This window comes from Scyliorhinus torazame, chromosome 4 (genome assembly GCF_047496885.1).
Source record: "Scyliorhinus torazame isolate Kashiwa2021f chromosome 4, sScyTor2.1, whole genome shotgun sequence".
Lineage (NCBI taxonomy): Eukaryota > Metazoa > Chordata > Chondrichthyes > Carcharhiniformes > Scyliorhinidae > Scyliorhinus > Scyliorhinus torazame.
In genome coordinates, this window is record NC_092710.1 from 286046966 (window position 1) to 286335323 (window position 288358).

General features: G+C 49.5%; 1 long non-coding RNA gene across 1 annotated transcript; it reads left to right on the forward strand.

The window, feature by feature from the left end:
* Window positions 1-65510: 65510 nt before the first annotated feature.
* Window positions 65511-211453, forward strand: LOC140411740 (uncharacterized). Its single transcript, XR_011940981.1, has 2 exons — window positions 65511-65702; window positions 209927-211453. It is a non-coding gene; the product is annotated as an uncharacterized lncRNA (long non-coding RNA).
* Window positions 211454-288358: the final 76905 nt, after the last annotated feature.

The window sequence follows — 288358 nt, forward strand, 5'->3', positions numbered from 1 at the left end:
CATTGTACCACCATGCTGCCCTATGGGAGCGGGCCGGTTGCATCACAAACTGTTTGGCGCCTGGCCTGGTTCTCGTATTCGGCCTCCCCTGTTATTCACCGGCCTCGGTGCGCTCGAGCGAGAGCACAACGAGGCTGGAGAATTGCATCCTGAGTCATTTTTTGGGTAAATCCTGCCCATAGTTGCATGCCCACCTCAAGATAGCATAAGATCTCACTGAGGGATGGAATTCTTCCCATTTCTGACATACAAAATTTGCATTTCCATGTATTAGCATCAGTGCCAGTGGGTGGGTCGCGGGCGGGTGTCGAGACCCGCACTTTGTAAAACCCTGGGGCGTCATTCTCCGACTCCCCGCCGGGTTGGAGAATCGCCGGGGGCTGGCGTGAATCCCGCCCCCGCCGGTTGCCGAAGTCTCCACCACCGGATATTCGGCGGGGGCAGGTATCGCGCCGCGCGGTTGGCGGGCCGCCCCGCTCGATTCTCCGGCCTGGATGGGCCGAAGTCCCGCCGCTAAATGCCTGTCCTGCCAGCGTAAATTAAACCACCTACCTTACCGGCGGGACAAGGCGGCGCGGGCGGGCTCCGTGGTCCTGGGGGGGGCGCGGGCCGATTTGGCCTCGGGGTTGCCCCCACGGTGTCCTGGCCCGCGATCGGGGCCCACCGATCCGCGGGCGGGCCTGTGCCGTGGGGGCACTCTTTCCCTTCCGCCTCCGCCACGATCTCCACCATGGCGCCAGCTGGTGGGGCACCAAAGGCCTTTTCCGCCAGCTGGCGGGGCGGAAATTCGTCCGGCGTCGACCTAGCCCCTCAATGTTGGGTCTCGGCCCCCAAAGATGCGGAGGATTCCGTACCTTTGGGGCGGCGCGATGCCCGTCTGATTGGCGCTGTTTTCGGCGCCAGTCGGTGGACATCGCGCCGTTTCCGGAGAATTTCGCTCCAGGTCCTCTCCCTAGTGTGATCTCTTCAATGGTTAACACCTTTGTAACTGTCTCCCTGTCCATTTTCTGGAAATTGATCAACTTATGAGTCTAGAACAGTTTATCTGCAACGTTTAAATGATCAATGACAAAATGTTAATGTCATTTTCATAGGAATATTGGGCGGGATTCTCCCATCGGGAGACTAAGTGTCGGCGTAAAAACGGGAGTGTTTTACTCAGGCGTCGGCGCCCGTTCCGGGACCCCATTCTGCGGTCCACAGGGGTTTAGCATGGCGATGGAGCGACCCACGCTGCTCCAGCTGCCGATCCCGGACTGAACCCGGCGCCGCGGGGTCCGCGCATGCACAGTTGGGCTGGCGCCAACTCGCGCATGTGCAGTGGCCTTCTTCCCGGGCCAGGCCACTAACCCGGGGTCGGACGCCCCCTCCCCCCAGCAGGCCGCCCCCGGAGCCTTGATCGCTGAGGTCCTGCCGGCTCAGATGATGTTAGAATGGCGCCGGAGGGTCTCAGCATTTTGGGGACGGCCCCTCGGCCATTTGGGCCGAAGAATCGGCACGCCGGCCCGTGCCGGCCCGGGCCAAAGAGTCAGCGCATATCCTGACCGGCGTCGCGCCGACCACGCTGGCCCCTGTGGCGCCAATTCTCCGCTCTGCAGAGAATCGCGTCCCGGAACTGGGGCGGCGTGGCGCGATTCGCGCAGCCCGCCGGCGATTCTCCGACCCGGCGGAGAGGCGGAGAATTCCACCCATTGTACTTATAAGTACACTCACTGAAAATGCATCCAAAATAATTTTGATAGAGGAATAAGATTTACCTGTCCAGAATTTAACAGAGAAATTGGAGATGCTCTTTGTAAATTACACTGCTTTGTGTATTGACCTTACCGTCTCAAAATTACCCCACAATGTGCAGGAAAACTTATTGGTATATAAAAGGAGTGGCAAATCTGATTCAGAAGTGCACCAGTATTTAGGTTCTGTCATACACGTTAGCCACCAGCAAGGCGTTTGCCCTCCAACTCAAACCTTCAAAGTAAATTTGAAATATGGGAATACGAACATGGCGACAATTGCTTCATTTTGCTGATTGAAAACAAAATGTTTTCCTTGCTTCGCATTGGAAGCGGTGCTGGATTTGCACACAATGATCCATTTTAATATTAAACATTTAAACGGGATGAACCACGTTTAGCACAGTAGCCAGGAGACTATGTGGCTACTGTGTCTGCCAAACTTTAATTAGGGAATTGTTAGGGGTGAAAATATTCACACGAAGGTCTGAGTATAAGTAAAAAAAAGCAGTTTATTATGTCAGAATTCTGGGAGACAAGGGGCGAAATTCTCCGTTATCGGCGCAAAGTCCGCCGATCGGCACAAAAAACGGCGCAAATCTGACTTGCGTCACGTCGGAAAAATCGTTGCAAAGTCTCTGGCCCGAAATGGGCTAGCAGCGACGTGACGGGATCCGCGCTTGCGCACGTGGTTCACGCCGTGCAGCGTCATACACGCCGCACGGCGTGACGGCTCATAAGGACGCGCTGGTCCCCCCCACCCGACCGGAACACCCGACCGGAACACCCGACTGGATGGCTGGCCGCCGCTCAGCCCAGAGGTTCCAGTCACGGGATGTGGAGGCGCTCCTGGACGCAGTGGAGCAGAGGAGGGAGGCCGTGTATCCCGGGCACGACCGCAGAGTTGACCCACACCACAGCCGGCATCTGTGGAGGGAGGTGGCAGAGGCTGTCACCACTGCGGTCCTGACACCACGGACAGGCACCCAGTGCCACAGGAAGGTGAACGACCTCGACAGAGCAGGCAGGGTGAGCCTGCCGCCCCCCCCCGCCCGATATCCATATCCCCCCCTGCCCCATATCCCCCCTCCCCCATATCCCCCATATCCCCCTCCCCCATATCCCATTCCCACATATCCCCCATATCCCCCCTCCTCCATATCCCCCCTCCCCATAACCCCCTCCCCCATATCCCCTCCCCCATATTCCCCCCTCCCCCATATTCCCCCCTCCCCCATATCCCCCTCCCCCATATCCCCCCTCCCCCATAAACCCCCTCCCCCAAATCCCCCCTGCCCCATATCCCCCCTCCCCATATCCCCCCTCCCCCATGTCCCCCATATCCCCCTCCCCCATATCCCCCTCCCCATATCCCCCCTCCCCCATATCCCCCCTCCTCCATATCCCCCCTCCCCCATATCCCCCATTTCCCCCCTCCCCATATCCCCCCTCCCCCATATCCTCCCTCCCCCATATCCCCCCTCCCCTATATCCCCCCTCCACCATATCCCCCCTCCCACATATCCCCCCTCCCCATATCCCCCCTCCCCCATATCCCCCCTCCCCCATATCCCCCATATCCCCAAGTGAATCCAGCCCTAACCTTAACCTCTGCAATACACGCGCAACCGATGGCGTGCATTCATATACCTGCCTAAATGTGTTGCCTTTTACCCCTGGCACCACCCCCACCTGCCCCCCCCCCGCCTCCGCCACAGGAGAAACGCGCACACAACACCAGGGAGCATGTGAGGACTGGAGGAGGGCCCGCTGATGAGAGGCCACTGACCGAACACGAGGAAAGGGCCCTGGAACTGGCTGGCGGACCTGAGGACCGGGAGGTTGCTGATGCAGAGGTCGGGGGCGTACTAGCAAGTGAGCCACCGACAGCCCGTCCCCATATCCCCCCTCCCCTATATCCCCCTCCCCCATAATCACCTGATCACTGCCTGCGTGTCTAACCATGCATGCTTCATTGTGTAGCGCAGGAGCAAACGTCGAGGCACCCATCCCCGCAGATGCAGACCGCCCGCAGGATGCCCATCAGAGGCCACGGGAGACAGAGAGACCCGGACCCTGCGGCATGCGACGCCCGCAGGATGCCCCTCGGAGGCCACGGGAGACGGAGAGACCCGACCCTCCGGCATGCGACGCCCGCAGGATGCCCCTCGCACACCACGGGAGACGGGGAGACCCAGACCCTCCGGCATGCGACGCCCGCAGAATGCCCCTCGCACACCACGGGAGACGGAGAGACCCGGACCCTCCGGCATGCGACGCCCGCAGGATGCCCCTCGCACACCATGGGAGACGGAGAGACCCGGACCCTCCGGCATGCGACGCCCGCAGGATGCCCCTCGCACACCACGGGAGACGGAGAGACCTGGAGCAACAGGGAGACGACGCCCCCGTCGCGTGTGGGTGCGACGACGCAGGCGTGTGCCACCCAGCGACGAGAGGGTCAGCCACAGGCCCCCGTCACAGCCGAGCCAGGGCACCACTACCCAGGACACCACTACCCAGGTCACCACTACCCAGGATACAACTACCCAGGACACCACTACCCGGGACAGCACTACCCAGGAAGACGAAATACCGGACAGTGACTCAGAGTGGATGGGTGGAGACGAACCCCCACCCCAAAGTGCCATGGACGCAGAGTGGGACGAAGAGCATGACACAACGCCACTGCTGTCACCAACACCCTCCACCATCGCAGAAACACTCACCACGGTTGGACACTTTAGTGATGAGGCGTCTGGTACACTCACTGGTGCGCACAACACAGCCGTCCCGGTACAGCAGGTGGAGGTAGGAGCAGCAGAGGGGCCGGGCGGTCGGAGGGCAGCCCAGCCCAAGCAAACATCTGCCGCCCAGACGGATCCCGGGTTCCTGGAGTTACCACACCCACACATAGATCCAATGCAACCACCGACCCGGAGTCGAGCGAAGAGGGTGACGGGTGGCTTGCGGCGGCTGCGGTCGCAGGTGGAGGATTACACCCGCGTCCAGGAGCTGGGAGTGGTGCCGGTCATGCGTGCCACCCAGGCTGACACCGCACAGGTGTCGTCCGCGGTGGAGGCAATGGATGCGACGGTGTCAGACATGGGGAACGGTTTGCGAGGCCTGGGGCTTTCCGTGCAGGCGGCGTCTGTGGCCCAGGACATGGCTGCCCTCTCACAGGAGGCCATGGGCCAGTGCCAGCGCCAGATGGCAGAGGCGCTCAACGCCATGGCCCAGTCTCAGCAGGCCATAGCCCAGTGTCAGCAGGCCATAGCCCAGTCTCAGCAGGCCATAGCCCAGTCTCTGCAGGCCATGGCCCAGTCTCTGCAGGCCATGGCCCAGTCTCAGCAGGCCATCGCTTAGGGCATCGGCGCCAGTGGCCATGTGCGAGCCGGCGTCGCACAGTCACAGACAGGGTTTGCCAACCCCCTGGGTTCCATGGCTGCAAACCTGCAGACCCCTGTCGATACCAGCACGGGCCTCCAGGACTGGCAGCGCCAGATGTCGGGGGGGCGTCGGATGGCCAGTCCGTTCGCATCCCCCACCCATGTAGAGGCCTGGGGGCCATCGGGCACCCCGAGGGAGGAGGAGGTGGTGTGGTCCGTCCCGGCTCCCCCTGTAGGGGAGGTCCCGGAACACTGCGACACCTCGGACTCCCCCCCTTCCGTCCCAGGTGCATCGGGTGGGCAACGGGCAGGACAGGCTGGCAGCTCGCCACCCCAGTCGCCCAGGCCGCAGCCTGGCCCATCTAGGCCAGGACGCCCCAGGAAACGGCCGCCAAAGGGATCCTGTGCCAGAGGGCAGGAATCACAGGAGTCCACCTCCAGTTCTGCTGTACCGTCTGGGGAACCACATAGACGTGGTCAAAGGGCCCGTAAGGCCAAACAATTAGACACTGAGTAAGTTGGCACGGGTGCAGGGCACAGATGAGTTTTAGGGGCTAGGGCATGTGCATGAACTCCTTTGGTTATTAAAGTCAATGTTACACCTACAGAAGCTGCCTTTGTGCTCTGTCCAAAGCGTGCGGGGGTGTCATTTACGTTGAGCGCAAGTGTGTGTGTGAGGGGTGGTCTTACCTCAGCCCCAGGTGAGTCTGCCCCCTTCCCCCTGGGCCGCCATCAACATCCCCCCGGGCAGAGGACGGGACCGTGCGCTGCAGTGTCACAGCCGCATGCAGGGATGGTCCGGGTGGATGGTGGTACTGTGGCCATGGGTCAGACATAGTCCAATGATGTGGAGCCAGGAGCTCATCGCAGGGCGGGTTGTCATCATCCTCCATGGCCTGCAATAGACACGCGTCCACCCGCAACTGTGTGAGCCCGGCCATTGTGCCGCAGGTGGATCGGCAATGGGGGGGGTGGTGTGCATGCGGGTGGGGTGGGTGGGGTTGGGGAGGGAGGTGAGGGTGCTGCGTGGGTGGATGGGTGGGGGGTGTGGGTGGTCGGCTGTTGCCATGGTGTGCGGTCTGTGGCCATACTACCCGATTCCCACGCCCATCTAGTCAGTGAAGCGGGCGGCTATCAGTCTGTCCCGTGCCCGCTGGGCCAGCCGGTAACGGTGGACAGCCACCCGCCTGTGTCTAGCCCGTCTGCCCTGACCATTGCCCCCATCCCCCTCATCTGGGGAGGACTGCGCCTCTTCCTGCTGCTCCTCCACTCCGCCCTCCTCTGCCTGCGGCACATCGACCCTCTGTTGGGCTATGTTGTGCAGGACGCAGCACACCACAGTGATGCGGCCGACCCTATCTGACCGATACTGGAGGCGCCCCCAGAGAGGTCCAGGCACCTGAAACGCATCTTCAGCGGCAGCCTCTGCGGCAGCCTGCGCCGCCTCTCTGGTACGCTCCTCCTCCTCCTCCTCATCCAGGGCAACATAGACATTAGCAGCTGCCATCACGGCAGCCAACATTGCTGGCTGATCCGAAAACATGACAGCCTGGTGGGGGGGGGGGGGGGGGGGGTGGGAACGACGACATGTCATCATTGCCCATATCCCCTCCATCCCCCCAGCCAGGTGGCATGGACCGCATGGGTCCAACTGTTGGAGGCTGGCACCTGGCCAGGTGGACCAACTCACTTGCCCTCGCATCCCCCTCCCCGGCACGGACCCCCACATCCCCCTCCCTGGCACGGACCCCCCCATCCTCCTCCCCGGCACGGACCCCCCCCATCCCCCTCCCCGGCACAGACCTCCCATCCTCCTCCCCGTCACGGACCCCCCCATCCCCCTCCCCGGCACGGACCTCCCATCCTCCTCCCCGGCACGGACCTCCCATCCTCCTCCCCGGCACGGACCCCCCCACCCCCCTCCCCGGCACGGACTTCCCATCCTCCTCCCCGGCACGGACCTCCCATCCACCTCCCCGGCACGGACCCCCCCACCCCCCTCCCCGGCACGGACTTCCCATCCTCCTCCCCGGCACGGACCTCCCATCCTCCTCCTCGGCACGGACCTCCCATCCTCCTCCCCGGCACGGAACCCCCTTCCCATCCTCCTCCCCGGCACGGACCTCCCATCCTCCTCCATGGCACGGACCCCCCATCCTCCTCCCCGGCACGGACCTCCCATCCTCCTCCACGGCACGGACCCCCCATCCTCCTCCCCGGTACGGACCCCCCCATCCCCCTCCCCGGCACGGACCCCCCCATCCTCCTCCCCGGCACGGACCCCCCATCCTCCTCCCCGGCACGGACCCCCCTCCCGGCACTCCCCCGGAGCCCAGCCCACTCTATCCACCCCCCCCCCCCCCCCCCCCCCCCCCGCCGCACACACACACACAAAACCCTACACACACCTCTCCCCCACACATTCAGACTGCGGCCACGCCATCGCCTGCCCAGCGGCCAACCCCCCAGGCCGTCACTCACCTCCACGCTGGTCGGCGTAAACCTGGAGCACAGGTTCACGCCGATGAAAAGGAGGTTTGATTTACGTCGACGTGACCGGTCATCACGTCGACGGGACTTCGGCCCATCCGGAAGGGAGAATATCGGCAAGCCCAAAATCGGCTGCCTTGCGCACACCCGTGCCATTCACCGACGTCTGCGGCGCCATTAACGCCCCGCCGACTTTTCTCCCTTCGGAGACTTCGGCAACTGGCGGGGGCGGGATTCACGGCGGCCAACGGCCATTCTCCGACCCGCTGGGGGGTCGGAGAATGACGGCCCAGACCTGGGGGCTTCGCAGCCACTGACAGCACCTTATCCCACTTGAGCTAAAGCTCACATGGGTTCATCTACAGATTCAAGGGGCTGAATTAGTTTGTATTCTCATTTCCATACAATCAATCAACTCTATTCGTGTCACACTTATTACATGCAGTCAATCAATTTTCCAAGCATCCCCAATTATCACATATATGGTTAAAGTGGATGTTGGCTTCCCCGCCCCTAGCGTCATACAGACGTCATTCAAAACTAACATAATAATGTGTCCAGTCTACAGCTGTAGACCTTGAGCTTATCAAGGATACATTGCATGTCTTGTTCTATGAAGCTGTTATCAGCGGCTGTTGCGACTCTGTCTATACATACCCAGCTTGGATCTCATGAGACAGTTTACAGGGAATGTGGCTTGTTCAACCATTTTGTGTCTTTAATGTCACAAAATAGCTAACAACCATTTTGTGTCTTTTCTGATATTAACAGCATTGTGTATACACTATCTACTTCTACAAATTGCCTCTTCTGAACAGGCATCTAAAGCAATGAGTACCTTTTGTTTCATCAGAACTGTTCAAAAGTAACTTAGGAGCACAAATATAGTTACAGGGCCACCTATAATTTACATCATAGTCCAGTATCACAAAATGTTCACCAACACTTCCCCCTTTTGGTCATGGAAGATGTTTACAGAACTCCAACTGACCACAATGAAATGATATGAGGGCTGCAGGGTGCGTTTAATACGGCCTTTGGGGCATGTAACCTCCCAGATGTTCCGTACGTACACTGTGCATGTGATTCAATGATCACCCCTCAAACAAACCCATATATGTCACATTAAATATCTTGATATCAATCATTCCTGCCTCCCTGATTAACTCTGCTGTCTGTCATTAAATGATGTTATTCGTAGCAGTTTTCAAGTAAGCTCATCTAACAGTCCCATACCCGCTGCCACTAACTGTCACTCTGAAGTAGATCCTCTGTGTGTTTATTTTTCAAAGCCTGGATTTTTTTTTTTCCATTAACTGGTGGTAAACCTTAACTGATTGACTGATCTTGAGTCTTCATTCCCTCAGAGTTTCTGCAAGATGTGGGACCATCTCTGGCTATTTATACTCCTAACTCAAATGATCCTTGCTCGGTCTATAGTGGTGGGCCTAAGGGGTACAAACGTTATAGTGACAGGAGGTTACGGTATTTTCCTTTTCTTCCATAAACTTAAAATGCATATCGGAAGGTGTAATCTCTAAGACACAACCATGAGTTCCGATTAAGCCACATTCGTCCAACTCTCCCTGTCCCACTGGGTGGGGAAAACGTAAGGGAGATCCCATATATCATCCCTGCGTATAGCAGAGGTCTTGATGAGATAGTACCTGAGGGAGGTGTTAGCCTGTACGATTCCAATGTCCTCCAGTTGGTTGTGGGTATGGCCCTGAGTCCAGTGGCATGCGGCTCAGCAATATCCCGCCAGACTATGCCAAATGTTAGGGGTGAAAATATTCACACGAAGGCCTGAGTATAAGTTAAAAAAAGCAGTTTATTATGTTGGAATTCTGTGAGACAAGAATCTGGGGGCTCCGCAGCCCCTGACAGCACCTTATCCCACTTGAGCTAAAGCTCACACAAGTTAATATACAGATTCAAGGGGCGGAATTATTTTGTATTCTCATTTACATCCAATCAATCAACTATATTCGCGTCACACTTATTACATGCAGTCAATCATTTTTCCAAGCATCCCCAATTATCACATATATGGTTAAATTGGGTATTGTCTTACCCGCCCCTAACTTCATACAGAAGTCATTCAAAACTAACATAATAATGTGTCCAGTCTACAGCTGGAGACCTTGAGCTTATCAAGGATACATTGCATGTCTTGTTCTGTGAAGCTGTTATCAGCGGCTGTTGGGATACTCCCTATGCATACCCACGCTTGGGTCTCATGAGACAGTTTACAGGGAATGTGGCTTGTTCAGCCATTTTGTGTCTTTAATATCACAAAATAGCTAACAACCATTTTGTGTCTTTTCTGATATTAACAGTATTGTGTATACACGATCTATTTCTACAAATTGCCTCTTCTAAACAGGCATCTAAGCCAATGAGTACCTTTTGTTTCATCAGAACTATTCAAAAGTAATATAGGAGCACAAATATAGGGCGTCATTCTCCGACCCCCCGCCGGGTCGGAGAATGGCCGTTGGCCGCCGTGAATCCCGCCCCCGCCCCCGCCGAAGTCTCCGCTCCCGGAGATTGGGCGGGGGCGGGAATCCAGCCGCGCCGGTTGGCGGGACCCCCCGCTGGATTCTCCGGCCCGGATGGGCCGAAGTCCTGCCCAGGAATTGCCTGTCCCGCCGACGTAAATCAAACCTGGTATTTACCGGCGGGACCAGGCGGCGTGGGCGGGCTCCGGGGTCCTGGGGGGGGGGCGCGGGGTGATCTGACCATGGGGGGTGCCCCCACGGTGGCCTGGCCCGCGATCGGGGCCCACCGATCCGCGGGCGGGCCTGTGCCGCGGGGGCACTCTTTCCCTTCCGCCTCCGCCACGGCCACCACCATGGCGGAGGCGGAAGAGACTCTCCCCACTGCGCATGCGCGGGAAACTGCCAGCGGCCGCTGACGCTCCCGCGCATGCGCCGCATTTCCGCGCCAGCTGGCGGGGAAACAAACGCCATTTCCGCCAGCTGGCGGGGCGGATATCCCTCCGGCGTCGGCCTAGCCCCTCAATGTTGGGGCTAGGCCGCCAAAGATGCGGAGCCTCCCGCACCTTTGGGCCGGCGCGATGCCCGTCTGATTGGCGCCGGCTTTGGCACCAGTCGGCGGGCATCCCGCCGTTGGGGGAGAATTTCGCCATAGTTACTGGGCCACCTATAATTTATATCATAATCCAGTATCACAAAATGCCCTCCAACAGGAAAGCTTACATGAAGGATAACACACCTCCCCTTTAAGATACCAGCAATACCGATGATAATTAAATAATAGCTTGAGTTTCTACTTGACTTGGTGCAAATGTTGAGGAAATTTGCAGCACTTGTTACTCTCTGAGTGATGCTTCAGCTACATTCAGCTACAACTCAGTCAGCTGCTTCAGCTGCTTCTCTACTTGTGACAATAAAGATTATTTATTTATTATCTAATTTGTTCAGAAACTCTGTTTGGGTCAATTCGAGCTCTTCAAGCCAAGGGGAATGTAAGCTTGGTTTGATGCACAGCACAGAGGAGTTTGGCAATATATCACAATATGTCAAAAAGAAAATGATTGCCAGTTGCATTTTACAACATTACCTCAGGCACAGACAAGGGCAATGCCAGGCATAAAGTGATGGTGTTTGTCGAATGAATTAATTTTAAATTGTTTGCACGATGTTTGCGAAAATGAAATCCCAGGCAAAATTCCTTCAGCATTGAATAGTGATTTCAGCCAATAGAGAGTTTTGAGAAAATAATTGTCTCCCAACTTAACATTGCGTGATAAATTGTTTGCCAGTTTTTGTTGGCTTCTCTTTTTTCTATCGCAACCAATTCTAAATCTATTGTAACATTGCAAAATTGGTCACCCAGTGACAAAGTTGCTCTATGGTGCCGTTTTTTTACAAGCATGCCTGGAAGCAAGCTGGTGCAGATCAAGGAAGTTTGCAATTTTTGTCTGATTGAATGTGGGGAGGGGCAGAGACATTATAACAAAAGTTAAACTGTTCCAGAAAGAGTTTCCATAAAACATCGCAAATAGAGTTAGGAAAAACTGGTGTGGCATTTTTTTAAAAACAAGGATAACTCATCTGTCTTAATTTCTTGTAAATTTTGTTGAGGAGTAATGATGCAAGGAATTGTTACTTTTGAAAAACAAATCAGGAAATTCTGGTCCAATATTATGTTATCAACACCATTCCTTAGTTTCCCAAAGTGTGAAGAGAACTAAAAGTAACTTGATCAATAATTTAAACAAGCTGTGCTAATGAGTGAAGAATGGAGAGCTCCGAACACAATTATTTTTACATTAATTTTGTACACTGTACGGAATGGCTGTCCAGGTATTATGTTGTGATCCTGGTTTATCATTATTAGCTTTTATTGAGCAATGCTGAACTCTGCGTGCATTGAAAAAAATCTGAGGGTGCAGGTTGGGTTGGGTTACAGGGTTACAGGGATGCAGTGGGGCATGGGCCTGGGTGGGGTGCTCCGGTACAGACTTGATGGGCCATTTGGCCTCCTTCTGCAATGTAGGGATTCTATGGGTTCTATGGATTACATTTCAAGATGGACCATTACATCAAGATCACAATTGAAGGCATTAACCATTGGAATTGCAGCTATCATCTATCATCCGCTTGACAAAGGAAGGGGATGAAAGACAGGTGTGGACACAAAGAAGGGCAATTCCTCCGGGTGCTCCGGTTTCCTCCCCCAAGTCCCGAAAGACGTGCTGTTAGGTAATTTGGATATCCTGAATTCTCCCTTCATGTACCCAAACAGGCGCCTTTGTGACAATGAAGATTATTAAATTCAACAAAGTATATTGTTATATTTCTTTGTTGCCGCTAAGAGAAAAGATATGGAGGTGCCCACACTCTGGGGGCAAGATTCTCTGACCCCCCGCCGGGTCGGAGAATCTCCGGGGGCTGGCGTGAATCCCGCCCCCGCTGGTTGCCGAAGTCTCCGGCACCGGATATTTGGCGGGGGCGGGAATCGCGGCGCGCCGGTTAGTGGGCCCCCCCCCGCTCGATTCTCCGGCCCGGATGGACCGAAGTCCCACCGCTAAAATGCCTGTCCCGCCGGCATAAATTAAACCACCTACCTTACCGGCGGGAAAAGGCGGCGCAGGCGGGCTCCGGGGTCCTGGGGGGGGCGCGGGGCGATCTGGCCCCGGGGGGTGCCCCCACGGTGGCCTGGCCCGCGATCGGGGCCCACCGATCCGCGGGCGGGCCTGTGCCGTGGGGGCACTCTTTCCCTTCCGCCTCCGCCACGGTCTCCACCATGGCGGAGGCAGAAGAGACTCCCTCCAATGCGCATGCGCGGGAATACTGTCAGCGGCCGCTGACGCTCCCGCGCATGCGCCGCCCGGAGATGTCATTTCCGCGCCAGCTGGCGGGGCATCAAAGGCCTTTCCCGCCAGCTGGCGGGGCGGAAATTCATCCGGCGCCGAACTAGCCCCTCAAGGTTGGGGCTCGGCCCCCAAAGATGCGGAGGATTCCGCACCTTTGGGGCGGCGCGATGCCTGACTGATTTGCACCGTTTTGGGCGCCAGCCGGCGGACATCGCGCCGATACCGGAGAATTTCGCCCATGATTCTTGTAAAACCCGATTAGAGGTTTATTAGAGACGTTGCTCATGCAATCATGATGGTGATCTGCTCAAAGCCGAGGCAAACACTCTGCTGACGATACTATACATCACATGATGCATAAATAGCAGGAATTATTTCCAGATAGCAACACCCCTCCCACTTTACTTCATTCGTGCAACAACAACAATTAACATTTATACAACAGGGGCCCTGATATATTATTTCAATTCAACTATTTCACAGTCTCTGTGGTGGATGTCTGTTCCTTTTTGGTAGAATTAAGCATTCTTGAACTGAACTACTTACGACCTCGGAAGTGTCCTCATTCCTTTCTGTAGGTGATACTTCTTGTGTAGTTATTTCAGTATCTGTTACTGTAGGCGTTGAGTAGTCTTCAGAAGCAGAATCTGAACTCATCACTGTCCTTGGTCTCCGTTCCGAAGTATAATTTTCTAGACCTCCTGAAGGTAGAGCTCCTGAGAAGTTCCTGTGAACTTACATTGTGCAGCAAGTAACTTATCCACATGACGTCGTCAACTCTTTCATCATCCGTCTGTATGGTGTATGATCATCGACCTTTCTTTGCTAGGATCATAGCTGGTACCCATTTCTCATTCTGGGGGCAACTCCCTCTCCTTGATTTTCTGAGATTTTCTTGCTCCAAGCAATTTGTGTTTGTTGTTGACTTCTGACAATCTCTGAAGTATCAGGTGGAGTTAACAAATCAAACTGTGTGCATAGTTTCCTCTTAAACAACAGCATTGCCAGTGAACTTTGCGTGAAAGCATGTCCAGTGTTCCAGTAAGATATTTGAAATTTGTTTACTCTTTTTGAAAATGTCATCTGGTCCTTCGATGCTTTGATAGAATGTTTTAATGATTGCACAAACGTTCAGCCAATCCATTTGTTGCTGGATGATATGGAGCTGACTTGATATGGTGGATACCGTTCCTTTCAAGTACTCCTCAAACTCCTTCAAAGTAAACTGTGTACCATTATCACTGACAATCAGCTCCGGTGTTCCAAATCCTGTGAATACTTCGCCATGTTTCTCAATGATCTGCTCAGTTGTCGTTGACCTCATTGTCACGACTTCTGGCCATTTCGAGTTTGCATCCTCAATCACCAAGAACACGTGTCCCTCCAATGGACCTGAATAATCAATGTGCATTCTCTGCCATGGCTGAGTTGGCCATTCCCATGGATGTAATGGTTGTTATCGTGGAGTGTTCCTTAAATTTGCACAAGATTGGCATTGCCTAACCTTCTCTTCAATTTGAGCAACAAATTCTGGCCACCAAATATAACTGCCTGCCAGTTCCTTCATCCTCACCACATCAGGATGTCCCTCATGCAGATAGTCAATGTTTCTGCTACGTACGCAGGGAGGAATAATCACACGGATTCCCTGCAATAGAAATCCATTCTGCACTGTCAACTCAAATCTTCGTGCTTGAAGCGTGGATTTTTCCTACGAATGTCTGACAGCGTTCCTTTTTGAACCAAGTCCACCACTTTCCCCATCACTGGATCAGTTCTTGCATATCTTTGAACCTGAGATGACATCACAGGTACATTATCAATGAGCGCGAAATACAAAATATTGACAAAAGTTTCTTTTGGGTCCTACTTAACATGTAATGGCATTCGAAATAAAGCATCAGCATTTGCATGCTGCTCGGACTTATGTTACTGAATACTATAAGGATGTGCCGACATATCAATGACCATCTTTGCAGTCTATTAACTGCCAAAGAAGGTACAGCTTTATACGGCGCAAAGATTGTAGCCAAGGGGCGATGATCCATCAAAAGGGGAACTGACCCCATAGAGGTAATGGTGGAACATTCTTACATCGAAAATGATGTTCAAATCTTGTTTTTCCAGCTGAGCATAATTCATTTTTGCGTTAGTAAGAGTGCGTGAAGCAAATGTTATCAGTCATTCCTCTACTGAAGGCATAATATGCGAGATGACTGTATCAACCCCATAGGGTGAGGCATCACAAGTTAATTGTAATTTCAATTTGGGATTATAACGAACCAACAGCTCTGGCTTCAGTAAAGCTTCTAAGACTTCATTGTGTGCATTTTCACATTCTTCTGACAACTGCCATGCCTGTTTGACACATCGCAACGTCTGCAAAGGCTTCAATCGTGCTGGATTTGGATTGGATTTTGTTTATGTGATGTGTACCAAGGTACAGTGAAAAGCATTTTTCTGTGAGCAGCTCAACAGATCATTAAGTACATGAAAAGAAAAGGCAAGAAATGAAAATACATAATAGGGCAACACAAGGTACACAGTGTAACTATATAACACCAGCATCGAGTGAAGCATACAGGATGTAGTGTGAATGAGGTCAGTCCATAAGAGGATCATTTAGGAGTCTGGTAACAGCAGGGATGAAGCTGTTTTTGAGTCTGTTCGTGCGTGTTCTCAGACTTTTGTATCTCCTGCCCGATGGAGGAAGCTGGAAGAGTGAGTAAGCCGGGTGGGAGGGGTCTTTGATTATGCTGTCCGCTTTCCCCAGGCAGCGGGAGGTGTAGATGGAGTCAATGGATGAGTGGCAGGTTCGTGTGATGGACTGGGCTGTGTTCATGACTCTCTGAAGTTTCTTGCGGTCTTGGGCCGAGCAGTTGCCATACCAGGCTGTGATGCAGCCAGATAGGATGCTTTCTATGGTGCATCTGTAAAAGTTGGTAAGAATTAATGCCAAGTTTCCTGAGGAAGTATAGGTGCTGTTGTGCTTTCTTGGTGGGAGCGTCGACGTGGGTGGACCAGGACAGAATTCTGGAGATGTGTACCCTAGGAATTTGAAACTACTAACCATCTCCACCTCAGCCCCGTTGATGCTACAGTACTTTGCTTCCTGAAGTAAATGACCAGCTCTTTAGTTTTGCTGGCATTGAGGGATAGATTGTTGTCGCTGCTTCACTCCACTAGGTTCTCAATCTCCATCCTGTATTCTGAATCGTCATTATTCGAGATCTGTCCCACTATGGTCGTATCGTCAGCAAACTTGTAGATGGAGCTGGAACAAAATTTTGCCATGCAGTCGAGTGTGTACAGGGAGTACAGTAGGGGGCTAAGTAAGCAACCATGCACGGCCCCGGTATTGAGGACTACTGTGGAGGTGTTGTTGTCTATTCTTACTGATTGTGGTCTGTGGGTCAAATTCTGCAAAGATTTACCATAATAATTGATCAACCCTAAAAACGATCTTAATTGTGTCACATTTTGAAGATCGCATTCGGCGATCAGCCGGGGAATCCACTTCTACGCTGGAATCGGGGGTGCCGTCGTTTTTCCGATGGACGAGGAGTATGTCGCGCAGCAGGACGTCAGCTGAGGCCCTCCCCCGATGCTCCACCCCTGATAGGCCGAGTCTCAGACCACGTGGGACACATGTCCTCACAACTTTCGGGGACCTCGCGTGACGGCTGCGGACTGTGCCACAGTCGGGGGAGGGAGCCATTCCGCTGGCAGGGGGGGCTTTGGCAGGGGCTGGGGGGACTGCAGGGGAGTGGTCCTGGGGTGGCGAGGGAGGTTACAGCAGGGGAGTTTTTGGCATGCCGGGTCCGGGCATGGCTGGTGCCATGTTGCAGGGCGCGGCCGCTGCAGGCTGCCGTCGTGCGCATGCATAGCCATGGACCTGGCCGTTCTGCGGCCGTATCCGCAGGTAAAGCTGGGCGCTTTACGCTGCATGGCTGCTAGTCCTCCGCCGGGCGGAGGATGGGTGCAGAGCGGCGCCAACTTTCTGGTCGTAAGACAAGATGGATCTTGCAAACATAACCGCATAATCGGAGATTCCAGCCCATGGTGCTTCTAAGATTGCTGACATTTTCTACAGTTCTTTGTGTAAACCATCTTTGTCGATAATATTATTTATGAATGAGGTGAAAAAGTTACACTTTTCCTTCTTAACCCTCAGATGGTGGCTCTGTAACCACTTCAGGGTAGATTCCAAATTCTCCAAGCGTTCAGTTGACTTGAACCAGCGATCAGCATGCCATCGAAATAACATTGAGCTCCATTCAACCAACTTAGAATTTGATCCATGGATCTTTGAAAAAGAGCAGGTGCAGATGTTATTTCAAAAGGAAGCCTTCTGTAACAAAACAGATCTTTGTGCGTTTCGATGGCGGGTAGGGGCTCTGATTCAGCAGCCACGTTCATCGACAGATATGACTCTGAAAGATCGATTTTACTGAATTTCAGGAAGTCCAGAAAACAAGTCTTCACTCAATGAGTGGATAGTGATCTCCCCACAAAACTGGGTTAATGATAGTTTTAAAATCCTCAATAAATTCTCTCTGAGCCATCCAGTTTCAAAACAGGAATGATTGGTGTCACCCACTCACTTGTAACAACAGGTTCAATGACTCCTATCCTACTAACTTTCTAATTCTAGTTCTTCTTCAACTTTAGGCTTGTTGGCGTGTGGTACTGTTCTAGTTTTGAGACATTTGGATCTGCTGTCTCGCTTGATTTTTAGGTACAGCTCAACTCCAGTCACAGAGCCGAGTGAATCTTCAAACACCTTCTCATACTTTTTCAGAACTTGTTGCAAGTTGCTCCTTGAATCCGTGAATTGATTGATTGTTTCCCAGTTAAATCTAATCTTAGCCAATATGCTCTGCCAAATCGAGCAGGAAGGAATATTATGTGCTGTTTTGGTCTCCTTATATTTCATAGAATTTACAGTGCAGAAGGAGGCCATTCGGCCCATCGAGTCTGCACCGGCTCTTGGAACGAGCACCCTACCCAAGGTCCACACCGCCACCCTATCCCCATAACCCAGTAAACCCACCCAACACTAAGGGCAATTTTGGACACTAAGGGCAATTTATCATGGCCAATCCACCTAACCTGCACATCTTTGGACTGTGGGAGGAAACTGGAGCACCCGGAGGAAACCCACGCACACACGGGGAGGATGTGCAGACTCCGCACAGACAGTGACCCAAGCCGGAATCGAACCTGGGACCCTGGAGCTGTGAAGCAATTGTGCTATCCACAATGCTACCGTGCTGCCCCTTATATGTGCAAGGATGCTCTTGGTCTAGAGGAAGTGCAGCAAAGTTATACCAGACTGATTTCAAGATTGGCAGGACAGACATATGAAGAGAGATTGAGTCGGTTAGGGTTGTATTCACTGGAGTTCAGAAGAATGAGGGGAGATCTCATAGAATGTTATAAAATTCTAACAGGCTCATCACGGTGATGTGTTGGGTAAGCTGGGTCTGCGAGGACTGCGTTTACTGTAGCAGAGAGAGACAGGCTTCCAACACTTGAAGAAATGCAACTCTATTTTATTAAACTCTTTACTATTAAACATACATTAACTGTGGGTTGACACTATGCTGAGTTGACTGGAGACCTGAGGCTAACCTGACCAGACTATCTTACTACCACATGGTAGATGTTCTAGTTGTTGCTCACAGGCTCTAACTGTCTCAGAGGCTGCATCCCCAGAGCCTGGGAATACTAGTGCCCTCTGGTTTTATAGTGGCCGGGTCCTGTCTGGTGATTGGCTGCTGTGTTCTGTATGTTCATTGGTCATCCTTTGTGTAAATCAATGTCTGTCTGTGCACCATCATATACTTGTGTGTATATTATGACACACGGTGGATGGAAGAAGGATGTTCTCGATGGTGGGTGTGTCCAGAACCAGCGGCCACAGTCTGAGGATACGGGGTAGACCATTTAGGACAGAGATGAACATAAACTTCTTCACCCAGAGAGTGAGCCTGTGGAATTCGCTACCACAGAAAGTAGTTGAGGCTCAATCATTGTGGGCTGGATTCTCTGTCGGCTGATGCTGGAATCAGGGACCGCGATCAGGTGGACAATACGGCGATAGCCAGATATCGGGGTGGTGCCGGGTGGCCACTGGAATGGCAGGCTCTGGAACTTCATAGCGGCGTGAATGCGTTCCACGCTACACACTCGCGTGGGCATGATAATGGATGTCAGCATATCATTTCTGGGCCCGACTCGATAGCCTCCACCATCCCGTGATGGAAGTAACGCTGGTGAGGTTCATTTCTGATATTTAAAAACAGGGACCAGACACCATGGCTGATGAGGGAGAGAGCGAAGGTAAATAAAGTTTCTAAAGGCTCAACGGTGGCCTGCCAGTTGTGCCACAGGCTAGGGGAGCATCTGCCAGGGCCGGAGGGGGGCGGGGGGGGAAAGTGGCGGGTGACCAGGAGAAGGCCCATGGGATGGGTAGTTTCCCGCCAGGACCTGGGTGGCTGGGCACGGGGCCGCCATTGCCGCAGCCTGCAAGGCAGCCATCTGGCTGCGCGATCGACTGACTTCCCACCATGTCCTGTGAGTGTGCAGAGTACCACTGACCTTACATGGGTGCCCCCCCATCCCCAGACCCCCGAAAAGCCGCATCATCAACGGGTGGTGGGGCAGGAGGCCCCCCGGTGACCGACACAGGCCCAGTTACTCCAGGTTCATTGACTAGTTGACCTGGCTACCGGTGGCTGAACCATGCAGTCCCACCTCCACAACCTCCTGCTAACTCCTCCCCTCACAGTTCCCCCCAGCACCCCATACACTCCAGCCAACCACCCCCTCTTCCTCTTTGTAAGGCGCTACGGTGTTCCAGCACCTTCCCTGCGGGGGTTACCAGCATGGGTCTCTTCACCTCCTCCCGCATCGGAGTGTCTGATGACCGCCAGGCTGCTCCTTGGGAGGGGGATGCTTCCGGATCGAGCTCTGGGGGCTCCGCCATTGCCTGGCACTGCCAGTCCTGGAGGTCTGCTCTTGTCTCGACCAGGGTCTCCATGCTTGAGGCCATGGAACACAGGGACTGTGCCACATCCCTCTGGGACTGTACCACGTCCACCTGGCACTGGGCCATATCATCAGGAGCCGTTCCACGTCACCCAGTGACTGTGCCAGATCCTTCTGTGCTGATGCAGGTTAGCCAGCACCAGGCCAATGCTCTTGATGCCTGTTGCCATGGCCCATTGTGACCAAGCTCTGGAGCACCGCAGTAATGTCCATGAGAAATGTCCAGCCTGGTACATGGCTGCCTGTGTTATGGCCACCTGTCCTGTGCCTCAGCCACTGTCAGGACACTGTGCCCCAGGTCTTGAACATCCTGACCTATTACCTTTGCACCCAAGGCCTCGACTGTGGATGCCTCCCATTCTGCCTCTCCGGGAGGTGATCCTGCTAGACAAAAGACAAGATGCATGGTTAGGCATGTGGTGCAGAAACTGGGGTACGAGGTGCTGCTAGGGGGTCTGGGGAGGTGGGTGATGAGTGGTGTAGGACAAGTTGGGACTGTGGTGGTGCTAGGGGCATGGAGGTGGTGGCTCAGCTCAACTAGCCAGGGGATGCCATCGTGGTCTACCTGCTGCGGGGGTGTTAGGGATGGGGGAGTGGCATGCTGGACAGGGATGGTACCAGGGACACGGTGGTGGTGGTGACCCACCCTGGCCACCCTGAGAAGGTCGTGCAGCTCCTTCCGGCACTGCTGCCCGGTCCTGGCGGTGGGGCCATGGTGTTCACAGCCTCTGCGCCCAGACCTGGTTAACGTCGGTGGGCGACAGCCTCCATCCCACCCGTGAAACAGGATGTCCTGCCTCTCCTGCATGGCATCTATCAATGTCTCCAGCTCTGTATCTGCGAATTTCAGAGTCACTCTCCAGGGCAGCATCTTCTTGGCTGGAATGAGAGTGTGTGGAGAGTGGAGTGCTTAAATGCAGCTCCAGCTTGTCAGGCTCTCCAGTGCCAATCCCGACTGCAGCGAGTCCGACACAGGGGTATATTGGAATTGCACTAGTTCCGTTTGCCGCATGGGCATGTTCTGCATTGCTCCGGCAGTCGCACCCCCATCGCCATCATGGAGGTCCCGCGATTCAATCCACACATCAGGGCTTAGGGCGGGATGTACTGGTTGCGTTGCACCCGAAAAGCACAGCGGAGCAACGTGACCGGTAGAGGCCAGGAGATCCTACTCTTGCTGCGCCTCGTGAGATCTAACGTGATCTCGCAAGATGTTGTAATGTGAATCCTGTTGTGGGCAGGATCTCTTTCTGGCTATTTTCATATTAGAATGAGATAGCTAGTCTCACTGTAGTATGCGTTTCCGAGATCTACCCAACGCCCTTGCTTTGGAGACCTCGGGCAAGGGCCAGATGGAATGGTAGAATTCACTCCTAAGTATTGACGCCGGATCTGAAGTGGGAGTGTTTCCCGGTCCCATTGGGGGCACCAGTCCTGGAGCCATTCAGGACTATCCATATGATCACAACTGATTTATGAAACTATTTTGTTGATCACAAAAAAAATTATATGCTGAGTTTTAACTTACTACTATGCAATTTACTTTCCACATGGGTAGAACCAATTAATGTTTGACTGTCCCCTTTAGCAGGTAAAGACAAATTTATCATTTTCCAGAGTAATTTAATTTTGCATTAGTTGTTTCAATTGTAAATATTGAAATAGATTTCCACAGTGCCTGTGCATGTGCCGATTAATTTTACCGTCATTGATTTATAACTTTGCTACCACAAAGTACTACATGACCTGGAGCAACTTTTTTGTTCAGATGACTATGCAGACAAAAGAGTAAACAGCAGCAGAATATACTCTGGTTGATGGTAGGTCAGAGAGATGGGACTCTTTGCAACATAGTCAGTGATACAGAGATGTGCCGATACTCTTCATCAGTCAGGCAGCTTGAACTTACACAGAGATTTGCTTTTTTAAAATTAATTCATGAGATGTGGACGTCACTGGCTAAGCCAGCATTGATTGCCCATCCCTAATTACCCTTGATAAGATAGTGGTGAGTTGCCTTCTTCACGCGGTAAAGTAAAAATGGGAAAATATGTCATTTGAAACCTGGGGCGAGATTCTCCGACCCCCCACCGGGGCCGCACGCGGACCTGGCCTGCCAAACCTTTCCCCTAAACGACCAGGCTCGCCACCCCCGATCATCCCGCTCCAGTGCCCCCAGCCTCCGCCAAAGGCCTGGCCACGGAATGGTCCCCCCCCCCCCCCCCCCCCGACTGTGGCGGCGCTGGACTCAGTCCGCTGCCGCCACGCCGGGTTCACGAAAATAAGTAGCATGAGTGACCCACACCGTCGGGAACTCGGCACATCGGTGGCAGAGCATCGGGGGAGGGCCTCAGGTGACGTCTTGAGGCCGACCCGACGGTGTGCGGCGTACTCGCCGTTTTGGAGGGGGCAGAGCATCGCAAAAAAGCGGCATCGCCCCCGATTTTGGCGCAAACGGGGTTTCTCCGGCCGATCGCCAATCTCGATTTCGGCATCAGACACAGGAGAATCCCACCCACTGTTTTTGCAGCGATCAGACTAGCCTTTGGACCAGAGAAAGGGCTCTTTACCACTGAGGAGTTTTGGACTGTTAGCTCTCCCTGACAGCCTGGTTCTGCCATAACAGGTCGCTCACTTGATGAATAACCTAAGATAGCAAAGTATTGCATCCTGCAAACTACCCATAACGTAGTAGTTGTTTTTCTCACCCCCAAGTCAAACAAAAGTGCCAAAAGAACAACTATTCATTTATTGAGTCGTGGTATATGGTCTCACCATTCCCCCCCCCCCCCCCACCCCGCCCCCCCCCGCCCTCCACATCGATGCCCCCCCCGCCCTGCTGTCCCCGCCCCCCAAGATCATTAAATTTGTATAGTAATGGGCAGAAGTTCTCACTTTACTTGTAAAATCAAAATTGTAGTATTAGATAGTTTTACTTTAGGCTAATTGGCTCTTCTCCTTCCAGAACCGCTTACTCTTGCAAGTCTAAAAATATGCAAATATCCTGGCAGAGAAATCAATCTTCTGGGTCAAATGTATATCGTACTTCTGATTGAAGGTAACTATTCTGTTAACATTCATCCTTGCCACTTTCTTTTTTAAAATAAATTTAGAGTACCCAATTCATTTATTCCAATTAAGGGGCAATTTAGCATGTTCAATCCACCTACCCTGCACATCTTTGGGTTGTGGGGGTGAAACCCATGCAGACACGGGGAGAATGTGCAAAGTCCACACGGACAGTGACCCAGAGCCGGATTGGAACCTGGGATCTTGGCGCCTTGAGGCTGCAGTGCTGCCACTGCGCCAACATGCTGCCCTATCCTTGCCACTTTCAAACCATTGATCTAAGACTGGAGGAACCATCCCTAATTCTCAGTTGAATGATGATGACATGCACGAATATGAATTCTCTTGATGTGGAGATGCCAGCATTGGACTGGGGTAAGCACAGTAAGAAGTCTTACAATACCAGGTTAAAGTCCAACAGATTTGTTTCGATAACACTAGCTTTCGGAGCACTGCTCCTTCCTCAGGTGAATGAAGAGGTATGTTCCAGAAACATCTATATATACAGATTCAAAGATGCCAGACAATGCTTGGAATGCGAGCATTAGCTGGTGATTAAATCTTTACAGATCGCTGCCTTGGGTTCTTTTCGTACTACACTCAGTGGGTCCCAAACTATGCGGGCAAGGCTCGCCCACTCATACAGTCCACCCAGTTCCCCCTCACGGCTGAGGCACAACAGGCCTTCGCCCGTATCAGAGCTGATATCGCCAAGGCAGGGATGCACGCGGTAGACGAGACATCAGATGTCGCCCTTGCCACCACCCTCAATCAGGCAGGCAGACCCGTGGCGTTCTTTTCCCGCTCTCTTCATGCCTCAGAAATTTGGCACTCACCCGTCGAAAAAGAGGCCCAGGCTATCGTTGAAGCTATGCGGCATTGGAGGCATTACCTGGCCAGCGGGAGATTCACTCTCCTCGCTGACCAACGGTCGGTAGCCTTCATGTTCAACAACACGCAGCGGGGCAAGATCAAAAATGATAAAATTTTGCTGTGGAGAATCGAGCTCTCCACCTATAATTACAAAATTTTGTATCGCCCCAGCTAGCTCAACGAGCCCCCAGACGCCCTCTCCCGAGGTACATGTGCCAGCGCACAAGTAGAACAACTCCGGGCCCTACACGACAGCCTTTGTCACCCGGGGGTCACACGGTTGTACCATCTTGTCAAGGCTCGCAACCTGCCCTACTCCGTCGAGGAGGTGCGGACAGTCACCAGGGACTGCCAGGTATGTGCGGTGTGCAGGCCGCACTTCTACCGGCCGGACCGTGTGCACCTGGTGTGCACCTGGTGAAAGGCCTCCCGTCCCTTTGAACGCCTCAGTGTGGATTTCAAAGGGCCCCTCCCCTCCTCCGACCGTAACACGTATATTCTCAGTGTGGTCGATGAGTACTCCAGGTTCCCCTTCGCCATCCCCTGCCCCGACATGACGTCTGCCACCGTCATCAAGTCCCTCAACACAATCTTCGCTCTGTTCGGTTTCCCCGCCTACATCCACAGTGACAGGGGATCCTCATTCATGAGTGATGAGCTGCGTCAGTTCCTGCTCAGCAGGGGTATCGCCTCCAGCAGAATGACCAGCTACAACCCCCGGGGAAACGGCAGGTAGAAAGGGAGAATGGGACGGTTTGGAGGGCCGTCCAGCTGGCCCTACGGTCCAGGAACCTCCCAGACTCCCTGATGCACTGCACTCCATCCGGTCACTACGAATAACACACCCCATGAGCGTCTTTTTACCTTCCCCAGGAAGTCCACATCCGGGATGTCGCTCCCGACTTGGCTCGCAGCTCCAGGACTGGTCCTGCTTCGTAGGCATGTCCGACTCCACAAGGCGGACCCATTGGTGGGTAGGGTACTCTTGCTCCACGCCAACCCCCAGTATGCCTATGTTGCGTACCCCGATGGCCGCCAAGATACTGTCTCCTTCAGGGTCCTGGCACCGTCAGGTTCCAACCGAACACACTTCGCCGCCCCGACGCCATCCTCCCCTTCCCCGGCGCTTCCATCATTGTCTCCACCAGGCCCATCCCGCCTTCCCCTGCCCACACAAGAGGACGACGAAGACTTCGGCATGCTCCCGGAGTCATCTAACAGCAGGCCAGCACCGCCACTGTTACGCCACTCCCAGCGGAACGCCAAGGCTCCAGACAGATTGAACCTTTAACTGGAACTTCAAAATGGACAATTCTTTTCCCTCTCTCTCTTCATGTTGTTTCTATGACACTGTAAATAATGTTCAACACTGTATATAGTTCCACACCACCCCCGCCGGACTCATTTTTAACAGGGGATGAATGTGGTGGCCCACTGTACACCTGTATTAGGGGATGTAAGGTAGGACAGGTTCGCCGGTAGCCCCTGCCGGCTGGCTCCGCCCAGGAGGAGGAGTATAAATATGTGTGTCCTCTATTCGGCTGCCATTTCACCAGCTGCAGCAGGAGGCCACGCATCTGACTGCAATAAAGCCTCAGTTGTACCCAACCTTAGTCTTGTGTAATTGATCGTGCATCACCCTTATCCTGGGATCTGCTTGGCTCGCCACGCCTCGCGAAATCCAACGCTATCGTGCGGGACATTGCAGTACACCTTTTGGCAAATCTTCATATTAGAGCGAGGCAGTAAGCTTCACTCTAATGTGCAGATTCTCAAGGTACCTGAGGCCTTGGGACTCATCCCCTTCACCCCAGAGACCCTCAGGCAACCAGACTAAACAGCACTTGTGGGGCGATTCCAGACGATCGGAGGCCCGCAGTTGCAAGGCCTTTGGGCAAGGTGGTGCCCTGGCACTGCTGGTGCCACTTGGGTACCCTGGCAGTGCCAGCCTGGCAATACCAATTGGATGCCATTTTAGCACTGCCAAGGTGTACAGCTGGCACTGCCATCTGGCATGGGCACTGCCAAGTTGGCACTGCCCAGGTGCCAAGCTGGCATTTTTTGCACAAAAGTGATTGGGCCCGGGTGCCCGGGGTGGGTGTTGGGGGGGTGTCCAGGGACCCTCCCATAGTACGTTTTGGCTGGGGCTGGGAGGTCGGGGATTGTTTCAGGGGCCTCGGAGAATGGGACGCTATTTAAAAATGACATACCAATCTTTCGCTACAATGGGGAGTTCTGGCGAGCGGAACTCCCCGCTGTACAAAACGGGGCTATGTGCAGCCTCGGTCACGCGTTCCACATTTAGACCACTTACTCAACGTGAGTCGCGTTGAATAGCCATGTGTTTCTCGGCATCACGAGCGTGAGGACGCACACTGCTAACTGTGCTCACGAGCGGACTTTGTTCCCTTTTGGCAGATTCGCGCTCGGAGGCTTTATCACTCTTCCAGATCTTGTTCTTCTCAAGCTAAGTGGACTAGTAGTCTTAAATACTTTAAGCTGACTTTGTTGGTCCTGAGTTAAAGTTGTAGTACTTATTATTTCAACATCTGGTTCACATAATGCATTCCTTAATGTTATATTTTTATTTGTTGACAACCTGTCTTCCTTGATCGGACACCATGGGCTTTACTCTCTCCTTCCATAAAGATTGTTCACTCCTGTCATTCATAGATAGAACCCATTGTTTCTTTTCCAGCGGGGTCCACCATGTTCTTACAAGAGTAAGAAGGGTTACCTCCCTTATGTTTGTATTTTCCATGAGCTCCGCCTCCAGTTTGGCTGCTAACGCTCTAATTCTTCATACACTTATCACGGAATTCTACAGCACAGGAAGGGCCCTTTGGTCAATCGTGTCTGCGCCAGTCAAAAACAACCATCTACGTGTTCAAATCCCATTTTCCAGAACTTGGTCCATAGCCTTGTATGCCTTGGCATCGCAAGTACATATCTAAATACTTCTTAAATGTTATAAGGGTCTCCGACTCCGACTCCACCACCCTTTCAGGCAGCAAGTTCCAAACTCCTCCGGGTGCTCCGGTTTCCTCCCACAGTCCAAAGACGTGCAGGTTAGGTGGATTGGCCATGATAAATTGCCCTTAGTGACCAAAAAAGGTTAGGAGGGGTTATTGGGTTACGGGGATAGGGTGGAAGTGAGGGCTTAAGTGGGTCGGTGCAGACTCGATGGGCCGAATGGCCTCCTTCTGCACTGTATGTTCTATGTCTATGTCTATGTCTACCCTCTGGGTAAAAAAGGTTTTCCTCACTCCTCCTCTAAACCTCCTGCCATTTGCCTTAAATCTAAGCCCCTTGCTCATTGATCCTTGCACCAAGGGAAAAAGCTTGTTCCTGTGTACTTTATCGATGCACCTCATAATTTTATACATCTCAATCATACGCGCTCTGTTCCAAAGAAAACAATCCAAGTTTATCCAATCTCTCTTTATTGCTAAAACTCTCCAGTCCAGGAAACATCCTGGTAAATCTCCTCTGGAGCCTTTCAAGTGCCATCACATCCCTCCTATAATGCGGATTCCAGAACTGCACACAATACTCTAGCTGTGGCCTAACAAACATTTTATACATTCCAGCATAACCTCCCTGCTCTTAAAGTCGATGCCTCGGCGAATAAAGGAAAGTACGCCAAATGCCTTCTTATTTAAAAATAAATAAATTTAGAGTACTCAATTCAGTTTTTCCAATTAAGGGGCAATTTAGTGTAGCCAATCCACCTACCCTGCACATCTTTGGGTAGGGGCGAAAACCCATGCAAGCACGGGGAGAATGTGCAAACTCTACACGGACAGTGACCCAGAGCCGGGATCGAACCTGGGATCTCAGCGCTGTGAGGCATCAGGGCTAACCCACTGTGCCACCGAGCTGCCCGCCATATGCCTTCTTAACCACTGTATGACCATGCCCTGCTACCTTAAAGGACTGGTGTACATGCACACCAAGGTCCCACTGATCCTCCGTGGTTCCCAGGGTCCTGCCGTACATCGTGTATTCCCTGCCTCGTTTGTCCTGCCCAACTGCATCACCTCACACTTATCCAGAATTTAATTTGTCACTGATCAGCCCATGTGATTAGCCTATCTATATCCTCCTGTAATTTAAGGCTATCCTCATTATTTACCACCCCACCAATTTTCGTATCATCTGTGAACTTAATGATCAGCCCTCCCACATCTTATGTAAACCACAAACAGCAAGGGCCCAACACTGATCCCTGCGGGACGCCACTGACACCGGCTTCCAGTCAGAAAAGAACCCCTTGACCATCACCCTCTGCTTCCTTCCAATTTTGGATCCAATTTGCCAAATTACCTTGGATCCTATGGGCTCTTACCTTCGCCATCAGTCTCCCATGTGGGACGGTATCAAAAGCCTTGCTGAAGTCCAAATAGACAATGTTAAATGCACTACTTTATCTACACACCTGGTCACCTCTTCACAAAATTCAATCAAGTTGGTCAGATATGACCTTCTCTTAACAAAACCATGCTGACTGTTCTTGATTACTCTCTGTCTCCCCCATTGCAGATTAATTCTGTCAGAATTGCTTCTAATAGTTTCCCCACCACTGAGGTTAGGCTGACTGGCCTTTAGTTTCCTGGTTTATCTCTTCTTCCCTTCTTGAACAATGGTACCCCATTGACTATCCTCCAGTTCAGTGTTTTTCAAACTTTTTTCCAGGGACCCTGTGGTATTATCAGGTATTGCAGTACCCGAGAGGCTGTAGACCATTGGTTAAACCTAGGAGTTTACCATTGGCTGTTTGGTATGTAGCTCCGTCCTGACAGGTGGGGTATAAGAACCGGTGCCGTCCCAGCAGCCCTCATTCTGTACCGAAGCTGCTGGGGAACAGTTCTAGTCTATTAAAGCCTTCAGTTATGTTACTACCTCATCTTTAATAGTAATTGATCGTGCATCAGACCCATTTTTACCAACCGGCCAACCTTCGGGACCAACCCGGCCGACCTGCGCGACCCATGCTGGCCGACCTTCGCGACCCATGCCGGCCGACCTGTGCAACCCACCATTTTCTCTTACCTTGTTTGTTGCTGACAAAAATGGAGGAAATGGTTTTGGGTCCCTTCGGCCCACATCCACACTCCTCCAATGGAACCTATTGAATGAAGGTGACGCCTTCCGATGTTGGAAAGTATGGAGACTCCATCTGTCCAAAGATCTGCATTTTGTCCTGTAAAATTTTGTCAAATAAAACCCTCCTGAACCTGTAAAAAAAAATGAATAAAATAAATGAAAAAAATAAAATTTTAATGAATAAAATAAATGAATAAAATGAATAAACCCCCCCCCCGAACCTGCGAAACAAAAAGCTGCGATAGTTGTGCGCATGCGCACTATGATCTGGCACGCATGCGCACTGCGGCCGCATTTATTTTACATGTTCATGGCCATTTTGAAGGCCGTTTACAGCCGGCCGACGGACGGCTCCGCGACCCACTCGCGGGTTGTGCCCCCGAGTTTGACAATGCCTGCTCCAGTCCTCTGGCACCTCTCCTGTGGCCGGAGGGGATTAGAAAATTATTGACAGCGCCGCTGCCATTTCCATCCTTTGCCTCACTCAACAGCCTGGGATACATTTCATCTGGCCCTGGAGACCTGTATACCTTTACTTCCAGACCACTTAGAACCTCATCTCTGTCTCTGTTGATTTATATAATTTTATCACAGTCCTTCTCCCGAGTTTCCTGAATTGCGAACTGCAAGGGAGGGACTTAGACGCGTCACACGTGATCAGGGCAGTGAATCAGTTTAAGTTGAAACTGGGCCTGTGGTCCTCTCAGTTGAAGAAAAAATTACTGAGCACTTCCCAAATCTGAAGAAAATCCACAACGGGTCAAACAGAAAGGGTTCTGTCCAAACAAATTCTGTGTCCACCTGAACATTGGAGAAGTGACAGAACCATTTCAGAAGGGTGTTTGAACAAAGCAGTAGACTTGAGGTGGAAAATGTCACCATGCAAAATGACATAGAGCTGAAAACTAGGTCAAGGTACAAAGAGTTTTGGGGACTTGGAGACAGAGCGAAGTCCCTCTTCTGACATTCTGCACACTCAAGGTGAAGGGCTACTTTGGTCCCACATAACTCCCTGAGATTGTTTTTTCCCAGATGAAAATCATCAACTCCAGGTATCATGTTGATCTCACAGATGTCCATCTGGTGGACTGGATGAGACTGACCATCTCAAACTATGAACCAAACCTCACAACACTCACAGATAGTGTGCAAGCACAGGTGTCACGCTAAGGATAGGTGAGTGTTATGCACAGCTTACATTTTGTGGGGGGGTTTAGTAAAGTTTAATTTTTAAGAGTAGGTCGTGGTCTGCATTTAGATTCTAAAAGTAATCTTGTGCTTAAAAAGATTGGAGATCACTAACGTAATGCTTTCTGATTTAATATCAGTAAATTAGTAACACTCCAGATTATCTGTTGTTATTTATTGTTACTAGGTTACATGAGAATTAAAAGTGAAGCCCATAGACCCTCTAATGGGACCTTGCATTATTCCCTTTAGTGTTACTCAATTTCAGTTATTTCATTGTACAGCAATCATAAAAGGTTCTACAGTCGCTTTACAGGAATTACAGGTGTAATTAAGCCTCATTACTACAAGGCCAATCTAAGGAGTCATGAAATGTTCCCACTTATTATCTTATATTGTTATTGTCTTTAGTTACCGATTAGCATAACCGCTATAGAATGTGAAGGAATTATTCTGCTATGAATTTTTATATTTGACTGCAATGATTCATAAACAAAGAACTTGCTGTTAAACTGTCCTTTTGATACATCTGCACTCAAGCAGGCATGAGAAAATGAAATGTCTGCCCCCACCACTGGCAGCCATGCTTGTAGCTGCCAAGGCTCCACACTCTGGAATTCCCTCCCTAAATTATTCTGCCTTCTGGCCTCCCTTTCGTCTTTTAAGGCCTTCCTAAAATTCCACCCTTCCGAAAACAGCCTTGGGTTCAGTATCGATTTTCTTGGTCATGCCTCTGTGAAGTGCTTCAGTACATTACTCCATGTTAAATGCACAATATAAATGCAACATCTTATTGCTTTTGTTTATGATTGATGAGGAAAGCAGTTTTCTCACCATTCCTGGTACAAGGTTTGCAGTGTAATTATAAACACATATTTACTTCATGGTTTTCATATGCTCACTTTCCCATTGAAGTAAAACGTCTTTTGGCCTCCAATAATATACCTCGGAGTGACTACATTGTAATTATGCAGTGCAACAGGATTTAAAATCTTCAGAAAGTGCATCACTGTCAAAATGTTGTACTTAACATAATATTTTCCAACAGTTGCACCAGTTCATGCACAAAATGTAAATTGTTTGGAAACAATGTGGGCGGAAACAGCTGTCTCGGCCTATAACACAGCCAAGCTGAAAATAAAAAGGGATGATCGGCATTCACAGGTAAGGAGCCACTTCATTTAAATTTAACCCACAAATTATCGATGATGCCAATGACCAACATTTAATTAATGCCTTAAATTATACTTTAGCTCAGGTAAGCCCAGCAAATATTCGCAACCTTTCGGCCTAATGTAAATCAGGCTCAAGACCTCATATCGGTTTGTCCTTGGGCCCAGCCATTGACTGGTGCAGACAAATTTAGGCCTGTATGTTTTCATATCTTTCAAATTATGTCCTGTTCAGAAGTTAAAGTCATCAGGTCATCTCCTTTATTTTGTTGATAGCCTTCATGTGGTTTTAGAGTGGTCGAGGGTAGATTTTCATCTTCACCACCTGACAGGCATCTGACAGAATGAATCATCCTGGTTAAATGAAATGAAAATCAGGTGGAACCATAAGGGTCCAGATGAAGCATCCCACCAGATTACCACCCAAGGACTGTTATCATGCTGACAAACGATATTTCACTTTGACAGGAAAGCTGTTGCGTTTCCTACCATGCAGCTGATTAACTTTTGACAGGAATACCTCTGGTTTTACTTATACACCATTGTCACTCAGTCAGAGGAATCAGCCAGTACGAATGTCAGCAGGCAGCATTCTCTGTAAAAGGTCATTATTACTCTGTGGTTACCATTTTAAAATGCATCCGAATTAAAGCTATTTGCATTTCAAATATTTATGGTATTAAAAGAAAGCAATATATCTGTCTAAAGGTTTTGCTCACTTGACAAAATGACGCTCCTTAATAGGCTTGTCGGCTTTAGGATTTTATAAAGCAATCTCTGAGACAGGGATGATGTACCTTCACGTTGCTAGGCCCCAAACGGTATTTATCAAGATAAGTGCCATTACCTACATTAAATTGAAATGCTCCATGCATTGTTTACAAGAGTTACAAAATGTGTAATTCAAGCTCACATTCTAGGCAAAGTTATTTGTATAGTCAGAAAATGCTGAGCCTCTGACCGTCTACAGGAAACAATAAGAAAGATTTACATTTCTTTTGCACTTTTCACAACCATTGGATGTTTCAAGTTACAGCCAACAAAGTAACTTTTGAAGGGTTGTGACTGTTGTAACGTAGGAAAGGCGGAGCCAACATGTAGGCAGTTAGCTCCCACAAACAGTATTGTACAGGACACAGGTATTTCTCCCCCGCTATTCTTCAAAATATACTGTGGGATCTTTTACATCCACTTTTACATCCATATGCCTCCTGACCCCCCCCCCCCCCCCCCCCCCCCCAAAAAAAGCCTGACCACCATCTGCAATGTTCAAGTCAGGAATGTAATGGAATACTCTCCATTTGCCTGGATGAGTGCAGCTCCAACAACACTCAAGAAGCTTGACACCATCCGGAAAAGCTGCCCGCTTGATTGCTTTCCCTTCCACAAACGTTCAAACCCGCCGCCACCGAACAAACAGTGGCAGCCATGTGTACCATCCACAAGATGCGACACAATAACTAACCAAGGTTCCTTAGACAGCACCTTCCAAACCCACAACCACTACTATCTAGAAGGACGAGGGCAGCAGATACCTGGGAACCCCACCATCTGGAGGTTCCCCTCCAAGTCACTCACCACCCTGACTGGGAAATATATTGCCTTTCCTTCACTGTCGTTGGGGCACTCCCTCCCTAACATTAGGGTTAGGGTTAGGGAGTTCCAGGATTTACCTGCACTTCAGGGACTGCAGCGGTTCAAGAAGGCAACTCACCACCACCTTCTGAAGGGCAACTCGGGCTGGGCAATAAACGCTGACCCAACCAACATTTGTAAATTAATTTTAAAAAAGAGCAAACAGAGGGGGCTGCAGTTCAATGTCTCATCTGAAAGGCAGCACTTCCGACAATACTACCCTGTAGTGTCAGCTATGATTTTTGTACTCAAGTCCTGGGAAGGGACTTGAAGCCTGAAGCTTATCTCAGAGGCACTGAGCAGCAGATGACAATATACTAATGCTTAAGTCACAAACTGCCCTGAGAACCTCTTAAAACTCATTTTGTGGTATTTTGTCTTCTCTGAGATTTCAACTAAAAATAGCAGTATTCTGTTAAGGTTTGCACTTGTCACACCAGAACATTCTCCAAACAGAAACAAGACATTTTCAAATCCATAGTGGAGAGTATTCTACAACTATTGATGAAGGAGCCGTGACTGTGACGGTCTAAATATTTATAGTGAAAATGAAAATACCTGGGTGGCACGATGGCGCTGTGGTTAGCACTGCTGCCTCACAGCGGTGAGGACCCTGGTTCAATCCCAGCTCCGGGCCACCGTGTGGAGTTTGCACATTCTCCCCATGTCTGTGTGGGTCTCACCCCCAAAGATGGGCAGGGTAGGAGTATTAGCCATGCTAAGTTGCCCCTTGATTGGAATTTTTTTTTTAAATGAAAAAATCTGCTGATCAGCTGTCTTCAGAGCATGTGATATTCTGTGCTTTAGCTGCACATAAATGTTACAGTATTTTCTGGCTGTATGCTAAATTCCATACGTGAGCCTGTGTTCATTATAGACTTGAGACAGACCAGGTAGAGTGAGTTAGATAGGCAGACAACTGGATGAATATTTAATTATTCAATAGTACCAAAATTGTGCAACTTGACTCCTGGAGCACAGTATTGATCAATGAGAACACAGGTCAGAAAGGTTTTTTTTCATAAATTTAGTGTGCCCAATTCTTTTTTTTCCCAATTAAGGGGCAATTTTAGCATATAGGGCCAATCCAACAAACCTGCACATCTTTGGGGGTGAAACTCAGGCAGACATGGGGAGAGTGTATAAGCTCCAAACAGACAGTAACCCAGGACCAGGATTTGAACCCAGGTCTTCAGCGCTGCAGTCCCAGTGCTAACCACTGCACCACTTGCAGGCCACAGATCCGAACGTTGAGCACAGAACTCAGTACATACATGAAATACTGCATTGAATCTTGTGCTCTTAAAGTCAGTGGGCAAAAAATTGGGAATATCATGAAACAGGAGTAAAATGGGAAGCAAAGTACACAATATGGTGGGTACATGTGGATGTGGATATTTCATTGAACATCAGCATCCAGGGCCTGTGTTTGAAACAAGAGTTAGATCTTGCCTGGATTTCTCCATGAATGTATACGCTGGATGGTTAATTGGGACGCTATGCAGATACAATTGATCTGTACCACTGTTGCTTTGTTGTGGACACATGGTACATGGATTATACATCATATTCTATCTCTTGGTGGATAGTGATGTACAGCAGTTTAAGATACGGCCCTTAAAGGTGTATCAAAACAGCAAAACTAACCCATTTATATTAGAATATTCAAAAAAATCTCAGGATTTAACGAAAGGCCCAAGTCAAAAATATAATCATGCATAACATTTGATATTGTATAATTGAAACGGGGCGAGTTCTGCTTCCACCACCGTCATCAGGTACTTGGGACAGCAATACTCCAGATTACTTCTAGTGGTGTTTATTCATTCACATCACAGGCTAGGCCAACATTTATTGCCCATCCCTAATTGACCTTGAGTAGGTGATTGAATCGCTGCAGTCCATGTGGTGTAGATGCACCCACAGTTCCAAAATTTTGGACGCAGCGGCAGTGAAGGAACATCGATATAATAGCCCCATCCTTTGAGATGTTACAGTAGAAATATAATTAAACAATTATGGAATAATTGGATATGGTAAAATAGACCATTCATCCATCAAATTGCAGAATTATACATTGCTCTGTAGATTAGTTCATATAGAGTTTGTATTCACTCATGTGCGCTCTGCCCAGAGGCAGATCTTTGACTCATAATCTGCTGATGCTTCATCCTGAGCTGTTTCCTTGTCATTTGCCATTGCCCTCCACTTGCAGGGACAGAGAAAGGAGGCAGGTGCCAAGTCTACCTCAGACAGAATGGGACTTGAACACATGTTGTGAGCCATAAAGCCAACTGAGCTGACTGGCCATGTAGCTTGCATATTCATTATTTATTCATGCTTCTCATTTTAAATGTAAGAACATGAGAACACAAGAATCAGGAGCAGGAGTAGACATTTCAGCCCCTCGAGCTTACTTCGTCATTCAATGCAATCACGGCTTATCTCATGTCAGCCTCAACTCTACTTCCCTGCCCATTCTACATAACCCTTCAACCCATCACTAATTAAAAATCTGTCTATCTCCTCCTTGTGTTTACTCACTTTCCCGGAATCTACCGCATTCTGGGGTAGTGAATTCCACAAATTTGCGCCCCTTTGAGAGAAGTAATTTCCCCTCATGTTTTTTAAAAATATTTTCATTGCCATTTTCCAGTTTTACAGAGTAACAGCTCAATCTATTGTGAACCTGTATTTAGATATAAAGTAGTTTCTTATTTACAGAGATTTTTACATGTGGTCCCCCCCTCCTCTCCTTTCCCCCTGTTGGCAGTATAGTTATCCCTCATAGTGCTGACTTCTGCCTTGGGGCGTCACATACTGTGTTCTGTTCCTTTCTGTTGCGGTGTTTAGTTGTTTTGCTTGCGGTGTCAGGGGGGCTACATGGCCCCTCCCCTTCTCCCTTTTCCCCTAGTTTTGTTCTGTGTTTCCCTTGGGCTCTGTCCTCTCTCCTCCCCCCTCTGCTCCTTTCCATTGTGTGTGCCCTTACTTGTTTTCCTCCATCCCTCTTCCAATCCCACCCCCCCTTCCTAGGTGCTATTGGCCTCGAACTGATCTTGGAACAGTTTGATGAATGGCCCCATGCTTTGTGGAAGCCCTCGTCCGACCCTCGGGTGGTGTATTTAATCTTCTCCAGGTGGAGAAATTCCGACAGATCTGCCAGCCAGTCTGCAGCTGTGGGAGGTGCTGTTGATCGCCAGCCAAGCAGGAATCTCTGGCATGCGATTAAGCGCCGGTGCTAGCCCCTTAAGAGAATCGGTCCAGGTGCGGCGCCAATTTTGCTGTCGTGAAAGTCCATGAATTCTGCATTGGCATCAACACTTAGTCTCAGAAACAGAGAATCCCACCTCATATGTCTTTTTAAAAATTATTGTTCGCAACGGGGATCATTATAGGATTCATGGGCAGGATTCTCTGCCGCCGTGATTCTCCGTTTTCCCGGCGCCCAGGGGTTTACCGACGTCACGCAGACACGGGGAAAATGTGCAAACTCCACACAGCTAGTGACCCAGAGCTGGGATCGAACCCGTGTCCTCAGCGCTGTAGGCAGCAGTGCTAACCACTGCACCATCGTGCCGCCCAGCTTTTTAGATAATTTAAGAAGGTTGCAACAATTTTACCCTCTCAGGTGTGAATGAAAGCAGCGATACCAAAGTTCAAGCAAGTTGCTGTTGGTCAACACAGCGTACGGGACTGAGAAAAATTAAATGGGATTCAGAGCAGAACTTTAATGTGAGCATTAAAACATTATGCTTCAAATATATTTCTAACATTGTCTGAACAAATTCCTCTGGGGCTATAATGATGGGAATATTTTATTTAAGACTGATTTTCCGATTCATCATGTTGGACAGGAAGGATGGCTGATTCCTCAGGGAGTTTTAAGTCATGTACAATGTCAGATTGAATTTATCTTCAATGCCACTGATTAGACATTGACAACTGAGTCAGGATGTTCTTGATGGATGCAGAGCCATCAATTTCCTCAGAACTTTTCTGGAGCTCTGAGATATTGTGCGGAACATCGAACATTAAACATATAGTGCATAAGGAGGCCATTCGGCCCATCGGGTCTGCACTGACCCACTGAAGCCCTCACTTTCACCCTGTTCCCATAACCCAATAATTCCTCCTCACCTTTTTTGGACACTAAGGGCAATTTAGGATGTCCAAACCACCTGACCTGCACGTCTTTGGACTGTGGGAAAACCGGTGAGAATTCTGCTGATACCGGCGACGGGAAAACTCACCGAATATTGACGCCATTTTGATATTTTTTTCCCCATGTGATTCACGCCGTGCTCATAGTGGCTCGTCTCTGATTTGGTCACCCAGGGAAAACATAGGGCGGGATTCTTCGGCTGGGCCCTCCCGGTGACCAGAAATTCCCGCCCGAGGTCAATGGACCCTTACATGGTCCTTGTCCCGTCCGTGACGATCTTGCTGGTGCGGCCAAAGAATCCGGTCCTTAATCTCTGTAATCAGGGAGGCTCCTGATAAAAACCTCCCCAATACTCCCCTGCACTTGTCACAAGTAGAGCCGGGACTGCCAGGAAGACAGCACCAAGATTTTCAAAGGAGGCCCAAACCAAACTCCTAGATGGTGAAGGCAGAGACGTGACATCCTCTGCCTGTGATCCCGCAGGCGACCACCAACAAAGATCACCAAGGGCAGCATGGTGGCACAGTGGTTAGCACTGCTGCCTACAGCGCTGAGGACCTGGGTTTGAATTCCGGCTCTGGGTCACTGTCTGTGTGGAGTTTACACATTCTCCCCATGTCTGCGTGGGTTTCACCCCCACAACCCAAAGATGTGCAGGATATGTGGATTGGCCACGCTAAATTGCCCCTTAATTGGAAAAAAAGAATTGGATACTCGAAATTTTTTTTTTCAAAAGATCAAAGATCACCACTCCCGCCTGGAGGCCGTGGCCACAATAGTGAGTGTCAACTCGCTGCATAAGAGGATGGGGCTACAGTGCCGGAAGAAGGTGGATGACCTTCTTTGCACAGCCATGGTACATCTGCCTCCTGATGTATCCTGCTGCACCCCTTCACACACCCTTCACACCTCCACGGTGATCTCTCACCCAGCCACCTCATGGATTCCCAACACTTCTCATGGTGCTTTCACCTACACCCTGGCTACCCCAACTCCACACGTTTGCCCCAGCAGACAATCGGCTCCTCACATCCCCGCTTCAACTCATGTCCCATGCATGCCAAACTTCATCACCATCTGACCTGGCAGCACCTGTGCCCACACTTTCCCCATCTGTCTCATGCAGGACAAACCTGAGCACAACCAATTCAGGCAGTCTCAGGCTGCCAGGGTCATGCCTCAACTGAGATACCGAACGCCCTTTGAGGAGAGAGCTGGCAGGCTGAGGAGCAGGACTGCACCTGTGATGAGGGAAAAGTGGCGGCAGCAGGCAAAAGTTAGAGCCGTCAAGACATGTAGCTATGTGCAAGCGTCACGTGATTAACTTTCTCCCATCATTTATCCCCCGTGACGCACTAATGTCATTTTGTTTCCCATGAAGGTCAATCACTCGTCGAGCTCGGACCACCTCTGGACACTACAGACCTGAGCAACTCCGAGGGAGACATTTCAGTGACAAGCATCGAGGAGGCGTCACAACTGTTACCCCCATCCTCCACCAGCGCAGCTATTACCCACACCCTCCACCGGCGCAGCTATTACCCACACCCTCCACCAGCGCAGCTATTACCCACACCCTCCACCAGCGCAGCTATTACCCACACCCTCCACCAGCGCAGCTATTACCCACACCCTCCACCAGCGCAGCTATTACCCACACCCTCCACCAGCGCAACTATTACCCACACCCTCCACCGGTGCAGCTATTACCCACACCCTCCACCAGCGCAGCTATTACCCACACCCTCCACCGGTGCAGCTATTACCCACACCCTCCACCAGCGCAACTATTACCCACACCCTCCACCAGCGTAGCTATTACCCACACCCTCCACCGGCGCAGCTATTACCCAGATCCTCCACCGGTGCAGCTATTACCCACACCCTCCACCGGTGCAGCTATTACCCACACCCTCCACCGGCGCAGCTATTACCCAGACCCTCCACCGGTGCAGCTATTACCCACACCCTCCACCGGTGCAGCTATTACCCACACCCTCCACCAGTGCAGCTATTACCCACACCCTCCACCGGTGCAGCTATTACCCACACCCTCCACCAGCGCAGCTATTACCCACACCCTCGACCGGTGCAGCTATTACCCACACCCTCCACCAGCGCAGCTATTACCCCACACTCCACCGGTGCAGCTATTACCTACACCCTCCACCGGTGCAGCTATTACCCACACCCTCCACCAGTGCAGCTATTACCCACACCATCCACCAGGGTCTGGTTTAGGGGCTGTTTTAGCACACTGGGCTAAATCGCTGGCTTTTAAAGCAGCCCAAGGCAGGCCAGCAGCACGTTTTAATTCCCGTACCAGCATCCCTGAACAGGTGCCAGAGTGTGGCGACTAGGGGCTTTTCACAGTAACTTCATTTGAAGCCTACTTGTGACAATGAGCGATTTTCATTTCATTTCATTTCAGTGCAGATACTCTCAGCTCGGTGGGATTAACTGGGAGGTAGGCTTCTGGGTCACTGACTGGTGAGCACCTCACAGTAGAAGATTCACAACAGATGTAAGAAGGAATATCCGAGTGAATCGATACTCGGAGGGATGCTGGAGCCCCGGACGATGCTCAGGCCATGACTGATGATGTGCCCTGGAGCTGCAAAGACAGAGTCACGAGCATCAGGAAGTGATGACAACATTCCTTCTCAGACTGCAAGGCCGACAGAAGGACTCCCATTGTCTCCTGTGTTATGGGTCCGGGTTTACAGAACCCCAAAGTGTTTCATCGAGTGCAACCGACCCCACAACATTTAATCGATTGTGGTGTGGGAAGCACACGGCGTACTCTCCAGGTGTGATGCAGCAATTTTGGACAAATAGTTTTTAAAACAAAACAATGTTTATTCTATGAACTCAAGTTAACCTTTTAAAAACAAACATTGAGTGTCTTAACACCCATTACTTCAAAGATAACCCCAAAAGACTACAACACTAAATAATCCTTCAAACTGTTCCTTTAAACATCCAAAAGACTTCAAACCTTCAAAAACAGACATGAGGTTACATTCAATATATTTATAGTCTTTGGATTTGCAGATATCAACAGACCAGCTCTGTGTTTTCTTCCTGCAGCTCTCAGCAAAACACAGACACTCCCAGCTGCCTCCTCAAACTGAAACCAAAAGCAGAAGTGAGCTAAGCTCCCCCCACCCTCTGACATCACTTCAGTAATATGATCAGCTCCATTTCTTAAAGGTACATTGCTTAAACATCCATTTCTTAAAGGTACACTCACATGATACCTCCCCCAAGAAAAAAAAAACCATCAACTTCAAGATGGTTTCATTTTTCACCTTTGCACCATCAATTAAGAAATGCACACAGTAAAAACACTTTACCGGTTCAAAAAAAAACAACACACGCAAACAGTATAATAATATAGTCCATTTGTCTTTTTTCCCGTTCTTCTTCCTCCTACCGAAATCCTTCTCGATTGACAGTCTCTTTGAACAAGAAAGTCTCTGCACAATCCATCCATTCCTCTACGCCTCGGCATTTCTCTTTAAAGTTAGATACTTCAGTTCAATCTGATCACAGAGCCCCTTGCAATTCTTCAATACAGGAGTATTGGTTACCACAGCTTTCAGGCAGTCAAATTGCATATTGAAACTCTGCTGTCAGTTGAAACTTTTTCATACGTTTCTTCAGCAAGTCCGTCAGTGGAGCAATCACGCTATAAAACCCTTGCACAAATGTTCAATCAAATCCACTCATGCCACGAAATCGAATTATTTCCCGTCGTGTCGAGGGTATCGGAAACTCCCTAATAACTTTTGTTTTCACATCCCGTGGGACCATTCGACCCTGTCCGATTGTATGGCCAAGGAAAGTGACTTGGGCTTTTCCAAATTCACTTTTGGCTAGGTTTATCACCAAACCGCGACCTGAAGTCGATCGAATAACTCCATAAGATGTTTTAAATGTTCTTTCCATGTCTGGCTGAAAACTACCAGATCGTTGATATATACTGCACAATTGTGTAATCCTGAAACTACTGTATTAGTTAACCGTTGAAATGTGGCTGGGGCGTTTTTCATGCCAAATGGCACAACTTTGAATTGGTATATATCTGGAGTCACAAAAACTGAAATCTCCTTCGGCCTTTCGGATAAAGGTACCTGCCAGTAACCTTTAAGTAAATCCAATTTGGAAATAAAAGCGGATTGTCCCACTTTCTCAATGCAATCCTCCAAATGTGGGATAGGATAAGAGTCCGTTCTTGTAACTGCATTCACCTTTCTATAGTCCACACACAACCGTTGGGTACTGTCTGGTTTAGGTACCATCACTATGGGTGAGCTCCACTTAAATTATGCCATTTTTAAGCATACCCTCAATCTCTTTGTTAACCTGTGCCAATTTTAAAGGGTTAAGTCTATATGGATGTTGTTTGATTGGAACAGTCTTTCCCACATCTACATCATGTATAGCCATTTTAGTACTTCCCAATTTATCTCCACAAACTTGCCCACGTGATATCAACAACTCTTTCAGGTCAGTTTGTTTTTCCTCTGGAAGATAACTCAACAATTTATCCCAATTTTTAAGAACATCCACATTTTCCAAATTAACTTGAGGTATGTCAAATTCACAGTCATCTGGATTTGGTTCATCACTTTGAGTTAGAATCATTAAAACCTCCTTTTTCACTCCTTCCCTTTCAAAGTACCTTTTAAGCATATTCACATGAGACACTCGGTGAGCCTTCCTTCTATCTGGTGTTTTTACCACATAATTCAACTCACTTAATTTCCTTTCAATCTGATACGGTCCACAAAACCTAGCTTTTAAAGGCTCACCTACCACTGGTAACAACACTAAAACTTTATCCCCACTGGCAAAACTACGAACTTTGGATTTCTTGTCCACTACCCGTTTCATCACATTTTGTGCAACTCTTAAACGTTGTCTAGCCAATTCACCTGCTCTATTTAATCGTTCCCTAAAATTTGATACGTAATCCAATAGTGTAACTTCCGATTTCTCACCCACCAATTTTTCTTTAATCAATTTAAGTGGTCCTCTTACCTCATGACCAAAAATTAGTTCAAAAGGACTAAATTTGGTTGACTCATTAGGTGTGTCCCTAATTGCAAACAGTATGAATGGAATTCTTTTATCCCAATCCTCTGGATAATCTTGACAATAAGCCCTCAACATTGTCTTTTCTGTCTGATACCACGTTTCTAACGCTCCCTGCGATTCTGGATGGTACGCAGTTGATTTAAATTGTTTCATTCCTAAGCTATCCATAACTTCTTTGAGGTTACTGGGTTATGGGGATAGGGTGGAGGTGTTGACCTTGGGTAGGGTGCTCTTTCTAAGAGCCAGTGCAGACTCAATGGGCCGAATGGCCTCCTTCTGCACTGTAAATTCTATGATTCTATGATAACCGTGAGGTAAAATTTGATCCTTGATCCGATTGAATTTTTGTGGGTAGTCCATATCTAGTAAAGAATTTAAGTAACTGCTCCACAATCTTTGTGGCTGGAATGGCCTCTGGAAACCTAGTAGACACATCCATTATAGTCAAAAGATATTGATTCCCACGTTTTGTTTTAGGAAGCGGTCCTACACAATCAATTAGGACCCTTGTAAAAGGTTCCTCAAATGCTGGAATGGGTATTAAGGGCGCTGGTTTCATCGCTGCTTGAGGTTTCCCTATCATTTGACATGTGTGACATGATTGACAAAATTTAACTATATCTTTATGTAGTCCAGGCCAATAAAAATGTTTCTGTATTTTAGCTTGAGTTTTCCTTATCCCCAAAGGACCTCCCACTGGTACCTCATGTGCAACTCACAACACCTCCTTTTCTATACCCGACCAGCAATACTACTTGATGAACTTCTGCCCACTTTTCATCTACCTGCATATGTACAGGTCTCCATTTTCTCAACAAGACATCACTTTTACGGTAATAACACTCTGGTATACTCTCAGATTCCTCTTCCGTATATGCTTTCTGATATATCCGTTTTATTTCTATATCTTTCTGTTGTAACTCCGCCAATTTTCCTGAACTATAAATATCTGCCTCATCCTCCACCTGTTCTTGTTCTTTATCAACCATCTGATCAAAAATAGTTTCTGATAATTGCACTTCAACTTCATCTTCACTCTTTGATTTCTCCTCTTGTCTTAAGCTGTGACTTTGCAACCTTATTACTGCACAATCCGGAAAAATCCCAGGATATTCGTCCTTCAACACTTTAGTTGTCTAATTTTCCACTGGCTTATAAACCACAGTAGGCATCACTCCCACCTGCGATCCAGCTATATCATTACCCAAGATAAACTGTATTCCTGGACAAGATAGTTTCTCTACTACTCCTACTACCACTTCACCACTTTTCACTGGACTTTCCAACCTTATCTTATATAATGGAAACCTACTCCTCTCACCCTGAATTCCACATATTATCACCTTTTCTGGCAATATTCTTCCCAAACTACATAATTCTTCATCTCTTACCATTAACGATTGACTAGCTCCTGTATCTCTTAAAATTGTAACTTCTTTACCTGCTCCTCCTGATACACATGAGTATACATTACCCACACAAGTAAATTTTTTTAAGACATCTGGCACCTTCTTATCAATCACCTTTTGAACAGGCTGAACAATCGTTTGAACCTCCTTCGCTTCACTTGGGCTTTCCTTTACCACTCCAACAAACCCCACTGTCTTATCCTGTTTTACCACATCAGCCTTCCCAGTGCTTTTCTTCAACCACAAACACTGTGACTTTACATGGCCTAGTTTATTACAGTGAAAACATTTTAAACTTTTCATTTCTCTTTCACCCTCCTGGATCTCTTTTTTAATCTGAGATACACTCTCCTTATTATCTCTCATCAGATCACCTTTACTTTTACCACTTGAGTATTTCTCATGTCCCCAGTTTCTATCCCTCACAGGCTGAAACTAATGTCAGAAACCAAGCTTTGATTTATGAACTAATTCATAATTATCTGCCATTTCTGCTGCTAACCTCGCAGTTTTAACCCTCTGTTCTTCCACATGAGTTCTCACTACATCAGGAATTGAATTTTTAAACTCCTCCAAAACTATAATTTCTCTGAGAGCTTCATACGTTTGATCTATTTTCAAGCTCTTATCCACCTATCAAAATTACTCTGTTTGAGCCTTGCAAACTCCATGTATGTTTGACCAAATTCTTTCCTTAAATTTCTAAATCTTTGTCTATAAGCTTCAGGCACGAGTTCATATGCACCAAAGATGGATTTTTTCACCTCCTCATACGTCCCAGATACCTCCTCCAGTAGTGATGCAAAGACTTCACTCGCTCTACCTACCAGCTTTGTTTGAATCAGTAATACCCACATGTCCTGTGGCCATTTCATTTGTTTAGCTACCTTCTCAAATGAAATGAAAAAGGCTTCCACTTCCTTCTCGTCAAACCTTGGACATATTTAAATAGATTCCCACCAAGCCTTCGACTTTGATGCTCTTTCTCACTATCCTCATCACTATCATCCAAATGTACGTTTCCCTTTACATCTGCTAATTTTAACTGACTGTCATGTTTCATGCCCATTTTCTGAAGTTCAAACTCTCTCTCTTTATCTTTTCCCCTGATCTGTATCTCCCTTTCTCTTTCTTTTTTTCTGCTAGGGCTTTTCTTTCTTTTCTCACTTCTTCTCTCTCCTGTTCTTTTTCCTCCCTCTCTTTCTTTTTCCTCTCTACCTCTTTCGTATTCAAGCTGCTTTAATTCTTTCTCACGTTACATTTGTTTAATTTGCAACTGAATTTTTTGCCATTTCCAATGAATCAAACTGTATCTCAGGCAACTTTAAATGCTTAACCACCGCCATAATTACCTCATCTTTTCGCATTTTGTCAGGCAATGTTAACTGCAATGGTTTTGCCAAATCTAACAGTCTGCTTTTAGTCTCTGTCCGTAAGGTTCTGCGTGTGACCATCTCCACCTCCAAAAACATCTGAGCCTCTGAAAGAGCCATTGTCCACAACACACTCCCCACTTAAACTAAAATACCATACCTGAAATGCAACCACAATATGCTCACCCCTCACTGTCTTTAAGTTCACTAAGCCAATCCAATAGATAGACTTTTATCCCGGATGAGCCCCCAATTGTTATGGGTCCGGGTTTACAGAACCTCAAGGTGTTTCATGGAGTTCACCCGACCCAGAACTTTTAATAGATTGTGGTGTGGGAAGCACACGGCGTACTCTCCAGGTGTGATACAGCAATTATGGACAAATGGTTTTTAAAACAAAACAATGTTTATTCTATGAACTCAAGTTAACCTTTTAAAAACAAACATTGAATATCTTAACACCCATTACTTCAAAGATAACCCCAAAAGAGACTACAACACTAAATAATCCTTCAAACTGTTCCTTTAAACATCCAAAAGACTTCAAACCTTCAAAAACAGACATGAGGTTACATTCGATATATTTATAGTCTTTGGATTTGCAGACATCAACAGACCAGCTATGTGTTATCTTCCTGCAGCTCTCAGCAAAACACAGACACTCCCAGCTGCCTCCTCAAAACTGAAACCAAAAGCAGAAGTGAGCTCAGCCCCCCCCCCCAACTCTGACATCACTTCAGTAATATGATCAGCTCCATTTCTTAAAGGCACATTGCTTAAACATCCATTTCTTAAAGGTACTCTCACATGACACCTGTCTGAGGCGATGGTGCTGTCACCCCAACCCAACGAGGCTAACACTGTGAGGGTGGCGCCCGCAGTGTAGACCTTGGCATCAGAGGTGCACTCCATGGTTCACCATATGACCTCCATGGCTGAGGGCATGAGCTCCATGGTGCAGTACCTCAACTGCACAGTGCAGACACGAGTGGGAATCCATGAGTGCCAGTCTCAGAGGACTGCAGAGCTTCTGGATCTCTCTCCAGCTGCCATTCTATCCCATAGAGGAGCCCAGGGCGTGTCGGGCACCTGAGGGGAAGAGGATCAGCAGGAACGCAGCTCAGGTCCTTCCACTTAGCAGACCCTGAGTGTGTCCAGCCAATCTGACACCCTCCTCCCTGTGAGCGGCACACCTCCAGCCCCTCAAACCAAGGAGAATAGCACTGCAACACCCGTGCTGAGTGAACATTGGCCTGGACCTCAAAGGTCCGGGCCCCCCAGGGGATGCACTCCAAGGTAATCTCAGGAAGCATGGCATGGAAGGCAGCAGGGTCACCTCAACCTCAGCCGTGGATCCTGGGGATACACTTAGATGTAGCGGGAGGGTGAGGAGGAGTAAGAAACTGTAGGCACCTAGTGGGCACGGGTGAACCTACGCACTAGTAGCGATAAAGCAACATTATAATATCATTCCAGTATCATCACTTTGTTCACCCATACAGATCCTCCATGCTCCGCAGATCCCTTGCACACTGTGGAATGTGAGCTTTGCAGTGCTTTGCTTCTCCAATCCCCCACACTGACATTCAGTAAAGATGCGCCGCTGCTAGCGTGGAACTCCCAGAGCCCCCCTGCCCCCCGACCTCCTCCTAACCCCCCCCTCCGCCCCTCCCCCTCCCCTCCCCGACAAGATCAATGCTCAGGCTTTTCATGTCTGCCATTCTTCTCCAATGACAAGGGTGCTAATGGCTGACAAAGTGTTGAGAGGCTGCCCGCCGCGTATGTAGGTGGAGAAAAACGCCAGGACCCCTGACCTCGGAGGAGGCAGTAAGAGCTGAGATCTGTCCTCCAGCGCCTCTGAACCCCGTGATAAGCCCATGTAGGATGTGGTCAGCTCTCTGTCAGCAATCCCAGTCCGCCCGAGCTCTATGCTTTGAGCAAAAATGGCGACTCACCTCCTCGGGTCCCCACAGCAGCCAATCCGCCCGGTTCACATTTTAAAAAGGAGTATTAATCGGCGCCACGAGATCACTTGCTGGGGAGGCGGTTAGATCATGGGAGGCCATTGGATATGGGGTAGCTCCCGCTAATTGAATGGAAATGGGGCTTAAGTGGTGATTTTTGGTTTCTTGTCACGCTATGGTGCGATCCCAAAGTCTCCTATGGGTGCGGGCCAGTTGCACCACGAACAGTTCTTGTTTTTCGACCTCTCCCACTATTCACTGGCCTCGTCGCACTCTCGCTCAAGGGCAACGAGGTCACTGAATCGCGCCCTGAAAAAAGTTCCAAGGGGTGAAACAAAGTGGCGATAGCAAATTGACACTTGGGTTTCACATCCGACCTGTGCGACTATTCAAGAACAATTTCACCCCATGGGAATTTTTCCACCTCTATTATTTAAATATATCCACCCAATGTGTTATTCATATTCCCTGGATATCAATCAGACTGAATATGGCTATGTCTCTTTGGTCATCATTTTAGCTTTGTGATCTTCACCAGCCACCATCAATTCTCCACAGCTTACAATGGCTCTTTGTTCCCCACCATTTTAAATTTAAACTCCTTTTGATCTCATTTTACAATCTCTCCAGGGCTTTGCCCCATCCTATCTCTGCATCCCTATCCAGGCCATATGCCCCTAGCATCATTCAGCACTTTGATCTTGTCCTTGTGTAGCTTCCTTTCTCTTCATCTTATCATTGGAGAACTCCATTCATTCAGGTAAGGAAGGAGCTGCGCACCGAAAACTAGTGATTGGAAAAAAACCTGTTGGACTTTAACCTGGTGTTGTAAGCCTTCTTACTGCGCCCACCCCAGTCCAACGCCGGCATCTCCACAACGGTCTTGACTTGTGCAGTGTAGATGGCGGACAGGCTTTGGGGAGTCAGAAGGTGAGTTACTCGCTGCAGGATCCTCAGCCACTGATCTGCCCTTGTAGCTGGTTCAGTTCGGTTTCTGGTCAATGATAACCTCCAGGATGCTGACAGTGTGGGATTCAATGATGGCAATGCCATTGAATGTCAAGAAACAATGAATGATTCGATTCTCATTGGAGCACAATCTGTTGTATAGGGTATGATTTTCTTAGAAAGATTTCACTATTTACCTGGGGGTGGATTGGGTGTTTGGAGTTGCACAGCTTATTTGGAGTTTTCTGCTCATCTTTATATCGATCATTTGTATCTATGATGCAATGAGATCATCAGGGGTGTAGATGGAGTCAATGGATGGGAGGCAGGTTTGTGTGATGGACTGGGCTGTGTTCACGACTCTCTGAGGTTTATTGCAGTCCTGGGCCGAGCAGTTGCCATACCGGGCTGTGATGCAGCCAGATAGGATGCTTTCTATGGTGCATCTGTAAAAGTTGGTAAGAGTCAATGTGGACATGCCAAATTTCCTTAGTTTCCTGAGAAAGTATAGCTGTTGTGCTTTCTTGGTGGTAGCGTCGACGTGGGTGGACCAGGACAGATTTTTGGTGATGTGCACCCCTAGGAATTTGAAACTGCTAACCATCTCCACTTTGGCCCCATTGATGCTGACAGGGGTGTGTACAGTACTTTGCTTCCTGAAGTCAATGACCAGCTCTTTAGTTTTGCTGGCATTGAGGGAGAGATGAAAATGAAAATCGCTTATTGTCACAAGGAGGCTTCAAATGAAGTTACTGTGAAAAGTCCCTAGTCGCCACATTCCGGTGCCTCTTCGGGGAGTCTGGTACGGGAATTGAACCGTGCTGTTGGCCTGCCTTGGTTTGCTTTGAAAGCCAGCGATTTAGCCCTGTGCTAAACCAGCCCCTAAATTGTTGTCGCTGCACCACTCCACTAGGTTCTCTATTTCCCTCCTGTATTCTGACTCGTCGTTATTTGAGATCCGGACCACTATGGTCCTATCAACAGCAAATTGTCGGGAGCTAAGTACGCAGCCTTGCGGGGCCCCGGCATTGAGGACTATCGTGGAGGAGGTGTTGTTGTTTATTCTTACTGATTGTGGTCTGTGGGTCAGAAAGCCGAGGATCCAGTTGCAAGTTGGCGCTTATGGGAGCGGATGTTAAACCTGCTCCCACCCAAGACCGCGTTGTTATCACATATTGTACTGGTTGCTAAATTAATGGCCTCCCAGTGGGAAACGTAATGTCTGAAAGGTTGAGCATTCCCGGGGAGGGCGAGAAGAGGACAGGCTCTGTGAAAAGGGAGGGTGCAGTATGCAGTTCCAATGTATTCCCTCAGGGAGACAACCGCTGCGCAACTGTCTGAGGGAGCTGTGGACATGTAAAAAAAAATCATCGTAAAAACTGTGCCTCAAGGGACTCAGCTATTTAGTGCCTCATTGCTCGCGCTGCCACGCAATTTACAAGGCAACATTGTTTTGTGCTGGAGCGTGCAAGCAAAAGTCTAACATGGGGCAGGATGGAAAATGCCCCACTCAGCCAAGAAGAGGGCCATTGGGCGAAATTCTCCGGACATGGCGCGATGTCCGCCGACTGGCGCCCAAAACGGCGCAAGTCGGGCATCGCGCCGCCCCAAAGGTGCGGAGCCCCAACCTTAAGGGGCTAGGTTGGTGCCGGACGAATTTCCTCCCTGCCAGCTAGCGGAAAAGGCCTTTGGTGCCCCGCCAGCTGGCGCGGAAATGACATGTCTGGGCGGCGTATGCGCGGGAGCGTTAGCGGCCGCTGACGGCATTCCCGCGCATGCGCAATGGAGGGAGTTTCTTCTGCCTCCGCCATGGTGGAGACCGTGGCGGAGGCGGAAGGGAAAGAGTGCCCCCACGGCACAGGCCTGCCCGCGGATCGGTGGGCCCCGATCGCGGGCCAGGCCACCGTGGGGGCACTCCCCGGGGCCAGATCGCCCCACGCCCCCCCCAGGACCCCGGAGCCCGCCCACACCGCCTTGTCCCGCCGTTCAAAAGATGGTTTAATCCACGCCGGCGGGACAGGCAATTTATCGGCGGGACTTCGGCCCATCCGGGCCGGAGAATCGAGCGGGGGGGGCTGCCAACCGGCGCGGCCCGATTCCCGCCCCCGCCGAATATCCGGTGCTGGAGACTTCGGCAACCTTCGGGGGCGGGATTTACGGCAGCCCCCGGAGATTCTCCAACCCGGCGGGGGTCGGAGAATGACGCCCCTGGATCGGCACAGGCTGGGAGGGCCGAAGGGCCTGTTCCTGTGATGTAATTTTCTTTGTTCTAAATAAATAAATAACATTGGACGGAACTTTCCGGTTTTTCATGCCGGCAGGGTCTTCTGGTCCCGCCGAGCCGCATGCCCGCTGCCGGTTTCAAAGCAGGGAGGGGTGCATTCAATGAGAAACGCTGTCGACATTGGTAGCACCAGAAGATCCTGCCACCGGCCAATGCTAGGCTGCCCGTTACACAGCGGGTTGCGTGGTAAATCCCACCCATTATCTTCTGTATCTCTCACATATCATCCATTTCCTTCACTACATATATCAGAGAAAATCTTGTTATCCTTTGCCCTATGCATATATTAAATGGTCTTTTCTACTGCCATGCATCTATAATCCAAAAGAATGATTATTATTCAGCCTTCAGGCCATAGACAACCCACAAGGGGCTTCGCTTCAACCTTCCCAAGCGTTTCTTCAATGTTATTTCAGCTTTTGGGGAAATCCTTCATCAAATATTAATGAAAATTGCTGCTTCAGTGGTGCAGTCTTCTCACAAGAATGTAGTTATTAGGCAGTTAATTAATCATCTTCAGTGTAATTAATCCATTTAAACACGTTAAATAAGATTGTCTCACTTTCCATTTACTCTTTATCATACAACAGGGAGCATTTTACTCCGATATTCAGGATACAAACAACATTTCCACCTGATTTTGGCAGTCATGCAGCTGCAAAATACATAGAAACAGTGTTGGATGTTGAATTGGTTTATTGTCACGTGTACCGGGGTACAATGAAAAGTATTGTTCTGCATGCAGCTCAGACAGATCATTCCGTATATGAAAAGAAAATACATAATAGGGCAAACATAAAATACACAATGTAAATACATAGGCACAGGCATTGGGTGAAGCATACAGGAGTGTAGTACTACTCAGTAGAGAAGATGTATGAAGAGATCTGGGGCGAGATTCTCCGACCACCCGCCGGGTCGGAGAATCGCTGGGGGCTGGCGTGAATCCCGCCCCTGCCGGTTGCCGAATTCTCCACCACCGGATATTCGGCAGGGGCAGGAATTGCGGCGTGCCGGTTGGCGGGCCAACCCCCGCGATTCTCAGGCCCGGATGGGCTGAAGTCCCGCCGCTAAAATGCCTGTCCCGCCGGTGTAGATTAAACCACCTACCTTACCGGCGGGACAAGGCGGCGCGGGTGGGCTCCGGGGTCCTGGGGGGGGCGCGGGGCCTGGCCCGCGATCGGGGCCCACCGATGCGCGGGCGGGCCTGTGCCGTGGGGGCACTCTTTCCCTTCCGCCTTTGCCACGGTCTCCACCATGGCGGAGGCGGAAGAGACTCCCTCCACTGCGCATGCGCGGGAATGCCGTCAGCGGCCGCTGACGCTCCCGCGCATGCGCCACCCGGTGATATTTCCGCGCCAGCTGGCGGGGCACCAAAGGCCTTTTCCGCCAGCTGGCGGGGTCGAAATTCGTCCGGCGCTGGCCTAGCCCCTTAAGGTTGGGGCACGGCCCCCAAAGATGCGGAGCATTCCGCACCTTTGGGGCAGCGTGATGCCCGACTGATTTGCGCCGTTTTGGGCGCCAGTCGGCGGACATCGCGCTGTTTCCGGAGAATTTCGCCCCAGATCAGTCCATAAGAGGGTTGGTTACGAGTCTGGTAACAAGCTGTTTTTGAATCTGTTCGTGCGTGTTCTCAGACAATAAGTTTAAGATGAAATTAAAAAATGACACAAATTAATCATTAAAGTTTGTGAAGAAGTAAAAATGAAAAATGAATAATAGATTTAATGTCATGAAATTTGAGATGGATACAACACATCTTATACTAATCTCACTTAATCAAACCAAAACCAAGAAATAAAACGTCACCAAGTTAACATTTGGATAGGTCCTGATTGGCACAACAAAACTCAAAGCAAACAATTCCCTGCGCCTTATCAAGGCAACGCAGGCAGTACGCAAACATCTTGTTTGCCTCCTCATCTTCCTGAGTGCAGCCTGCAGCTCAGCACTAAACACACTGCCTGACGATCAGCCAGGGGCCCAGGTTTGGCCAAGGCTAGTAAGAGTTAGATGTGGACTGCACTTGTTAAAGTGAGCCTGCACCTTTGAAAGCAATTATACATTCTGAGTGCAAGGACTTGGATGTACTGTCGGTCTAAAGTTCAATGACCTCACATGGGTGATCACGATCAATGAATATACCTTCAAATGCCATCTCCTATCCACCGAACCACCAATCTCACACACTAACCAATGCACACCTTCACCACTCACCCACCAGCAATTATTAGCAATCAGGCCTCATGCCTGATATTCAAATGCTCCAACTCACCCTCACACATTTACCTCTATTTCATACCTCGTGCTTACATCTCAGCTTTCACTTACAGCAAGCTATCCAATTATAACAGGGACTCTGTCCAATAACATTGTAATACATTCGCTGACACTCTTCCCTCCCTGTTGCAGAACAAGGTGGCAGAACAAAGATGTAACTACAAAGAACCAATGCAAGACACAACCACTGCTGTAGGCCCTCACCTCTTGGAAGAGATGGTGCCCAAATGGTTGCCAGGGTAGTCATTGAGGCCATTGTAACAGGTCTTGCTTAAACTATCTAGGAAGATAGTATGGATCCAGCATTAGGCACCTTCTAAAATCCAAATTCAGTCTCATCAAACTATCTGGTGTGAAGTGCAAGTTGCAAATGTTGTGACCTCATGTGCCTCAGGAGGATTGGTGAGAAGAAGAGCACACGTTTTTGGTAAAGAATCACTGTCACTTGATCTGAAAATTGCAGCCATAAATCGGGGGCGGGATTCTCCGACCCCCGCAAGGTCGGAGAATGACCGGGGGGCGGCGCGAATCCCCCCCCCCCACCCCCCCCCCCCCCCCCCCCCCCGCCGCTCCGACGCCGGCTGCCGTATTCCTTGGCCCGCGAAGAAGTCCACCGACGGGAATCGCGCTGCAGGTCAACCCAGTGTAAATCAAAGTAGGTCTGAAACAGCGTCAACCAGTCGTGCTGGCTGACGCCGGCGAGCAAGGAGGTAGGGGTCGGTGTGGGGCGGCCGCCGGAGAGGAGAAGGAACGGTCGTGGCTGGTGGGGTGCGGGTGGGGGGGCGTTGCAGGTGCTGGTGGAGGATGCTTCCCAGGGCCTGGGGTGCATGCCGGTGATTGGGGTCGGTGCCGGGCTTGGTGGTGCCGTGGATGGGGGTGCCGAGGATGGGGGTCAGGGATGCCAGGGATGGGAGTGCCAGGGAGGGGCGTGCTGGGGCTGGGGTTGCCGAAGATGGGGGTCAGGGGTGCCAGGGATGAGGGTCAGGAGTGTCGGGGCTGGTGGTCGGGGGCTGGGGGGTGGGGCATTTGCCTGTCCACCAGGTGCCGGCTGGCAACAGACGCGACCATGCAGTCCATGGTACCTGGCTGCGGAGGTGAGTATGTGCAATGATGATACGTCATCTACCCCCACCCACTGCAGACCGTTATGTTTGGTCATCCCCCAGCGATGTTGGCCACCGTGGCGGGAGCCGCCCTTCTACATGTTGCCCAGGGGGAGCTGGAGCAGGAGCGTTCCAGGGAGGCGGCGGAGGCAGCCGCAAAGCAACATGCCACAGAGGGGCAGGTGGCAACCGCCCAGGCTGGAGAGCCGCCTGCCCGACAGGGCAAGGAGGAGGGGATGGAGGCGGTGGTGGTGCCACGGCGACGGAGGCGCCCAATGAGGCCCCGTGTCTACCGACGCCGCTTGTCGTACCAGGACCTCACGGACTGGGCATGCAGGAGAAGAATCAGGATGAGCCGGGAAAACGTAGCCCATATCTGCCACCTGATGGCACACCTGGTACCGCATGGGACTGGGGGTGGACACCCTCTCTCGGTGGCCGTCAAAGTGACGGTGGCCCTGAACTTCTATGCCACGGGGTCGTTCCAGTCGCCGAGTGGAGTCCTGTCCGGCATCTCCCAGGCATCAGTGCACAGGTGCATCCTTGCAGTGACTGACACCTTGTACGACATCGCGGACTGCTACATCCAGTTCCTGTGGACCGCACCCACCAGGATGCCCGGGCAGTGGGCTTTGTTGCTATGACCAGGATGCCCATGGTACAGGGGGCGATTAATGGGGTGCACATCTCCATGTGGCCACCAGCGGATAACAGGGCCGTTTTCATGAACAGGAAGGGGTACCACTCCATGAACATTCAGGTGGTCTGTACCACCGCATTAAGATTCTGCACGTCTGCGCCCGGTACCCGGGCAGTGTGCATGACTCATTCATATTGGCACAATCGTTCATCCCTGCCATGTTCGAGGGAACCCCCCCCCCGCCACCGGCTGAGGGGCTGGTTGCTGGGTGACAGGGGTTACCCGTTGCGGTCGTGGCTGATGACGCCTATACGGAGGCCACAGACTGATGCAGAGAACCGCTACAGTGATGCCCATGCAGCAACCAGGGGTGTGGTCGAGAGGTGCTTTGGGCTGCTAAAGATGCGCCTTAGATGCCTGGACCGCTCTGGTGGGCCCTCCAATACCAGTCGGATAGGGTCATCCGCAGCATTGTGGTCTGCTGTGTCCTGCACAATATAGCCCAGCAGAGGGGTGATGTGCTGGAGGCAGAGGAGGGGGAGGGTTAGGAGCAACACGATGAAGGGCAGGCCTTCCCAGATGAGGAGGAAGGGGGAAATGTACAAGACATACGGGCTGGACAGGGACGGGAGGCTGCCCACCGTCACCGCTTGCGCCAGCGGGCACGGGACAGGTTGATAACCGCACGGTTCACAGACTCGGGGGGGTGGGAATCACCGAGTATGGGCACAGTACGGCACCAGGCCACCACCCTCACACCGCCCACCACCAACCACCACCAGCCACCCTCACCCCGCCCACCACCCACCACCCTCACCCCACCCACCACCGCATCACCCGCATGCACACCACCCCTCCATTGCACATCCACCTGCGGCACAATGGTGAGGGCTCACACGGTTGCCAGTGGAAGCGGGTCTATTGCATGCCATGGAGGACGATGACAACCCGCTCTGCGATGAGCTCCGGGCTCTACATTGTTAGACAATGTCTGACTCATGGCCACAGTAACACCCTCCACCTGGACCGTCCCTGCATGCGGCCTTGACACTGCAACGCCCGGTCCTGTTGTCTGCCGGGGGGGGCCATACCCACCTGAGCTCGGCGTCCTATCACCCCTCACACACACTGACGCTCAACTCTCACCCCACCCGCGCACGCATCGGACAGAGCACAGAGGCACCTCCTTAATGACAAACAGTTCATACATGTGCCTGAGCCCTTATGACTAATCTGTGCCCTGCACCCATGCCAACTTACTCTAATCTTTTGGCCTTACGGGCCCTATGACTATGCCTAGGTGGTTCCCCAGATGGTACAGCAGAACTAGAGGTGGACTCCTGTGATTCCTGCCCTGTGACTAGGGAACCCTTTGGTGGCCGTTTCCTGGGGCGACCCGGCCTGGATGGGCCAGGCCGCTGCTTGGGCGACTGGGATGGCGAACTGCCAGCCAGTCCTGCCCGTTGCCCACCAGATGGACCTGGGACGGAAGTGGGGGGGGAGTCCGAGGTGTTGCGGTGTTCTGGGACCTCCCCTGCAGGGGGATCCGGAACGGGCCCCAGCACCTCCTCCTCTCTCAGGGTGCCCAATGGCCCCCGGGCCTCTCCATGGGTCGGAGATGCGAACGGATTCAGCACCCAACGCACCACCGGCACCTGGGGGCCCGCCCTGGTATCAACAAGGGTCTGCAACTTTGTAGCCATGGTGCTCAGGGAGTTGGCCATCCCTGTCTGTGTCTGGGCGATGCCGGCCAGCACCCGGGCAATGGCGCCGATGCCCTCAGCGATGGCCTGCTGAGACTGAGCCACGGCGTTGAATGCCGCTGTGATCTGCAGCTGGCTCTGGCTCATGGCTTCCTGTGAGAGGGCAGCCATGTCCCGTGCCACGGCCACGGACGCTGCCTGCATGGAAAGCCCCAGACTTTGCATTCTGCGAGCCATGTCTGACCCCATCGCATCCATTGCCTCCACCCTGGACGCCACCCGTGCGGTATCGGCCTGGGTGGCACACATAACCAGCACCACTCCCTGCTCCTGCACACTGGTGGACTCTTCCACACCTGCATCTGCAGCTGCTGCAAGCCAGCCGTCACCCCCTTTGATCATCCCTGGGTCCGTGACTGCATCGGGTCTATGGGTGGGTGTGGTAACTCCAGGAGCCCGGGGCCCGTCTGGTCGGCAGCTGGTTGGTGGGGCCGGCTGCCCTCCGACCGTCTAGCCCCTCGGCTGCTCCTACCTCCACCTGCTGTACCGGGACGGCTGTGTGGTGCGCACCAATGAGTGTACTAGAAGCCTCATCGCTAAAGTGCCCAACCGAGGTGAGAGCCTCTGCGATGGTGGAGGGTGGAGGAGAAAGCATAATGGCGTAATGTCGAGGTCCTCATTGGACTCGAAGTCCTGGGTCCCCTAGAGTGGTGTTTCCTGTCCGTCTGTCCCCTGTCTTTGGGTGTCCGGGTGGGTGTGTCCTGTGTGTGGGTGTCCTGGAAGGGTGTGTCCTGGGTGTGTGTGTGTGTCCTGTGTGTGGGTGTCCCGTGTGTGGGTTTCCTGTGTGGGGGTGTCCTGGGTGCGTGTGTCCTGTGTGTCAGTGTCCTGGGTCGACTGGGACGGGGGGCTGTTGGGGTGGCTGCCCTCCCCGTCACTGGATGTGGCCCTACGGCGCACTGGCACCTGATGTGGGCGGCGGACATCTGATGGTCCGGGTCTATCCCTGGCTCGTGGGCGCCCTGGCACTGGGTGGGGGCGTCGTATACCTGACGGCCCAGGTCGGCCCCTGTCCTGCAACCTCCCGACCCTTGGGTCCTCCTGCAAGGTCCAGGGCCCCTCTCTTCATGAACGGTGAGGTGGCGCAATTCACGGTGACCCCCTCTGGTCCTCTCACGCTCCCGGTTGTTATGGGCGCGCATCTCCTGGGGGGTGTGGGGGGGGGGGGGGGGGGGAGGGGGGGGGGAGCGGGGGGCAGAGGTGACAGAGGTAAAGGGCAACAGTGTTAGGCGGACATATACTTACAGACCAGCGGTTGTGTATATGTTGCCATTGGTTCACAGCCCATCCTGCCAATGAAATGAAAAAAAATGAAATGAAAATTGCTTATTGTCACAAGTAGAATTCAAATGAAGTTACTGTGAAAAGCCCCTAGTCACCACATTCCGGCGCCTGTTCGGGGAGGCTGGTACGGAAATTGAACCATGCTGCTGGTCTGCTTTCAAAGCCAGCGATTTAGTCCTGTGCTAAACCAGCCCCTTATGCCTGCCTGGGTGGGTGCAGCCATGGCGGTTTCAACTATGGCTGTGCCACTCATCCTGGGGGGAGGGGGAATGGGGGGAATGGGGAGGGGGAGTACTCACCCTGGCTGTCCTGACTAGGACACTGACCTTCTTGTGGCACCGGCTGCCTGACCTGGCTGTTACGGCCACAGCGCTGACGGCCTCTGCCACCTCCCTCCTCAGCTGCCGGCTGATGTGTGGTGCGACCCTGCGGCCGTGCCCGGGGTATCGGGCCTCCCTCCTCTGCTCCACTGTGTCCAGGAGCGTCTCATTGTCCCGCTCGTGCGTGGCTAGCAGCCATTTTGCCAACTCTCCGGCGGTGGCATCTTTTGTGGAGCGACGCCGCTCGGGGTCAATGACGGCGCGCGTTGTGACGGGTCACGCCGTCGCGATTGGCGTCACGCCAGTGCTAGCCCCTTCCGGGGCAGAGGATTCCGCAACATCCGGGCGGCCCGACGCTGGAGTGGTTCGTGCCGATTTTGATGCCGGCGTCGGGCCATTGTGCCGATTTCGGAGCCTCCCCCTTCGGATATTTGCACCAAGCTTACATCAGAGAGTAGTATAGAGGTGAATTCAGAACATGCTGAGTGAACGGACTCGAGGGGGCAGGAGAAAAGGATAGTGCATGTTCCAGCTCTCCAGAGGCTGTCGTTGCAGATGAGTGCCACTGCAGGGAATTCGATGACGTTCAGGGAAAGGTTGATAGACATGCACACAACAATGCTTTGACAGAGCTGCCAGAGGGCCTGTTGTCACTGTCAAGGAATGTGAAGACGTTCAGCTCTAACCTGACACAGAGTTTTGTACATAGTTTGGAGCTCATCCATGGAAGTCGTGGCAGGGTTGATGGCCCTAGTTGATGCAGGGTCTGATGGCCAATGTTTTAACTTCTGTTGTACATGACCAAACAGTCTAAGTGCCGCAGCCAAAGCTTATACTGAAGTCAGAAGAGCTATGCTTTTTGACAAGCAGATCCAGCTTGGACCGTGCAGGCTCAGACTGACTGCTCCTGCCATTTCCAAGAGGAGAATGCTGGCTCCCCCAGAATTCCAACAATCTATGCCCCGTCCATCACACAAACCTGCCTCCTATCCATTGACTCCATCTGCACCTCCCGCTGCCTGGGGAAAGCGGGCAGTATAATCAGAGACCCCTCCCACCCGGCTTACTCACTCTTCCAACTTCTTCCATCGGGCAGGAGATACAGAAGTCTGAGAACACGCATGAACAGATTCAAAAACAGCTTCTTCCCCACTGTTACCAGACTCCTAAACGACCCTGGGCGAAATTCTCCCCCAACGGCGCGATGTCCGCTGACTGGCGCCAAAAACGGCGCCAATCAGACGGGCATCGCGACGGCCCAAAGGTGCGGAATGCTTCGCATCTTTGGGGGCCAAGCCCCAACATTGAGGGGCTAGGCCGGCGCCGGAGGGATTTCCGCCTAGCCAGCTGGCGGAAATGGCGTTTGTTGCCCCGCCAGCTGGCGCGGAAATGTGGCGCATGCGCGGGAGCGTCAGCGGCCGCCAACAGTTTCCCGCGCATGCGCAGTGGGGAGAGTCTCTTCCGCCTCCGCCATGGTGGAGACCGTGGCGGAGGCGGAAGGGAAAGAGTGCCCCCACGGCACAGGCCCGCCGCGGATCGGTGGGCCCTGATCGCGGGCCAGGCCACTGTGGGGGCACCCCCCCGGGGTCAGATCGCCCCGCGCCCCCCCCAGGACCCCGGAGCCCGCCCACGCCGCCTGGTCCCGCCGGTAAATACCAGCTTTGATTTACGCCGGCGGGACAGGCAATTTCTGGGCGGGACTTCGGCCCATCCGGGCCGGAGAATTGAGCGGGGGGTCCCGCCAACCGGCGCAGCCCGATTCCCGCCCCCGCCCAATCTCCGGTATGGGAGACTTCGGCGGGGGCGGGATTCACGGCGGCCAACGGCCATTCTCTGACCCGGCGGGGGGGTCGGAGAATGACGCCCCCTGTTCTGGACTGACCTGATTAACACTATGCCCTGTATGCTTCATCCGATACCAGTGTTATGTAGTTACATTGTGTACCTTGTGTTGCCCTATTATGTATTTTCTTTTATTTCCTTTTCTTTTCATGTACTTAATGATCCATTGAGCGGCTCGCAGAAAAACACTTTTCACTGTACCTCGGTACACGTGACAATAAACAAATCCAATCCAATCCAATAGCGGAGTACTAGGATTGCTGAGGCATCACCTCAGCCTGTGGCAGGTGCTCCGTGGTGCATGAACCTGCTGTCCGCTCTCAGGATGACAACATTCATCCTTACACCACTGCCACTGATCTGCTAGTTCCTCAACTGTTACCTGGCAGTCAGACATTCCAGATGCCAAGGTGGTACAGTCCGAAACCAGCTCTAAAGGCTCAGAGCTGCTCAGACACATTCTGCAAAGTCATCATCATTCTCTCCCAGTGAATGTCAGTAGCCATCCACCAGTCATGCTGCAGACACTGGGTAATAGTAGACTAGGTAAAGCCTGCCTCTAAGCAGCACTAAAGGAAACCGCAAGGGTGATTAGTTGAGAATTGTGCATATTATTGGAGGTAGTTTTGGATAAACTTGTTGGTTTGTGATGTTCTTTATTCCACAATTTTGGCCAAAAGGACTCCATGATGGTCCATGATGTATCCCACTGTTGTTGCCACAATATATTCTGTTGTTGTTATGCGTGAAGGATACTGCTTGGGCACCACTTATAATCATAGATAGAATTTATCATAGAATTTACAGTGCCATTTGGCCCATCGGGTCTGCACCGGCTCTTGGAAAGAGCACCCTACCCAAGGTCAACACCTCCACCCCATCCCCATAACCCAGTAACCCCGCCCAACACTAAGGACAATTTTGGACACTAAGGGCAATTTATCATGGCCAATCCACCTAACCTGCACATCTTTGGACTGTGGGAGGAAACCGGAGCACCCGGAGGAAACCCACGCAAACATGGGGAAGATGTGCAGACTCCGCACAGACAGTGACCCAAGCCGGAATCGAACCTAGGACCCTGGAGCTGTGAAGCAATTGTGCTATCCACAATGCTACCGTGCTGCCCCTAATGTAAGAAGGCAAATGCAATGCTAGAGTTCATGTCAAGAGGGCTAGAATACAAGACCAGAGATGTACTTGAGGCTGTATAAGGCTCTGGTCAGACCCCATTTGGAGTATTGTGAGCAGTTATGGGCCCCGCATCTAAGGACTTGGAAAGGGTCCAGAGGAGGTTCACAAGAATGATCCCTGGAACAAAGAACTTGTCATGTGAGGACCGATTGAGGACTCTGGGTCTGCACTCGTTGGAGTTTAGAAGGATGAGGAGGGATCTTACTGAAACTTACAGGATACTGCGAGTCCTGGAAAGAATGGACGTGGAGAGGATGTTTCCACTTGTAGGAAAAACTAGAACCAGAGGACACAATCTCACATCAAAGGGACGATCCTTTAAAACAGAGATGAGGAGGAATTGCTTAAGCCAGAGGGTGGTGAATCTGTGGAACTTTTTGCCGCAGAAAGTTGTGGAGGCCAAATCACTGAGTGTCTTTAAGACAGAGATAGATAGGCTCTTGATTAATAAGGGGATCAGGGGTTATGGGGAGAAGGCAGGAGAATGGGGATGAGAAAAAAATCAGCCATGATTGAATGGCGGCGCAGACTCGATAGGCAGAGTAGCCTAATTCTGCTCCTGTCTTATGGTCTTATTGTCTGATTTACAAAGAAGTTGCTGTTAATAATGCAATAGTTATTAACAGTCCAAAGCTGTGCAGTTAGGTGGGTCGTAATCTTGTTACGACACCCTGGGTTACGGCACAGTCAATTCCAGCCCCTCTTGACCCAGAGTCAAAACACAATTGAATTAACAAATAATTCTGGAAAAATACCCAAAGTCTTTGGCCCTTGGCTGCCCAATAATTACAGTCACCAGATTTGTACATTTAAACTCATTACTTTTGTTTATAACAAGAACTGTATTGAAATATGCAGCAAGTACATCTGGTTGACCATTATCTAATTCCTAATCACCCACATTAACTTTCCCCCACCCTCTACACACATGCACACAAGACAATCTAACAGAGGGGAAGAGAGGGGTGAAAATAATAAGTCAAATGATAAAGAGTCTTTGTTTCTGATGTTTGTCTTCAAACACACCTTCCTTCAAAGCAGGCTTTCAGGTTGAGTTCTCCGTTCTCTAGGCTGTAGTGGTTTTCACTGTAGATTCATTCAGGTCTCTGCAGTTTCAGAAATACAGCAGCTATCCAACTTTTCTGGAGAAAACATAAAGGATAAAGAAAGAGCATGTACTTGACTCTCGGCGTCCAAGTCTCCAACTCTGCTTTTCTTCAGTCTCTGTAAATCATTTCACTCAGGCAGAATCCAATCACCACCTGTTACTGGGCAGAATAAAGCTTTTTGGCCAATTCATTGGTCACCAGCCAACCAATTGACCATGTCCCAACCATCTCTTGGGTGCCACAAAGCCCGAGTTCTATTGGTCCAAAACTAGTACCATACACGATGTTGCAACTTTTTGAATCCATCATTCTCTCTGCTGCTTGACTTAAAGATACAGGTCCATTCAGCATCCATGGAACAAAATGATAATGGCAAAAAATAAAGAAAGGGGAAATAAGGGAATCAACAGGAAGGCCCTTACAATATGATTGACAGGATATGATGAATGGGGTCTCGCAAAGGTCTCTGCTGGGCCCTCAACATTTTACAATTTATATCAATGACTTAGGTAAGCAAAGAGAGAGCGGCACATAGTGCAGTGTTAGCACTGGGACTACGGCGCTGAGGACCCGGTTTTGAATCCCAGCCCTGGGTCACTGTCCGTGTGGAGTTTGCACATTCTCCCCATGTTTGCGTGGGTTTCACTCCCACAACCACGGGCAGCACGGGAGCACAGGTGGATCGCACTGTGGCTTCACAGCGCCAGGATCCCAGGTTCGATTCCCCGCTGGGTCACTGTCTGTGCAGAGTTTGCACGTTCTCCCCGTGTCTGCGTAGGTTTCCTCCGGGTGCTCCGGTTTCTTCCCACAGTCCAAAGACATGCAGGTTAGGCGGATTGGCCATGCTAAATTGCCCGTAGTATCCAAAAAGGTTAGGAGGGGTTATTGGGTTACGGGGATAGGATGGAAGTGAGGGCTTAATGTGGGTCGGTGCAGACTCAATGGGCCGAATGGCCTCCTTCTGCACTGTATGTTCTATGTAACCCAAAGATGTGCAGGTTAGGTGGATTGGCCATGTAAAATTGCCCCTTAATTGGAAAATAAAATAATTGGGTACTCTAAATTTATGGGAGAAAAAGGTAAGCAAAGAGAAGGCACAGTAGGTAAATTTGCAGGTGACACAAAGATAGCTAGGAAAATATGTTGTGAAGAACACATACAGAGTTTGCAGATGGACATAGATAGGTTGAGTGAATGGAGAAAAATCTGGCAAATATGTTATGGTGAAGTGTGAAGGTATTCACTTTGGCAAGAAAAATAAAAAAGCAGAGCATTATTAAAATGGAGAACAACTGCAGAGTGTTGAGGTGCAGTGGGATTTAGGTGTTCTTGCGCAAGAGTTACAAAAAGTTAGTATTCAGGTGCAGCCAGTAATTAAGAAGGCTAATAGAATGCTATCTTTTATTATGAAGGAATTGAACATAAAACTAAGAATGGTATACTTCAGTTATACAGAACATTGGTGAAACCTCACCTCTAATACTGCATACAATTTTAATCCCCTTATTTAAGGAAGGGTGCAAGTGCATTAGAGGCAGTTTGGAGGAAGTTTATTAGATTGATATGTGGAATGAATGGGTTGCCTTATGAGGATAGGTTGGAAAGGTTGCGCTTGTTTCCACTGGAGTTGCGAAGAGTGAAGGGTGACTTGATTGAAGTTTATAAGCTCCTGATTGATATTGATAGGGTGGACATTGAAAGGATGTTTCCTCTTGTGGGTGAGTTCAGATGTAAGGGACACTCTTTTAAAATAAGGGACAGAGATTAGGAGAATTTATTTCTCTCAGAGGGCTGTGTGGCTTGCAGAGATCCAGCACCGCATTCCTCTGACTGAAAAAAGTTTGGTTTCCTACTCAGTACATAGTGTTTCCAATGCCACAATAGCAAAGGCAAGTTAAAGGTGCTATTCAGAAAGAGCCATGTTGATCCATTCAAACTGGCAAATAACATAGACCATTTGACGTAGGTACAACTACAGGGAGCCCAGGATATTGACCCAGTGACAGTGAAGGATCCGAGACGTATTTCCAGTCAGGATGATGTCTGGCTTGGAAGGGAACATCCAGGTGGTGGTGTTCCCAAATATCTGCAGCCCTTGTCCTTCTAGAAGGTCGTGGTCGTGGATTTGGAAGGTACTATCAAAGAAGTCTTTGTGAGTTCCTGCAGTGCATCAAACAGATGGTATACACAGCTGCCACTGTGAATCAGAGGATTGAATGTGGATGGGGTGTCAATCAAGTGGGTTGCTTTGTCCTGGATGGTGTCGAGCTTCTTGAGTATTGTTGGAGTTGCACTCATCCAGGCAAGTGGAGAGCACTCCATCACATTCCTGACTTGTGCCTTAAAGATAGTGGAGAGTCAGTTACTGCTGCAGGATTCCTAGCCTCAGACCTATTCTGTAACGACCGTATTTATATGGCTAGTCCAGTTCAGTTTCTGGTCAATGGTAACCCCCAGGATGTTCATAGTGGGGGATTTAGCAATGGTAATGCCATTGAATGTCGAAGGGCAGTGGTTAGTTTCTCTCTTGTTGGAGATGGTAATTGCCTGGCACATGAGTGGTGTAAATGTTACTTGCCAGTTGTCAGCACAAGCCTGGATATTGTCCAGGCCTTGCTGCATTTGGACATGGACTGCATGTATTTAGCAATTTGCTGGTCTCCTGTTTTATCTTTACAGCCATCGCAAAGACGCAAATAACGGATTGATGCTTTGAGCTGGTTGATACATCTCAATGAAAGAAATGTTACCCCAATATAAGCATTTCTTGTCAAACATTTCCAAAAGACTTTTCCTAAGTGCTTCTGTGAAGTTCCCATCACTTAAGATTATCCTTCAATTTATTTTCTGTGTTGACTTTAATTTATTGCTGGCCCAGGCTGATCGACAAGCATGACAAATCTGACAGTCATATTTCAGATAAAGATTAATGGTTTTGTAAAAATATAACATGTTTGTTTCAGTACAATCTGCCTGTTGTCAGCGGTGTGATCTTTTGTTTGTTTGCTCATTGCTCAATTTGTCCATTTCATTTCAACTAAGTTGACATTAAAATGCTGAAGAATGCAAATGTTGTCCTCAGCAGCATTAGTTCAGGAATTCCAACCCTTAGTTTGAGGCATTATTCATTCTATAGCTTCCCTAAAATATATGAGCTAGTTACTGAAAGGAGGCTGTTTAAATCAGTGGTCCCAAGGCATCCTACAGTATTGACTTAAGGTCCGACTGATAGTACTGCTGATAGTACTGTGTATCTAATTATTGCAATTCTGTGGCTATATAAACTTAATGGCCCAATAAATCTGAGAATGACATAATAAGGTTACACCTCACTGAAGATCAGGCTAGGTGACCTCGCTTCTCTTCAAATTTTATGACCAGGCCACACATTTGGTATTGAATCACACCTGCACTATCTCGGCTTTATACTTTCAGCTCTGCTATTAACTGGCCACGATTAGCTCCCGAAATAACGTCAACATCACTCACCATTATCAAACATGTAAATCATTCAGCAATTTGTCACGAGATTCTGTGAATTGCAAATTGCTTCCAAAACTGTGACGCCTGTAACATTTTCCCTATTCAGGTGAAAGGTCTTGTCCTGAATCATTAACTCGATTTATCTCTTGCTCAGTTGCTCCCTCGGTATTTCCTGCATTTTCTCTTTCTATAATCTCTCACAGATCGGCCTGCAAGAAGATGGAAGGAGCCAAGTGTCAGGCAATCGTTGGGCATTCCTGTTCCTGCATGGGAAAGCGACATGTTGCACGGCGGCCCGCACGTCATCTTACAGCAGATAGAATAGCTCAGGACCTGTCCCTCTAATGATCCAGACCAGGAAAACGATGGCTCCGATGAACAGTCAAAGACGGGTTTGTTTGGACTCACAGATACCGTTTGTTACCTGTTGGCAGTAACATCAATGGGAATGCTTGTTTCTGATCACCGTGGCATGTTTTCTTGTGGTAAAACATTTGCTTGGGATGCTTGTGAATATGTTATTTTGAGATGTGAATACATATTTCTTGTTCTCCAGGTCTTGGCCTATCACTGGATGATGCCGAGGACAATGGCTACTCAGGGCTATAGGTTTCATTGCATTTCATGTGAGATCCATTCTCGATCCACAGATCTTCGTGCACATGAGGCAGAGCATCCCACGAGGTAGTGGGATCCATAATGCATGATTTGCTTCCTTTTCTTTCCTTCTCTGCCGCTGCTCTGCCTCATCATTAAGACAGTGTGACTCAAAATGTGATGCAGCTTGATGGGCAAGTTGACGCCATTTTGAATGATTGGTAGTTCCTCCCAGTTAATAATGTCAGTGCTGTCATGCTTCAAGGAGAACAGAGTGTATTTGAAGCATTTTCTTTGTCCTCGTGTGGAATCCTGGCCATTTGAAAGTTGAGAAAGCATAACCTGGTGGGGGAGACATTTTTTGACCAAACACATGCCAGTCCATCAAAGTTGATTTTGCAGGAGTTTTGCCTGAATGTTTATAGATCTACCTTCAAGAAGGACATTAGCATCTGTTCAATGGTCCTCCGATTGAATCCAGTGGTTGGTGGAGAGACTTTGCTGATTGAACTTCCTTAGTGTTCTTCTGTGTTGCTGATCGCAGTCCAGGTCTCATTGCAGTACAGGGGTGCAATGACGGTAATCTGCTCTGTACACTTGGACTTTTGATGACCAGAGGAAATATTTGTTGTCAAACACTCACTGCTGAGATTACACAAATTAGGCCTGTTTTTGCTAGAATTTAGAAGGTTAGGAGGTGATCTGATCGAAGTCTTTAATATATTAATAGGAAAAAACAGGTTGATAAAGATAAATTATTATCACTGATTGGAGTTTCTAAAACGAAGGGGCATAGTCTAGGGCCAATCTGTTCAGGAGAGATGTTATGAAGCACTTCTTTATGCAAAGAGTGGTGGAGATTTGGAACACTCTCCCACAAACAGCAGTTAGAATCATAGAATCATAGAAGTTTACAGCATGGAAACAGGCCCTTCGGCCCAACCAGTCCATGCCGCCCAGTTTTTTACCATTAAGCTAGTCCCAGTTGCCCGCACTTGGCCCATAACCCTCGATACCCATCTTACCCATGTAACCATCTAAATGCTTTTTGAAAGACACAATTGTACCCGCTTCTACTACTACCTCTGGCAGCCCATTCCAGACACTCACTACCCTCTGAGTGAAGAAATTGCCCCTCTGGGCCCTTCTGAATCTCTCCCCTCTCACCTTAAACCTATGCCCTCTAGTTTTAGACTCCCCTACCTTTGGGAAAAGATGTTGACTATCTACCTTATCTATGCCCCTCATTATTTTATAGACCTCTATAAGATCACCCCTAAGCCTCCTACGCTCCAGGGAAAAAAGTCCCAGTCTATCCAGCCTCTCCTTATAACTCAAACCATCAAGTCCCGGCAACATCCTAGTAAATCTTTTCTGCACTCTTTCTAGTTTAATAATATCCTTTCTATAATAGGGTGACCAGAACTGCACACAGTATTCCAAGTGTGGCCGTACCAATGTCTTGTACAACTTCAACAAGACGTCCCAACTCCTATATTCAATGTTCTGACCAATGAAACCAAGCATGCCGAATGCCTTCTTCACCACCCTGTCCACCTGCGACTCCACCTTCAAGGAGCTATGAACCTGTACTCCTAGATCTCTTTGTTCTATAACTCTCCCCAACGCCATACCATTAACTGAGTAGGTCCTGGCCTGATTCGATCTGCCAAAATGCATCACCTCACATTTATCTAAATTAAACTCCATCTGCCATTCGTCGGCCCACTGGCCTAATTGATCAAGATCCCGTTGCAATCCTAGATAACCTTCTTCACTATCCACTGTGCCACCAATCTTGGTGTCATCTGCAAACTTACTAACCATGCCTCCTAAATTCTCATCCAAATCATTAATATAAATCACAAATAACAGTGGACCCAGCACCGATCCCTGAGGCACACCACTGGTCACAGGCCTCCAGTTTGAAAAACAACCCTCTACAACCACCCTCTGCCTTCTGTCGTCCAGCCAATTTTGAATCCAATTGGCAACCTCACCCTGGATCCCGTGAGCTTTAACCTTCTGCAACAACCTACCATGCGGTACCTTGTCAAAGGCTTTGCTAAAGTCCATGTAGACAACGTCTACTGCACTACCCTCATCTACCTTCTTGGTCACTCCCTCAAAAAACTCAATCAAATTTGTGAGACATGATTTTCCACGCACAAAGCCATGCTGACTGCCCTGAATCAGTCCTTGCCTCTCTAAATGCTTGTAGATCCTGTCTCTCAGAATACCTTCTAGCAACTTACCTACTACAGACGTTAGGCTCACCGGTCTGTAGTTCCCAGGCTTTTCCCTGCTGCCCTTCTTAAACAAGGGCACAACATTCGCCACTCTCCAATCTTCAGGCACCTCACCTGTGGCTGCCGATGATTCAAATATCTCGGTTAGGGGACCCGCAATTTCCTCCCTAGCCTCCCACAACATCCTGGGATACATTTCATCAGGTCCCGGGGATTTATCTACCTTGATGCGCTTTAAGACTTCCAGCACCTCCTCCTCTGTAATATGCACACTTCTCAAGACATCACTATTTATTTCCCTTAGTTTCCTAACATCCATGCCTTTCTCCACCGTGAATACCGATGAGAAATATTCATTCAGGATCTCACCCAACTCTTGTGGCTCTGCACATAAATGCCCTTGTTGACCCTTGTTGAAGCTAGAACAGTTGTTAATTTTAAATCTGAGACAGGTAGATTTTTGTTAAGCAAAGAGATTAAGGGATATGGGCCAAAAGCAGAGAAACCCTCTGAGAGAAAAAAAGTATCAGGTTGAGCAATAGAAATTCTCATGATGTACTATTCAGACACAGAATAGGGACAAAGCATTGACAGCATATGGCATCCTATTCAGGTGCTATTTAGGTACGAAACCTCAGAAACCGCTGCCCCAAAACCCAATTGAGGTAATTATATGGTACTCCTGTCAAAGTGTGAATAAGGGACTGGAAGAAGATTGGATATGAAGAAGAACGCATTTATTGCAAGTTTGACCGATGTTCATTTGAAAGCAGCTATTGACATGTGAAAGGGCTACCTCGGACTAGATAAATGTTTGTCAGTGACGTTATCAGAAACTCATGCCGTCTGTCCATCATTGAGAGGTTTAATTTATTAGTTTACTTTTAATTACATATAATCAGACCAAAACTGCATTAATGGACTAATTATGAAACAAAATTACCTCATTAATACGCTCTGTAATTTCTTGTTGGAAAAGACAGGCCGGCCAAGGTACCTGAACGCACAACTCTTTAATTTACTTCTTAGTTCCAGGCTCAGAATCACCTTCAGTAAATGTCTTGCTGGATAATAAAATATTGATTCACAGCTTGCGCACTCCACTATTAATTGACCGTACAAAATAATTGCTGCACAATAAATGACTGAGGAACAAATAGGTTTTAATTTTACCTTTATTCTTTCCAGCTCCAATTATCAGCACTCTTTTGTGCATAACCTCTGCTAGCTTCTAATTTGGGAAGATTGTGTTTTATTGTCTCTGCAGAGAATTGCGAATCGACTTTGAGCTGCCGATGAACCTTCTTGGCCAGCAGCACCCCAGGTGTAACCATCGAACGCCTGCACCACCACCACATACGCTCCTCCGCCCCCCCCCCCCCCCCCCCCCCCCCCCCACCCACCCACCCTACCACACATTTTTCATTCTTGGCTTTGTCTACCTTTCTTTTCTCTCGCATAATCTGATCTTGCTTTCTTTTATCACAGGAAATATTTATTGTAGTGTTCTATGCATATTGTACTTCACTGTACTTTCTTCTGAAATGAAAATATGTACAAACTCCTGGGGCTGTTTCCATCAGTAATTTCTTGTTGGCTTAACGCTAATCAGAAATAAATGGCTTTTGCAGTAAAATTGTTGTGCAATATTAGGCTATGAATGATTCATGCCTTTTGTGCGAATCTCCCAGTCACCATTTTAATTGAGGCATTAACTTGTTTTATTACTAAATGAGTTAATGTGTCCATAAAAATAGCAGGTGAAGGAGCTTCAGTTGAATTTTTGTAAGTATTCCAATGCTCATATTGCAAGGAATAATTTCACTCTGTTGATAATATCAGCCCCAAGATTTATATTCATCCAGATGAAGATGTCCAAATTAGATTATTACTGGAAATCAACCAGAAAATAACTAAACTAGAAATCACCAGGCTTGCCTTGACAGAAAAGAACTGTTCCACTGAAAATCTCTGAACGGTGTATAGAATTATAATGAAAGACTGGACTGAATAGAGAGATAACTGTTGGACACGGAATCAATAAATGCTAGTTGTTTAGCCCATTTAGAAGAAAATGAGTAAGATGAGTAAACATATCTCAAGACAAAGTTTTCTCCATAGGTGTTGTGAGGTTGATTTCACTAAACCATGCCCTTTAAGATTACTTTTGTATCATTAAATTATATCACTCCTGTACAAAGTCATGCAAAGCAGTCATCTAACCTTCCTTACTTTGGAAAAACATTGTACAAGAGCATATAGAAGGTGAGACAAGGCACTATTCAATGCATTGTAAGATGTATATAAAAGTGTGCACAAGTATGCATATGTTTGCTGCATGTGATAAAGAGTTTACCAATCTAAAAGTATAAAATATATTCATATTGCAGAATCATCTGACTGCACTGGCATTAATGTAAACTAAAGTTGAAATGTCACCTTTTATTCGCTAAAAGTCTTTTTGTTTGGAAAATTTCAGTGGATAAGCCATTTCTGTTCGCATGGGGCACTTTAGCAATCAATCTTAAAATTTGAAGTTAATCAATGACAAGACAGTGCTCAATTCAACTAACGATGATGAAACTGCAGAATTGTCCTCTTTTACAGTATTCATTTAGCAATTTTCAATCTATTTCACTGTGGCATTATTTTAAATCTGAGGTTGATCATTTTTTGCCAGCCAAATAACTCAGAGCGTTAATCATAAGAGTAAAAGAACGATAAAGAGAACGGAACCCTCCTCCCTTGGTCTTTGTTGAAGCACTGAAAATCATGGCTGTATCTGCGGGAGGACACCTCTGAGGGCTCATATAGCGAGGCAATATGGGTAGAGCTCTGGAATAAGAAGGGTGTAATCACAATGTTGGGGGTTTACTATAGGCCTCCCAACAGCCAGCCGGAGATAGAGAAACAGATATGTAGGCAGATTTTTGCTAGGTGTAAAAGGAACAGGGTTGTTGTGCTGGGTGACTTTAGCATCCCCCATATTGACTGGGACTCACATAGTGCTAGGGGCGTAGATGGGGCAGAGTTTGTATGGAGCATCCAGGAAGGCTTCGAGAAACAGTATTTAGATAGTCCAACTAGGGAAGGGGCCGCATTGGACTTGTTATTGGGGAATGAGCCCAGCCAGGTAGTCGACGTTTCAGTAGGGGAGTAATTTGGGAATAGTGACCACAATTCAATAAGTGTAGTCCTCAGGTGAAGGTGCTAAATTGGGGGAAGGCTAATTACAACAAATTATGCCAGGAATTGAAGAATGTAAATTGGAGTCAGATGTTTGAGGGCAAATCAACATTTGGCATGTGGGAGGCTTTCAAGTGTAAGTTGATAGGAATTCAGGACTGGCACGTTCCTGTAAGGATGAAGGATAAGTATGGCAAGTTTCGGGAACCTTGGCTAACGAGAGATATTGTGAATTCAACAGAGTGAAATTATTCCTTGCAATATGAGCATTCGAATACTTACAAAAATTCAACTGAAAAAGAAAAAGGAAGCATTTGGCAAGGTGAGGAGGCTGGGAACACACAAAGTAAGTGTGGAATACAAGGAAAGTTACAAGTAACTTAAGCAAGGAGTCAGGAGGGCTAAAAGGGGTCACAAAATGTCACTGGCTAGCAGGATTAAGGAAAAATCCAAGGCTTTTTATACATATATAAAGAGCAAGGAGGTAGCCAGTAAGAAGGTTGGCCCACTCAAGGGCAGGGGAGGGAATCTATGCGTCGAGCCAGAGGAAATGGGCAAGGTACTAAATGAAAATGAAATGAAATGAAAATCGCTTATTGTCACAAGTAGGCTTCAAATGAAGTTACTGTGAAAAGCCCCTAGTCGCCACAGTCCGGCGCCTGTTCGGGGAGGCTGTTACGGCTGGTACTTTGCGTCATTATTCACCAAAGAGAAATATACCCAGGGTGTGCTGGGGCCTTGTGAGAAATCTTTGTATCGCCACTGGCTGCAGGGTAGGTCCCTGAGGTTTTGAGTTGTTCCTTTGTTTAAGAAGGGTAGCAAGGATAATCCAGGTAATTACAGGCCGGTGAGCTTACGTCAGTGGTAGGGAAATTACTGGAGAGGATTCTTCAAGATAAGATTTTCTCCCAGTTGGAAATAAGTGGACTTATTAGCGTGAGGCAATATGGTTTTATGAAGGGGAGGTCATGTCTCACTAACTTGATCGAGTTTTTTGAGGGAGTGACAAAGATGCTTGGTGAGGGTAGGGCAGTGGATATTGTCTGCATGGACTTCAGTAAGGCCTTTGGCAAGGTCCCTCATGGCAGACTGGTACAGAAGGTGAAGTTGCATGGGATCAGAGGTGAGCTGGCAAGATGGATGCAGAGTGGCTCGGTCATAGAAGATAGAAGGTAGCAGTGGACGGGTATGTTTCTGAATGGAGGGTTATGACTAGTAGCGTTCAACAGGGATCAGTGCTGGGACCTTTGCTGTTTGTAATATATATAAATGAGTTGGAGGAAAATGTAACTGATTTGATTAGTAATTTTGCGGATGACACAAAGGTTGGTGGGATTGCGGGTAGCAATGAGGACCGCCAGAGGATACAGAAGGATATAGATCGGTTGGAGACTTGGGCGGAGAGATGGCAGATATAATTTAATCCGAACAAATGTGAGGTAGTGTATTTTGGAAGGTCTAATAAAGATATGGGGCGAAATTCTCCAGTATCGGCGCGATGTCCGCCGACCGGCGCCAAAAACGCGCTAATTAGTCCGGCATCGCGCCGCCCCAAAGGTTCCGCACCTTCCGGGGCTGAGCCCTAACCTTGAGGGGCTAGGCCCGTGCCGGACTGATTTCCGCCCCGCCAGCTGGCGGAAAAGGCCTTTGGTGCCCCACCAGCTGGCGCGGAAATAACATCTCCAGGCGGCGCATGCGCGGGAGCATTAGCGGCCGCTCACGGCATCCCCGCGCATGCGCTGTGGAGGGAGTCTCTTCCGCCTCTGCCATGGTGGAGACCGTGGCGAAGGTGGAAGGAAAAGAGTGCCGATCGCGGGCCAGGCCACCGTGGGGGCAGCCCCCGGGGCCAGATTGCCCCGTGCTCCCCCCCAGGACCCCGGAGTCCGCCCGCGCTGCCTTGTCCCGCCAGTAAGAGAGGTGGTTTAACCCACGCCGGCGGGACAGGCATTCTAGCAGTGGGACTTCGACCCATCACGGGCCGGAGAATCGCTGGGGGGGGGGGGGCCGCCAACCGGCATGCCGCGATTCCCGCCCCCACTGAATCTCCGGTGCCGGAGAATTCGGCAACCGGCGGGGGCGGGATTCACGCCAGTCCCCGGCGATTCTCCGACCCGGTGGGGGGTCGGAGAATCTCGCCCATGAAATATACAGTAAATGGCAGAACCCTTAAGAGTATTGATAGACAGAGGGATATGGGTGTACAGGTACACAGGTTGCTGAAAGTGGCAATGCAAGTGGAGAAGATAGTCAAGAAGGCATACGGCATGCATGCCTTCGTCAGCCACAGCGTTGAGTTTAAAAATTGGCACGTCATCTTGCAACTTTATAGAACTTAGTTAGGCTGCACTTGCAATGTAGTGTTCAATTCTGGTTACCACACTACCAGAAGGATGTGGAGGCTTTGGAGAGGGTACAGAAGAGATTTACCAGGATGTTGCCTGGTATGGAGGGCATTAGCTATGAGGAGAGTTGGGGAAACTTGGTTTGTTCTCACTGGAAAGATGGAGGTTGAGGGGTGACCTGATCTAAGTCTAAAGATTATGAGGGGCATGATCAGACTGGATAGTCAGAAGCATTTTCCCAGGGTTGAAGAGACAATTACTAGGGGGCATAGATTTAAGATGCAAGGGGCAAGTTTATAGGAGATGAACAAGGCAAGTTTTTACACAGAGGGTAGCGGGTGCCTGGAACTCGCTGCCTGGGGAGGTGGTGGAAGCAGATACGATGGTGACTTTTAAGGGGAGTTTTGACAAATACATGAATAGGATGGGAATAGAGGGATATGGTCCCCAGAAGAGTAGGGTTTTTTATTTAAGATGGGCAGCATGGTCGGTGCAGGCTTGGAGGGCCGGAGGGCCTGTTCCTGTGCTATAATTTTCTTTGTTCTTGGTTCACTGTGACTGGTTCTACACTTGGCTTAAGCATCCCTGGGTGAGTGAGTTAGGTGGGGGGAGGCAGGGGGTAACAACATCAATAATGACTTAAGGTACAGCAGTTAGATTCCCCAAGGTGCCTCAGCATTATCAAACAAAATTTGCCACTGAGTCAGGTGAGGCGATATCAGGTCAGGTGACTCAAAGCTTGCTCAAAGATGTAGATTTTAAGAGACATCTGATAGAATGACAGAAGGCCAGATTGTCAGGGAGATCTAGAGAGGAAATTCCAGAGTTACAGCCCAGGAACTGGAGTAATGCCATCATTTTAGGCAATTAAAATCAAGGATGTACATGAAAAATGACATGAAAATGAAAATTGCTTATTGTCACAAGTAGGCTTCAAATGAAGTTACTGTGAAAAGTCCCTAGTTGCCACATTCCGGCGCCTGTTCGGGGTGGCAGGTACGGGAATTGAACCCACGCTGCTGGCCTGCCTTGGTCTGCTTTCAAAGCCAGCGATTTAGCACGGTGCTAAACCAGCCCCTTAATACAATCGAAAAAATGTGCCATCAGCACATCAATTGTAACGTTGAAATATAGGATGTAAGAGCAGAGTTAGGTCATTCAGTGCTTTGAGCCTGCTCCACCATTCAATAAGATCACGGTCGATTTGGTTTTGTTCTCAAATCTACTTTGCTGTCTGCCCCCCATAATCCTTGACTCCTTTGTATATCAAAAATTATCCAGTATTGTCCAGTACTGGTTGAACCGACACTGTGTCAAACCAAATAATAATAAGCATTGTCTTCAGACCCAGAATCATTTCAGTTCCCTTTGAAACTTTATGAACATAATTGATGCCATTTCTCCAGGGTTTCCACAGATCATCCATCAAAGTTACAATAGTAGATAGGGAGAGATCTTGCATAAATTCTCCTGTTATATTTTTAATATCTATTTATCATTGGTGTATTTCCCAAATCAGTGCCCATCTTTCCCGCAATACTAAGTTTGAATTCCTCCAATTCTATCCATGCCTCGCTACTCCAGCAACCCTTGTCACAAATTACATCCTACATTACTGTGACCATGGTAAACAATATCTCGTCATCCTTCTCAACCTGTGTAAACGTTGGCACTTAATACATTGCTCCAATATCTCTTCACCATCCAGATAGATGGGAATGTATTCTCCTGATTCCGTTCTTATCTATCCAGTTGCAGCCCAAGAATCACTTGACATGGCTTCCCTTCCTGCTTTTGCACCGTTGTCTATGGATCCCACCAAGGATTTATCCTTGAGTTTTTCTCTTGACCTCCCCACTATCTCTTATTTAATCACAATGCTTGCCTGACCTCCAGAACAGAAATTTCCCTCAACTAAACATCGGGAAAGGTCATCTGCCATAAACTCTGTGCCTGAGTCACAAACTTCCTGGCAATTGGCTGAAGCTGAACCAGACTGTTCACAACCCTGGTGTCGTATTTTACCAGGATCTGAGTTTCCAACAATATTACCACATCGCCATCAAAACCACCTATTTCCACTTCTGTAACAGCAACCGATGTAAGGGCAGCACGGTAGTACAGTGATTAGCACTGTTGCTTCACAGCGCCAGGGTCCCTGGTTTGATTCCCGGCTTGGGTCACTGTCTATGCGGAGTCTGCATGTTCTCCCCATGTCTGCATGGGTTTCCTCCGGGTGCTCCAGTTTCCTCCCACGGTCCAAAGGTGTGCAGGTTAGGTAGATTGGCGATGTTAACAAAAAGAAAAAAAATTGCCCTTAATGACCAAAAAGGTTAGGTGGGGTTATTGGGTTACGGGGATTGGGTGGAGGTGTGGGCTTAGGTAGGGTGCTCTTTCCAAGGGCCGGTGCAGACTCGATGGGCTGAATGGCCTCCTTCTGCACTGTAAATTCTATGATTCTATGATTCCATTACTCCATTATGCCTTTGCTTGTCTGCTGCTAAAGCACTTATCTATGCATTTGTTACTTCCAGATGTGATTATTCTGGGAATGCCTCCCATTTTCCATCCTCCATGAACTTGACGGCAACAAAAGCTTTATTGCCCGTGTCTTAACTTACACCAAAGGTCGGATTTTTCCATTCAAGTGGGAGTCATGGACCAGGCCATTTCTTGATGCCACATTCCCGCCTCAAAATTCACCCTGCACCCTCACCAGATTTTCACCCCCATAGAGTCAACTGTCCGCCATGGGCAGGTTATGAGGCCCACCTTCATTCATTATTTCAATGGTCCTGTTCTGTACATGGGTGTCAAATGCCTTTGCTTCCCCCCCCCCTCACCCCTTCCATACTCCCATGGTCCCTCAACCACCCATCCAGTATTCACTGTGGACAGAACTCATGGGTCCAATAATACCACTCGGAAGTCATAAAAATGCAAAATAAACAAACAGCCATGCAAATTCCACTTGAAAAGCACACTTAAATTATGTTCATAAAGTTATCAAAGTAAACAAACGGCCATTCATAAACCTCTTAAAAAACTTATAACACAATTAACATCTCATGCTAATGTTTAAAAAAAAACTCAGCCTCTTTGACAGCTGTGTCTACAACATTTGATAAGCTAAACACCTTTGTGTGTTTGTAACTCAGCCATGTATTCATAATGGGATTCCAAACCATGGCTATGTTAACAACACATCTACAACTGAATATCTTTTAACCTTTTGAAGTGGGGGAATAGATGGCCATCTGATCCATTGCTTTAAAAGGCTGAAATGATGGTTGGACTGTGAATCAATGCAGGGATGGAAGCACAGGGCCCAAATGATATATTTCAATGCAGTTTAAGCAGAAGAGTTCTTCACCTTCTGAATAATGTACCTGAACACTTTAACAAGTCCAGTCACTTCGTAAGAACAAAGTCATATTATCAATCACTACAAATAAACATACTTAAATATCAATTAGCATCTAATTATTACATAAACCACCAAACCGCTGCCGAAACCATGAAGCCACTGTTGACTGCCCCAGCAGCCCCAGATACACCCATACCCATCATCACAGCTTTCGAAATCAGATCACCTTCTTAAAAGTGAACCCTTGGAAGTCGACGGGTCCGGATGGCGACCCTGGTCATGCACTCAGATCTTGCATGGACCAGCTGGCAGATGTATACACGGACATCTTCAACCTCTCCCTACTCCGTTCTGAGGTCCCCACCTGCTTCAAGAAGACCGCCAACATACCGGTGCCAATGCAGAACCAGGCAACGTGCCTCAATGACCATTGTCTGGTGGCCTTGACATCGATCGCAATGAAGTGCTTCGAGAGGTTGGTCATAAAGTGCATCAACTCCATACTCCCAGAATGCCTAGATCCACTGCAATTTGCATACCGTCGCAACCGATCCACAGCAGACACCATCTTCCTGATCCCACACTCATCCCTGGAGCATCTCGACAACAACGACTCCGACATCAGATTCCTGTTTAATAATAATAATAATAATAATCACTTATTGTCACAAGTAGGCTTCAATGAAGTTACTGTGAAAAGCCCCTAGTCACCACATTCCAGCGCCTGTTCGGGGAGGCTGGTACGGGAATTGAACCCGCGCTGCTGCCCTTGCACTGCATTACAAGCCAGCTGTTTAGCCCACTGTGCTAAACCAGACCCTATTTATTGATTACAGCTCGGCGTTCAACACCATAATTGCAGCTAAGTTCACATTAAAGTACCAAAACCTAGGACTTGGTTCCTCACTCCTCAACTGGATCCTTGACTTCCTGATCCATAGACCACATTCAGTAAGAATAAACAACAACACCTCCTCCAGATAGTCCTCAATACTGGGGCCTGCAAGGCTGCATACTTAGCCCCTACTATATTCCCTATACACATGCGACTGCAGGCAAAATTTGGCTTCAACTCCATCTACAGGTTTGCTGATGACACGACCATGGTGGGTCGGATCTCGAACAACGATGAGTCAGAATACAGGAGTGAGATGGAGAACCTAGTGGAATGGTGTAACGACTACAATCTATCCCTCAATGCCAGCAAAACTAAAGAGCTGGTCATTGACTTCAGAAAGCAAAGTACTGTGCACATCCCTGTCTGCATCAACAGGGCCGAGGTGGCGATGGTTGACAGCTTCAAATTCATAGGTGTGCACATCATCAAAAGTCTGTCCTGGTCCACCCACGTCGACACTACCACCAAGAAAGCACAACAGCACCTATACTTCCTCAGGAAACTAAGGAAATTTGGCTTGTCCATATTGACTCGTACCAACTTTTACAGGTGCACCATCAGGCTGCATCACAGCCAGGTATGGCAACTGCTCGGCCCAAGACCATAAGAAACTACAGAGTCGTGAACACAGCCCAATTCATCACATGAACCCTCCTCCCATCCATTGACTCTGTCTACATCTCCTGCTGCCTTGGGAAAGTGGGCAGCATAATCAAAGACCTCTCCCACCCAGCTTACTCGCTCTTTGAACCTCTTCCATCGGGCAGGAGATACAAAAGTCTGAGAACACGCACGAACAAATTCAAAAACAGCTTCTTCAATGCTGTTACCAGACTCCTAAACGACCCTCTTATGGACTGATTTGATCTCTTCACATATCTTCACCCGATGCCTGTGTCTATGTATTCACATTGTGTATTTTATGTTTTCCCTATTACGTATTTTCTTTTCATGTATGGAATGATATGTCTGAGCTGCATGCAGAACAATACATTTCACTGTACCTCGTGACACGGTACACGTGACAATAAACCAATCCAATCCAACGTGCAGTTGCTAACAACTTTTAAACTTAACTGTTTCACAATTGTCAGGTTCATAATATTATTGTGTTTTGGGAATATTTATTTTGCTCAATAAAACTTTTGCAGAGTGGTATAATTTTTCAAATATAAATAAAAAGATTCATGTGACATGTGCGGGTGTCGGCCTGACTGTAACTCTATGTAGTTTGATAGTTGGAGTCCAGAAGATAAATCAGATTGTTTTATTGAGAGAGTGGTACAAGGTATTTGGACAGTAACAGCTGTTCCTCAAACTACGATGGGTAGATCTTGCATCTCTAAAGTCCCAGTAAGGTGGCATTGATATCAAGTTAGAAACAGTTATGTTAGAACATATCCCTTTACTTCTAAGATTAACAGGACTAGACAGGGTAGATGCAAGAAGGATGGTGGGTGTGTCCAGAACCAAGGGTCACAGCCTGAGGATTTGGGGTAGACCATTTAGGACAGAGATGAGGAGACATTTCTTCACCCAGAGAATGATGATCCAGGACCTAGTTCAGGCCAAAACATTGTATGTTTTCAAGAAGCAGTTAGATATAGCACTAAAGGTGAAGGGGATCAAAGGACATGGGGGGAATGTAGGATTAGGCAATTGAGATGGATGATCAGCCATGATTAGAATGAATGGCGGAGCAGGCTTGAAGGGCTGAATGACCTCCTCCTGCTCTATTTTGTATGTTTCTAGGAAAGGTGTGGTAGTATGTATTGGGGGTCATGTGGGACTGGAAGCCCTAATGTCATTGGCTGACAGATCCGGGGTCCTGGTTGGCCGTTGACCTCTAGCTCCGCCCTGAAGGCGGAGTATAAGAAGCCGGAGTCCTCCCCCGCAGGCCAGTCTACTATTGAGCTGCGGGGGAACAGACACGCTTAATAAAGCCTCATCGACTTCACTCTATTCGTCTCACGGAGTCTTTGTGCGCTACAATTTATTAAGCGTGCCTAAAAAGGACTATGGAGCTCAGGATCATTCCGGAATGCCTGAGGATCATCAACCACGCAGTGAACGCGGCAGCAGCCTTCAAGCACTGGCAGACTTGTTTCGAGGCCTACCTCAGAACGGCCACCGGCCGGGTCACAGAAGACCAAAAACTACAGGTCCTGCACTCGAGGGTGAGCACGGAGATCTTCTCCCTCATCGAAGACTCGGAGGATTTCCAGACAGCGTTCGCAGCACTGAAAAGTCTCTATGTCCGCCCAGTTAACCAAATCTACGCTCGCTACCAGCTCGCGACGAGACGGCAAGGTCCCGGAGAATCGATGGACGAATTCTACGTCGCGCTGCTGATTTTGGGACGAGCCTGCAGCTGCCCTTCGGTGAACGCAAATGAACACACGGACATGTTAATGCGCGATGCTTTTGTGGCAGGTATGAATTCCTCCCAAATCCGCCAAAGACTTCTAGAAAGAGAGTCGCTAGGACTCTCAGAGGCCCGGGCCCTAGCAGCCTCCCTAGACGTGGCCGCGCGTAATACCCGCGCCTACGGCTCCGACCGCGCGGCAGCCCATTGGGCTCCATACGTACCCGTCGCGACAAACCCACCCCCCCCCCCCGGACACCCCACAGGCTTGCATGGTCCAAACGCCGAGTCGCACCGGGGGCGCCCACTGTTATTTCTGCGGCCAGGCGAAACACCCCCGACAGCGCTGCCCGGCCCGCGCAGCTATCTGCAAGAGCTGCGCGAAAAAGGGCCATTACGCGGTTGTGTGCCGGTCCCACGAGGTCGCCGCTGTCCCGGGAGAACAGGGAGCCCTGCAAGCCGTTTACGCGCCCCAACCCCCCCAGCACGCCATGTACGACCCGCAGGCGCAGCCGCTCTGGGTCCCGACCACCGCGGTCCCGGGAGAACAGGGAGCCCTGCACGCCGCTTACGCTCCCAACCCCCCGCCCCGCACCCCATGGATGACCCGCCGGCGCTACCGCTTTGGGTCCCGGCCACCACTCTCCACGGAGAAGAGGGAGTTTTGCGCGTCCCTAACGCCCTCCTAACCCCCACCCCGCGCCCCACGTCTGACCCGCCGGCGCCACCAACTTGGGTCCCGACCACCGCTGTTCCCGGTGAGGGAGCTCCGCGCGGTCCTAGCGCTCCCCGGCCCCCCCAGCGCCCCATGTGCGACCCGCAGACGCTGCCATTTTGGGTCCCGTCCACCACGAGGGGAGGAAGGGCGCCGCCATCTTGGACCGCCCCAGACCTGTACGACGCGTGGGGGTGGCCATTTTGTCCACCCCCGCCGCCATCTTGTGACCCCCCCAGCCACGTGCGATGTATGGGGGCGACCATTTTGTCCATCCCCGACGCCATCTTGGACGGCAACAACGGACCCAACTCCACTACTACAACCACGTCTCGCTTCAATTACGCTCGATCAAGCTCGGCCCCGGACACTCCAGACGACGACGACAACGGTGCTAATAAACGGCCACGAGACGCCATGCCTAGTCGACTCCGGGAGCACGGAGAGCTTTATCCACCCCGACACGGTAAGACGCTGTTCCTTGACCACCTATCCCAGCGCACAAAAGATTTCCCTAGCTGCAGGATCCCACTCCGTACAGATCCAAGGATTCTGCATAGTTATCCTAACGGTGAGGGGAGGGAGTTCAAAAACTACAAACTAAACGTCCTTCCCCAACTCTGTGCCCCCACCTTGCTGGGATTAGATTTCCAATGCAATCTACAGAGCCTTACGTTCAAATTCGGCGGCCCAATACCCCCACTCACTATCTGCGGCCTCGCAACCCTCAAGGTGCAACCCCCGTCCTTGTTTGCGAACCTCACCCCGGATTGCAAACCCGTCGCCACTAGGAGCAGACGGTACAGCGCCCAGGACCAGACCTTCATTCGGTCCGAAGTCCAGCGGCTACTAAAGGAGGGCATAATCCAGGCCAGCAATAGTCCCTGGAGAGCGCAGGTGGTAGCAGTGAAGACAGGGGAGAAACAAAGGATGGTCATAGACTATAGCCAGACCATCAACAGGTACACACAACTAGACGCGTACCCTCTCCCCCGCATATCCGATATGGTCAATCGGATTGCCCAATATAAAGTCTTCTCCACCGTGGACCTCAAGTCCGCCTACCATCAGCTCCCCATCCGCCCAAGTGACCTCAAGTACACAGCCTTCAAGGCAGACGGGCGATTATACCATTTCCTAAGGGTCCCTTTTGGTGTCACAAACGGGGTCTCGGTCTTCCAACGGGAGATGGACCGAATGGTTGATCAACATGGGTTGCGGGCCACGTTCCCGTATCTCGACAATGTAACCCTCTGCGGCCACGACCAGCAGGACCACGACGCCAACATCCAAAAATTCCTCCAGACCGCCAAAGCCTTGAACCTCACGTACAACGAGGACAAGTGCGTTTTTAGCACCAATCGGCTAGCCATTCTGGGCTACGTAGTGTGCAATGGGATAATAGGCCCCGACCCCGAACGTATGCGCGCCCTCATGGAATTTTCCCTCCCGCACTGCCCAAAAGCCCTGAAACGCTGCCTGGGTTTCTTTTCATACTACGCCCAGTGGGTCCCCCAGTACGCAGACAAGGCCCGCCCCCTAATACAGACCACGACCTTCCCTCTGTCGACAGAGGATCCAGGCCTTCAGCCGCATCAAAGCGGATATCGCAAAGGGCACGATGCGCGCCATCGACGAGTCCCTCTCCTTCCAGGTCGAGAGCGACGCCTCCGACGTAGCTCTAGCGGCCACCCTTAACCAAGCGGGCAGACCCGTGGCCTTTTTCTCACGGACCCTCCACGCCTCAGAAATCCGCCACTCCTCAGTGGAAAAGAAAGCCCAAGCCAGAGTGGAAGCTGTGCGACATTGGAGGCATTACCTGGCCGGCAGGAGATTCACTCTCGTCACGGACCAACGGTCGGTAGCCTTCATGTTCGATAATGCACAGCGGGGTAAAATCAAAAACGACAAGATCTTAAGGTGGAGGATCGAGCTCTCCACCTTCAACTATGAGATCTTGTATCGTCCCGGAAAGCTGAACGAGCCGTCCGATGCCCTATCCCACGGCACATGTGCCAACGCACAAATTAACCGCCTCCAAACCCTCCACGAGGACCTCTGCCACCCGGGGGTCACTCGGTTTTCCACTTCATCAAGTCCCGCAATCTCCCATACTCTTTAGAGGAGGTCCGTACAGTCACAAGGGACTGCCACATCTGCGCGGAATGCAAACCGCATTTTTTCAGGCCGGATGGAGCGCACCTGATTAAGGCTTCCCGCCCTTTGAACGCCTCAGTCTCGATTTCAAAGGGCCCCTCCCCTCCACCGACCGCAATCCATATTTTCTTAATGTGGTGGACGAATACTCTCGCTTCCCTTTTGCCATTCCCTGCTCTGACATGACCGCGGCCACAGTCATTAAAGCCCTGAACAGCATCTTCACACTGTTCGGTTACCCCGCATACGTCCACAGCGACAGGGGGTCCTCTTTCATGAGTGACGAGCTGCCCCAGTTCCTGCTCAGTAAGGGCATAGCCTCAAGCAGGACGACCAGCTACAACCCCCGGGGGAACGGGCAAGTAGAGAGGGAGAACGGCACGGTCTGGAAGGCCGTCCTACTGGCCCTACGGTCCAGGGACCTCCCAGTTTCACGGTGGCAGGAGGTCCTCCCGGACGCTCTCCACTCCATCCGGTCGTTATTATGTACGAGCACTAATTAAACGCCTCATGAGCGTCTCCTTGTCTTCCCTAGGAGGTCCTCCTCTGGAACGTCGCTGCCGACCTGGCTGGCGGCCCCAGGACCCATCTTGCTCCGAAAGCATGTGCGGGCACATAAGGCGGACCCGTTGGTCGAAAGGGTTCACCTCCTCCACGCGAACCCGCAGTACGCTTACGTGGAGTACCCCGACGGCCGACAGGACACGGTCTCCCTGCGGGATCTGGCGCCCGCCGGCAACACACACACCCCCCCGACACCATTCACCAAACCCCCCCCCCTTCCTGCCACCGCCGCACCCCGCGACCGCCCCCTTCCCAGGAGGATCGGTTCCCCTCCCCTCAGGCCCAGCCAAGAATAAAGCACAAGCTGAAACCGTAAGGCTCCCGGAGACGACAACACCGATACAAGCACCACCACCACCACCGGGGCCGAGGCGATCGACACGGACGACCAGACTGCCCGACCGACTCGTGGCGTTGATCTAAATCAAAATATGGACTTTTCACAAGAACATTTTGCTTTTCTCCCTATACCCCCTGTAAATAGTTGAAACAGGACAAAATTGTACAATACTGTATTGCCATGTGAATGTTTTTTTTCCTCCCAGGACCAGCCCTGTAAACCCTTACCACCATACGAAGCATCACCCCGCCGGGTTCATTTTTGACAAGGGGTGAATGCGGTAGTATGTATTGGGGGTCATGTGGGACTGGAAGCCCTAATGTCATTGGCTGACAGATCCCGGGTCCTGGTTGGCCGTTGACCTCTAGCTCTGCCCTGAAGGCGGAGTATAAGAAGCCGGAGTCCTCCCCCGCAGGCCAGTTTACTATTGAGCTGCGGGGGAACAGACACGCTTAATAAAGCCTCATCGACTTCACTCTATTCGTCTCACGGAGTCTTTGTGCGCTACAAAAGGTAGTTAGTTGTGATCTAAGATAACTGATTAGAATTTCTCCTTGGATACAAAGCTAATACGTTTTCCATTGCATTGGAGAAGAGAGTGACGGAGTCAATTTTTGATCAGGTTACAGGCTTCCCTGTATACCCAGAAATATCACAGTGAGGGTTTCAGTTTTTGGTCTTGTGCATTCTGCAACCAACAGAAAAGTTTATAGGGAAGTGTGTTAACTGGTATTCTTTTATAAGTTGCCTGCACAAGAAATGCTATTTAATCAAGAGTGTTTTTCTCAGCCATAAAAGATTTTTGAAATGTGAGATCTTGACATGTCCTTTCAGCTAGTTACCAGAACTGACATTTCTCTTTAAAGCTTATTGCTCGCGATGGAGGTCAAAAGGGTCACAACTCCGGAGCAGACTTTCCCCATGCTTCACAAGCCCTCTGACCTGACATGGTACAGACAAGCTTCAGACACCTTTAAGCCCATGCTGAAAGTTTACTCTCCAGGAAATACAAATTTGTGGTGGGCATTAACATGGAAGTCCTGAAGTCGAATTTACTGTGTGTTGTGGAGTGAACAACAATGTTTCTTCAACCAGTCAAAATGGCGGCTAGGGGCAATTTTGGAATTCTGGTCCCCAGCAGCTCTTTTTGCCTCCGCCAAACATGGGTTTGCCCCATGTTGGGATGGCAAAATCCAGCCCCTAATCTTGTTCACCCGTCAGCACTTTGCTTGATGACCTGTGTTGGCTCTAGGCCTGCCAACTAGCTCGGTTTCAAATCTCTCTGTCTTGTTTTCAAATTCTGCCTTGGCCTTCTTACCCAAACCTCCCCACCAAACTCTGCCAATTTTTCAACCTACAATATACTGAGATTTTTGTACTGCTCCAATTATGGCCGCTTATGCGTTGACAAATGTAATCCTCCCACCTTTTGGAGGCCACACCTTTTGCTGCCTGGGCCTTAAACAAGACCTTTCTGATTCTCTTACACTCCTAATTTTGAGACCCCTTAAAATGTCGCATTTTAGCAAGCTTTTTGGTCTTTTGTCCTAATATTTCCTTTTGACTCTTGGGGTGGAATTTTCCCCGAAAATGGCAAAGTGTCAGGTTCTGACTGAATTCTGGTGTGCCCAGAGAAGCAGTCAGGTTTTCCACCGAGATCTTCCAACACATTAGCATTTTTTTGAAGGTGAGCCGTGTTTTGCGCCATCATTGTCAGGGGCGGGGTCAACAGACACCAGCAAGCCCAGCTCCACAGAGAAAAGGGCTCCCTAATCTAAAGGAATAGAGATATTTTACTACAATTGTGTAGGGCATTGGTGAGGCCACACCTGGAGTATTGTGTGTCCTTATCTGAGGAAGGAAGGTCTTGCTATGGAGAAAGTGAGAGAATGCTTACTAGCCTGATTCCTGGGATGGCGGGAGTGTCATATGACTGTCATAAATCGGATAGGATAACATTCATTGGATTTTAGAAGAGTGAGGGGAGATCTCATAGAAACTTACAAAATTCTACAGGATTAGACAGGGTAGATTCAGAAAGAATGTTCCTGATGGTGGGGGCGTCCAGAACTAGGGCTCATAGGCGAGGAGAAGTTTCTTCACCCAGAGAGTGCTGAATCTGTGGAATTCACTACAACAGAAAGTAGCTGAGGCGTAATTATTGTTTCGTAATATCAAGAAGGAATTAGATATAGCTCTTGGATGTAAATGGATCAACGGATATGGGGGGGGAAGGCTGGATCAGGGTATTGAACTTGATGATCCGCCATGATCATAATGAATGGCAGAGCAGGCTCGAAGGGCCAAATAGTCTCCTCCTGCTTCTATTTTCTATGTATGTTTGTATGTATCTCAAAATGAAGTTAAAGATCTCTTTCCACGCTCCCCTCCACCCCCACACAACCTCCCTTCCCTGCCCAAGGCCATCTAGAACTCTGCACTCATTGTGTACAGGCAAAGAAAAGTAATGCTGACTAGTTTGAGGCTTGTTGGAAATGAAGTTGACTAATGAAACCAGAGGAGAGCCTTCTCAATGACTGCATTCAAGACCCCAGCAAAGAAACGCTGGATGCTCACAGAGATGTCAGGATCATGTCTCGGCAGACTGCATGGCAATGTATCAGTCAATAATGGTTAAAATTCTGAAACATACAATCTGCTGCCGAATCCTGGAATGCCAGAGGGATGTATGAAGGAATTAAGAAACCAACAGGCCCAGCAGCAACCAAATTACTCCCATTGAATCCTCAGAAAGGATGATCATCACTGAACCTAGGTAAAGTCACCAGAGTACCTGATGACCGTCGGCTGCTTTCCCCTTTGATGGGGAGAGCTGACTGCTGGTAGTTTAAGCTGAGGATGACCATATCTCAGGTGAGGGGCAAGGTTACAAAGGTGGGGCCTTCATGAATAACCTCAGCTGGTACAGGAATTGAGCCCACGCTGTTGGCCTTGCTCTGCGTCACAAACCAGCTGAGCCAACTGAGCCCCATCATTGAACCTAGCAAACAGGTGGAGTACCATCTTGAACTCGATGCTGCAGAGAACATTGCCACTCAAGAAGTTCGCAGTGCCGTTCCAACTCTCCTGTCATGGAGGACCAAGACAGCGAGCCAACCACAGTGGAGCTCAATAAGGCCATTGGCTGTCTATCCACTTGTGAAGCACCCAAAATTATGACATTCCACCTGAAATCGTCAAAGTGGGAAGACAGCACTGCTGTAGCACCTCCATGAACTTTTGTGTCTCTGCTACAAGCAGTTGTGTCTCAAGACATGTGATGCAAACATAGTCATCTTTTGTAAACACAAAGGTGAGTGCAGTGACTGTAACAGTTACTGAGGCATTGCTTTGTTAAGCGTTGTGGAGAAGGTCTTTGCTCGTGTTGCTCTGACCAGATTGCAGACCCTGGCGTCACACATCAACCTGAGTCTCAAAGCAGCTTCAGTGTTGGCAGACTGACTGTTGATATGGTTTTCTCATTTCAGCAGTTACAGGAGAAGTACTGTGAACAGAACACACCACTCTACATTGATTCCATAGACCTCATCAAGGCTTTTGGCCTTGTCAACAGAGATGGACTCTTCAAACTGCTGTGGAAAATAGGCTGCCTGCCTCAACTCCTGGGTTTCATTTCTTTCTTCCACAAAACATGCACTCTTTTGTCAGTTTCAATGGAGCATCATCGGAGACATTCAAATCAGCAGCAGGGTAAAGTAGGACTGCATCCTGGTACCAAGGGTGGGATTCTCCGTTTGCCGATGGCGAAATCGCAAAACGCGATTGGGCGAAGAATCCCTTTTTACGCCCGAATCGGGAGCGACGCCTGTTTACGGATACTCCGCCCCCTCCAAAACGGTGTCATCGAGGACTACGCCGTATGCTGTTGGGATGGCCTCAGGACGTCACCCGATGGGCCGAGTTCCCGACTGCGCAGAACATGTGTGGTCTCAGCAATCGGGAACCCGGCGTGGCGGTTGCAGACTGTGTCCAGCGCCGCCACAGTCAGGCGGCAGCCGTACTGCTGGCCGGGGGGACTTCGAGGAGGGCTGGGGGGCTGGTGGGGGGTGGGCCGGGGGTGGCGAGGGGGCGTCCAGGGGGGCACTATCTGGCTGGTCAGGCCCACGCACGGCCGGCGCCATGTTGTACGGCGCGACCCACGGCCACGGACCCGGCAATTCTCCAGCCGTTAAGATCGGGACGGTCAGGCATTTTACGTGGCTCAGCTACTAGCCCTTCACCGGTTGGAGGTTCGGTGCTGGGGTCTCGCCGATTTTTCCCACGCAAAACACCACGGATCCTCCGGACATGGCCCCAAAATCGGAGAATTCAGCCTCAATTCTCCTTTCCACATTTTTCTCCATATTGCTATTGTATGCTTTTGGAAACTCAAATTGGGGTGTACATCTGCATGTCAGAGCTGATGGTAAGCTGTTCAACCTGGCAAGACTGTACACCAAAACCAAAGTTCATAATATCCTAGTCTGTGAGATACTAGTGACATCGCACTGGCATTCCATAATGCAGTTCAGTTGCAGCAGCTTGCAGATCAGTTCTCCCGGGCCTGCTCGGGGATCAGACTGACAGTCAGTGTCAGGAAGTCCAAAGACCAGGAACAGAGGCTCCATCTTCCATCAACATTACTGACTTCACTCCGAAGGTTGTCTACCATTTCATACAACTTGGATCAACAATCACCTGCCCCTTGATGCCAAAACCAGTCGCAGCTGTCGTATGAAGACTGTGACAAACAGTAAACTGACTGAAGATACAAAGCGCTGTGTGTACCAGGCTTGTGTTCCCAGCATCTTCCTTTACTGTAGCGAGGCATGGACAACTTTTGCCAGCCAAGAAAAGCGGATGAACAGCTTCCACCTCTGCTGCTTTAGATGAATATTGGGCATTGCCTGGAAAGACAAAGTGCTGAAGATAGAAGTACACCAGTGCACAGGGATCCCAGCATCTTTGCCCTGTTGAGACAACGGCGACCCCATTGTCTGAGTCACGCGAGCCGAATGGGCGACATCTGCAAAACAATGTTGCCTGCAAGCAAGACTTCAACTTGACAGGATCGGAATCGATGCATGAAAGGTCCTCGCTGGAAACATGCAGTCAGGAAGGGCATGGAAAAAACAGAGGGTGAAAGAGAAGAACAGATGACAGAAAAGAGATCCTGCAGAAGAAAAAAAAAATCAGTTGTCTTCAGCCCAAACCTATTCATCTGTACCAGCTATGGAAGAGACCGAATCGGCCTCTACAGCAACAACAGATGATGTACAATCCAGAAGTGACATAAACCCTAGGTACAGTCCATCATCCCCTGAGATAGCCAGCAGCACGGTTCAATTCCCGTAACAGCCTCCCCGAACAGGCGCCAGAATGTGGCGACTAGGGGCTTTTCACAGTAACTTCATTGAAGCCTACTTGTGACAATAAGCAATTTTCATTTTCATTTCATAGACAGATTCCTAATTGGGATGGTGTTAGAATAAGATAAAAGGTTTATATTTGGTTTACCATGCACACATATAAACACATAAAGCATAGTAAATAATGTTGGTGAGCTGGAGGAACAGTATGATGTAATTATGACAATGGAAATCTGCCTCAAAAAAGAGCTAGACTGGGTACTGAACATTCTTGGTTACAGGCTATTCAGGGAAGATGGGGAAGAAAAAGAGGAGGAAAGTAACAATGTTGATTGAGGAGTATATTACAGTCCTGGAAAGTGAGGATGTCCCAGAATGGTCAAGACTCAAACCTAATTGCTTAGAGTTCAGAAACAAGAGAGGAACCATTACGCTACCAGGCATATTCTATCAACCACCAAATAGTGGAAAAGATTACGAGGAGCAATTTTCGGGAATTATATCGAGGTGCAAAAATTACAGAATAATTTTCATAGGGAACTTTAACTGTCCTAATATACCCTCGGATAGTAATGTCGTGAAGGACAAAGGCAGGAGAATTTCTCAAATGTGTTCAAGAATAATTGGCGGGGATTCTCCCAAATCCCGGCCAAATGTTGACGCCGGTGTCAAAACCGGAGCGAGTGGCGCCGGCGTCAACGCGCCTCCAGGCCCAGGCATTCACCCCTTCTTCGGGGGCTAGTACGGCGACGGAGTGCTGTGCGCTCGAAAGCCGGTGCAACACGGCCGGCGCGGGTCCGCGCATGCATATGGGTTGCCGTCTCCGAGCCGACCCTGGGCAATATGGCGGAGCCCTACCGTTGACAAGTACTCAAGATTCCCTTTCGCCATCCCATGCCCTGACATGACCTCTGCCTCCGTCAGCAAGGCCCTGCACAGTCTTTTCACCCTGTTCGGGTTCCCCGCCTACATCCACAGTGATCGGAGTTCCTCCTTTATGAGCGACGAGTTGTGTCAGTTACTGCTCAACAAGGGCATCGCCTCCAGCAGGACGATCAGCTATAACCCCCGGGGAAACGGACAGGTGGAGAGGGAGAACGCGACGGTCTGGAAGGCCGTCCTTCTGGCCCTATGGTCTAGAAGTCTCCCAGTCTCCAGCTGGCAGGTGGTCCTCTCCGACGCGCTCCACTCCATCCAGTCGCTCCTGTGTAAAGCCACCAACGAGCCTCCTCATGAACGTATGTTTGCCTTCCCTAGGAAATCCACCTCTGGGGTCTCGCTCCCATCCTGGCTAGCAGTCCCAGGGCCCGTCCTTCTCCGGAAGCATGCGAGGAGCCATAAAACCGACCCCCTGGTCGAGAAAGTCGTGCTGCTCCATGCAAACCCACTCGTTTGCACTGAGTGCTGAATTTGGTGCATTTGAGTGCTATAGTGAGAGTTTGGTGACTGAGGGAGTGCTGAATTTGGTGCATTTGAGTGCTATAGTGAGAATTTGGTGACTGAGGGAGTGCTGAATTTGGTGCATTTGAGTGCTATAGTGAGAGTGTGGTGACTGAGGGAGTTAGGTGAGGAGGGAGGTGCAGCACGGTAGCATTGTGGATAGCACAATTGCTTCACAGCTCCAGGGTCCCAGGTTCGATTCCGGCTTGGGTCACTGTCTGTGCGGAGTCTGCACATCCTCCCCGTGTGTGCGTGGGTTTCCTCCGGGTGCTCCGCTTTCCTCCCACAGTCCAATGATGTGCGGGTTAGGTGGATTGGCAGTAATAAATTGCCCTTAAGTGTCCAAAATTGCCCTTAGTGTTGGGTGGGGTTACTGGGTTATGGGGATAGGGTGGAGGTGTTGACCTTGGGTAGGGTGCTCTTTCGAAGAGCCGGTGTAGACTCGATGGGCCGAATGGCCTCCTTCTGCACTGTAAATTCTATGAGTAAGGTGCTCCTTTCATTTTGTTTCCTACATTTCCGCAAAGAGTGAGAAGAGAGCCAGGAGTTTACAGAGAGAGCAGCTGACTGGGAGCAGAGTCGGAGGGCGGAGATCCAGTTGGTCCACAGGGCAGCTATTTTCTGTAAGGTAAGAGGGGATGGAGGCTAGGTCAGTTGCATGCTCCTCCTGTAGGATGTGGGTGGTGAGGGATACCACCGGTGTCCCCGCTGACTATACCTGCGGGAAGTGCACCCAACTCCAGCTCCTCAAAGTCCGTGTTAGGGAACTGGAGCTGAAGCTGGATGAACTTCGGATCATCCGGGAGGCAGAGGGGGTGATAGAGAAGAGTTACAGGGAGGTAACCACACCCAAGGTACAGGACAAGAATAGCTGGGTTACAGTCAGGGGAAAAAAAACAAACAGGCAGACAGTGCAGGGACCCCCCGCCGATTCTCCGACCCTCGCGGGATCAGAGAATCCCGGCCAATGTCTAGGTCAATTTGTTTCTGGTCCAATTTGGAAGGAGGCATTGCTGGATCTTGGGAATGCATGGGATTAAGTCAATAAGGGAATATTTAGAGGATAGTGATCATGGTGTCATAAGATTTATGTTAGTTAAGGAAGAGGACAAGGAAAGATATAGAGAAAAGTATATAATTGGGGAAGGGCCAATTTCACTGGGATGAGAATGGATATGTGAAAGGAATCAAAGATTGGCAGGCAAAACTGTAAGGGAACAATAGGCTGCTTTGCGACAAGATGGTTCACACGCAGTCAAGGTACAATCCCATGCGTGGAAAGGTAGGGCAACCAAAGTCAGAGTCAAAGAGAAAAGGAGTGCTATGATGCAGAAAATGATGTGTTTGACAGATGCCAGTTTGATAGGATACATGAGAACAGGTTGAATATAGGATTTCCCAGGGGGAGCAAAAAAGGATAAAAGAAAAGCAAAGAGAGAGTTTAAGAAAAGAGATGGAGCTAACATAAAAGGGAATGCAAAAGTCTTCTGTATGTCTATAAGTAGTAAAAGTGCAGTAAGAGGAGGGCTGATAAGAGATCAAAAGGGATTTGCACATTGATGCACAATCAATTACTATTAAAACGAGGTAGTAACATAACTGAAGGCTTTAATAGACTAGAACTGTTCCCCAGCAGCTTCGGTACTGAATGAGGGCTGCTGGGACGGCACCGGTTCTTATACCCCACCTGTCAGGGCGGAGCTACATACAAAACAGCCAATGGTAAACTCCTAGGTTTAACCAATGCTCTTCAGCCTCTCGGGTACTGCAATACCTGATAATACCACATTCACCCCCTGTTAAAAAAGAGTCCGGTGGGGATGGTGGCCAGTGGTTACAATTGCATTTAACATGGTATGATCAGATATGGAGGTACTGTGATACCTCCTTACAGGGTTGTAGAGAATATTTACAATCGTGGAAGATATATATATTCAGTGTTTATTTACAGTTACAGATCGGTTATACTGAAGCAATCAGTCGGTCGGGTGGCCTGGTCGTCCTCCTGGGTCGTCTGAGCCTCTGTGGTGATTCTGGTGGGGGTCTGGGCGTCTGCGACTCCGGGAGCGTGGCTTCGGCCTCCATGGCAGCTTCGTCACCCTAGACGGCGCTGGTGGGGCAAACGGTTGACAAGAGAGGGGGGGCACCTGTAGGGGGCGTCGGTGGGTGGGAGGGCCTAGGCAGGGGCGGCAGGAGAACTGACCCTCCTGTGAGGTGCTGTGGAGGGGGTGGGGGTGGTGGTTCGGGTGCGCATGGGATTCCGGCGGGCGCCAGGTACCGTAGGGAGACCGTATCTTACCGGCCATCAGCGAACGCCACATAGGCGTACTGGGGGTTAGCGTGCAGCAGGTGGACCCTCTCGACCAACGAGTCCGACTTGTGTGCCCACACGTGTTTTCGGAGCAGGATGGGTCCGGGTGTTTCTCGCTAAGTCGGGAGCGAGGTCCCGGAGGAGGACTTCCTGGGGAAAACAAGGAGACGTTCATGAGATGTTGGTAGTTGTACAGAGCAGTGACCGGATGGCGTGGAGGGCCTCCGGGAGGACTTCTTGCCAGCGAGAGACTGGGAGGGGCCTGGACCGTAGGGCCAGTAGGACGGTCTTCCAGACCGTTTCGTTCTCCCTCTCTATCTGTCCATTTCCCCAGGGGTTGTAACTGTTCGTCCTGCTTGAGGCGATGCCCCTGTTGAGCAGGAATTGACGCAGTTCGTCGCTCATAAAGGAGGACCCCCATCACTGTGTATGTACGCGGGGAAACTGAACAGTGTAAATATACCCTGTAGGGCCTTGATGATGGTGGTTGCTGTCATGTCTGGGCAGGGATGGCGAATGGGAACCGGGAGTACTCGTCAATCACGTTCAGGAAGTACATGTTGCAGTCGGTGGAGGGAAGGGGGCCTTTGAAGTCCATGCTGAGGCGTTCAAAGGAACGGGAAGCCTTTATCAGGTGCTCTGGCCGGTAGAAGTGCGGTTTGTACTCTGCGCAGATTTGGCAGTCCCTGGTGGCTGTCCTGACCTCCTCGATGGTGTAGGGCATGTTGCGGGTCTTAATAAAGTGGAAAAAGCGAGTGACCCCCGGGTGGCAGAGGTCCTCGTGGAGGGCTCGGAGGCGGTCCACTTGTGCAGTGGCAAAAGTGCCACGGGACAGGGCATCAGGAGGCTCGTTTAGCTTCCTGGGACGATACAAGATCTCGTAGATGTAGGTGGAGAGTTCTATCCTCCACCACAAGATCTTGTCGTTTTTATCTTGCCCGCTGTGCATTATCAAACATGAACGCCACCGACTGTTGGTCAGTGAGGAGAGTGAATCTCCAGTCGGCCAGGCTCCAATGTCGCACAGCTTCTACTCTGGCTTGTGCCTCTTTTTTGACCGAGGAATGGCGAATTTTGGAAGCATGGAGGGTATGGGAGAAGAAGTCCACGGGTCTGCCCGCTTGGTTGAGGGTGGCGACCAGAGCTATGTCAGACGCGTCGCTCTCGACCTGGAAGTGGAGGGACTCGTCAATGGCGCGCATTGTGGCCTTTGCAATGTCTGCTTTGATGCGGCTGAAGGCCTGGCGGGCCTCCATCGACAGGGGGAAGGTTGTGGACTGGATTAGGGGACGGTCTTTGTCTGCATCGTTAGGGACCCACTGGGCGTAATAACTGAAAAACCCGAGGCAACGCTTCAGGGCCTTGGGGCAGTGAGGGAGGGGGAACTCCATGAGGGGGCGCATGCGTTAAGGGTCGGGGCCTATAACTCCATTTCGCACTACGTAGCAGAGAATGGCGAGACGGTCGCTGCTAAATACGCATTTATCCTTATTATATGTTAAGTTAAGGATTTTAGCGGTCTGGAGAAATTTTCAGAGGTTAGTGTCGTGGTCCTGCTAGTCATGGCCACAGATGGTGACATTATCAAGATACGGAAACGTTGCGCGCAAGCCGTATCGGTCAACCATTCGGTCCATCTCGCGTTGAAAGACCGAGACCCGGTTAGTGACCCCAAAGGGAACCCTCAAAAAATGATAGAGCCGCCCATCTGCTTCGAAGGCAGTGTATTTGCGGTCACTAGTACAGAGGGGTAGTTGATAGTGGGCGGACTTGAGATCCATCGTGGAGAAGACCTTATATTGCGCGATCCTGTTTACCAGGTCGGATATGCGGGGGAGAGGGTACGCGTCCAGATGCGTAAACCTGTTGATGTTCTGACTGTAGTCAATGACCATCCTATGTTTCTCCCCGGTCTTTACCACCACTACTTGAGCTCTCCAGGGACTGTTGCTAGCTTCAGTGGCGACAGGTTTGCAATCCAGGGTGAGGTTCGCAAACAGGGAAGGCGGGTCGACCTTAAGGGTCGCGAGGCCGCAGACAGTAAGGGGGGGGTATAGGGCCGCCGAATTTAAAGGTCAGGCTTTGCAAGTTACATTGGAAATCCAACCCCAGGAGTGTAGCCGCTCAGAGGTGCGGCAGGACATAAAGGCGGAAATTGTTGAATTTCCTGCCTTGGACTGTGAGGTTTGCTAGGCAGAACCCCTTTATCTCCACCGAGTGTGAGCCGGAGGCCAGGGAGATTCTTTGGTTTACGGGGTGGGTAACAAGTGAACAGTGTTGGGGTGTATAAAGCCCTCCGTGCTCCCAGAGTCGATCAGGCAGGACGTCTCGCGGCCATTGATGAAGACCATCGTCGTTGCTGTTGCGAGTGTCCGAGGTCGATTTTGGTCCAGAGTCACTGAGGCCAGATGAAGTAGTTGCGGGTTTTGATCGGGCAGCGTGTAGTCTGCCGTGCTGGGGTCCTGGGGCCCCATCCAAGATGGCATCTCCCATGGGTCGCACATGGTGGTCGGGGATGGACACAATGGCGGCGCCCATCCGTCCAGCGTGGTGTCCGAGGAACAAGATGGCCACGTCCGTGGGCCGCACGTGGCCCTAGGATAGGGGGAGTGGGGATGAGTGCTGGCCGCCTCGGGCCCGAAGAGAAGATTGCTGCGGCGATCCGGAATCGCCGCTGGAGACCGCGGCCACCGCTCGTGCCTGGCAGACCCCCACAAAATGGCCCTTCTTGCCACACCCTTTGCAGGTGGAGGTGCGGGCCGGGCAGCGCTGGCGGGGGTGCTTTGCCTGCCCGCAGAAGAAACAGCGGGGCCCGACAGAGTTCGCGGACCGTCTTACAGCGCAGGCCTGCGGGGACACGGGGAAGGTCTGTGGAACTGCCGCTGCGGGATGCCGGGGCTTTGCCGTCTAGTTGCAAGCAGGTGACGTGCGTAGACCTGATTTACAGGGCGGATATAATGTCCTTTTAACAGTTCGATCGCTGCATCGAACTCCTCCGCCACTTCAATGAGGGTGTAGATCCCAGGGGTTACCCTTGAGTGCAGGAGATGCAGTTTCTGTCCCCTGAGGGTGTGCCTCCGGCCGTCTTGAGGTAGCCTTTAAAGCATGCCAGCCAGTGCTTGAAGATCGCCGCCGGGTTCTCCGCGTGGGGGCTGAGTTGCAGACACTCCGGCTTAATTCGGAGATCCATCGTTTCAGCTTAAGTGTAGTCTATTAAATTGATGCACGATCAATTACTATTAAAACGAAGTAGTAACATAACTGAAGGCTTTAATAGACTAGAACTGTTCCCCAGCAGCTTCGGTACAGAATGAGGGCTGCTGGGACGGCACCGGTTCTTATACCCCGCCTGGCATAGGAGCATCCAGGAGGGCTTCTTAAAACAATATGTAAACAGTCCAACTAGGGAAGGGGCAGTACTGGACCTGGTATTGGGGAATGAGCCCGGCCAGGTGGTAGATGTTTCAGTAGGGGAGCATTTCGGTAACAGTGACCACAATTCAGTAAGTTTTAAAGTACTGGTGGATAAGGATAAGAGTGGTCCGAGGATGAATGTGCTAAATTGGGGGAAGGCTAATTATAACAATATTAGGCGGGAACTGAAGAACATAGATTGGGGGCGGATGTTTGAGGGCAAATCAGCATCTGACATGTGGGAGGCTTTCAAGTGTCAGTTGAAAGGAATACAGGACAGGCATGTTCCTGTGAGGAAGAAAGATAAATACGGCAATTTTCGGGAACCTTGGATGACGAGTGATATTGTAGGCCTCGTCAAAAAGAAAAAGGAGGCATTTGTCAGGGCTAAAAGGCTGGGAACAGACGAAGCCTGTGTGGCATATAAGGAAAGTAGGAAGGAACTTAGGCAAGGAGTCAGGAGGGCTAGAAGGGGTCATGAAAAGTCATTGGCAAATAGGGTTAAGGAAAATCCCAAGGCTTTTTACACGTACATAAAAAGCAAGAGGGTAGCCAGGGAAAGGGTTGGCCCACTGAAGGATAGGCAAGGGAATCTATGTGTGGAGCCAGAGGAAATGGGCGAGGTACTAAATGAATACTTTGCATCAGTATTCACCAAAGAGAAGGAATTGGTAGATGTTGAGTCTGGAGAAGGGGGTGTAGATAGCCTGGGTCACATTGTCATCCAAAAAGACGAGGTGTTGGGTGTCTTAAAAAATATTAAGGTAGATAAGTCCCCAGGGCCTGATGGGATCTACCCCAGAATACTGAAGGAGGCTGGAGAGGAAATTGCTGAGGCCTTGACAGAAATCTTTGGATCCTCGCTGTCTTCAGGGGATGTCCCGGAGGACTGGAGAATAGCCAATGTTGTTCCTCTGTTTAAGAAGGGTAGCAAGGATAATCCCGGGAACTACAGGCCGGTGAGCCTTACTTCAGTGGTAGGGAAATTACTGGAGAGAATTCTTCGAGACAGGATCTACTCCCATTTGGAAGCAAATGGACGTATTAGTGAGAGGCAGCACGGTTTTGTGAAGGGGAGGTCGTGTCTCACTAACTTGATAGAGTTTTTCGAGGAGGTCACTAAGATGATTGATGCAGGTAGGGCAGTAGATGTTGTCTATATGGACTTCAGTAAGGCCTTTGACAAGGTCCCTCATGGTAGACTAGTACAAAAGGTGAAGTCACACGGGATCAGGGGTGAACTGGCAAGGTGGATACAGAACTGGCTAGGCCATAGAAGGCAGAGGGTAGCAATGGAGGGATGCTTTTCTAATTGGAGGGCTGTGACCAGTGGTGTTCCACAGGGATCAGTGCTGGGACCTTTGCTCTTTGTAGTATATATAAATGATTTGGAGGAAAATGTAACTGGTCTGAATAGTAAGTTTGCAGACGACACAAAGGTTGGTGGAATTGCGGATAGCGATGAGGACTGTCTGAGGATACAACAGGATTTAGATTGTCTGGAGACTTGGGCGGAGAGATGGCAGATGGAGTTTAATCCGGACAAATGTGAGGTAATGCATTTTGGAAGGGCTAATGCAGGTAGGGAATATACAGTGAATGGTAGAACCCTCAAGAGTATTGAAAGTCAAAGAGATCTAGGAGTACAGGTCCACAGGTCATTGAAAGGGGCAACACAGGTGCAGAAGGTAGTCTAGAAGGCATACGGCATGCTTGCCTTCATTGGCCGGGGCATTGAGTATAAGAATTGGCAAGTCATGTATCAGCTGTATAGAACCTTTGTTAGGCCACACTTGGAGTATAGTGTTCAATTCTGGTCGCCACACTACCAGAAGGATGTGGAGGCTTTAGAGAGGGTGCAGAAGAGATTTACCAGAATGTTGCCTGGTATGGAGGGCATAAGCTATGAGGAGCGATTGAATAAACTCGGTTTGTTCTCACTGGAACGAAGGAGGTTGAGGGGCGACCTGATAGAGGTATACAAAATTATGAGGGGCATAGACAGAGTGGATAGTCAGAGGCTTTTCCCCAGGGTAGAGGGGTCAATTACTAGGGGGCATAGGTTTAAGGTGAGAGGGGCAAGGTTTAGAGTAGATGTACGAGGCAAGTTTTTTACGCAGAGGGTAGTGGGTGCCTGGAACTCACTACCAGAGGAGGTAGTGGAAGCAGGGACGATAGGGACATTTAAGGGGCGTCTTGACAAATATATGAATAGGATGGGAATAGAAGGATACGGACCCAGGAAGTGTAGAAGATTGTAGTTTAGTCGGGCAGTATGGTCGGCACGGGCTTGGAGGGCCGAAGGGCCTGTTCCTGTGCTGTACATTTCTTTGTTCTTTGTTCTTTGTTGTTCTGTCAGGGCGGATCTACATACAAAACAGCCAATGGTAAACTCCTAGGTTTAACCAATGGTCTTCAGCCTCTCGGGTACTGCAATACTTGATAATACCACACACATGGAGTCAGTGGGCACAAGTACTTTGTATCTTTGAGCTTTGACAAAAGGTCATCTGGACTCGAAACAGCTCTTTTATCTGCCATAGATTCTGCCAGAGCTGCTGAGACTTTCCAGCATTTTCTCTTTGGTTTCAGATTCCAGCATTCACAGTAATTTGCTGTTATACTTTGTATCTTTCTTTACCAAGCAAGAAGATGCTGCCAAAATCATAGTGAAAGAAGTGGTCGTTGTGGCGGAGGTGTTAGAAATACTAGCGGTATTTTAACTTAATAAGCCAGCTGTGTGGAATGGATGCGTTGAAGAATACTGAGGGGAGGATGTGAGAGTGGAAATTGCAGAAGTACAGGCCGTAATCTTCCAATCCTCCTTTGATACAGGTTGGTGCCATAAGAACTAAAGAATCGCAAATGTTACATGTTGTTCAAAAAAGTATGAAAGACTAAACCTGGCAATTACAGGTCAGTCAGTTTAATCTTGATGGCAGGGAAGCTTTTAGAAATAATAATCTGGGACAAAATTAGCAATCACTTGGACAAGTCCAGACTAAATAAAGAAAGCAGATTTTTTCAAGTCAAGTGGTGTTTAACAGACCTAATTGAGCTTTTTATGAGGTAACAGAGAGGGTTGATGACGGTGATACAGCTGGTGTGGTATAAATGGATTACCAAAGACTTTTGATAAAGTGTCATATAATAGACTTGCCAGCAGATTAAAGCCCTTGGAATAAAAGGGCTCAGGGACAATGGATATGAAATTGGCTGAGTGATGGGAGACAGGATACAGAGGTTAACAGTTGCTTTTTGACTAGAAGCAGACATACAGTGGTGTACGTCCGGGGACACTGCTAATTGCTTTCCTTGACATACATTAATGACCCAGACTTGTCTTTACAGGGAACAATGGTAGAATTTGCAGATGACACAAAGCTTGGAACTCTGAAGAGGCTCGAGGTAGACTTTAAGGGTACATGGTCAAGCTGCTGGAATGTTGGGCACAAGGCAGATTAAATTTAATGCCGAGAAGTATGAACTGATACATTTGATTGGAAGAAAGAAAAGAAGCAATATAAATTAAAGATAACAATTCCAAAGGGGGTTCAGGAGTAACGTTTCCTGGGGGGACATGTGAAACAATTATTGAAAGTGACAGGACAGGTTGAGAAAGTGGGGGGGAAAAAAAGCAATTCCATAGGAGCTGGCAGATGTGCTGAGTTTACCCAGCATTTTCTGTTTTTATTTTGGAAACGAAATGAAATGAAAATTGCTTATTGCCACAAGTAGGCTTCAAATGAACTTCCTGTGTAAAGCCCCTAGTCGCCACATTCCGGTGCCTGTTCAGGGAGGCTGGTATGGGAATTGAACCGTGCTGCTGGCCTGCCTTGGTCTGCTTTAACAGCCAGCGATTTAGCCCTGTGCTAAACCAGCCCCTTTCCAGCATTCATAGCATTTAGCTTTTATAAAAGATATATGGGACCCTGGTCTCTATAGAGATACAACAGACGCACGAACAGGCGCAAAAACAGCTTCTTCCCCACTGCTACCAGACTACTAAACGACCCTCTTATGGACTGACCTCATTAACACTACACTCCACATCCTACAGGAGGAGCATGCAACTGGCCTAGCCTCCATCCCCTCTTACCTTACAGAATATAGCTGCCCTGTGGACCAACTGGACCTCCGCCCTCCGACTCTGCTCCCAGTCAGCTGCACTCTCTGTAAACTCCTGGCTCCCTTCTTGCTCTTTGCGGAAATGCAGGAAATGAAATGAAAGGAGCGCCTTACTCCCTCCTCACCTAACTCCTTCAGTCACCAAACTCTCACTATAGCACTCAAATGCACCAAATTCAGCACTCCCTCAGTCACCAAACTCTCACTATAGCACTCAAATGCACCAAATTCAGCACTCAATGCAAACAAAGTCTGCACTGTAGGTTACATAGAACATAGAAAATACAGCACAGAACAGGCCCTTCGGCCCACGATGTTGTGCCGAACTTTTGTCCTAGATTAAGAACAAATTAGTCTACACCCCATCATTCTACCGTAATCCATGTACCTATCCAATAGCCGCTTGAAGGTCCCTAATGTTTCCGACTCAACTACTTCCACAGGCAGTGCATTTCATGCCCCCACTACTCTCTGGGTAAAGAACCTACCTCTGACATCCTCCTTATATCTTCCACCATTCACCTTAAATTTATGTCCCCTTGTAATGGTTTGTTCTACCTGGGGAAAAAGTCTCTGACTGTCTACTCCATCTATTCCCCTGATCATCTTATAAACCTCTATCAAGTCTCCCCGCATCCTTCTCCATTCTAATGAGAAAAGGCCTAGCACCCACAACCTTTCCTCGTACAACTTACTCTCCATTCCAGGCAACATCCTGGTAAATCTCCTTTGCACCTTTTCCAAAGCTTCCACATCCTTTCTAAAATGAGGCGACCAGAACTGCACTCAGTACTCCAAATGTGGCCTTACCAAGATTTTGTACAGCTGCATCATCACCTCACGGCTCTTAAATTCAATCCGTCTGCTAATGGACGCTAGCACACCACAGGCCTTCTTCACAGCTCTAGCCACTTGAGTGGCAACTTTCAAAGATCTATGAACATAGACCCCAAGATCTCTCTGCTCCTCCACATTGCCAAGAACCCTACCGTTAACCCTGTATCCCAGGGGCTGGTTCAGCACACTAGGGCCAAACCGCCGGCTCTCAAAGCAGACCAAGGCAGGCCAGCAGTACGGTTCGACCCCCGCACCAGCCCCCCCGAACAGGCGCCGGAACGCAGCGACCAGGGCCCCGCCACAGCAACCCCACCGAAGCCTACCTGTGACAACAAGCGACTTTCATTTCATTCATTTCATTTCGTATTCCGCATTCATATTTGTCCTTCCGAAATGGACAACCTCATACACTTTACAGGGTTAAACTCCATCTGCCACTTCTCAGCCCAGCTCTGCATCCTATCTATGTCTCTTTGCAGCCGACAACAGCCCTCTTCACTATCCACAACTCCACCAATCTTTGTATCGTCTGCAAATTTACTGACCCACCCTTCAACTCCCTCATCCAAGTCATTAATGAAAATCACAAACAGCAGAGGACCCAAAACTGATCCCTGCGGTACGCCACTGGTAATTGGGCTCCAGGCTGAATATTTGCCATCCACCATCACTCTCTGACTTCTATCGGTTAGCCAGTTCGTTATCCAACTAACCAAATTTCCCAGTATCCCATGCCTCCTTACTTTCTGCATGAGCCTACCATGGGGAATCTTATCAAATGCCTTACTAAAATTCATGTACACTACATCCACTGCTTTACCTTCATCCACGTGCTTGGTCACCTCCTCAAAGAATTCAATAAGACTTGTGAGACAAGACCTACCACTCACAAATCCGTGCTGACTATCTCTAATCAAGCAGTGTCTTTCCAGATGCTCAGAAATCCTATTCTTCAGTACCCTTTCCATTATTTTGCCTACCACTGTAGTAAGACTAACTGGCGGTAAGATAACCAGGGTTATCCCTATTCCCTTTTTTGAACAGGGGCACGACATTTGCCACTCTCCAATCCCCTGGTACCACCCCTGTTGACAGTGAGGACGAAAAGATCATTGCCAATGGCTCTGCAATTTCATATCTTGCTTCCCATAGAATCCTTGGATATATCCCGTCAGGCCCGGGGGACTTGTCTATCCTCAAGTTTTTCAAAATGCCCATCACATCTTCCTTCCTAACAAGTATCTCCTCAAGCTTACCAGTCTGTTTCACACTGTCCTCTCCAACAATATGGCCCCTCTCATTCGTAAATACTGAAGAAAAGTACTCGTTCAAGACCTCTCCTATCTCTTCAGACTCAATACACAATCTCCCGCTACTGTCCTTGATCGGACCTACCCTCGCTCTAGTCATTCTCATATTTCTCACATATGTGTAAAAGGCCTTGGGGTTTTCCTTGATCCTACCCGCCAAACATTTTTAATGCCCTCTCTTAGCTCTGGCTCTCTTGTATCCCTCCAGCGCTCTGTCTGAACCTTGTTTCCTCAGCCTTACAAAAGTCTTCTTCTTCCTCTCAACAAGGGATTCAACCTCTCTTGTCAACCATGGTTCCCTCACTCAACCATCTCTTCCCTGCCTGTCAGGAACATACATATCAAGGACACGTCGTATCTGTTCCTTGAACAAGTTCCACATTTCAATTGCGTCCTTCCCTGACCGCCTATGTTCCCAACTTATGCACTTCAGTTCTTGTCTGAAAGCATCGTATTTACCCTTCCCCCAATTGTAAACCTTGCCCTGTTGCACGCACCTATCCCTCTCCATAACTAAAGTGAAAGTCACAGAATTGTGGTCACTATCTGCAAAATGCTCCCCCACTAACAAATCTATTACTTGCCCTGGTTCATTACCAAGTACCAAATCCAATATGGCCTCTGCTCTGATCGGACAATCTACATACTGTGTTAGAAAAGCTCCCTAGAAAAACTGCACAAACACCACCCCATGCAAACTATTTGATCTAAAGAGTTTACACTCAATGTTTGGGAAGTTGAAGACACCCATGACTACTACCCTGTGACTTCTGTACCTTTCCAAAATCTGTTTTCCAATCTGTTCCTCCACATCTCTGCTGCTATTGGGGGACCTATAGAAAACAAGGTGACTGCTCCTTTCCTATTTCTGACTTCAACCCATACTACCTCAGTAGGCAGATCCTCCTCGAACTGCCTTTCTGCAGCTGTTGTACTATCTCTAATTAACAATGCCACCCCCCCCACCTCTTTTACCACCATCCCTAATCTTATTGAAACATCTGTAACCAGGAACCTCCAACAACTATATCTGCCCCTCTTCTATCCAAGTTCCCGTGATGGCCACAACATCATAGTCCCAAGTACCGATCCATAAGACCATAAGACATAGGAGCGGAAGTAAGGCTATTCGGCCCATCGAGTCCACTCCACCATTCAATCATGGCTGATTTCAACTCCATTTACCCGCTCTCTCTCCATAGCCCTTAATTCCTCAAGAAATCAAGAATTTATCAACTTCTGTCTTGAAGACACTCAACGACCCGGCCTCCACCGCCCTCTGTGGCAATGAATTCCACAGACCCACCACTCTCTGGCTGAAGAAATTTCTCCTCATATCTGTTCTAAAGTGACTCCCTTTTATTCTAAGGCTGTGTCCCCGGGTCCTAGTCTCCCCTGCTAATGGAAACAACTTCCCTACGTCCATGCCTTAAGATCACCCACCTTATTCCTGATGCTTCTTGCGTTGAAGTACACACACTTCAACCCATCTCCGTGCCTGCAAGTACTCTCCTTTGTCAATGTTACCTTCCCCACTGCCTCACTACACGCTTTGACGTCATGTGACAATAAATCAAATCATGGGCTGGATTCTCCGATCCATCCATGGCCACTCCCTGGCCAACCCTACCACTCCCCCCAGAACTCGCAGAAGCCCCACCAGCCAGCGTCACGTATCCCGGCCGAGTGTGGTGGAGCTGGACACAGTCGGCAGCTGCCACACATGTTCCTGCACGGCTGAGATCACACATGTCTCGCACCTTCGGGAACTTGGCCCATTGGGGATGGAGCATCATGGGTGGGCTGGCGAATGACGCGCCAACGCTGTTTCAATGGTGCGTGATGCGATGACGCCATTTCTGAGGAGGCAGAGCTTGTCTGACCGGCGTCAAACGCCGCGGCGCCTGCCCTGATATGACCGTCAGAGCTGATTCTCCGCCCGATCATGATTGCGATTTCGGCGTCAGGCAATGGAGAATCCAGCCCTATGTTCACCCGTCGGAGGAGAATTGCAACCAATTTCCGACCACCCTGGGAGCGCAAATCGGAAAGCAATTCTCTATTCCTTGCCATGCTATCGGGCTGCCATTATCAGCGATTGACCCGATAGCGAAGTCCCACTGCTGGCCACCACCGACCCCCCCTCCCCCACTCCATACTGCTAAACAGCCATGAACCTGTCCCTCCACCCACACCGCAAAGCAGCCCCCCATCCTTGGTTTGCCTGGCTGCCCTCCCATTAACCCACGTATGAGGAGGACCCAACTTGTCCACCCCTCTCAGGGACACTGTAATGAGGGAGACACCCCCCTATAGACCCCTGTACTCGGGATACACCCCCTAGGGTTACCTATAGTAGGGGGAGCCCCCCCAGATACCCCCTAACTAAAGGGACATACCACAGAGACCCCTTCATTAAAGGGACTCCACACAGAGACTTCCTGACTAAAGGGCCCCTCCTCACAGACCCACCCCTGCCCAAAACAAAAGAGACCCCTGCCTGAAAGCAAGAGAGCAGTCCAGACAAGAGCAGTGAAGTGCATTGTGGGTGGGGATGGTATCCCTCAGGTCGGGTTTGAGAGAACTCCCTTCAGGAGTTACCCCCTTGGGCCACCTTGAGGTCTACCACATCTTGCTCATGATTGCTGAGACCATCTGTAATTCCCGCCGAGGTGAACCCCAACCTAAGGGACCAGAGAATCATGGGGGGACCGTAGAATAGGGCGCCGGGCTCGCTAAATGGATGCAATTGGATCTTTAAGACCCATTTGCATTCATTTATATCTTCCCACTGACAGGCGGTCATGAACCTCGATTCCAGTGCAGCGGGGGTTCGGAGCATTGCAATCGGATTGGCGCCTGCCAACACCCAGCGTCGATCCCGATTTTGTGCTTCTCCGTTGCAACGTGGAAACCGATACGGAGATTCCCCCCCCAGGACTTTAAGAACCTCCTCTTTGGCTCTATGCTACTACTGTGCTTCTGTCTGGAAGAAGTCTGCAGGCTGCAAACTGATAGATGTTCAGCTGAATGAGACCATGAGAAAAATCTCAGGAATAATCCAGTCAACATATAGAAATTGGCTCCTGGTGCTCTGCAACATTGCACCTCCACAAACCCATTGTGTAGCTAGCACAAAAATACAGATCTGCCCCCGGTACAGGGCAATACCCACCCACACAGCAAACTCCTCATCACAATGTAGCCAATCTGGGACCTGTGGATGGACCTCTGGCACAATGTCAACAACACAGCCCAGAATCAGCACTTGGGCGATGGTCCCAAATTGGAAATCTCAGGCTTCAACCTCCCACGTGGTGAATGGGTCAAACTGAACAGGTTTTGCACTGGAGTTGGACCCTGCCACAACAACTTGTTCCATTGGGGATGCCATGACTCACCCTTGTATAACTGTGGAAAAGTGCAAACCATGGTTAAGAGGAGACTTAATAGGGTTAAGAGGAGACTTAATAGGGTTAAGAGGAGACAAAATGATCAGGGGGTTGGGTAGGGTGGACAGTGAAAGCCTTCTCCCGCGGATGGAAATGGCTGGCACGAGGGGACATAGCTTTAAACTGAGGGGTAATAGATACAGGACAGAGGTCAGAGGTAGGTTCTTTACGCAAAGAGTAGTGAGGCCGTGGAATGCCCTACCTGCAATAGTAGTGAACTCGCCAACATTGAGGGCATTTAAAAGTTTATTGGATAAACATATGGATGATAATGGCATAGTGTAGGTTAGATGGCTTTTGTTTCGGTGCAACATCGTGGGCCGAAGGGCCTGTACTGCGCTGTATCGTTCTGTGTTCTATGGTGAATAGAATTGACAAGTGCCCCGGCCTGTGATTCATTGGCAGTCTCACAGCCTGATACCAGGTTGACGAGGAGGCTACTAATTGGCTGAAGAATTTGAAATGAAATGAAAATCACTTATTGTCACAAGTAGGCTTCAAATGAAGTTACTGTGAAAAGCCCCTAGTCGCTACATTCCGGCGCCTGTTCGGGGAGGCTGTTACGGGAATTTCAAGTTTGACTTCTCGCTCTTCATCATTGCACACAATAGTAGCAGTAGTACTGAGATGATTGACCCCCCAACCACCACAACCGTCTTCCTTTGTGCTAGGTATGACTCAATCAGCGGAGGTTAACCCCCCTGATTCCCATTGACTCCAGAAGTTAGGGCTCCTGGATGATACACTCGGTCAAATGCTGCCTTGATGTCAAGGGCAGTTACTCTCACCCTACCTATGGAGATCAGCTCTTTCATCCATGTTTGAACCAAGGCTGTAGTGAGGTCAAGAGCTGAGTGGCTCTGGCAGAACCCAAACTGAGCATCCGTGAGCAGGTTATTGTTGAGTAAATGTTGCTTGATAGCACTGTTGATGACTCCTTCCATTACTTTGCTCATGATGGTGAGTAGATTGATGACGCAATAATTGGTCAGGTTGAATTTGTCCTGCTTTATGTTTACAGGAGATTACCGGGAAACTTTCCACATTGCTGGGCAGATGCCAGTGTTGGAGTTGTATTGGAGCAACTTGGCTAAGGGCAAGGCAAATTCTGGAACACAAGTCTTCGGTGCTATTGCTGGAATACTGTCAGGGCCTATGGCCTTGCCGTGTCCAATGCCTTCAGTTGTTTCTTGCTATCACGTGGAGTGAATCAAATTGGCATTTGTGATGCTGGAGGAAACCACAATGGATCATCCGCTCGGCTCTTCTTACTGAAGATTTTTGCAAAGTTTCAGCCTTATCTTTTGCAATGATATGCTGAGCTTCTCCATCATTGAGGATGGGGATATTTGTAGAGCTTCCTCCTCCAGTGAGTTGTTTAATTGTCCACCAACATTGATGACTTGATGTGGCAGGACTGCAGAGCTTAGATCTGATCCATTGGTTGTGGAATCTCTTATTTCTTTCTATTTCTTACTGTTTATGCTGTTTGGCATGCAAATAGTCCAGTGTTGTAGCTTCACCTGCTTGGCACTTCATTTTTAGTAAGTCTGGTGTTGTTCCTGACATGCCCTCACCCATGCTTCACTAGATTAGTGTTGATCCCCTGGCTTGGTGGTAATGGTAGAGTGGGGGATATGCCAGTCCATGAGGTTACAGATTGTGATTCAGTCCAGTTCAGCTGCTGGTGATGGCTCATGGTGTTTCATGGATGCCCAATGTTCAGTTGCCAGATCTGCTCAAAGTCTACCCCATTTATCGTGGTGGTAGTGCCACACAACACGATGGAGTGTATTCTCAATGTGAAGACGGGATTTTGCCTCCAAAAGAACTCCTGCCGATACTGTCTTAGGCAGATGGATCTGTAGCAGGCAGATTGGTGAGGATGAATTCAAGTATGTTTTTCCCTCTTGTTGCTTCCCTCGCCACCTGTTGCAGTCCCAGTCCAGCAGTTATGTACTTTAGGACCCAGCCAGCTCAGTCTGTGGTGGGACTATCAAGCCACTCTTGGTGATGGACATTGAAGTCCCCCACCCAGAATACAATCTGCGCCCTTGCCACCCTTTGTGCTTCCCCCGAATGGTGTTTAACATGGAGAAGTGTTGACTCATCAGCTGTAGGGGGTGGCATGCAGTATGCGGTAGTCATAATGAGATTTCCTTGCCCATGTTTGACCTGATGCCATGAGAATTCATGGGGTCCAGTTTCTATGTTGATGACTCCCAGGGCTACTCCCTCGCAATTCTACACCTTTGTATTGCCACCTATGCTTAGTCTGTCCTGTTGATGGCACAGGAAATGCCAAGGGATGGAGATGGTGGTGTAAAAGGTGCAGTGATGCAAATATGCAGCCATCTTTGACTGTGACCTCAAATCCTTAGAATGTAGCTTTAGTCTTTTAAACAATTCATTCAGGAGTTTTCTCCAATAAATGAATAAAGTTACTTTTCATAAGGCATGGTTTTATCGCACTTATTTAAATAGGAAGATGTGGCGTAGTGCTGAGAAATTGGCAGTAAACAGATAATATAATGGGGCGATAAAGGGTAAAGGATATAATAACAACAAAAGAGTGGTGAAGCATGGATAACTACGGAGGGAATAGAAGGAGTCACCCATATCATTTATAATCTCCACACCACGTGCAGCTTTTAGGTTTTGAAGATTTGTTCTGCTGTTACACAATCATGTCCGACCCAAAGGGAGGGAAGAAAATGGCAGCGAGGGAAACAGAAAGACAATAGATAAAGGTTTGGGAGAGGGAAGCAAAAGAGGGGAGAGAGGAAGAGAGTTAGAAGCAAATCAGGGAAAAACAGCAATGCAAAATAGTAGGGACTGGTGAAAACAGCAATTTCTGTCAAAGAGTCTCTGTCAAGTTGCTCTTGTGCATCTTGTCGATCGTACACACTGCAGCCATGTTGATGAAATGACGAAACACTTATTCATTTATTTATTAACCTGTAGCTGTTAAGGATGGTTTATTTTCTAAAAATCAATCAGGCAGCATTCATTTTGTTGTCTTTGAACAGACCTCTTTCAAACATCTTTACAGATTCTTTCTCCTATTTCCACATTCCCCCCAAAAACTACTTTATTCACTGTCACAGTGCAACCAGTGAGCAAGACCAGGAGAGAGCTGCTAGTGAAAATGAAAAGCAAAAGATTATTGTAATGCTAGCAAAAATACATGTGCTATTTAAACAATTGGAAATTTTAGCATCCTTTTGAGGATATTACTTGAAAATGGTTAGATTTATTGTGTTTTTCTGTTACATGCAGGTGAATGAATTGGAAGAAATAGCAATAGTATTATCAACTATTAACCTTGAAGACTAAGCTAAACACAATTAAGGTCAAGAAAGTTATTGCTGAACCCCAATAACTGACATTGTAAGAAGCCAGACACACATTTTGTCACAAGAATTTAAAGCAGCCCTGCAGGCATCATAATGAGAAACACTTCCCTTTGTCTACATCCCTTCATCTCATTACACTGAGAAGGCAGAGTAGTGCCAACGTAAACTTAATGAAGATGAATTTACTTTTGCATTCTTAATTCCTGAAGCATTTAGTCACAACAGTGCTTGGTGTTCTCAAGTCTTTGCACCTTTGACCCTGTCATTCTTTTGATGGAATGAAGACAGAGAATTATCAGCCTCTCTGTGTTAATTAACAATGGAGTTATTTTAGTCATTGAAGTGCATCTGGAGCCACACACCAGCACATAATTAACTGAACTGAATGAAAGTCAAATGTTGTGCTGTTACTTTCTCCATTCCTGTTTATCCCGCCAGCTGTTGCTGGACCTTTCTGTAACCCTTTCCTGCCCTTGCACTGCATCAATTGCATTTTCTTCCTGGTGGATTTTTCAACCTTTGGAAGGTATTGATTTGAGTCAGAGATTATTGTTGAAACTTTGTCTCGTTCATTAAATATGAAAACGTTTAGATTTAGTTGGGTTGCATCAACATCACTGATACTCAGACGAGTTTGCGTGAGGCAATAATAGGAGATGGTTTGCATGTTATTTTTTTGGAAATTAGTAAATAATTCAATTGTTAGTTCTGTTCGTATAGAATGTCAAAGCGGAATTTTACCAAAATTTATCAGAGCGTGAGATTCTGACTGAAAACCAGTGCGTATTTCCCCAGCTCTCAGCTGAGTTTTCAGACCACATTTTCTGGCACTTAGTGCACAGAGAATCTGGGCGCATTGTTTCCGCCATCAGTCTGATGGGACGGGGCCGATACAGAGGCTATCCTCTTTGAAGGGCGACCTGATCCGCTTTGAAGGGCGACCTGATCAACGCTGCGAATAAACTCTGCCCACACCTCCACTGAACCAGAGGATCCCCCACAAGCATCAGGGAAAGCCCCCCCATTACCTTGAAAGGGTAGAGGGCGCTCTCCACCTCACCACCACCACACGAGTATCGGGGTCCTCCCCATCCCTCCCTCACAGGTATCAGCCCTCCCTCCAACACACATAATGGAAATGATCCCGATGGGGCTCCCCAGAGAACTGACTCTTGGCACTGCCAACCTGGTGCTACACTTACCTTGATGCCCCCAGCGGATTGCTCTCGACTGATTCCCGTTTTTATATAGCTTTTGTATTTGTGTTGTCACTTCGGCGAGCTATTATCTTGTGTGGAGTTTGCACAGTCTCCCCGTGTTTATGTGGGTTTTGCCCCTACAACCCAAAAGATGTGCAGGGTAGGTGGATTGGCCACGCTAAATTGCCCCTTAATTGAAAAAAATGAATTGGGTACTCTAAATATATATATTTTTTAATAAGTTTTTCAGGATGGCAGGAAAGAATGTGATATCTCATGCAATATGATAAAGTCGCCGTAGTCCCAGTATAGGCTGCTTCTCCCTTTGAGGGGGAGAGCTGACTGGTGGTGGTTTAACCTGAGGATCACCACAACTCAGGCAAGTGGCAAGGTTAAGAAGGCAGGGCCATCATGAATAACCTCAACCCGTACGGGAATTAAACTCACGCTGCATGCCCAACCAACTGTTTAGCCAACTGAGCGAAACCATGATATGACAAGGGACACTGAAGCACAGTTTGTGGGGAGAGGAGGCTTGAGTCTTCCTATTAGTGTCCTTTTTAGTTATTGATATTCATGCCTGCATCACAGATTGCATGTTTCTTCTCTTAACTTGCTGTAAATGTCTAATGCAAAATTATCTAGGCCAGCTTTGCCATTGAAATGCTGAAAAAAATACCTGATGGTATGAAATATGAACGAATAGGTGGTATGCACTGCTGCCGGGGTGGAGCGATTGAATGTTTGGGGATGGGGTGTCAAGCAAGTAGGCTGCTTTGTCCTGGATGGTGTTGGGCTTCTTGACTGTTGTAGGAGCAGCACTCATCCAGGCAAGTGGCAAATATTCCATCACACTCTTGACTTGTGCCTTATAGATGGCGCAGAAACTTTGGGGAGTCAGTAGGTGACTTATTCGCTGCAGAATTCCGAGCCTCTGACCTGCTCTTGTGGCGGCAATAGTTGTCTGACGACACCAGTTCAGTTTCTGGTCAATCGTAACCCTCAGGATGTTGAAAGTAAGGGATTCAGCGCTGGTCAAGCCACTAAATGTCAAGGGGAGGTGATTTGATTCTCTCTAGTCGGAGATGGTCATTGTCTGGCACTTGTGAAACGTTAACTTCTCACTTATCAGCCCAAGCCTGGATAATGTCCCGGTCTTTCTGCATATGAACATGTACGTGAATGATGCTGAATATTGCGCAATGATCAATGAACATCCCCACTTCTGAGCTGATGATGGAGGGAAGGTCATTCAACTGAAGACGGTTGGGCCTAGGACACTACCCTGATGTCCTAACACTGAGATAATTGACCTCCAACAAGCACAGCCTTTGTTGTTACACAATGACGGAAGTGTAACAGCATCATATAGAGCTGTTAGAAAAAAATGCTAATCTTTGCTGGTAAATCACAAGATTGGCTGAAGTGAGTAATTTTTTTTTATTCGTTCATGGGATGTGGGCGTCTCGAGCTGGGCCAGCATTTATTGCCCACCTCGGAGGGTATTTAAGAGTCAACCACATTGCTGTGGTTCTGGAGTCACATGTGGGCCAGTCCAGGTAGGGATAGCAGATTTCCTCCCTTAAAGGACAATAGTTAACCAAATGGGTTTTGACGACAATGGTTTCATGTTCAGTTTTAGACTGCTAATTGCAGATTTCTTTCACTGAATTCAAATTTCGCAATCTGTCATGGCGGGATTCGAACGCGGATCATCAGAGCATTACTCTGGGTCTCTGGATTACTAGTCTAGCGACAATACCACTATGCCACTGCCTCGCCCTTTTGTAGTGAATGAATAGGAGTCTGATGCAGGAGTTCTTGTGGTCGCGATGCTCCAGGGATGAGTGTAGGGCCAGGGAGATGCCGTGTACTGTGGACCGGTTGCGGCGGTATGTGAATTCCAGTGGATCAAGGCATTCTGGGAGTGTGGAGTTGATGTGACCAACCTCTCGAAGCACTTCATAATGATAAACATCAATGTCATAATATGAACTCATGTTTATAATGAGATACAGACAAGCAGTGATGGACACACACAGGAACCAATCATCACACAGAATACAGAACAACCAATCACCAGGCAGGACACTACAGGGTACATTACCAGTATAAAACACACGAGGCAGGAAGGCTCGGCCTCTTTCGTACTGGTGGTAGCTGTAGCAACAGTCAGGGTGCAATGTACAGTCAGCACCTACTACACATGGCACAGAGAAAGTCTGGGCAAGCGAGACCAAGGTTAGCAAGCTTAGATTAATAGAGTGTCGACCCACAGCGAACTGTGTACATTACTCGGCAAGTTCAATAAAGCAGTGTTGAACCATCTACAACGTTGGAAGCCTGCTTTCAAGTGATACAGCATCGAGTTGCAGTCCGTGTTAATCCAACATAAATAACACAAATGTCAATGCCACTGAATGGTAGTCATTGAGTCATGGTTCTTCGTTAGCACTGCCTTCTCAACCTTACCCCGAGCCTGAGGTATGGTTATCCTCAGGTTAAATCACCACCAGTCAGCTCTCCCCCACAAAAGGGAAAGCAGCCTATGGTCATCTGGGACTAAGGTGACTTTAGCTTTTATTTTGTATGTTTGATTCTTCCCTTCCATATCTGTTAAGTACTTTCTGCACGCGACTATTTTCTACAACCCCCGCTGGGAAGCACCAACAATGGGGTTTTTGTGCAGAAATTCTCTGATCAAGCATGAGCGCATCTGGATGTCGGTGATAAGCACTGACCCCTCACATCTTTCTAGAGTTACTTTCATACTATAGACAAACTACTGACATTGCAAACTGCTGAAATTGGGTGTTCACCTGTTGTTGAGTGGATAAGTGTCTGAATAGTCAGGATTTAACGCCTGCAGCTTAAAGAGATAAATTGGGCGCGATTCTCCGACCCCCCGCCGGGCTGGAGAATCGGCGGGGGGCCGCACGAATCGCGCCACACCGCCCCAATGCCGTGACGCCATTCTCCCACCCATGAAAAAATGGGCGGGCGCGCATGGCGCCGGGCTGCACGGAGAATCGCCGCAAATAAACGTAGCGGTGATACTCCGGCGGCACCGCGATTCTCCGGCCCAGATGTGCCGAGCGGCCATCCTAATAAATCCGTGTTCTGCCGGCGCCGTTCTAACATGCTCTGGGCTGTCGGGACCTCGGGATTGAAGGGTCCGGGGTGGCCTCTCTGGCTGCGGACCACTTTTCTTCTGCGCCGGCCCCTGGATCCCAGTGCCATTTGGCGCAGGGGTCAACGCCGGGACCGGAAGCTGGAGCGGAGTGGGCCGTTCCAATACCGGGCTGGCCCCCCCCAGGGGCCGAGAATCGGGTCTCGGAACCAGTAGCGGCGCCGGAGTAAAGTAGTCCCGTTTTGGCGCCGGCACTCTGGCGCCGGACCAGAGAATCGCGGCCAAGGGACCGGAAGGAGGGTCACGTGATGCCCCGTCTTCCCAACATTTTTTAAAAGAATCTTTTTATTGGCATTTTCAAAATTTTAGAAAAATATCTTTTGTTTGGCATTTTCAAAAACATCTCCCCAACATAGGACTAAAAATTCCGCTGCAGTAAGTGAGGCAAAAGAAGGCTGCGTTCCAAAGAAGTGATGAGCTCAGGTCCCTTAAAAGAATGGAAATAGGTTGTCTTCAGTGTGCATGCGCCCTCCACCATAAGGCACATCATAAAGTTTGGCAGGTTGCCCAAGTGAGGAGAATTCACAATCACCTTCTTATAATGCAGTATATTGCAATCAGACTGGCCGCTACGTCACAAGTTCCTGGGTTCAGCCCCATTTTAACGTTGAGAGCAAGCTCCAATCACAGCAGCCCATGGTTTTGCAGTGATCACGATATTTGACTGACAATTCACGGGTTGGCAGTTCATAAATTTTTCAATGAAAGTCTTAGACTTTGGGGCGGAACTTTCTGGTCCCCTCTGCTGGCAGGATTTCCCAGCCCCGCCGAATTCAATGGACGTTTGAAGGGCTTGCTGTCCTTCCCAGCCCCGCCTTCCCAGCAAAGGGGCTGTGAAACTCCGCCCAAGGGCATTCTTGATCAAGCAGATATGCCGTTAGCTACCTGTTTCATGTGAATACGGAGATTAGATTGACTTATATTGCTGAAGCCAGGCAGAAATGAGCCTGAAGGATAAATGTTAAGGGCAGTTGACCTTGACAGCTGTTGGCAACACCATGCTGTTGGTTTCTTTGAAGAACGCAGCATAGTTCTTCCATTGTGTCCCATGTAAACAATCCTCCAGTCATAGTCTTCTGACAGAGATGCCACAAACTGTTTCATTAAAGCATTGCCGAGGACTGGCTGGTGGGAGCTGATTTGTCCAGCATCCCTCCATTGTTCCCATTCTTTCTCCCAAAAGCAGGCACAGTGAGATTCCCAAGGGTGACCCCAACGTGGCATGATGCATCACAACAGTAGCTCCAAAAGCTTGCGAAAAGCTGTCACAGCAGCAGATAAAAAGCACAATTAACAAAAAGGAAATAAAGTGTTGCGATGGCCTGGAAACCTTTCAAAGAATAACTTTTTGGCTCTTGAAAGGAATCTCATATTCTTTTTCTGTGGCATCAAACATCAGTCAGCACAATATGCACATGAACAGTGGGAAATTGTGTTGTTGAGTCCTGAAATCTTGCATGTGGAGCATAGGAACGTGAGGAGGCCATTCAGCCCTTGAGCCTGTCCAATCATTTAATGAGATCATGGCTGATCTGTGACCTAATTCCATACACCTGCCTTTGGTCCGTATCCCTTAATATCTTTGCTCAATAAAAATCTACCTATCCATCTCAGATTTAAAATTAACTGTTCTGGCTTGAACTGCTGTTTGTGGGAGAGAGTTCCAAATCTCGACCACCCTTTGAGTGAAGAATTGCTTCCCAATATCTCTCCTGAATGGTCTATCCCTAAATTTTAAACCTAGGTTTAGTATCTCCAACCAGTGGAAATAGTTTATCTTTATCTACCCTGTCTTTCTCTGTGCAGGTCTTGAATACTTCAATCAGATCTCCCAGGACCTTCTAAATTCTAGAGAAATCAGGTTTAATTTGAGTAAACTAGCCTTGTAACCCAGCCCCTGTAGTTCAGGTATCATTTCTGTCAAGATACTTTGCACTCCCTCCAAGACCAAAATACCCCTCCTAAGGTGTGACACCCAGAACTGCTCACAGTACTCCAAGTGGAGTTTAACCAGGATTTTGTACAGCTGGAGCATATAAATGCTTTCTACACCCCAAAATTCTTCAAAGTGAGTGGAGAGTGAAGAAGATGGCACAGAGGTTAGCACTGCTGCCTCACAGTGTCAGGGACCCTGGTTCGATTCTGCTCTTGGGTGTCTACATGAGTGAAGTTTGCACGTTCTCCCTGTGTCTGTCTGGGTTTCCTCCATGTGCTCCACTTTCCTTTCACAGTCCAAAAATGTGCAGGTTAGGTGGATTGGCCATGCTAGATGGCTCCTTAGTGTCTGAAGATGTGCAGGTTTGACGGGTTATGGGTATCAAGCGGAAGGAGTGGGCCTAGCTAGGGTGTTCTTTCAGAGGGTCGGTGAAGACTCAATGGGCCAAATGGCCTCCTTCTGTACTGTAGGGATTCTATGGATTCAATGGATCTGTTATAACTGTTCACTGCTCAATTTTCCAATTGGTAAACATCCACCTTGCCCCTCAAAATTTGGCATAATCAATGGATTATTGTAAGTAGTGATTGAGTGGAATAAACCTCATCCAAAGACGTGCGGGTTAGGTGGATTGGCCATGCTAAATTGCCCTTAGGGTCCAAAAGTGTTAGGAGGGGTTATTAGGTTACGGGGATAGGGTGGAAGTCAGGACTTAAGTGGGTCGGTGCAGACTCGATGGGCCGATTGGCCTCCTTCTGCACTGTATGTTCTATGTTCTAGATTCCTTAAAGTTGAAAAGTATAAGAGATTGTCTATTGAAGCTTATATGATTGTGGGAGGGCTTGATAGGGTAAATGTTGTTTCCCCAGGCTGGAAAGTCTGAACTAAGGCGTATGGTCTCAGGGTAAGGAGCTGATCATTTAAGACTCAAACAAGAAAAAAGTTCTTCATTTAGAGGGTTGTGAATCTTTATTTCCCTCTACTCCAGAGAGTTATGGATGCTCATTTGCTGAATATATTCAAGGTTGAGATCGGTAGATTTTGAAAATCAGGTGGAATATGGTGGGAAGGTAATGTTGAGGGAATAATCAGCCACAACCTTATCGATTGGTGGAGCAAACTTAATGAATCATGTGACCTATTCTGCTTCAACTTCTTATGTTCTTATAGTAAATAACTTCTGCTGATTTTGCATTAGCTTTTGTGAACTTGAAATTCGTTCCTCTTTTGTTGTAAAATGACTTACTGGAGGATATTGAGTGTTTTCATCAAGATACAGTTATGTAGGAAATAATTTTCAATTCATTTAACACAAGTGACAGATTTAATTCCAGTATTTCATAAATATCACCTTTGCGACAGTAACATTAACAATTTTTCAGGATAATATCACATTTGTGACAGATTTAATCCTTTTCTTCCATAATTTGTTTCCCACTGTGTGAAAGAGACATCTTTGATGACAGTTTTAAAAATAGTTGCAATGGTTTCAAAGCATTTACCTCCCCTGGTTTCTCTCGCTCAGGCTATTTCTGTTGATTTTCTCCCGAGATATTTTGTTTAAGCTGTGGGCACTTGTGCCATGATTGAGACAACTGCCCCAGTTGGAATTATTGAGCCAAAGTGTGTGAGGTAGCCAGTTGAACATGAGTAGATGCAGTCATTAAGCTGGGGGTGCTGCAGCAATCCAGTCTTTTCAGTTGTGCATGTTAATTCAGCTCCCTCACACAGTCAGACTCAAACATGCCTTGTTTAGGCTGAAACGTTGACAAAAAAACAACATTGCTCACCATTTGTTTCATCTGTTCCATTCATTGAAAGGGTTACAAAAGAGATCTCCTCTTTAAAGAAGCGCTTTGTGAGGAGGCGAATGCAGGCAAAGTGTTGGGCTTTTACCAGAGGGCACACTTCCAAGTGTTGTTTGATTCCATCACATTGAGCACCGGAATTCAGGTATTAAACAAACAGCATGCTGGTGCCCCCTGCAGTATCTGAAAAGCTTCTCAAGCTGCCTGACTCTCTTCATTTCGTTGAGTGGAATTACTTACGTTGCTGCTGTATCTAATCAACATTCTCTACATACAGATTTCAGCTTCAGCCATTAATTTATCTCAATAATACTTCAGTGATATGCTGATCTGTCTTCTTCACGTTTCCATTTTAAGAAAGATACGAGACCATTTTAGTACATGGTGATTTATGTGGAATTTCAATGTCACCAATGCATATTTCTGCACAGAAATAGATGCATAATTTGGTATTCTGATGGAGTGAGTACATTTTCTGTCCTTCATTACTGCAGTGCGTTTCATCGCTGTATGTATCATTTGCATGGTGTACAGTCATGGTATATTATTATGGGCAAATTCATCGATCATGTACGTTAAAAGCTTTTTACATTCAACACTTCCCAGCAGGAAAAGCCTCTCTCGGTTATTGCATCCACTTTTTTAACGTGGAAGCCTGAAATCACCTAATCACTACTTATTGATTTATCTTGTGTTTTCGTTGACCTGCATCAATCTTAATGATGTTTTGTACTTACGAGGTCTGCCTTTTACTAAGTTTCTCAATGGTAAGTGAACAAGTTGGCTGTGGTAAAGGAAGGATTGGTGGCCATCACTCAGTACGTATAACGAATTATAGCGGTTTATTTACGAATGATATTTATATCGTCTTTCACGATCTTATCACGACTAGCTCTAGCATATTGTGGTATTATCAGGTATTGCAGTACCCGAGAGGCTGTAGACCATTGGGTAAACCTAGGAGTTTACCATTGGCTGTTTGGTATGTAGCTCCGCCCTGACAGGCGGGGTATAAGAACCGGTGCCGTCCCAGCAGCCCTCATTCTGTACCGAAGCTGCTGGGGAACAGATCTAGTCTATTAAAGCCTTCAGTTATGTTACAACCTCGTCTTTGAGTTTAATTGATCGTGCATCACATCTAATCGCTGCAAAAACCCACGCTCTGCACCAAGGTCTCCACGATCGATTCCCATTGGGTGATAGGGTCACATGACCCTCCTGATTTACACCCCTTAAAGGGATCAGCTTCTACATCCCTCCCCCTTTAAGTCCCATATTATACAATACATGAGATAGTTATACCATTAACAAAACACCAGAACTGAGAAACACTTCTTGGACACAGTCGTATCAAAATCTCAGCCTGTCAGGGAACCTTCTCCCCCTCTGGGAGCAATGTCGCTCAACTGGCTCCAGTTGGACTGTCGAGGTAGGTTCTGCTGCAATTGATGCATCAATTTAATAGACTACTCTTAAGCTGAAAGAATGGATCTCTGAATCAAGCCAGAGTGTCTACAACTCAGCCCCCACGCGGAGAACTCGGCTGCGATATTTAAGCACTGGCTGGTGTGTTTTAAAGGCTACCTCGAGACGGCCGGAGGCACCCCCTCAGGAGAACAGAAACTGCATCTACTGCACTCGAGAGTAAGCCCTGGAATATTTACCCTCATCGAGGAGGCGGAGGACTACGTTGCTGCGATCTAACTGTTAAAAGGACATTATATCCGCCCTGTAAACGAGGTCTACGCATGTCACCTGCTCGCAACTAGACGGCAAAGCCACGGGGAATCGCTGGAGGACTTCTACCGTGCGCTACTGGTGCTGGGCAGAAACTGGCTGCCCGCAAGTTTCGGGCAGCGAGCACACAAAACTTCTAATCCGGGATGCCTTCATAGCAGGTGTGGGCTCCTCAGAGATCCACCAAAGACTCTTAGAAAAGGACACCCTGGGACTGAGAGAGGCACGGGCTCTGGCAGGGTCCATGGATGTTGCCTCCAGAAACGCGCAGTCCTATGCGCCTGACCGCGCAGCGGTCCCCTGCGCTGCGTGGCATCCCGCACCGGCAGCCCCACAGACCTTCCCCGTGTCCCCGCAGGCCTGCGCTGTAAGACGGCCCACTAACTCCGTCGGGCCCCGCTGTTTCTTCTGCAGGCAGGCGAAGCATCCCCGCACGCGCTGCCCGGCCCGCACCTCCACCTGCAAAGGGTGCGGCAAGAAGGGCCATTTTGTGGGGGTCTGCCAAGCACGAGCCATGTCCGCGATCTCCAGCGACTCTGGACCACCACGGCAATCTTCCCCTCAGGCACTAGGCGGCCAGCACTCACCGCCACCCCCCTATCCTAGGGCCACATCCGACCCACGGGCGTGGCCATTTTGCCCCTCGGTCACCACGCTGGACGGATGGGCGCCGCCATTTTGTCCATCCCCGCCGCCATTTTGTCCATCCCCGAACACCATGTGCGATCCATGGGAGAAGCCATCTTGGTGGGACTCCAGGCACCCAGCACGGCTGGCTACATGCTGCCCGATCACAACCCGCAACTGGTCCATCTGGCCTCGGTGACGCTGGACCAAAATCGACCACTTTGCTACTGTGATGCCCACCTGTACTTGCACACCAGATAATAGTCACCCTGTTCTGGTCACCACAACTCTTGGAGCCCAATTGGGGCAGCACGGTAGCATTGTGGATAGCATAATTGCTTCACAGCTCCAGGGTCCCAGGTTCGATTCCGGCTTGGGTCACTGTCTGTGCGGAGTCTGCATGTCCTCCCCGTGTGTGCGTGGGTTTCCTCCGGGTGCTCCGGTTTCCTCCCACAGTCCAAAGATGTGCAGGTTAGGTGGATTGGCCATGATAAATTGCCCTTAGTGTTCAAAATTGCCCTTGGTGTTGGGTGGGGTCACTGGGTTATGGGGATAGGGTGGAGGTGTTGACCTTGGGTAGGGTGCTCTTTCGAAGAGCCGGTGCAGACTCGATGGGCCGAATGGCCTCCTTCTGCACTGTAAATTCTATGATAAATTCTATGAAATTTGGACCATTTCCAAAACTTTGTTATGAAAACTGGGTCATCTATCTCAAATGTCCTCTCTATTTTCAAAGATTCATAGAACATAGAACAATACAGCACAGTACAGGCCCTTCGGCACACGATATTGTGCCGACCACTTATCCTAATCTAAGATCAACCTAACCTACACCCCTTCAATTTACTGCTGTCCATGTGTCTGTCCAAGAGTCGCTTAAATGTCCCTAGTGACTCAGACTCCACCACCTCCGCAGGCAGTGCATTCCATGCACCCACCACTCTCTGTGTAAAGAACCTACCTCTGACATCTCCCTTATACCTTCCTCCAGTCACCTTCAAACTATGTCCCCTCATGACAGCCATTTCCACCCTGGGGAAAAGTCTCCGGCCATCCCCTCTATCCATGCCACAAACCACCTTGTACACCTCTATCAAGACATATCTCTGTCTTCTTTGCTCCAGTGAGAAAAGCCCTAGCTCCCTCAATCTTTCTTCATAAGATATGCCCTCCAGTCCAGGCAGCGTCTTGGTAAATCTCCTCTGCACCCACTCCAAAGCATCCACATCCTTCCTATAATGAGGCAACCAAAACTGGACACAATATTCCAAGTGTAGTCTAACCAGGGTTTTATAAAGCGGCAGCAAAACCTCGGGGCTCTTAAGCTCAATCCCCCTGTTAATGAAAGCCAACACATCAATCGCCTTCTTAACAACCCTATCAACCTGGGTGGCAACTTTGAGCGATCTATGTATGTGGACACCAAGATCCCTCTGTTCCTCCACACTTCCAAGGATCCTGCCTTTTACCCTGTACTCAGCATTCAAATTCGAGCTTCCAAAATGAATCACTTCATATTTGTCTAGGTTGAACTCCATCTGCCACTTCTCAGCCCAGCTCTGAATCCTGTCAATGTCCTGTTGTAACCTGCAACAGCCTTCAACACCATCTACAATTCCACCAACCTTCGTGTCATCGGCAAACTTACTAACCCACCCTTCCACTTCCTCATCCAAGTCATTTATAAAAACCACAAAGAGCAGAGGTCCCAGAACACAACCCTGCGGGACACCACTAGTCACCGACCTCCAGGCGGAATACTTTCCATCCACTACCATTCGTTGTCTTGTTTCGGTCAGCCAATTCTGCATCCAGACAGCCAGATTTCCCTGTATCCCATGCCCCCTAACTTTCTGAATGAGCCTACCATGGGGAACCTTCTCAAATGCCTTACTGAAATCCATATACACCACATCCATTGCTCGACCTTCATCAATGTGTCTCGTCACATCCTCAAAGAATTCAATGAGGCTTGTGAGACATAATCTGGTTCCTCTTCTAACAACTCTCCCTAGTCTCCACCCTGCCTGCCAAATGTGGAACATCGAGGCTTAACCTAGTCCTTAAGTAACAGTAACAACTCGGCTGAAGCTATTCCTGTCATGGTATGCGTGGTGGTTCTGTCAGCCGGGAGAAAATGTGGCACTTTAGTCCCCAATGGTGCAGCTGATCGATGCGGGGTGATATGGTGTCATCCAAATGAGTTTAATGACATTGAAGGCAATGGAACTTTGGAACTCGGCTCCAGTGAATGTTGTGCCATTGTCTGAAATTAGCACCGTAGATTGCAAAACATTCACATGACTTTTCAAGTGTAGCGTGGGATGTTGTAGTCCTAATTTTGAAAACCTTGATCCATTTTGAACGGGCATCCAGCAGCAACTGGAACATTGTGCCCAGAAATGGATCAATGTAATCAATGTGGACTCTCACCCATGGCTGACCTGGCCTTTCCCAAGGGTGTAAGGGTGCAGTGGCAGATCATTTCTGTTGTAGTTGGCACTGGTCACACTGTTTTACGATCTGTTTTATGTCTACACCAATCCCAGGCCAGCAGATGTTGCCCCTCACTAGTATTTTCATCTTCTCTACATCTTCGGATGGGCACTATGTAACACCTCTGGCAACAACAGTCTTCCTGGTTTTTGGACAACCATTCTCGACCTGCAAAGGATGACACCATCCTCAAAACTGAGCTTGTCCTTTCTGAGCTGATACAGTTTCATCTCTGCAGAAACTTTCACATTTTGTCAATGTACTTGATCTTTGACAAAAAATGGTCCCTATTAGTCCAGTATTTGACTTGATGTGCTGTGATGGCCAAGGAATCGAAAAAGGTGAGGGCCATCACAATCTCTTGCGGTACTAAGGGAAATGGTGTGCTTTCAGGAAATGGAAGACGACTCAAGGCTAGGTGCACCCCTGGTCAATGCTCAAAAGTATACTCACGGCCACTGGGAACAACACCTACGGCTGAATTCTGGCCAAAGCTATTGGAGGGTACCACCTTCTCTTCTTTGAAATGCTCCGAAAGAAGCTTGTGATCTGTAATAATGGTGAAGTGGCAGCTGTATACATATTGGTGAAATTTCTTAATGCTATAAATGATAGCCAAGCTTTTCTTTTCAATCTGTGAGTATCCCTGTTCCATAGAACATAAAACATACAATGCAGAAGGAGGCCATTCGGCCCATCGAGTCTACACCGACCCACTTAAGCCCTCTCTTTCACCCTATCCCCGTAACCCAATAACCCCACCTAACCTTTTTTGGTCACTAAGGGCAATTTATCATGGCCAATCCACCTAACCTGAACATCTTTGGACTGTGGGAGGAAACCGGAGCACCCGGAGGAAACCCACGCAGACACGGTGAGAACGTGCAGACTCTGCACAGACAGTGACCCAGCAGGGAATCGAATCTGGGACCCTGGCACGGTGAAGCCACAGTGCTAATCACTTGTGCTCCCGTGCTGCCCCCATCAGATAAAGTTCTTGATACGTATCCAATGAGTCAATCAGACCTATCTTCCATTCCATGGGATACTACTGCCCCAACTCCATCTGGTGATGCATCTTATGTAAGCAGTATTTATTTATTTGAATCAAAATGTGCAAATAAACTTGAAGATTGAAGTGTTTGCTTCACTTTATTGAGAGCTTTTTGTGATTCTTCCAGTGCCATATTTGGTGTTTCTTCAACAACACATGTAACGGGACTAACAATGTTGATAGATGAGGGAGGAGCCGTGCGTTGGGTTAAGCATTTATAATAATAATAATCTTTATTGGCACAAGTAGGCTTACATTAACACAGCAATGAAGTTACTGTAAAAAGCCCCTAATTGCCAAACTCCAGCACCTGTTTGGGTATATCGAGGGAGAATTCAGAATGTCCAAATTACCTAACAGCACGTGTTTCAGGACTTGTGGGAGGAAACCGGAGCACCCGGAGGAAACCCACACAGACACAGGAAGAACGTGCAGATTCCGCACAGACAGTGACCCAAGCTGGGAATATTTCCAGGAAAGACCTGGGGCGAAATTCTCCGGAAACGGCGCAATGTCCGCCGACTGGCGCCCAAAACGGCGCAAATCGGGCGAGATTCTCCGACCCCCCGCCGGGTCGGAGAATCGCCGGGGGCTGGCGTGAATCCCACCCCCGCCGGTTGCCGAAGTGTCCGGCACCGGAGATTCGGCGGTGGCGGGAATCACGCCGCGCCGGTTGGCGGGCCCCCCCGCACGATTCTCCGGCCCGGATGAGCCAAAGTCCCGCCGTTAAAATTCCTGTCCCGCCGGCATAGATTAAACCACCTACCTTACCGGCGGGACAAGGCGGCGCGGGCGGGCTCCGGGGTCCTGGGGGGGGGCGCGGGGCGATCTGGCCCCAGGGGGTGCCCCCACGGTGGCCTGGCCCGCGATCGGGGCCCACCGATCCGCGGGCGGGCCTGTGCCGTGTGGGCACTCTTTCCCTTCCGCCTCCGCCACGGTCTCCACCATGGCGGAAGCAGAAGAGACCCCCTCCACTGCGCATGCGCGGGAATGCCGTCAGCGACCGCTGACGCTCCCGCGCATGCGCCGCCCGGAGATGTCATTTCCGTGCCAGCTGGCGGGGCACCAAAGGCCTTTTCCGTCAGCTGGCGGGGCGGAAATTCATCCGGCGCCGACCTAGCCCCTTAAGGTTGGGGCTCGGCCCCCAAAGATGCGGAGCATTCCGCACCTTTGGGGCGGCGCGATGCCCAACTGATTTGCGCCGTTTTGGGCGCCAGTCGGCGGACATCGCACCCTTGCTGGAGAATTCTGCCCATCAGACGGGCATCGCGCCGCCCCAAAGGTGTGGAATGCTCCGCATCTTTGGGGGCCGAGCCCCAACCTTAAGGGGCTAGGTCGGCGCCGGATGAATTTCCGCCCCGCCAGCTGACGGAAAAGGCCTCTGATGCCCCGCCAGCTGGTGTGGAAATGGCATCTCCGGGCGGCGCATGCGCGGGAGCATCAGCGCCGCTGACGGCATTCCCGCGCATGTGCAGTGGAGAGAGTCTCTTCTGCCTCCGCCATGGTGGAGACCGTGGCGGAGGCGGAAGGGAAAGAGTGCCCCCCCAAGGCACAGGCCCGCCCACGGATCGGTGGGCCCCGATCGCGGGCCAGGCCACAGTGGGCACCCCCCGGGGCCAGATCGCCCCGCGCCCCCCCCAGGACCCCGGAGCCCGCCCGCGCCGCCTTGTCCCGCCGGTAAGGTAGGTGGTTTAATCTACGCCGGCGGGACAGGCATTTTAGCGGCGGTACTTTGGCCCATCCGGACCGGTGAATCGCGCAGGGGGGGCCCGCCAACCGGCGTGGCGCGATTCCCGCCCCCGCCGAATCTCCGGTGCCGGAGACTTCGGCAACTGCCGGGGGCGGGATTCCCGCCAGCCCCCGGCGATTCTTCGACCCAGCGGGGGGTCGGAGAATCTCGCTCCTGAGCTCTGAGCAGGGGCGGATCTACTATGAAACTAATGAAGCTTAAGCTTCAGGGCCCCTAATCCCGGAGGGGCCCCAGAAGCGACTTTAGCCCACATTGCTTAAAAATGTTGGGTTTACTGTATGAGAAGGGGTTTTTAAAAAATAATAATATTAATAAAATAGTGTAATTCAATACAAAATAATAGTTAAAATAAAAATGTAAAGGTTATTAAAGTATCATGTAGGCTAGCCGTAAACGAAAAAAAGTTCAAATTAAGGATGTTTCATTCTAAATATATTTAATATAAAATAATTATAAATAATTTAAAACACTATTAACATTTATGACAGAAATACAAACAGTAGATGACGTGTCGTAACAAAAAAGGAGGGGAGCCGTTGAAAAGGCAAACACAGTGCTAACGTGAATTTTCAACGTGATAACACTCGTGATAGCGATCTCGACAAGAATTTTTTTCAATAAAGTGTTCATAAGGATACAATATTTTAATTACCCCGACTCAAAAATAAATGTTATATTTAGAAAAGTAAGGTAAGTAATAAAGGTGAAATAGTGTTAGATTAGCCTAAGCCTATTGTTTTTATGAAGAGGTGAACGGAAGGTAGGCTACGACCGCATAGCCTAGGCTAATACTATATTACAAGTATTTATGAAAAAGTAATAAAAGGGTGAATTTGAGTTAAATTACAGGTGTTTATTATGAAAAGTGTTCAAATCATGGTAAAATTGTGTTACATTACCTTAGACTATGAGTTTTGGTGGCCTAGTCTTGCCTAACTTAGTCTAGTCTAGCGTAGGCTAGCTTGAACATAGCCTAGTTTAGCCTATTTAGCTTATTTATTATAAATCTTAAGAAATGGCGCTTTACTTTCTGAGAAGGGGTTTTTAAAAAAATCCTTTTTCAGAAAGTAGACCTAAAAGTCAAATAAAAATACTGTGGATCAGCAACTTGAAGAACAGATGAGAAAAACTATACAGTACTATTTTGAAGTACTGAAAAGAGTTGTAGCTGTGATAAAGTTCTTAAGTGAAAGAGGTTTGGCATTTAGAGGTCATGAGGAGAAGTGGGGCTCACCAAATAATGGAAACTTCATGGGGGCCATTGAACTTATTGCAAAGTTCGACCCATTTTTACATGAACATCTCGAAATGTAAAAATGAAAAAGTAAATGCTATTTACCTATCCAAACCCGTGTATGAAGAATTGATAGAAATCATGGGAAAACATGTGCAAGCTGAAATTGTGAATCAAATCAACAACTTAGACACCAAATACTACTCTATTATTGTTGACTCTATGCCTCACCTGACACATGTTGACCAGCTGGTAATTGTGGTTCGATACTGCTATAATAGAAAACCCTGTAAGAGATGTTTAACATTTTTACCGATAGAAAACCATTCCTCCACGACCTTGTTCAACAAAATACAACAAGTCTGGGTGAACATAAGCTTTCACTTGAAAATATCCGTGGTCAGTCCTACGATAATGCATCTAACATGAAGGGCTCGGAGAAAGGGCTGCAAGCACTGTTTAAAAACATTAACAGGTACACAGACTATGTACCATGTGCACCCCATTCATAGAATTTACAGTGCAGAAGGAGGCCATTCGGCCCATCGAGTCAGCACCGGCTCTTGGAAAGAGCACCCTACCTAAGGTCCACACCTCTACCCTATCCCCATAACCCAGTAACCCCACCCAACACTAAGGGCAATTTTGGACACTATGGGCAATTTATCATGGCCAATCCACCTAACCCGTACATCTTTGGACTGTGGGAGGAAACCGGAGCACCCGGAGAAAGCCCACGCACACACGGGGAGGATGTGCAGACTCCGCACAGACAGTGACCAAAGCCGGAATCGAACCTGGGACCCTGGAGCTGTGAAGCATTTGTGCTATCCACAATGCTACCGTGCTGCCCCATTCGCTTAACCTTGTTGGAGAAAAGGCAGTGTCTATTGTACCTGAAGTTGTTGACTATTTTGGCATTTTGCAGGAGCTGTATCTTTTCTTTTCTGGACCTCCACGAAGATGGGGGATTTTAAACACACAGGGCATCTACATTTTTCTCTAAAGAGCTTAAGTGAAACTAGATGGTCTGCACACTTTGAAGCAGTCCGGGCAATTAAAAATGGATATATGGGTATTTTACAAACTCTCAAACATATTTTTGAAGACTCAGAAGAGAAGCCTGAATGTAAATGAGATGCAAAGAATTTATACCACAAGTGATTTAGAGATGTGGATCAGAAATTGGCTAGCTGAAAGAAGACAGAGGGTGGTGGTTGATGGGAAATGTTCAGAATGGAGTACAGTCACAAGTGGAGTACCACAAGGATCTGTTCTGGGGCCGTTGCTGTTTGTCATTTTTATCAATGACCTAGAGGAAGGCGCAGAAGGGTGGGTGAGTAAATTTGCAGACGATACTAAAGTCGATGGTGTTGTCGACAGTGTGGAAGGATGTAGCAGGTTACAGAGGGATATAGATAAGCTGCAGAGCTGGGCTGAGAGGTGGCAAATGGAGTTTAATGTAGAGAAGTGTGAGGTGATTCACTTTGGAAGGAATAACAGGAATGCGGAATATTTGGCTAATGGTAAAGTTCTTGAAAGTGTGGATGAGCAGAGGGATCTAGGTGTCCATGTACATAGATCCCTGAAAGTTGCCACCCAGGTTGATAGGGTTGTGAAGAAGGCCTATGGAGTGTTGGCCTTTATTGGTAGAGGGATTGAGTTCCGGAGTCGGGAGGTCATGTTGCAGCTGTACAGAACTCTGGTACGGCCGCATTTGGAGTATTGCGTACAGTTCTGGTCACCGCATTATAGGAAGGACGTGGAGGCTTTGGAGCGGGTGCAGAGGAGATTTACCAGGATGTTGCCTGGTATGGAGGGAAAATCTTATGAGGAAAGGCTGATGGACTTGAGGTTGTTTTTGTTGGAGAGAAGGTTAAGAGGAGACTTAATAGAGGCATACAAAATGATCAGGGGGTTGGATAGGGTGGACAGTGAGAGCCTTCTCCCGCGGATGGATATGGCTGGCACGAGGGGACATAACTTTAAACTGAGGGGTAATAGATATAGGACAGAGGTCAGAGGTAGGTTCTTTACGCAAAGAGTAGTGAGGCCGTGGAATGCCCTACCTGCTACAGTAGTGAACTCGCCAACATTGAGGGCATTTAAAAGTTTATTGGATAAACGTATGGATGATAATGGCATAGTGTAGGTTAGATGGCTTTTGTTTCGGTGCAACATCGTGGGCCGAAGGGCCTGTACTGCGCTGTATTGTTCTATGTTCTATGTTCTAAGTTGGTAAAGCTGGAATATGCTATTTTAACAATTGTTTGGGAAGAAGTGCTGGAGCGTTTCAACAAAACAAGTAAGAAACTCCAAACCCCTGATTTTGATGTATTTGAAGGTTATCTTCTGCTATCATCTTTTCTTTCGTTTGTTAAAGAACTCAGAGAAAATTCAGCCGATAGGATTGCACACTATGAATTAGAAGCAAAAGGTTTGTGTGAAGATATCACCTCAAGTTATTCTGATGCTTCCAAACGCATTGTTACAAGGAAATTTTCAGATGGAACAAGTGATATTGTTTCTTTGAGAGGAGCTGACAAATTTAGGATAGAAGTTCTATATCAACTCTATGACTGCTTGATAATCCAGTTACGCAAGAGGATTGACCCATATGGGCAGATTGCAAAAAGGTTCAAGTTCCTCTCAGAATTGGTGAACAATTCTGAAATTGATGAGAAGAGTATTAAACTTATAATATTGTATTACAAAGATGATATTGACCACAAATTAGTAAATGAGTGCTATCAGTTCAAAGAATATTTGCACCTTAGGAAATCCCAGAACACAGAAGATAACACGCCATCTAAAATGCAATGTGCAGAAGTTCTTCAGCTTATTTGTGAGCAACACCTAATTGAAGTGTTCCTCAATATTACTACTGCGCTTAAGCTGTACTTGACAATGCCTATCACGAGTTGTGAAGCAGAAAGGAATTTTTCAAAGCTATCCTTTATAAAGAAAACATTTTGGTCTACCATGACTGAAGAACGCTTAAATTCTTTATGCATATTGTCTCTAGAAAATGACATTGCAAGGAAGCTCTCATATGACAAAACTGTCCGTGAATATGTTGCTAGAAAAAAAAAGAGTATTTTGTAAAATGTGCTTCATGTTGTATGTATTCTCATCGGTGTCTAAAATAAAAGATTATATTGACTGTGGTCTTTTCTATGTTTTATTTCATCATTCTATGATGCATCATGCATGTATATAGCATTTCCCTAATTTTCATCCCCCAATAACTCAAAAACTATAAGGCATAGGAAATTTTTATTCACACCAGCGACTTTGACATGTGAGATAATCCAGTACAGCAATTTTAATCAAAATCTGAGATGTAGTGGTTAAATTTTTTTTTAAATTGTTGTGATCTGTCGTGGAATAACCCCATTGAAGAAGATAACAGTGGTTACCCAGACCTCGTTGCTGGTTGCGAAGGGACCCCATAACGGTTCAAGCTTCAGGGCCCCAAAAATGTAGGTCCGCCCCTGGCTCTGAGGTGTTCATAGAGGCTGGTGCATCTTTAATGGCTCTCACTTTATCTTCCATTGGGTGTAGCCCTTGAGCATCCACACTATATCCAAGATAAGCCACCTCATTCTCTTGAGAGGTTGCACTTTTCTCTCTACAGGCACACTCCTGCTTCCTGGAACCTCTTTAAAATTTCATCCAGATTTGCCAGATGTTCCTCCTCAGTGGACATCTGTAGTCAAGACAGCATCTAAATAAACTGTAACATTAGGCAACCTTTGCAGTAATTTCTCCATAGTCCGTTGGAAGATAGCACAAACTGCCGAAGCCCAAAGGATAAATGTGTATATTGATCGACCTTTGTGGGTGTTTATGGTGACATATGTTCTTAACGCCTCACCTAGTTCCAATTGTTGGGAGGTGAGGCTCATATCCAACTGGGTATATCTCAGGCCCCCAGCCAACTTTGCACAAAGGGCCTCTATTTTGGGCATGGGGTACCTGTCTAACTTTGCAACTTGATTCACTGCGAACCTATAATTTCCTCAAATTCTTGTCAGGTTTAACTACTGGTGTGATGGGTGCGGTCCACTTAGAAAATTGTATGAGTTTGATGATGCCCCAGAACTTCCAATCGCCACAATCTGTTTCAACTTTTTCCAATTATGCATAAGGCACAGGCCTTACACTAAAAACCTTTGTGTAGCTTCTGGATCTACCTGGATCCCAACTTGTAATCCTTTCATTTTTCCAAGTTCTCCTTGGAATACTTCTTGATACTTCAGATCTCGTTTGGGCACCCTCCTTTAATCTTAGCCAGTTTAGTTTTATCTCCAGGTGCCAATCACGTCCCATCAAGCTTGGTCTCTGGCCTGACACAACCATCAGCAGAAACTGCACTGACTGCTGTCCATAGGCCACAGCGGTTGGTGTTGTTCCTGCTATCTTTATTTTTTTATTTTATTTATTTATTTAATAAATTTAGAGTGTCCAATTCATTTTTCCCAATTAAGGGGCAATTTAGTGTGGCCAATCCACCTACCCTGCACATCTTTAAGTTGTGGGGGCGAAACACACGCAAACACGGGGAGAATGTGCAAATTTCACATGGACGGTGACCCAGAGCCGGGATCAAACCTGGGACCTCGGCACAGTGAAGCAGCAGTGCTATCCACTGCACCACCGTGCTGCCCTTTCCTGCTATCTTTACAGCTTGTCCGGTATATGTGGCTAATGTTGCAACTTTAGGGGTTGATCTCCTTCTTTCGGATACCGGTAGGAACATTTGCTTGTAACGGTAGCTGACACCTCCGTGTCCACCTCCATTTATAGTGGACAGCCATTTCCTGTGATGGGGGCTATCTTGCCCTCTTCCACATTTTTTTTCTTTTTTTAAAGTGTTTTTATTCAAAATGTTTCAATAATTTTTACAAACCACTACAAAAGAAAATATAATTCAAAGAGAACAAAACAATATGCCAACAAAAACAACTTAACCCTCTAACAAATTAACAAGCAAAACAAAACAAGTTGGGGCATTTTCTCCCCTACCCCCCCTCTGGATTGCTGCTGACCTCCATCTAACGTTCCGCGAGAAAGTCAAGGAACGGTTGCCACCGCCTGGAGAACCCCTGCAAGGACCCTCGCAAGGCAAACTTCATCTTCTCCAACCTGAGAAACTCCACCATGTTACTGATCGAAGCCTCTATGCTTGGGGGCTTCGCGTCCCTCCACATTAACAAGAGCCTTCTCCAGGCTACCAAGGAGGCAAAGGCTAGAACTCCGGCCTCTTTCGACTCCTGCACTCCCGGATCATCCGATACCCCAAATATCGCTAGCCCCAGCTCGGTTTTACCCGAGTGTCCAAGACCTTGGGCATAGCCTTTGCAAAGCCTTTCCAAAATTCCGTAAGTGCCGGACATGCCCAGAACATATGGGCGTGATTCGCTAGGCTCCCCGAACACCTCACACACCTGTCCTCTACCCCAAAGAACTTACTCATTCCCGCCCCTGTCATATGCGCCCGGTGCACCACCTTAAACTGGATCAGGCTCAGCCTGGCGCAAGATGAGGAGGAATTAACCCTGCCCAGGGCATCAGCCCACAGGCCCTCATCCAGCTCCTCACCCAGCTCCTCCTCCCACTTGCCCTTCAGCTCTTCCACCGAGGCCTCCTCCACCTCCTGCAGCTCCTGGTATATGTCCGATACTTTGCCATCCCCCACCCACACGCCCGAGACCACCCTGTCCTGTATCCTCCGGGCAGGCAGCAGCGGGAATTCCCCCACCTGCTTTTTCACAAACGCCCGAACCTGCATGTACCTAAAAGTGTTCCCCGGGGTCAACCCAATTTTCTCCTCTAGCACCCTCAGACTGGCAAAAGTCCCATCGATAAACAAGTACCCCAATCCTTTTGATTCCCACCCTGTGCCAGCTTAGGAACCCGCCGTCTATCCTACCTGAACAAACCTGTGGTTGTTCCTTATCGGGGTCCAGACTGAGGCCCCTACCTCCCCCACTATGCCGTCTCCACTGCCCCCAATTTCTCAGTGTCGCTGCCACCACCGGTGCCGTCACCAGTGCCCCCAGGCGAGTATCTGTACAGGATGCCGCTTCCAACCGTTTCCACGCCGTCCCCTCTCCCTCCATCACCCATTTCCGAACCATAGACACATTCGCTGCCCAGTAATAGCTGCACAAGTTCGGCAGTTTCTGGACTCCCTCAACGCCATGGCCAGTGGCTCAATCACCAGAGCAAACAGCAGGGGGGACAAGGGGCACCCCTGCCTTGTTCCACGATATAGTCTAAAGTACCCTGACCGCCGCTGGTTCGTCAAAACACTCGCTACCGGGTCCTGACACAACAATTTGACCCACCCTATGAATTCCTCCCCAAACCCAAATCTGCCTAACACCTCCTACATGTACTCCCACTCCACACGGGCAAAGGCTTTCTCCGCACCCATTGCCGCTACCACTTCTGCGTCCCCACCCTCCGAGGGCATATTGATCATATTCAGAAGCCTCCGCACATTCAGCTGCCTGCCCTTCACAAACCCCGTCTGATCCTCATGAATCACTCCCGGGACACAGTCCTCAATCCTAGTGGCCAAGATCTTGGCCAACAGCTTGTCATCCACATTAAGGAGCGAAATCGGCCTCTAGGGGCCGCATTGCAGCGGGTCCTTATCACACTTGAGGATAAGCGAGATCAGAGCCTGCGACATCGTCTGGGGAAGGATTCCCTTTTCCTTAGCTTCGTTAAAAGTTCCCAATAGCAACGGCCCCAACAGCTCAGAGAATTTCCGATAGTACTCTACGGGAAACCCAGCCGGCACCGGGGCCTTGCCCGCCTGCATACTCCCCAAACCCTTAATTAGTTCCTCCATCTCAATCGAAGCCCCCAATCCCTCTACCCGCCCTTCCTCCACCTCAGCTGGTCCAGGAACTGCCTCATCCCCTCCCCTCCCTCCGGTGGTTCTGACTCGTATAGTTTACTATAAAAGTCTTTAAAGACCTCGTTTATCTTAGCTGAGCTCAGCACCATGTTCCCCCCCTATCTCTAATTCCCCCAATCTCCCGAGCCGCCTCCCTCTTCCGCAGCATCCGACTTGCTTGCTCCCCATACTCATACACTGCTTCCTGTACCTTCCTCAACTGGGCCGCAGCCTTCCCCGTGGTTAGCAAGTCAAACTCCGTTTGAAGGCTCCGGCGCTCCTTCAACAACCCCTCCTTAGGGGATTCCGCATACCGCCTATCCACCCTCAGTATCTCCCCCACCAACCTCGCCCTCTCCATCCTCTCCCTCTTCTCCGTGTGGGCCCTGACTGAGATTAGCTCCCCCCTGACCACTGCCTTCAGCGCCCCCCAGGCCACACTCCCCGAAACCTCCCCATTATCATTGGCCTCCACATCGCTTTGGATACACCTCCAGACCCACCCATAGACTGCCTCGTCCGCCAGTAGTCTCATGTCCATTCACCACAGCGGGCGTTGGCCTCTCTCCTCCCTCATCCCCAGCTCCACCCAGTGTGGGGCATGGTCCGAGATCGCAATGGCCGAGTACTCCGCCCCCTCTACTCTCGGAATTAGCGCCCTGCTTACCACGAAAAAATATATCCGCGAGTAAGCCTTGTGTACATGGGAGAAGAAGGAAAACTCCTTCGCCCTTGGCCTGGCAAATCTCCACGGATCCACTCCCCCCATCTGGTCCATGAACCCCCTCAGGACCTTGGCCGCTGCCGGCCTCTTATCCGACCTCGACCTAGACCGAACCAATGTCGGGTCCAGGACCATATTAAAGTCCCCCTATTACCAAACTACATGACTCCAGATCCGGAATCCGGCTCAGCATCCGCTTCATGAACCCTGCATCGTCCCAGTTCGGAGCATGCACATTCACTAGCACCACCTGGGCCCCCTGCAGCCTGCCACTCACCATAACATAACGACCCCCCTTATCTGCCACAATACCCACCGCATCAAATGCCACCCGCTTACTCACCAAGATTGCGACCCCCCTGTTCTTCACATCCAGCCCTGAGTGAAAAACCTGTCCCACCCATCCCTTCCTCAGCCTGGTTTGATCCGCGATCTTCAGGTGTGTTTCCTGTAGCATGGCTACGTCTGCCTTTTGCCCCTTTAAGTGTGAAAACACCCGGGCCCTGTTGACCGGCCCATTCAGGCCTCTCACGTTCCACGTGATCAGCCGGATCGGGGGGGCTACCTCCCTCCCCTCCTGTCGTGTTGGGTGCTCTACTACATAGACGAACCAACACGGTTGTGGATGGTACAACTCAGTTTTATTACTAACAATATTTACAATGGTAGACTGGTTACTGTGGTTCGTTCATTACCCTTGAATCTGTGGACCTATCCCAAACACTATCTTAGAGTGGCACTCAGCACATGGTGGATGTCTGAGTGGCTTGCTGTGAGCTCTGTGCCCTGAGCTGTCTCCTGCTGGAATGATCGGGAAGTGTCGTGTTCCCCGTTTTATAGTGTGTAAGCTCTTGCCTGTGGTTGGCTGTGGTGTTGTGTGTGTATTGATTGGTCCGTTGATCTGTCCATCAGTATATATGTATGTTTGCACCATGATGTTTACCTGAATATCATGACACCTCCCTGCCAGCTAAACATCTAATTTTTTAGGCCATCCACGTACCCGCGCCGCCCGCACCCTCCAGCCCCCTAGGCGGAGGCTCCCCGCCCCGACTCTCCCTCTTACCATCAATTCCCCCTCAGTCAGCCCAGCAGCAACCCAGTCCCCCACCCCCACCCCAGCCAACCAACTGCTTAACCCCCCTGCCCCCCTCCCATTGCACTTCCGTAAGTCAGCTGACTCACGCTGACCCCGGCCGCTCCCGCCTCTACCTCCAATCCCCCTATGGATTCCCCATCCAAATCTCCAGCCCCCCCTCCCACCTAAGTGGGGTAGAGAAAGTCCCCCCCCCTACAGCCCATATGAACCAATGCAGACATCGAACATAGTACCCTCCCCAACTTCAGGTACCGCCCCCACCATTTTGCGGGAAAAACCGTGCTCCCTGCCTGGCCCGACCCCACCCCCTGTGACGCAGCTCCTCTCAACTGCGACCTCACCCAAATCCCCGAAGGCCCCGGGCCACAAAGACACAAGAAAACGCGGGGAAAACCCCACCCAAACACCGCCCCATCCCCCTCGCCAACAAACCCCATAACATACTGCAATCCATTAACTCGAGTCCAACTTCTCATTCTTGATGAAAGTCCACGCCTCATCCGGCGTATCAAAATAGTGGTGTCGGTCCTGGTATGTGACCCACAGCCACGCCGGCTGCAGCAGCCCGAACTTCACCCCCTTCCCGTGGAGGACCACCTTGGCCCAATTGAATCCTGCATGGTTCCTGGCCAGCTCTGCACTCCAGTCCTGTTAAATCCGGATCTCAGTGTTCTCCCACCCGCTGCTCCGCTCCTTCTTCACCCATCGCAGAACACACTCCCTGTCGGTGAAGCGGTGGAACCTTACCACCCCTTGGCGGCTCGTTCGCCGTCGGCCTCCTTGCCAGGACACTGTGTGCCCGATCCAGCTCCAGGGGCCTCGGGAAGACCCCTGCACCCATCAGCGTACTCAGCATCGTGGTCACATACGCCCCAGCATCCGACCCCTCCACTCCTTCCGGGAGACCCAGAATCCGCAGGTTCTGCCTCCTTGACCTATTCTCCAGGTCCTGCAGCTTCTCCTGCCATTTTTTTGCAGCGCCTCGTGCGCTTCCACTCTGACCGCCAGACCCAGAATCTCGTCCTCATTATCAGAGGCCTTCTGCTGCACCTCCTTGATCGCCGTCCTCTGCTTCTTCTGGGTCTCCACCAGCCTTTCAATCGACGCCTTCATAGGGGCCAACATCTCTGCCTTCAGGTCAGCAAAGCAGCTTCTTAAAAACTCCTGCCTCTCCCGGGACCGCTGGGCCCACGCTGCCTGATCCCCGCCCGCCGCCATCTTGTTTTTTCGTGCCCGTTCTCCTCTCTTCTCTAAAGACACTTTTTTGACCACTCCTCTCCTGGTCCACTCCATACAGTGCTGGGGGCCCCTCACTGTTTCCTTCCCACACCGGGAATCATCGTCCAAATGCCGCTAGAGCTCCTTAAAATGGCCCAAAAGGCCGTAATTGGCAGGAGCTGCCGACAGTGCGACCTACCTAGGCATAGTCGCAACCGGAAGCAACCCTCTTCCACATTTTTTAAGGACATGATAATACGTTCTCCCACTGGACAATCCCCCTTGTTTTTTGCCGATGCTTGATTACTTGCTCTGTTTCTACTGGGCTGGCCCTACTTGCTTTTGCGTTTGTGCCTCAGATGGCCTCTTTTCCCAGACCTGTAGCATTTGGTTCCTTTAAATTTACGCACTTCTGGGGAGTGGTTTCTCCCTCATCAAAAGTAATCTGTGTTACACCTAGACTGCTTAAACTTCTGTAGTTAGTGATTTTCCCCACTTCTGCACTCAATTCTGCACGAACCTGATCCTGCATTCTCAATTCTGGCACCATTGCTATTCATGGTATCCCATCCTAACTGGTGGACTTCAAACCTATGTTCACCTTTTAACTCTTGGGTGCCCTCTTCGATGCTCCTGATTGCTGTCGCCATTTCTAATTCCTTCTTGAAAGTCAACTCAGACTCAGCCACCAATTTCTTTTGTATAGCTACACTATTCACACCGCATACTAGCCGATCTCTTAGCATATCATTTAAAGCTGATGCAAAATTGCAGTTCTCTGCAGTCTGCTTTAGCCTGGCTATGAATGCTGTGATGGTCTCCCCCGGGGTCCTCGCTATCAAGTTAAACTTATATCTTTGCAGTGTCATTGAGGGTTTTGGGTAATAATGCCTCTTCGCTAGTTCCACTAGATCTTCAAATGACTTAGTATCAGGGGATTCCGGAGATGTTAAACTACAAATCAGATTATAAATCTGTGTCCCACACGTGGGGCGAAATTCTCCCCCAACGGCGCGATGTCCGCCGACTGGCGCCCAAATCGGCGCCAATCAGACGGGCATCGTGCCGCCCCAAAGGTGCGGAATGCTCCGCATCTTTGGGGGCCGAGCCCCAACATTGAGGGGCTAGGCCGACGCCGGAGGGATTTCCTCCCCGCCAGCTGGCGGAAATGGCGTTTGTTGCCCCGCCAGCTGGCGCGGAAATGCGGCGCATGCGCGGGAGTGTCAGCGGCCGCTGACAGTTTCCCGTGCATGCGCAGTGGGGAGAGTCACTTCCGCCTCCGGCATGGTGGAGGCCGTGGCGGAGGCGGAAGGGAAAGAGTGCCCCCACGGCACAGGCCTGCCCGATCGCGGGCCAGGCCACCGTGGGGGCACTCCCCGGGGTCAGATCGCCCCGCACCCCCCCAAGGACCCCAGAGCCCACCCACGCCGCCGGTAAATACCAGGTTTAATTTACGCCGGTGGGACAGGCAATTTCTGGGCGGGACATCGGCCCATCCGGGCCGGAGAATTGAGCGGGGGGTCCCGCCAACCGGCGCGGCACGATTCCCGCCCCCGCCGAATATCCGGTACCGGAGATTTCGGCGGGGGCGGGGGCGGGATTCACGGCGGCCAACGGCATTCTCCGACCCGGCAGGGGGGGTCGGAGAATGACACCCCTGTTAAGCAAAATTACTTTCTTTCCATATTCCCGTTCTATTCTGAAAAAATATTATCGCCATTTGATATCTTGCACCTAATTCTCAGTAGCTGGGTCGAAGACTTCTAGCTTCCTGAAGAGAGACATCCTTGTTCTCTCTTCCTCAAGCCTTAAATGATCCACTTTGCAGTTTATCAACAATGCTCTCGTAAAATTACTCGCTGCTAATGAAGGTTTACCTCATCGACCAATATAGTAAATGAAGGAATGGTGACCAGTCAATACATATAATGAATTATAGCGGTTTATTTACAAATTGTATTTAGACAGAGTCTTTCACGATGCCATCACTGTTATCTCTAGGATCTATTCTGGCTGTGAAACCCTGCGCTCCGCACCAAAACCTCAGCGCTCAATTTCCATTGGGTGATGGGGGTCACATGATCCACCCACTGTATGCCTCTTAAAGAGGCCAGCTACTACATTTTCCGTGGAGGTGAATTTGCATGTCACTATGTCCATTGGACCGATCTGACTGCCCATCTAATAGAGGGAGTCAGAGGCATATCCAGTTTTCATTGTCAGGTGTCATTCCCTTTCTGGCAACAACTGCTCACGCATCTGGGGCGTCATTCTCCGACCCCCCAGCGGGTCGGAGAATGGCCGTTGGCCGCCGTGAATCCCGCTCCCGCCGGTTGCCAAAGTCTCCGAAGGGAGAAAAGTCGGCGGGGCGTTAATGGCGCCGCAGACGTCGGAGAATGGCACAGGTGTGCGCAAGGCAGCCGATTTTGGGCCTCCCGATGTTCTCCCTTCCGGATGGGCCGAAGTCCCGTCGACGTGATGACCTGTCACGTCGACGTATATCAAACCTCCATTGTGGAGGTCAGTGACGGCCTGGGGGGTTGGCCGCTTGGCAGGCGATGGCGTGGCCTCAGTCTGAATGTGTGGGGAGAGGTGTGTCTCGGGTTGTGTGTGTGTGTGTACGGCAGGGGGGGGTGGTTAGAGTGGGCTGGGATCCGGGGGAGTGCCGGGAGGGCGGTCCGTGCCTGGGAGGGGGATGGGGGGGGGTCCGTGCCGGGGAGGAGGATGAGGGGTCCGTGTCGGGGAGTGGGATGGGGTCCGTGCCGGGGAGGAGGATGGGGGCGTCCATGCCGGGGAGGAGGATGGGGGTTCCGTGCCGGTGAGGGGAGATGGTGGGGGGTCCGTGCCGGGGAGGAGGATGGGGTGGTCCGTGCCGGGGAGCGGGATGGGGGGTCGGTGCCAGGGAGGGTGATGGGGGGTCCGTGCCGGGGAGGGGGATGGGGGGTCCGTGCCGGGGAGGGGGATGGGGGGTCCGTGCCGGGGAGGGGGATGGGGGGGGGGTCCGTGCCGGGGAGGAGGATGGGTGGGGGGTCCATGCCGGGGAGGTGGATGGGTGGGGGGTCCGTGCCGGGGAGGAGGATGGGGGGGTCCGTGCCGGGGAGGAGGATGGGGGGTCTGTGCCGGGGAGGGGGGTGGGGGGGCCGTGCCAGGGAGGGGGATGGGGGGGGGGGGTCCGTGCCGGGGTGGGGGATGGGGGGGGGGTCCGTGCTGGGGAGGAGGATGGGGGGGTCCGTGCCGGGGAGGGGGATGGGGGGTCCGTGTTGGGGGGTCTGCGCCAGGGAGAAGGATGGGGGGGTCCCTGCCGGGGAGGGGGATGAGGGGTCCGTGCCGGGGAGGGGGTTGGGGGGGGGGGGTTCGTGCCAGGGAGGAGGATGGGGGGGTTCCGTGCCGGGGAGGGGGATGTGGGGTCCGTGCCGGGGAGGGGGATGGGGGTGGGGGGTCCGTGCCGGGGAGGAGGATGGGGGGGGGGGGTCCGTGCCGGGGAGGAGGATGGGGGGGGTCCGTGCCGGGGAGGGAGATGGGGGGTAAAGTGAGTTGGTCCACCTGGCCAGGTGCCAGCCTCCAACAGTTGGACCCATGCAGTCCATGCCACCTGGCTGGGGGGAAGGAGGGGATATGGGCAATGATGACATGTCGTCGTTCCCACCCCCCCCACCAGGCCATCATGTTTTCCGATCATCCAGCGATGTTGGCCGCCGTGGCGGCAGCCGCTAATGTCCATGTTGCCCTGGATGAGGAGGAGGAGGAGGAGCGTGCCAGAAAGGCGGCGCAGGCTGCCGCAGAGGGGCAGGCGGCAGCCGCCCAGGCTGGAGGGACACCTGACCGACAGGACGAGGAGGGGGAGGAGGACGTCGCGGCCCCACGGCAACGGAGGCACCCGAGGGCGCCCCGTGTGTACCGGCCCCGGCAGTCATACCAGGACCTCACAGACCGGGAATGCAGGAGGAGACTCCGGATGAGGCGGGAAACAGTGGCACACATCTGTCACCTGCTGGCACACCTGTCACCGCGTGGCACTGGCGGGGGACACCCTCTCCCCGTGTCCGTCAAGGTTACGGTGGCCCTGAACTTTTATGCAACTGGGTCATTCCAGGCACCGAGTGGGGACCTGTCCGGCATATCGCAGACATCGGTGCATCGCTGCATCCGGGCAGTGACAGATGCTCTATATGCCATGGCGCACCGCTACATCCGCTTCCCTGTGGACCGGGCCAGCCAAGATGCCCGGGCCGTGGGCTTCTCTGCCGTGGCCGGGTTCCCCATGGTCCAGGGCGCGATTGATGGGATGCACATCGCCGTGCGGCCACCTGCAGATAACAGGGCCGTGTTCACCAATAGGAAGGGGACCTATTCGATGAACATACAGGTGGTCTGCGACCACCGCATGATGATCCTGCACGTCTGCGCCCGTTACCCAGGCAGTGTACACGACTCATACGTGTTGTCACGGTCATCCATCCCCGGCACGTACGAGGGACGCCATCCCCGGCTGAGGGGCTGGTTGCTGGGCGACAGAGGCTACCCATTGCGATAGTGGCTGATGACGCCTATACGGAGGCCACGCAATGAGGCGGAGAACCGCTACAATGATGCCCATGTAGCGACAAGGGGAGTGATAGAGAGGTGCTTTGGCATGCTGAAGATGCGTTTCAGGTGCCTGGACCTCTCTGGGGGCGCCCTCCAGTATCGGTCAGATAGGGTCGGCCGCATCATTGTGGTGTGCTGCGTCCTGCACAACATAGCCCAGCAGAGGGGCAATGTGCCGCAGGCAGAGGAGGGCGGAGTGGAGGAGCAGCAGGAAGAGGCGCAGTCCTCCCCAGATGAGGGGGATGGGGGCAATGGTCAGGGCAGACGGGCTAGACACAGGTGGGTGGCTGTCCACCGTTACCGGCTGGCCCAGCGGGCACGGGACAGGCTGATAGCCGCCCGCTTCACTGACTAGATGGGCGTGGGAATCGGGTAGTATGGCCACAGACCGCACACCATGGCAACAGCCGACCACCCACACCCCCCACCCATCCACCTACTCAGCACCCTCACCCCCCTCCCCAACCCCACCCACCCAAACCGCATGCACACCCCCCCCCCCCATTGCCGATCCACCTGCGGCACAACGGCCGGGCTCACACAGTTGCGGGTGGACGCGCGTCTATTGCAGGCCATGGAGGATGATGACAACCCGCCCTGCGGTGAGCTCCTGGCTCCACATCATTGGACTATGTCTGATCCATGGCCACAGTACCACCATCCACCCGGACCATCCCTGCATGCGGCTGTGACACTGCAGCGCACGGTCTCGTCCTCTGCCCGGGGGGATGTTGAAGGCGGCCCAGGGGGAAGGGGGCAGACTCACCTGGTGCTGAGGTAAGACCACCCCTCACACACACACCTGCGCTCAATGTACATGACACCCCCGCACGCTTTGGACAGAGCACAAAGGCAGCTTCTGTAGGTGTAACATTGACTTTAATAACCAAACGAGTTCATGCACGTGCCCTAGCCCCTAAAACTCATCTGTGTCCTGCACCCGTGCCAACTTACTCAGTGTCTAATTGTTTGGCCTTACGGGCCCTTTGACTACGTCTACGTGGTTCCCCAGACGGTACAGCAGAACTGGAGGTGGACTCCTGTGATTCCTGCCCTCTGACACTGGATCCCTTTCGCGGCCGTTTCCTGGGGCGTCCTGGCCTAGATGGGCCAGGCTGCGGCCCGGGCGACTGGGATGGCGAGCTGCCAGCCTGTCCTGCCCGTTGCCCACCCGATGCACCTGGGACGGAAGGGGGGGGGGAGTCCGAGGTGTCGCGGTGTACCGGGACCTCCCCTACAGGGGGAGCCGGGACGGACCACACCACCTCCTCCTCCCTCGGGGTGCCCGATGGCCCCCAGGCCTCGACATGGGTGGGGGATGCGAACGGACTGGCCATCCGACACCGCCCCGACATCTGGCGCTGCCAGTCCTGGAGGCCCGTGCTGGTATCGACAGGGGTTTGCAGGTTTGCAGCCATGGAGCCCAGGGGGTTGGCAAACCCTGTCTGTGACAGTGCGACGCCAGCTCGCACATGGCCACTGGCGCCGATGTCCTCAGCGATGGCCTGCTGAGACTGGGCCATGGCCTGCAGAGACTGGGCCATGGCCTGCTGAGACTGGGCCATGGCCTGCAGAGACTGGGCCATGGCCTGCTGAGACTGGGCCATGGCCTGCAGAGACTGGGCTATGGCGTTGAGCGCCTCTGCCATCTGGCGCTGGCACTGGCTCATGGCCTCCTGTGAGAGGGCAGCCATGTCCTGGGCCACAGACGCCGCCTGCACGGAAAGCCCCAGGCCTCGCAAACCGTTCCCCATGTCTGACACCGTCGCACCCATTGCCTCCACCGCGGACGCCATCCGTGCGGTGTCGGCCTGGATGGCACACATGACCGGCACCACTCCCAGCTCCTGGACGCGGGTGGACTCCTCCACCTGCGACTGCAGCCGCCGCAAGCCGGCCGTCACCCTCTTCGCTCGTCTCCGGGCCGGTGGTTGCATCGGATCTATGTGTGGGTGTGGTAACTCCAGGAACCCGGGATCCATCTGGGCGACAGATGTTTGCTTGGGCTGGGCTGCCCTCCGACCGCCCGGCCCCTCTGCTGCTCCTACCTCCACCTGCTGTACCAGGACGGCTGTGTTGTGCGCACCAGTGAGTGTACCAGACGCCTCATCACTAAAGTGCCCAACCGAGGTGAGTGTTTCTGCGATGGTGGAGGGTGTTGGTGACAGCAGTGGCGTTGTGTCGTGCTCTTCGTCCCACTCTGAGTCCATGGCACTTTGGGGTGGGGGTTCGTCTCCACCCATCCACTCTGAGTCACTGTCCGGTATTTTGTAATCCATTGTAGTGCTGTCCCGGGTAGGGGTGTCCTGGGTAGTGCTGTCCCGGGTAGGGGTGTCCTGGGTAGTGGTGTTCTGGGTAGTGATGTCCTGGGTAGTGGTGACCTGGGTAGTGGTGTCCTGGGTAGTGGTGTCCTGGCTCTGCTGTGACGGGGACTGTGGCTGCCCCCCTCGTCGCTGGGTGGCATGCGCCTGCGTCGTCGCACCCGCACGTGACGGGGGCGTCGTCTCCCTGTTGCTCCAGGTCTCTCCGTCTCCCGTGGTCTCCAAGGGACATCCTGCGGGCGTCGCATGCCGGAGGGTCCGGGTCTCTCCGTCTCCCGTGGTGTGCGAGGGGCATCCTGCGGGCGTCGCATGCTGGAGGGTCCGGGTCTCTCCGTCTCCCGTGGTGTGCGAGGGGCATCCTGCGGGCGTCGCATGCCGGAGGGTCCGGGCCTCACCGTCTCCCGTGGTGTGCGAGGGGCATCCTGCGGGCGTCGCATGCCGGAGGGTCCGGGTCTCTCCGTCTCCCGTGGCCTCCGAGGGGCATCGGAGGGGATATGGGGAGGGGGATATGGGGCGGGGGGAATATGGGGGAGGGGGATAGGGGGAGAGGGGATATGGGGAGGGGGTATATGGGGGATATGGGGGAGGGGGATATGGGGGAGGGGGATATGGGGGATATGGGGAGGGGGATATGGGGGAGGGTGGGATATGGGGGATATGGGGAGGGGAGATATGGGGGAGGGGGATATGGGGGAGTGGGGATATGGGGGAGGGGGGATATGGGGGAGGGGGGTTATGGGGGATATGGGGGAAGGGGATATGGGGGAGGGGGATATATGGGGGATATGGGGAGGGGGGATATGGGGGAGGGGGGATATGGGTGAGGGGGGATGTGGGGGAAGGGGGGATATGGGGATGGGGGATATGGGGGAGGGGGGATATGGGGGAGTGGGGATATGGGGAGGGTGGATATGTGGGAGGGGATATGGGGGAAGGGGGGATATGGGGGAGGGGGGATATGGGGGAGGGGGGATATGGGGGATATTGGGGAGGGGGGATATGGGGGTGGGGGGGATATGGGGAGGGGGGATATGGGGAGGGGGGATATGGATATCGGGCGGGGGGGAGGCTCACCCTGCCTGCTCTGACGAGGTCGTTCACCTTCCTGTGGCACTGGGTGCCTGTCCGTGGTGTCAGGGACGCAGCGGTGACAGCCTCTGCCACCTCCCTCCACAGACGCCGGCTGTGGCGTGGAGCAACTCTGCGGCCGTGCCCGGGTTACAGGGCCTCCCTCCTCTGCTCCACTGCGTCCAGGAGCGCCTCCAGATCGTGTGACTAGAACCTCGGGCTGAGCGGCGGCCAGCCATCCAGTCGGGTGTTCCGGTCGGGTGTTCCGGTCGTGTGGGGGGGGAGCAGCGCGTCCTTATGAGCCGTCACGCCATGCGGCGCGTATGACGCTGCACGGGGTGAACCACGTGCGCAATTGCCGATCCAGTCACGTCGCTGCGGGCGTCGCATACCGGAGGGTCCGGGTCTCTCCGTCTCCCGTGGTGTGCGAGGGGCATCCTGCGGGCGTCGCATGCCGGAGGGTCCGGGTCTCTCCGTCTCCTGTGGTCTCCGAGGGGCATCCTGCGGGCGGTCTGCATCTGCGGGGATGGGTGCCTCGACGTTTGATCCTGCGATACACAATGAAGCATGCATGGTTAGACACGCGGGCAGTGATCAGGTGATATGGGGGAGGGGAGATATGGGGGAGGGGGGATATGGGGACGGGTTGTCAGTGGCTCACTTGCTAGTATGCCCCGGACCTCTGAATCAGCAACCTCCCGGTCCTCAGGTCCGCCAGCCAGTTCCAGGGCCCTTTCCTCGTGTTCGTTCAGTGGCCTCTCATCAGCGGGGCCTCCTCCAGTCCTCACATGCTCCCTATTGTTGTATGCGCGCTTCTCCTGTGGCCTGGATTCACTTGGGGATATGGGGGAGGGAGGATATGGGGGAGGGGGGATATGGGGGAGGGGGGATATGGGGATTTGGGGGAGGGGGGATTTGGGGAGGGGGTATGGGAGGGGGAATATGGGGGAGGGGAATATGGGGAGGGGGGATATGTGTGAGGGGGGATATGGGGCAGGGGGGATATGGGGAGGGGGGATATGGGGGAGGGGGGATATGGCGAGGGGGGATATGGGGGAGGGGGGATATGGGGGATGGGCGATATGGGGAGGGGGATATGGTGGAGGGTGGATATGGGGAGGGGGGATATGGGGGAGGGGGATATGGGGGATATGGGGAGGGGGGATATGGGGAGGGGGGATATGGGGGATATGGGGGAGTGGGGATATGGGGGAGGGGGGATATGGGGGAGGGGGGATATGGGGATATGGGGGAGGGGATATGGGGAGGGGGAGATATGGGGGATATGGGGGAGGGGGAATATGGGGAGGGGGATATGGGGAGGGGGATATGGGTGAGGGGGATATGGGTGAGGGGGATATGGGGAGGGGGGCTATGGGGGAGGGGGAATATGGGGGAGGGGGGATATGGGGAGGGGGGCTATGGGGAGGGGGAATATGGGGGAGGGGGGATATGGGGAGGGGGATATGGGGGAGGGCGGATATGGGGGAGGGGGGATATGGGGGAGGGGGGATATGGGGGAGGAGGGATATGGGGAAGGGGGGATATAGGGGAGGGGGGATATGGGGAGGGGGGATATGGGGAGGGGGGATATGGGGAATATTGGAGATATGGGGGAGGGGGGATATGGGGGAGGTGGGGATACGGGGGAGGGGGGATATGGGGAGGGGGGATATGCATATCTGGCGGGGGGGGGGGGTTCACCCTGCCTGCTCTGACGAGGTTGTTCACCTTCTTGTGGCACTGGGTGCCTGTCCGTGGTGTCAGGGCCGCAGCGGTGACGGCCTCTGCCACCTCCCTCCACAGACGCCGGCTGTGGCGTGGGGCAACTCTATGGCCGTGCCCGGGTTACAGGGCCTCCCTCCTCTGCTCCACTGCGTCCTGGAGCGCCTCCACATCCCGTGACTGGAACCTCGGGGCTGAGCGGCGGCCAGCCATCCAGTCGGGTATTCCGGTCGGGTGTTCCGGTTGGGTGGGGGGGAGCAGCGGGTCCTTATGAGCCGTCACGCCATGCGGCGTGTATGACGCTGCATGGCGTGAACCACGTGCGCAAGCGCGGATCCCATCACGTCGCTGCTGAGCCCATTTCGGGCCGGAGACGTTTCAACCATTTTTCCGGCGTGACGCAAGTCGGATTTGCGCCGTTTTTTTTGCGCCGATCGGCGGACTTTGCGCCGATAACGGAGAATTTCGCCCCCAAAATCAACTTTGGTTCTGTGGTTTGAATCATTATGTGCACAAATTGTGCGCAGAATCTACCAGACACTCTAGTGTAGCACTGAGGGAATGCTACATTTTTCGGAGTGTTGCCTTTCAGGTGGATGTATAAGATATCCCAATGCTGTTTTGAAAAAGTGATGCAGAATTGTCCACGATGACCTAGCCAAGGCTTATCTCTTTACCAACATCAATGAAAATAGATTATCTGGTCATTCATCTCATTGTAATTGTGAGATTGCATAGAATCCATAGATTCCATAGAGTGCAGAAATTCAGCCCATCTAGCCTGCCCTGTCCCTCCAAAAGATCACTCTGTCCAGGTCCACTCTGCAACCCTAACCCCGTAACCCCCCTGTTTTCTGGGTACACATTGGTTGCCTCATTTCCTAAGTTACAACAGCGACTGCACTTCAAACGATTGGTACTTTGGGACATCCCAAGATAGTAACAGGTAATATGTAAATATAAACCTTCCCTCATTGGAGTAGATCACCTTGGAAGCAGTTGGGATTAGAGGGGGTGTGGTGTGATCTCGAGGTAGTCAGGCATTAGGCATCCAGTTTTTTCTGAGGTCTAATGCGTCATAAATGCCTGGCCTCAGAAAAATAATATAAGCATCTCTAACTTCTTGTTGCCCCTTCAATGACGACTGCATAAGCTGCTTGAAACCAAGTACTGAGGGGGCAGAATGTCTGCAGTGTGAATGCTTTGACCATTCGTACTTCAAAATTTCCTCAGAGTCCTGTTGACATCAAACTGAACACCGAGGTAAAATGACTACAACTCGAGATGAATGAGAATGGAACAATATTTGCTGTCCATTCTACTACATTGGTCCTGCTTAGGTAATGTGAATGTAGCCTCCCCCCCGCCGGTTGATTTGAAATGAAGCCCTAACATTACTTCCATCCCTGGGCTGCAGGACAGGCTGAGTTCATTGAAAAAGCGCTGACTAGTCCACATGCCCCTGAATTTGGTAGGCCAGAATACTGGTATGTGCTGATCCTACCCTCTCACCCGCCCCAGCATCGGTCCATTCTCTATCAGGGTCTCGCAAGTGGACTTGGAGTTTAGAAGGGTAAGGGGTGACCTTATTCAAACATATAAGATCCTGAGGGGGCTTGACAGGGTAGATCATGATGTTTTCACGAAGGGGAGAGTCTCGAACAAGGCGACACAGCTACAATATTCAGGGCCACTCATTTAAGACTGAGGTGCGTAGAAATTTCTTCTCGCAGAGGGTGTTGAATCTCTGGAATTCCCTGCCCCAGAGAGTGGTGGAAACTACATCATTAGAAGTATTTAAAGTGGGGGTGGATAAATATTTGACAGATCGAGGAATAGAGCAATAGTGTAACAGCACAGAATAGAGGGCAGCACGTCAGCACAGTGAGTAGCACTGTTGCTTCACAGCTCCAGGGTCACAGGTTCGATTCCCGGCTTGGAATCGAATCAACTGACTGTGTGGAGTCTGCATGTTCTCCCTGTGCCTGCGTGGGGTTTCTCCGGGTGCTCCGGTTTCCTCCCACAAGTCCCGAAAGATGTGCTGTTAGGTGAATTGAATATTCTGAATTCTCCCTCTGTGTACTCGAACAGGCGCAGGAATGTGGTGACTAGGGGCTTTTCACAGTAACGTCACTGCAGTGTTAATGTAAGCCTACTTGTGACAATAAAGATTACTTTTATTATTAGAATTTGAGGCCGGCACAGATCAGCTATGATCGTATTGAATGGCGGTGCAGGCTTGAAGTGCCTGGTGGCTTATCCCTGCTTCTATTTCTTGTGTTCTTGTGACTCAACGGTTCAGGTCTATGCCTGGGCCTTTTGGCGGCAATCTAAAGGGGTTGTGGTGAAAGTCCTCAACCCAGCTTCCTGGAGCACCCCTACGAATGGGTGCCATATCCTTGGTCGTTTGGGATATGTTCCAATAAAACACCTGGCCCAGTTGGAAAGGTCTGGAAATACTAGGGCAGTAAAGAAAGGCAGGGGACCAAACTTTGAGCCTCCAACCCCCTTGGCTCCTCACTCTGCAATTGGATTCACGACTTTCTAAGCTACAGACTGTTGTGTTATGCTGCTTCGGATAACACAGGCTGCTACTTGATGTAGTCTTAACTAAAGGATGCGCCAGACTCTGAAATGCGTTCAACGTGTTTATTGAACTATTAACACAGTTCTCAAATGAGTTTGACTCTCTGCTGATCTAACTGTAGTAACTCAGTCTAACTGTACCATGTGCTGGGCTGTGAAGCTGCTGATCAACTCTGTCTAACTCTCCAGATGTCTGTCTGTGGAAAGAGGCAGGGTGTGAGTGCCTCATCCCTTTTATGTCATGCCCCCTTGTGGTGATGGCACCTCTGAGTGTCCTGACTGCCCATTGCTTGTGTCCTATTCTGAGTGTTCATTAGTTGCATGTTTGCATATCATGACATCTGCCCATTTTTTTTTAGATGTAAATACATGTGAATGTGTCTGTCTAATGTGACTGACTGAGGAATACAGAACAGAACAAACAAAACAAATGCTCATAAGTCCAGTCTCTGAGGCTTGTGTCTGATCCTCGTCGACCGCCGGAGATGTGGTGGAGGGGATGACGGTGTCTTGACAGGCGAGTGGGAGGCACGGCTGGTGGCCTCGTGGTTTGAGGTGTCTGGAGGTAGCAATTTGACATGTGGAAATGGAGGGGAATGTGGTTGTGGGCAAGCAACTTTTTGCAGTGCCCTTCGATTCCTTCGCATAATGGAACCATCAGCCATACGTATGACATCGGATCTGGGCGCGGCCTGTCGAACAACGACAGCCGGAGCAGACCACCCGCCGTCCGATATCTTGATCCTGACCCTGTCTGCCGGAGATAGCACGTCCAGGTCGGTGGTATGTGCGTCATAGCCCTGCTTATGGCTGTCGCGAAGCTGCTGCATCTTCTGCAACACCGAGAGGTGATCAAGGTTGGGCAGGTGTATGGTTGGAAGCATTGTCCGCAGGTCCCTGTTCATCAGGAGTTGAGCTGGCGACATCCAGTCGACAAGGGAGTCGCCCGTAGTGCAAGGTGTATGTCGGAGGCGGAGTCCGGGGCCTTGCGGATGAGCTGCTTCACGATGGGCACCCCTTTTTCGACTTTGCCATTGGACTGCGGATAGTGCGGACTGGAGGTGACATGCCTGAAATTGTAGCTCTTGGCAAACGTGGACCATTCTCGACTGTGGAAGCACGGGCCATTGTCGCTCATGACGGTGTTTGGGATGCCATGCCGTGAGAATGTCTCCTTATACACTTTGATGACGGTCCATGAGGAGAGGTCTGGCAGCTTCAGCACCTCAGGATAGTTCGGGAAAAGTAATCGATGATTAAGATATAGTCGCGACCATTCGCATGGAATAGGTCAATGCCAACCTTGGACCACGAAGAGATCTCTAGGTCATGTTGCTGGAGCGTCTCCTTGCTCTGCGCTGGTTGGAAACTCTGACAGGCTTCGCAGTTCAGGACCATGTTCGTGATGTCCTGGTTGATGCCGGGCCAGTAGACAGCTTGCCGGGCCCTGTGTCTGCACGTTTCTACGCCCAGGTGTCCCTCATGAATCTGCCACAGCACCATGCTCTGGAGATGTAGCGGGATGACTATCCTGTCCAGCTTGAGCAGGATGCCATCGATCAGCGTCAAGTTGTCCTTGACGATGTAGAATTGAGGGCATTGCCCTTTCTGCCAGCCATTGCTGAGGTTTTGGATGACTAGCAGCAACAGGGGGTCTTTGGCCGTCTCTTCTCAGATGAGAACGATCTTCTCATTTGTTGCCGGGAGAGTGCTTGCACACAGTTGTACCTGCAATTCGATGTGCTGTGTCATGATATTCAAACACACACATCATGATAGACACACCAACAGACAAATCAGAACACACAACACCACAACCAATGACAGAAAGATATAAAAGCACAGACACGACCCCCGGTGGTCAGTATTAGCTGCAGAGGAGAACCAGGACACATCTATTGCCAAACACACTCAGGGAGACAGCACGTGCAGAGTATCCAGAACGAACTGTATTATAAGAGTTATAATAAAATAGAGTTGTACCACATACAACTGTGTTGGCTCATCTGTGCACCAGAGCACCCAACACCACATGGTACAGGAGTGGATCGATACCTGCCGGCATACCTCAGTGTACACAGACAACCAGCAGTGCCCAGGCATGATGTACGAGCTCCCGGTTCCGCAGACGCTCCAGTGCCACGGCGACCTCCGCGAAAACTGGCGGCGATTCCGGCAAATGTTCGAATTGTTCCTGGTGGCAGCTGAACTCAAAGACCTGGATGATAGGGAAAAAATTGAATTTCTCCTCACCATCGCCGGTGCAAGGGCAAGAGAAATATTCAGAAGGTTCAGGTTCTTCAGGAGGCAGCAAAGGTACGATTACCAGGCAGTCCTGGACAAATTCTCCAAGTACTGTGAAGAAAGCGCAATCCAATCGGCACATAAAGGTAAGAAAAGCTGCAGTACTCACCTCGTGGCTGGGATCCCGGAGCCCGAATTCCCAGAGGCCGAAATCCCGGGCCTGAGAGAAGGCTGGGTCGAGGTCGGTGGCCATCTTGCTAAAGGTATAACGCTAGCACAGTTGCGCGAGAAGTGCGCAGAACCGGAAGTTTCGTTTGCGCATGCGCGAGATGCTGCGCATGCGCAGTCAAGAAAACGGCCATCGGTAAAGAAACAGCGATCTGAGCATGCGCAGTCGCTTCCTACGTGCTACATACCGAGCGTCAGGATGTCAGAGGCCCCAGACTGCACCAATTTAAAAGGGAAATGTCCCAAATCCAATTTAAAAGGGAAACGTCCCAAATCAAAAAAACAAAAATCTGTTAAAGCTGTAAAACAACCTTCCCTCACCTGGAATGACAGCACAGTGCCGCAAATTGACCCAGGAGATGAATTTGACCTCCGAAGAACCCTCCGACAAGCAGTTACCTACGCACAAGCCGATGATTCCGACCTTGAATACTTCGATGACGATCTTTACAGTGTTTCCGGACCTCGCGAGCCCAATGATAGCTCCGTGGTCCTATATGACTATGACTCGGACGAACCTTTCGTGTTGCACATTGGCGGCCCCCACATTGAATCCGACGCAGATGCGGATTCATTTTTCGGATTTGAGGATCTTCAATCCAGCAGATATGACGTTCCAACTTATCAGTACCGGATGATGCTGCAGCCTGACATTAACAGACAGGGAGCGGTGCAAGCACACGGAGAGTGCCCTGCTGCCACACAGAGCGTGGTCCACGTCCCGCTCAACGTTCCCGACTCTATGAAAGAAGACATGCAAGACTCCAGAGTGCAGTCCTCGCATGAACCAGAAGTGACTCCAGTGTCACAAGCTTCCACAGCAAGCTCGTGGACAGACTCCACGATGGAAGGAATGCAAGACTCCAGAGCGCAGTCCTTGCAGGAACAAGACCATGAGGGTCTAGCAACCTCTCCTGACCAACCAGCGGCAGACGATGCAAGTCTGCCATGCTCACGTGAACAGCAAGAAGGCTATAACAGCCTACCATGCTCCACTACACAGCAGCATGAACATGACGGTCTCTCATGCTACAATGAAGGGCACAGCGCTGAAGACTGTTCAAGCCCAACTGAAGACAAGCCAAAGGAATCGCCTCGTCCAAGCCCGAAGAAAAAAGGTTTATGCGCTGACCTTCAGGATCATTATAGCCGAACAGAGATTAATAATGCTGCACGGCCACAGAAGGATGCTGAGGATTTGCTAACGAAATTAATTGAATGTTTAACTTGCAAGGAGCAGACTGAGAATTGCCAGTGTTTTAGTACGGATCGAAAAAATGGACAAGACATTGATCCTCAGGTAATGGAAATAACACAACCTGAATCATATCTACAGCAGGGACAAATGTCTCCCTTCAACACAACACCGCAAAATCCCAACTTCGGAGACCAGCAGTTAGTCAGTAATGACTCTTCAAACCTTGAGGGGAACATTAATTGCATTGAACCTATACACGCTCCACTGATTATTGAGCAGAACATTGGAGCAAGAATCCTGAGGACACCGACATCGAGTAGCCAGATAACGAATTTAAAACCCACAGCAGTGTCAAGTGAACCAAGTGTGCTTTCCACTAATGGTGAAGATGCAGATAAGGTCGACCCGATTATCCATTGTACCACACTAACCCCAGTGATTAAGCAGTTATGTATGGGGAGTATAAGGTGGGCAATTGAGAACAGTAAAAGAGAGACTGTGACCATGCCAGTCCCAGCAAAATCAGACCCAGAGACCATGAAGGCATGTACATTAGACAAAGATACACATGAGGCACCTGAGAAGAAAAGTGAAACGGAATGTTCTTTGGAAAATAGTACAATGTCGATAGAAACATTGGATCCTATATTCGAGACCATACCTATGGGAGAATTTGGGGGTAATAAACAAGGTTCTGCAATGTCTGGGGGAAGATTTAAAATTCCAAAGAAGAAAAGCCCAAATGAAGGACAACGGCAAGACAATGACAGTCCACCGACATGGTGTGCACCACCAGATGAAAACTCTGACAATTTACCCAACCCTAGTGAACAGCAAGCTGCTAATGAGGATCTATCCACGGGATGTGAGACGAGTGACGACAGCATCCCACTTCCCATGCAAAAGGTGCAAGGTGACAGACCTCGCCTAGTGCGTACCGAGGCACTCGACAATCACGGTGGGACCACTGACGACTGCGGTGGCAGCGCACCGCTTCCACCCTCGATGGCTCGACCCTCTCCACTGGTTGGTGCATTCCTGCATGTTCCGACTCCAGAAGTGCAGCTTCAGGGAATCTCGGCTGCCTCCAGTGAACCTGTTGGGACTCCGGACGGGGGGCATCGACGGAAGGCAGACCAGACTCCAGATGGGGAGCAGCCAAGCGCCGACTCTGATTCGCGCACGCCAGACCTTGCTCCGGACGGGCAGTGTCGCGGCCTCGGTGATGGCACGCTCAGGGTGACGGCGGATGCCACGGCGACAGGGAATGGATCGCGGGGCAGTCCCACTGGGTCGGCAGTGGCAACCAGCACCGGCGGTCCAAGATGGACACACCAATTCGCGCCATCGCCAGACGTTGATGCGAGCAACAATTCTCTCTCCAAGGCGACATGCTTCGACGTTTCTCTGCGGAGTCGCCCTTCCGGCACAGCAGGTGGCCGGAACCAGCGTACACGGTCTCGGCCAACTTCCACATCTGGCACAGTCATCGCCTTGCATGATATTAGTGATGGTGCTACTTCGATGGCAACGACCCATCGGCTACAAGATGCCGTCCACCACAAACATAAAAAGAAAAAGACTCCACCTTGTTCCTGGCATGCAGGGCGGATGGATTGGTGCGTAGGCGCAATCAGCGAGCTTTGCGCCGCCTTCCACGCTCGCAACTGAACCGTACGCACACGCCGGATCCTCCACTGGTTCCCAAGGATGACTTTGTGGAGATGCCACGGATCATGCCCCTTCCATCGCCACCAGAACCAAATCTCCACAGCTGAACCGGCTTGAGGACCAGCCCATTCTTGAGGCGGTCACCCATTAGACTGGACTTATAACGCTGTTCATATGTTCAAAAAGTCAAACACTTCTGTATTATAACCTGTTGTTGTTTATTGTTCCAGATATCGTCTGACCAGACCAATGTTCAAGTTTTTTTTTTCTCTCGCATCCAAGTTTTGTTATGGTACAACCTTGTTAGTGTGACGCACCCGACATCGCCCCATGTAAATAGTTACGTCATATACACACGCTGTACATAACACACACACACACTCTTCGATGCACTCACGACACAATTATATTTATAACCACGTAGGCACATATCTATGTAAAAAGGGGGGATGTCATGATATTCAAACACACACATCATGATAGACACACCAACAGACAAATCAGAACACACAACACCACAACCAATGACAGAAAGATATAAAAGCACGACCCCCGGTGGTCAGTATTAGCTGCAGAGGAGAACCAGGACACATCTATTGCCAAACACACTCAGGGAGACAGCACGTGCAGAGTATCCAGAACGAACTGTATTATAAGAGTTATAATAAAATAGAGTTGTACCACATACAACTGTGTTGGCTCATCTGTGCACCAGAGCACCCAACACCACATGCTGGATGATCTCCAGTGCTTCACTGGGTGAGTTGACGGAGCTGGACAATGCATCGGCGATGATGAGCTTCTTGCCAGGTGTGTACACCAAATTGAAATCATACCTCCGGAGTTTGAGCAGAATTCTCTGAAAACGAGGCGTCATGTCGTTCAGGTCCTTTTGGATGATGTGGACCAGAGGCCTTTGATCCGTCTCAACAGTAAATGTTGGCAAGCCGTAGACATAATCATGAAATTTGAGGATGCCGGTGAGAAGACCTAAACACGCCTTCTCAATCTGCGCATATCTGGTCTCAGTGGGTGTCATTGCCCGTGACGCGTATGCTACTGGTACCCAGGGTGACGTGTCGTCTCTTTGAAGCAACACCGCCCCAATTCCATCCTGACTTGCATCTGTGGATATCTTGATCTCTCGGTCTGGGTCAAAGAATGCAAGGACGGGTGCAGTGGTGAGCTTAGTTTCAGCTCCAGCCACTCTGTTCGGTGCTCCGCCTTCCACTCAAAGCCGGTTGATTATTTATCCAGGTTGCGTAGGGCTGTGGTGTGTGTGGCCAAATTCGGGATGAACTTGCCAAAGAAATTGAGCATTCCCAGGAAGCGCAGTACTGCCTTCTTGTCCTCGTGGACTTTCATTGCCTCGATGGCTTTAATTTTGTCTGTGGCTGGGCACACACCGTGTCACGAAATCTGATCGTCCAAGAACATCAGCGTGGATGTCCCAAAACAGCTCTTGGACCTGTTTAGCTCGAAGCCATGTTCATATGTGCGTCGGAATACTTTCTTGAGTCGCGACACATGTTCCTCTGGGGTTGTGGACCAGATTATGAAATTGTCAACGTGGACACGAACCCCTTCTATTCCCTCCATCATCTGTTCCATGATGCGATGGAAAATCTCTGATGCCGAGATGATGCCAAATGGCATTCGGTTGTAGTAGAATCTGCCAAAAGGCGTGTTAAAGGTGCAGAGCCTTCTGCTGGATTCTTCAAGTTGGATTTGCCAAAATCCTTGGGATGCATCCAATTTTGTGAAGAAGCGTGCGAGTGCCATCTCCCTCGTGATTTCTTCCCTCTTCGGGATGGGGTAATGTTCCCGCATAATGTTTCTGTTTAGGTCCTTGAGGTCAATGCAGATGCGAAGGTCCCCCGAAGGCTTCTTTACGCACACCATCGAGCTGACCCAGTCGGTTGGTTCAGTGACCTTGGAGATGATGCCTTTTTGTTGTTGTCGTGTGAGCTCTGCCTTCAGGCACTCTCTCAGTGGAGCAGGGACTCGTCGTGGTACGTGGACCACTGGCTTGGCATCAGGCTGATGCATTATCAATTACGAAGAGACGAGAGTAGAGAGTAATCGAGGCTTTATTACACAGAGATGTGTGGCCTCCTACAGCTGCTGCCGAAATGGCTGCAGTTCGGAGAGCACACACATTTATACTCCGCCTACTGGGCGGAGCCAGAAGGCAGGGATCTATCCCCGTACCTGTAGTACAGGGGCCTTACCGTAATACCCTCGTATGCAGTGCAGTATATACAATATAATTGTGAGGCAAGCAACACGGGCCACACATGTTGTGAGGGGAACAAGATGGCGGCACCCACGGGCCGCATGTGGTCTGAGGTGAGGAAGATTACGGTGCCCACTGGCCGCACGCGGGGGGTCCAGAGACATGAGCGGCGATTGAGTGGGCCTGGCACACTGCAGCGAAATGCCCTTTCTTGCCGCAGGCCTTGCAGAGCGCACTCCGCGCCGGGCAGCGCTGCCGGGGTGTTTTGTCTGTCCGCAGAAGTAGCACTTAGGGCCCCCGGAGTTGGTTGTCTGCCGCGCGGCGCAGGCATGGGTTTGGCTGGGGGCGGTCGCTGATGGGGTCCACAATGGGGTGGCCGCTGGCGGGGTCCACAATGCCCAGGAGGGGTGAGCCGTGCGGTCGGGGGTATACGCCTGTACGTTGCGTGAGGCGACTGTGAGCGAGAGCGCAAATTTCTTGGTCACCGCGAGGTCAAGCGTAGCCCCTTCTAAGAGGCGCTGGCGGATGTAGGCCTACCCTATGTCCATTAGCAGGATAGAATGTTCAGCAGCCGAAACGGCCTGACAGTCACAGTCTCTCACCAGGCCGAGCAGGGCACGCCAGAAATCTTCCACAGACTCACCGGGAAGTTGGTGCCGCGTGGATAGGAGGTGCCTGGCGTAGATCTTGTTGGTCTGCTGAACGTAATTCTCCTTCAGTAGCGCCATGGCCTCTGCGTAGGTAGGCGCGTCCTGGATGAGGGGAAAGACATCGGAGCTCAGCCGCGTGTACAGAATCTGGAGCTTCTGTGCTTCTGGGATTGGGTCTGTCGCAGATCCGATGTGTGCTTCAAAGCAAGCTAGCCAATGTGCAAAGTCCTTTTTGGAATTGTCTGCTTGAGGATGCAGCTGCAGGCATCCTGTAAAATCTCTGTGTAATAAATTGATGCACTGTCAATTACGAAGAGACGAGAGTAGAGAGTAATCGAGGCTTTATTACACAGAGATGTGTGGCCTCCTACAGCTGCTGCCGAAATGGCTGCAGTTCGGAGAGCACACACATTTATACTCCGCCTACTGGGCAGAGCCAGCAGGCAGGGATCTACCCCGTACCTGTAGTACAGAGGCCTTACCGCAATACCGTCGTATGCAGTGCAGGATATACAATATAATACAACAGTGGTGACTACCACACAGGCCGCAGTAGAATCTTGTACTCGTACGGCAGCGTGCCAATCCCGCAAAATATATCTGGGTACTGGGTTAGGATATCGTCAATGCTGGCCTGAAGATCCGAATGGGACGGCGTCGTGGTGTCGACCCTTTGAATGAGGTTCAGTTACTTGCAGGCGTGCGCAGCTGGCAGGGACGCCCTGTCTGGTTTAACAATCTCTAAGTGTAAGCTTGCTTGTCTGTGTCGGCTGGACACCTGCAGATGGCTGGACCCCAGTGCCTTAATTGCATTTCCATTGTAGTCCAGGAGTTTGCAGGCAGCTGGAAGGATTGTGGGGGGCTTCTTGATTCTATTGAAGTCCACCTGCAAAATCAGGTTGGCGGAGGCACCCGTGTCCAGTTTGAACTGGATGGGGCAGTGGTTGACCTTCATCACTGCATGCCATTCGTCCTCGGAATCCACGGCCAGGATTGATTGGAATTGTGATGTGTCCGGTGTGGCATATTTGCACTTCGTAATAATGCCCACTCGGTAAGTGTTGTCCAGGTATTCATCATCTGGATCCATCACACTGCCTGGATCAGAGTCATGCATTCGGTGTTGCACACTTCTGATGCGCCGCTGTTGGAATTGGGAGCGCTGGCTCCTGACTGGTGGTGCAGATCTGCACAGGGCTGTATAGTGGTTTGGTTTCCCACAGTTTAGACAGCGTCTGCCTCTTGCAGGGCAGTTATTTCAAAAATTGACGGTGCCGCAGTTCGCACACGTCATTACGTCGGCGTCATGATGCTCAGTGCGTCGTTGCGCGTGCGCGGTGCGGTTCTCGGACGTCTGCACTTGCGCAGTGCGGTTTTTGGCCGTTTCATGTTCCCGATCGCATTGCGCATGTGTCGGGCCCCGGGAAGAGCACGCAAAATGGCCGCTTTCGTCAATGTGGAGGTGCTGCATCCGGGAGATGGCCTGAACACTCTCCACCTCGTGGGAGGCTTGTTTTTTACTTTCTGCCATTTTGTACTGTGAATAGCAATTTTTAGAGTGCTCATGCACAGTACACGTTTCAATCGCGACTGGCAGGGCCATGTGCTTGATTTTCAACAATTGCTCTCGCAGAGGATCAGAGTGGACTCCAAAAACGATTTGGTCTCTGATCATGGAGTCAGTGATATCACCGAAGTTGCAGGATTGCGCTAGCAGTCTAAGGTTAGTTAGATAGGAAGTGTAGGATTCATCTTTACCTTGCATCCTCTGCTTGAAGATGTAGCGCTCGAAGATTTCGTTGGTGTCCACCTCGCAGTGGCTGTCGAATTTGTCCAATTTGGTTTGGTACTTTGTTTTGTCCTGCCCTTTGGAAAAGTGAAAGGAGTTGAAGATCTCTATTGCATGGTCACCCGCAGTGGTGAGGAGAAGAGCTATCTTCCGAGCATCGGTCGCGCCATTGAGGTTGGATGCTTCCACGTATAGTTGAAATTTCTGCTTGAATGATCGCCAGTTGGCATTAAGATTGCCGATGGTCCTGAGCTGATCGGAAGCCTAAATCTTGTCCATTGTGCCTGTATACAGTAGCTGGTTGTCACGGATCTTGCTGAGTTGAACTAAATAGATTGAACAGTCACTCCTGGTATCATGTTGTGCTATGCTGCTTTGGATAACACAGGCTGCTACTTGATACAGTCTGAACTAAAGGGTTCTCCAGACTCTGAAATGAATTCAACGTGTTTCTTGAACTATTAACACAGGTCTCAAATGAGTTCGACTCTCTGCTAATCTAACTGTAGTAACTCAGTCGAACTGTACCAGCTTGCTCTAAGCCACGTGCTGGGGTGTGATGCTGCTGATCAACCCTGTCTAACTCTCTAGATGTCTGTCTGTGGAAAGAGGCAGGATGTGAGTGCCTCATCCCTTTTATAGTGTTTATGTCATGCCCCCTTGTGGTGATGCCACCTCTGGGTGTCCTGACTGCCCATTGGTTGTGTCCTATTCTGAGTGTTCATTGGTTGCATGTTTGCATATCATGACACAGACCACAATCAGTAAGAATAAACAACACTGGGTACTCAATATAGTACTCAATACCGGGGCCCCGCAAGGCTGTGTGCTTAGCCCCCTACTATACTCCCTGTACACACACGACTGCATGGCAAAATTTGGTTCCAACTCCATCTACAAGTTTGCTGACGAAACAACCATAGTGGGCCGGATCTCGAATAATGACAAGTCAGAATACAGGAGGGAGATTGAGAACCTAGTGGAGTGGCACAGTGACAACAATCTATCCCTCAATGCCAGCAAAACTAAAGAGCTGGTCATTGACTTCAGAGAGCAAAGTACTGTCAGCATCAACGGGGCTGAGGTGGATGTGGTTATCAGTTTTAAATTCCTAGGGGTACACATCTCCAAAAATCTGTCCTGGTGCACTCACTTTGACGCTACCACCAAGAGAGCACAACAGTGCCTATACTTCCTCAGGAAACTAAGGAAATTCAGCATGTCCACACTGACTCTGACCAACTTTTACAGATGCCCCATAGAAAGCATCCTATCTGGCTGCATCACAGCCTGGTATGGCAACTGCTCGGCCCAAGACCGCAAGAACCGTGAACACAGCCCAGCCCATCACACGAACCTGCCTCCCATCCCGCTGCCTGGGGAAAGTGGGCAGCATAATCAAAGACCCCTCACTCTTCTAACTTCTTCCATCGGGCAGGAGATACAAAAGTCTGAGAACATGCACGAATAGCTTCTTCCCCGCTGTTATCAGACCCCTAAACAACCCTCTTATGGACTGACCTCATTAACACTACACCCCTATATGCTTCACCCGATGCCAGTGTTATGTAGTTAGTTTGTGTATCTTGTGTTGCCCTATTATGTATTTTCTTTGATTTTCTTTTCTTCTCATGTACTTAATGATCTGTTGAGCTGATTGCAGAAAAATACTTTTCACTGTACCTTGGTACACGTGACAATAAACAAAATCCAAATCCCATTCCCTCCTGAAACTGACTAGGAAACATGTTCTACTCATGGGAGGAATTGATACAATTCATGATAAATTGATTAGTTCTTATTATTGGACCATGTATAAACTCCACAATAGGGAAAGAGTTCATCCACATGGTGCGCATTTTAAAATCATAATCTGTTCTTGATACATGTGTTTCTTCCTTAGTTACGTAAAGAATCTGGATGAAATCTATTCCCATCTCTATTGCTGGCATCATTTTTATTGGCACTTGTAAGGTTTAACAAGGCAACACCTCCACGTTTCAGATTACATGAAAACTGCTCATACTTGTGTTGCTATCTTGGTGCATCTGATGCCATTTGGACAATGGGCAGAAACTGCTTTTCATGAAAAGTGTTTGCTGCCTATGGAGTTGCAGGATTTACCTAAAATGCCAGATTAATAACAACAAGCGCCTCCATTGCCGATGTACAATCGGTTGGCTGGTAGTTCCCCCTTTTATGATGGAAAACGCAACACTTGTCCAAGGTTTGCAATATCCAGGTTCAGGGCTTGATATTCAGCGATAAAGCAGCCTTACAAGACGGGAGCTGTGTGAAATATTAGCTTTTATCCATTCCTCTGCTGATACTAATGACAAGCAAATAGAAGTATTTGATGTATTATTGGAAATAAACTGCAACATATTATGTACAATGCAGCGCTTTACAGGCAGCTGAAGTTGACAGTTGGAAGGGAATGATTGGCAGGTTGGCAGATAATCTAAGAACATGTTGGAAAATTACTTTTTATCTTGCTTATATCTGATCTGTCTGATTTTCACTGTAGTTCAAAAGTTGTTCAATGGTATTCAATACGTGCCTATGTGTGCATGCATGATTGGCGGGCCCAAATGCTGCAATATCCGTTCACATCCGCCATCACAAACCAAACCCCTGATCAATTGGCTGGTCAATTAATATCTGGCCAGCATGAAATGCATGCTGATAGTGACTCAACATTACAGTCATAGAGATTTACAGCATAGTAACAGGTCCTTTGGCCCATCGTGTCTGTGCCTTCCATCAAGCAACTAACCATTTTAATCCCATTTTCCATGACTTCCAGTCCTGGACCATCATTACGGCGGCCATCTTGCTGCGCACTCACTGACCACCCACCTTGGCCCCTGGTTCTGCAGAGTGACACCAACAGTATGGGTGCCCCCATACCCTCCCCCCCCACCCGGCTGCCACCCACCAGCAACCCACCCAGGGCAAATCCAACAGTAGCCCCTGGCAAGGGCTGTGCCAGCGAACGGTACCCCTGGCATCAGGGACGGGCACCAGAGCCAGAGGCTCCCAAGGTGCTGACCACTGACGGGGGCAGAGGGGCAGGGATGGAGGGGGCGGAGAGCCATGCCGGGGCAGAGTCCGCGGTGCCAACTAAAGCATGGGTCCTGGTTGGCAACCTAGATACGCATCATGCTACATGTTGGCTTTCACCCCCTGCAGACATGGATATTGGAATTCAACCAGCAATGGTGTCCTTCCTGCTAGTCGTGGCAGCCCTGGGAGATGCCCTGCGGCTGTCCGAGCTGGAGCTGCTTGAGGAGGAGGAAGCTGCAGCAGCGGAGCATGCCGCAGAGGTACAGAACCATAGAAGAAACATAGAATCCCTAAGGTGCAGAAGGAGGCCATTCAGCCCATCAAGTCTGCATTGACCCGCTGATAGAGCTCACCCAAGCTCACTCCACCGCCCTATCCCATTAATCATTTAACCTAACCTGCACATATTTTTGGAAACCAAGGTGGCAACCGTCCACCTGGGTGATCCCTGCATGCGAGCTGGCCATTCCATCACACGTTCTTATCAAATCCCTAGGGTGGTGGTGGTGGTGGGGATGGTCGGCAGAGTGTGGAGCCTGGGCTAGCAACAAGGTCCGTTCATCTGCCGCCCCCCCTCCCCCACCCCCACGTCTGCCCATTTCCCCATTCCCCCAGCCAATCCAGACCAGCCCATACCTTACATCCATCAGGCAGAGCACCGAGGCAGGTTATAACAGTGGTAACAGGTATTTAATGTGAATAATTATATACAGATTTGTGCCCTAGCCCCTATAACTGAACTGTGCCCTGCACCCGTGCCAATATATCTAACGTCTAACTTCCTGGCCTTACGTGCCCTAATGGTCAGTTTAGGTGGTTCACCAGACAACAGGAGTGGAGGCGGCCTGCTGTGATTCCTGCCTTGGTCCCCGTTTATCATGTCTTCTGGGGCGACCCGCCCTGGTTGGGAGTCACCGACATGCGCCCCATTACATCCTCCTTCCTCGGGGGGCCCGATGGCCCCCGGTGTACTGTGGGTCAGGGGGCTGAGGAAAGCTATCCGCTGAGACTCCGCCGCCAGCTGGGGGCCCATTCTGGGCTCGACCAGGGTCTGCACACTTGTGGCCATGGAGCACAGGGAGTGGACTATCTCCGTCTGGGACTGGGTCATTTCCCTCTGCACCTGTGCCACGTCGGCCAGCACCAGTGCAATGCCCCTGATGGTCCCAGCCATGCCTGCTGTGCCTGGGCCACGCTCAGGAGCGCCGCTACAATTTCTAGGTAGCTCTGGGACAGGGTAGCCTGTGAGCCAGTGCCTGCACAGAATGCCCATTTGATCCACAGCTGAAAACGTCACCCAGAGTGCCTCCACCGCAAATGCCACCCGTGCGGTTCGGCCCGGGTGGCATGCGTTGTCGGCACCACCTCCTACTCCTGCACGTGGTTGGACTCCTGCAGGGGCCGGATGCTCGTCAACAACCCCTGCGATTGTATCTCCAAAAATAACTTTTTGCAATTTTTACTTAAACGTGCACAAGACACACTTCTCTGAACTCCCTCGCATCACAACTGTCCTGGTGGTGCAGCTATCCGAAGATCATTTGCAATCAATCAACCAATATCACCAGGTTCACAATCGATCCTCAGCCCCTTCACATGCCTGAGCTATTTACCCCACCTTTTAGGATTTAGCCCCTTTTGGCTCACTCATATGTCACCTCTCCAAGAGCTTCTGGAATTCTATTTTTCTTTTTACTGCCAAACAGAAAACCTACCTGTTCATAGAACTTTGCTGGCATCTCCTCATACAATTTGACCATAGACCATAGAATTTACAGTGCAGAAGGAGGCCATTTGGCCCATCGAGTCTGCACCGGCCCTTGGAATGAGCACCCTATTTAACCCCACACTTCCACTCTATCCCTGTAACCCAATAACCCCTCTTAACCTTTTTGGTCACTAAGGGCAATTTATCATGGCCAATCCACCTAACCTGCACATCTTTGGACTGTGGGAGGAAACCGGAGCACCCGGAGGAAACCCACGCAGACACGGGGAGAACCTGCAGACTCCGTACAGACAGTGACCCAGCCCGGAATCGAACCTGGGACCCTGGAGCTGTGAAGCAACTGTGCTAACCACTGTGCTACCGTGCTGCCCTCAAGTTCTGTGTTTCTCTTGTGCTACTCTTTCTCTTTGTGTTTGCCTCTGTTTACAGATTGCTTTCACCCTTCAGCTGTCCTATTTTGGCTCTCTTGCAGTTGCACGACTGGTGTATGTTAATTACGTTCTGATTCCAGACCAAGGGTTGCAAGGTCACATTGACCAGCGTTTCTTCATAATAATCGCTTATTGTCACAAGTAGGCTTCAATGAAGTTACTGTGAAAAGCCCCCAGTCACCACATTCCGGCGCCTGTTCGGGGAGGCTGGTACGGGAATTGAACCCGCGCTGCTGGCCTTGTTCTGCATTACAAGCCAGCTGTTTAGCCACTGTGCTAAACCAGCCCCTAAATCCAAGAATATTACAATTGATCCCTTAATAATTGATGCAAACTCTTAAAAGTCCCTTTCAAGCACCCTTAAAAACAATTACAGATTTCACCACCATTTCAAAGGAATTATAAATTTTACTTACTGTGCTGCTTCTGTGTCAAAGGTCATCACAGATCACATTTGAATTTATTGACGCAGTTCACCGAGGGGCACGGGACAATGTTGGGCTACCCTCCTTGCCATCAGTGATCCTCAAGTAGGGAGCAACAGCGTGGTGGTGGGTGTGCCATATTTGGAGGGCAAACGCAGGATGGAATTCTTCTATCCGGGACTAAGTGCCATGGTGGGGGCAAAGACAGGGGGCTGGATTCTCCGCAGCCCCGCGCCGAAATCGCGTTTGGCGCAGGATCGAAGAATCCCCGTTTACGCGAGTATCAGGCCCGGCGCCGCTCAAGCGATTCTTCGGTCCCCGGAGAATCGCTCGCGCACGATTTACACAGCACGGGCCATTAACAGAGGCCCCCCCCTCGATTCTGCTGGCAAAATTGGCTGAGTTCCCTCCGGCGTGGATCTAACCACGTATTGGCCGTCGGGAACCTCGGGTGGCGTCCGTGGATGTGGTCCGCTGCCGCCCTAGTGGGGGGTGGGGGGATCGAGCACAGGGGGAGGGGGGCCTCATGGGCGGCCAGGGCAGCGATCGTGTGGCTCGGATCCACGCGCCACTCCATTTCGAGGGGGGCCTACATTCTCGATGTCGGTCCGCGGTCCGAGTCCGCCTTCGCGCACGGTGCAGCCACTGCCGAGGGCCCGTATCCACAGCCAGAGCTGTGAGAAGCACTCCGGGGCCCTGTAAAGCCTGTGAAGGTAAGAGAATCGCTCTTGACTTTTGATTTACGCTGGCGTGGGGACAAAGCCCCATTTTTGGAGAATCCAGCCCAGGGACTGGGAATGTTTTCCATTGTGAAAGCCGAAGGGTAATCCCACAGTATCCTCTAACCCCAGCATCATTAATTATACAGCTGGGGTGTTCCTGATGCCTTACTGGATGGCGCATGCCCGGCTGTCTTATCTGGACACATATTTAAAAGGAGCTGGACATACTCGTTATAAAGGAAGGATAGAGATGTCTGAAAGGTGCGGTGAAGGTCCAACACTGAGGTTCAGTGACAACAGCACCAGGGACCTGGGTTCAATTCTGGCCTCGGGTAACTGTGTGGAGTCTGCACTTTCAGGACAGCTTTGACAAAAAGTCACCCAGACTCGAAACGTTAGCCCCGTTCTCTCTCTTCACAGGCGCTGTCAGACCTGCTGAGATTGTCCAGCATTTTCTGCTTTTGCCTCATCTGGGCCAATTAGTTTCGGAACTCCAAAAATATTTCCAATAATGGAAGCATTTTCAGAGTGCAGGTTACTTAGAAAATCACTGGCAACAAAAATATTTTGCTGATAAGTACAACATTCCCGGTTAACTAGATTTTACAGTAAAGTAAAACAGTGTAATTCTAGAACGATGACATCTGAAGTGATATTGCTCCGAGACAGCTGCTTTCATATCTTTATCACATCTCCTTTAAACCTAAGGAAATATCCATAAGGGATGTGGTGATCTTATAGAAAAATAAAACGGGAGACAGGCACATCTAAATACACTCAGATTGAATTGTCTGCATGATAGAATTGTATTAAATCTCCAGGGGAATGTATCAGATCAGGTCAAGAAAGCAATATCAGATAATTTAATGTGACAACTTCCACAGTTTATTGGATTTGAGTATTGCAAACTGCAGCAGTCTGCGATCTGTCAATTTGTTTTATTCTTTACAGCACTTCTCCTTTTCCCACAACAGCCCTTCAAGCTGAAAACATTTAAAAAGGCTTTTAATTATGTTTGATAATCTATCTTTGCCACACAATTAAAGATGGGGAGTGTACACTTCTCCTGGGGCATCAATCAGTGTTCCATTTAAGATGAGGGGGTGAAATCCAACAAAAAAATGTCTCAAGGCATTTGTCATAGAAGGTTCCCTTTTGCTTGCTTGCAATTGCTTTTAATGCCACGTTTACTCATATTATCATTTTTTTTTCATTCAAGCAGGCAAAATCATCATCAGGCGATGATATAAATTACATAGAGTTTTTGAGATTATAGTGTCAGGTCTGGGTGTCAGGAAAAATGAGAAATGTGAAGTGTTTCGGACCCATTTACTTCAAATAAAGCAGTTGGTTAAAAATCTATTGAACTTACAACGTGACAGTGGATTAATTTCTTCTTGCAGCACCCTGGTTAATGTGTTGGTGTTAGAAGGATAGATCCCTGGTGCTGGAGTACTTGAACTCCTGTCTTATGGGAGCTCCAATCCAAAATGGCAGCCATTGAAGGTCAGTTGCAAATCAGGCTCTGGAAAGCAAACTTGACAAGTTACTCTCCCATTTATCCATTTGGATACTGCATTGTCATTATAGGCGCTATTATGAACCCGATGTTGTGTATGAATATACCAGCGTGACATATTGTATGGGATGTGTGTTATCATTTGGACCAGCAGCAGGTCAGGAATTCGCAAGGCCTTGCCGCAGGTTTTTCTGTGGCTTTTCAACTGAACCACCGCATTAGCACTTCCCAACCTATCGGAGTCGATGGGCAGATTACATCTCGCTGTTGAAAGCTCAGTTTTTAATGAGACTGTTTAGGGAACAGAATGGAACCGTTTTCCAACTGCCAAATAAGAGACAGCAACTCTAGTGATGGATTCAGTGAGGGAAAGCTTCCACTCTGGTTCTTTGAAGCATCTCTGAAGATCATGCTGCATGTTGGAAGGATCAATGGATTGTGAGTGGAGGCCGGAGGTGGGGGTTGATGTTGAGTACTGCAATATTTTCTTCTTCATTGCAGTGTTAATGTAAGCCTACTTGTGACATTAATAAAGATTGTTACAGATTTGTTGTGTAAATTTGCACCAAGAATTGTTGGAATGTGAGTCTTTACAGGTAAACAAACAGTGTAAGTGGAGTGTGTGATAATCACAGGTAATTGAGGTGTGAATTCCTCAAGCCAGGACAGCTAGTAGGATTGTGTAAACCCGGGCAGTACGATGGGGGTTACATGTAATATGACACGAACCCGAGATCCCGGTTGAGGCCGTCCTCATGTGTGCGGATTGCCTGTGATTATCACTCACTCCACTCACACTGTTTGTTCCTGTAAAGACTTGTTTACCTGTAAAGATTCACATTCCAACCATTCTTCACACTCCAGTCTGTAATTATCTCGCAATTGTGTTTCTCCTATGTAAGCTGTGATTGTGAAACCTGCCTCCACTTCATCTGGTGAAGGAGCAGCGCTCCGAAAGCCTGTGATTTCAAATAAACCTGTTGGACTTTAACCTGGTGTTGTGAGATTTCTTACTATATACCTCATGTTAGCGGTCTCAGCTGTAGATCTCTGTTCATCCTCTCTCTCCTGTGGTGTAGCAGGTGGCTGGGAAGAAAGTTCTTTGCTCCTGGTAGTGCTGCTTCTGCTGCTAACAGTGTTCTTTCTCGTGTCCCTTGTCAGGCTTCCAAGGTAAAACTGCATTTGCAGTTTTCATTTCTTTTGTGAAATTCAACAGCTGGAAAGTGCAAATCATAGTCAAAAAGTTGAAGAATTTAACCGCTAAAGTACTGGAGTTACCTTCAAAACCACAAAATCACTCTCTCGAACCAAGCCCTGAGATGTAACATCTTTCATCTAGGCAAAGACAAGCGGACATAGGTGTGGTGGTATGTATTAGGGGTAATACGGTACACCACGTGTCGACAGGCTATTGGTGGAGGGATGCCAGGTCCTGATAGGATCTGCCACCTACTGGACTCCACCCAGAAATGCCAGTATAAGAACCCAGTTTTTCCCTCCATTTCCCTCAGCAGTTGCATTCTGTAACCACGCTGCTGGGGATAAAGTTCTGCCTAATAAAGCCTTCAATTGACATTACCTCAACCTGCCTCGCATCATATTGACGGTGCTACAATTTATTAAGCAGAATTTAAATTGAAGAAAACGACGTGGGAACATGGAGCTCCGAATCACCCCGGAGTGCCTGCGCATCGCACCCCAAGCAGCTAACTCGGCCTCTATCTTCAAACACTGGATGGCATGCTTTGAGGGCTACCTCCAAACGGCCCCCGGCACACCGACTGACGAACAAAAGATGCAGGTCCTCTATTCCAGGGTGAGTCCTGACGTCTACTCCCTTATCGAGGACGAGTATGGTTTCACCGGTGCCATCGCCGCGCTGATGGATATCTACATCCGGCCCGCCAACCAGGTTTTTGCTCGCTACCAGCTCGCCACACGACGGCAATTTCCGGGGGAAGTCGCTGGACGAGCTTTATAACGCCCTGCAGTTCCTGGGTCGAAACTGCAACTGCCCGGCGGTAACAGCGAGTGAACACACAGAGCTCCTGGTCCGCGATGCGTATGTGGCAGGTTTGGCCTCTTCCCAGATCCGCCAGAGGCTTCTGGAGAAAGAAACTCTGGGACTTACAGAAGCTCGGGCCCTGGCGGCATCCCTCGATGTGGCCTCGCGTAACGCCCGCACCGACGCCCCCGACCGCACTGCAGCCCCTTGGGCTCCGTGGACCCCCGCTGCGGTCGACTCTCCGACACCCCACCCACCCCCGCAAACCTGCGCGGTCAAAACACCAGACCAACCGGGAGGGCCCCGCTGCTATTTTTGCGGCCAGCCGAAACACCCTTGGCAGCGATGCCCGGCCCGCGCGGCTACCTGCAAAAGCTGCGGGAAGAAAGGCCACTACGCGACGTTGTGCAAGTCCCGTGGGGTCACCGCTATCTCCGGGGAAGAAACGGGACCACAGCCCCAGCTCCCCCAGCGATCCACGGGTGACCAACGGACGCCGCCATTTTGGACCCCGGACGCCACGAGGGAGACCAACTCCGACCGCGCTCGATCCGTGGACGCCGCCATCTTGGCTGAAGGACTCCGACACAGACGGCCACATGCTGCCTGATTACGATGCTCAACTTCAAAAACCACGTTTTGCTTCAATGACCCTCGACCAGTCGCAATCCCGGACGCTCCAGACTTCAACCACTACAGTCCTAGTGAATGACTACGAGACGCCGTGTCTTATCGACTCTGGGAGCACGGAGAGCTTCATTCATCCGGACATGGTAAGGAGCTGTTCCCTCGTAATTCGGCCAAGCACCCAGAAAATTTTCCTGGCGGCGGGATCCCACTCCGTTCAGATCACGGAGTTCTGCATCGCTAACCTAACGGTGCAGGGGAGGGAGTTCCGAAATTACCGGCTGTATGTCCTCCCCCATCTCTGTGCGCCCACACTCCTAGGGTTGGACTTCCAATGCAACCTCCAGAGTTTAACATTTATATTTGGCAGCCCTATACCCCCACTGACAGTCTGCGGCCTCGCAACCCTCAAGGTTGAACCGCCTTCCTTGTTTGCGAACCTCACACCGGATTGCAAACCCGTCGCCACAAGGAGCAGACAGTACAGCGCCCAGGACCGAGCATTTATCCGGTCCGAAGTCCAGAGGCTGCTGAAGGAAGGCATCATCCAGGCTAGCAACAGTCCCTGGAAAGCCCAGGTGGTAGTTGTTAAGACCGGGGAGAAACAGAGGATGGTCATCGACTATAGTCAGACCATCAACAGGTACACTCAGCTCGATGCGTACCCTCTCCCCCGCATATCCAACATGGTCAATCGGATTGCACAGTACAAGGTTTTTTCCACCGTGGACCTCATGTCCGCCTACCACCAGCTCCCCATCCGTCCCGGTGACCGCAACTATACTGCCTTCGAAGCAGACGGGCGGTTATACCACTTTTTAAGGGTTCCATTCGGTGTCACGACCGGAGTCTCGGTCTTCCAACGAGAGATGGACCGAATGGTTGACCAGCACGGTTTATGGGCCACGTTCCCGTATCTCGACAACGTCACCATCTGCGGCCACGACCAGCAGGACCACGACGCCAACCTCCAAAATTCCTCCAGACCGCTCACGCCCTGAACCTCACTTACAACAAAGAAAAATGCGTGTTCCACACCGATCGTCTAGCCATCCTGGGCTACGTAGTGCGTAATGGAGTGATAGGCCCCGACCCTGAACGCATGTGCCCCCTCATGGAGTTCCCTCTCCCCCACTGTGCCAAAGCCCTGAAACGTTGCCTGGGCTTCTTTTCTTATTACGCCCAGTGGGTCCCCCAGTACGCAGACAAGGCCCGTGCACTAATCCAGTCCACTACTTTTCCCCTGACGACAGAGGCATGCCAGGCCTTTAGCCGCATCAAAACAGATATCGCAAAGGCCACGATGCGCAGCATCGACGAGTCCCTCCCCTTCCAGGTCGAGAGCGACGCATCGGATGTAGCTCTGGCGGCCATCCTCAACCAAGCAGGCAGACCCGTGGCCTTCTTCTCCCGAACCCTCCACGCTTCAGAAATCCGCCACTCCTCAGTGGAAAAGGAGGAACAAGCAATAGTGGAAGCTTTGCGACACTGGAGGCATTACCTGGCCGGTAGGAGATTCACTCTCCTCACTGACCAACGGTCGGTTGCCTTCATGTTCGATAATGCACAGCGGGGCAAGATCAAGAACGACAAGATCTTGCGGTGGAGGTTCGAACTCTCCACCTTCAATTATGAGCTCTTGTATCGTCCCGGAAAGCTGAACGAGCCATCCGATGCCCTATCTCGCGGCACATGTGCCAATGTACAAATGGACCGTCTACAAGCCCTCCACGAGGACCTCTGCCACCCGGGGTCACTCGTTTCTACCACTTCCTTAAGGTCCGCAACCTCCCTTACTCCGTCGAGGACGTCCGAACAGTCACCAGAAACTGCCAGATCTGCGCTGAGTGCAAACCGCACTTTTTCAGGCCAGATAGAGCGTCCACGGTCATTAAAGCCCTCGGTACCATTTTTACACTGTTCGGTTTCCCCAACTATATCCATAGCGACAGGGGGTCCTCCTTTATGAGTGACGAACTGCATCAATTCCTGCTCAGCAGGGGCATAGCCTCGAGCAGGACGACCAGTTACAACCCCCGGGGGAACGGGCAGGTAGAAAGGGAGAATGGAACGGTCTGGAAGGCCGTCCTGCTGGCCCTCCGGTCTAGGAGCCTCCCAATTTCCCGCTGGCAGGAAGTCCTCCCGGATGCCCTTCACTCTATCCGGTCCCTGCTGTGCACCACCACGAATCAAACGCCTCACGAGCGCCTCCTCCTCTTTCCTAGGAAGTCCTCCTCTGGAACGCCACTTCCGACCTGGCTAGCAGCTCCGGGACCCATTCTGCTCTGGAAACATGTGCGGGCGCACAAGGCAGATCCGTTGGTGGAACGGGTGCATCTCCTTCACGCCAACCCGCAATACGCCTATGTGGAGTACCCCGATGGGCGACAGGACACGGTCTCCCTGCGAGATCTGGCGCCCGCCAGAGCTACCCACACCCCCCCAACGCCAATCACCACCTCCTCACTCCCGCCGGTTCATCCCGCAGCCACCCCCTTCCCGGAGGGTTTGGTTCTCCTCCCAGACCCGCCCAGGAGTAAGGACACAGGGGACGGCGCTACGCTCCCAGAGTCGACGGGACTCGAGCCAGCGCCATCACCACCACGCCCGAGACGATCGGAAAGGAAGACCAGGGCGCCCATCCGGCTCATCAAATCACTTTAACTCTCAACGTTTTCAGTTATTGTGTCTTGTTATAGTTATGGCATCATGCCGATCCTGTTTGGCCCGTTGGCCCAGTTTTCAGTTATTGTGTCTTGTTATAGTTATGGCATCGTACCGAACCTGTAAACCCCTACCATCATGCGAACCACCATCCCGCCGGGTCTTTTTTCAACAAGGGGTGAATGTGGTGGTATGTATTTGGCGGTACACCACGTGTCGACAGGCTATTGGTGGAGGGATGCCAGGTCCTGATAGGATCTGCCACCTACTGGACTCCACCCAGAAATGCTGGTATAAGAACCCAGTTTTTCCCTCCATTTCCCTCAGCAGTTGCATTCTGTAACCACGCAGCTGGGGATAAAGTTCTGCTTAATAAAGCCTTCAATTGACATTACCTCAACCTGCCTCGCATCATATTGACGGTGCTACAATAGGTCAATATTTAAAAGCTTTTCAGCCTGTCAATTGCACAGCCCTGTTAATCCCCAAGAACACAGTCACAACAGAGCTCACGGACTTGCTCGACCAAGAATTCGCTTGCGGAGGACATCCCGGGTGACTGGAAGTGAGGAGCAATCACCAAGTTGCCAAAGAAAGGGAACCTCAACATCTGCAACTAGAAGGGCATAACACTGTTGTCAGCAAGGTCTTCACAATTTAGCTCAACAGATCGAAAGTAGAAGCAGATCGTACCCTTGTTGATGAACAGGCAGGTTTCCAGGGCAGCAGACCATTCTGCAAGTGGGTGTTTGTGCCCAGAAATATCATACAGCAGAGCCTAGTGTAGCACCACTTGTTATAACAGCCACTACATTCCCCCATTATTCCCCCCCGCTCTGCCCCCCCAGACCCTGTACCTCAGACACCCGCTCACAACATCACCAGTACCGGGCACTGATACCCTCCCCATAGCACTCACCCACCATCTGGCCGTGGACATGTCTCCGGAGCTGTGTCCCAACCCCTGGGTGTTCGGATGTTCGCTGCTGCATGTGTGGTTACCTCCCGTAGTGTTCAGGCACCGTGTCTAGGCATCATAGTCCGATTGGGATGCAAGGCAATAGCTCCAACACGCTGTAATGGCCTGCCCACCCACGGGAATCCACTAGGGTTGTGTGAAGTGCTCATTTGACCACAATTGCCAATTCCCTGCCAGCAGTAGTTTCGGCCGCACGGCCAGAGACATCGGCAGTCAGTGGGGTTATGGGTGGTCGGTGGGGCAGACTGGCAGGGACAAGGGGTGCCCTGGATAGCACCACGCCCCATCCTCCTATGGTGGGCCACTCCTGCAGAGGGTCCAGCACCTCCAGCCAATGACCCTTCCCCCCGCCCCCCCAGCCGAGGGTCTCCCACCCCCCCCGCCAAGCACTGGGGTGGCAAGCCCAGTGCCCTGGGCTTTTTGCCTGTGGTCAAAGATGGCTACCTTGGCTCCCTGCAACAGGTGCACGTTTTTAAAAAGGGTACTATCTGGCGCCAGTGTGACCACTTGCTGGGGAGGCCGATGAATTACAGGAGGCTATGGGGTGGCTCCCATTAATTGTATGCAAATAGTGGTGATAATTGGTTTCTCGCCACACTGTGGCGAGGATCCCGATTTCGCCTACGGGAGTAGGCCGGTTGCATCGCAAACTGTTTGGCACTTGGCGCTGTTCTCGTTTTTGGCCTCTTCTCTGTCTCTCTACCTCACTTCCTACCTTAACTCACTCCTTCAAGCCTATCTTTTCGGTCATGAGTCAATGGGCGTGATTCTCCGCCTTCGTTGACCTTTTGCTCGAACAAGAGTATTCCAGAGCTGGGGAAGAAGAAAGTAAAGACACAGCCTCTAATGATGGAGCAATTAATCTTGGAGATGGAGAAGATGTCCAGTTAAAATATTCTTCTCATGCTCCACTCCACTTCATAGCAGGTCCAATTCTCAGTAGGTGAATAATAGACTGAAATTCACTGCCATTTAATTTACACTTCGATAATGCACCTGATTTTAAATTAAAGTTGAATATCCAGCAGTGGGGGACAAAGGCAACTTGAGAAAAGGAAGAGAATAAAAAAATGAAGGCTTTCTAGATAACTTTACAAGGGAGGGAGAGTGATGGACTAGCAAAGTCACATTTTCAGCAACCTCACATTTGAAAGCTATTTGTTCCTGTTACTTCTTGGCAAGTCATCGGTTACAAACAGGGAAAGGTCATTAAGCCCTTCGATTCTGTTCCACCATTCAACTGGGTCATGGCTAACCTGTACCTCAACCTCATTTCCTCACTGATGTCATTCAAACCTCTTGTGATAAAGTCCCACATCTCCTTTGGCTCTTTTTGTTAAGGAGCAATGCTGGAGTGATCCCCTTTTTGTGTTAAAAGGAATTTCATCCATGGTTCGGTTGCTCGCATTCTTGTCTCTTGAGTCTGAAGATTGTGTGTTCCAGTTCTGCTCCGAGACATGAGCATAAAAACCTGGCATGACACTCATGCAGTGCCGCCCAGTTCACATCAGCCTTTTTTGGTCAAGTTGTTTTCAAATGGGGAACTTTGAGGTAAAAACCTATGTGGTGCACGACTGAGTTTTAACAGGAGTTGAGCATTATAATGCATTATGAAGCAGTAAACAACCAATGGATCGAGGTTCTTTTGGGGCTGAAAATCAGGCATTCTTGGCAGAGAGGGACCTGAAATTGGGGTGAATGTGACATCAGATTATAACTCATATTGTTGAATTTTCTATCCTGACATTAACCCCATAGTAATGTCTGGGGAGTAATGGGAAATGTTTCAGAGGTATGTCTGCTGGGTTCCCAAGCTACCTGTGGGTCCAATAATGCAGTATTCAAAGGATGATAATCAACAACAACTTACATTTATATAGTTGTGTTAGCATAGTCGAAAATCCGATGCACTTTCACAGAAGCATCATCAGACAAATTTGAGACCGAGCCACAAAAAGAGATATTGGGTTTGAGGTGGGGAGTGGGAGCTGGGAAACTTCCTGGCTTGGCATGCCCATGCCTAATTCTACATTCTTGTCTGAGAGCTCAGACATCTGTTAGCCTATTGAAACAAAAGCAAAATAATATGGTTGCTGGAAACCTGAAATAATAACAGAAAATGTTGGTGAATCTCTGCAAGTCTGGCAGTATTTGAGGAGAGAAACAGAGTTAACATTTTGAGTCCAATTTGACTCTTCTTTGGAACAGTTATGCCCCAGGGAAAAGAATGCTTGGTCGACAGCTCTGGCTCTCTGATTTCTTCTGTCAATTGCACAATACTTACCTACACAGGATAAAAGGGGCTTCAAGTGCTTGCAGTTTCTTCTTTTGATGCTCGAAAGAATCAGGATGATTGACATTTTTATTGGCCTGTAGCAAAGTGAGTTTTCTTTAAGAAGGTGCAACTTAATGAATGCATGATTGCATTTCTAAAGCTTTTTTAACATATCCAATTGTCACAAAAGGTTAATTGGTTCTATTGATGGGTAAATTGGCATGGAAGTGCCATAGCTTGGCATAGGGGTATGTGGGGCCATAGGGGAAGGGTGCAGAACATGGTTTGATATGAAGAGTATGAAGTGACATGGGGACATGGGTAAGAGCTTTCAGGTATGCCTTTTCTAAAGGTTCTCTTATCCAATTTATTGTTCATGATGCCTCTGTGGTGCCATGAACGAATCCTATGAACGAAAACCGGCCCAACGCCATGAAAATTGCAAAGGACTAGTACATGATAATCCCTGCAATGGAACTAGCTAGGTCGGGAGTGCAGGGAGCAGGCGCATGACCTGAACCATCCCACACCCTTAAACAGCACTGTTAAAGATCAGAAACTCTGGGAATGTGTCAGAAATCCCGGAATTGGGTCCCAGACAACATTTTCATCACTCTATGGCGTCTCCCCATCTCGAAGAAAATCCAACCCATTTGAGCAGGTGACCAAAAGGGTGACCTATGAGGTAGTTTTTAAGAAGAAGAGAAAGATGCAGATGTTTAGGAATGGAATTCCTAGGCTTAGGGCTTAGGGTGACTGAAGGGAGAACTGCCAGTGATGGAACAAAATTAATTGGTGACACACTGGAATCCAGAATTGGAGAATTGTAAGAGATCTCAGAGAATTGTAATGCTGGAGGAGGTTGCAAAACATTATGAATGGAGAGATTTGGAACAAATTGAAATGTTTAAAATCGTGACTTCACTGAACTGGGAGCCAATATAGATGAGCCAATGTATGGTACGAGTTAAGATATGAGCAGTAGAAACGCACTCTAAAACTCCTCCTAGCTCAGGAGGCTGGCAATGTAGTGTGCATGCCCATATCAAATACGTAAAAGACAAATCCCGGACTGGATTCTCCCAAAATGGGACTATGTTCCCACGCCGGCGTAAAAACGCTGGCGTTTCATTCTGAAGATTTCTGTGAAAAAGTGGAGCCGATTCACTAACCTGCAGGGTGCTAGCAGGGATTCAGAGCAGTTCACACAGCTTTGGCTGTGGATATGGGCCCCCGCACGTCTGGTTTTGAGTCCGGCATGCGCACGGCGGTGGCCTCCAGCAGCCGCGCTGAGCATCATGGCGGACTCGGACCGCAGAGGCAGATGAAGAATGTAGACCCCCCGATCGGTCACCCGCCTGATGATCCTACCATGCCGATCTGTCCCCCAGCGCCTATAAAGTCCCCCCCACTCCCGGATGTCCGATTACCCTGCCCCCCAACATGGTGGCCGCGGACACCACGCGAGCATCCCGACCGGCGATGGGTGATTAGAACCACGCCGTCGGGAACTCGGCCGGTCGGGAGCGGAGGGTCGCTGGGCGGGCCTCTGGGAATGGACCCCCAGCCGCGCGGAGTACTCCGCGAACATGCCGGTTCTCGAGTCCCGGAGAACCGCCGGACCGGCGCTGGGCCCGATTTCGGTGTGAAATTGGATTTTCCGCCCCCTCGCCAAATGCGATTTTGGCGCGGGTCTGCAGAGAATCCAGCTCTGGGGTTTGGGAAGGAGGCATGGTGGCGTCAGACAGATGTGTGGATAGCACACTTTGAAACACTTCCTGGATTTTCTGCCTCACACATAATGGATTTATCTGGAGTAGGGTATCTCTACCTGTTCGGTTGTTGTGCATGCGCATGTTTAGTTTTTTATTTTGTTTGCCCACAGCAGTATTGTGATTGAAGCTGATGCAGCATAATGAAGGCAACACAGCATCTGGGACCTTGATGAACAGTGAAACCAGCAATGTACATCATTAACCGATGGAATTTAAATATTGGAATAAACAGAGCAAGGCCTGACAAGAAGGAAGAAGGTCAATCAATATCACAAAAACAGATTATCATTTTTTTGTTTGTGGAAGCTTGTCATGTGCAATTTGGTTGTCGCATTTTGAATTATTCTTTCATTGGTTGTGAATGTCACTGGCTAGGACAGCCTCTGTTATCCAATCCTAATTACCCTTCAGAATATGTGGTGAGCTGCCTTCTTAAATCGGAGCAGTTCATGTGGTATAGGTACACTGATAGTGTTGTTAGGAAGTGAATTCCAGGTCCTTAACCAAGCAAGGGTGAAGGAACAGGAATATAATTCCAAGCCAAAATGGTGTGTGATGTGTTGGGTGTTCAGGATCACATACAGGTCATCAACACTTGAAGTAGTGCAACACTATTTTATTAAAAGGTTCACTATATAAACATACTTGACCTGTGAGTAAATACGATACTAGCTTTAACTAAAGACCTTTGCCTTGTCCTAACCAGTTGATGCACTCAGCACGTGGTGAATGTTTGTGTTGCAGGCTGTGAGCTCTGTGCTCCCACCTAGCTGCTACTCAAATGAGCGGGTACTCTGATGCCCCGTCTTTAGAGTGCTCTCACTGGTGATTGGCTGCGGTGTTGTGTATGTTGATTGGTCCCACTGCGTGTCCATCAGTGTGTGTCTGCACCATGATATACTGGTGTATATTATAACAGTGTGTAGCTTGGAAGGGTATTTGCAGGTGGCTGTCCTCCCATGCATTTACTGCCCTTCTTTCTAGTTTAGGAAGGTGCTGCCGAAGGATGCTTGGTGAGGTGCTGCAATGCATCTTGCAAACTGTACTCACTTCAGCCATTGCATCAGTGATGGAAGGAGTAAATGTTTTATTTAGTGGATGGAGTGCTAATCAAGTGGGCTGTTTTTCCTGGATTTAAGAAAAAATCATTCATGGGATGTGGACGTCACTGGTTTGGCCAGCATTTATTGCCCATCCCTAATTATCCTTGAGAAGGTGGTAGTGAGCTGCTTTCTTGAATCGCTGCAGTCCATGTGATGTAGGTACACCCTCACTGCTATTAGGTAGGCACTTCCAGGATGTTGACCCCGATTGGGTCACTTCTTTGTAAAGCAGACAAGTGGGGAATATTCCCTTACACTCTTCACTTGCACCTATTGGATGGCATTCAGGCTCCAGGAGTTAGAAGATAATCTACTCGTCACAGAATTTCCAGCCTCAGTCCTTACCTATTCCACATTACAACAACGTCCACACTTCACTGGCTGTAAAGTGCTTTCAAATGTCTAGCAGTTAATCAAATTACTTAAAATAAGCAACAATGAACAATTTATTCAGAGAATCATTTGACTGATATGTTATGAGAGAATACACAAGGAGGTCAGGAAATTTAGAGTTAACTAATTTAAGTTTGGAAAAGAATTGCTCTTATTGAACAGATGTGGCCTGGTCATTTTTAATGTGAAAATTCAGTGACTTGATGTAACAAGATACAAAATGCTGTTTGCATGAAGCTGATGACAGAGTGATCTTTCTCTGTTCTGCAAGATTTTAGCTGTTTGGAGTTGATCTTGATATCTTCACAGTCATAGCGAAGTGGATGGTTCCTTGGTCAGGATCCAACAATGATATTCTCAGGGAAACGGCTGTCACACAAACAACTCGTTTACTGCATTCTCAGACAATCATTGATTTATGGTCAATAGCTTATTCCGTGAGGTGGAATGTAATTTTCTAAACTAGGAACATAACGTTGAGAGACCCAGAGCTCAATAAGAATGAAAATCACATGGGCAAATTATAATCCAGCCTGTAAATGATAACATAAAGACAAATAGTTCAGACCACTGTGCCAGCTGTGACTGGGCTGGTAGCACATGTGCCTGAGTCAGAAGGTTAAGGCTCCAGTCCTACACCATGGACTGGAGCAAGAGGTTTAAATTCGCAGCCCAGTGCTGTTTTGAGGGATTGCGACACTTGCAGATACTGTGAGCTTTCCCTAGCATTTCTCCATGATAGTTGAGTTAAAGGGCTGAATTTTCATCCTCAAGGTGGGCAGCCGGAGTAGATAAAATCCCCGTCTTGGCGCATGCGCCTCAGGAGAAAGTGCTCACAATCAGGATCTGCGATGACGCCAGACAACCTGGGAGAAAGTGAAAAGACAGCCACAGGTTTTGCTGGGTTCCAAAATGAGCTAGTTAAACAGCCAGCCTCAGTGCTGTGGGACTTTGCTGGTCGGTTGGGCGGTCATCTTGGGTGGACCTCACGCTTGTACTTACTCTCTGAGTAGTTTTCGAATAACCCCTTCTGGTGGAAATGACTGACTCTGCGTTAAGGGGGGGATGGGAAGCCCCCAATTAGATGGTCATCGGGAATGCAAGGGGGTGGACGGCCCAGTGAAAAGGCCAAGGGTTTTCGCTCACCTGAAAAGTTTAAGTGCTGATGTGTTTTGCAGGAGACACATTTGCAGGTAAGGGACCAGATCAGGTTGCGGAAGGGATGGGTGGGCCAGGTATTGAATTATAGAATTATAGAATTTACAGTGCAGAAGGAAGCCATTCAGCCCTTTGGGCCTGCACAGTCTTTGGAAAGAGCACCCTACTTGAGCCTTCATCCCCACCCGCGCCCCGTAACTCCACCTAAACTTTTTTGGAAACTAAGGAGTAATTTAACATGACCAATCCACCTAACCTGCACATCTTTGGACAGTGGGAGGAAACCGGAGCACCCAGAGGAAGCCCACACAGATACGGGGAGAAAGTGCAACTCCACACAGCCAGTCACCCAAGGCCGGAATTGAACCCGGGTCCCTGGAGCTGTGAGACAGCAGTGCTTGACACCGCGCTGCCCAATCAGGCTTTTCGAGGTGATGGGGTGGTGATTTTGATCAATTAATGGGTTCCATTTTCAGCTGCCAGGGTTGTGGCGGATCCTGCTGCTAGATATGTGATGATTAATGGGTCTTTGACGGGCGATTTGGTGGTCCTGGTCAAGGTCTATGCGCCAAATTGGAAGATTGGAGGTTGCTGGCCTCCATTTCTGACTTTGACTCACATCAACTAACCTTGGGTGCGGACTTAAACAATGTTCCAGATTCGAAGTTGGATCGATCTAGGCCCAGATTGCTGGCTCCATCAGAGGTGGCCAAGCATTATTGGCTTTTGTGGAACAGGTCTAGATCAGAGCCACTAGAGGAGAGTTTGGTCATGGTGGAATTTTCAGATAGGTTGTTTTCCCATTGGTGGAGAGAGAAAGACGGGAAGTGTTGGAATCTCCGTAGAATCCTGAGTAAATTTTGAAATGTATTGGGTTAATGCAGGTGAGTAAAGCTCCCTCTCCTGATGAATTCCACATTGCGTCTACAAGAAGTTCTCGAGTCAGTTGATCCATTACTATTGAACATGTTCAATGACTCCTTGTCCCAGGGTTCGTTGCCCCCTACAATTAGACAGGCTTCTATTTCTCTGACCCTGAAGAAGGACAAGGACGCCATATCGCTTTTAAACATGGGGCTAAATTATTTGCCAAGGTGTAGATGGTGTGATTGGAGTCCTACCTCCCAAAGGTGACTGCGCAAGACCAGACAGGCTTCGTTAAGAATCGGCAATTGTCGGCCAATCTACTTCGGCTGTTCATTCCTCCCACTTTCCTGTGCTCGAGCCAGAAGTAATTGTGTGCATGGACGCTGAAAACGCGTTTGATCAGGTGGAGTGGGGTTATCGTTTTGAGATCATTGGGAGCTTTTGTTTGGTGCAAAATCTAATTTCTTGGGTTCAGTAATTGCATAGGGCCCTCCCACAGCTAGTGTCCATACGAATGCCTTGAGCTCAGGGTGTTTTTTGTTGAACAGAGGTACAAGGCAGGGGTGTCCATTGTCTCTGCTTCTATTCGCTTTGGCGGTTGAACCTTTGGCTATGGCGTTGAGATCTTCCGATAGGTGGAAGAGGGTAAGTAGGGGAGGAAGGGAACATAGGGGGCTGGATTCTCCCAAAATGGGACCATTGCCCCATGCCGGTGTAAAATCGCTGCCGTTTTACTCTGGAGATTCCTGGGAAAAAGTGGAGCTGATTCAATGACCTGCAGGGGGCTAGCAGGGCCCACACCTCCACCTATCCCCATAACCCAATAACCCCACCAAACCTTTTTGGGCACTAAGGGCAATTTAGCATGGCTAATACACCTAACCTGCACATCTTTGGACTGTGAGAAGAAACCGGAGCATCCGGAGGAAACCAACGCAGACACAGGGGGAAGGTGCAGACTCAAGCCGAGGAATCGAACCTGGGACCCTCAGCTGTGAAGAAACAGTACTAACCACTGTGCTACCATGTTTCATTATATTACTGATGCAGTCTCCTCTATGGATGAGATAAAAAAAGTTACTTTGGAGTTTTGGCTCCTTCTCTGGGTATAAGTTGAATCTGGATAAGAGCGAATACTTCTCGGATAATCCTGCAGAACTCTTCGCCTTGCCAGATCTAGCTTTCATTATCTGGATATCCAGGTGGCCCAGGATTGGGCCTCGCTTCATAAATTGAATTATGCTAGTCTGGTTAATGGGTTAAATCTGACCTGCAACAGTGGGATCGCCTCCCCTTGTCCTTAGCGACCAGGGTTCATTCAACTAAAATGAATATCCTCCCAAGGTTTTTATTTCTTTTACAATGCCTCCACATTTTTCTCCCTAACTTATTTTGTGCTAGAGCTAACAAATTGGTATTCTCGTTTATTTGAGTGGGTGAGACCCCAAGGATTGGTAGGCTGTTTCGCCAGAGGTACAGATAGCTAGGTGGTTTAGCTCTATCTAAGTTGTTATTTTATTACTGGGCTGCCAATAGTGAGAAAGTGCTGGGGTGGCTCAGTGACCGGAGTTCAGTATGGGGGCAAATGGAGGCGAGTTTGTGTCGGTGCACTAGTTTGGGTGCCTGAGTAACTTACTCGCTTCCATTCTCTTCTGTAATATTTTCTTTGAATCTGGTGGTACTATCCACCCTGAGGATTTGGAAGCAATTTAAATTTGGATTTGGATTTATTGTCATGTGTACCAAGCTACACGAAAAGTATTGTTCTGCGTACAGTCCAGACAGATCGTTCCATACATAAAAAACATAGAACATGTTAGCGGTAGAAATTGCTATATGTGTCAGGATTGGTATAATAAAGATGTCTCAAGATATTGGAATAGCACAGGCCAAGGGCAAACCAGCAGGCAAGGGGTTAAACATATACCAAGGGAAAACCAGCAAGCAAGGGGTTAAAGTCACCCACATTGGAAATGATTTAATCATCTCACAGAGCATTTGAATATGAAAAGGAAAACACAGGAGGCCCCAGTAAGTCCAAGGGATCCATTGTCCAACACATTCGCACCTCTTCTAGAAGTTAAATATGTTAAGCACAAACCCATGAGATTGTAAGGAAACATTGTATTCTTTAATCGTTTTCCCATTACGGGGACCAGAAAATATGCATACTGATCACTTTGTATTGTTCCGAATGATTCAGCGACATCAATCCCTGCTTGTGACTCCGAAGAACTTTAAATATATATGCATGTAATTCTGAGGACAGGCAGAGCTGACTTTTGCGAGCTAAAGCTAGCAGCAGAACTTGCCTCTCCTGTGTGCACACAGCTATTCCAAAATAAACGCAACTTTTACAACTCCACGCGGTCGAGAACAGACTCTGAGCTTTACTTCCCTCCAACAACATACATTAAATACACAAAGTAAATACATAGACATAGATGTTGGGTGAAGCATATGGAGACTTAAGTTTTAAAAAGATATAGGAAGAGGATCTATGGAAGAGAGCCTGTAGAGAGTCGCCACACTCCAGCGCCATTTGGAATGTTACTTCCCAGTTACTTCAGATAACATTGAAATTTAGCTCCATGTCATTGCTGGTCTCTATCTGTGGTAACCATCTCTTTGTGCTGCCGTGTTTAGACTCGATGTTTAGGTCATGGGAGGGGAATGGTCTAGAAAGGTTTGGAGACTTGTTTGTGGAGGGACGGTTTGCCAGTTTTGAGGAATTGTCGATGAAGTTTCAGCTCGCTTGGACTAACTTTTTCTGTTATTTCCAGATTTGGGATCTTTTGAGGAAGACTTTTACTTCATTTCACTTGATGCCACTGTCCTCCTTTTTTGAAGAGGATTTTTATCTTTAGCCAGGTCTGGTGGGGGGTGTATTTCGGGTATCTATGGCCAGATCCTATTAGTGGAGTCGGCCCCATTGGATGCGGTGAAGAGATGGCACAGTGGTTAGCACTGCTGCCTCACTGTGCCAGGGACCCTGGGTTCGCTTCTGACTTTGGGTGACTGTGTGGAGTTTTCATATTCTCCCCATGCCTGTGTGGGTTTCCTCCGGGTAATCCGTTTTTCTCCCACAGTCCAAAGATGTGCAGGTTAGGTGGATTGACCATGCTAAATAGTCCAAAGGTTAGATGGGGTTATGGGGATAAAGTGGAGGGATAGGCCCATGAGTCGGTGCAGGCTCGATGGGCCAAAATGCCTCCTTCTGCACTGCAGGAATTCCATGATTCTATAAAGTGGGTGGGTGAATTGGGTCCTATTTTTGATGAGGAGGCTCTACAGAGGGTAAATTCCACGTCCTCCTGTGCTCGGCCTAGTTTGATCCAGTTCAAGGTGGTGCATTGGGCTCAACTGACCAAGGAGAGGATGAGTGAATTCTTTCTGGGGGTGGATGACAGTTGTGAATGGTGTTCTCGGGGGCTGGCTAATCATACACATATGTTCTGGTCATGCCCCAAGTTGTTAAACTTTTAGGTCTCCTTCTTTAAAACCATGCCAGGGATTCTTAACCTCAAACTGGAGCCTTGTCCTCTGGTGGCCATTTTCGAGGTATCGGACTCGCCAGTGCTACAGATGGGGCGAAGGTGGATGTCCTCGCCTTTGCATCGTTGAATACCTGGAGGCGAGTTTTGCTTGAGTGGAGGTCTCCTACTTCGACCAGTGCCTTGGTCTGGTTAGGGGACCTCATCGAATTTTTATATTTGGAGAAGGTCAAGTACGCCATTCGGGGGTCGGTAGAATGGCTCTACCTGAGATGGCAACCATTCATTTCCTTTTTTAAAGAGCGAGTCACTGTCAGGGATTTGTAGTTTATTGCTGGGGGGAGTTAGATTTGGACGTGTTCATAACTGTTGACTGTGTTCCTTGTATTTTGTAATTTCTTGCATCCGTTTTATATTATATTGTTACAAATGAAAAAGTTTTCAATAAAAATATTTTTTTTAAATATAGAAGATCGGAGCAACAGGCGAATGCCGATGCTCTATCATGTTTACCCATGTGGGACAAAGCTGAATCACAGGAGAACTATGTAAACTATGTGTATGTTTCCCAGGTGGATAGTGTACCTATTGCTGCATCTCAAGTGCAAAGACACATGAGGTCTGATCGGGTGGTAGAGAAGGTCATGGACATGACATTGAAAGATATACCACTGGATAAACAGAGGAGGAATCTGGAATTCAAGCTGTATCGAATAATTGTATTAGAATTAATGGTACAAAACGGAGTACTTGTCAGGGGGGGGGGGGTCTGAGTCATTATTTCTCTATGCTTCAGAGTCATATACTGGATCAACTCCACAAAGGAATCATACATATGAAAGAGCTCACAAGGAGTTATTTCTGGTGACCAGTATTTACTCATACCGCCTGACACTACTCCCATTGTAGAGCAAAAACAACAAAACCAAGTTACTCACCGTGAACAGACCTCAAAACCAAGCCGATTTTATCAAGGAGTGTTTTAACGAGAAATTACTCTTCAAGCGAGAAGTGGGTACTTGCAAAGATGGGGTGTATTTTTTACACGGTGATGAGAGAGTTTGGAAGAGACCTACAGATCAAATCCTCATTTTAAAAGGCAATTTGCAGACAATGTATCTGAAAGACCAACATCTGACACTCAAGCTTTGGATATCCCTGAACAATGATCACGACTGAGTCATATTCCTGTAACTGAAGGGACACCCCACAGAGAACCCTTCATTAGAGAGACCTTCCCTCGGGACCCCCTAAATAAATGAACCCTGCACAGAGAAATCCTAACTAGAGGACCCCCCTCCAGAGACCACCTAAATAGAGAGACACTGACAGGGATCCAGTAACTAGAGGGGCCATCCCCCCACAGAGTCCCTCAAACTGGTGGAACCTGTCCCTAAATAGGGTGACACCTTAACTAAAAGAACCCCAACAGTGACTCCCTAACTATAGAGACACTCCACAGGAAGGCCCTTACTAGAAGGACCCCACCCTGAGACCTTTTTTTTGGGTGACCTCCCCACAGTGACCCCCTAATAGAAGGAACCACCCACAGGGATTCCCAACTAGAGAGATCTCCCAACCCCCACACACACCACCGCAGAAAAGAGACCCGTGTCTGGAAGCTAGAGAACATTCCAGACAGGGGAAATTAAAAACAATTACAACTGTAACACTCACCTGGAGGCACCACGTGTCCATTCCTGGAAAGAGAACTGCTGTGACCTGTGTTTAAACCCCTCAGATCCATTCGCTCCAAGCCATTCATTCATTTCTGGTAATGCGCTGTGATTGACAGCTTTCACAAACCAGTTGTGAGCCTTGCTTCATACATCTTCTTCATGCAGGAGTAAGCCTAAGTGCTGAAAACACAATGTTTACAAACATCAACCACGTTAAAGAGAGTTAAGATCATTCCAATCATGCCCCTTCACACTTCAGTGATTTTGAAGTGCTGAACTTGAAATTGGCAGCACTTATTTAGGGAGTCCCTGGGGATGGGGGGAGCAGGTAGTGTCACCCCCGCACTTGGGGGAAGGGAGAGAACCCAGAAAACCCTGGGGTGGGGGCTGAATTACGATGTGGGGGGGAGGGATTGGCTGCCCGCGGGACTTTACTATCAGGCCGACCGCATGGCGAGAGATACTGAATTGCTCTGTGACTTGCACTTTCAGCAGGAGCACAATTCACGGGCTCCCGCGGGAGAACATAGGGGTGAATTCCCCACCAACAGGATTTTCCATTCCACCGGTAGTCAGCCCAGCCCGTGGGTTATCTGGCCACATGGGATGCCTACAGTGGGAGATCCCATTGGCCAGCAGTGGATCCCACTGGCAGGGACGGCGCACCGCTGAGAAACACACGATTGGGGAGGCGGAGAATTCACCCCATAGTCATCCAAACGGAGAATCTCACCCAGCCGCTTTTGAATAACCAACACCTCCAAATATTAATGGGAATTTAAAGGAGAACCTTTTTCCTGCACTTCAGGGGCGGGATTATCCGACCCCCCGCCGGGTCGGAGAATCGCCGGGGGCTGGCGTGAATCCCGCCCCCGCCGGTTGCCGAATTCTCCGGCACCGGATATTCGGCGGGGGTGGGAATTGCGCCCGCCGGTTGGCGGGTCCCCCCTCCGGCGATTCTCCGGCCGCGATGGGCCGAAGTCCCGCTGTTGGAATGCCTGTCCCGCCGGCGAGAATCAAACCACCTCTCTTACCGGCGGGACAAGGCGGCGCGGGCAGGCTCCGGGGTCCTGGGGGGGGGGGCGCGGGGCGATCTGGCCCCGGGTGGTGCCCCCACGGTGGCCTGGCCTGCAATCGGGGCCCACCGATCCACGGGCGAGCCTGTGCCGTGGGGGCACTCTTTTCCTTCCGCCTTCGCCATGGTCTCCACTATGGCGGAGGCGGAAGAGACCCCCTCCACTGTGCATGCGCGGGGATGCCGTGAGCAGCCGCTGACGCTCCCGCGCATGCACCGCCCGGCAAAGTCAGTTCCGTGCCAGCTGGCGGGGCACCAAAGGCCTTTCCCGCCAGCTGGCGGGGCAGAAATCAGTCCGGCGCGGGCCTAGCCCCTCAAGGTTAGGGCTCGGCCCCTCAAGATGCGGAGGATTCCGCACCTTTGAGGCGGCACGATGCCGGACATCGCGCCGATTGCAGAGAATCCCGCCCCAGGTTTCTGCAGTTAGAGTAAATCTGGTGGATGATGGTTCAGGCAGAACTCCTTTTGGAATTGTGTCATAAAATTGGTTCATTGGTTGAAGTTCAGCAGAAACCCTTTCCGGCCCTCCTGGAAAACAACAGAATTCTGATAACTCAGCCTCTGATTTATTTTTAGGTGGCTGCTTGCCTCGTAAGAGAAGGATCCATTCGCTAACACTGAAGTTGCTAAAGACCACATGGAACATTTCAAAGTAAAGGATCTGCTGTTATTCTTCTTCTTTATTCATTCATGGGATGTGGGTATTGATAGCTGGGCCAGCATTTATTTCTCATCCCTAAATGAATTTAAGAGTCAACCACACTGCTGTGGGTCTGGAGTCACACGTAGGCCAGACCAGTACGGGCGACAGATTCCATCCCTAAAGAGCATCAGTGAACCAGATGGGTTTTTACGACAATGGTTTCATGATCATCATTAGACTTTTAATTCCATTTTAATGGAACTCAAATCTCTCACCATCTACTGTGGTGGGATTCGAACGCACATTACCATGGGTCTCTGGATTATTAGGCCAGTGACAAAACCACCAAGCTACTGCCTCCCCAAACCAACATTCCTCTCAGCTAAAAATGTCAAAGCTTCATCTCATTGCTGTGTGTGGAGCCATATCTGCAAGAGGACTCTGCATTTTACCTGCAAGAAAAACCTGACTGCACTTCAAAATTATTCTGGCTGTGAAAGGCTTTGCAACATCCTGAAGATGTAAACAGTGTTAGATGAACGGTAAATTCTTCATTTGATGAGAGAAGTCAGATTGCATCAATGAATAGTAGGGCGAAGAGGGTCAAAAATTCCTCGATTGTTGTGCAGTTATAGCTTTGGTGCTGAAGCTGCAGCAGTGCAGTGACTAGTTACATCCAAGGCTGTTAAAAAGCGAAAGCAAAACTGAGAGATTGATTTCAATGAGCCATGAGAGACAATTCAAAAGATTGGAGGCTGACAATAAGTTGGAAGATCAGTGAATACAACCTGAAGGAGCACAATATCAGGCTTCCTGGCGAACTGAAAGCGACATTAATTCATAAGTCTGGGAAAGTAAAGGCTGGAAAACATGAAGTACAGATGTCAGGTTGGCACAGCCTATCCATGACGGGCTATAAAAAGTGGAATACAGTCATTCAACTGAATGCTGCTGAGGCTCAGGCGAATGTTGTTTGGGTATATTGCCTACTCGTGTTCTTATATTTATATTTATGTTTATATTTAAATATTGATTTGGCAATATACGTACTTCTGGACTTTCAGTTGGAAGCAGGTGAGCTAAAATGCAAAGGTAAATCACTCCCTAAAAGTGATTAAGCATGTGCTATATTGTATGCCAGTGATAGTTTTCTAAATGGCGCGCTGCCCCAATTTCCCATATGTTTTGCTGATGGGTAATCTTCCCGTTGGGAAAGTCAAGTTCAAAAGATGATCTCCTCTGTAATAACTCAAATTGATGCAAAACAGCCTTCTTCCGGAAGTACCCCAATGCACATTGTAATGAATTCAATACACTCCTGAGTTGTACTGCAAGTTATGCATAACTTTCGAAACTTTTCCTCAACTGTTTCCAATTGAAATTCCAGAAATGTGTATCTCGCTGTCCCTCTGGAAGATTCACTTGGCCTCATAACCATCCGGGATAATTATCCGGCACATCTCTTTTGGCTCAATAGTGTATTAATCAAGAGGCTCTAGTCAGGTAACTGATTCATACTAATGTGAGTAAAATATTTACAAACACGTCTACCACTATCAATGAGAATAGTCATTACTAAGCACTCTAGGGCGAAGCATACTTTATTTGTTACCAAACTCATCAACAAGTCTAGTCTCAAAGGGACCAACGATCCCCCAATTGTGACATTTCCATCATCAGTAATTTCTGTTCTCTATTACACAGATGGAGACGACAAATCAAGTGCAAAATTGATACAACCCTGAGCTGCAAATTCATCTATTGCTACAGTCGAGGATGAAACACTCAGGATTTTATTGAGACTTTCAAAAGCTTACATGTAGTGATTTATTGGAATTCCAGAAATGAAAGGCAGTCGTTGAGTTTGCTCAAGCTGACAAGGATTTACTATTAACCTCTTTTAAAAAGTATACCATTGTCAACCAACCATATTTTGGAGAACCCCGCCGGGTCGGAAAATCGCCGGGGGGCGGAGTAAATCCTGTCCCGCTGCTCCGCCGCCGGCTGCCGAATTCTCCGTGTTTTTTGGCTAGGGCGGGGATCACGTCGCGCTGGTCGGGGGCCGTTGGCAATGGCCCCCCCCGGCGATTCTCCGGGCCCTGATGGGCCGAGCGGCCGCCCGTTTTCGGCTGGCCCCGCCAGCGTGAAATACACAAGGTCCATACCGACGGGACCTAGCTCTGAGGGTGGCCTGCGGAGTCTTCAGGGGGGGAGGGGGATCTGGTCCCGGGGGGGGACCCCCACGGTGGCCTGGCCCATGATCGGGGCCCACAGAGCAGCGGGCGGGCCTGAGCCATTGGGGCACTCTTTCCCTCCGCGCCGGCCTCTGTAAAGCTCCTCCATGGCCGGGGCGGAGAAGAATCCCTCTGCGCAAGCGTTGGGATCACGCCGGAACACGCTGGCGCTCCCGCGTATGCACCAACTCGCACCGGCCGGCGGAGGCCCTTCGGCACCAGTTGGTGCAGCGCCAACCCTGCCGGCGCCGGCTGTCACAGCACCAACCCGGCCGGCGCCGGCATAGCCCCTGAAGGTGCAGAGGATTCCGCACCTTCCGGGCGGCCCAACGCTGGAGTGGTTCACGCCACTCCTCGCCGCCGGTATGGCCCGCCCCGCCGGATGGCGGAGAATCCCGGCCCATGTCTTTGGGTTGTGGAGATGAGACACACTCAGACATTGGGAGAATGTGCAAACTCAAAACAGACAGTGACCCAGGGCCAGGATCGAATGCGGATCCTGAGCACCATGAGGCAGCATTGCTGACCACTGTGCTGACTGCCGCCTCTATTTTGGAGAAGTAAAAGATGGGTCATAACTCTTGCAAGACAACAGCGAACTTTGTTAATGAACTCAGTTAGCTGAGTGATGCACTATCGATTACGAGGAGACGAGAGTAGAGAATAATCGAGGCTTTATTACACAGAGATGTGTGGCCTCCTACAGCTGCTACCGAAATGGCTGCAGTTCGGAGAGCACACACATTTATACTCCGCCTACTGGGCGGAGCCAGCAGGCAGGGATCTACCCCCGTACCTGTAGTACAGTGGCCTTACTTTAATACCCTCGTATGCAGTGCAGTATACTATAGTACAACAGTGGTGACTACCACACTGCGTTTGTAACTGAAGTTGCCAGATAAACAATTATGAAGATGTCTTCAGGTTAGCACGTTATAAATGGCGATCTTTAATCTTCTAAATAGAAAGTGCAGATAATATTCATGTTAAGAGGCTAGATAAGATGACTTTTAAAATAAGGAACTGGAAGTAGTGGATAATTACAAAACAAACAGTTGTTGCAGATTTATCGGCTTTACCAATTTATTAGGATTAGATATTCATGAACAACAACTTGCATTTATTTATATAATGCCTTTAATGTAATAAAATGTCCCAAGGTGCTTCATACTGTCTGTTTTGAGTTTGCACATTCTCCCAACCTTCAGTCTGTGGGAGATAATGCAAATGCAGCCCGGGATCTTCAGTGAAGTCAGATGCGATCATATGCTGTACTTCTTTTGATTGCTGAACAAATCATTTTTAGAAAGGCACAGTCTGCCACAAGTGCCACATATGCAGTGGACCCTTGCCAGTGGCGCAGGGTGTATAAGGCATTGGTGAGGCCACACCTGAGGTATTGTGTGCAGTTTTGGTGTCCTTATCTGAGGAAGGATGTTCTTACTCTCGAGGGAATGCAGCGAAGGTTTACCAGACTGATTCCTGGGATGGAGGGTCTGCCATATGAGGAGAGAATAAATAGTTTAGGATTATATTCATTGGAGTTTAGAAGAGTGAGAGGGGATCTCATAAAACCTGCAAATTTCTGACAGGATTAGACAGGGTCGATTCAGAAAGATTGTTCCGATGGGGGGGTGGGGTGGGGGAGGGGGGGGCGGAGTCCAGAACTAGGGGTCATAGTTTGAGGATAAGGGGGGAACCTTTTAGGACTGAGGTGAGGAGAGATTTCAGCACCCAGAAAGTGGTGAATCTGTGGAATTCACTCCCATAGCAAATTGTTGAGGGCAAAACATTTGTGTAATTTCAAGAAGGAATTTGATATAGCTCTTCAGGCTACAAGGACCAATGGATAATGGAGGGAAGATGGGAAGGTGCATGGTAGCTCCAGGGCCCCAGGTTTCGGCTTGGGTCACTGTCTGTGCGGAGTCTGAACGTTCTCCCCGTGTGTGCGTGGGTTTCCGCCGGGTGCTCCGGTTTCCTCCCACAGTCCAAAGATGTGCAGGTTAGGTGGAATAGAACAAAGAACAAAGAACAAAGAAAATTACAGCACAGGAACAGGCCCTTCGGCCCTTCCAGCCTGCGCCGATCCAGATCCTTTATCTAAACCTGTCTTCTATTTTCCAAGGATCTACTTCCCTCTGTTTCCCGCCCGTTCATATATCTGTCTAGATGCATCGAAAATGATTCTATCGTGCCTGCCTCTACCACCTCCGCTGGCAAAGCGTTCCAGGCACCCACCACCCTCTGCGTTAAAAAAATTCCTGAAATCGTGACCCCTTGTAATTGTCACTCCCACTCTTGGAAAAAGCTTGTTGCTATCCACCCTGTCCATACCTCTCATAATTTTGTCGACCTCAATCAGGTCCCCCCTCAATCTCCGTCTTTCCAATGAAAACAATCCTAATCTACTTAACCTTTATTCATAGCTAGCACCCTCCTTACCAGGCAACATCCTGGTGAACCTCCTCTGCACCCTCTCTAAAACATCCACATCCTTCTGGTAATGTGGCGACCAGAACTGCACGCAGTATTCCAAATGTGGCCTAACCAAAGTCCTATACTGTAACATGACCTGCCAACTCTTGTACTCAATACCCCGTCCGATGAAGGCAAGAATGCTGTATGCCTTCTTGACCACTCTATCGACCTGCGTTACCACCTTCAGGGTACAATGGACCTGAACTCCCAGATCTCTCTGTACATCAATTTTCCCCAGGACTCTTCCATTGACCATATAGTCCGCTCTTGAATTAGATCATCCAAAATGCATCACCTTGCATTTGCCTGGATTGAACTCCATCTGCCATTTCTCTGCCCAACTCTCCAATCTATCTATATTTTGCTGTATTCTCTGACAGTTCTCCTCGTTATCTGCAACTCCACCAATCTTAGTATCATCTGCAAACTTGCTAATCAGACCACCTATACCTTCGTCCAGATCATTTCTGTATATCACAAACAACAGTGGTCCGAGCACGGATCCCTGTGGAACACCAGTATTTACCTTTTTCCATTTTGAGACACTCCCTTCCACCACTACTTCTGTCTCCTGTTGCCCAGCCAGTTCTTTATCCATCTAGCTAGTACACCCTGAACCCATACGACTTCACTTTTTCCATCAACCTGCCATGAGAAACTTTATCAAACACCTTACTGAAGTCCATGTATATGACATCTACAGCCCTTCCCACATCAATTAAGTTTGTCACTTCCTCAAAGAATTCTATTAGGTTTGTAAGACATGTCCTTCCCTGCACAAAACCATGCTGCCTATCACTGATAAGACTATTTTTTTCCAAATGTGAATTGATCCTATCCCTCAGTATCTTCTCCAACAGTTTGCCTATCACTGACGTCAAGCTCACAGGTTTATAATTCCCTCGATTATCCCTGCTACCCTTCGTAAACAAAGGGACAACATTAGCAATTCTCCAGTTCTCTGGGACTTCACCCATGCTCAAGGATGCTGCAAAGACATCTGTTAAGGCCCAGCTATTTCGTCCCTCGCTTCCCTCAGTAACCTGGGATAGATCCCATCCGGACCTGGGGACTTGTCCACCTTAATGCCTTTTAGAGTACCCAAAACTTCCCCCTTCCTTATGCCGACTTGACCTAGAGTATTTAAACATCCATCCCGAGCCTCAACATCCGTCATGTCCCTCTCCTTGGTGAATACCGAGGCAAAGTACTCATTAAGAATCTCACCCATTTCCTCTGACTCCACGCATAAATTCCCTCTTTTGTCTTTGAGTGGGCCAATCCTTTCTCTAGTTACCCTCTTGCTCCTTACATACGAATAAAAGGCTTTGGGATTTTCCTTAACCCTGTTTGTCAAAGATATTTCATGACCCCTTTTAGCCCTCTTTATTGCACGTTTGAGATTTGTCCTACTTTCCCGATATTCCTCCAAAGCTTCATCAGTTTTAAGTCGCCTAGATCTTATTAGCTAGTCTCACAATTCCACCCGTCATCGATGGTTCCCTAATCTTGCCATTTCTATCCCTCATTTTCACAGGGTCATGTCTGTCCTACACTCTCATCAACCTTTCCTTAAAAGACTCCCACATTTCAAATGTGGATTTTCCCTTAAACAGCTGCTCCCAATCCACATTCCCGAGCTCCTGACGAATTTTATTATACTTGGCCTTTCCCCAATTTAGCACTCTTCCTTTAGGACCACTCTCGTCTTAATCCATGAGTATTCTAAAACTTACGGAATTGCCATCGCTTTTCTCAAAGTAATCATCGACTGAAACTTCAACCACCTGGCCGGGATCATTCCCCAATACCAGGTCCAATATGGCCCCTTCCCGAGTTGGACTATTTACATATTGCTCAAAAAAACTCTCCTAGATGCTCCTTAGAAATTCTGCTCCATCTACGCCTCCAAAACTACATGAGTCCCATTCAATGTTGGGGAAGTTAAAATCTTCCATCACGACCCCCCTATTGCTCCTACATTTTTCTATAATCTGTCTACATATTTGTACCTCTACTTCATGCTCGCTATTCGGAGGCCTGTAGTGAAGTCCCAACAATATTACTGCACCCTTCCTATTTCTTAGCTCTACCCATATTGCTTCAGTGCTCGAATCCTCCATCGTGCCCTCCTTAATCACAGCTGTGATATCATCTCTGACCAGTAATGCAACTCCTCCACCCCTTTTCCCTCCTTCTCTATCCCTCCTGAAGCATCTATACCCTGGGATATTTAGTTGCCAGTCTTGCCCTTCCCTCAACCAAGTCTTAGTAATACCAATAACATCATATTCCCAGGCACTAATCCAAGCCCTAAATTCATCTGCCTTACCTGCTACACTTCTCGAATTGAAACAAATGCACCTCAGACCACCTGTCCCTTTGCGTTTATCATCTCTTCCCTGTCTACTCTTCCCCTTCGTCACATTGAATTTATTATCTAGTACCTTACTGGCTTTAGTTGCTGCCTCTTTACTGACCTCTAACTTCCTAATCTGGTTCCCAGCCCCCTGCCACATTAGTTTAAAACCTCCCCAACAGTGTTAGCAAAAGCACCCCCTAGGACATTGGTTTCAGTCCTGCCCAGGTGTTTACCACCCGATTTGTAATGGTCCCAACGCCCCCAGATGTCCCAAAAATCTGAACCCCTCCCTCCTGCACGCATTCATTCTGACTATTCTAGAATTTCTACTTTGACTGTCTCGTGGCACTGGTCGCAATCCTGAGATTACTACCTTTGAGGTCCTGCTTTTTAACTTATCTCCTAACTCCCTAAATTCTAATTGTAGGACCTCATCCCGTTTTTTACCTATATCGTTGATGCCGATATGCACCACGATAACTGGTTGTTCACCGTTCCCCTTCGGTATGTCCTGCAGCCGATCTGAGACATCCCTGACCCGTGCACCCGGGAGGCAACATACCATTCGGGAGTCTCGTTTTCGACCACAGAAATGCCTGTCTACTCCCAAATTGGCCATGATAAATTGCCCTTAGTGTCCAGAGAAGGGTATGTGGGGTTACTGGGTTAAATGTGGGGTGCACTTTCCTAAGTGCTGGTGCCGACTCGATGGGCCGAATGGCCTCCTTCTGCACTGTAAATTCCATGATTCTAAGATCAGCTATGATCCTAATGAATGGTGGAGCAGGCTCGAAATGGCAAATGGCCTCCTCCTGCTTCTATTTTCTATGCATGTTTCTATGTATGACCCCTGCTGATGCCTTACTTGCAGGGCTTTAGAGCTTCTACAACCACATGTTGTGGTGCTGGCAAATTTACACAGGAATTATAAAACAAAATATATATTTTTTAAATTATGAGTGCCCAATTCATATTTTCTAATTAAGGGGCAATTTAGCATGGCCAATCCACCCAGCCTGCAAACACGGGGAGAATGTGCGAACTCCAGACGGACAGTGACCCAGAATAGGGATCGAACCTGGGATCTCGGCACCGTGAGACAGCAGTGCTAACCACAGCGCCACCGCGCTGCCCCATCAAACAAAATATGACACAAAGCCACATGAGGAGATACAGGGAGAAAGACTGGGTGGGATTCACTGTCGGCCGACGCCGTAATTGGGAAAGAAAATTGGATGGAGAATTGGTCTTGACGCCAAAATTGTGGCGGGTGCCAGGTTCACGCAAAATCGCAATTCTCCAGTGCCTCGACAGCACCGTCAATATGTTCCACTCCGAATGTACAGTAAATGCCGTTTGCATATTATTAGTGGACTAAATCCATGTAAATTGTGAATAATTTTGGGCCCAACACTGATCCCTAAGGGACACTACTAGCTACTGATTGCCAACCAGAGAAACACCCATTAATCCCCACTCTTTGCTTTCTATTAATTAACCAATCTTCTATCCATGCTACTACTTTACCCTTAATGCCATGCATCTTTACCTTATGCAGCAACCTTTTGTGTGGCACCTTGTCAAAAGCTTTCTGGAAATCGAGATATACCACATCCATTGGCTCCCCGCTATTTACCGCACTGGTAATGTCCTCAAAAAATTCCACTAAATTAGTTCGGCATGACCTGCCCTTTATGAACCCATGCTGAGTCTGCCCAATGGGACAATTTCCATCCAGATGCCTCGCTATATCTTCCTTGATGATAGATTCCAGCATCTTCCCTACTACCAAAGTTAACTGGCTTATAATTACCCACTTTCTGCCGACCTCCTTTTTTAAACAGTGGTGTCACGTTTGCTAATTTCCAATCCGCCGGGACCACCCCAGAGACTAGTGAATTTTGGTAAATTATCACAAATGCATTTGCAATTTCCCTAGCCATCTCTTTTAGCACTCTGGGATGCATTCCATCAGGGCCAGGAGACTTGTCTACATTTAGCCCTATGAGCTTGCCCATCACTACCTCCTTAGTGATAACAATCATCTCAAGGTCCTCACCTGTCAAAGCCTCATTTCCACCAATCACTGGCATGTTATTTGTATCTTCCAGTGTGAAGACTGACCCAAAAAACCTGTTCAGTTCCTCAGCCATTTCCTCATCTCCCATTATTCAATCTCCCTTCTCATCCTCTAAAGGACCAATATTTACCTTAGCCACTCTTTTTTGTTTTATATATTTGTAGAAACTTTTACTGTCTGTTTTTATATTCTGAGCAAGTTTACTCTCATAATCTATCTTACTCTTCTTTATAGCTTTTTTAGTAGCTTTCTGTTGCCCCTTAAAGATTTCCCAGTCCTCTAGTCTCCCACTAATATTTGCCACTTTGTATGCTTTTTCCTTCAATTTGATACTCTCCCTTATTTTCTTAGATATCCATGGTAGATTTTCCCTCTTTCTACCGTCCTTCCTTTTTGTTGGTATAGACCTTTGCTGAGCACTGTGAAAAATCAATTGTTTCACCATGAAGTCTTTGCTCCCAGTCTACATTAGCTAGCTCGTCTCTCATCCCATTGTAATCTCCTTTGTTTAAGCACAAAACACTCGTGTTTGATTTTACCTTCTCATCCTGCATCTGTATTTTAAATTCCACCATATTGTGATCGCTCCTTTCGAGAGGATCCCTAAGTATGAGATCATTAATCAATCCTGTCGCATTACACAGGACCAGATCTAGGACCACTTGTTCCCTCGTAGGTTCCATTACATACTGTTCTAAGAAACTATTGCGGATACATTCTATAAACTCCTCCTCAAGGCTGCCTTGACCAACCTGGTTAAACCAATCGACATGTAGATTAAAATCCCCCATGATAACTGCTGTACCATTTCTACATGCATCAGTTATTTCTTTGCTTATTGCCTGCCCCACCATAATGTTACTATTTGGTGGTCTATAGACTACTCCTATTAGTGACTTTTTTGCCTTACTATTCCTGATTTCCACCCAAATGGATTCAAACTTATCCTCCATAGCACCAATGTCATCCCTTACTATTACCCGGATGTCATCCTTAAATAACAGAGCTACACTACCTCCCTTACCATCCACTCTGTCCTTCTGAATAGTTTGATACCCTTGGATATCAATATTGACCATCCTTTAACCATGTTTCAGTAATGGCCACTAAATCATAGTCATTCACGATGATTTGCGCCATCAACTCATTCACCTTATTCCGAATACTACGAGCATTCAGGTGAAGTACACTTATGTTGGCTTTTATACCTCTGTTTTGAATCTTAACACCTTGATCAGTAACCTTTCCTAAGTTATTTTTCCTCTTAATTTTTCTCCTAATTTTCCTTCTCATCCTGAACCCATATCTTCATGTAACAACCTGCCACGTCGCTTTCCATTTATGTTTTTTATTTCCCGTTTTATTCCTTTTAGTATTACTGGGCCTATTCACTGAGATCCCCTCAGTCCCTGTACCCTGTACTGTTGCCCTTTATAATTTTTGACTATGGCTTCTCTGCCTTACACTTTCCCCCTTACTGCGTTTTGTTTCTGTCCCTGTTTTACTACCTTCCGACTTCCTGCATCGGTTCCCATCCCCCTGCGACATTAGTTTAAACACTCCCCAACCGCTCTAGCAAATAGCCCCTTAGGACATCAGTTCCAGTCCTTCCCAGGTGTAACCCATCCAGTTTGTACAGGTCCCGCCACCCCCAGAACCGGTCCCAATGCCCCAGGAATTTGAAACCCTCCTCCTGACACCATCCCTTCAGCCACGTATTCATCCTATATATCCTGCCATTTCTACTCTGACTAGCACGTGACACCGGTTGTAATCCTGAGATCACTACCATCGAGGTCCGATTTCTTAACTTCCTTCCTAGCTCCCTGTTTCCTGCTTTTAGGACCTCATCCCTTTTTTTACCTATGTCGTTTGTACCAGTGTGTACCACGACCACTGGCTGTTCACCCTCCCCCTCCAGAATGTCCTGTACCCGCTCCGAGACATCCTTGACCCTAGCACCAGGGAGGCAACATACCATCTTGGAGTTTCGTTTGCAGCCACAGAAACGCCTATCTATTCCCCTTACAATTGAATCCCCTATAACCATTGCACTGTCACACTTATTACCCCTCCCGTATACAGCAGAACCAACTGTGGTGCCATGGGTTTGGCTGTTGCTGTTTTCCCGAGAGGCCATTCCCGTCACCAGTATCCAAAACGGTATATCTGTTCTGCAGGGGAATGACTACAGGAGATTCACTACCTGCCTCGCTCTCTTGCTCTGTCTGGTGGTCACCCATTCCCTTCCTGCCTGCGGAGTCTGGGCCTGTGGTGTGACCACCTCTCTATACATGCTATCCACGATACACTCCGACTCGCGGATGCTCCACACTGTACCCAGCCACCGCTCCAGCTCTGAAGCTCGAGCTTCCAGGGGATCTAACTGGAGACACTTCCTGCACACATGCTGACTGTGGGGACTGGAACTGTCCCCAGCATGCCACATGGAGCAAGAGGAGCAGACCACGCCTTGGAGCTGTCCTGCCATGATTTATTCCTATAAATTAAACTTTTGCAATTAAACTTTAGAAAGATGTTTTTGTGTCAGATTATATCCAATCTCCTGTATACTATTTAATTAGCTTTATCCCTGAGTATTTATTTTGCTTGATCTGACAACAAATTAAATAGTTATTTAATTGAAATTTAAAAAGTTATTTAATTAAAATTTTAAAAGTTATTTAAATCAACTTCAAAATAGCAATTTAAATCAACCCAAAATATTTATTTAAGTGAGATTAAAACATTAAAAAATATTAATTCTAATGAACTTAAAAATAGTAATCTAAGTCAAATTTAAAAATAGTAATTCAAATCAACTTAAAAATAGTAATTTAAATCAAATTAAAACTAGTAACTCCACAAATATTCAAATTTAGCCCAGCCTGCCGTTCAGCCAATCAGGTCACAGTCTCCTGTGACATCACTTTACCGGGTCTTTTTCAATTGAATAAACAAACAGACAAGCAGCTGTCCTACCGGCAGCACAGTGTCCCGGGCAGGTCCGCTCCTCTCTGCTCAGCCCCGAGCCTGGCGCTGCCTTTATCCTCTCCGCTGCAGCAGTGTCCCGCGCAGGCCCGCTCCTCTCTGCTCAGCCCCGAGCCTGGCGCTGCCTTTATCCTCTCCGCTGCAGCAGTGTCCCGCGCAGGTCCGCTCCTCTCTGCTCAGCCTCGAGCCTGGCGCTGCCTTTATCCTCTCCGCTGCAGCAGTGTCCCGCGCAGGTCCGCTCCTCTCTGCTCAGCCCCGAGCCTGGCGCTGCCTTTATCCTCTCCGCTGCAGCAGTGTCCCGCACAGGCCCGCTCCTCTCTGCTCAGCCCCGAGCCTGGCGCTGCCTTTATCCTCTCCGCTGCAGCAGTGTCCCGCGCAGGTCCGCTCCTCTCTGCTCAGCCTCGAGCCTGGCGCTGCCTTTATCCTCTCCGCTGCAGCAGTGTCCCGCGCAGGTCCGCTCCTCTCTGCTCAGCCGCGAGCCTGGCGCTGCCTTTATCCTCTCCGCTGCAGCAGTGTCCCGCGCAGGCCCGCTCCTCTCTGCTCAGCCCCGAGCCTGGCGCTGCCTTTATCCTCTCCGCTGCAGCAGTGTCCCGCGCAGGCCCGCTCCTCTCTGCTCAGCCCCGAGCCTGGCGCTGCCTTTATCCTCTCCACTGCAGCAGTGTCCCGCGCAGGTCCGCTCCTCTCTGCTCAGCCCCGAGCCTGACGCTGCCTTTATCCTCTCCGCTGCAGCAGTGTCCCGCGCAGGTCCGCTCCTCTCTGCTCAGCCCCGAGCCTGGCGCTGCCTTTATCCTCTCCGCTGCAGCAGTGTCCCGCGCAGGTCCGCTACTCTCTGCTCAGCCCCGAGCCTGGCGCTGCCTTTATCCTCTCCACTGCAGCAGTGTCCCGCGCAGGTCCGCTCCTCTCTGCTCAGCCGCGAGCCTGGCGCTGCCTTTATCCTCTCCGCTGCAGCAGTGTCCCGCGCAGGTCCGCTCCTCTCTGCTCAGCCCCGAGCCTGGCGCTGCCTTTATCCTCTCCGCTGCAGCAGTGTCCCGCGCAGGTCCGCTCCTCTCTGCTCAGCCCCGAGCCTGGCGCTGCCTTTATCCTCTCCGCTGCAGCAGTGTCCCGCGCAGGTCCGCTCCTCTCTGCTCAGCCCCGAGCCTGGCGCTGCCTTTATCCTCTCCGCTGCAGCAGTGTCCCGCGCAGGTCCGCTCCTCTCTGCTCAGCCCCGAGCCTGGCGCTGCCTTTATCCTCTCCACTGCAGCAGTGGCCCGCGCAGGTCCGCTCCTCTCTGCTCAGCCCCGTGCCTGGCGCTGCCTTTATCCTCTCCACTGCAGCAGTGTCCCGCGCAGGTCCGCTCCTCTCTGCTCAGCCCCGAGCCTGGCGCTGCCTTTATCCTCTCCACTGCAGCAGTGGCCCGCGCAGGTCCGCTCCTCTCTGCTCCCGGAAGGTAAGACTAGGGGCCAATTTATCATGGCCAATCCACATAACCTACACATCTTTGGATTTTGGGAGGAAACCAGATCCTCCAGAAGAAACCCACGCAGACACTGGGAGAACGTGTAAACACCACACAGTCACCCAAGGTCGAAATTGAATTCCGGTCCCTGGCACTTTAAGGCACCACTGTGGTGGAGTGTTCTGTCACATAAAGGCTTGGGTGCAGATGTCAGGAGTCAGGAAGTCGGGAGTGGTGCCAGGATCATACAGGTGGTTACCCACCTGAGCCGCTCGAAGGAGGTTGTTCATCTTCCTGTTTTGCATGCAAGTCCCCTTGGTGTTGCTGCCTGCACTCGCTGCGTCTACCACCTCATCCCAGGCTTGATCCATTACAGCTGGCTGTTGTCTCCACCTCAACCTGGGGGAGAGGGCGTCTCTCCACTCTTCAATGGCATCCGACATCCTGTGGATGTCTGCATCAAGGGAGGGTGGTGCTGGTCTTCTCTCAGCCATCCTCTTGGCTGAAATGAGAGTCTGGGCAGGGTGTGCTTAAAAGCTGCTACAACTTGCAAGCTGACGTTGGAACTGCCAACCCTGGCGAATCACTTGCCTGGGGAATGTGGACTCAGTTGGGATGCATATGGGCAGTGTGCTGGCTCATTTGTACGAATGCAATCTCACATTCCCAGCATTCCTGGCAGCAGCGTGAAAATGGTCTGATTCACCATGGGTGGAGCAGTTAGTCTCTGTTCCAGACAATCACGCCCAATAAGTGCAAGGACAAGGTTTCAACAACAGATAAGTTGAAGCAAGAGTGGAGTTGGGCAATGCCATGTTGGTAAAAAAAACTACTCTCATACAGATCACATGTTGGGGGCTCATCTCAGGGTCAATATGATTCCAAGTTTGTGTACAATCTGATTTAGCCTCAGGCCGTTGCCAGGGAGCGGTGTGTGCAGTGGAGTCAAAATAGGACAATGAAATGAGAAGAAAGACTTGCATTTCTAACCCACTTTTCATGGCAGTTAGACGTCTCAAGGTACTTTACAACAAATGAAGTGTGTAGGAAACATGGCAGCCATCTTGGGAACAGCAAACCTTGCACAAACAGCAATGTGATCATTAACAGATCATCTATTTTTTGTGATGTTGATTGAGGGATAAATATCGGTCAGAATTCAACTGCACTTTTTCAAAATCATGGACTGGATTCTCCGATTTTCAGGCTATGTCCTGACGCCGTTGTGGGAATGGTGACTTTTTAACGACTGAATATTCAGCTCAAAATGGCCACCGATCCTCTGTTTGTAGGGGGGCTAGCACCCGGCTCTAGATGCTGATACAGCTAGAGAATTGCCGGATCCATGGCCGCACATGCGCACAGTGGCGGACTGCAGCGGCCGTGCCGTGCAACATGGCGCCGGCAGCGCTCGGATGCGGCCTGCCAAATAGTGCCCCCTTTGGCCAGCTCGTGACCGCCGGACCACCCCCCAACAATGCCCCCAGCCTCAGCCAAGGTCCCCCCTGCCCGCGGATCGGCTCTCCCCCAACGGTAGTGGCGCTGGACTCAGTCCGCAACTGCCACGCCGAATTCCCGACAAATAATAGCATGAGAGACCCACAGCATCAGGAACTCAGCCAATCGGGGGCAGAGCATCAAGAGGAGGGCCTTGTCATGATATTCAGATAAACATGTCATGGTGCAAACACACATACACACTGATGGACAGATCAACGGACCAATCAACACACACGCAACATCACAGCCAATCACCAGTGAGAGCACGCACTATAAAACGGGGAACACCACAGTTCCCGCTCATTCCAGCAGGAGATAGCTCAGAGCACAGAGCTCACAACAAGCCACTCAGACATACACCATGTGCTGAGTGCGTCTCTAAGATAGTGTGAGGGCTGGGTCCACAGGTTAACGGGTAAATTACGAACCACAGCCAGAAGTCTCCAGTAGATGTTATCAAGAATAATAAAACAGAGTTGTACCATCTACAACGTGTTGGTTCGTTTGTATAGTGGAATACCCAACACGAAAGGCCTCAGGCTACGCCCTCAGGCTATCGATACGGTGTGCGGCGTACTGTATAGGGTTGGTACTTTGGAGGGGGCGGAGATCGCAAAAGAGACGGCGCCCAGAATTCGGTGCGAACGTTGATTCTCCAGCCGATTGCCGAACATGATTTCGCATCAGCGACCGGAGAATCCCGCCTTCCCATTATTTAATTGGAGGACATTTCTGCTCATGCAGTACTTGATTTTGGATAATCAATCAGACAATTGAGGGACAACAGAGGAGTTGAGAGAAGTGTTGGTAGAAGAGAGCTGGTTGCTGTCGGTGTTCGTATCGAAACTAATTTAGTTCTTTTGAATGATGCTGCTGAGTAAATGGGAAATAGGAGGGAACAAAGGGTTAAGTGCCCAGGAGTGGAAAGAGAAGTTGCTACTGGAGATTCTCCTTCTAAGATTAGATAAATAGAAGTCGAACCAGATAAGGGGAGGCTCACTGAGCTGATGAACAATGGAAAGCATGAAAAGAGGATGGTGTGGATGAACAATGTCAAAGGCTGCAGACGGGCTGAGGACAAGAAGGGAAGCCTTTGTCACATTCACACGGGATGTAATTTGTGATCATAGAATCGCTACATGCACAGAGAGGCCATTCGGCCCGTCAAGTCTGCACCGACGCTCTGGAAGAGCACCCCATCCAGTCCCAATTCCCCACCCTATCCCAGTAACCCCACCTAGGGGCAATTTAACATAACCAACCCACCTGACTTGCACATCTTTGGACCTTGGGAGGAAACCGGAGCACCCAGAGGAAATCCACACAGACACGGGAAGAGTGTACAAACTCCACACAGTCACCCGAGGCCGGAATCGAACCCCGTCCTTGGTGCTGTAAAGCAGCAATGCGAACCACTGCGCCACTGTGCTGCCTACAATGTTGATCAGCATTTGTTTAGCTACCTTCTCAAATGAAATGAAAACGGCTTCGACCTCCTTCTGATCAAACCTTGGCAATTCTTGGACATATTTAAATAGATCCCCACCACGTCTTCGACTATGACGCTCTGTCTCATTATCCTCATCCATCTCCTCCAACTGTACATGTCCCTTTGCGTCTGCCAATTTTAACTGATTTTCATGTTTCAGAGCCATTTTCCAAAGTTCAAACTCTCTCTCTTTTTCCCTTTCCTCTCTACCTCTTTCTTTGTTTCTTTCTTCTCACTCCTTTTCTTTTTCCTCTCTATCTCTATCTCTGTCTTTTTCTTTCATTGCATATTCAAGCCGCTTTAATTCTTTTTCATGTTCAAGTTGCTTTAATTATTTTTCATGTTCAAGTTGCTTAATCTGCAACTGGAGCTTTGCCATATCTAATGAGTCAGAATGTATCACAGGCAAACGTAAATGCGCAGATACCGCGTTAAGTACCTCATCTCTTCGTATCTTGCTAGGCAGTGTTAACTGCAATGCTTTTGCCAAACCTAACAGTCTGTTTTTAGTCTCTGTCAGTAAGGTATCACGTGTTACCGTGTCCACCCCCAAAAACGTCTGAGCCTCCGAAAGAGCCATTGTTCACAACACTCTTCCCACTTAAACTAAAATACCACACTGGAAAAGCAACAATCCTTCACTGCCTTTAAGTTCACAAAAGCCAATCCAATAGATAGACTTTTATCCCATATGAGCCCCCAATTGTTATGGGAGAGGTGTTTTCAGAACCCCAAAATGTATCATGGAGTTCAACTAACCCCCCCCCCACCCTTTTATGTATTGTTGCTTTTGAAGCACACGGCTTGTTCCCCAGGTGTAGGACACGTGGTTTTTAAAACAAAACAATGTTTATTCCAAGAACTCAAATTATCCTTTCAAATAACATTGGATCTCTTAACACCCCTTACTTCAAAGATAACCCTGAAAATAATACAACACTACCCAATCCTGCAAACTGTTCCTTTACACATCCAAAAGACTTCACCTTCACAAAAACAGTAACATACCAGGTCACAGTTAATATATATTTTCTGTTGGATGGCAGAGATATATCAGCTTGGTTGATTTCAGCTCCAGCACCTTGCTTTTCTTCCTGCAGCTCTCAGAAAAACACACAGTCACACCCAAACTGCTCTCTCAAACTGAAACTAAAACTCCCAAAAGCAGAAGTGAGCTCAGCTCCCCCCTATGACATCACTTCAGTAATATGATCAGCTTCATTTCTTCAAGGTACATTTCTTAAACATCCAATTCTTAAAGGCACTCTCACATGACAATGGCGACTGACCATCGATTATAGGGAATTAAACAAAGGACTCCGTTATCAGCCCCCACCATTGCCATGAGTCGCGAGACCATGTTAAAACAGGGACTTCAGTCAAAATCTTTCACGGTTGTGGACATTAGCAATGGCTTTTGGTTAATTCCATTGGACAAAACGTGCCAGTACAAATATGCGATCACTTTCCAGGGACAGCAGTACACGTGGACGTGCCTTCCACAAGGCTTCCACAGCTCCCCCTCCATTTTTCACAATTGGCGAACGGCTTATCAAAATTTTCCCACCCTGAATGCCTTGTTCAGTATGTGGACAATTTGCTCCTACTGACTGACATCAAGGAAGAGCACATTTAGCTTCTTTCGGAATTGTCAGGACACCTCAAAGAAATTGGATGCAAAATTAACCCCAAAACGGCCCAAATTCTCCAGGAAAAAGTCACTTATTTAGGTACGGTCATTACGCATGGTAAGCATGAAATAGAACAGAACTGGATAGATTTGATTATAAAATTACCCTTGCCTCAAAATGTTACAGCACTCCGGCCATTTTTAGGACTGGTCGGTTACAGCAGGAACCACATAGACGGTTTCACCACAAAAGCAGCCCCACCTTCCGAGCTCCTTAAAAAACTGGCCCCATGGAAATGGCTTCCACAGCACACGGATCCCGTAAACACATTGAAACGCGCCCTAAGCACAGCCCCCACATTGCAAGCCCCAGATCCACACTCCCCATTCGCGCTAGAGGTAGCGACCACCGACTGAACCCTTTCGGCCGTACTCCTACAGGAAAGGCACGCTCATTTAGGACCCGTAGCTTAAGTCTCACGAGTTTTAGATCCAGTAGAGCAGGGATTTTCAGCCTGCGAAAGGCACCTTCTAGCAGTTTTCTGGGCAGTACAGTACTTCTCTTACATAACCGGACTCAACCCTGTAACCATTTTGACTGAGCACACCCCGACACAGCTTTTATTAGATGGTAGATTAAAAGACGGCACCATAAGCCAAATTCGAGCAGCACGCTGGACCCTACACCTACAAGGACGTGACATTACGGTAAAACGGACAAAGACGCACACGTTTCTGGCCAACAATTTACACAATGCAGGACCCCACATGAGCGCGAGATCATAGGAGCCAAGCAAAGCACAGGCCCTTTGTTCCAAAGTCGGTACCGAAAAAGACAAGCATCTGACCACAGATGACCCAGCCCACAGACAAAGCTCCAAAAATTTATGTAGATGGCTCCTCCACAGTTCTTGAAGGAAAAAGAATCACAGAATGTGGAATTTATGTAGAGGACGCGCAGGGACACGCTTTAGAAGAAATCGCATTAAAGTTGCCTGGACATTTAGGTTCGCAGGCAGTTGAGTTAACAGCCATCGCTTACATTGTCCAGTTCTTGAAGGAAAAAGAATCACAGAATGTGGAATTTATGTAGAGGACGCGCAGGGACACGCTTTAGAAGAAATCGCATTAAAGTTGCCTGGACATTTAGGTTCGCAGGCAGTTGAGTTAACAGCCATCGCTTACATTGTCCAGCACCCTGATTCGTTCCCGACCCCAACAGACATATATTCAGACAGTTTGTACGTCTGCAACAGCCTGACAGAATTCCTACCCCTGTGGGAATGTAAAGGATTTATATACGCCAAGGGAAAATCCCGACCCTCAGCGCCATTACCCAAACACATTCTCCAGATCGCGAAAGGTAGAAAATACGGAATAGTTAAAGTTAGAAGTCACCACCATTCCTCCCCACCCAGTAATGTGAAAGCAGACACCGTAGCGAAGGCAGGCTCACGACATGGCCATCACTTACATAACCGGACTCAACCCTGTAACCATTTTGACCGAGCATTCCCCCGAGAGTGCCCCAGTACACACGGTTCAGGTCTCACAGGCCAACATTCAAGACTTAGCCCAAGCACAGAAAGAAGACGAGACACAAAAATAAATTTTAAAGGAAACTTCCCAGCCCCCTATGATAATCTTAAAGATACTTTAACGATCCATAAGGGAATCGTTTTAAAGGATGGTATTTATGTAGCACCCACCCAGGATAGGAACGAGATTATTTGCAAATTCCATGACGGACACGGACACCAAGGGATAGAATCCACCCTTGCCCACCTCAGATCTCTCTGCTGGTGGCCCGATTTAAAAACTGACGTGACCCATTACATTGAGAATTGTTTGATTTGCGCACAGAACAACCCAGACACATATGCAAAGAAAGGTCAGCTAAGACACACCCGCCCTGTAAACGGCCCGTGGACAAACTTGCAGTTAGACTATATTGGTCCTCTTCCCCCCTGCAGAAATGGATCCAAATATGTGTTGGTCGTCATCGACACATTCACGAAATGGGTAGAAGCTTTCCCTTCACGAACAAATACAGCCAAAGCCATGGCAAAAATTCTAACTGAACAGATTTTAACAAGATGGGGACTCCCCCAAGTATTGAGTTGGACCAAGGTTCGCACTTCACAGGCAGAGTCATGAAAAATGTCATGACGATTTTTGGCATAAAACAGAAGTTTCACATTGCCTATCACCCGCAGTCCAGCGGCATTGTGGAATGCATGAATCGGACACTAAAGGCCACAACTAGGAAGACGGTACAGCAGCATAATACGACATGAGACACAGTGCTCCCATTCGCACTGATGTTTATTAGAAACATGGTGTCGAGTTCGACAGGTTACACCTCCCATACCCTCATGAGCGGACGACCCATGAAGTGTACCGAGTATTTATTTGGACTTGATTTGGCAAGCCCCGCAGTCACCGCTCTGACCCACGAGAAAGCGGTCCAAAACATGTTGGAGAATATTAAAGCAGCACAGCTCGTTGCAGCTGTTCGACTAGGCACTAGATGAAAGCAGAGTAAGGCCTGCTTTGATAAGATAGTACACCCGATGGAGTATACAGTCGGACAGCAAGTCATGATCTCCCTGTACAATCCCAGTTCATTCCTCTCCCATAAATTTGCAGGACCCTACTCAATCTCCGATAAAGTAAGCCCCTCAGTTTACAAAATCACATATCCTGATGGAAAGTCAGGATGGTTCCATATAAACCAGCTTAAGGTGTATGGAACGCAGTGCAGCCACTCGCACCACCTCTCATTGGCAATGACAGACAGCGGAGACCCGCCCACTGGCAACCCAATCCAGCCCTCCCCCAGCCAGGACAGCACGCCCACAGACACGACCTTGACTGCGCACCCAGAGTCCAATTTCATCCTAACACTTGATTCGGCTGCTAGCGACAGCGATAGTGACAGAGACAGCTCAACGGGCGACCTTGATAGACCCGAACAATGGAAAAACAGACCAGGCCCCAGTCCCTACAGCCCTAGTAACACCAACCACAATATGTTCAGCAATTTATTTGCCATTACCAGAACCTGACCCACCACCCGACGATAGCGACACCCCTCTTGCCACTACCTCCCTACAGGATACAAAACATTGGCATCGTGATAATTCCTGTCGTCTGACATGGAATGATGAGATGGACCCCACATCGGCACACGCCGCATTGGCACTGAAACTCCAGGCACGATTTTGGCACCCGGGAGATGGTGATGACTCAGAGTCTGACTCCCACGATGCTAACCCCTTTGAGACCCTCTTTGGAATGGAACCTTGAGGTGTCCAGATGATGAAAGAAAGGAACCGATTGAGATTTACTGTGTCCTATTCCCTGATGGAACCGGCCCGCTTTCTTCCTTAGTTTGTTTTTTTTAATGTTCAAAGTTCTCTCTCTTGTACGATTTTGTGTGCCTCACGAAAAATTTCTTGATACAGTAATGACTACTCTTCTGACACCACATGGCAGTTAAAGGCACAAATTTGCTGAAGTCCATATATCCTCAAATTCTTACCGCTCTTGGAAGGTCACTCAGGCAGTGGAGTAACGGCACTTATCTCCGCCCTGCCCTATATATTTGGTCAGTCAAGCTCGGGTTGTGGAGCAATGGCACTGATCACCGCCCTACCCAGGGATTCTACCCATTCTTGCCCTGCCGCGGATCATACGCACCCCATTCGGAGAATTCTTTTTGAAACTCTTTTGCTGTTTTTTTTATAACTGTGGTTTAAAGAATGCACCTTTGCCACAACGTTTGTCCCCTTTCCGGCGACCCTTCGGTTGCTATCCCCCCACCTGCTAGTTACATGTTCAAATTACTTGGTTGAAATGAGTTTGCAGAGGACGGAGAAATTGTCCGCCCACTCAGCCCATCACACACGCTGCGGGAGTGCTCGCACTGTAACAGAATTTTTTTTTCGGATGTCTTGTCTCCCAAATGGTTGTTTAAAAAAAAAAATGAGGGATTCACATATGGTGATGATTCTAAATGGGAAATTGATTAAGGAGAAACAGACAGACAAATGAGATATTAAGCAACAAGATAATAACAGATATTATGTTTGTACCCTCAGGAAGATACGGGGATACCTGAAGACAAAGGAAGATACAGACGAGATGAAGACGAACCTGATGATCTGCATCATGATTGTCGTTGGAACAATACAGTTGCACGTGTTACCCAGCCCTACACCCCTCACCACACAGGCCCTAAACATTACCACCCAACACGACACCCCCAGTCCGGACACGACACCACATAGACATAGCCACAGATACAGCATGGTGTGAGAATATCATAAAATGGTACTCCCTTTCGTACACAGTAGCGGCCCTATTGGGTATAGCTACACTTTGCAGTGTCACCCAGACGATCAGACTTCGGAAATGGAGGAGGAGAGCCTCCCACCCTCCAGTATACACACTCAGAGCCCTGTTCCTCGGACTCCAGCAAACCCCACACTCTTTCTGAACCCTACCTCCCTAATAAATTCCATGGTTGTTGTTGCTTTAATGAAGTTACTTTCTTTGTACATGGACATTAAGTGATAAGTAAGAATGTGACGCTGCTATTGGTTATTTTTGTATTGCAAGATAAGTTCTTTGGTTATTAGATAGCACCATAAGTGTAGTGTAGTTAGAGACAGTTAGAGGTTCCCCTTGTGTGTAAAGGGACTGAAGTGTATGTTTGAATGTTAAATGCCCCCTTAGAATTTTTCGAGGTATGTGTTGTATTAGGGAAACTTAGGTAAATATTTTGACCCATAGGACAGAGTAGGGTAGAACCTGTCCTTGATTGAGGGTACCCGGCATGTCAGAGAACAGGAGAAGATCCAGTAGTGTGATCCTTCACGCTTCGCATTGAGGATCAAGGGGACAGAGTGTAGCCATCTGGGATGGCCACTTACAACCAGGAACAGAAAGTCGCAAAGCATAGCGGAAAAAATGGACAATGCGAGATTCAGGCAGGCTCAGAGCCTGAATGTATATTTGCGAGTGAGGAATCCAGACAGTATCGAAACCCCCAACTGATTAACATTTGATGGCCCATCTCCGTCAGAGAAAAGACTGATACTTGAGCGACCGATGCAACCCCAGACATTTCGGCGCCACTCCCTGTACTCGGGAAGCGTAAACAACAGGGTCAATGACCACTTAGGACATGGCCAACCATCAAGGCATCCGCCCCTTTATTGGTTCAAATCGAACGCAATGATCAGGAATCACCCAATTAGTGGGGTCCAAACTGAAGGACCGCCCAAAAGAGCGCAAAAAACCCCAAGAATAAAAAGAGAGTCCACCATGTGTTCGCTCTCTCTTGGACCTGGCGCTCCGGCAACGTCCACTTCCAATTGCAGCACCACCAGAACCAAGTTCACGTTCAACGCTCACTACCAGACAGATGAGCCTAGCTGAGCAGCAGTTACTTCTACAGACCCGATAGATACAGATCCGAAAAGCGGCCACTGTTCCTCTGACCTAAGCCGGGTGCCTGAAGTTAAGTACAGGTTGTCTTAGTCGATAGGTGTAGTTTAACTAGTAGTGTTTATGTTGCATGACTAATTGTGTGTGTAAATAAAGTACCCTTGACCTTGAACTAACTAACTGGTGTTTGGCTCTTTCATCGATAACCGGTTGAACCTTGCGGTGGTATCATTCGATACCTGGCGACTCTGAGCAATAGAATATTGATATCCAAAGAAAGGAGAGCAACCTCACTGACTGCCATATTTACAGTAGGTAAAAAAGGCAACACCCCTGACCAAACACAACCCCACTGAGGGGTCCCGCACTCTCCCCCGACCACTTGAGCTACATGCCGGAAAATGGAAATGACTACCCACCTCCTCACTTTCCCTCCGCAGCCATTGCGTCAGCTTCACATTCTTAAAAAGGAGTACTAAACGACGCCCGTATGACTTCCTGCTGGGAAGTCGAGTGATTCCCAGGAGGCCGCTGCGTTTGACTTTAATCTTGCTAATGAGATTCAAAGGAATGCAAATGAGTGTTAATGATATGCTCACTATTCTGGGGCAAAGCTCACCATCTAGAGCGGGCCAGGTGAATTACAAACGGGATCACGCCCAGCACGAATATCGATTTTGGCTTTTCCCGCTATTTAGCAGGTGCGCCCAGATTAGCGGCAGGTGCAACATGGTGGTTCAACCACACCCATTATTGCAATCCATATTTAATTGAATTCAAATATCACTATCTGTCATGGTGGGCTTCGAACCTTGGTCCACAGAGCATTATCCTGGGTCTCTGGATTACCAGTCCAGTGACAATGTCACTACCGTGAAACGTCAGAGAGTCGTGAACACAGCCCAGTCCATCACAAGAACCCACCTCCCATCCATTGACTATCTACACCTCCCGCTGCCTGGGGAAAGCAAGCAGCATAATCAAAGCCCCCTCCCGCCTAGCTTACTCACTCTTCCATCGGGCAGAAGATACAAAATTCTCAGAGCACACACGAACAGATTCAAAAACAGCTTCTCCCCCGCTGTTACCGGACTCCTAAACAACCCTCTTATTGACTGACCTGATTAATACTACACTTCTGTAGGCTTGAGCCAATGCCGGTGTTTATGTCTTTACATTGTGGACCTCGTGTTGCCCTTTTATGTATTTTCATTTTATTTTATTTTATTTTCATGTATTAAATCATCTGTTTGAGCTGCTTGCAGAAAAATACTTTTCACTGTACCTCGGTGCACGTGACAACAAACAAATCGAATCCAATCTAGTACAACCTGATGCTAGCATGTGAATACGAATGGACTCGATTATATGTGCCCCTGCTCGGCATGCTTTCGGCAGAAGGGAACGTAAAATAAGGTAGGTACCCTCCCCAACCTCACCCTCCTAACACGGTAAGTAGAGAAGCACTGGAATTGGCAGCCCATCCATCATGTTTGAAGAAAGATAAAGTCAATTGTACTTGTTACCATGCCAAATATGCATGCATAACATGGTTGCGTGGGCAGGTCAGTGGGCAGGCCAGTTTTGAAGTGTTTTAAAAGGGCGGGAAGATAGGGGGGGGTTTATCTTAAGTGTATGTCCTTTGCGTCGGGTTCACCCCCCAAAAAAATTGTAACCTGTGACATCCCCGTCCTTCCGATCTCCCTGTGCTCCAAAGCCCGCCATGCCCACCCCCCCAAAAAAAACTGGTCAAACTCTTCCCACCCAATAGCCGGACTTACCTCACTCTGGAATTGATTGGGTCGACATTTATGATCTGGATGCAGTCCCTGCAGAGCCCACTTCAGAGCTCTAAGTGCTGGGACTGCCAGTCAATTGGATTGGCTGATAGCTCCTGAGTAGCGGGACTGCCTCCCCAGCGAGGGGTGGATGTCTCACTGTCAGCCAATTGAACCTTCCCACAGCATGTTATGGCTGTGGGGCAGGCTTACACAGAGCGGGTTGGCTTGTAGCTGGCTTCCATGGAGCGAGTCAGTTCCTTCTGGGGTAGGGGAGCCATGCGTAAAATGCAGCCCAATGGCTTCATCATAAATCATTTTTCACCACTCTTTTAACAGAAACGTTCATTATTTTAAATAAATGCCTAGCTCTGCCATTAAATATAGGGCAGAGGAATCTAATCTAAGCATGCTAATTATTAGTTTGATGACATCTGGGACAGTGATTGTATACAATCGAAAGAGGTATGTGAGAACAATTTCTGCTACAGTGACTATCCCATTACTCCAATATCTATTAGGCAAAGCAAAACTTCAATGCAGCAATACAATTTTAATAAACCTATGCATATTCTTGCAGAGATTAATTTGTTGCCAACATTTTCCATCACTCTCCATGACACAGTAACATGCATTAAAAATTAGATTTGCCATGTTCTGCTTATGATATGGATTTAATCATATCCAAGAAAATATTGAAATAGTTGCGTTATTTAGAAAAATCAGCCAAAGCTAAATCAATCTATAATCTACCAACGATGTCACTCCTGCTCAATTTATTTGAACATTCCACTTACATAAATTTAAATTTCAAATGTAAGTTGTAGAAAAAGGTGTTCAGATGGTCTACCTTCAGAAATGTGAATGATTGAATCCATGCAGAATTTCAGACAAAATGGCCTGATTGGGATTATTCAGAAATACTGTGGTTCAGATCAGGTGTGATTTTGAATGGCAATTACCAAACAATTTATGAATAGAGGGAAGATGATTTTCAACTTGGGCGCACAGCAGGCAGGGCTTATGCAAAGCTGATGATGTGAGGCGCAAGCCTGGTTAAAATTCACCGCACACTGCTCCTCACTGCGGTACAAATTGACAGCTTTTGGTCTCCACACTCGCTTGGGGCAAAAAAACTCCTGTGATCTTCCCTCCATCTGCCCCTTTTCCTTGCAATGAGAAGTCTTCCCCTCCCCCACCTGACCCAGCCACTAGGGCAATCAGCAGAACCCTAATGCCACAGTCTGTGACGCCAGCAGGGACCTCCCTGCCAAACCTCTGCTGCCGGCTCAGATGGTGATATTGGGTAATATTTGAAGTCAATTAAAATCTGGCATTTGGAGACTTCTGTCTCAAACCACTATGGTGAACTGTGTCCAAGCAGGAAATGGACAACGCCAGAAATTAATGTGAGTGAACTCGTGTTTGAATGCAGCTGAGGATAGCTTCAACGCAGGAAATAATGCAGTCTCAGCAAGTCCTCCCTGTCATGATATTCAGATAAACATCGTGGTGCAAACACACATACAGACTGATGGACAGATCAACGGACCAATCAACATCACAGCCAATCACAAGCAAGAGCACACGCACTATAAAACGGGGAACACCACAGTTCCCGCTCATTCCAGCAGGAGACAGCTCAGGGCACAGAGCTCACAGCGTGCCCCTCAGACATACACCATGTGCTGAGTGCCTCTCTAAGATAGTGTTAGGGCTGGGTCCACAGGTTAAAGGGTGAAGAACGAACCACAGTCATAAGTTTACAGATGTTGTTATTGATAGTAATAAAACAGAGTTGTACCATCTGCAACCGTGTTGGTTCGTCTGTATAGCGGAACACCCAACACGACATAGTACAAGGATTGGAACCCAGCAACTGTGAGACCTACCTACCTGACCTACATTCAGGAATCCGATATCCTGCGCCATGGACACTCCAAATCGCTGGAAACCTCGGCGTCAACTGGAAGCTGTTTAAACAGTGCTTCCAGTTCTTCCTAGAAGCCACAGAAAGGGAGAATGCTTCGGACACCAGAAAGGTCGCCCTCCTCCTCTCCACGGCAGGGCAACATGCCATCCACATCTACAACTCCCTGGTGTTCGCGGACAGTGAGGACAAGACGAAGTACAAGACGGTCCTTCTTAAACTCGAACAGCACTTCAGCGTCGAGGTGAACGAGAGCTTCGAGAGGTACCTCTTCCAGCAGCGCCTGCAGGGTAAGGATGAGCCTTTTCAATCTTTCCTGACACACCTCCATATCCTCGCGCAGTCCTGCGGTTATGAGGCCACCTCCAATTCCATGATTCGGGACCAGATAGTTTTTGGGGTCACCTCGGGCACCCTACGCAAGTGGCTCCTCTGCAAGGCTGCTGATGCCGGATCAGATTTCTGTTTAGCCCTGCTGGCCTATTGCTCGGCCCTACTATCCACTGGCCTCTCACCAGCCCAGCTGTTGATGGGTCGCGCCCTGAGGACCACTGTGCCATCCATTCTTGTTCCTACACCCGACCATGCTCCAGTACTGCAAAGGATGCGACAGCAGCGTGCTCAGCAGAAGGTGGCACATGACACTCGGGCAATTGATCTTCCTGCCCTGGCGCCAACGTCCGCATCCACCTACCAGAGGGTGGCTGGTCGGCAACTGCCGAAGTTCTCCGACGCGTGGCTCCCCGCTCGTTCCTGGTTCGCATGTCTGATGGCTCCATTAGCCGGCGTGATCGCCGGGCTCTTCACCTGCTTCCGCACTCGCTACGTGATCATACACCGGTGCCACGCCCTCCTGTTGTTCTTGATGTCAACTTCGTGGAGCTTCCTGCAACCATGCCTATTCCTCTGTCGCCTGTGGCCAGGCCCATTCCTCAGCCGGTGGATCCTGACCCACCCTTGAGGTGGTCAACCCGAATTTGTCGCCCACCTACTAGGCTGGACTTATGAGCCTGTTTGAACATTGGACTCACTAAAGTGTTATGCCACAATGTTAATATGTTTCTTTTTTTGTCATTACAGGAGTTCGTTTTTGATGTTTGATGATTACACTTGTTTTGTTTATGGTACAACCTCATTGCTATGTTGCGCCTGACACCTTCCTATGTATATAGTTTAGCCTCATGTACATGTTATCGATATTGCACACACACATTCAGCTGCACTCAGTACACATCTATATTTATTACCACATAGGCACATATTCTTGTAAAAAAGGGGGATGTCATGATATTCAGATAAACATCATGGTGCAAACACGCATACACACTAATGGACAGATCAACGGACCAATCAACACACACGCAACATCACAGCCAATCACAAGCAAGAGCACACGCACTATAAAACGGGGAACACCACAGTTCCCGCTCATTCCAGCAGGAGACAGCTCAGGGCACAGAGCTCACAACAAGCCACTCAGACATACACCATGTGCTGAGTGCCTCTCTAAGATAGTGTTAGGGCTGGGTCCACAGGTTAAAGGGTAAAGAATGAACCACAGTCATAAGTTTACAGATGTTGTTATTGATAGTAATAAAACAGAGTTGTACCAGCTGCAACCGTGTTGGTTCTTCTGTATAGCGGAACAACCAACACGACACTACCCATGATGTGTGAGAGAATATAGGCAATGCCATTTTAAAATGGCATCTGGGTCCTGTAATAGGCACCATAATCTAAATGCATTCATTCGTGACCAACAGGTTTCAAGCAAGCCGGCTGATTGCACAAATTGAGGCCTACCTCATGCCGTGTTACGTACACTGGTCTAACACTGGCTGCAACTGGATGGAACTTAGATCAGAAAGATACTCCAGACCTTGAAGTTAGTTCAATCAGGTTTATTGAACTAATAGCACAGTTCTCTGTGAGTTCGACTCTCTGCTAACTTAAGTGTGGTTACTCTGTCTGACTGAACCAGACTAGCTCTTAACAACGTGGTGGAGGTGTGAGATTGTAACAACACCCTTGACTGACTCTCTAGATGTTCATCAGTGGAAAGAGGCGGAGTGTGAGTGCCTCGTGTCTTTTATAGTCAGATCCCACCCCCGAGTGTCCTGCCTGCTTACTGGTCATGTCCTGTTCTCTGTGTCCATTAGCTGCTTGTCTGTATATCTTTATGTGTGTGTCTGCATATCATGACACCTCAAAGAATGCTAGGCGAGCCTACATTTAGAGATATGCAGTGCAATGGACAGCCCTGGCTCCTTCCTCCCCCTCCCCCAACTCCGACAACCAAGGCTGAGAGATGAAGGTAAAGAAAATCAGCAACCAAAGTGTGTATTGTTGTGAAGTGTTCAAAAGGCTTTTATCAATGCGGTTGGAGGAGAATTCAGAAGGCAAGCAGGAGGGTACAAGACAATATTCAAACAAGAACCTCTGAATTTAAAGATGTAAAAAAAATGTTCCGATTTCCAAATTAACTTTCACCACGTTCCTCCCGTTTGAGAAAGAACTATAAACCCTGTTCAACTGAATCTGTTGTACTTTGAAATTGTACTACATTAAAACATGTACAGTTCGGGCATTTCATGTGCATTCTCAATGCAGCGGGGTTCTCCGATCCGCCAGCTGCATGATCCTTGGCGGCGCATCCTCGCCGTCCACGACATTCTCCGTTCCCGCCACCTGCCAATGGGATTTCCCATTGTGGTCATCGCACGCCACCAGGAAACCCATGGGCATCAGTGGGCTGCTGGCGGATGTAAAATCCTGCTGGTGGAGAATCCTGCCCAGGCTCTATTATGTTAAAGCGCATTGTCCAGGGTGCTTTTATGTGAAGTTCCTTCACGAAGCTGCACTAATTATTGTGTATTCAAGATAGGTTTTGGCGCTCATTGTTCCATGTAAGTCAGTGGAATAACTTTTTTCTTTAATTTTTCTATCCCATCTTTAAAATTGCAAAGCCAATGCACAAAGTGGGCAGGGCAAACCCTTTAGCCATCTCATTGCGTGCTCCAATAAACAGTTCAATTTCAAATTGATGCCAGTTCATGTTCTCCACAAGAGAGGCATACAAGATACAAGCTGACAAGAAAAGGCATTGCACCTCATCTTGGGCTTGATCTGACACTTGACCGTCGCCGAAAGGCCGAGAAGCGATGAGTCGGTGAAAAATTATCACTGCAATTTGAGTGGCATTGTACACTGAAAATATTAACTCCCCTCTTCATCAAAGCGAGATAGTTTGAAGGATGGATTAACAAATAAAGGATGAAATCTCCCACATTCTAGAGCTTTCGATTTGAATAAGGCCAGAGAATGATTCATGCTAATTGTTTGAGCAGAGGTTCTACCTGAAGAGAAGAAAAACTTGGATACCCTGGTCTTGAATGTCATTTTTCTATTCCTCACGCATTGTTTGCTTCTTATGAATTACTGGGTAAAGGTAGAAACTGACAACAGTCCAAAGATTCACCACAAGCAAGTCTGCTCATGAAACGTAGTGGCATAAAACATGAAACCCTTCTGACCACTTTACACTGAATAGAGCAATAGAAAAATCTGTGTGAATTATTAAATCAGACCTTGCAGAAGGAAGCATGAGGTAAGGATCACAGAAAAATGGGAAAAGAAAGGACTTGCATTCTTATTATAAAAGCAAAATACTGTGGATGCTGGAACTTGAAACAAGAACCATAAAATGCTGCAAAAACTCAGCAGTTCTGGTAGCATTCAGAGAACATAAAACAGACAGCAGAAGAAGCCATTCAGCCCATCGGGTCTGCACAGACTAACTTAAGCCCTCACTTCCACCCTATCCCCACAACCCAATAACCCCTCCTAACCTTTTTTGGACTCGAAGGGCAATTGTTTTAGCATGGCTATTCCACCTAACCTGCACGTCTTTGGACTGTGAGAGGAAACCGGAGCACCCGGAGGAAACCCACGCAGACACAGGGAGAACGTGCAGACTCCGCACAGACAGTGACCCAAGCCAGGAATCGAACCTGGGACCCTGGAGCTATGAAGCAACTATGCCAACCACTGTGCTACCGTGCTGCCCAACATAATTGAAGGACATTCTGAAATGCCATCCACATGCCGAGCTCTGTACTATTTTATAAATATCCCCCCCTCCCGCCACACCCATCCTCAATTCTCTGTTCCTTTCTGTTCTCCACTTATTCTGTTGATTGTTTTTAACTCCAACTTTCATTTCAGAAATGGGGATGAATTTTGAGGAGCTAGGCTTCAGGCTCAGATTTGTAGAATAGTTGGTCAATCATTAAAAGTATTTTTTGTTAATTAAAAACAGTAGGAGGATGTGAGAGTGTGTCATTGTTAAAGCCATTCAGCCATTAGACCCATCAATGGCCAAGGGACAAAGCCATGAACAGATTCTGAGCTGGATTCACCCCGCCCACCATCGGAAGCAGAGTTTCCGATGCGATGGAGTGACAGAGAATCACAAGGGGGTGCCCCCAAAGTTCATCGGAATCCCCTTCCACAACATAAATCCTGCCCACCCCACCCCACCCTCCAGCACACCCATCAGACCCACCCATCAGAGACCCCCAACAGACCCCACCATCAAACCCATCCCATCAGCCCCCCCATCAGATCCCCCAATCAGACCCACCCATCAGAGACCCCCAACAGACCCCACCATCAAACCCATCCCATCAGCCCCCCATCAGATCCCCCAATCAGACCCCCCATCAGAGACTCCCATATCAGAGTACCCCCCCCCCCACAATGAGAAGGTCTCTGATATTGGGGTGTCTCCGATAGGAGGGTCTCTGATATGGGGGGATCTGATATGGGGGAATCTGATGGGGATATCTGATAGAGGGATCTGATATAGGCGTCCAATGAGGCATTGATATGTGGGTCTGACAGGGGGGGTCTGATACGGCTGGTCTGATGGGGGGTCTCTGATGGACATTTCTGATATGGGGGTCTGATATAATAATAATCTTTATTATTGCCCTAAGTCAGCTTACATTAACACTGCAATGAAGTTACTGTGAAAATCCCCTAGTTGCCACATTCCGGCACCTGTTCAGGTACGCAGAGGGAGAATTCAGAATGTCCAATTCACCCAGCAGCATGTCTTTCGAGACCTGTGGGAGGAAACTGGAGCTCTTGACAGAAACCCTCGCAGACTCTGCACAGACAGTGACCCAAGCCAGGAATCGAACCTGAAACCTTGGCACTGTGGAGCAACAGTGCTAACCACTGTGCATGGGGGAATCAGATGGGAGGGTCTCTGATGGGGTACCCTGATGAGGGTCTGGTGGTGGGGGGGGGGGGGGGGGGGGAGGATGAGGGGAGGTCAGGTCAGGTCACTCTTCGGCACGCGTGCTGTTGGGGGGGGACTGCTGACCCAGCAATTCGAGTGGGGGGGGGAAGTAATAATAATAATAAATCTGGTGGGGTTGTGGGAATGGCTCTACTTGTGTCAGGGGGCAAAATTTGCATTGTGGGAGGGTGGCCAGCTGCCGGAATTCTGTATTGGCCCGGCCGCTCAAAATGTGGCCTGAAAGAGGAATTCAGAAAAGATTCCCAGGAGCTCCCCTCCATGCACAAATTTGCTTGGCAAGGGAGAGTGAATCACTCCTGGGCACTGCCCCTAGCACCAGCGCAGACGAGGAACTGTTGTACTCCGGCCGGAGAACATCGGGCGGAATTCTCCGTTGGCCTACGCCAAAATCAGGAAACACGATTGGGCGGAGACAAGCCTCCAGCGCCAAAATCACGTTAGGCGCCGGTTTATTGACAAATCGTGATTCTCCGGCACCCCGAAAATGGCGTAAATGCGACGCGTGGCATTTAAAGGCCGTTTGCATATCATTAGTGGTCCTGACCCTGTATTCTCTGGGGCCTCCACGATTCTCCGTCTCTGTCATATGGGAGGCTTTCAAATGTCAGTGGAAAGGAATTAAGGACCGGCATGTTCCTGTGAGGAAGAAGAATACGGCAAATTTCGGGAACCTTGCACAACGAGAGATATTATAGGCCCCATCAAAAAGAAAAAGGAGGCATTTTTCAGGGCTAGAAGGCTGGGAACAGACGAAGCCTATGTGGAATTTTCGGAAAGTAGGAAGGAACTTAAGCAAGGAGTCAGGAGGGCTAAAAGGGGTCACGAAAAGTCATTGGCAAATAGAGTGAAGGAAAATCCCAAGGCTTTTTACACATACAGAAAAAGCAAGAGGGTAGCCAGATAAAGAGTTGGCCCACTGAAGGACAGGGGAGGGAATCTATGTGTGGAGCCAGAGGAAATGGGTGAGGCACTAAATGAATACTTTGCATCAGTATTCACTAAAGAGAATGAATTGGTGGATGCTGAGTCTGGAGAAGGGTGTGTAGATAGCCTGGGTCACTGAGATCCAAATAGACGAGGTGTGGGTGTCTTGAAAAATATTAAGGTAGATAAGTCCCCAAGGCCTGATGGGATCTACCCCAGAATACTGAAGGAGGCAAGAGAGGAAATTGCTGAGGCCTTGACAGAAATCTTTGGATCCTCACTGTCTTCAGGTGATGTCCCGGAGGACTGGAGAATAGCCAAGGTTGTTCCTTTGTTTAAGAAGGGTAGCAAGGATAATCCAGGGACCTACAGGCCGGTGAGCCTTATGTCAGTGGCAGGGAAATTACTGGAGAAAATTCATCGAGACAATATCTACACCTATTTGGAAGCAAGTGGACGTATCAGCGAGAGGCAGCACGGGTTTGTAAAGGGGAAGTCGTGTCTCATTAACTTGATAGAGTTTTTCGAGGAGGTCACAAAAATGATTGATGCAGGTAGGGCAGTGGATGTTGTCTATATGGACTTCAGTAAGGCCTTTGACAAGGTTCCTCATGGTAGACTGGCACAAAAGGTGAAGTCATACAGGGTCAGAGGTGAGCTGGCAAGATGGATACAGAACTGGCTAGGTCATCGAAGGCAGAGAGTAGCAATGGAAGGGTGCTTTTCTGATTGGAGGGCTGTGACTCGGGGTGTTCTGCTGGGATCAGTGCTGGGACCTTAGCTGTTCATAGTACATATAAATGATTTGGAGGAAAATGTAACTGGTCTGATTAGTAAGTTTGCAGACGACACAAAAGTTGGTGGAACTGCAGATAGCGATGAGGACTGTCAGAGGATACAGCAGGATTTAGATCGTCTGGAGACTTGGGCGGAGAGATGGCAGATGGAGTTTAATCCGGACAAATCTGAGGTAATGCATTTTGAAAGGTCCAATACAGGTAGGGAATATATAGTGAATGGTAGAACCCTCAAGAGTATTGACAGTCAAAGAGATCCAGGTGTACAGGTCCACAGTTCACTGAAAGGGGCAACACAGATGGAGAAAGTAGTCAAGAAGGGATAAGGCATGCCTGCCTTCATTGGCCGGGGAATTGAGTATAAGAATTGGCAAGTCATGTTGCAGCTGTATAGAACCTGAGTTATGCCACACTTGGACTATAGTGTTCAATTCTGGTCGCCACATTACCAGAAGGATGTGGAGGCTTTAAAGAGGGTGCAGAAGAGATTTACGAGAATGTTGCCTGGTATGGAGAGCATTAGCTATGAGGAGCGGTTGAATAAACTCGGTTTGTTCTCACTGGAACGATGGAGGTTGAGGGGCGACCTGATAGAGGTCTACAAAATTATGAGGGGCATAGACAGAGTGGATAGTCAGAGGCTTTTCCCCAGGGTAGAGGGGTCAATTACTAGGGGGCATAGGTTTAAGGTGCGAGGGGCAAGGTTTAGAGTAGATGTACGAGGCAAGTTTTTTTACACAGAGGGTAGTGGGTGTCTGGAACTCGCTACCGGAGGAGGTGGTGGAAGCAGGGACGATAGTGACATTTAAGGGGCATTTTGACAAATACAAGAATAGGATGGGAATAGAGGGATACGGACCCAGAAAGTGTAGAAGATTGTAGTTTAGTCGGGCAGCATAGTCGACACGGGCTTGGAGGGCCGAAGGGCCTGTTGCTGTGCTGTACTTTTATTTGTTCTTTGTCAGCATCGAGCTCTCCCAGGACAGGTACAGCACGGGTTAGATACAGTATAGAGCTCCCTCTACATTACCCTGACAGTGTGTCCCCCACTTTAAACCCAGTGTCAGCATCGAGCTCTCCCAGGACAGGTACAACACGGGTTAGATACAGGGTAGAGCTCCCTCTACATTACCCTGACAGTGTGTCCCCCACTTTATATCCTGTGTCAGCATCGAGCTCTCCCAGGACAGGTACAGCATGGGTTAGATACAATGTAGAGCTCCCTCTACATTACCCTGATATGTGTCCCCCACTTTATACCCAGTGTCAGCATCGAGCTCTCCCAGGACAGGTACAGCACGGGTTAGATACAGTGTAGAGCTCCCTCTACATTACCCTGACAGTGTGTCCCCAACTTTATACCCAGTGAGATACCCTCAATTACGACTCAGGAGAGGAGTTTGATAATACAAAGGCTTTAATAACCAGAAAACCAGAGAGCTGCCGAGAAGTGTGCTCACTGCACTCTGCCTACTGAACGTAACCTTATATACAGCTTCCTGGGGGCGGAGCCGGAGGCGGAGACCCCCAGGGTTCCAAACCCGCTCTTAAAGGGGCCTACGCATTAAAGGTACATATGTATACAGATATCATTCATCACACCCAGTGAGAGCTTCGAGCTCACACAGGACAGGTACAACACGGGTTAGATACAGGGTAGAGCTCCCTCTACATTACCCTGACAGTGTCCCCCCCAATTTATACCCAATGTCAGCATTGAGCTCCAGGAAGTGTAGAAGATTTCAGTTTAGACGGGCAGCATGGTCGGCACAGGCTTGGCGGGTCGAAGGGCCTGTTCCTGTGCTGTACATTTCTTTGTTCTTTAATCTTTGTCTCCGATGGGCTGAGTTTCCGACAGCGTGCTTCACTTAAGGTTTGCAAAATTGTAAACCTGACGTGGTGGCTGCTGAGAGAGAGAGAGAGAGGAGGTAGGACACGGAGAGGAGCGACTGCGAGCTGCCAGGCCGGACACTGGCTGGGGTGTGGGGGGGGGCCCTGCCTGGGGAAAAGGAGGGGGGGAACAGGACGAGCAGCCATGGTGCCTCCCGCCACGTGACTGGGGTGGTGCCCAGGAACTGACAGCCATTATGGCAGCCATCTTGCTGCGCACCCACTGACCACCCAACCCAGCCCTTGGTTCTACACAGTGACACCAGCCATATGGGTGCTTCCCCCCAGCACCCCATCCCCCCCACCACAGGCCCCCCCCCCGCTCCAAACTTCCCACCCAACTGGCCGCCACCCACCGAGGACCACACCCACGGCTGCCCCCAGGGTAGGCAGTGCCAGCCAACGGTACCGCTGGCATCAAGGATGTGCGCTAAGGCCATAGGTGCCCCTGCTGCTGGCCACCGACAAGGCAGGGGTGAGGGGGTGGGTTTTAGGGGACATGCGGAGGCGGAGCCCACACTGCCAACTGGGGCCACTGTATAGCCCACTGAACCTGGTTGGGCACGGGAGTACGCACCCCACTAACATTTTGGCCTTTCACCCACTGCACACAATGGCTTTTGGAGTTCAACCAGTAATGGTGGCTGCCCTGCTCTGCGGGATGCCGTGTGGCCATTTAAGTAGGAGCCGCTCGAAGAGGAGGTGGAAGCTGCAGCAGCAGAGGGGGCAGCTGCTGAGCGGGCTGCAGAAGGGGAGATGGCAGCCACACAGGCTGGAGAGCCAGCCGCCCAACAGGCCGGGGAGGGAGAGGTGCCAAGGAGGTGCCGCATGAGGCCTCGTATGTACCAGCAGCGCCTGGCATTCGAGGACCAGTCAGCCCGGGCATGCCGTCAGAGACTCCGGCTGAGCACAGAGACTGCGACACATCTGCCATATGATGGCACACCTGGCACCGCGGAGTATGGGGGAGGACACCCGGTCCTGGTGACCGTTAAGGTGACGGTCGTCCTGAACTTCTATGCCATGGGGCGTTCCAGGCGCCCAGTGGGGACCTGTCTGGGATCTCACAGACCTCAGTGCACAGATGCATCTGCGCCATCGCAGAGGCCCTACATGCCCAGGCGGATTAATACATCCATAATGATGTGGACCGGGCGCACCAGAATGTCCGAGCAGCGGGGTTCGCCACCATCGCCGGGATGCCCCAGGTCGATAGACGGGATGCATGTCCCCCTACGGGCACCGGCAGATAACAGGCCACTCTACACTAACCGAAGGGGATACCACTCAATGAACATCCAGGTGGTCTGTGACCATGAGCTGTGCACGATTCCTTCATATTGGCACACTCGGCAATTGCTGACATGATCGAGGGGGGCCGGCAATTGCTGACATGATCGAGGGGTGCCCCCCCCCCCCCCACCACCACCACCACCACCACCACCACCGGCTGCTGTGTTAGCTCCTGGGCGACATGGATTTAGGTTACCCGCTGCCATGGCTGATGACACCTATCCGGTGGGCACAGACCGATGCAGAGACACGCTGCAACGATGCCCATACAGCGACCAGGGATGTGATCGAGCGGTGCTTCGGCCTCCTGATGATGCGGTTCAGGTGCCTGGACTGCTCTGGGGGGGCCCTCCAGTGGGATGCTGAGGGGGTCGCCCACCTCATGGCGGCCTGCTGCATCCTCCACAACATCGCGCAGTGGAGGGGCGATGTGCTGGAGAAGGAAGAAGAGGAGGAAGGGCAGACCTCATCCGACTAGGGGTATGTGGAGGAGGGGGAAGATGAGCAGGATATGGGGCCCGGGCAGGCACGGGTGGCCACACTACGTGTTCGTCAGGGCCAATGGGCATGGAACGCACTGGTTGCCTCCAGGTTCACCGACTAGGATGAGGGGTGGGGGTGCTGTCCAGGGCCACGGTCACCACATCCCTAACCCACACCCCCTCACTTCCCAATGTAGTGCAATGTTCCTCCTGCAGAATGTTTGAGGTGAGGGACGCCGTTAGTGTCCCTGCTGATTTCATCTGTGGGAAGTGCACCCATCTCCAGCTCCTCAGAAACCGTGTTCAGGAACTGGAGCCAGAGTTGGATGAACTTCGGATCCTTCGGGAGGCAGAGGTGGTCATAGATAGAAGCTTCAGGGATGTAGTTACTCCAAAGAATAAAGACAGATGGGTGACGGTGAGAGGGGCTGGGAGGAAGCAGTCAGTATAGGGATCCCCTGTGGTCGTTGCCCTTAGTAACAAGTATACCGCTTTGGATACTGTTGGGGGGGGATGACTTACCAGGGGTAAGCCATGGGGCACAGGTCTCTGGCACAGAGTCTGTCCCTGTTGCTCAGAAGGGAAGGGGGGAGAGGAGGAGAGCATTAGTCATTGGAGACTCCATAGTTAGGGGGATAGATAGGAGATTTTGTGGGAACGAGAGAGACTTGCGGTTGGTGTGTTGCCTCCCAGGTGCCAGGGTGTGTGATGTCTCGGATCGTATTTTCGGGATCCTTAAGGGGGAAGGGGAGCAGCCCCAAGTCATGGTCCACATAGGTACCAATGACACAGGTAGGAAAAGGGATAGGGATGTAAGGCAGGAATTCAGGGAGCTAGGTTGGAAACTTAGATCTAGGACAAACAGGTTATTATCTCTGGGTTGTTACCCGTGCCACGTGATAGAGAGACGAGGAATAGGGAGAGAGAAGAGTTGAACACGTGGCTACAGGGATGGTACAGGAGGGAGGCTTTCGGATTTCTGGATAATTGGGGCTCATTCTGGGGTCAGTGGGACCTCTAAAAACGGGATGGTCTACACCTGGACCAGAGGGGTACCAATATCCTGGGGGGGGAAATTTGCTAATGCTCTTCAGGAGGGTTTAAACTAGTTCAGCAGGTGCTTGGGAACCTGAATTGTAGCTCCAGTACACAGGAAGTTGAGAGTAGTGAGATCATGAGTAAGGTTTCAAAGTTGCAGGAGTGTACCGATAGGCAGGAAGGTGGTTTAAAGTGTGTCTTCTTCAATGCCAGGAGCATCCGGAATAAGGTGGGTGAACGTGCGGCATGGGTTGGTACCTGGGACTTCGATGTTGTGGCCATTTTGGAGACATGAATAGAGCAAGGACAGGAATGGTTGTTGCAAGTGCCGGGGTTTCGATATTGCAGTAAGCTCAGGGAAGGTGGTAAAAGAGGGGGAGGGGTGGCATTGTTAGTCAAGGACAGTATTACGGTGGCAGAAAGGACGTTTGATGAGAACTTGTCTACTGAGGTAGTATGGGCTGAGGTTAGAAACAGGAAAGGAGAGGTCACCCTGTTAGGGATTTTCTATAGGCCTCCGGAAAGTTCCAGAGATGTAGAGGAAAGGATTGCAAAGATGATTCTGGATAGGAGCGAAAGCAACAGGGTAGTTGCTGTGGGGGACTTTAACTTTCCAAATATTGACTGGAAACGCTATAGTTCGAGTACTTTAGATGGGTCCGTTTTTGTCCAATGTGTGCAGGAGGGTTTCCTGACACAGTATGTAGATTGGCCAGCGAGAGGCGAGGCCATATTGGATTTGGTACTGGGTAATGAACCAGGACAGGTATTAGATTTGGAGGAAGGTGAGCACTTTGGTGATAGTGACCACAATTTGATTACGTTTACTTAAGTGATGGAAAGGGATAGGTATATACCGCAGGGCAAGAGTTATATCTGGACCTTGTTCAAGGAACAGCTACTGCGTGTCCTTGATAAGTATGTACCTGTCAGGCAGGGAGGAAGTGGTCGAGCAAGAGAACGTGGTTTACTAAAGCAGTCAAAACACTTGTCTAGAGGAAGAAGGAGGCTTATGTAAAGATGAGACATGAAGGTTCAGTTAGGGCGCTCAAGAGGTACAAGTTAGCTAGGAAGGACCTAAAGAGAGAGCAAAGAAGAGCCAGGAGGGGTCATGAGAAGTCTTTGGCAGGTAGGATCAAGGATAACCCTCAAGCTTTCTATAGATATGTCAGGAATAAACGAATGACTAGGTTAAGAGTAGGGCCAGTCAAGGGGAAGTTGTGCTTGGAGTCCGAGGAGATAGGAGAGGTGCTCAATGAATTATTTTTTGTCAGTATTCACACAGGAAAAAGACAATGTTGTCGAGGAGAATACTGAAATTCAGGCTACTAGACTAGAAGGGCTTGAAGTTCATAAGGAGGAGGTGTTAGCAATTCTGGAAAGTGTGAAAATAGATAAATACCCTGGGCCGGATGGGATTTATCCATGGATTCTCTGGGAAGCTAGGGAGGAGATTGCTGAGCCTTTGGCTTTGATCTTTAAGTCATCTTTGTCTACAGGAATAGTTCCAGAAGACTGGAGGATAGCAAATGTTGTCCCCTTGTTCAAGAAGTGGAGTAGAGGCAGCCCAGGTAACTATAGACCAGTAAGCCTTACTTCTGTTGTGGGCAAAATCTTGGAAAGGTTTATAAGAGATAGGATGTATAATCATCTGGAAAGGAATAATTTGATTAGAGATAGTCAACGTGGTTTTGTGAAGGGTAGGTCGTGCCTCACAAACCTTATTGAGTTCTTTGAGAAGGTGACCAAACAGGTGGATGAGGGTAAAGCAGTTGATGTGGTGTATCTGGATTTCAGTAAAGCGTTTGATAAGGTTCCCCACGGTAGCCTACTGCAGAAAGTACGTAGGCATGGGATTCAAGGTGATTTAGCAGTTTGGATCAGAAATTGGCTAGCTGGAAGAAGACAAAGGGTGGTGGTTGATGGGAAATGTTCAGACTGGAGTCCAGTTACTAGTGGTGTACCACAAGGATCTGTTTTGGAGCCACTGCTGTTTGTTATTTTTATAAATGACCTGGAGGAGGGCGTAGAAGGATGGGTGAGTAAATTTGCAGATGACACTAAAGTTGGTGGAGTTGTGGACAGTGCGGAAGGATGCTACAAGTTACAGAGGGACATAGATAAGCTGCAGCGCTGGGCTGAGTGGTGGCAAATGGAGTTTAATGCAGAAAAGTGTGAGGTGATTAATTTTGGAAGGAATAACAGGAAGACAGAGTACTGGGCTAATGGTAAGATTCTTGGTAGTGTGGATGAGCAGAGAGGTCTTGGTGTCCACGTACATAGATCCCTGAAAGTTGCCACCCAGGTTGAGAGGGTTGTTAAGAAGGCGTACGGTGTGTTAGCTTTTATTGGTAGAGGGATTGATTTTCGGAGCCATGAGGTCATGTTGCAGCTGTACAAAACTCTGGTGCGGCCGCATTTGGAGTATTGCAAAGAACAAAGAACAAAGAACAAAGACATGTACAGCACAGGAACAGGCCCTTCGGCCCTCCAAGCCCGTGCCGACCATGCTGCCCGACTAAACTACAATCTTCTACACTTCCTGGGTCCGTATCCTTCTATTCCCATCCTATTCATATATTTGTCAAGATGCCCCTTAAATGTCCCTATCGTCCCTGCTTCCACTACCTCCTCCGGTAGCGAGTTCCAGGCACCCACTACCCTCTGCGTAAAAAACTTGCCTCGTACATCTACTCTAAACCTTGCCCCTCTCACCTTAAACCTATGCCCCCTAGTAATTGACCCCTCTACCCTGGGGAAAAGCCTCTGACTATCCACTCTGTCTATGCCCCTCATAATTTTGTATACCTCTATCAGGTCTCCCCTCAACCTCCTTCGTTCCAGTGAGAACAAACCGAGTTTATTCAACCGCTCCTCATAGCTAATGCCCTCCATACCAGGCAACATTCTGGTAAATCTCTTCTGCACCCTCTCTAAAGCCTCCACATCCTTCTGGTAGTGTGGCGACCAGATTTGAACACTATACTCCAAGGTTCTATACAGCTGCAACATGACTTGCCAATTCTTATACTCAATGCCCCGGCCAATGAAGGCAAGCATGCCGTATGCCTTCTTGACTACCTTCTCCACCTGTGTTGCCCCTTTCAATGACCTGTGGACCTGTGGACCTGTACTCCTAGATCTCTTTGACTTTCAATACTCTTGAGGGTTCTACCATTCACTGTATAATCCCTACCTGCATTAGACCTTCCAAAATGCATTACCTCACATTTGTCCGGATTAATTGCGTGCAATTCTGGTCGCTGCATTATAGGAAGGATGTGGAAGCATTGGAAAGGGTGTACCGGAGATTTACCAGAATGTTGCCTGGTATGAAGGGAAGATCTTATGAGGAAAGGCTGAGGGACTTGAGGCTGTTTTCGTTAGTGAGAAGGTTAAGAGGTGACTTAATTGAGGCATACAAGATGATCAGAGGATTGGATAGGGTGGACAGTGAGAGCCTTTTTCCTCGGATGGTGATGTCTAACACGAGGGGACATCGCTTTAAATTGAGGGGAGATAGATATAAGACAGATGTCAGAGGTAGTTTCTTTACTCAGAGAGTAGTAGGGGGTGTGGAATTCTCTGCCTGCAACAGTAGTGGACTTGCCAACACTAAGGGCATTTAAATGGTCATTCGGTAGACATATGGACGATAAGGGAATAATGTAGATGGGTTTTAGAGTGGTTTCTCAGGTCGGCGCAACATCGAGGGCCGAAGGGCCTGTACTGTGCTGTTATGTTCTATGTTTTACCACCACACCACCCTCCGCTTGCACCCCCCTTCGTTATACATACCTGCAGCGCTACGAGGTGGGGGCCCTGGGTTGGCAATAACACCGGGTCTGGTCCATGGGATGAAGGATGATGACAACCAACTCTGCGATGAGCTCTGGTGCTCCACTCAGTATGACAACATTTGGCCCCTGCCCACATTTGCACCATCCACCTGGGTGACCCCTGCATGCAATCTGGCCAATCCTTCTCAAGGTCGCACCGAATCTCTGAGGTAGGGGTGGTGGGGACAGTTGGAGGGGGGGGGGCGATGGGAGGAGTGTGGAGAGCACAGTCCACCCACAGGGCATGCACATTCCCCCATCACCCGCCCCCTGGCCAGCCCGGACCAGCCCACCCCTCACACCCATCAAAGAGAGCACCAAGGCAGGTTGTAACGGTGTTTATTGTGAACAAATATTTACAGATCTGTGCCCTAGCCCCATAACTAAGCTGTACCCTGCACCCGTGTCAACTTAACTGGTGTCTAACCTTCTGGCCTTACGGGTCCTGTGCTATGCTAGGTGGTTTCCCAGATGGTACAGCATGTGTGGGCATGACCTGCTATGACCCTGCCCTGTGACAAGGGTCCCTGTTGGTGCGCGTATCCTGGGGCGACCCGGCCTGAACAACAAAAACTGCAAGAAGCACAGCAGAAACAAGAACAACAGCAACAACAAAAACAACATGCAGAGCAACAAAAGCAACAAGAAGCATCCCAGAAGGAACAAGCACAACAAGAAAAAGAACAAGAATAAAAGCGAAAACAATGAAAACAGAATCAACAACAATGAAACAACGACCTGTACAACATGGTACAACTCTGCACGTGAAGGACAATGCCACAGCCCACTGCGAAACAATGACAAGACTGCAAACCTGCCATGGCAGTATAAAGAATCTCACAAATTCCCATCTGCTCCAGAACAAACAAGCAAAACAGCTTTCACGAACGATGACATACAGGCTCAATACCACAAACACAAAAAAAAGTCGAGGTCAGACAACGGTGAGACACAGAATCGCTACCCGCAATCAAATGGAACAGGGGAAAAAGGTGTCCACATCATTAAACAACTCATCAGCAAAGCAGCTGAGTCATGTTCCGACATCAACCTAGCTCTGTTATCATACCGAGCAGCCCTATTGAGCTCAGGACTGTCGCCAGCGCAAATGCTCTTCGGCAGAGTCATCTGGATAGAAACAACCCACCAGCAAAGCAATTTCGAGATCCCGGCAACGCACCAGTTCTCGACGACATGCGGGCCACTATGCTCCAAACAAAAACTATACTACGATCAACATGCGATCCCACTCAAGCCACTGACAATAGGTGACACCATCAGAATCAGGGACCCAGAAGGCGGATGGTCTGAGTCAGCCACGGTGATCAGGCAGGAGGCACCGTGGTCCTACATTGTCAAATCGTCTGCGGGAGTACTTTTTCGCCGTAACCGCCGGGATCTAATAGAGATTCAACCTACAACGCCAGTATTTCCCACACTGGACTTGACCGAGTCCATTTGTCCACAGGACAGTCCTCGCCACACAATGGCAGACAGTACTCTTGATGACATCAAACCATCATCCCTACTACCACCGTTAAGACGCTCCAGCAGAGGCCGTCAGGCACCCGACTGGCTAGATTTGTGACTGCACTTCAAAACACGCACAAGACGAATGTGGACATTCCTCACGATGGACTCACAACACAGTTAATTGTTTCTGTATTACTTTCATCATTTTCACAGTGTGCAGATTTGCATATTCTCACCACTTGTTATGTACAGTTTTCTTGAGGCCAGTCTAGAAAACATGTCCAATAAAAGGGGGGAGGGGATGTAGTGATCTGTACATCTGTACATACATCTGCACATACACCAGGGTTTGCAGACAGATGTAACAGCCACAGCATCACTAGAGGGCATCACAGACGGGTATAAAGGATCCAGCGCAAGGTAGGATCCGCCTCTTTCAGAAGCGCAGGACTAGTGAGCAGCAGGAGACAGAGACAGCTCAGCATAGGCAGTTTTACCTTAGCTTCACTGGTCATACCTCTTGACTGTATTATATCCAGTTAAGCTCTGGAAACAGAACAAACCTACTGAATAAAGTATTTGTGTTCACTGGAAGTCTACAATCTTTATTCAGACTTAGAGAATAACATACAGCCCAGGGTGTGGGTAGCTGGTGGCCTCAGTGACCAGGGCACCCAGCCATGGCGGCTGGCATGGGTGCTGCCATGTGAGGCAGGGTGGGGATCCGACCGTCCACAGGGGGTGGAAGAGGCTGGGTTAGTGCCAAGGGCGCGGAGTAGCCAATTCACCCTATCATAATATACACATCAGTATATGATGGTGCAGAGACACACACTGACTGACACACTGCAAGACCAATCAACACACGCAACACAGCAGCCAATCACCAGTTAGGGCACGGTCACTATAAAGACAGAGGGCACCAGTTTTCCCGCTCATTCAGGATGAAGCCTCTGAGAGAGACAGAGCTCGCAGTCAGTAGCACAAACATCCACCATGTGCTAGCAGTATAGGCTGGTCAGGTTAGGCATAGGTCTTCAGTCAATCGAACATAGTGTCGACCCACAGTACAAGTATGTTTAACAGCTCTTAGTTAAATAAAATAGAGTTGTACTATTACAAGTGTTGGTAGCCTGTCTATGTTACTGTTAAGATAAATGCAGTCTCCACAGATCCAGAGTACCCAACACATCACACCCTGGCTGTCCTGAGGAGTTCATGCAGGTTTTTCCTGCACTGGATGCCGGTCCGGATTACGTTGCCCATGGCGCTGATTGCCTCTTCCACCTGCGCAAATGGCGGCATCTGGCGGCCTTCCTCCTGGGCCAGGGATAGGGCCATCTGCCTTTTCTCCATGGTGTCCAGGACGGTGTCCAGCTCAGTGCCCCTGAACCGTGGCGCTGTTCTCCTTCCAGCCATTTTGTTGGCCGGGATGGTGTGCGGTGGGGAATGGATCGTTTAAGTGCCACTGCGGCTTGCCAGCCTCATGAGTGCCAATCACTGACCCGGCAAATCCAGCACCATTTTTAGTTGAATTGATTGTGTTCCACGTGGTGCCGGTGCTAGTCCATAATGGTATCAGAATTGGTGCAGTTGTGGCGCCGATTTTCCTGTCATAATAGTCCACACATGCTCTGCCAGCGTCAAAGCTTAAGGCTGAATTCGCCGCCATTGGGATGCTCCGTTTGCCGGCAGCCCGGAGCTTTCCCGACGGCGCTGGCAAACTGCCCCACAATGGGAAACCCCGGTGACCAGCCAGCATAACAGAGAAACCCGACGGCGTGCTGAACCAGAAATCTGGCATGGCGGGCAGAGAAACCCGCCCATGGCCTCAAAAATGGGTAATCGTGCCCAATGTGTGAACAAGATACACAATGATAGTAATAATAATCACTTGTTACAAGTAGGCTTCAATTAAGTTACTGTGAAAAGCCCCTAGTCGCCACATTCCGGCACCTGTTCGGGGAGGCTGGTCTGGGATTTGAACCCGTGCTGCTGGCCTTATTCTGCATTGCAAGCCAGCTGTTTAGCCTACTGTGCTAAACCATCCCCTATAAACCAATGTAGAGCCTTAGGGTGGGGATAAACATTTACTTTATTTTGATTTGACTCAAATAATTAGGATTTTGACTCCTGAGGCAATATACCATGATGATAAATTGAAGAACCAAACCCTTTAATCTGCATACTTGATTTGCTTGTTGCATTCAATTCCGTTTCCATATTATTTTCAAGGGATTTTTTTGTAACTCTCAAAAAGATTGAAATACAAAGCTATTTTAATTAGTTTTTGAAAGGATAGCCAAATGTTAATAAACAGAGAGAATACATGCTGAGAATTCTTGAAGAATATTGCTACATAAATTAATGCAAGGTTTACAATCCTTACTTGATCTTGTTGAGAATACAATTCCACTTGGCAAAGTGCATATATAAATTGCTCAACCACAGATCTCACTGTAAGTATTGATCTTTGATAAAATAACAATAGTGGGTTTTATCTTTAATTGCTTACAGTTTCTACAAAACTTAAAAGTTGCTGCTTAATAACAGTGGAATTTAATAACCTCACATTAGCATTTCTTATTACAAAACTATTTGAAGTCATCAGTATTCATGTGACCTTCAAGAGTTTGTTAATGGAAGTAACCTAGGCAGACACTCTGATGTGCTCGACAAAGACAGACCCCTGTCTGTCAAGAAACAAGATAGGAAACTACACCCATGATTTCCTATGCTTTTCTGGAAAACAGGGGCACTACGGTGGCACAGTGGTTAGCACTGCTGCCTCACGGCGCCGAGGACCCAGGTTTGATCCCGTCCCGGGTCACTGTCCGTGTAGAGTTTGCACATTCTCCCCATGTCTGGGTGGGCCTCACCCCCACAACCCAAAGAGGTGTGCCGGGTCTCACATTGCACTTGCTTATTGGCCATGCTAAATTGCCCCTTAATTGGAAAAAAAAGTATTGGGTACACTAAATTTACAAAAAAAAAATTCTGGAAAATCAAAACTTTGACAATGTTTATTGAACAGAATCCCAGAACTGTTACGGTGCAGATTGTGATTTACTGTCACTCTTCTAACTCTCCCCCTATTCTTGCCTTGTTTCTGTTCAAATCTCATCGAATGCCCTCTTGAATGCCTCAATTGAATTTGCCTCCACTACATTTCCAGGCAGTGCTTTCCGGACCTGAACCATTCACTGGGTGAAAATATTATTTCTCACATTGCACTTGCTTATTTTGCAAATCATTTTAAATCTGTGCCAACTCATTCTCAATCAATTTCAGAACAATTTCTTCCTATCTACTCTGTCCATGATCTCCTCTTAGCCTTTTTCACTCCAAGGGGAACAGTCCCAACCTCTCCAATCCATCTTCAGAAGTTTCTCATACCCCGAACCATTCCTGTAAACCTCTTCTGCATTCTCTCCAATGCAGTCAAATCCTCCGTATAGTGTGCTGCCCAGAACTGTACACAGTACTGCAGCAGATATCTAACTAGAGCATTGTATAAATTCAGCATAACCTCCTCGCTCTTGTACTCAATGCTCCTTTTAATAAAAGCCAAAATATTATATGCTTTATGAATTGTTTCTCCACCTGTCTTGCTACCTTAAATTATGCACATATACACCCAGGTCCCTCTGCTCCAGTACCCACTTAAACATTTGACCCCTTATTTTATATTGGGCACGTTCCACCGGGACTAACTATGTCCAGGTATTGGGTGGATATAACAGGGTGTTTCTCAGCAGCTGCAGCCTGTTTTTTAGGCCTCAGAGTTTCTATCTGTTGAAGGCACCTACACCACTACAAACATTCCTCCCGCTTGAAAAATAGCCATTAACCATTAATGCCCAGAAGTAAAAATGGCAGAAATACAATTCTTACAACTTGAACATTTTGGTCCTTTCACAATGCAAATTCCAATGAAAAGGGACTTTCATCGTTACAACCAAGTGAAAAGGGGTGGACTGGCTCTTCTCTATTCAACCTCCTCAGTTAGTCAGAATAATGGTCGATGGTTTCTGAGGATATACCCTTTTGCAAATCAGAATGTATTTTATTATTTAAGCTGTGAGCAATAAGGAGCCAATCAAACAAATTTCCTTGAGTCAAAAAAAGGGCAAATTTATTAACCACAAACCCGAGAAAAATAATAAAACAATAAAATGATAAAAATGCAATATTAAGCATTCAGCCCTCATGCAGTCATTCGGTCTTGCACTCATTCATTGGAAATATGGGAGGATAGAGTCCAATAAAAATGGTAAAAGTATGTATGCTTAAATGTCATTGGAGTTACCTTGAAGCTTAGATTTTAAACACTGCTGCTGATTTGTGTTAGCAACTTTCTTGGGTGTGGTCAGATGTAGAAGATGTTGCAATTATTATGAGACTGGTTCGCTGGTAGATTTCTGATAATGTTGACTTCTCAATTCCATTAAAAAAAGGTGAGGGGGAGAGAGAGCAGCCTCTAGCTTATTTATTCTGCTGAAGACTTTTCTGACACCGCCTGTGTCACTTGCAATCTTTGCTGGTGGCTGGGTAGCCTTGTCTTGAAATACTTCACCCATTATGTATTCCCAATATGTTTTGAGCGTGTCTGTCTGTGGCAGACGTTGTTTCAATATCCAATACTTTATATATATATTTTTTTAATAAACATTTTATTGCGGTATTTTTGGTATTGTAACAACAACAAAATAAATAATGTACATGAAATTATAAACATAGTGCAAAAGCCATCTCCCTTCCTTACAGGTCACACCTTTATTAACCCCCTACTCTAAGCTAAATTAACCCCCCTCCCCCCCTCTGCTGACGATTAATTTTCCACGAATAAGTCGACGAACGGTTGCCACCTCCAGGTGAATCCTAACAGTGACCCTCTCAAGGCAAACTTGATTTTCTCCAAACAGAGAAAGCTAGTCATGTCCGATAGCCAGGTCTCGACTTTGGGTGCTTTGAGTCCCTCCAAGCTAATAGTATCCGTCTCCGGGCTACCAGGGAAGCAAAGGCTAGAATGTCTGCCTCTTTCTCCTCCTGGATTCCCGGGTCCTCCGACACGCCGAAAATCGCCACCTCTGGACCCAGTGCCACCCTTGTTTTTAACACCATGTACCTGACTTCTGCAAACCCCTGCCAAAATCCCCTAAGCTTTGGACATGTCCAGAACATGTGGACATGGTTCGCTGGTCCTCCCGCACATTTTGCACACCTGTCTTCCACCCCAAAGAATCGGCTCATCCGGGCCACTGTCATTCGAGCCCGATGAACGAACTTGAATTGTATATAAAATTATGAAGGGAATAGATAGGATAGATGCGGGCAGTTTGTTTCCACTGGCAGGTGAAAGCAGAACTAGGGGGCATAGCCTCAAAATAAGGGGAAGTAGATTTAGGACTGAGTTTAGGGGGAACTTCTTCACCCAAAGGGCTGTGAATCTATGGAATTCCTTGCCCAGTGAAGCAGTTGAGGCTCCTTCATTAAATGTTTTTAAGATAAAGATAGATAGTTTTTTGAAGAATAAAGGGATTAAAGATTATAGTGTTCGGGCCGGAAAGTATAGCTGAGTCCACAAAAGATCAGCCATGAACTCATTGAATGGCAGAACAGGCTCGAGGGGCCAGATGGCCTACTCCTGCCCCTAGTTCTTATGTTCTTATGTATCAGGCTGAGCCTGGCACATGTTGCGGACACGTTGACTCTACTCAACGTGTCCGCCCATAGACCATTCTCTATCTCTCCTCCCAGCTCCTCCTCCCACTTGCGCTTCAGCTCCTCGGTCTGCATCTCCTCTGACCCCATAAGTTCCTTGTAAATGTCAGAGACACTCCCTTCTCCTACCCACCCTCTGGAAACTACCCTGTCCTGAATCCCCCTTAGCGGTAGGAGCAGGAAGGTTGACACCTGTTTACGTAGGAAGTCCCGCTTCTGCAGATAGCTGAATTTGTTTTCCTTCACCAATCCAAACTTCTCCTCCAGTGCCCTCATACTCGGAAAGCTCCCATCTATAAACATATCCCCCATCCTCTCAATCCCTGCTCTCCGCCATATCCGGAACCCCCCATCCATACGTCCCGGGGCAAACTGGTGATTATTACAGATTGGGGACCAGGTCGATGCTCCCTCTACTCCCACATCTCCTCCGTTGTCCACAGACTCTCAGGGCCGCCACCACCACGAGGCTGGTGGAGTACCGTGCCGGCGGGAATGGCAGAGGCGCAGTTACCAATGCCCCGACTGGTGCCCTTGCATGAAACCGCCTCCATGCGCTCCCATGCCAACGCCTCGACCACCATCCACTTCCTGATCATGGCTATATTCACTGCCCAGTAATAGTTACTAAAATTTGGCAGCGCGAGCCTGCCCTCTCCCCGACTCCGCTCAAGCATTACCTTCCTTACTCGCGGGGTCTAGCCCGCCCAAACGAAGCCAGTGATCACTTTGTTGACCCGTTTAAAAAAGGACCGCGAAATAAAGATAGGGAGACACTGAAATACAAACAGGAATCTCGGGAGGACCATCATCTTCACCGTCTGCACCCTCCAGCAAGTGACAACGGAAGCGTATCCCATCTCCGAAGAACGTCCTTCATTTGGTCTACTAGTCGGGCCAGATTTAATTTATGCAGCCGGTCCCAATCCCGCGCCACTTGAATGCCTAGGTACCCAAAGCCTCCCCCTACTAATCTAAACGGCAGCTCCCCCAATCGCCTCTCCTGTCCCCTCGCCTGGACCGCAAACATCTCACTTTTCCCCATATTTAGCTTATACCCCGAAAACCGGCCAAATTCCCCTAGAATCCTCTTGATTTCTTCCATCCCTTCTATTGGGTCCAATACATACAGAAAGCCATCTGCATTGAGTGAGACTCTGTGCTCCACCCACCCCCGGACCAGCCCTTTCCAGCCCCTTGAGGCTCAGACCAATTGCCAATGGCTCTATAGCTAGTGCGGACAATAGGAGGTAGAGGGGGCATCCCTGTCTCGTCCCCCGGTGGTCTAAAATAGTCTGATGTTGTCCTATTCATCCGTACACTTGCCACAGGAGCCTGATGCAGCAACCTGACCCAGTCAATAAAGCCCCGCCCAAATTCGAACCATCCCAGCACCTCCCACAGATAATCCCATTCTACCCGATCAAAAGCCTTTTCTGCATCCATTACGATCACTATCTCCACCTCCCTACCTTCCGGATCACGTTTAACAATCTTCTTACATTGGCCACCAACTGCCTACCCTTAAACCCCGTCTGGTCCTCCCCAATAACGTCCAGGACACAATCCTCAATCCCGGAGGACAGCATTTTGGCCAACAATTTAGCATCCACATTCAACAGGGATATCGGCCTGCAGGACCCAAACAGCTCCGGGTTCTTGTTCCACTTCAGAATCAGTGGAATCATGGCCTGTGACATCGTCGGGGGCAGCACCCCTCTTTCCTTTGCCTCATTGAACATCCTCATCACCACCAGCCCCAATATTCCAGAGAAAATTTTGTAAAACTCCACTGGGTACCCGTCCGGATCTGGGGCCTTACCCGCCTGCATGGCCTTTAGACCCTCCACTCTCTCTTCCAACCCGATCAGGGCCCCCAGCCCGTCTACCCGTTCCCCGTCCACCTTTGGGAAATTCAGCCCCTCCAAGAAGTGCCTCATCCCCTCCGGCCCCGTAGGGGGTTCCGGCCTTATTCACCCCTGCTGAATCTCCAACCAGGTTCCCATCGCCTTCATTTACTTTCCCTATCTCCCTGGCTGCCTCCCTCTTTCTAAGCTGCTGTGCAAGCATTCTGCTGGCCTTCTCTCCATGCTCATAGATCGCTCCCCTCGCTTTTCTCAGCTGCTCCACCGCCCTCCCTGTGGTTAACAAGCCGAACTCCGCTTGTAGCCTCTGCCGTTCCTTTAAAAGCCCTGCCTCTGGGGTCTCCGCATACCTCCTATCGATCTCTAGTATCTCTTTTACCAGTCGGTCCGTCTCTGCCCTGTCCACTTTCTTCCTATGGGGCCGTATCGAGATCAGCTCCCCTCTGACCACCACCTTCACTGCTTCCCAGACCACCGCTGCTGAAATTTCCCTCGTGTCGTTGACCTGCAGGTAGTTCTGAATACATTTCCTCAGCCGCTCGCACACCTCTTCATCAGCCAAAAGTCCCACGTCCAACTTCCAGTGAGGGCGCTGGTTACTGTCTTTACTAACCTGCAGGTCAACCCAGTGCGGAGCATGGTCTGAGATTGTGATCGCCGAATACCCATGCCCACTACCCCTGTCAGTAAAGCCCTGCTCAAAATAAAGAAATCAATCCTGGAGTACACTTAATACAAGTGTGAGTAGAAGGAAACCTCCTTCACCCTTGTCTGCCCAACATCCTCTTTATAAACTCCACATCATCCCAATTTGGCACATACACATTTACTAATACCACCTGCACCCCCTCCAGTTTCCCACTGACCATAACGTACCGACCTCCCACATCCGAAATTATTCTGCCTGCCCCAAACACCACCCGCTTATTGATCAGGATCACGACCCCTCTAGTCTTTGAGTCTAGTCCCGAGTGAAAGACCTGACTGACCCAGCTTTTCCTCAATCTAATCTGGTCAGTTACACTAAGGTCCGTCTTCAGTCCCCTAAGATGCGCGAACACACGTGCCCTCTTGAGCGGCCCATTTAACCCTTGAATATTCCAGGTGATCAGCCTAGCTGGGGCGCTCATTGCCCCCCCCCCCCCCTTTGCCGATCAGCCATCCCCTTTTTTGGGCCTGCCTCCAGCCCATGCTCTGCCCCTCCACCGGTCCGCCCCCAGGCAGCCCCTGCTCCCAACCTCCTCTCTGAATACCCGAGGACCCCGCTAGACAGCCGACAAGCCAGGTCCCGCCGGGATGGACTATTTCCATTTCACGCCGGTGGGACTGGCCGAAAACGGGCGGCCGCTCAGCCCATCAGGGCCCGGAGAATTGGTAGGGGGGTCGCTGCCAACATCCCGCAACCGACGCGGTGTGATCCCCACCTCCGCCCGAAAACCGGCACTGGAGAATTCGGCAGCCGGTGGGCGGAGCGGCAGGGTGGGATTCATGCCGCCCCCCGCCGATTCTCCGACCCGGCGCTGGGGGGTCGGAGAATCCCATCCAATGTTTCCTCCTTTGGACAGTTACGAGGTTTTGGTGGTGTCTGGATTTTAGGAAGTGATTCTCTCTGCAGACTCCCTTGATGATGATTTGTTGGCTTCTCACCTTCACCTTGGAATGTGGCTTTCAATTTTTTAAGCAGTTTAAATTCAAAAGATAGCGGAGCAGAATTAGGCCATTCGGTCCATCGCGTTTGCTCTGCCATTCTATTTCCCTGGCTCTACAATCGACGCTCGAACACCTCGACAACAAGGACACGTATGTAAGACTGCTGTTCATCGACTACAACTCCGCCTTCAACACTATTATCCTGACAAGACTAATAACCAAACTCTGCAATCATGGACTTGACCCCTCCCTGTGCAGCTGGATCCTTGACTTCCTCACCAACAGACCTCAATCTGTCAGGATAGGAAACAGCCCCTCCTCCACAATAGTCCTCAACACCGGGGCCCCGCAAGGATGTGTGCTCAGTCCTCTACTGTACTCCCTCTACACACATGACTGTGCGGCAAGATTTAACGCCATCTCAATCTATAAGTTTGCGGATGATACGACTGTGGTGGGTCGTATCTCAAACAACGACGAATCAGACTACAGGAGGGAGATAAATCACTTGGTTGCATGGTGTACCAAACAACCTCTCTCTAAATGCTGGAAAGACCAAGAAACTGATCTTCGACTTCAGAAAACGTAGCACGACACACACTCCCGTCTGCATCAATGGCTCCGAAGTGGAGATGGTCGATAGCTTTAAGTTCCTGAGGGTCACCGTCACCAACTGTCAGTCCTGGTCCACTCACGTTGATGCAACAGTCAAGAGAGCCCAAGAATGTCTCTACTTCCTACGGAAGCTAAAGAAATTTGGCATGTCTGCTCCGACTCTCACATATTTCTACAGATGTGCGATGGAGAGCATCCTATCCAGCTGCATCACAGCCTGGTATGGCAACTGCTCGGTCCAAGATCGCAAGAAACTGCAGAGTGTGGTGAACTCAGCCCAACACATCACACAAGCTTGCCACCCTCCCATTGATTCTGTATACACCTCTCGCATTATCAGGGACCCCTCACGCCCAGGCATTGCCTTCTTCCAGACCCTTCCATCAGGCAGAAGGTACAGAAGTCTGAAGACTCGCACATCCAGACAGAAGAACAGCTTCTTCCCCACAGCTACAAGACTCCTCAACAACTCCCTCTCGGACTGATCTGTTCCCTGTAAGAACACTATTCACAACGCCCTATGCTGCTCTTGCTCATGTATTTGCTTTGTTTGGCCCCTTGTTCCACACTGTAATCAATCACTGTTTGTCGATGTACCATTTGTCAATGTTCGCTGTTGATTATTCCACTGCAATTCGATCATGACTGAGTTATCCTGGCCTCAACTCCACCGTCCTGACCATTCTCCATAACTCTTCAACCCATTACCAATTAATCAACTGTGTAACTTCTCCTTAAATTTACTCACTGTAAATTGATGCGGCATCCACCGCACTCTGGGGTAGCCAATACACAGATTCACAACCCTTTGGGAGAAGTAGTTTCTCCTCAACTCGGTTTTAAATTTGCTACCTCTTATTCTAAGATTATCTCTCTTTCTAGAATGCCCCACAAGAGGAAGCATCCGCTCCACGTCTACTTTATCCATACCTTTTATCATTTTGTACATACCTCAATTTGGTCTCCCCTCATTCTTCTGAACTCTAGAGAGTACAGGCCTAAACTGTTCAATCTCTCTTCATACAACAGTCCCTTATCTCTGGAATCAATCTAGTGAACCTCCTCTGAACTGCCTCCAATGCCACTACACCTTTCCTCAAATAAAGGGACCAAAACAGTGCACAATACTCCAGGTGTTGTATAGTTGCAACAACACTTCCTTACCTTGATACTCATTTCCTTTAGCTACAAATGCCAACATTGCATGGTAGTTTTGTGTGACTCATGCACAAGGACACCCAGATCCCTCTGCATCGGAGCACCCCAAAGTCTGTCCCCATTTAGTTAATAGGTAATTCACATTTATACGACCAAAATGCATGACCTCACATTTATCCACGTTAAATTCCTTCTGCCACAGTTTGGCCCAATCTCCTAACCTATCTGTATCCATTTGTAAGGTCCTTATTTTGTCATTGCAACTTACTTTCCCAACTCTTTTTGTGTCATCTGCAAAGCTAGCGATAGAACCTTTTATCCCTGTATCCAAATCTCAGCTCAAATTTCAAAATATCCAGTCAGTGGAAAATCGAGGAAAGAAACCTGATCCAGCTCACCTTCCTTCAATTTAATTAATTAAATAATATGTTCATCATTAAACTACAATATTGTCAACTTTGAAAAATATGCATTTCATCTGGGCGCTTAGGTTTACTTTCTTTTTCAAAAAAATATTTTTATTGAAGCATTTGCAAAATTTTTCAAACAATAATAACATAAACATCAACATGGTTAACTAGATATTTGCCACCCAACCCCTTCTGTACATCCCTTAACTATATTGCACCTACCCGCCCCCCCTTCAGAATGCTGCTTCTGCTGACATTTAAATTTTCCCCGAGAAAGTCGACGAACGGCTGCACATCCGAGAGAACCCCAGCATTGACCCACTCAAGGCAAACTTTATTTTCTCCAGCTTGAGAAATAAGCCATGTCACTGACCCAAGTCTCCACACTCGGGGGCTTCGAGTCCCTCCACATTAAAAGGATCCATTTCCGGGCTACCAGGGAGGCAAAGGCCAAAACGTCGGCCTCTTTCATTCCCTGAACTCCCGGGTCTTCTGATACTCCAAAGATCGCCACCTCTGGACTCGGCACCACCCGCGTACCTAGCACCGTGGACATTGCCTTGGCAAACCCCTGCTAGAATCCTCCAAGGTTCGGGCATGCCCAAAACATGTGGACACCTCACACATCTATCTTCTACCCCGAAAAACTTGCTCATCCTCGACGCCGTCATGTGTGCCCGGTGTACCACCTTAAACTGTATTAGACTGAGCCTGGCACATGATGATGAGGAATTAACCCTTAGGGCGTCCGCCACAAACCCGCCTCTAACTCCCCACCTAGTTCCTCCTCCCTCTTGCCCTTCAGTTCCTCCGCCTCAAACAACCCCTGATAGATATCCGACACCTTTCCCTCCCCCACCCAGGTACCGGACACTACTCTGTCCTGTATCCCCCATGGCGGCATCAGCGGGAAAGCCAACACCTGTTTCCTCAGAAAGTCCTGGACTTGTAAATATCTGAAAACATTCCCCGGCGGCAGATTGAACTTGTCCTCCAGCGCCTTCAGACTGGGAAAACTCCCGTCTATGAATAGATCTCCCATCAGACTAATTCCTGCTCTCTGCCAACTTCGGAACCCGCCATCTATCCTGCCCGGCACGAACCTGTGGTTCTTGCAAATCGGTGTCCAGACTGACGCACCCTCCACCCTCTTATACCTCCTCCATTGCCGCCAGATTCTCAATGCCGCCGCCACCACCACCGGGCTAGTGGAGTACCGGGCCAGCGAGAACGGCAGAGGTGCCGTTACCAGTGCTCCCAGACTGGTGCCTTTGCATGACACCGCCTCCATCCGCTCCCATGCCTCCCCATCCCCCATTACCCACTTCCTAATCATCGCTATATTTGCCGCCCAGTAGTAGTTGCAGACGTTCGGCAGCGCCAACCCACCCTCCCCCCGACTGCGCTCCAACAACATTTTCTTCACCCGCGGGGTTTTATTCGCCCATACAATACCCAAAATAATCTTGTTTACCCGCTTGAAAAAGGCCTTAGGGATGAAGATGGGGAGGCACTGGAAGACAAACAGAAATCTGGGGAGGACCGTCATTTTCACGGTCTGTACCCTCCCCGCCAGTGATAGCGGGAGCATATCCCGTCTCTTAAAGTCCCCCTCCATTTGCTCCACCAGCCGGGTTAGGTTGAGCTTGTGTAATGCCTCCCATTTCTGAGCCACCTGTATTCCCAGGCAGCTCCTTCAGTCTCCTCTCCTGCTCCCTTGCCTGGATCACGAACAATTCACTTTTTCCCATGTTCAATTTGTACCCCGAGAACCTGCCAAATTCCCCAAGGTCTGCAGACCTCCTCCACCATGTCCGAGATGTCCAAGAGCAGATCGTCCGCGTACAGTGAAACCCGGTGCTCCAGCCCGTCCCCGTCCCCCCACCCCCCCCCCCCCTCCCCGAACCAGCCCCTGCCACTTTGTTGATACTCTCAGCACCATGGCCAACGGCTCTATAGCCAGAGCGAACAGCAACGGGGCGAGGGGGCACCCCTGCCTCGTCCCTTGGTGTAGCACGACCTCAGACGGTTCGTGCACACATTCGCTACCAGTGCCTGGTAGAGCAATCGCACTCAGTCGATGAAGCCCTCACCAAACTCAAACTTTCCCAGCGTCTCCCAAAGATACGCCCACTCCACCCGATCAAAAGCCTTCTCCGCGTCCATCGCAACAATCGAGGAAAGAAACCTGATCCAGCTCACCTTCGCTGCCTCCTCTCCTTCTGAGGGCATCATAATTACATTTAAAAGCCTCCGAATGTTAGCATTGAGCTGTCTACCCTTAACAAATCTGGTTTGGTCCTCCCCTATCACCCCTGGGACACAGTCCTCTATCCTAGTCACCAAAATCTTAGCCAGTGAGGCACAATCAATTTGACTGGAGACGAAGTTGAATTCAAACTGAGGCTTTATTAGTATCTGAAGTGTGGCCTCCTACAGCAGCTGACGAAATGGCTGCGAGCTGAAGGCCACGCATATTTATAACCCGGCTCCTGGGCGGAGCTAGAGTGCAGGTGCCCAGGTGAATCTGTAGTGCAGGTTCGACCGTACAGCCCTTCATCTAGGAACACAGTGGTTTACCACATTCACCCCCTGTTAAAATTGAGTCCGGCGGGGGTGGTGGATAACTATATACAATTCGCAAGCTTTAATATTTACAGAACAGTGAAACAAAAATGTCTCTGAACATCCGGTGGGCCGGTCAGAGGTTCAGCCGGTCCGGCGCCTTGATCGTCCTCTGGGATCGATGAAGTGGAGCCGGCGATGTTGGTGCTGTCGTGGTCGAAGTTGACTCCGGGAGCGTGCCGAAATCCTCTTCATCAACGGGGGTGGGCAGGGGGAGGACGGACAGTCCTAGGCGGGGGGGGGGGGGGGGGGGGGGGGGGTGATGGGGGGGGCGGGGGAGGGGAGGATGGTGCCGGGGGTGGTATGGGGGCGGAACCTGCTGGTGCCAGGTCCCTGAGGGAGACGGTATCCTGGCAACCATCGGGGAATGCCACGTAGGCGTACTGTGGGATTGCGTGGAGCAGGTGCACCCTTTCCACTAACGGGTCCGTCTTGTGGAGCCGCACATGTTTACGGAGAAGCACGGTTCCCGGAGCTGTGAGCCAGGTTGGGAGTGCTACCCCGGATGTGGACATCCTGCGGAAGGCAAAAAGAAGTCATGTGGCGTACTGTTAGTAGCAGTGCAAAGTAATGAGCAAATGGAATGTAGTGCATCAGGGAGGTCCTCTTGCCAGCGGGCGGCCGGGAGATTTCTGGACCGTAGGGCCAGCTGGACGGCCCTCCATACCGTCCCATTCTCCCTGTCCATTTCCCCGGGGGTTGTAGCTCGTCGTTCTGCTGGAGGCGATACCCCTGCTGAGCAGGAACTGGCGTAGCTCATCACTCATGAATGAGGATCCCCTGTCACTGTGGATGTAGACGAGAAAGCCGAACAGACGTCATGTCGGGGCATGGGATGGCGAAGGGAAAATGGGAGTATTCATCGATCACACTGAGGAAATACGTGTGTCGGTCGGAGGAGGGGAGGGGGCCATTGAAATCCACGCTCAGGCGTTTAAAGGGGAGGGAGGCCTTCACCAGGTGCGCGCGGTCCGGCCGTTAGAAGTGCGGTTTGCACTCCGCACAGACCTGGCAGTCCTTGGTGATCGTCCTTACTTCCTCGACGGAGTAGGGCAAATTTTGTGCCTGAATGAAGTGGTACAACCGAGTGATCCCTGGGTGACAAAGGTTGTCGTGCAGGGGCTGGCGTCGGTCTACCTGTGCGCTGGCACATGTACCTCTGGGCATCTGGGGGCTCGTTGAGTTTGCCGGGGCGATACTTAATCTTGTCGTTATAGGTGGAGAGCACGATTCTCCACCGCAAGATTTTGTCATTTTTGATCTTGCCCCGCTGTGTGTTGTTGAACATGAAGGCTACCGACCATTGGTCAGTGAGGAGAGTAAATCTCCTGCTGGCCAGGTAATGCCTCCAATGTCGCACAGCCTCAACGATAACCTGGCCTCCTTTGCGACGGATGAGTGCCGAATTTCAGAGGCATGGAGGGTGCGGAAAAAGAATGCCACGGGCCTGCCTGCCCAGGTTGAGGGTGGCGGCAAGGGCGATGTCCGATGCGTCGCTTTCTACTTGGAAAGGAAGTGTTTCGTCTACAGCGTGCATTCCAGCTTTGGCAATATCAGCTCTGATCCGGGCGAAGGCCTGTTGGGCCTCTGCCGTCAGGGGGAAATGAGTGGTCTGTGTGAGTGGGCGGACTTTGTCCGCATAGTTTGAGACCCACTAAGCATAATACGAGAAGAACCCCAGGCGGCGCTTGAAGGCCTTGGGGCAGTGGGGGAGGGGAAGCTTCATGAGGGGCGCATGCGGTCGGGATCGGGCCCCAGAACTCCGTTCTGGACCACATAGCCAAGGATGGCTAAGCGGTTTGTACGGAACACACACTTCTCCTTTTTATACGTGAAGTTGAGGAGAGTGGCGGTGCGGAGACATTTAGCGAGGTTGGTGTCGTGGTCCTGCTGATCATGGCCGCAGATGGTCACATTGTCTAGGTACGGAAATGTGGCCCGCAAGACGTACGGTCGACCATTCGGTCCATCTCCCTTTGGAAGACCGAAACCCCAATGGTGACGCCGAAGGGGACCCTAAGGAAGTAATATAGCCGGCCGTCTGCCTCGAAGGCGGTGTATGGGCGGTCCGATTTACGGATGGGGAGCTGGTGGGAAGCGGATTTCAGGTCCACCGTTGAGAAGACCCAGTACTGTGCAATCTGGTTAACCATGTCAGATATGCATGGGAGGGGGTACGCGTCGAGCTGCGTGTATCTGTTGATGGTCTGGCTGAGTTCCACGACCATTCGATTTTTCTCCCCAGACTTAACCACTACCACTTGAGCTCTCCAGGGGCTGTTGCTGGCCTCGATGACTCCCTCCTGAAGCAACCACTGGACCTCGGACCTGATGAAGGCCTTATCCTGGGTGCTGTACCGTCTGCTCCTGGTAGCGACGGGTTTGCAATCTGGATAAGATTGGCAAAGAGGAAGGAGGATCGACCTTTAGGGTCGCGGGGCCGCACACAGTGAGGGGTGGTAAGGGTCCGCCGAATTTAAGGGTCAGGCTCTGGAGGTTGCACTGAAAATCCAGGCCAAGGATAAGTGCAGCGAAGAGATTAGGGAGGACGTCGAGGCGAAAACTGTGGAACTCTATGCCTTGGACTGTGAGTGTGACCGTGCAGTACCCCCGGATCGCTACGCAATGGGATCCGGAGGCCAGGGAGATACTTTGGTAGGGTGTACCTTAAGGGAGCAATGCCTTCCCGCATTTGGATGTACAAAGCCCTCGGTGCTCCCGGAGTCCAGTAGGCAGGAGGTCACGTGGCCGTTGACTTTCACGCTGGTGGATGCGTTGGTCAGAGTGTGTGGTCTGGACTGGTCGATTACCATGGATGCGGGTCGTGGTTGATTGTCGGGTAGTGAGGTGGCCGCAGCGTGGGGATCCTGAAACGGCCTCCATGTGCTGCGGGGTGGACAAGATGGCGGCGCCCCGAGGTCCTGGGGGTCACAAAATGGCAGCGCCCATGGAACGCACGTTGCGGGGGTGGATCATGATGGCGGCGCCCATGAAAAGCACGTGTTGTGTGGGGGAGAAGATGGCGGCGCCCATTGCTCGCATATGGCCTGGGGAGGAGGGGAGGATAGCGGCGTCCATTGTCCATGACCGGGAGGGCTCGGGGCTACCGCTGCTGCTGAGCGGGCCTGGCACACCGCTGCGTAGTGGCAATTCTTCCCGCAGGCCTTACAAAGGGCAGCACGGGCCGGGCAGCGTTGGCGGGGGTGTCTTTGTTGGCCGCAAAAATAACATCGGGGCCCCCCGGAGATCACTGGCTGGCGCGTAGCGCAGGCGTATTGAGTGGGTAGCTCCCCCGCTGGGGTGGCTGCCTGTGGGGCCCATGAAGCGTAGGAGGAGTGGGCCGCGCGGTTGGGGGCGTAGGACTGTACATTGCGCAGTGCGACCGTCATGGAAAGCGCTAGTGTTTTAGTCTCTGCGGGGTCGCGCGTGGCCCCTTCTAGGAGCCGCTGCCTGATAACATCGGACCCAATCCCGGTTACAAAAGCGTTCCTCATAAGGAGATCTGAGTGCTCCTTAGCTGTAACGTCCTGGAAGTCACAGTCCCGAACTAGTGGGATCAGGGCCCTCCAGAAGTCCTCGATTGACTCACCAGGTAGTTGAGTACGCGTTGCGAGCGCGAGTCTGGCGAAGAGTGTGTTTGTCTTCTGCTCATTACTCTCTTTGAGTCGAGTCATAGCATCAGCGTAATTGGGCACATCTTGGATCAGCGGGAAGATTTTGGAGCTGAGTCTGGAGTACAAGGTTTGAATCTTCTGAGCCTCTGGAACAGGGGTCGGCGCTGTGTTGATATACGCTTCAAAACAAGCTAGCCAGTGCTGAAAGTCCTTTCTGGCGTCGCTTGTGCGGATCCAGCTGCAGTCGATCTGGTTTAATCCGGAGGTCCATCTTCTGAATCTTATACTAATAAATTGAGGCATGATCAATTTGGCTGGAGACGAAGTTGAATTCAAACTGAGGCTTTATTAGTCTCTGAAGTGTGGCCTCCTACAGCAGCTGATGAAATGGCTGCGAGCTGAAGACCACGCATATTTATAACCCGGCTCCTGGGCGGAGCTAGCACGCAGGGGCCGGGTGAACCTGTAGTGCAGGTTCTACCGTACAACCCTTAAAGAACACAGTGGTTTACCACAGCCAGCAGCTTGGCATTTACGTTCAAAGACGAGATCGGCCTATATGACCAACATTGCTCCGGGTCCTTTTCTCGTTTAAGGATGAGCGAGATTGAGGCCTGCGACAACGTTGGGGGGAGGATTCCCCTCTCTTTAGCCTCATTCAATGTCCTCATCAGCAGTGGGCACAACACTTCTGAGAACTTCTTATAGAATTCTACCGGGTAACCGTCCGACCCGGAGCCTTGCCCGTCTGCATGCCCTCCAGACCTTTCACAATTTCCTCTGCTTCAATCGGGGCCCCAGCCCCTCGACCAGGTCCTCCTCCACCCTCGGAAACCTCAACTGATCAAGGAACTGCCTCATCCCTTCTACACCAGGAGGGGATTCCGACTCATATAATTTGCGATAAAATTCTTTAAAAATGTCGTTCACCCCCCCTGGGTTCAAGACCATGTTGCCCTCCCTATTCCTTACTCCCCCCAATCTCCCAGGCCGCTTCTCTCTTCCTAATCTGGTGCACCAACATCCTGCTCACCTTTTCCCCATATTCGTAGACCGCCCCCCTTGCCCTCCTCAACTGCTCCACCGCCCTCCCCGTGGTCACCAACTCAAACTCTGCGTGTAGTTTGCGACGCTCCCTCAGGAGCCCAGTGCCCGGGGCCTCTGCAAATCTCCTAGCCACTCGAAGTATCTCCTCCACTAATCTCTCCCTCTCTGCTCGTTCCACCTTTTCTCTATGGGACCGAATTGAAGTAAGTTCCCCTCTTACAACTGATTTCAGAGCCTCCCAAACCACCACTGCTGATACCTCACCCGTATCATTTGTATCCAGGTAATTCTGAATGGACTTATTCACCCGCCCGCAGACCGCTTCGTCCGCTAACAACCCCAAATCCAGCCTCCACAGCGGGTGCTGCCCTCTCTCCTCACTCAACCGCAAATCCACCCAATGCGGGACATGATCAGAGACTGCAATCGCCGAATATTCCATCCCCACCACCTTCGGAATTAGCGCCCTGCTTAGAACAAAAAAGTCCAATGCGGGAGTAAACTTTATGGACATGAGAAAAAAACGAAAACTCCTTCGCCCTCGACCGCTCGAATCTCCAGGGGTCTACCCCCTCAACCTGCTCCATAAAACCCCTCAACTCCTTCGCCGTGGCAGGCCTCCTTCCAGTCCTGGATTTTGACCAGATCGGGATCAGTGACCGTGTTAAAGTCTCCCCCCATGATCAAGCCATAAAACTCTAGGTCCGGGATCTTGCCTAACACCCGTCTCATAAATCCCACATCATCCCAGTTCAGAGCATATATGTTGACAAGCACCACCCATACACCCTCCAGCTTCCCACTCACCATAATATGTCTACCCCCTTATCTGCCACAATTCTTCCAGCCTCAAACGCCACCCGCTTGCTGATCAATATTGCTACCCCCCTAGTCTTCGAGTCCAGCCCAGAGTGAAACACCTGACCAACCCTTTCTCAATCTTGTCTGATCAATAATCTTTAGATGTGTCTCCAGAAGCATTGCTGTGTCTGACTTCAGCCCCTTTAAATGCACGAAAACGCGAGCCCTTTGGACCAGCCCATTCAAACCCCTCACATTCCACGTAATCATCCCCCCCCCCCCCCCCGCTGACTGGCCATAACCTTTTTTTGGCCAGCCCAGAGCCCGCGCCCCCCACTTCCCCGAGCTCCCCCACAAGCAGCAACCGCCCTCGACCTCCCTTTTGTTCCCAGAGAATAGTTCTTTCCCTGTCAGCGAAGCAGCCTCCCCCTTCCCCCTCCCCCCCACAACAGCATCCAAAACCTAATCCCCCAGGTCAAGCACCATCTTAGCACATGTTTACCCCCCCACCTCGCTTCCGAGAGTCAGCTGACCCATGCTGACCCCGACAGCTCCCGCCCCTGGTGCCAAACAGTCTGGCTCCCTATTGTTCGAACCTCTCTCCCGACATGCATAAACCATTTAACAACATCGCAGTCCCCAGTAAGTAAACAACCTCAAGTAAAAGAAATTAACATAAACCAACGCAGAAAACAATCGCTTGGAACCAAACCCACCCTCCCACCGAATAGCACCAACTTCGGGGCTCCCCTCCCCACTCCGCATCCAATCTCTGCAAAAACAAAGCACCCTCAAACCACCACCCCAGCCCAATACTTAACCCAGAACCACATAGTCTTATTTAAATCGATACAAAAATTACAAAAATAGCAAACCCCGCCCCATGTAATTGATAATATGGAAATATGTGTCATTTGAAACATGGAAGTCTGGCAATATCTGATCTGAGAGAAACATGAGAGAATACAGGGCAAGATCCCACAAAGGGTTAACAGCAGCTGCCAGGGAAGGATTGTAAAATGCAGATAGCCTTGGTCAAGCAGGCTCAGTAAACGAGACAAACATGATTTTTGTTTGAAGATAAAAACAATGGTTCATACTTTCATTTAAATTAACTATCTTAGTAAGCAGCTGGAAAGGAAAGGAGGAGGTTCAGTTGAATTTGGTGACAATTCTAGGTGTGAAGTTTTGCTAATACCAGGTAAATTAAAGAAAACTGGAGACTATCAGTCTACGAGAAACATAATTCAAAGCCAAAATCAAAGTCAAAACTATGAGCTGAGGACACAATTGGAAAATAAAACTATAGAAATGACAGGAAGCAAACCAAAATTCACACCTCTTGAAACCAACGCATTTTTGAATATCACAAAGGAACTTTGAACATCACAAAGGAAACAATGTAATCAGAGACCTGAGAGGTGAGGTTATGTCAAAATGAATACTTAGTTGGATTTGAATGTTTAGATCAAAGATACTTTTTACAATCAAAGTGAAAAAAGTTACTTTACAATAAAGTCATAAAAACTTAATAACTGTTAGAAAGAGAATATAAACCTAGAGACCAGAGCAGGAACTACCAGAACCAGAACTCAGAGGTAGCGAGGTGGAGAAGCAGAGAAGGAACAAGCAGCTCAGAGTCAGATTACAGTCAGCTCGGCCATGGGAAAGGGACAGGGAAAAGCAGCCGAGCTAAAACATCTAAGGAAGACTAGAACCTAAAGAGTAGGCAGAGTCAGCTCAGAGTCAGCTCCGAGATAGCCAGCAGAGTCAGCTCTCATAGCTCGGTACATAGGAAAGATAGGACACAGCAACCGAGCCCACCAGTGAATACATCTAAAGAAGACCAGACTTTAAAGAAGATTGATTGTCAAGGTGAGCCTGAAGGTCCCTTCAACCAACCAGAAGGATCCAGAAGCAAGATATTTTTCCTTTCTGTAAAGAAAGTAATTGCAGCTTTTAAAAGAAAAAATATAATAATAATATAACTTAATTTAACCTGAAACAGTGGTTGTTCCGAAGTCTACTTTACTTACTTAGCAATGCGGGACCCGGGATCGATGCTACTAAGTGGTAAGCAGATGAAATCTTAGGTGAAGGTATGGTTTATACCGGGTGATAACTTGGAAACATAGTTTGACCTGAATAGCACCCACTGAAGCCTGCATCGGAGTCGGGGAGTGAGAATCCCTGTTCACCATTTAGAATGTCGGCCCATTTTGGTATAGGAAGACTTCTAAGAATAGTGGTGAGTTTTCAACAACACATAACTCCTTCAAGACTTAAGTGTCATTTAAGACGCTTCCAGCTTCTTTTCTTTGATAAAAGGCCGTACATCGTCCGGTGCCTCAAAGTAAAAGTGCCGGTCTTTGTGCGTAGCCCACAACCGTGCTGGATACAGCATCCTGAATTTCACCCCCTTCTTGAAGAGGATCACCTTCATCCGGTTAAACTCAGCACGTCTCTTGGCCAGCTCCGCTCCCAGGTCCTGGTAGTTGCACACCTTGCTGTTCTCCCATCTGCTGCTCCGCTCCTTCTTGGCCCACCGCAAGACGAGCTCTTTGTCCGAAAAACGGTGGAAACGCGGTCATTCGCCTTAGGCTTCCTTGCGAGGGCTCGATGCGCTCCGTCCACTTCCAGGGGCCGAGAAAACGCCCTGGGCTCCATCAGTGTCTTCAGCATGCTCACCACATATGCACCCGCATTCGACCCCTCAATTCCTTCGGGAGGCCAACGATCCTTAAGTTCTACCTCCTGGACCTGTTCTCCAGGTCCTCCAACTTCTCCTGCATTCTCTTGTGGCGCTCATCCAACACCTTCACCTTATGCTCCAGCATGGTTAGATAGTCTTCCTGGCTAGACAATTTCAGCACAATTTCTTGTATCGCTTTCCCTTGGGCCGCCTGATTCAATACCACTTGATCGATTGCAGCCTTGATCGGGTCCAGCATTTCCTTTTTCAGCTCTGCAAAACAGCCCTTAAAGAACATCCTCTGCTGCTCCTTAGAGCACTGAGCCACCGCTCCCTGGTCCTGACCCTCCGCTATGCTGCGCCGTGGTACCAGCTCCGACTGCTTCACTCTATCCAGGCTGAGTCTTTTCACACGGCCACTTCTAGTCCAATTAGCCATATATTGGAGGGGGAATTCTTCTTAATATCGTCCACGACACGGATCTTTCCCCTAAAGTCCGAGACAAGTCGGGAAAAAAGGTCCAAAAGTCCGTTTCAGGCGGGAGCTATCGAATGTGCAACCTACTCCTCCATGGTCACCACCGGAAGTCCTTATGTTTACTTTCTAACAGGCAATTTAAATTGGATAATTGAAGCGAAGGGTAGCTCAGTTGGCTAGAAGGCTAGCATGTGTTTGTGAATAATGCCAACAGTGGTGGATCCAATCCCATTCCAGCTGAGGTAGCCTTGGGCCTGTCTCCTTTCCCTGTCCTGTAATAAAATCATGACATAAACTATGGTCCAGCAACCCTTGAAAAATCAAGGATGATACCTTGAGATGAAGAATAATTGAAGAAAAAGCACTTCGGAATGCAATTTGGTGCGAAGTTATGAAGAGCACATGTACATACAGATATCTTCAACAGGAACATAACATTCAAGTCCACATTTTCCTCAGTAATAAGATTTTACAGATATCTTTATATTGTAAGGATCCTCCTGTTAATTCCTGTTTGTTCCTTGTTTATTTCCTTTATTTTCTGTTGTTTTGGCTTTTATATTTTTGGTATCTGGACAATTAATACGACATACACCTTTAAGGTGGACTTCACCTTTAATTTAGAAAAAAAAGGAATGCAGCAGGATGTGCTGGCATCGGTGATGACTCATCTTGATGGACCTGACTATCAGCCAATGAGCTGTTTACTTTGCTGGGGTCTTGGCTGATAGTCCACCAGGGACAGGAAGGCTTCATCCTTTTTTAGTTTTTAGTTTCAGTTTGATCAAGAAGCTAGAGGGCCACAGCCCTGATCTCTCTTAACTGGTGGATGTTGTCGAAAGGCTCAAAGTAAAGACCTTTCTCTCTCTACAGTTAGATTGACGTGCAAGGAAGTTCAGACCAGCAAAAGCTGAAGGCAGGCCCAATTGTATAAAGAACCCTCTTTAAAACCCCGAGAAACTCTGTTTCTCCTCAGTAAAGCTGGGGGACATTCTGGTGGCGTTGGAAATAGATAAGAATTACATAGGACTGAGGAAGATATTCTGAATGAAGGCCCAGGTTAATAAAAATGAAAGTGACTCCCCAGAGGGAATCCCACAGTCTGGGGATTCAGACTGAATGTTTTAACTATAAGATCCTCGTTAGCCATCCAACCAGTGGTTCTCAATTACTCCGTATCCTGGAAGGACAGTCAGCTGAAAAAAACAACTTCAACATCTGAGCAAGGGCACTCATTTCCATCTCACATTAATTCTCTTTTATTGTTTCCCCTCCTCCTGTATGTATCTGCCTTGTGTGTGTTTAGGTAGAGGATGGGAGGGTAACGGGGGGGGGGGGGGGGGGGGGGGAGGGGAAGTAGTAGATTAGCTGGCCATTTTTCTTGGAAATTATTGTATGTTTTATCTCTATCAGTCAATATAAATAAACAGTTGTTGTGGTTCCCTGACAAATTTGGTGCCTTTAAGTCATTGGAGCAGACAAATGCCAAAGATCTCAAAATCTTTGTATGAATTCTTGGTTAATTCACTTGTGTTGAGACTCCGGGGTCTGGTGGACTTGAATTGACCGCATACCAGCCCCGGGTGTCACAACATAAACAAACTAATTACACAGCTGCAAATTGATCTGGACATGAAATGAAACTTGAAGGTAAGTTGTCCTATATTTAGTTGATCCCTCAATGCCAAATGAATCTACTTTTGCTGGCTTAATTACCAAGATGGCGCCGGAGCGAGGCGACTCTCTGCGAGCTCTCACAAACAGATCCACTTTTTACTTAACTTATACTCGTTCTAATCTTTTAAAAATTAATTCTAAACCTAACATTATTACTAACCTCTGTCTTTTATCTTCTCTTGTAGGCTTGAACATCCTCCGAGGCCCTTGGAGACCTTTTGACCCGACCCGACCTGACCTCCGCGACCTGGAAGAAGATCAGGCCCAAACCGGAAGTGAAGCCCCGGCCTCGATTTGGAGCTGACCCGGACCTCGGAGCACCAAACCTGGCCTAACTACCGACGCCAGCCCCCGGATCGCCTTGCCCAGTCCCCGGAGCTCCAGACCCGACCCCCGATGGCAAGACCCAGCCCAACGCAACCCCCAGAGACCCGCCCAGCGACCTGACCCGGAGAGGCCCGCCCAGCGACCCGACCTACCTTGTGAAGGAATAAAGAAAAATCCACGTGGAGGCTCGACCGGGCCTACTTCAAGATCCGACCCCAGGAGCGCCCAGGGAGGGAACAGACCACGGGACCCAGCTCAACCTGCCTCAGGATGCTCCTGCCCACGACCCAGGATCCCCAAAACGGCAGAGACCCCGCGCGAGGACTCGAACATGCTGCAAGGTATTCCCGCGCCCGCAGAACGCAGGGACCCATCCAGATCGCAAACATGCCCCCCTAGCAACCCCTCTACCTCAACCAGTGCGCGGTACCCTGCCAGACGCGTCCCCAGATACGTAAACAGCGCCCTGGTCCCCGCCAGCGCCCTGGACCCCGCCAGACGTGACTACCTACCTTCCACAAGAGCTGACATCGGCCATCGGATCCCAGGATCATCCAACAGCAGCCGCCAACCGAGGAAGCGAGGGAAACACGGCGGTCTGCAAGTTAGACTGAAGCAACGCGGTTTCAAGACCCCTCTCCCCAGCATACTCCTGGCAAACGTCCAAGTGATCGAAAACAAGCTGGATGAACTTAACGCCAGACTTACCTCTCAGAGGGAAGTAAGAGACTGCTGTGTGCTCTGTTTCACAGAGACGTGGCTCATCCCTGCCTCACCGGACTGTGCCATACAACCTGAAGGCTTCTCAATTCACCGGGCGGACCACACGGCATCATCAGGCAAAGCGAAGGGTGGAGGGGTTTGCCTCCTCATCGACTCCTCCTGGTGCTTGTATGTGGTGACTCTGGCGACCTACTGCTCCCAGACCTGGAATACCTGACCGTGAAGTGCCGCCCATATTATCTTCCACGTGAGTTCACTTCAGCCATTATCACAGCGGTCTACATCCCACCCCAGGCAGTAGTGAGGAAGGCGCTGGATGAACTATACACAGTAATAAACAACTACGAAACAGAACACCCGGAGGCCTTGTTCATCGTGGCCGGAGACTTCAACAAGGCCAACCTCAAGAGTGTACTGCCAAAATTCCACCAGCACATCTCCTGTCCCACCAGGGGCGACAACACTCTTGACCACTGCTACTCAAAAATCAAGGGCGCCTACCGTTCCATCCCCGACCGCACTTTGGGCAATCAGACCATAAGACGGTGCTCCTTCTCCCAGCATACAAGCAGAAACTCAAGCGGGAGAATCCAGCTAAGAAGGTTGGGCAGTGCTGGTCCGAGGAGACAGAAGAGCTCTTACGTGACTGCTTAGAGACAGTGGACTGGTCCATATTTAAGAACTCAGCGACCAACTTAAATGAGTATGCCACCACTGTCACAGACTTCATCAGCAAATGTGTGGACGACTGCGTGCCAAAAAAAGCAGTACGAGCGTTCCCCAACCGGAAACCATGGCTCAATCGCAAGATTGACTCCCTACTGAAGGACAGATCTGAGGCGTTCAAGGCAGACGACCCTGACCTATACAAGAAATCCAGGTACGACCTCCGCAAAGCCACCCGGAATGCCAAGAGAGAATATCAAACCAAGCTAGAGTCACAGACAGACTCTCGGAGGTTGTGGCAAAGACTAAACAACATAACGGGCTACAAAGCGAAGCTGAACAGTATCTCTGGCAGCAGCGCACGCCTCCCCGATGAACTCAATGCATTCTATGCTCGGTTCGAGCAGGTAACCAACAATCCGCTGGCGAGTGCCCCAGCAGCCCATAATTCACCCATACCGACCATCACAGCTTCCGAAGTCAGATTGGCCTTCCTGAAAGTGAACCCTCGGAAGGCGACGGGCCCAGACGGGATCCCTGGTCGTGCACTCAGAGCCTGCGCGGACCAGCTGGCAGAGGTATTCACGGACATCGTTAACCTGTCCCTGCTCCACTCCGAGGTCCCCACCTGCTTCAATAAAACCGCCATCATACCGGTACCAAAGAATAACCAGGCAATGTGCCTCAATGACTACCGACCAGTGGCCCTGACTTCAGTCGGAATGAAGTGCTTCGAGAGGTTGATCATGAAGCGCATCACCTCCCAGAACTCCCAGAACGCCTTGACCCACTACAATTCGCATACCGCTGCAACCGGTCCACATCAGACACCATTTCCCTGGCCCTACACTCATCCCTAGAGCATCTCGAAAACAAGGACTCCTACATTAGACTCCTATTTATTGACTACAGCTCCGCCTTCAACACCATAATCCCAGCCAAGCTCATATCAAAGCCCCAAAACCTAGGACTTGGCTCCTCACTCTGCAACTGGATCCTCGATTTTCTGACCAACAGACCACAATCAGTAAGAATGAACAACAACACATCCTCCACAATAGTCCTCAACACCGGCACCCCGCAAGGCTTTGTACTTAGCCCCCTACTCTACTCCCTGTACACACACGACTGCGTGGCAAAACTTGGTTCCAACTCCATCTACAAGTTTGCTGACGATACGACCATAGTGGGCCGGATCTCGAATAACCATGAGTCCGAATACAGGAGGGAGATAGAGAACCTAGTGGAGTGGTGTAGCGACAACAATCTCTCCCTCAATGCCAGCAAAACTAAAGAGCTGGTAATTGACTTCAGGAAGCAAAGTACTGTACATACCCCTGTCAGCATCAACGGGGCCGAGGTGGAGATGGTTAGCAGTTTCAAATTCCTAGGGGTGCACATCTCCAAAAATCTGTCCTGGTCCACCCACGTCGACGCTACCACCAAGAAAGCACAACAGTGCCTATACTTCCTCAGGAAACTAAGGAAATTCGGCATGTCCACATTGACTCTTACCAACTTTTACAGATGCACCATAGAAAGCATCCTATCAGGCTGCATCACAGCCTGGTATGGCAACTGCTCGGCCCAGGACCGTAAGAAACTTCAGAGAGTCGTGAACAGTCCGTCACACGAACCTGCCTCCCATCCTTTGACTCCATCTACACCTCCCGCTGCCTGGGGAAAGCGGGCAGTATAATCAAAGATCCCTCCCACCCGGCTTACTCACTCTTCCAACTTCTTCCATCGGGCAGGAGATACAGAAGTCTGAGAACACGCACGAACAGATTCAAAAACAGCTTCTTCCCCACTGTCACCAGACTCCTAAATGACCCTCTTATGGACTGATTTCATTAACACTACACCCTGTATGCTTCATCCGATGCCAGTGCTTTTGTAGTTACATTGTATATGTTGTGTTGCCCTATTATGTATTTTCATTTATTCCCTTTTCTTCTCATGTACTTAATGATCTGTTGAGCTGCTCGCAGAAAAATACTTTTCACTGTACCTCGGTACACGTGACAATAAACAAATCCAATCCAATCCAATCCAATTAATCATATCCCATTTAGTAAAATCTATGAATGAATCTTACTTCAAGAATCGGACAAAATAAATTAGCATTAAAGAAAAGCGCACAGCAAGCTCAAATAGAGTGATCAAATATGCAATTGGAAGCAAAACGTGGAAATTATGCAAATACAAAAATAAACAAAAACCATCATGCCAACTGAAAAATTAAGCGAACCTCGGGGTGAAAGTTGCACGAAAAACTGAAAATCGGTGGCCTGAAAATGATTAAAGAGAGCAAAAGAAATAAATTGGTTGCAATGTATCATTTTTTGAAGGCTGCATTGTGATTTTTCATGCATGTATTAACTGTGAGGACCAGTCCCATCTTTAGCGAAATCATTTATCAACAATATCCAGATACCACAGTGTGAGTTTTAATTGGGAAGGTGATGGTTACAGTGGGCACTGAGCATTGAGAAAAAAATTGTAAGATCTGGAGAGGCCGGCAGGAAGAAACTAATTTGTGATCACGGAGAAAAATTCCGAGGCGTTTTCAGAAAGCAGTAGAGGGAAGGTTACCAGGTGTAGGGAATTCAAAGACAAATGAACAACCAACAAGGGTGAAGCAGAAGGGGTCAGGGATGAAGAAAAAGAATGTAGAACATGCCGAGAGTGTTGACCCCTTTTGCCAACATTCCTCTGCGCAAGATTAATTGAAAGATGTAATGGCAAAGGGGTTGGGATAGGAGCAGCACTGTAATATCCCACGCATAGCAATTTAAAGTAGAGCTCGCAAGAAATATTACCAGCAGTGGAACCATGGAAGTCAATCTGAAAATGCTTGGCAAAAGGAAGCAAGCCACCAGGACACAAACGTGTTGTTTAATCAGCTCAAGCAGTTGATGACATTTTCCTAATAAAGACAGACGGCTGTCCAGTCATATTAAAGATTGCTTGATATAAGGCAACTTTTAAGCCCTAAATCCAAGGAGCTGATTGACTCGAATGTATTTGGGGGATTTGGTAATGCCATGCAACAGTTAGGTTTATCTTGGCGCAATGCCTTAATACTCAAAGCGGGTGCATCATGCTCAGAAATATCTTACAATCTTACAATCATACCTCACTTAAAAAGCATTGTCTCAGGGATGTCTTACCGTGAGGACAGATGCAAGACATTTGTTCAAGGTATCTTCCATTTCCTCGTTCCCCATTATTAATTCCCAAGTCTCAACCTCTACGGGACTAAAGTTTTCTTGTTGATGGCAGTTTTGATGCAGATGGACAGTTTTCAGAGAACCAGTTGACCAGCAGCAACTGGCTGTTAAATCATGCCCGACCTATGACAAATTCCACCAATCTCCCACTGGGACTTAGTGTCAAACGCTGCCAACGCAGGTTTATGAGTAAAATGAATAAAGCAAGATGATTTTTATTCTGTCTACTGTAAAGTCAGCATAAAGTCTTCACATGTCAAGGAAACTAAGTTATAAATTTCAAAATCACTTTCACCAGATCTCTGTCCCTAGCTTAAAGGAAAATGTACAGTCATTCTTTGTGAGCAATTTGCATTTTCAATATTTAATTAAAGCCTGTTAAAATCTCAATTTGGAAGCTAAATTTTACCTTGATACTGATTACCAGTCCAGTAGGGACAGCTGTTACGCAACAGAAAATTTGCCTCGGGGTTTTTATGACTGATAAAAAAATGTTTGACAAACCAACGGGTACTGCTGAGAATGAATGGGTCTTAGAGGAATAAATATGGGACTGAGACAAAAAAAAAATCAAAGTAACAGATACTAAATCATTTAAACCACGTGTCAGCACAAATGAGCATCACAGAAATGTTGTTGAGAATAGTTTAAGTAGAGGCCCAACTTAATGCATAGGAATCTGTATGGAAAGTTAAAGAGGGATTCTGCTTACTTAAAGCAATAGTTTATATAAGACAGCCGTTGGGAGTGCCTTAAGCTTATCATAGTTGGGAAGATACGACTGGCAGTCAGAGCACGCCTTAGGCCTCAGGCTTATGCTTTGTATGCATGATGTGGAGATGCCGGCGTTGGACTGGGGTGAGCACAGTACGAAGTCTTACAACAGCAGGTTAAAGTCCAACAGGTTTGTTTCGATGTCACTCGCTTTCGGAGCGCTGCTCCTTCCTCAGGTGAATGAAGAGGTGTGTTCCAGAAACACATATATAGACAGGTTCAAAGATGCCAAACAATGCTTGGAATGCGAGCATTAGCAGGTGATTAAATCTTTACAGATCCAGAGATGGGGTAACCCCAGGTTAAAGAGGTGTGAATTGTATCAAGCCAGGACAGTTGGTAGGATTTCGCAGGCTTTGTATGCAGGTTGAGAAAGTCCCGCACCACTTGTTTTTCCCATGTTATCTTTCTGCATTCACTCGCCCCAGAAAGAAGCATTCTTTGGACCTCTCATCCTTTTGTTCTCGGTGTATTTGTGATACGAACTAGGCTACATTCAGTTGCTCACAATGGTCTGCTTCACAGCAGTGACCTCATTCATTACAATTTCCAACTATATCAGCATGCTTGCCTTTCAGCATTTCAACAGCTTGCGCCATATTTCAAAGAAACATGGAAAGTTTATTGCAGGGCTTGCCGCGTGTTGTTGTATATTTGGATGATGTATTGACAGTAGTTCAACTGAAGAAGAACATTTGGATAAGCTTGAAGAGGTACTGAGAAGATTCCGGGAGGCGGGAGTTCGCCAAATAAGAGAAAAATGCACTTTTTAGGCCAGCAAAGTGTTTTACCTCTGTTACCGTGTGGGTGCCCAGGGATTGCATCCTATGGAGGACAAAGTAAGGGCAATAAAGTAGGCACCGGCCCCTCGAAATTCCACACAGCTTTAAGTATTCCTGGGGATGGTTAATTATCATGGGTGTTTCCTTCTAGATGTGTCGATAATATTAGCCTTAACACGTGTTTCTGAAAAAAAAAACAGATATAGTTCTGGACTCTGCACGCTCTCCCAGTGTCTGCGTGGGTTTCCTCCGGGTGCTCCGGTTCTATGTTTATGTTCTAAGTCCAAAGATGTGCAGGTTAGGTGGATTGGTCATGCTAAATTGCCCTTAGTTTCCAAAAAGGTTGGGTGGGGTTTCTGGGTTACTGGGATATGGTGGAGGTATGGGCTTGGGTAGGGTGCTCTTTCCAAGGGCCAGTGCAGACTCAATGGGCCGAATGGCCTCCTTCTGCACTGTGAAATCTATGATTCTATAGAAAACACGGGAGAGACAAGCATTTATTAAGGTCAAACAACTATTACATTCAAATTGCCTACTGGTAGATTTTGATCCATCCAAGAAGTTAGTGCTAATGTGTGATGTCTCCCAATCTGGCATTGGGGCAGTTTTATCTCACAGAATGGATGGTGGGTTGGAGAGGCCGATTGCATACATCGAAAAAGGACTATCTGTTGTGTACGGAGTGAGAATATTCCACCAGCATATCTCTGGAAGGCATTTTACTGTTGTAATGGACCACAAGTCATTGTTGGATCTTTTCAAGTAGGGAAAGGCGATTCCGTCGATTGCATCTGTCAGGATTCAGCCTCTGAATACACATTTAAACACTGGCCAGAGACACAGATGGCCATCACTGATGCCCTTAGTTGCCTTCCACTGCCAGAGAATACACCACACCCCCCAGTACCACAAGGAACCATGATGGTCATGAGTTTTCTGGCCACTTTGCCAGTGTCAGCACAGCAATTAAAATTGTGAACGGGCAGAGGCCCGCTATTCTCAAAGATAAGACACAAAATATTGGTAGGTTGGCAGAATAAGAGGATTTCTGAAGACATGAAGCCATACCACAATGGGAAAGACAATCTAAGCGGTGAGGATAGCATCATCCTCAGGAGCGAGAGTAATTATCACTGTGCCAGGGAGGGAATTGCTCCTGGCAGAGTTGCATAGTGCCCATCCGGGCATGTCGAAAGTGAATAAGCTTGCCAGAAGCTATGTTTGGTGGTCAGACATCGACGACGATATTGAGAGATTAGTGAAGCACTGCGATCAGTACCAGTTACAGCAGAAGTCACCTGCTCCAACCCCTTTACATTCATGATCTGGAAGAAGGTACTGAAGGCCCTGTTGCTAAGTTTGCAGATGATACAAAGATCTGTAGAGGGACAGGTAGTATTGAGGAAGCAAGGGGGCTGCAGAAGGATTTGGACAGTCGAGGAGAGTGGGCAATGAAGTGGCAGATGGATTACAATGTGGAAAAGTGTGAGGTTATGCACTTTGGAAAGAGGAATTTAGGAATAGACTATTTTCTAAATGGGGAAATGCTTAGGAAATCAGAAACACATAGGGACTTGGGAGTCCTTGTTCACGATTCTCTTAAGGTTAATGTGCAGGTTCAGTCGGCAGTTAAGAAGGCAAATGCAATGTTAGTATTCATGTCGAGAGGGCTAGGATACAAGATCAGGGATAGGCTTCTGAGGCTGTATAAGGCTCTGGTCAGACTCCATTTGGAGTATTGTCAGCAGTTTGGGGCCCCGTATCTAAGGAAGGACGAGCTGCCCTTGGTAAGGGTCCAGAGGAGGTTCACAAGAATGATCCCTGGAATGAAGCGCTTGTCATAAGAGGAACGGTTGAGGACTCTGGGTCTGTACTCATTGGAGTTTAGAAGGATGAGGGGGGATCTTATTGAAACTTACAGGATACTGTGAGGCCTGGATAGAGCGGACATAGAGATGTTGTTTCCACTTGTAGGAAAACCTAGAACCAGAGGACACCATCTCAAATCCTTTAAAACAGAGATGAGGAGGAATTTCTTCAGCCAGAGAGTGGTGAATCTGTGGAACTCTTCGCCGCAGAAGACTGTGGAGGCCAAATCACTGAGTGTCTTTAAGGCAAAGATAGATAGGTTCGTGATTAATAAGGGTATCAGGGGTTATGGAGAGAAGGCAGGAGAATGGGGATGAGAAACATATCAGCCATGATTGAATGGCAGAGCAGACTCAATGGACAGAGTGGCCTAATACACCTCCTATGTCGTATGGTCTTTACACATTTGGTAATGGCCCGGTCGGCCACGGGTGCAAGTCCACATAGATTATGTCAGACCATTTTTTGGCAAGATGTTTCTACAATTGGCAGAAGCCCACTCCAAATGGCTGGAGGTATTTGAGATGAAATCTACAACTGCACATGCCACAGTCGAGAAGCTTCGCCAGTGCTTTGTGCTCCAAAGATTATCTGAAAAACACGTATCTGATAACGGAACAGCTTTTACAAGTGCCGAATTTTGGAATAAAGCAAGTCAGAACTGCACCATATCATTCCTCATCCACTGGACTGGCTGAGTGGGCAGTCCAAACTTTCAAGCTTAAAGAAACAACCAGCACCTTCTTTGGAAGCAAAAATAGCTCGGGTCCTCTTAGCGTAGGATCACCCCACCTTTGACCAGAGGTATCGATGGGTTGAAGTTTAAGACCCGGCTAAGTCTGGTATTCCTAAATTTAGCAGGATGGGTAGAGGCAAGACACTGCCACCATGATTCAAATAAAGGTGCCAGATCTTTCAAAATAGATGACCCAATTCATGTGAGAAATATCAGGAGTGGCCCATACTGGGTTCCAAGAATTCTTGTAGCCAAGACAGGATCGTTATCTTCCAAAGTGAGTGTAAAAGACAGGATTTTGAGGAAACACGTGGACCATTTGCGTGGTAGTGAGTCGCCCCAGGTGCCAGTGTTACAGTCTGGTTTGCTGTTTCCCGTTGGAGGTGCTGTTGGCTGCCCAAGGAGGGAAATGTCCAATCAGCCTGTTGCAAGCGACAGTACTGTTCTGACTGAAAGAGGAGTATAACGCCTCAGTTCCAAACAGGAACCTAGTGTGACAGTTTCTACAGAAAGTACCCCAACAGAAACACCCCAGTCGATGGAGTTGTGCCTCTCTACGACAAGGTAGAAGCCACCAGTGAGACTGAGGGGGCGATTTAACGTTCGCGTTGTCCCTGGCTTGGTTATGCAATGACACCTTTGAATTTTGCAAGGAGCCTCTCGCGAGATTTGTGATGCTTGAGACGTTTCATGAGGTTCAACCGAACCTTGCGAGATGTCATGATCTAGATCTCACCCTCGCTGGGCAAGATCCAGATATGCCACTAGGCTCATTTGAATATGCATGTACTGGGTTCACCTGGTGCCTGGGACCTAGTGACCTCGCTTGGGTGATCCCCCAGGGCACCATTACGACTGGTCCATACAAATGTGGACCAGTCAAAACAGCACCTTGAGGAGTCTCTCAGGCCATTGGAGATCCCCAGGTGGTCGGGAACAGGGTACTCTGTTGGCACTCTGGCACTCGAGCTGGCACCTGGGCACCTTAGCACTGCCACCCTGGCACTGCTGCCCTGACACTGCCAAGGTGCTTAGGTGGCACTTCCAGGCTAGCAGGGGCATTACCATGGTGCCAGGCTGACAGTTCCAAGGTGCCCAGGTGCCAAGTTGCCCATGCCAAGGATCGGGTCTTACCCATAAGAGGTGGGTTGAAGGGGGTTCAAGGACACTGGAGGAGGCAAGTTGGGTGAAGTGGGGGGTACTGGAGGATGTGGTGGGGGCTGAGCTCACCAGTGCAGGAGATGACTAAAATGTAGCCTCAAGGGCAGCACAGTGGCACATTGGTTAACACTGCTGCCTCACGGCGCCGAGGTCCGAGGTTCGATCCCAGCTCTGTGTCACTGTCCGTGTGGAGTTTGCACATTCTCCCCATGTCTGTGTTGGTGTCGCTCCCACAACCCAAAGATGTGCAGGGCAGGTGGATTGGCCACGCTAAATTGCTCTTTCATTGAAAAAAAAGAATTGGTTGCTTTAAATTTATATTAAAAAACTTTTTTTTTAAAGTGCGGCCTCACCTGAGACCAAAAAAAACCAGCAAAGAGCCACTGAATAGCAGGGTCTTTCTTGGCATTACAGGCACTGAGAAATATCCTGTAAAACGCGACCAAAATCGGATAGAGATTTTGTTTTGTTGAATCGCGCCCCGAGTGCTTGATATTCTCTGTTGGAAATTATGGGGAAGTTAACTACAATTCTGAATATTGAGGAACTTAGAGGGGGTTCATAAGATATAGGAGCAGAATTAGGCCATTTGGTCCATCGAGTCAGCTCATTATTCGATCATGGCTGACCTCATCTAGGCCTGAACTCCACCATCCTGCCCACTCTCTAAAACCCTTCAACCCATGACCAATCAAAAATCTGTCGAACTCCTCTTTAAATTTACTCACTGTCCCAGCATCCACCGCACTCTGGGGGTAGCAAATTCCACTGATTCACAAACTATTGTTGAAGCTGTGCGGCATTGGAGGCATTACCCGGCCGGCAGGAGATTCACTCTCCTCACTGACCAACGGTCGGTTGCCTTCATGTTTAACAACACACAGCGGGGTAAGATCAAAAATGATAAGATCTTGAGATGGAGGATCGAGCTCTCCACCTACAATTCCGAGATTTTGTGTCACCCCGGTAAGCTCAACAAGCCCCCTGGATGCCCTATTCCGAGGTACATGTGCCAGCGCACAAGTGGACCGACTCTGGACTCTGCACGACGATCTCTGTCACCCAGGGGTCACCCGCTTTTATCACTTCATAAACACCCGCAATCTGTCCTACTCCATCGAGGAAGTCAGGGCTATCACCAGAGACTGCCAGGTCTGCGTGGAGTGTAAACTGCACTTCTATTGGCCAGACCGTGCGCAGCTGGTGAAGGCCTCCCGCCTCTTTGAATGCCTCAGCGTGGACGTCAAAGGGTCCCTCCCCTCCACCGACTGCAGCACATACTTTCTTAATGTGGTCAACGAATATTCAAGATTCCACTTCGCCATCCCATGCCCCGATATGACGTCTGCCACTGTCATCAAAGCCCTCAACACCATCTTCGCTCTGTTCGGTTTCCCAGCCTACGTCCACAGCAACCGGGGATCCTCATTTGTGAGCGATGAGCTGCGTCAGTACTAGCTCAACAGGGGCATTGCCTCCAGCAGGACGACCAGCTACAACCCCCGGGGAAATGGGCAGGTGGAGCGGGAGAATGGGACGGTCTGGAAGGCTGTCCAGCTGGCCCTACGGTCCAGATATCTCCTGGCCTCCCGCTGGCAGGAGGTCCTCTCCGACGCCCTTCACTCCATTTGGTCGCTCCTGTGCACTGCGACTAACAAAACTCCCCTAGAACGTCTCTTCACCTTCCCCAGGAAGTCCACCTCCGGGGTTTCGCTCCCAACATGGCTGGCAGCTCCAGGACCCGTTCTCCTCCGCAAGCACGTGCGGCTCCACAAGGCGGACCTGTTGGTTGCGAGGGTACAGCTACTCCACGCGTAGCCTACGTGGCGTACCCTGACGGCCGCCAAGACACAGTCTCCCTCAGGGACCTGCCAGCTGGGCCCCCACACACCGCCCCCCCTCTGCCCTGGCACCACCCTCCCTCTCCCCGGCGCACCCCACCACAGCCCCCGCTCCAGGACGATCCATCCTCCCGTTGGTCCCACTCGGGAATGAAGGTGAGGTCGACACCCGGAGTCACCAAAGACCGAACCGACGCCTGAATCGCCACCAGAACTGTGGCGCTCGCAACGACGGATCAAGGTGCCCGATCGTCTAAATTTGTAACCTCTTTCTTAAATTTTAAACAACCTGTAAATAGTTTTCCTCCACCCCTGCTGGGCTCTTTGTTAACAGGGGGTGAATGTGGTAGTCACCACTGTTGTATTGTATAATCTGCATACGAGGGCATTATGGTAAGGCCCCTGTACTACAGGTATAGGGGTAGATCACTGCATGCTGGCTCCGCCCAGGAGGCGGAGTATAAATGTGTGTGCTCTCCGAACTGCAGCCATTTCGGCAGCAGCTGCGGGAGGCTCCACAACTCTGCGTAATAAAGCCTCGATTACTCTCTACTCTCGTCTCGTCGTAATTGATAGTGCATCATCTTGTGCGTTTAAAAATCGTGAAACAGGCGGCGTGGCTTCTGAGGGAGAGAGAGGGGGTACCAAAAGTGGTTAACAGTGCCATAGTTTGCTGACAGTCGTGTCGTTGGCTCGGGGGGGCTTCTGCCAGGGCCGGGGGGGGTGGGGGGGGGTGGCAGGGTGTGGCCAGGAGACGGGCTATGGAGTTGGGATGGATGGCCACAGAATATCATTACTACAGCCTGCAAGATAGCCACGCAGCTTCGCAGGCTATTTACTGCCCACTGTAAACATAGGGCTGCGGGTTGTAGAGCTGTCCCCCCAGGCCACCCCCCCCTCCCCACAGGTGCCCTCTGGTCCCAGCCAACACACCAATGGGATGGGCGCGTTTCAACACAATCAGTACCATCTTGTTGGCTGGGATGAGGGTGTGTGGGGAGTGAAAATTGAAAATGCGGCTGTAGCTTGTCAGCCTCCAGGGTGTCAATCGCGATACTCACCGTTTCTCATGAGAATCGATTGTATTCCAATTGGCACTGAGGTCATCTTCTCCTTGGGGGCACAGATAATACACATTGTGGGACACTTGGACGGGGGCTGCAGAGAGGGCCTGCGTACGATGGTTAGGATTCGATCACCCTCAAGGGGAGCGGAAGCGAGTACTGGGTGTGGATTGGGGTGGTGCCAGAGGCTTAGAGGTGGTAGGAGGTGGGGGCTGAGGGTGAGGGTGTGCAGAATGCGGGTGCAGCCGGGGGGGACAGAGGTGGTGACTCAACTGGCTGCCTGGAGGGTTGCCCATCCTCACACAGCACTGCCTACACCTCGGCTGGTGGGGGTCGCCAAGGAGGTGGAGGTGTGGGGGTCGTGAATGGTGCCGGGGCACAGAGGTGGTGACTCACCCTAGCTGGTCTGGGGGTTGTCCATCCCCACGCAGCACTTCCTACCTGTCTGCCTGGTGGGGGCCATGTGGGTAGTGGAGGGGTGATGATCGGCAGTGGGATGGGGGTGTGGTGCCATGAGGGAGGTTGGGGGGGTTGTGCCAGGGGGCACAGTTGTGATGAGTCGCCCGTGCCACCCTGAGGAGGTCATGAAGCTTCTTGCGGCTTTGCTACCCAGTCCTCGCGGTGGGGCCCACAGTGCTCCCACATGTGCCACCTCCAGTTGGCATCCACGGGTGGCAGCCGCTTTCCCACCCCGGGAAACAGGGTGTCCCACTTCTCCTCCACGGCGGCAAACACCGTCTCGAGCTCTGCATCTGAAAAGCTTGGTGCTTGTCTTCAGGGTGCCATGTTCTTGGTTGGAATGGGAGTGTGGGGAGTGGAGGGATTATATGCAGCTCCAGCTTGTCAGGCTCTCTAGTGCAAACCCGACCCCAGCGAATCCGATGCCTGCAGAATTTGGAATTGCGCTAGTATAACGTGGGGAGAGTGCTGGCTCAGGAGCATGTCCTGAATTGCTCCAGTACAGGCACCCTATCGGGATCGGGAACACTCCCGATTCACTCCCGATGGCAACAGAATCCAGTCCTCTGTTTTCCAGAAGCAGTTAGATATGGTGCTTGGGGCGAAGGGGATCAGAAGATATGGAGGGGAAGACGGGAACAGGCTATTTAATTGGTTGACCAGCCATGATCATAATGAATGATGATGCAGGCCCGAATGGCTGAATGGTCGCCTCCTGCTCCTATTTTCTATCATCCCAAGTTTATAGATCAGTTATTAATTTTAAATCTGAGATAGATACATTTTTGAAGCGAATGTATTGAGGGATTATAGGCTGAAAGCAGTTATGTGGAGTTAGGCCACAGATCAGCCATAATTTTACTGAATGGCAGAGCAGGCTCGAGGGGCTGAATGGCCTTCTCCTGTTCCTCTGTCCCTATGTTCTTTTTTTTGCAGGGCATTAGTGAATTGATTAGCTTTTATTCAAATTCTGGCAGCTTCCAAGGTCACTTTCTAACTTCAACCAAAAACTTGTGATTGATTGATTGATTGATTGAAAATACACAGTACATCGACAAATAAGTGCGGAACAAGGGACAAACTTACCAAATGTATAGAATTCCATTGCTTTCCTTGCTGGAATTTGGGGGTTACTCATCCAATACTTCTCATATCACCATACTGCAGCACCATGATGTGTAGCGTCATTGGCTCGATAAGGTGCTGTTGGTTCACAATGTCTTTGGAAACAGGCTCAATATGCACCAGCCGCATATTGCAGGTTCTCATCATAATAACAAAAGCAACAGTTAGAGATAAATGAACAGATTTCTCTGACTTGTTCTGTGCATCAACCAAAGAAAGCAATTGAGGTACATCTCCATGTAAAAGAGTAAGTAATAATCCAAGGGGAAATCGTCCCCTCTTCTCTATCTGGAGCAAAGCCAAAAGTACAGCATGTCATAATATACACATCAGTATATGATAGTGCAGAGACACACACTGACTGACACACTGCAAGACCAATCAACACACACAACACAGCAACCAATCACCAGTTAGGGCACGGTCACTATAAAGACAGAGGGCACTAGTTTTCCCACTCATTCGGGATACAGCCTCTGAGACAGACAGAGCCCGCAGTCAGTAGCACAAACATCCACCATGTGCTAGCAGTATAGGCTGGTCAGGTTAGGCATAGGTCTTCAGTCAATCTAACATAGTGTCGACCCACAGTGCAAGTATGTTTAACAGCTCTTAGTTAAATAAAATAGAGTTGTACTATTTCAAGTGTTGGTAGCCTGTCGATGTTACTGCTAAGGTAAACGCGGTCTCCACAGATCCAGAGTACCCAACACATCACAGCAGAGCAATTTATAATTATAATTCCGCAATCACTTCATACGGCAAATATCAGAGAGGCAAAATAGTTCCCTCCAATTTGTTTCAAATGTTTAAAAATATAGATAAAGTATTGTTCTGTGTGCAGCTCAGACAGATCATTCCGTACATGAAAAGGCAATACATAATATGGCAAACATAAAATACACAATGTAAATACATAGACACAGGCATCGGGTGAAGCATACAGGAGTGTAGCACTACATAGTAGAGAGAATGAGTGAAAACATTAGATCAGTCCAGAAAAGGGTCGTTTAGGAGTCTGGTAACAGCGGGGAAGAAGTTATTTTTCAATCTGTTAATGCGTGTTCTCAGACTTTTGTATCTCCTGCCCGATGGAAGAAGTTGGAAGAGTGAGTACGCCGGGTGGGAGGGGTCTTTGATTATGCTGCCCATTTTCCCCAGGCAGCGGGAGGTGTAGACAGAATCAGTGGATGGGTGGCGGGTTTGTGTGATGGGCTGGGTGGTGTTCACGACTCTCTGTAGTTTCTTCTGGTCTTGGGCTGAGCAGTTGCCATGGGAAAAGCCGGCCATGCCGCCAGGGAGATACACATCGCTTTTCTCACCTGAGGCAGCACTTTGAAAAGAGAAAGGAATATACCCACCAATAACTTCCTACATCTTGAAGATACGTTTTCTGATTTTATACATGACTGGGTTAATTTTGCAGCTTTCTGGTTCCATTTTGACTGAGCCTTATGATGTTGTTTAGTGAATCACAAAATGAAAATCGCTTATTGTCACAAGTAGGCTTCAAATGAAGTTACTGTGAAAAGCCCCTAGTCGCCACATTCCGGCACCTGTTCGGGGAGGCTGGTACGGGAATTGAACCGTGCTGCTGGCCTGCCTTGGTGTGCTTTAAAAGCCAGCGATTTAGCCCTGTGCTAAACCAGCCCCCTGAGCAGACACAACTGAGTATAACTACAATCTACGATGCTTGCCAACATTGGCATTCTTGTGGGCATTATGCCTTTTGTGATCAAACCGCCCATTCATGCCAATTGCCTTTTCTGACTAAATTATTCCTGAGTGGCAGATTGCTGACCCAGATATTTATCCTGATTTTATCCCAGAGCGGTTCATCCTGAAGTGCTTCACATGTCTAATGCTCAAGACGCAAGGATGATTCATTATTTTATAAATATCATCTTACCGTACAACTGAAACCGTGAATTAAACCTTGGATTAACATTCTACTGATCACAGCATTCTTAGTTTCACTCAGCCACATTTGTTAAATGTCAATGCTATCGTGCCAGCTTCGACTCATTTGGAGGAGGCAGTTCTTATCACACCATGAAGTACTGGTGAATTCAATAGGACAATAAACAGCATGGGTTTGAGAGTTGTGCTTCTGAACATTGAAAAGAGTGGGTGGTGTAATGGACCACTTGCTCATCCTGAATTGTCCTCCAGGCTGACGTGATTTTTTAAAAAGGCAATAGTATAGTAGATTGCTTGTTAAAGGAAGGCTTAATTTAATTATCAAACTTAATATTTAGATCTATGAAAGATACTTTGTGAACGGAGCTTTATTTTCTCTCTCTATATGTTACTTAAATAGAGAGAGATTATAAAACTCTGTGGTACAGAGAGATCTGCATGGTCTTGTATGTGAAACACCAAAAGTTAGTATGCAGATGCAGCAAGTGATTAGGAAGGCAAATGGAATGTTGACCCTTACTGCAAGGAAATCGAGCAAAAAAGTAAACTGATATTACAGCAGCACAGGACCAGAAAACTGCACCTGGAGTAAATACGGTGTATAGCTTTATTTACTTACAGGATGTGGGCTCTGTTGGTTAGTTCAGCATTTATTGCCCATCCCTAGTTGCCCTTCAGAAGGTGGTGGTAAACTGCCTTCTTGAACCACTGCAGTCTCTGAGGTGTAGGTACACCCACAGTGCTGGTAGGGAGGGAATTCTAGATTTTTGACCCAGTGACAGTGAAGGAACGATGATATATTTCCAAGACAGGATGGTGAGTGATTTGGAGGGGAACCTCCAGGTGGAGGGGTTCCCAGGTATCTGCTGCTCTTTTCATTCTAAATGGTAGTCGTGAGTTCCTGTGGTGAGTTCCTGTTGTGCATCTTGCAGATGGTACATACAGCTGCCAATGTTCATGGTTGTGAAGGTATTGAATGCATGTGGAAGCTGTATCAATTAAGTAGGTTGTTTTTTCTGGATGGTGTTGGGATTTTTGAGTGTTGTTAGAGCTGCAATCATCCAGACAAGTGAGGAGTATTCCATTACATTACTGACTTGTGCCTTGTAGATGGCCAGGATTTGGGGAGTCAGGTGGTGAGTTATCTGTTGCAGGATTCCTCACCTTTGATGTGCTCTGGTAGCCACAGTATTAATATGGCTCGTCTAATTCCGCTTCTGGTCAATGGTAATGCCAAGATGTTGATAGTGGGGGATTCAGCGATGGTAATGCCATTGAATGCCAAGGGGCGATGGTTAGATCCTCTCTTGTTGGAGATGGTCATTGTACGGCACTTCTGTAGCAATGATTGTTACTTGTCATTGGTCTGCCAAAGTCTGGATAGTATCCAGATCTTGCTGCATTTGGGCAGGGACTGCTTCATTATTTGAGAAGTCACAAATGGCGCTGAACATTGTGCAGTCATCTGCAAAAATCCCCACTTCTGACCTTATGATGGAAAGACGGTCATTGATGAAGCAGCTGAAGATGGTCGAGCCTAGGACACTACCCTAAGGAACTCCTGCTAATGATGTCCTGGAGCTGAGATGATTGACCTCCAAATGCCACAACCATCTTCCATTGTGTGAGGTATGACTCAATGGAGGGGTTTCCCCCGTAATTACCTTATCTTTAGTTTCGTACGGCTTCTAGATACTACAATCAGTCAACTGCTGCCTTGATATCAAGGGCAGTCACTCTCTTCTCACCACTGGAATTCAGCTCTTCATGCTTGAACCAAGACTGTAATAACGTCAGGGGCCAAGTGATCCAGGCATAATCCAAACTGAGCATCTGTGAGTAAGTTGTTTCTGAGTAAGTGCTGCTTGGTAACACTGTTGATGACTCCTTCCATCACTTTGCTGATGATGGAGAGTAGACTGATCGGGCGGTAATTGACTGGGTTGGATTTGTCCTGTACCTTGTGTACAGGACACACTTGGACAAGTTTACACATTGCCGGGTGGATGTCAGTGTTGTAGCTGTACTGGAACAGCTTGGCTAGCGGTGCGGCAAGTTCCAGAGCACAAGTCTTCAGTATAACTGCGAGAATATTGTCAGGCACATAGCCTTTACAGTATCCGGTGCCTTCAGCTAATTTTTGATATCATGTGGAGTGAATCGAATTGGATTTCCCTCTTGTTACTCTCACTACCTGTTATAGACCCAGTCTAGTAGGAATTTCCTTTAGGTGGTGCTACTGCCAAGCCACACAATGATGGACATTGGAGTCCTCCACCCTGGGTACATTCTGTCCCTGTCCATCACTTGGAGTATTTCCTCCAAGTGGTGTTGAACATGGAAGACTACTGATTCATCAGCAGAGGGGGGGAATGTTGCATGGTTTCCATGTTTGACCAGAGTCGATACTGGAGACTCCCAGAGCAGCTGTATACCACTGTGCCACCACCTCTGCTGGACCTGTGCTGCCAGTGGAATGGAACATACCAGGGATGGTGTTGGTAGTTTCTGGGATATTATCTGTAAGTTTCTTTTAAATTCTTTCATGGGATGAGGACATCGCAGGCAAGACCAGCATTTGTTGCCTGTCCCTAATTGCCCTCGAACTGAGTGCCATTTTAAGACTCAAGGTCTGGAGTCACATGTAGGCCAGACCAGGTAAGGACGGCAGATTTCCTTCACTAAAGGACATTAGTGAACCAGGTGGATTTTCACGACAATGGTTTTGTGGACATTGTCAGACTTGTGATGAATGTTTTTTTACGGAATTCAAATTTCACCATCTGCTGTGGGTGGGATTTGAATCCGGATCCCCAGAGCATTATCCTGGGTCTCTGGATTACTAGTCTAGTGACAATGTCACTCTGCCACTGACTCCCCTGCTATGTGATTCCATGAGTATGACCATATCAAGCTGTTGCTTGACTAGTCTGTGAGACAGCTTTTGGCACAAGGCCCCAAATATTCAGAAGGACTCTGCACTGTTGACAAGGCTGGGTTTGCCTTTGTCTTCTCCAGTGCCCAGGTTGATGCCACACGGCCCGTCCAGTTTCATTCCTTTTTGATTCCTTTTTTAGTGGTTGAATACAACTGGGTGGCTTTCTAAACCATTTCAGAGTCAATCACATTTCTGTAGGCCAAACCAGATAAAGATAACAGGTTTCCTTCCCTCAAGGGCATGAGTGAACAAGTTGGATTTTTACAACAACAATAACAGTTTCATGGTCATCATTACACTTTTAATTCCAGATGATTTATTTTATGGAGCTCAAATGCTGCCATCTGCCAAGGTAGGATTCAAACCCAGGTCCACTGAGCATTATCCTGGGTCTCTGGATTACTCTCGAGTGACAATACCACTATGCCACTGAGGGCCGCTGGACCTGGCACTGGCCGTGGCCGTGCTACGCCAGATGGGCCCGGTACGACCGGCGGCTGGTCCTGTAAGACACAAGACAGCACATATCATTAGACAGGCGGACGGGGGTGAGGGTGTGGAGTGGGGGATTGGGGTGAGGGGGTGAATGAGGTGCTGTGGTGCGGGGATGGAGTGGGGGGTTGGGGTGAGTGTGTGGAGTGGTGGTCTGGGGTGACGGGGTGGAGTGGGGGGTTGGGGTGAGGGGGTGAATGAGGGGCTGTGGTGAGGGGGTGGAGTGTGGGGGTGGAGTGGGGGGCTGGGGCCGGGGGGGGCTGGGTGAGTGTGTGGAGGGGGGGGGTGGAGTCAGGCAGGGGAGCCTCACTTGGTGGTGCGCCTCCGACCTGGCAACCGGCAACCTCCCGGTCCTCGGCTCCACCTGCGAGGTCCAGTGCCCTCTGCTCATGGACGGTGAGGGGGGGAGGGGGGGGCAGTACGGGTGGACCCCCTCCGTTTTTTTCACGCTCCCCGTGGTTGTGGGTACTCCTATCCCGGGGGGGGGGGGGACAAACATCAGTGGTAGGCGGTCCAACGAATGCAGCGCAGCTGTTGGGTATATGATGGCATAGGAGCACGGGGCATCAGGCCTATGTGGCTAGCATGGGTGGCTGCCGCCCATGTAGGTCAGGGAGGGGGTTGTGCCATCCTGCTGGGGGGGGGGGGGGCATTTCACATGTGTGAGGGGTATGGGTGGTGGTGTCAGGGACATGTTGCTGTGTACTCACCCAGGGTAAGGGTGTGGAGTGAGGGATTGGGGCAGGGGGTGGAGTGGGGGCCTAGGGTGAGGGGGTGGAGTCAGGCAGGGGAGTCTCACTTGGTGGTGCGCCTCCAACCTGGCTGCCCTCGTTAGGTCGTGCAGTTTTTTGTGGCACTGTTCGCTGGTCCGTGGCCACCCCACGGCACTGACGGCCTGGCCCAGATCCCTCCACATAAGCCGGATGGTGCTGCAAGGGTTGTGGTGGCTCCGTCTGGGGCACAGGACCACCCTCCTCTCCTCCACCGCATGCAGGAGTGTGTCCAGGTCGTGGTCCCTAAACCTCCCGGCAGCACGGCGGGCGGCGGCCATCTTGCGAGCGTCGGCAATGAGCGCCACTCGCGCAACTTAAGCGACTCCCTGCCCACATAGCTGACGTCGGTCTGGGGCTGTTCCACCCGCGTTTCTCGCTCCACCCATGCTGGCCCCTTGTGCGACGCAGGATCGATGCTCCTAGCAGCCTGCTGACATCGTCGTAAAACGCTCCGGCGTTTATGAGTGCGTCAACACTTCGACCCATTATCGGAGAATGTCGCCCTTGGTCTTTCAAGCATTTAGAGAGAAGTTGTTTTTGGTACACCAGGCAACCAAATGATCTATCTCCCTTGATATTGATGTTGATATTGAACAGGTGCTTCAGGAGAAATTAGAAATCAGTGGAAACTTTGCCCCGCAGATTGATGATTCCACATATATAAGCGGACATTTCCAGATCTTAACCAATGTCAGGTTTGTTGACGGGGATTCTATCAAAGAGAATTTCTTGTTTTTCAAAGAAAAGCCTGATCATGCAGCCGGTGAGGAAATCCTATGTGTCACAATTGCTCATCTGGAGAGAAATAATCTTTACTGGACCAAGTGAAATAGCATCTGCACTGCCAGAGCAGCTTCCATGATGGGAAAAGTCAAAGGAACTGTGAGTAGGCTGAAAGAACAAATTCTGACATCCAGGTCAGCCACAGCACGGTAGCACAGTGGGTAGCACTGTTGCTTCACAGCTCTGGGGTCCCAGGTTCAATTCCCGGCTTGGGTCACTGTCTGTGCGGAGTCTGCACGTTCTCCCCGTGTCTGCAAGGGTTTCCTCCGGGTGCTCCAGTTTCCTCCCACAGTCCAAAGATGTGCAGGTTAGGTGGATTGGCCATGATAAATTGCCGTGTCTGCATGGGTTTCCTGGAACCAGGGAATAGAACCATAGAATTCCTACAGGACAGAAGGAGGACATTCGGCCCATCGTGTCTGTATCGACCCTCTGAAAAGGTACCCTACCTGGGTCCACTCCCCCACACCATCCCCGAAACCTAACCTATATATCCCTGGACACTAAGGGGCAACTTAGCATAGCCAATCTACTAACCTACACATCTTTGGAATGTGGGAGGAAACCAGAGCACCCGGAGGAAACCCAACGCAGACACAGGGAGAAGGCACAAAGTCTACCCAGACAATCACCCAAGGCCGGTATTAAACCCGGGCCCCAAACTCTGTGAGGCAGCAGTGCTAACCACTGTGACCGTACCACTGCCATTTCCTCAGGGTGCTTCAGTTTCCTCCCACAGTCCAAAGATGTTCAGGTCCAGTGGGTTAGCCTTGTTAAATTGCCCCTTAGTGTCCAAAGGTTAGGTGGGGTTATGGGGATCGGGCGGGGGGGGGGGGGTTGGCCTGGGTAGAGTGCTCTTTCTGAGCATCGGTGCAGACTTTATGGGCCGAATGGCTTTCTCCTGTGCTGCAGTGATTCTATAAACACAAATTTTTTAAAAAACAGATGTCACAAGGTCAGTGACATGAGAAAGCCTGGGGCTTTTAAAATCTTGTAACCATAATCTAAACTCAAACATATGAACATTTTTAAGCACGCCACACATAATCTTATATAATAATGTAGTGCCGATTTAAATAGTTTCACAGATTTAAAACAAATAATCAAACCTTTGTTTACTTATAAATAATCACCATTAATCATAAAAAACAAAAAATAAATAAATTTTTAAAAGAAAGAGCAAAAGCACTTAAAAAAAAAGTTGACATACCTTTAACACACTTATTAAAATAGTTGCCTGTTGTTCTCTATCTGTTTAAATACCTGCCGCAATGGACGTTCCTAAGCTGGCCATGTCACAAAGGGGCGGGATTGCACTCCTTCTGTGCCGTGCTGGAGGCCCCAGGCTTCCGAAGAGAAAGGAAGGTTCGTCGCAACATCGAAGTGCAGGTAATTGCGCGATTTCTATTTCAACATCGGCGGCCCGTGGCTTCCTGCCGCAATCAGGAAGTTACGACGGGCCCTTAAAACACTACAAGAGAAGTTTGAATGCTACCTTCCCACCACGAATAGGGAAGACTTTATCTGACTGGTTCACTTTGTTCAGTTTCTCTTGAATCATAAAAGAAACTGTCATTAAAAGAACAAGAGCAATTCTCAGAGCTCAGGGTGGATCGTACACCGAAACTGAAGTTTGCAGAGATGCCTCTGCATGGCTTGCAATGCATCGATTTTAGATTGCACTCTCGCAGCACTCTTACCATTTCCTGCAGCCTACCTGTGGAAGGTGGCGTTCTCAACATTAGCTTATGTAATCACTTCATCAGTGTCATCAGTTCTTCCCCAGATCAAGAAACTCTGCTCAGAGAGGCAGGCCAGGTGTCACATTGATGTCGTCGGTAAGATGCTGCTCACAGTTTTGCCTTCATTTATGAACTTTCACATCAAGAAATGCAGACCTAAAAGAACTGAAAACAATTCAAATATTTAACAGGACACATTTTAAAATTGTCTACATCTTCAGTAAACAATATTCGGCACGGTTCAGCGACCGTTTGGGCTGGGTGTTGATCCAGGCACAATGGGGGAATTGCACGAGAGTCCCAAATCGGGTACCATGCCCTGCGCTGAGTCAATCGCGGTCACCTGACTCACGCCACCTCCCACTCATTTAGGCTCATTTAAATATCCAGACTCCAGATTCATCCGGTGCCCGGGGGTCAAAGGGAGTTAAAGGCTGCACCTGCGAGACCTCAGTAGGGTGCCATTTAGTACAGGCCTACGCAAACGTAGATCAGGCGTAATGGCTCCTCGGGGATTTCACAGGCCAATACTACTCCGGCACTCCCCCTGGCACCCTGGCATTGTCAGGGTACCATGCTGGCAGTGCCAGGTGCCAGGTCAGCGCTGCCAGGGTTCGGGCCCGGGTGCCAGGTCAGCGCTGCCAGGGTTCGGGCCCAGGGCACCTTGTCCATCGTAGAGGGCAGTGATGCAGGCGTTTCCAGGAGCCTCAACAAGATTGGGGACGGGGTGGGGGGGGAGGGCGGGGGGGTGAAGTGTAAGAAGGAGTGACATATTCCCTGCTGTGCTGCATTATCTCACAAGTTTGAGTTGTTGCTTTCCAAATAGACGGGAGAAAGAGGATCCCGAAATAATTTTCAAAAAGATAGAGAACATTTGTCTTCTGGTAAAAAAAAATACTCGATAGGTACCCTTTCAATTTGACAAACCAAACAGCAGTTGGATCAATACAAGCCTGCATGGCAACCTTGAAAATCTTAGCAAAGAAATGGACATTTGGCACCCTTACTGGTGAGCTAGTCAGAGATCAAATGGTCTGTGGGGTCCACATCGATCTAGTCCACAATCAACTGTTGCAACAGAATGATTTAAGACTGCAAACAGCCATTAGCATATGCATGCAAAATGAACTGTCAGAAAATAGCAGCAGAGACTTTAGGCAGGAAACAGAAGTTTTCATGATACAAGGCATGTTCTTCCCTAACTGTGCTGGCCATCACGCTCAGAACAGAACAGTGGGGTGGATATTCCGACCCCCTGCCGGGTCGGAGAATCGCCGGGGAGCAGCGTGAATCCCGCCCCTGCCGGCTGCCGAATTCTCGGGCACCGGGGATTTGGCGGGGGCGGGAATCGCACCGCGCCGGTCAGCTGCCGCTGGCAGTGCCCCAACCGGCGATTCTCCGGCTCGCGATGGGCCGAGTGGCTGCCGGGTTTTTTTTCCAGTTCCAGCGGCGTAAATTAGAGTAGGTCCTTACCGGCGGGACCTGGTGGTGCGGGCGGCTCTGGGGTTCTCAGGGGAGCGCAGGGGGATCTGGCCCCGGGAGGTGCCCCCACAGTGGCCTAGCCCACGATCGGGGCCCACCGATCCGCGGGCGGGCCTGTGCCGTGGGGGCATTCTATTCTGCACCGGCGGCTGTAGCGGTCCACCATGGCCGGTGCAGGGACAAAGCCCTCTGCGCATGCGCTGGGATGACACCAGCACACGCTGGCGTTCCCACGCATGTGCCAACTCGCGCCGGCCGACGGAGGCCCTTCGGCACCAGTTGGCGTGATGCCAAGCCTCTTCCCCGCCGCCTGGCGCGGCGCAAACCACTCCGGGGCCGGCCTAGCCCCTGAAGGTGCGGAGGATTCCGCACCTTTGGGGCGGCCTGCGCCGGAGTGGTTTACGCCACTCCTTCCCGCCGGCATTGCCCGCCCCGCCGATTACGGCAGAATCCTGCCCAGTTTGTTTCTCGTATGGTAATCACCGTAAGAAATGTGGTAAGTGGAATTATTTTGCAGAATGTTGCAGATCGAAACCACAGCAGCCTCCCTTTGCCACCAGCCACATTGCAGCTGGTCAGTCCTCCAAGGGTAGGAGCGTCAGCAAGGTGAACAAACTGGAACTCAGCCAAAGCAGCAAAACCACTCAGCCTCCAACAACACTCTATGGCAAGAATGTCTCCATGGTCACAGAAAAGGGTTGCCACCCTCAGCATAATTTGCAGTAACGCAAGACTGAAGATAATGATTGGCACCGGAGTAAAGCGTAATTAATATATTGCCCAGACGAATGTGATGGGAACTAGACCAAAATACAGCACTGGCCTCCAATACCCAGGTGGACCTCATGGCATATGGCAGATAAACTATCTGCACTGAAAGTGTGGCTCTCTCACTGTACACAGGGCAGTTTCAAGTTTCATTTAGCTGACCAGAATGTAAGGCCACTGCTAGGTCTTCAGGACAGTGTTACACTGGGGGCTTATTCAACTTGGTCCAGAGGTGCATTCTCTGCAACACCAAGACCCAAGAAATGATAGAGTACAAAGGCCTCATCAACTGCGCCATCGTTGCTAAGCTACCAGTTGTATACCACATGAGACCAGATGGTCATCCTCGTAGACATGCGAGCTTTACAGTGTCTCCTTGTGTAACAGATTATCTCTCAAAGTTTGCTCCATGTTATAATGAGTTCACTGGACCTCTACATCAACTCTTCCATCAATATATTGAATGGTGCTGGCAGAAACACCGCACTGTGGTCTTCAACTGTTGAAATGGATCATCAGCCACTCATGACTATTTAAAAAAGGCACTCCACAATGCGCTCCACTGCAGCGCATGATGCTAAAACTGCAAATGTACAATCTCATCAAACATGGCAAGGAGCTCTACTTGGCTGATGCCCTCGCTAGAGTCTTCCTGCCCACTCCAGACAAGGCAGATCGAGAGGAAGACAAAGACACATGACAATAGAGGTGCTATCCTCTTGTAGAATCCAGGAACTTACAGACGGACATCACATGCAAACAACTGCAGAACATCATCATAAGGAGCTGGCCACAATCCTCAAGAGGGCTTCCGGATGAACTCTGCACATTTTTTGTCATCATAGATGAACTAACCATCATCAGTGTTTAGGAACCCAACAACTTTAGAGGAACTATCGGTCTAATCTATCTAGCCTAATTTATGTCTGATTGGGTAGTGCTTGATGCTGAGAATGTGCATCTCAATAGAAAGGGGCAGAAAAAGGGAAATTATTCTATTCTCTGGAGTAGAAACATAGAAAATAGGAGCAGAAGGAGGCCATTCGGCCCATCGAGCCTACTCCACCATTCATTATGATCATGGCTGATCATCTAACTCAATAGCCTAATCCCGCTTCCTCCCATATCATTTGATCCCATTTGCCCCAAGTGCGATATCTAACTGCTTCTTCAAAACATGTTTTGGCCTCAACTACTTCCTGTGGTAACGAATTTCAGTCTCACAACTCTCTTGGTGAAGAAATTTCACCTCATCTCTGTCCTAAATGATCTACCCCGTATCCTCAGGTTGTGACTCCTGGTCTGGACACCATCTGGAACATTCTTCTTGCATCTACACTGTCTCGTCCTGTTAGAATTTTGTAAGTTTCTATGAGATTCCCCCTCATTCTTCTGAACTCCAGCGAGTACAATCCTCACTGACTCAATCTCTCCTCATATGTCAATCCTGCCATCCCAGGAATCAGTCTGGTAAACCTTCGCCGCACTCCCTCTATAGCAAAAACATCCTTCCTCAGATAAGGAAACCAAAACTGCACACTCTATTCCAGATGTGGTCTCACCAAGGCCATGTATAATTGCAGCAAGATATCCCTGCTCTTGTACTCAAATCCTCTCGCTATGAAGGCCAGCATACCATCTGTCTTCTTTACCACCTGCTGCACCTGCATGCTTATCTTCAGTAACTGGAGCACGAGGACACCCAGGTCTCGTTGCACATTCCCCTCTCCTAATTTATGGCCATTAAGATAAGAGTCTGCCTTCTCGTTTTTGCTACCAAAGTGGATAACCTCACATTTCTCCAAATTATACTGCATTTGCCCACTCACTCAACTTGTCCAAATCACACTGAAGTACCTCTGCATTCTCCTCACAGCTAACCCTCCCACCCAAATCGATTTCATCTTCAAATTTGGAGGTATTACATTTTGTTCCCTCATACAGATCATTAATATATATTGTAAATAGCTGGGATACCAGCAACAATCCCTGCGGTATCCCATAATCATTGCCTGCCAATTTGCAAAGAAGAGCCGTCTTATTCTTCAACCCCCATGGGGACAAAATGAAAAGCAAAGAATATGTAGTTAATTTAGCTGGCTGAAAGTGGCAGTGTTCTGAAGCTTCTAAAAGTACCAAGCCAGTTTGTTGGACTCATGTTTATCTTTATTGTCAGCAAGTAGGGCTACTGAAAGAGCTGAAAGAGTATTGTGACTAGATGCAGTGAAGAAACAGAAGCAGGCAAGGGGAAGAAAACGATATCTGATCAAGGTTAATTGATGACATGAAAGCTCGAATTCATTATTAATAACTGAGTTGAAGCTGCACCCCTGGGAGTGTTTGCCGGAACGCTGCATTGCTTCGCAGACAGAGTACCTGACTAATCTCACAGTTTCTATTCACTCTGTATGGTTTCAGTTTGCTGTTGAGCAAAGTGTGATCCTTTCAGGATTAAAGTATTTTGCTGGCTTTCAACACGTAGGAGTACTTTCTGTGACAATATCACCAGGCCCCAAGTTTTTTTCACTGTTGTTTGCATGAATGGCAGGTTTCACACTGTTATCACTCCATTTGCAGTGACCAAAACTGCAGTGGTGTGCGTTCAAATGTGCAACCTGTGCCCCTGCGACATTTAGTTCAAATACAAAGGGAGTTGGAAGAAAATAGAAAGGAGGAGTAAAAGGTACTAACCCAGTCCTCAGGTTTTAATCCCTTGCACGATTTATAAAGAACAAAGAAAAATACAGCACAAGAACAGGCCCTTTGGCCCTCCAAGCCTGCGCCGACAATGCTGCCCGTCGAAACTAAAATCTTCTACATTTCCGGGTGTTTTGTTATGCCCTTGAAGTAGCATAAGCTGCTTCCTTGATGTGCACTTTGACAAAGGAAGGTTCAGACTTGGAGATGGAGATAGCTTTAACACATTTATTAAGCTATTAACAATTCTCCTACTTGGATTCGACGCCACTTTTAATCCTGCTATAGCTACTCAGACTGGTGGGAGTGATGTTCAATCAACCCTGTGCCTGTACTCACTGAGAGTCTCCACTGGAAAGAGGAAGATCATGTGTGTTGTGTCCTTTTTATATGGGTTGGTGTAATGCCCTCCTGTGGTGGTGTCACCTATATATGTATCGTGAATGCCCATTGGTTGTGTCCTATCTTACTGACCTATTGGTTGACTGTCTGTGTGTCATGTCTCTGGTGCTCCCTCTAGTGTCTAGCTAGGTGTAGTGTATGTACATTAACCCTTTGTGTACTTACAGTGATGTATATCACCATGCCGGGGTCCGTATCCCTCTATTTCCATCCTATTCATGTATTTGTCAAGATGCCCCTTAAAAGTCACTATCGTCCCTGCTTCCACCACCTCCTCCGGCAGTGAGTTCCAGGCACCCACTACCCTCTGTGTAAAAAACTTGCCTCGTACATCTCCGCTAAGCCTTGCCCCTCGCACCTTAAATCTATGCCCCCTAGTAATAGACCCCTCTACCCTGGGATAAAGTCTCTGACTATCCACTCTGTCTATGCCCCTCATAATTTTGTAGACCTCTATCAGATTGCCCCTCAACCTCCATCGTTCCAGTGAGAACAAACCGAGTTTTTTCAACCTCTCACCATGCCCTCCATAACAGTCAACATCCTGGTAAATCTCTTCTGCACCCTTTCTGTAGCCTCCACATCCTTCTGGTAGTCTGATGACCAGAATTGAACACTATACTCCAAGTGTGGCCTAACTAAGGTTCTATACAGCTGCAACATGCCTTGCCAATTTTTGTACTCAATGCCCCGGCCAATTGCTATCCGCAATTCCACCAACCTTTGTGTCGTCCGCAAACTTACTAATCAGACCAGTTACATTTTCCTACAAATCATTTATATATACCACGGACAGCAAAGGTCCCAGCACTGATCCATGTGGAACACCACTGGTCACAGCCCTCCAATCAGAAAAGCATCTTTCCATTGCTACTCTCTGCCTTCTATGGTCTAGCCTGTTCTTTATCCATCTTGCCAGCTCACCTCTGATCCTGTGTGACTTCAGCTTTTGTACCAGTCTGCCAAGAGGGACCTTGTCAAAGGCCTTACTGAAGTCTATATAGACAACATACACTGCCCTACCTGCATCAATCATCTTTGTGACCTCCTCGAAAAACTCTTATCAAGTTAGTGAGACACGACCTCCCCTTCACAAAACCATGCTGCCTCTCGCTAATAGGTCCATTTGCTTCCAAATGGGAGTATATCCTGTCTCGAAGAATTCTCTCCAGTAATTTCCCTACCACTGACTTAAGGCTCACCGGCCTGTAGTTCCCTGGATTATCCTTGCTACCCTTCTTAAACAAAGGAACAACATTGGCTAGTCTCCAGTCCTCCGGGACATCACCTGAAGACAGTGAGGATCCAAAGATTTCTGTCAAGGCCTCAGCAATTTCCTCTCTAGCTTCCTCTCTCCCCTTCACAAAACCGTGCTGCCTGTCGCTAATATATGAAGAAAATGTTTTGGTATCATGCTGAGTTGTGCACCTTTTCATGACTTCATTTTCAGAATAAACATGGCATCTTGGCATCAACTACTAAAAGTTTTTTCTTTCTGTATTCTGTTACCCAAACCAACTAAATGGAATTCCAACAAATTCCTCATCAAGAGGATCTGTTCATTGTAAATCACTGAAAGGGCCGAAACCAGACCAACCAGTTGCCAATCTGAGGTACATTTTCTGAGTCTGGATTGTGTCTTATGTGGCCATCTAAAATGGACACCCACAAGGATAATGGGGAATGTGGTCAGCTTGGGACGATACACAGTCCCTGTGTATTGTGCAGAGGAAACCAGACCGACACAGATACTTGCACCTGCTAAAGGTCAATCACCAATCTCCCCAGGACAATGGGACTCAGATTGAAACATAGCAGTAGTAACAGACTCGGGGCGCCTATACGCCTTATTTGGGAGTGCAAATGTGCCTTGGACAATAACAACTAGGACCCGCCCGGCTATCAAGGTAGCCGCCTCTAATTGGCCAGAATCGATTAAGGTGATCGAAATCCTATCAATCTGTTGGATCCCGAGTTGGGACTGCCCATAAGAGCATGAAAGATCGGAGGATAAGAGGAACTGCGCGACCAACATTCTATCCCTTTTGGGACCGGCCTCTGCCCCACCAACTGCAGTACATCGACCAGCAAAGTTCAAGGATGCGTGATCGCTACCTGAATGACGAACCGCAGCCTCAACTTCCAGCCGCCACACGTGGGGATTCAGGCCTTGTCTAACCTGCACAGAGCCGGTCACTTGAAAGTTAAGTAAAGGTCATTTAAGCTGTTAGGTATAGTTTAATGTGTAGCATGTAAATTATTACACATAGAATCAAACCTATGTTTAATAATAAACAGTAATTGAACTAATATACTGGTTGTGTGGTCATTTGTCCAATACACGGAACGTACTCGCGTCTTGTGGTTAGTAGTAGGGGTTTTTCACAGTAACTTCATTTGAAGCCGACTTGCGACAATAAGCGATTTTCATTATTAATAAAGATAAAAGAGCAACACTTATTTCTGCCCCTGCTCATTTGCTTCATTTGTGTCCATTCCCTTCCCCTTCTTCCAGGTAAAGAGAAGATGGTGGTGCAGTGGCTTTGTCACTGGACAAGTGATCCAGAGACCCAGGGTAATGCTTCTGGGCACGTGGGTTCAAATCCCACCACGACAGGAGTTGAAATTTGAATCCAATAATAATCTGGAATCAAAAAGTCGAATGGTGACCATTGTGATAAAACTCTGCTTCACAATGTCCTTTAGAGAAGGAGATATGCTGGTCTGGCCTACATGTGACTCCAGATCCATAGCCACTCAGTTCAAGGGCAATTACAGATGGGCAATGAATGCTGGCCCAGCCAGTGACTCCCACATCGCATGGAGGAATGAAAAAGATCAGTGTATTTGCCAAGAATTTTGGAGTGTTTTAGAATGATTAATGGATCTATGTAGGAGCCACAGGTTAGAACTGCAGCATCAATTCTCAGCAGGCAGCACCTTATTTATACAGTCCGCCTGCATATCTGACTGTCATCAAAGTGTTACGCACATAGTGCTTGAGGGTCCTGATAATAAACTTAAATGTTGTCAAGAGTGCAGGCAGAGCTGCTTTCTCAAGACATTTAAATAAGCTCCAGCCATGCTTGAGGGCTCAATGCTATCTTGCAGTGTTTGAACTGAAGTGGAGGGAGACAGCCTCTTTGGCTCGCTGATAAATACAAAAGAGGCTCTCAATCACTCACTCTGTGGAACAGG